Raw genomic sequence first — 288358 nt, 5'->3', positions numbered from 1 at the left:
TTAAAACCAACCAAAATAGGTGTTCAATCATTTGACCTAACCATTAAACACCCGGTTGAAATAGCAAGTAATTTACTTGTTAACGTGGGAAGTTTGACCTTTGTTGCAAACTTCATAGTGATTAATATGGAGAAAAACCTTGATATTCCTCTAATTTTAGGTCGCCCATTTTTAGCAACCACCGAGGCGTTCATTGATGTAAGAGAAGGTAGAATGACACTTAGGGATGATGATAAATCGATCACCTTTGTGAACCGAAAGTTTAGATCTCCACCAACTAAAATTGTTAAACCAATAAAAACACATAAGTGTGGGGAAGATGAAGAAACACTTAATGATGAACCAATCACAAAGAACCCTGTTGATGATACGAAATTAGATGAACCCGTTTTTAACAGTTCAACGAAGAAACTTTATAAACGGATTCATGATGCTAAGATTAAGGGAAACTTTAAGTTATGTAACCGATTAGTATCCAATTTATCGCCAAAAGAAAAGGCGATGTTAGTTGAATTTGTGAAAGTTACAGAGGAAATCAACAAATGGATTGAAGCAAAAGTCAGAGATATACAAGTTGTTGATGATACAATTGAAAATAACGTTAATCACAATTTTAACACCACATCTAACTAAGTGTGGGGAGGTTCGAATCTTTTTAGGGTAATATGTATTTCTGTTAGAGTTAGATATTCTGTTTTCGTGTAGTTCTCGAGAATGGAATCCGAATGGTCTTTCCCTAGCAGACCCTAAAGAACTAGTCTTCTCCCCCCATTCCGAATTTTTATTTTTTAAGGTTTTACGAGATGAAGAATTCCTTTGATTTGAACCATGGTCTAATGCTACACGCTTTGATCACTAAACGTAATAATGACACACTCCCGAGTGACCTGGTATCAGTAATAAGAGCCAAATTAGATGGAGTAAGAAAAGAACTCAGAAACGATCATAATAAGTTACATTTTGGTAAAGCAAAATCAAAATCCGCAGTGAAAAGAAGAGCACGACACCTTGAAAGATGTCACAAATGCGGAAAATGGTCACAGGAAGGAAAATGCTCGACGAATCAGACATATTCCAATACCGAGTTCATTACTTTATGCAGATAAGGACCGTTCATATCTTTCGAAGAAAAATCTTTGAATGCTCGAGGTTATGCCTATGTAGCTATGGAAAACCAATTAGTCCGACTATCTTATGAGTGGGCTAAAGCAGGTCACTGAGAATTCTATCTTACAGAGATTTACTAATACTGATGGTTCATCATCATCATCTAGACAACCTGCTCCAGAACCTGAACCAGAAATGCAATACGAGCCAGAACCCGAACAAGAACCACAACAGGAACAACAACATCAACCTGATCAACACGTACCTTATTATGATCCGCTAAAATTTGTTGATGCCTTTATAGTATTTCCGATGCATCCGCCAGTAGAATACCCAACGATTCCTGAACACACGTTACATCCTAATCTGAGATTCGATAGAAGCTGGAGAGATTACCCAACATATCAAAGTAACAAATTCAAACTGATACTAAAAAATGTAGAAGTGCCAAGGGTAATCGATTGGGAGCCTTTGGAAAGGGTCCAACTTGCTAACTCAGTTAGACAACATTTGATCCAAAGGTATGGCAGCTCTTCTTTTCACGATTGGGAACGTTTATTCACCATTCGTAGACCTGTATATAAGGAATGGTGCATTGAGCTTATGAGTACTATAGCGTTAAATGCAGATGTAGATAGATTAGATGATAGAAGTTTTCTTAGATTTATACTTGGCCGTAGGATGTACAGGATGTCCATGCTGGACATGGCCAAGGCTTTGCAGATATATACTCCTAGTGAATTACTACTACCCGATTGTATGAATTTGATTTATCGTGGTGAAAGGGTAGATAGGAATTTTGACGCGAACGCCGTCTGGAGGCGTATGTCAGATTATAATGTTTTTACGCTGGGAGAAAAACACTCCTACTTACATATTAACAAATCCGAGCTTCGTATAATTCATAGATTTTTGGCTAACTCGATTACATAGAGAGGTCACAATAAGGAGAAAATTACCTTACATGATTTATTTTTACCTAAAGTGTATTTGAGACCCAAGAGGCTTTGTTAATATCCCTTACTGTGTTGGTTTTTATTTGTCTAAGATGGTGGAAGGAATACAGAAAGGGGGGATAATAGGAGGAGGTATTTTTGTTACTCTCATTGGAGAGTATTTGGGTGTAGATAGGGACCAAGGAGGTCCACTTTTGGAATGTAGGGAACAGGTTGAGCCTTTAGGATTGAAGGTCTATCAGGGTGCTAAGGTATTAAAGAGCAGACGCGACCAGGCAGTACCCTATGAAGGTCGTCATCCACAGGTAGAGAGAGGATCAGATGAGGAAATGGAGGAAGCGGATAACATTAGGGATGTCATTAGGGAGGCTATGACTGACGTCTACCAGTGTGTAGATGAGGTGGAAATGACAAACGAGGATAGATTTGGTCGGATGGAGCAGTAGCAAGCCCGAAATGAGTACGAGCATTCCAGGCAACGACAGTATGATAGATGGGACTATCATCAGTGTCAGATCATGAGCCGACTATCACCTCAGGATCACTACGTACTGACCCGACCCGCTTACTATCCTCCACATCAGCCCGAGATGAGACCACCATATACTCTCTACGACCCTAACCAGGCATACCAGCACACCTATCACCAACCAAGGAACCCGGACGACGACATGAACTGGAACCCCTATCCAGATTGATATAGTTCCTATTGGTGATTTTTATGATTTTTATCTTTTTATTATTTCTGTTTATTTATGTTTAAACACATTATATTTTGATACTTTTATGTAAGTTTAATATTTTTATTATGTTGTACTAATATTTCATATTTGAAAGTGAGATTTTAAGTCCCATTTCAAATTACCATGCATGTTTATATTTGTATTGTATGTATGTATATTGTCAATTGTACACAACAGGGTAAAACAACGCATTTTCAAAGACTGACATTAAGTTCAGCAAAAGCTAGTACTTTTGACGACAAAACGAAAAACAAATGTGATGTAACAACAAGACGGAATGAACAAATGATGTGCACCATTTATCATTCAGCAAACAAACGCCAATATGTTTGAAAACTTTGGTAAAATTTAATCATGTTTCTATGCTAATCACCCTCAATAATTTAAATTGTTACTGATTTCTTGCAAATGAGAGCATTGCATGATCTTAAGTGTGGGATGAGGTTAAATTCTTTCGGATTTTTAAAATTTTAAATTTAAACACTTGGTTACCATTAAAAATACTAGTAAAGCAGTAGTTGTATTAGAATCTAGTGCTCTCTGATAATAAAGAACAGCCCTAGTCTTATATACTGACTACCCAATTCTAGTAAAAATTTTCAAAATTTTCAATTAAATGAATTCAAAATCATGTTTATACATATTTATGAACTATAAAACTAGGTGTTAACACCGAAATTATTGTTACCTCGGAAAGGACATAAATTGAGAAACAACCCAAAATGTTAGAATTCATTTAAAATGGAATAGAGGACAATAAAAAGGCAAAGAAAAGAAAATAAAAGCCAAGTGTGGGAAAAATTTACCAAGTTATTTAAAACATATATCACATATTTCTGTAACAAATAATTAAAGATACTTTTGCTTTAGACTAAACTAATCAGTTTTACCAAATTTACTGTAATATATTTGAAAGAAAGATGGATCTACACGATGAATCAATTCCATCATTAAAAGGAAGTAAAGTCTTCCGAAAAAGACACGCGCTTCTTGATTTAGGTCAGGAAGTTGTCGTCCAGACCAGCTGTAGGTTGATGAAAAATCTAGAAAAGTCATCACGAAAATCAGCAGGAAATCCACGGACCTCAGCATCAAACAGGGTCGCCAAGTGGTCAGACTTATCCTAACCATGAGAGGATCTGTCTCGTAAAATGAGGAGGACGCCGTGCAAATTAGCTTGATAAGACTAATGAATCAGACCCCCAGAAAAGGATAATCTCCTTAAAGATCAAAAATCAGCTTTTAAGACTGATATTACTCAATCCTTGAGATTGACTTTAAAGATTGAGAATTACAAACTCATGGAATTCGGTGATATCTAAACTCGAGCTTGAACGAGAAAATATTTTGATAAAAATTACAAACCGATTTGTTTTTTGAAAACCCTATTTTTAATGCGTTCATTACCATTGAACGTAAAATCCTAGGAATTCACCTGGAATTCATTAGGTCACCTGAACTAAATCGGGTGTCAACCGTAAGAAAGGTGGTTGCATAGCATGGTCGAAGACAGGACCTTGTGCCAGACCGAAAAACTATAGGGTGAGCTTTACTATTGCTCCTACAAAGGATAGTAATTGCATCGGACATGTTATAGACCATAATTAAAAGCATGTCAGGGGACATTGCCTTAACAGTTGCTTGTTCAATGCTTTCCTTTACAACCGGATGGTAGTTTATCGAAAGGTAATATACGGAGCAAGTATACTGGACGTGTTGCTTTCCCAATACAAGGTTAGCAAGTGGGTGACACAAAACCATAAGTTTTAAGCTAAAATTTTCAAAATCTGAAACCCACCAAACCCACAAAAACATTTTACAAACACCGGTGAAGGGTTATTTCGGAAAACTTATCTAGGGTAAAAGCTAGATTTAATTTTCAAAAGATTAAATATTTTCATAAAGATCTAATTTCCTTAAGGATCTAAATTTTCATAGTCATGTGGGACTGTAAACCACATCGTTACTACCATTGTTCATACCGCTGTATAGAAATCACTGATGTACAAAGTGTGAAGAATAAAGAAGTGATTCTAGTATTTTTATTTCAAGACTATATTGCTTGAGGACAAGCAACGCTCAAGTGTGGGAATATTTGATAATGCTAAAAACGAACATATATTTCATAGCATTATCCCTCAAGAAAGACAAGCTTTTAGTTGAAATTGTTCTATTTACAAGCAATATTCGTTTAAATAATAAAAGGTAAAGACAAAAGACAGATTCGACGAATTGAAGACGCAAACGACCTAAAAGCTCAAAAGTACAAAGTACAATCAAAGTGGTTCAAATTATTGATGAGAAACGTCTCAAAATTACAAGAGTACAAGTCGCAAAACGCAAAATATAAGATATTAAATTGTACGCAAGGACGTTCAAAAATCCGGAACCGGGACCAAAGTCAACTCTCAACGCTCGACGTAACGGACTAAAAATTATGAGTCAACTATGCACAAGAATATAATATAATATTTTAATAATTATATAAATTATTTATATATTATATATATTTAAAAATAACGTCGACAAGCTTGAAAACAAAATTATGTGAGCTGGTACCTACCTCCATGCGATCGCATGGCCTGTAGGCATATTATCCATGCAATCGCATGGGCCACTTTTTGTGGCCACATGCCAATAAATTTCGCAGTTGGTGATCGAAAACAATATATTTTTCATCTATCTCTCACTCAACGTATATATATATATATATATATATATATATATATATATATATATATATATATATATATATATATATATTATATTTTAATTTTAAATTTAAATTCTAATAATAAGGGTATGTTAGCGAATGTTGTAAGGGTGTAAGTCGAAATTCTGTCCGTGTAACGCTACGCTATTTTTAATCATTGTAAGTTATGTTCAACCTTTTTAAATTAATGTCTCATAGCTAAGTTATTATTATGCTTATTTAATGCCGAAGTAATCATGATGTTGGGCTAAATATTAAAATTGGGTAATTGGGCTTTGTACCATAATTGGGGTTTGGAAAAAAGAACGACACTTGTGAAAATTAGACTATGGGCTATTAATGGGCTTTATATTAACTAAATGATACCTCGTTAATTTAATATATAGACTTATAATTTGACGTATTATATATAACCACATACGCTTGACTGGGTACGGTGGGCGGGATATCTATAAATACCAATAATTGTTCATTTTACCGGACACGGAACTGGATTAATAGTAAATAGACTTGTTGAAACAGGGGTGGATTACATTCAAGGGTAATTGGTGTAATTGTTAACAAAGTATTAAAACCTTGGTTTACACACAGTCGATAACCTGGTGTATTCATTAAACAAAGTATTAAGACCTTGTTACAATTCGAATCCCCAATTAGTTGGAATATTTGACTTCGGAAATAAGAATAATTTGACGAAGACTTTCGTATTTTATGATTATGACTGATAGACTATTATGGACAAATCCGTATGGACATATCAAATAATACAGGACAAAGGACAATTAACCCATGGTACTAAACTAAAAACAACACGTCGAACATCATGATTACGGAAGTTTAAATAAGCATAATTCCTTTATTTCATAAATAATTTATTTTATTTCATATTTAATTGCACTTTTAATTATCGTACTCTTTAATTATCGCAATTTTATTTTATCACACTTTTATTTATCGCAATTTCATTATCGTTATTTAATTTACGCTTTAAATTAAGTTGTATTTATTTTTAATATTTTACATTAGGTTTTAACTGCGACTTAAGTTTTAAAATTGACAAACCGGTCATTAAACGGTAAAAACCCCCTTTTATTATAATAATACTACTTATATATATATTTGTATTTTTTATATAGCGTTAAACTTGGCTAAGTCTCCCTGTGGAACGAACCGGACTTACTAAAAACTACACTACTGTACGATTAGGTACACTGCCTATAAGTGTTGTAGCAAGGTTTAGGTATATCCACTCTATAAATAAATAAATAACTTGTGTAAAATTGTATCGTATTTAATAGTTTTTCGTAGTAAAAATATAACTATTTTGTACACCACCTCGCACACATCATGCAGTGTTTGGAAGGTGAAGAAAGGTCATGTAAGGAACTAGAGGAGGTGAATAGTTCCTTAGTGATTTGTTAAAACTTTTTCGAAAGCCTTAACAATCAAAACATAAGTTTTAAGTGTGGAAGCGTTTGTGTTTGTTAATGCAAGTATGTAAAAAATGTAAGTGCACAAACACAAGGATTTATAGTGGTTCGGGAGGATATTAACTAATCATCCTTAATCCACTCCCCGATTCACTAATCGGGAGTTAGCTTCACTAAGCATTTCTCCAAACCTCGGTGGAGATCCGTTTACACCAAATGATCTTCAATAAGCCACAACAATACTATTCCTAGATAACACTCGTCTTCACCTTGGACAAGCATCAATTTCCCATTGGAAATATGAACAACTTCCTAGTTCCCTTTAAGAAAGAAGGATCACTAGATAAGATGGTGTTCTTATCACAAGATCAATTCTCCTAACTCAATATCTCATAGTTCTTCAATAGGGCACACCAACCTTACTTAGATCAAATTTGTCTTTACCAAGTATTAATTCCCAATGAAATTAATCAACTTCCTAGATCCCTTTAAGGAAGTTATACCACTAAGTAAGATAGTGTTTCCTATCACAAGAACTGTTTAACTTCCTTGACCCCCTAAGGAAGTATCTCACAAAGTAAACTTAAAGATACAAATGATAAGTATAAAGTTTACAATGTAATTCTACTTAGTGTAAGTAGAATCTCTCTTTCTCTCTTGTTATCTCTCCATAGATATGTGCTTGAGGCTTGGGAGATTAGTTGATATGACTTTGAAAGAATGTTAGAAAGAGGTACTTTTCTAGTTTGGCAAAGTGGTGCATTTATATTCCAATAAAATCTTGACAGACCAAATTGCGGCTGATCCACGGTTGACCTTGGAGTCGACTGGGGAGCCTTCTTTCAGCTTTTTAATATATACGTTGGAGCTCCTTTTTCTTTGAATTTTTGGCTTCTTTACCCAATATAGAGCTTTTAAAAGATGCTTAATACCCCTGAAAGTCCTTGACCTCCATCTTATACTTTGGATGCATTCATTGAAGTGGACATGAGCTTGTAAAAGAGGAAAACATTTTCTTTTGAGACTTTTGTCATTGATTCCAAAAAGAGGTAAGTGCTAATTTTTGCTCCATGACAATTTACAACTAGCCAAACCCTAAATCCCATGTCTTCATACAATTTGTCTATACTTGGATGGAAGCATCTAACCTCATTAGTTACTTGCAACAAGCAAAATAAGACCCATTTGTTTTCACATGAAGACTTTTGGGAGTTTACACTAAACTCTTATTAAGCATGTAAGTAATGCTTAATGGTTAATCAAGTAGAGATCATCTCTTTAGTTGGGACTTTAATGACCATCATAATCATTTAATTTAGATTTAAAAAAGATGACTTTGAAAAAGAACTTTTAGCAATACTTATGTATTTAACACTAATCACAAGCTAAAAGTGTCATTAAGACGTCATTAAGTGTGATTAACCAAGATTAGTGTTTTAGTGACCAAAACTCATTTGGATATGAAGGAGGCAACTATTCTAAGCATGTTGAAATAATTTTAATAAATTATAGACGACCCAAAGTAGTCAAACACTTTTTGGTCAAAAATTCAGACAGAGAAAACTGCGGTCGACCCACGACAGACCGTGGAGTTGACCGTGTATCTTGTTCCTTAGAACCAAGGTACATGGCATCCATGGTCTGACCTAGCCGTGCTCATCCAGAGTTTTTCAAATGACTCTTTTGACTTGTTTATTATGTGTATTAGTCGTTTGCTAGAGATTGTGTAGGCTTGTGAACTTGTGTTATTCTATACGTTGTTTAAACACATAAGACTTGGTGTCATCATCAAAACAAAGTGGTTAACATTTGAATATTATCATTAGATCACTAACCAATAGGTCATATTTGAGCTCAGACAGTATATATGCGTCACAGAGAGACACTGACTTTAATACTGAACTGTACACTACCGATTTTCTAAATAGTATTGAAGTTGGTGGCTTACCAAAGCACAATCCGAGGCTCAAAGTTGGTGTACCATTTATGTTACTTCGAATATTGATCAGTCAAGAGGTTTGTGTAACGGTACCCGTTTACAAATTGTTCACTTAGGGAAAAAAACATCAAAGCAAAAATTTTAACTGGGTCAAACATGGGGAAGATAACAACTTTATCACGTATGCTTATCGTACAGTCGGACAAGAGAATACCTTTCAGATTCCAAAGAAGACAATATCCATTGTCGGTGTGCTTTGCAATGACAATTAATAAAAAGTCAAGGACAATCACTATCGAGTGTCGGTTTATTTTTTCCAATACCGGTCTTTAGTCATGGACAACTATAAGTTGCACTATGGGAGGTGATACTCACACAACAAGAATTGATCCATACACACTTTTTAACACAAAATTTACAATTATATCCCTAAGTTTATCTAGGGAGTTGAACCTCCATTATTATAAATTAAGGGTATAAAAGTAAGTTTATGTGTATGGATCAATTCTTGATGTGTGAGTCATCTCCCTTGCACTATCTCGGATTACTAATCAGCAAGGAATAAAGATATTAATCTTAGACAAGGATAACAAATTATCCAACACAACAAAAAATGTTGTTTACAAAGAAGTCTTGCAACACTTATACACTTAATTGAAGAAATGTTTTAAATAATTTTCATTTGTATGATATCTATCAACTATTATGTATGTTAAATGTTATTTTTTGTAAATATTTGAAGTATGTTTCATTATTATGAGATCCATCAAGTATAACATAGAACCCACCCTTATGATCCAGTGGTTCACTCCTTTGCACTTGTGCATTGGGATGTGGGTGGGGAGGTCTCAAGTTCGAGTCCCTCCCCTTAAAAATATTCGTGGGATTTATATCCTGAAATTCGAATTGCCCCAGGGAAGGTTTTACCGATCCGTATTCATGACTCAGGTCCGACCGCCTGCCCATCGGGATTTTATAAGGTTCGGATCCCTGTAATGCGGTTCGGGTTTCCTACCCGAAAGCACGTGCGTGCATGGCAATTATGAGAGTATTTGATGCCAAAAACTTGCCTTTCAAAAAAATCAAGTATAATATATATTTTAAATATGTTTCATTCTTATCAGATATAAGAAACATAATCAATTTTTTAATGTTATGTTATTAATATTATACATACGCAATCTTTGCAATAATATTAAAACCGTCGTGCAATGCACGGACTCCTTACCTAGTATATATATATATATATATATATATATATATATATATATATATATATATATATATATATATATGTATATATGTATATATATGTATGTATATATATATATATACACACACACACACATTAGGGTTACAAACTGGATAAGTAAATATGGACCACAAATCTCCAAAAGAAATAAAGAAAATACCTGGAGGGGCAACCACGTAATTTTACTCATCATGTTCTAGACCTGGAAGTTTACTGATACGGTCTATTCGAGTCGACCGCTAACTCCAATGATAGGGACCGATTCGAGATGGTCAATCTCCCAAAAAATATAGACTAAAAGAGACTTTGGTTCAAAACCAGTTTTTCATTCATCCTTTCATTACTAAACAAATACATATTTATATGCAAGCCAACATACGGTTATTACTAATTAACTGCTACCCAAAACTACTAAATAACTACATGCATCACTAAAGATACATGGGACACATCATGCATGACATATGATGCTTGTGAACGTGGGATTACAATTCTCAGCAGCTTCCACATAAAACATCACGTACACATGCAAGTGGGTTGAAAACATGGATCATACATGACCCATATACCCATATTATTTCCTACTCTCGTTAAAATGACTTCTTCAAACCGAGAGTGTATAACCCATGCTCGTTTCATTTACAGATCAGGTTTTAAATTCTAACACTATAACGTCGATATTCTCCGTCATCTTCCCCCGACGAACGTCCTTCTCCGTCATCTTCGTCCGAACGTCGATTCTACGTCATGTTCCTCCGATGAAAAGAACAATAACTCCGACGGCATCAGCTACCGATATGTTTTCCGAAACTGTTGTACCCGTTCTTCCAACTGATTACTATCCCGACGACATTCCGGTTACATTTATCGAAACTCCATCCAAGTTATAATTTAATTCCGTTTATATTCAATTTAATCAGCTATTTTTGTGTCTATATTGCTATTATTTTTTAATTATTGGAGCTTTGATTCCAATTGATTGAAAATTTAGTCATTGATTTAATACTTGATATGTGTTAGTAAGTGATTGTTTCGTTAATTGGTTAAGTTTTATTGAATAAGTGTTCGTTTTGTGAGTAATTAGGGTTTTGTTGGTTAAAATAAAAAATGCAAAATCATTGAGCACAAAAGCTTGATTCGTGATAATTACAATGTTTATGAATACGAATGTAATCAAATATCATAAATGTATAGGCCATCAGCTGAGTTGGGACTACTGCCCAACTACAAAATCAACAGATTTGCATTAGTAATATTTAATTAAGTACAATGATGATTGGCGTAGAGATAATGGTTGTATCAACTTAGATTCAATCATAAAGGTGTAGAGAATCCGCTGGCTTAATTTAGCCTTAAAGTTGTCAACATTGTATCTGCAACAACCAATTGTCCATCTATACCATTGCATGACAGCTTTAGTAGAAACTCGTCCATTGAGTTCAAATAAAACAATAATATGTTTCGTAACTGTTTGGCACGACTATAAAGTAGTCCTACAAGAATAACATATAATTACTACATGATCCGACTGTCACACATGCTTGATCCGTCGTCCTTGATGTTTTATGAACAGAGAATGATGATACACTCACACTCCATCTCATGGATGTGGACCTACATTTGTCATGGCCAATTGGAACAATTAAAGAGGTGTACCCTGATTCAGTAAATAGTATTGCATCTTCACCCACAACAAGTTCCGTGGAGATTATCAAACTACTTTCAACTCTTGTGGAAAACCATAATATCCCACAGGCAAAAATCGAAATTGCTTCTGGAATTATCGCTTTCCTTTGGTTATACACCTCTATCCAAGGGTATGTTTTCTGTTATAATTTCAAGTCTATTGGTGTTTCATTGCTTTTTTAACTGTTCAACTGTTAATTAAAACTATGCATGATTGAATGATAAACGATGAATGATAAAAGAACATGATGAATGATAAAAAATATCCGATGAATGATAAAAATACACCGTGAATGATAAAGATAACTAATGAATGATAAGCGAAGAATGATAAAAGAACGTGATTAACGATAAAAAAAATACCCGATGAATGTTAAAAATACCAAATGAATGGTAAAAGTAGCTGATTAATGATAAAAGTAGCATAATGATCTAATCGTTCATGTCATGACAGGATTATGGTCATTACACCAACAAAAAAATATTATGGTCATTAAACCAACAAAAAAAAATAATTTATTCCAGGTTAGAGAGTTGTTTTCGTTCAAGAATGTACAACCTTTTATGCATAGCGTCTAGTCATATAAGAAATTTTCTTGCTAGGGCTTGTCATTCATTTGATATTTTTATTATTCATCGGGTATTTTTATTATTCATTGGGTATTTTTTTTATCATTCATCAACTACTTTTATCATTCATTTGATATTTTTATCATTCATGGGGTATTTTTATCATTTATCGGGTATTTTTTATCATTCATTAGCTACTTTAATCATTCAATTGGTATTTTTATCATTCATTGGGTATTTTTTTTTTATCATTCGTCAGCTACTTTTATCATTCATTTGGTATTATAATCATTCATCGGGTATTTTTTTTTATCATTTATCGGGTATTTTTTATCGTTCATCACTTTCTTTTATCATTCTTCGCTTATCATTCATCAGCTATATTTATCATTCACTGCGTATTTTTAACATTCATAGGATTTTTTTTATCATTCATAGTTTATCATTCATCAGCTACTTTTATCATTCATTTGATATTTTTATCAATTATCTGGTATTCTGATGAATGATAAATGATTGATGAATGATACTGTTTTTTGATAAATGAGAAGTGTTTGATGAATGATAGCATTATGATGAATGATAATCGTTTTTCGATAAAAGATAATTGTTTTTTATATGAATGACAACAATTAGGTGAATGATAATTGTTTGATGAATAATAAAAGATAAGTGTTTTTTATCATTCATCAACTACTTTTGTCATTCATTTGATATTTTTATCATTCAGCGGGTATTTTTATCTTTCATCAGGTATTTTTTATCATTCATCAACTACTTTTATCATTTATTTGTTATTTTTATCATTCATCGGGTATTTTTATCACTCGACGGGTATTTTTTTTATCATTCATCAGCTACTTTTATCATTCATTTGGAATTTTTATCATTCATCGGTTATTTTTATTATTCATCGGTTTTTTTTATCATTCATCAGCTACTTTTACCATTCATTTGGTATTTTTAACATTCATCAGGTACTTTTTTTAATCGTTCTTTTATCATTCTTCGCTTATCATTCATTAGTTATCTTTATCATTCACTGTGTATTTTTATCATTCATCGGATATTTTTTTATCATTCATCATGTTCTTTTATCATTCATCGTTTATCATTCATCATCTACTTTTATCATTCATTTGATATTTTTATCAATTATCTGGTATTTTGATGAATGATACTATTTTTTAATAAATGAGAAGTGTTTCATGAATGATAGCATTATGATGAATGATAATCGTTTTCCGATAAAAGATAAGTGTTTTTTTATATGAATGACAACAATTAGATAAATGATAATTGTTTGATAATTCGGCATTTGATCTAGTGGTATGATTCTCGCTTTCGGTGGAGCTCCCGAGTTCGATTATCAAAATGCCCCATTTTTATAAAAGTAATCGTGATAACGGTTTGATGAATGGTAATGGTTTGATGAATGATAACATTTTGATGCACGATAATTGTTTTGTGATGAATGATAACTGTTTCCTTTTGAGTGAGAATATTTTTGACTTCTAATTGACATGTGATTGTTACTAAAACTTTTATCATTCGTCATATTTTTTTTCTTATTCATCTTATTTTTATATCATTTGTCGGTTTTTTTATCATTCATTATATTTTTTTAAAGAAAACTGTTAATGAACGATAACTTAAATGAATAGTAACTTTTTTCTGATGAATGATAATTGTTGCTTTTATGAATCATAACTGTTTGATGAATGATAATTGTTTGATAAACGATAATTGTTTTTCAATGAATGATAAATGCTTTAGTGAATGATAATCATTATGTGATGAATGATTATTGTTTTCTTATGAATAATTACAGCCTTTTAAAAAATGATAACTATTTGATGAAAGACAACTTAGATGAACGATAATATTTTCTGATGAATGATAATTGTTGCTTTTATGAATCATAACTGTTTGATCAATGATAAATGTTTTTTGATGAATGATAAATGTTTTTATAATGGTTGGTGATGGTAGGTGGTGGTGGTTGGTGGTGGTGGGTGGTGGTCGGTTGTGGTTGGTAGTTGTGGGTTTTGGTGGTGGTGGGTGGCAGTGGGTGGTGGTTGTTGGTGGTGGTGGTTGGTGGGTGGTGGTGGGTGGTGGTGGGTGGTGGGTGGTAGTAATGGTGGTAGGTGGCGGTGGTTGGTGGTGGGTGGCGGCGGTTGGTGGTGGGTGGTGGTGGTGGTTGGTGGTGGTGGCGGTGGTGGGTGGTGCCGGTTGGTGGTGCCAGTTGGTGGTGGTGGTTGTTGTTGGTGGTGGTTGGTGGTGGTGGTTGGTGGTGGTTGGTGGTGGTGGTAGGTGGTGGTGGTAGATGGGTGGTGGTGGTGGGTGGTGGTGGGTGGTGGTAGGGGTAGTGGTAGGTGGTGGTGGTGGTGGGTAGTGGGAAGTGGTGGATAATGGTGGTTGGTGGTGGTTAGTAGTTGTGGTTAGTGGTGGGTGGTGGGTGGTGGGTGGTGGTGGATGGTGGTTGGTGGTAAGGGTGGTGGTGGTGGTGGTTGGTGGTGGTGGTGGTAGGGTGGTTGATGGTGGTGGGTTGTGGTGGTGGTTGGTGGTAGTGGTGGTGGTTAGTGGTGGTGGTTAGTGGTGGTGGTTAGCAGGGCCGGTCTCGAGATTCTAAGGGCCTAGAGTGAGGTGAAAAAAGGGCCCCTAGACGTGTCTCACGCAATGTTTTACGGAGTACATACTAGAGATAAATGATGTTTGATTATTGGATTTTGGGTACTTTGTCACGGTTAAATAGGTTAAAAATAAGATTCTTTAGACTTTAGAATTTCAACTTGTTTTTGTTTTGTTATGCAGAAGAAGAACAAGAGGTGGGGGTTGTTTTCAATGTGCACGTTACCTACATGTGTTATGTGAGATTCATAAACAACAAAAGCTTTAGACGAATACTATTGGTTGGGTATTTCATCCCACATCGACATGTGATGTAAAAAAACCCCTCTATAAAATTAAAGGGCCTTGTTTCAATTGCAAATAAATAAAAGTTGGCCTGATTCTAACTAATGAGCCATATATAAAAGTCGAGGGTTTATTAAAATATAATTGGGAAATATTGGGCCCTCAAAAAATATGGGCCCTGTGCAGTTGCGCGGGTTGCACTACCTTTAGGCTGACCCTGGTGGTTAGCGGTGGGTGATGGTGGGTGTGGTGGTTGGTGGTTAGTGGTGGGTAGTGGTGGGTGATGGGTGGTGGTGGTGGTACGGGTGGTGATAAGGTGGTGGTGGGTGGTTGGTGGCGGTGGTGGATGGTGGTGGGTGGCGATGCGTGGTTGGTTGGTGGTGGTGGTGGTGGTGGTAATGGGTGGTTATGAAGGTGGTTGATGGTGGTGGGTTGTGGTGATGAAGGTGGTTGATGGTGGGTGGTGGTGGTGGGTTGTGGTGATGAAGGTGATACCTAATATGTTAATTTTTGTGTATTTAATTTTTATTTATTATAATTCTTAAAATTACTTTTTTTTTTATCCTTTTATGCATTTTAAGCTATAATGAAGTTTTATGATATTTTTTGGTCCACATTTGCTTATCCGGTTTGTACTCGTTTTAAGCTTAGACACGGATCGTGCCCATATATATATATATATATATATATATATATGGAGAGGATCCAGTGAGAATGTTTTTAGTGTGAGAACTCTAGGAACTCCAAATACACTAAAAATAGAACAAAAAAGGTGCGTGGGCGAGCAAAAAAAGGAAATTCGAGCAAAAATATAAAACACGGACGAACAAAAAAATCATAGTCGAACAAATTTTTTTTTTCAAATTTCCAAAATGTAGAACACATTTTTGTTCGATTATCATGTGTTCTACATTTTTTTGTTCGAATTTCAAAAATGTAGAACACATTTTTGTTCGCCCCCCTTTTTTTGTTCGACTGTCAATTTTTTGTTCGCCCGCTTTTTTTTTGTTCGAATTTTTTAAATGTAGAACACATTTTTGTTCGACTATCATGTGTTCTACATTTTTTTGTTCGAATTTCAAAAATATAGAACACATTTTTTTTCGCCCGCCTTTTTTTTGTTCGACTATCAATTTTTTGTTCGCCCGCCTTTTTTTGATCGAATGTCCCCATTTTTGCTCGAATTCGTTGTTTTTTGCTCGTCCGCCACTTTTTTTGCTCGAATTTCAGTGTATTTTGGTGTACTTTTGAGTTCTCAGGGTTCTCACACCAAAAAAATTCTCATTTGATCTCTCTACTATATATATATATATATATATATATATATATATATATATATATATATATATATATATATATATATATATATATATATATATATATATATAGGGAAGATCAAAGGATAAGTGGTATTTTTGGAATAAGGGGATAAGTAAAATGTGATTTTTATATCTTTTACATTAGAGCTCGGATTTTTTTTTTTAAAAAAATCCGTGATTAACTGACATTGTGTAGATTCATAAATTTTTTTTTTTTAACAAGAGCTTAAAATGCATGTGATGTATGTTAACATGTTTTGAGATTTTTTTGAGTTTTTTTTTTTTTATTATTTTAGAATTTAGCCCGATTTAGAGTTTAGGGTTTAGGGGTTGGGGTTTATGGGTTGGGGTTTAGGATTTCGAGTTTACCCCGTAAACCCTCAACCTCAACCCCAAAACCCTAAACTCTAAACCGTTCGTATTAAAAACTCGTTCTAAAATCCTAATTTCTAAACCCTAAACCCTAATTTCTAAACCCTAAACACTATTTTTTTAATCAAAAATCATTTTTTCTTTATTTTTTGTTAAGATGCATCTGATGCATGAAAAACAATTAACATGCATCAAACAACGGATAACATGCATCAGATGCATCTTAATGATCCAGTTAAAAAAAATTTATTTTTTATGAATCTACACAATGAATATAGATACCAGGAATTTTTTTTTTTTAAATCGGAGCTGTAGAACTAAAGATATAAAAATCACAAAATCACTTATCCCACCAAGTACCACTTAGCGCTTTATATATATATATATATATATATATATATATATATATATATATATATATATATATATATATATATATATATATATATATATATATATATAGTTTTTATTGAAATCCTATAATGATGTTATTATTAGGCTAATTCCTTTATTAAGAAAAAATTAAAAGAAAAAAGAAAAAATCTAAGCATAGTGGGTGATGTCATTAATCTAAATAATTTTGAATTAAAATTAAATCTTATTAATTAATTAATTAATTATTATTATTAAATCTTAGTAATAATTATTTAATTATTAAAATTAAATAATTTTGAATTATTTTAATTAGTTATTTTGAATTGAGTACCAGAAGGTATAAATGCTAAGTAAAAGGAAACCAATTCTAAATTTATATTTTCATTTACACTTTTAAAATAAAATGACAGCCAATATTATCTCTTATGATTGGATGTGGATTGTTTAATATGTGATCAAATCAAAATCGACTAGTATGAATGGATTTCGGGTTTGAGTGCTTGATTTGGGAAAAAGAGTGAGTCCATTGTTTTAACTCCAATAATTGTGCAAACCCCGATTTGGAATCTGGATTTCAAAGGCGTAAAACAATCGATTAGATTAACCTTATTCGATCGGAATCGAATAAGTTAATATCTAAAAGTGAGGATTAGTTCCGACGATGATCGGAGCATTGATCGGATTTGAGTCAACAACTGGAGTAATGCTACCGTAATTAATTTGGGCAGAGTAACATTAACGCATCCAGTGTTGTTTTAATAAATGATCTTGTTAGCGTATTTATAGATGTTGTGAGGGAATGATGACGTGGCACATGTCCCTTTCATGGTTGTAACAAACTTTGCCAATCCCAAGGGGTGACGTGGCACCTATCCTTTCATGGGAATAATCGAGCAGATCCTAACAAACTTTCCTAGATTCGTGGGCTGACGTGGCATGAAACTTACTTGTATGCTTGCTCCGGGATCGAGTATTCATTCCGGGATGAAGTGTCTGTTCCGGGACAACGCACTTTCTCTGGGACGGCGTGCATGTCCCGGGAAGGTGTCTTTATGTCTGGTTGGGATACTGAACCGGGAAGTGGTGACGGTACCAGCAGCATGTCGGTTCCGGCTAAGGTATCACGGAGCTCTCAGTCTAGCCGGGAAGGTTTTGCTTTCTATTTATTCCAAGTGTTTCTTCACGGTTATAATCATCATGACTGGCTACATGATGCCGGTTACGTGTATGCCATCCGGGTTGGGTTTTTGTATGACGTTTCCGACTAGCCATTCGTCCGGCGTGGTAAAGTTGTTGAGATGATGCCGGATGATTGTTGGGAAAGGGCCCTTCTTCCGGGACGTATGGTGCAGGGTAAGATCCTAGCCGGGATGCATATTTGTTTGAGACGGATCATTATGCGTATCATTAAGTCCCCCCAGTTTGATGGTGGTGTGCGGAACGGTTATCGTCGTCAAACTTTTTTTAAAACGGAGCCATGCTTCCGATTGGATGTGCATTTAATGTTTGCCAGCGTGCAAATACAGTTTCTGCAAATACGCTCCCTTTTTGTGTTTTTTCCATTTTTCAACTTTTTGGAACGGCGTTCGAGGGACTTCTTTTTGCAATTTTAATCATTGCTTTTGCCAATCCATCTCATGATCTGAGCCGTTGGATTAATTTTCTTGAACCTATAAATAGCTTCCCTTTTCCAATATTTTCACTTTTTACAGCCTTCGTACCCTAAACGTTTCTTCTTCAAAAAACCAACAGTTTTTTTACGAAAGAAGGTACCTTTTCTATTTCCCTCTTTTTATTGCTTTGCTTTTTTGTATTTTCGTATATATGGCGGATCAGTCTTCCACTTCTACTAGTGCTCCCAAATCTTCTTCCAAACCTTCTGTAGATGTTAGTGGTATCATGAGTCAAGTGTGTGATGGATATCTTGACGAAATGGTACAGAAGTACCCGTTTTTGACCCGTTATACGTTGAGGGTACCTGATGCCATCCACCGAGCCCATAAGCCTCCTGCGGGCATGGTTACCATTTATGGTGCAACCATCAGCATGGGCAATTTTTGGTTGCCCTATTCTGAATTCATGTACCAATTATTTACACACTATGGAAACAGCACCTGCTCAGGTACATCCCCATGCTTACCAGAAATTGGTAATGTGGGAGATGTACCTTAATAATTATCATATTCTTCCTACCATTCGCATGTTTTGATTCCGTTTCTCCGTCTCAAGGTCTGAGATTGGATGGTTTACCATTAAACGGAGAGCATTGTTCAACTTTACTGGAGACATGGATACTTCATTAAAGGAGTGGCGGGAGTCTTTCTTTTTTATCGATAGCAGAGGGCTACCGCCATGATTTGTCGAGCGCTGTGAGTGGGCAGTCGATGTGAAAAACGGAGTCAATAAAATCCCGAATCTGAATGCTGCCGAGAAGGCATGCATATTAGACATCCGGGAGTTCAAGTTTCCCAACGGCCATACCCGGAGGCCATGCTTGTTTTGGGAGGAGTTAGCCACCAATGGCCAGATCCAAATACCAAGCCTGTCCTTCGTTTTAATGAAGCAGGTGAAGACTGATCCTAGCCAACTGCTATATCTCCTAGTTTATTAATCATATACTGACCTCGTTTGTTTTTTATGTTTATACAATAGTAATGGAGTTTGCTACCGCGATGGCTTTTGGTGACCTGGCGGAGATCTGGGTGGATAGTGTCTCGGTTAATCTGGGAGCCGAGTCGGATGTCGCTCCCCAGGACCTGGAGCAGAATGTCGGTGACGGGGCCGACTTGATTCTTCCCGGTCCGGATGTGCCGGAGGGGCACACGGTGGTGAAGAGGAGGATTCAGGAGCTTCCTCATCTACGGAAGAAGGCCAAAGGTAACTGTCTTGTTCCGATAAACCAATCTTACCTAATATTTTGATTTGTCTCATGCCTAACTTTCTTTAAAAATATTTGTTCCGCAGCTGCTGCCGAGCCGTTTGTTGGTGCCAGTACAACCTAGACGGAGCCCACAAATTTGGGTGGAGAGGGTGAACAGTTTACCCTGGAAAGCTTTGATGACCTTCACTTCAACATTTCTGCAGGGGATGATCTTGTCTGTGCCTTCTCTCAGCTGGATATTAATTATCATGGCTGCAAGAGTGCCTTGGAGAAGAGGTCTTCTTCGTCCTTTCGCCAAGCAGTTTCTGCTCTCCCCCGGGAAGACTCCAAGGTTATCCGGGCCCTGGCGCTCATGGCACTGAATACACTTTTTATGGACGGTTTGGACCGGGAAGAGCAGGTGGCGGACCTGGAAGGTCAGCTTAAAGCCGTCCGTGATGAGCTGTCCCAGGCACCCTTGGCCCAAGAGGCTGTTAAAAGCTTGGAGAGCCAGTTGAGAGCTGTCAAGGATGAGTTGGTCCGGGTGGCAGGGGAGAAGGATAAGGAGATTGCCACTGCTGTTTCTGCCAAGGAGGCAGCCCTGGCGGAGTGCAAACGGTTGTAGGGTGGTCTTCCTTCAATTTTGAAAAGGGCTATCAACTCCTCCACTATGAAGGCTCCCTTCCAGGCTTATTTGGACAGCTTTGGGGCGGCCAATTTTACCTACGCCGTTAGGTTGATGCAGAAGCATCACGTTAGTGGGGTCATCCCCCTGCATCCGGATATTGCTGGGAAGGTGAATCCAGCTGCTGCGCAGGAGCTCCAGGCTGCTCAAAAGTCCTTGGCGGAGATCCGTTTTGGCAGTTTTGAGGATCTTTGTGCCGGTGATGGTACAACCATGCAGCAGCTCTTAGATTTAAATTTTTAGTTTGTTTGTACTGCACGTTGTTGTGCACTTTTGAAGTAGCTTGTAATGAAATCACGTGTAATTAATGAAATTTTAATTTCAAGTATTTTTGTGATGAATTTTCTTCAGTTGAACTAGTTCATATCTTCATATGTAGGTCTAGACTACATTTATATTAGTTTTGGCGTGTACACCTTGCAGTCACGCGTATTTATGCCATCTACTCATTGGCCGTTTATCAGTATAAACTTATACCGACGAGGGCTAGACAATCACCTTTTAAGGGGGTAGCAAATAAATTGCATGGGACTTATGTGGATGCCTGAATCCGTCTGCCACTAGTCAGTTATTATTATATGAACATCGTTGTAAATAACATAATGAATAAGTTATTGTAAACGGTAAAAATACTTTTATTCATTCCTAAAAAGGAAAAACATACATAGATTCTTATTAGGAGAAAAAGACATAAACATCAAGATAACCATGAGTTGAAGTGATCAGTTTCAATCACGGTATCCATTTAAATCTCAGTTGTTGCACTTAGCCACTTTTGTTTCCTTCAACCATTGTCTTGTCTCGGTTGGAACTCACATAGCTTTCAGTTTTAACGCCCTGAAACGATGAATTTTTTTTTTTTAAGAGTTGACCACCCAGCCCCAGTGATATGCCACGGCGCGGCTAGTCTGGGGCGGCGCGGCCATGCAAAGAAATACAGATCAGTTTTTCAGCTCTCCTGTTTTCAAAATCCACTAAGTGGTGCGGCGCAGCCAAGGGACTCACGGCGCAGCCCTGTGCTGTCGTTGGTGCTGAACTTAACTTGCTTTAAAATCACACTTTCCAGACATGATACAATATCAATCTTACATCTACATGAATTTAACATTTCTAACATCATAACGAGACACTAAAGTCACTCGGTCGCGCACGACCTATTACACCAATCAACATATCGTTTTACCCATATCAACTTATATGTCAAACTTGACCCATTTCGACTCATTCCATTATCTATCACACTTCATTTGAACATACTTAAATCTTTCATTAACCTTATTACAAAATCTTTGACTACTTGTTTACTCCAAAATGTTTAACTACATAACTAAAGACGTCAACACTTGCAATTACCTAAATCATGATTCAATTTCGAGACTCACAATTCCACTTATAAAACAAATTTGATCATACTTGAAAACTCTAAAGCAACACAACCTTGATTTGCGAACATTTGAACACATGATCATCCGCATTCAATAACATAGATCATCATAATAATAAAAGCAAGATTTAGAAAGTTGCTTTTACTTACTTGAGCTAACTTCTTACTTAAATTTCTTGCGAAATCGCTACTTCTTCGACACTTGCTATATACCTTTAGGAGCTTGTGAGATCCGTTTTCTTCACTTATCCCAATACATTCATGAAAGTCTACTTTATAATCTCTTGCCGCTTTTCAAGTACCTACATTCATGACAACAAGGAATATGGGTAAGCTCAATGCTCAGTGAGTAACATACAGAGTTAAGAATAAGTGTCCATAAACTTGGCACACTATAAATAGAAATAATTATCCTTCGTAACCCGTCTTCTTGGTAGCTAATCTCTTTTAGAAGAGTTTGTATGTCCTTGCTTCACGAACACATCATAACTTCATCACTAATACATCATAACAACACATATCTACAACATATTACATTCATAAAAGAACTCAACAATAATCATAAATCATCAATCACATAATACTTACCTTGCGCACCCATGTATGTACAAGTGTATCCCCACTTACCTGTCGTGGCCCTCATGATCGGCTTGTCCCGGTGTAATTCTTTTTTTTATTGATCTATCATAGACTCATATTTCGTCACTCTACCCGAATTCCTCTACTATTAAAATTCTTGAAAGACGTCTATAACATCTTGAAATTGTATTAGCAAGCTTAACACATCATAATATCATCTACCGCATTCATCATTAAGTACCCATTAACAACCGTAACATAAACTAATAAAATTAACTTCATCAAAATCTTTAACTTGATAACTTACCGTAAAAAAAACTTTTTCTACTCAATCATAATATTCATGATACAACGAAAAACACATCGTAATATCAAATACATAATTAAATCGTTATGTGAACATAAATTTAACTATGTACTCACCTTGGCTTTTTTTGCACACTTGGCCACTTTCCTTCCCTTGATTAGCTCCTAGTCACAATGCTAATCACATTAATGACTTGCTTAACACAAAAATCCGCTCATAACGCCATTAGGCATCAAAGTGGCTACTAGCTTAATTTTGACCCAATTAAGCTCTTGATCGATTTTGACTCAAGAAAGGAACTTGAACCACTACAATACAAGTGGTAACTCATGTCCAAAAAACTCCCTAATAATGTAACGACCCTGGATTTTTCAACGTTTATTTATTAATAATTGTTATTATTAATACGTGTGATAAAACGAATGTATGTTATTACATTTACATGTTGCCATGACTATACGTACTTGACTTTAATTGTCCGAAACGTCTTTGTGACACCCGAGACTTACACGAATAATATTTTTAGATATTATTTACATTCATGATTAGTTTTATTAATCATTTTAATTAACTATGGTGATTAGTTAGTTACTTGGGCTTTAATTGGATTTATTTGTTAAATACTTGAACTTGGGTTTGACTAGTGTAATGGACTCATGACTTTGGACTTTAGAAGCCCACCCTACATTATTAATGGACTTAGCTAGCCCACTAAGACATGTAAGTAGTAATTAGATCTTGTAACTAGTTAGTTTGAGCATTTGGAATCTAGTTCACTCATAATCCCCATGCATAACCATTCTTTATCCAACTTTTGAAGCTTTAACACACTAGTAACCAAAGAACTAAACACTTCCCCTTGATGGGCTGCTGCAGCTGTGGCCTTTAATGAGAGAAAAGAGGATTCAATTTTTTTTTACATTACTTGTTCACTTGGTTATTCCCTCATTTTCTCACACACACTTAACTTGCATTTTCTCTCAACTTTCCTCTCATCTTTTGCTCTCTACTTTGTAAGTATCATGAGTTTTCTTCTTCCTTTTCTTGACTTCAAAACCGAATCCTAAATCATCCATCATCATCATTTGTTGATTGTTACTTGTTCTTGATTTTGTTTAACTACTTGTCTTGTTAATTGTTGTTACTTATTTTCATGTTACAAGAATAAACTTTCTAGTTTGATTCTTCATATTAATCTTGTATTTCCAAGAACATACAAGAACTAACTTTCTAGTTATGTTCTACATACATTATGTCAAAAGATTTAAAGTTCATGTGTTGTAACTCATACTTGAAGTTCATGAAGTAAACTTTAAAGTTTACTTTCTAAAGATCAAACTTTGGTTTGAATCTTTAAAGTATGAACAACCATGAAAAAATTACTTGTTTACTTAGTTTACTTCTTCATTCTTGCACTTTAATTTCATATAATTAGTTTAAATGGTCAAGTACTACTAGTTAGTCTTGATCTCATTAATCTTGAACTAAAGGTTAACTTTGAAGGTTCAAGAACATACAAATAAGTTTTCTTTAAATATAACTTTGTACACTTATGTTAGATCTAGACTTTTGAGTCTTGGATCTTCAAGATCTAACTAAGAACTATATTCTACATTTTAAGATCTTGATTAGTTAGTTACTTTCAAGTTTATAGTTCTACATTACTTTCATATTTCATGTATGTGTTAAAACTAAGACTTTGATGTAACTTTGGTTCATCAAAACACTTACAACTCTTAAGTGAAGTTGTGCTACATGTCTTGGACTTGCACAAGGGTTATGATAGTCAAAACTTGGTAAATATGATGTAAACACATCAATGAGTTGTACACTTGAAGCAATAGGCATCAAGGATGAGAACCATGATGAACATCAAACACCAAACCCACCGGAACCCATTATTTTTCTGCTTACTGTTCTCTGCCTACTGTTCTGCTGTTTCTGTAACATACCAGTAGACCTGGGCTGTTGTGATTATGATTTTAAAATAGATATTTTCGAGTAGATAACTTTTCATATAGGACTCGTCTTAATCCGAGTTACGGTTTAGGATTTATGGCCCTCCGATCGTCACTATGTCCTTTTAACGTTGTGCAGAAATTTCTGACCTACTCGCACTTAGACCGTCGCCACGGTCAAACAAAGACGAGTTTTCTTCTGGAAATTTTACCACACTTAAGGGACGCATATACGGAGCCATGTCCACTGGTCTCACCTTAATTCAGTAAGGGTAGAGGCCGTGGTGACTGATCGAAGTCAGCCTTTGTTTTAAACTACTTTCGTAAACGAAACCTACTTTACGCCTTTTGTTTGATGATGAATGATGATGACCTTTATGACCTTAAATACATACTTTTAAACCTATTAAGACGATTTACTGACTTAGTACTATTTGCCTTAGGTTGAGGACCTTCGGACCGATTACTTGCACACCTTTTCGGAACCGACTTTACGACTACATTATCATTGTGAGTTATAGCATTCCCTTTTTACTTTAACTTATTTTGGGAACTGAGAATACATGCGGATTTTATGTTTTACATACTAGGCACGAGTACTTAAACTTATATATGTGTGGGTTATACAACGGCATAAACATTCCCTTTAGCTCGGTAACGTTTAATCATTGGTTTTTGAACCGTGAACGCGAATCTTAGATATGGATCCATAGGGTTTGACATCCCCACTCGGGCTAGTAGCGCTAGCATTTAACGAGTGTTTAATACTTCATAAACATACGCACTTGTCAAGTGTAATTTCAGGGGGTATAAACGTTAAGTTAGTTACCAAGTGCCCACAGTTAACATATACTTTATCATACTGTTTTGAAACGCTCTTTGTAGCACTGAAATCTCGTGGCCTACCTTACATACTGTTATACTTAAACTATTGCTCACCAACCTTTGTGTTGACGTTTTTAAGCATGTTTTTCTCAGGTGCTTGAGGTTAGCTTCCGCTGTGTACTAGTCGTGCTGTAGACACCCGCTGCTTAGAGTTGTCATCGCATGAACTACTTTACCTTGCATTCAAACTTTAGTACTTTTGAACTATGAATTGTAACGACCATTGTGGTCACATACACTTATTATTTGCTTCTACTTAGTGAAGCATGCTTTTGGATTGTAAAACATTCGATGTTGGTTTAGACATCACTTTATTATTGAATGCAAACTCTTTTTGAAAACGCATATAGTACTTAACCTTGTAATGATCCTGTTGTTGATGATTCGTACACGATGGTTTTGTACGGGGCATCACAAATAACATGGACACTTACAACATGCCCAAAATTCCAAACAATAATACTTTATACAAGCTTTACACAATTCCACCATTTGAACAGCCCTACATTCACAGCAGATTCTGACTCATTTAAGTCTCTGCTCAGCATTTAAAGACTTGTTCATTGTAAAGGACACTCAAATCCCTTTTCGAAAAGTGCTCACACGCCCAAAACGGAGCTACAGTTGATTTTATATGATTTTTACAAAATCAAGTTTTGTGCAGTTTTTCTTAGTGACAGGTTTGACCAATTTTGACTCCATTTTCAATTCAAATCAACACAAAAGCATTTCCAACAAAACCAAGTTACATACATGTACTGATAATGCTAAAAACGAACACATATTTCATAGCATTATCCTTCAAGAAAGACAAGCTTTTAGTTGCTATTGTTCTATTTACAAGTGATATTCGTTTAAATAATAAAAGGTGAAAACAAAAGACAGATTTGACGATTTGAAGACGCAAACAACCAAAAAGCTAAAAAGTACAAAGTACAATCCAAGTGGTTCAATTTATTGATGAGAAAAGTCTCAAAATTACAAAAGTACAAGTCGCAAAACGTAAAGTACAAGATATTAAATCGTACGAAAGGACGTTCGAAAATCCGGAACCTGTAACATCCCGCGTTTTTCCGTTAAATTTATTTTTAACACTATCTTTTTTTTTTTAAATAATACCTTTCGTTATTTAAATTCGTAGTTTCCGTTGACCAACGTTCTTAATTTTCCCGTTATTTAATTATAACATCACTCGTTTACTCGAGCGTTTTTAAAATATTCGTTTGGTTAATTCCCGCACCCGCTTTGAAACTTGAGGGACCGAGGTTGCCAAGTGGGCAAACTAGTTGACTAGGTCAACTAGTCAACCCACCTTATCCATCCATTCATTTCACCTCCCACCTTCTTCCTCTTTTCTCTCTACTTCCCTTTCATGAACTCAAACACCCAACTCACAAATTCATCATCTAAATCCGACTGGAGAAGCAAACATCAAAACAAATTACATTTTCGTGATCCTCTCTTCGTCCTCTTCGATTTGGTACCAATTTCATAGCTTGGGGTAAAGTTTCTAAAAACTCTAGATTTCTCTAAATTCGTGTTAATGACTTGAAATGGTGTTAGTTAGTGTCTATGGCTCGTGTATAACATGAATATATGTTTTGTTTGCTCGATTCGTTGTTTTGAGTAACTAGTTTGAACATTTGAAATGGGTGTGCTAAATCTTTAATTTTGGATGAGTTAATGTTGTTAAATTGTTAAAGTTCATGTTTTAATTATGTTACTAGTATCACTAGCTTCGTTTTGATGCGTAGGTTGATTAAGAAAACTTCAAAAACATGAATATTGATTTTTGTGGGTTTTGGTTAGGGTTTGATAGACTTAAAACGAACTTTTTGATGCTTGAATGCCATGAAATGTAAATTGTAAATGTATAGTTGTAACGTATGTTTCATTACCTTCAAAACGGCATATCATATGTGTGAATTGGATTCCCGAAACTTAAAATGCATTTGATGAACTTGAAACTTTGAAAATAAACCTTTATTGATCACTTGACGAGATTTCGGTTATTGTAATTGATGTTTTTGCTTGATGAAAAGTGTTTAGTTGTGTTCCTCGTCAAATTACCTTTCCAATGATATAAGATACATGCTTTGGTTGTTTGCGGGTCATAAATGGTGATTGGTTGAAGTTAGGTTCGTGCATAAAACTTAAAAACTGCCAGAATTCTCTGCACAGGTAATGGCGCGGCGCGCCATATACCCGCGCGGCGCACCAAAGTGGTCTGTCCAACTTTGTCGATTTTCGAATAATGTTTGCTATGCTACGCACCTCCAATTCACATGTAACTTGTTCTAACATGCTCATATATGATTAAAAACTCAGAAAAATGGTTCGGGACCCGACCCGAACGTGTTGACTTTTCGTTGACTTTGACCGACCGAAGTTCGAATTTTTGTCAAACTTAACCAAATGATTGTGCAATCTTCCTAACTTGTTTCTATACTTGTATCTTGCATGAAACTTGACAAATTGATTCACATGCTATATTTAATCGAGTCGTAACGAGCCATAGGACTAATTGAACACATTTCGCCCGACCTTGTGTCGTAACCGGTTAATTGATACAACTTACTTGTTTAGGTCAAGGCTAAGAAACATTCATGCACACGTTTACTTTGTGAAGTACATTTATACTCGTGCACTCGAGGTGAGATCATAGTCCCATCTTTCAACAACTTTTATACTTTTAAATCATGGGATGAGAAACATATACGGTTTTATACTACATACTTTTACATTTTGAACACAAGTACGGAAACGAACATTCCACGTACGGGTTTGAACAAAAAGCCTCAATTCAATTATCATTAGTTACACTTGCAGGGTGTAAACATGAACTTATATTATGTGATCACATGGGCTTGACGAGCCTCATTCGGACGGTTCGCTACCGTTAGCGGATGAAATATATTTTCGGGTCTAGTGTATGTTCTAACACTATGCAAAGGGTGCAAAACAGTTAAGTTTGATAATTGGGTGCCCGGGATACAAACAACAACTTTGGAATGCAAATGATTTTGATAATCATCTTATACTAAATCTTGTGGTTCAAATACAACGATTACTAAAACACCTATGATTTCACCAACGTTTTTCGTTGACAGTTTTCTATATGTTTCTCAGGTTCATACTTGGCTATTTGATACATGCTTCCGCGTACACTCATACTTGCTTGGAGTCAAGCATGCATGCATACACTCTGATTTCTTGCTTGGGGTCAAGCATACATACATACATACGCTAGTGATAGCACCTTTGGATTCAAACATATTGTTTACATACTTACGGTATTTATAGCAATCGCGATTTTAAACTAATTATGTCGCAAGTTATTTCATTTATACTTTATACTCTTGTAAACTTAAACTTGTCGTCGAACGGTTTTGTAAACTAAACTTTGCAAGCATGATACGTTTCAAAAGAATGCGACATAATTTTGGTCAAACGAGTCTCATATAGGGACTACGACCACGTAACGGGACCTAAGTAGTCGGCGCCGTCAATGACGATTTGGTCGGGTCGCTACAGATGGTATCAGAGCGTTGGTTGTAGGGAACTAGGATGTGCATTAGTGTGTCTGACAGAGTCATTGGGACACATTAGTGAATCTAGACTACAACCCGATAGTTAGCCATTGCATTCTGACATACATTTGCTATAGATAGCACTTACTTGACTACTTGTGCATTATACTTGAATCATTCTTAGGCAAACTTCTTGATGGTACCAAGCTTTCATCATACGAATCCGTATTCTGCCACTTTCTGGTAACACACGTAAATTCAAGATTCATACACGTATGGATGACGACGACTTCATTAGTCACACTTGTTCGGGAACTCTGTCTCCCGGATTGTTATTTGCCACCGTTTCAACTTACTAGCGGTTTCCCACTGGTGTTTCTTACTATCTACTTTTTGGTGTTACTACCATCACTACTCTAGGTGAGTATCGTCATCAACATTTATCACTACGGTTGCGTGCTACTCGTTATCATGACTTGTTACTCTTTTCATACCTGAATACATTATTGTCTGACTCGAACTGCTTTGACGTGAACAAACATTTATACACTTCCCTCGGGGAACGCTTCTTTAGAGTTGCAGAAATTCTTTTGATTTAATACGAGTCACGTTTGAGACGTCGTTACACTTTGTTCATTCTAGATCTTCACAGTTACACGAACTTGATGTTATGGAGTGATGTGGGAATGGAGGTATGAGTTAGCGTAATATAACGACACTCGATCAACGTGGTTATATTACGGTAAGCCATACCAAAGTTCTAATGATTCGTGATGGTGATTGGACTCGATCAACCTAATCACCACCATGTGCCATGTACATGACTTCATTTTTCTTGTTTGAATATTCAAAAACTCCGAGAATGTTGATAACAACCATACCAGGGACACATCTTCGATTATTGTCGAACCATACCCATGCTTCCGAAGGAATGATAAATTCTTTCATTTTCAAACATATGTTACACGTGTATACTATCTCGTTTTCGCACAGTTTTATCGACGAACTACGATATGCTTGTTATGCTCATATCGAGGCGGAAACTTCTCCCGCATTACACTCGTACTTTCGTATAAAGAAACCTTCTACCTAAATTCTCAATGGAGAGAGAGACTCTTCACACTATACAAGCATTCGCCACGAGGGTGAATAGTCCTAACGAACATTTTCGAAAATCGATAAATCTCCCGCGACGCGAATTTCTTGAGAAACTTGTTCTATCTAACGTTTTCAAGTCCTAACAAACTTTTTCAAATATACCTTAAAGAAATGTACCTCGTTTTGGATCGAGATTCTCATTTCACTTCTAGATTTCGGAGTGCCTTACAAAAAGCCTCGGGACCACGCTTAAACATGAGTACAACACATCAACCACAACCCGACGGACCGAGCAAACATATGATTCAAACCTTGGATACCATAATACGAGTTTGCATTATCAACTTCAAATTTACTTGAGAAAAGTTTTTGCCTTTAACCAAATTCTCTTACAACGATGGTTATCATTCAAGTCTTAACGTCACACCTTTTGAAATCTTATATGACCGGAAACGTCATTCTCCTTTTGTTGAACCAAGTAAATGATAATCAAGTCACCGAACCCGGACTCATTCATGGAGTAACCGTTAAAATCGTTTCAAATCCGAGAAAGGCTCGAGACCGCCCGTAGTCACCAAAGGAGCTATGCCAATGTTAGACGTAAACCTTTCGAATTCCATGTGGGAAACCGCGTAACGTTAAAAGTCGCACCTTGAAAAGGTGTAGTCCGTTTCGGAAACGTAGAAAGCTAAATCCGCGATATTTTTAGTCCTTTTGAAATCTTGGGGCGTGTTGTGCCCGTTGCTTACCGCTTCGAACTTCCGACTCAAACAAATTCCGTTCATCCTACATTCTGTGTATCAAACTTAAAGGCGTGTCTTGCGAGACAAGAACTTGTTATCCTCTTCGATGAACTTACTATCAACGATAAACCTCACTTCCAAGGAGGTAACGTTGGTGAAACTATAAATCGTGGAACCAAACTTTAAACCAACGTAAAATCGCGACTGTCGAAGTTCGTTGAAATACCCGAGGGAGTACCTTCACTTATTCGTAGAACCGACAATGCAAGATCTCGAGGAAGAAACAACGACTACTACTTCCAACTAAATTTAGGGACGAAATTTCTTTTAAGGTGTAGGTAATGTAACATCCCGCGTTTTTCCGTTAAATTTATTTTTAACACTATCTTTTTTTTTTTTTAAATAATACCTTTCGTTATTTAAATTCGTAGTTTCCGTTGACCAACGTTCTTAATTTTCCCGTTATTTAATTATAACATCACTCGTTTACTCGAGCGTTTTTAAAATATTCGTTTGGTTAATTCTCGCACCCGCTTTGAAACTTGAGGGACCGAGGTTGCCAAGTGGGCAAACTAGTTGACTAGGTCAACTAGTCAACCCACCTTATCCATCCATTCATTTCACCTCCCACCTTCTTCCTCTTTTCTCTCTACTTCCCTTTCATGAACTCAAACACCCAACTCAAAAATTCATCATCTAAATTCGACTGGAGAAGCAAACATCAAAACAAATTACATTTTCGTGATCCTCTCTTCGTCCTCTTCGATTTGGTACCAATTTCATAGCTTGGGGTAAAGTTTCTAAAAACTCTAGATTTCTCTAAATTCGTGTTTTTGACTTGAAATGGTGTTAGTTAGTGTCTATGGCTCGTGTATAACATGAATATATGTTTTGTTTGCTCGATTCGTTGTTTTGAGTAACTAGTTTGAACATTTGAAATGGGTGTGCTAAATCTTTAATTTTGGATGAGTTAATGTTGTTAAATTGTTAAAGTTCATGTTTTAATTGTGTTACTAGTATCACTAGCTTCGTTTTGATGCGTAGGTTGATTAAGAAAACTTCAAAAACATGAATATTGATTTTTGTGGGTTTTGGTTAGGGTTTGATAGACTTAAAACGAACTTTTTGATGCTTGAATGCCATGAAATGTAAATTGTAAATGTATAGTTGTAACGTATGTTTCATTACCTTCAAAACGGCATATCATATGTGTGAATTGGATTCCCGAAACTTAAAATGCATTTGATGAACTTGAAACTTTGAAAATAAACCTTTATTGATCACTTGACGAGATTTCGGTTATTGTAATTGATGTTTTTGCTTGATGAAAAGTGTTTAGTTGTGTTCCTCGTCAAATTACCTTTCCAATGATATAAGATACATGCTTTGGTTGTTTGCGGGTCATAAATGGTGATTGGTTGAAGTTAGGTTCGTGCATAAAACTTAAAAACTGCCAGAATTCTCTGCACAGGTAATGGCGCGGCGCGCCATATACCCGCGCGGCCCGCCAAAGTGGTCTGTCCAACTTTGTCGATTTTCGAATAATGTTTGCTATGCTACGCACCTCCGATTCACATGTAACTTGTTCTAACATGCTCATATATGATTAAAAACCTCAGAAAAATGGTTCGGGACCCGACCCGAACGTGTTGACTTTTCGTTGACTTTGACCGACCGAAGTTCGACTTTTTGTCAAACTTAACTAAATGATTGTGCAATCTTCCTAACTTGTTTTTATACTTGTATCTTGCATGAAACTTGACCAATTGATTCACATGCTATATTTAATCGAGTCGTAACGAGCCATAGGACTAATTGAACACATTTCGCCCGACCTTGTGTCGTAACCGGTTAATTGATACAACTTACTTGTTTAGGTCAAGGCTAAGCAACATTCATGCACACGTTTACTTTGTGAAGTACATTTATACTCGTGCACTCGAGGTGAGATCATAGTCCCATCTTTCAACAACTTTTATACTTTTAAATCATGAGATGAGAAACATATACGGTTTTATACTACATACTTTTACACTTTGAACACAAGTACGGAAACGAACATTCCACGTACGGGTTTGAACAAAAAGCCTCAATTCAATTATCATTAGTTACACTTGCAGGGTGTAAACGTGAACTTATATTATGTGATCACATGGGCTTGACGAGCCTCATTCGGACGGTTCGCTACCGTTAGCGGATGAAATATATTTTCGGGTCTAGTGTATGTTCTAACACTACGCAAAGGGTGCAAAACAGTTAAGTTTGATAATTGGGTGCCCGGGATACAAACAACAACTTTGGAATGCAAATGATTTTGATAATCATCTTATACTAAATCTTGTGGTTCAAATACAACGATTACTAAAACACCTATGATTTCACCAACGTTTTTCGTTGACAGTTTTCTATATGTTTCTCAGGTTCATACTTGGCTATTTGATACATGCTTCCGCGTACACTCATACTTGCTTGGAGTCAAGCATGCATGCATACACTCTGATTTCTTGCTTGGGGTCAAGCATACATACATACATACGCTAGTGATAGCACCTTTGGATTCAAACATATTGTTTACATACTTACGCTATTTATAGCAACCGCGATTTTAAACTAATTATGTCGCAAGTTATTTCATTTATACTTTATACTCTTGTAAACTTAAACTTGTCGTCGAACGGTTTTGTAAACTAAACTTTGCAAGCATGATACGTTTCAAAAGAATGCGACATAATTTTGGTCAAACGAGTCTCATATAGGGACTACGACCACGTAACGGGACCTAAGTAGTCGGCGCCGTCAATGACGATTTGGTCGGGTCGCTACAGAACCTGGATATGAACCAACTATCAACGCGCGACGCAACGTGCCTAAAATTACAAGTCAACGATGCACAAGAATATAATATAATATATTTAAAATTATATATATTATATTATATAATATTTAAATACGAGCAGCCCACGTTTTGGAATCATATGTGGCCAGGAAAAGGAGGCCATGCGATCGCATAGCCTGGAGGCCTTAAATCCATGCGATCGCATGGAGCACTGTACATGGCCAAGTCCTATAAATTGCAACATTTGGTCGACGAATTTTTACACAATATAATTCAATCTACTATCTATCTACGATATATTTATATTTATATTTTAATTATAATTTTAATTTAAGTTTAATAACAATAAGGTTATAGTGGCGAATGTTTTAAGTTTGTAAGTCGAAACTCTGTCCGTGTAACGCTACGCTATTAATACTCATTGTAAGTTATGTTCAACCTTTTTAAATTAATGTCTCGTAGCTAAATTATTATTATGCTTATTTAAATCGAAGTAATTGTGATGCTGGGCTAAATATTAAAGACGGGGTTATTGGGCTTTGTACCATAATTGGGGTTTGGACAAAAGAACGACACTTGTGGAAATTAGACTATGGGCTATTAATGGGCTTTATATTAAAAAAAGGATACCTCGTTAATTTAATATAAAGGTTATAGTTTGACGTATCTATAAATAACCACATACGCTTAATCGGGTACGGTGGGTGGGATATCTATAAATACCAATAATTGTTCATTTTACCGGACACGGGGATGGATTAATAGTCAATGGACTCGTTGAAACAGGGGTGGATTACATTCAAGGGTAATTGGTGTAATTGTTAACAAGGTAGTAAAACCTTGGATTACACACAGTCGATAACCTGGTGTATTTATTAAACAAAGTATTAAGAACTTGTTAAGTTCGAATCCCCAATTAGTTGGAATATTTGACTTCGGGTATAAGGATAATTTGACGAAGACTCTCGCACTTTATATTTATGACTGATGGACTATTATGGACAATACCGTATGGACATATCGAATAATCCAGGACAAAGGACAATTAACCCATGGTAATAAATTAAAATCAACACGTCGAACATCATGATTACGGAAGTTTAAATAAGCATAATTCCCTTATTTTATATCTTATCGCACTTTTAATTATCGCACTTTTAATTATCGTACTTTTAAATTATCGCAATTTTATTTACCGTCATTTTATTTATTGTACTTTAAATTATTGCACTTTTTTTATTGCATTTTTATTTATCGTCATTTACTTTATGCCTTAAAATAAGTCATTTGTATATTTAATATTTTACATTAGGTTTTAATTGTGACTAAAGTTTTAAAATCGACAAACCGGTCACTAAATGGTAAAAACCCCCCTTTTTATAATAATAATAATAATAATAATAATAATACTACTTATATATATATATATATATATATATATATATATATATATATATATATATATATATATATATATATATATATATAGTGGTAGGATCAAGAGAGAAGTAACCAATCGGGGGGAAGCGGGGGGAAGCAATTTTTTTTTTCGTTTTTTGAAAAAACTTTGTTCACGAACATTATAGATTGGATGAAAATAAGAACATTTAGAAAAGACTCTTCATGATAAATGTTATTATTTTGGCGGGAAAATGCTCGAAGAAGTAATATATAACCATTATCGTGTTTTTCTAGCGTATGTTGAGGTTTTAGAAATTAGGGTTTAGATATTAGGGTTTATAGGGTTTAGATATTAGGGTTTAGAAATTTAGGGTTTAGATTTAGGATTTAGATCGAGTTTTTAACACGAATGGTTTAGAGTTTAGGGTTTAGGGTTTAGGGTTTGGTGTTTTGGGTTTATGGAATAAACCCAAAACACCAAACCCTAAACCCTAAACCCTAAACCCTAAACTCTAAATCGGGCTAAATTTTACTTCACAAAACATGAAGAAAAAAAACGTTAACATTCTTCACGAACAATATTATCTTGAATGTTATTTTTGGCGATCGTTTTCCCACCAAAATAATAACATTCATCACGAAGTGTCTTTTCTAAATGTTTATATTTTCATCCAATCTATAATGTTCGTGAACAAAGTTTTTTCAAAAATCGAAAAAAAAATTGCTTCCCCCCGCTTCCCCCCGATTGGTTACTTCCCCATTAATCCTGCCCCTATATATATATATATATATATATATATATATATATATATATATATATATATATATATATATATATATATATATATATATATATATATATATATATATATATATACAAATATAGTTTAAAAATATAGCGTTAAACTTGGCTAGCTCCCTGCGGAACGAACCGGACTTACTAAAAACTACACTACTGTACGATTAGGTACACTGCATATAGTGTTGTAGCAAGATTTATGTATATCCACTCTATAAATAAATAAATAACTTGTGTAAAATTGTATCGTATTTAATAGTATTTCGTAGTAAAAACATAACTATTTCGTATACACCTCGCATAACATCAAGTATTTTTGGCGCCGCTGCCGGGGATCACTCAAACGCCGAAGCGAAACGCTATAAAAAAGATTTTTATTAAGTCTTAATTTACTTTTGTAAAAATATTTTGTTAAAAAAAACAAAAATATAAAAACAAGAAAAAGAAAAATACATATCTATATTTTTAAGTTTAGTTAAAATTAAAAAGTTTATAATTTTATTTTTCTTTTGTTAAAAATTAAAACTAATAAGTAAGATTTTTTTTAGTATTACATATTATTTTGTAAAATTATAAATCAAATAAAAATTAAAATAAAAAGAAATTAGGCCGAAGCCTGTCGAAGCCCAACAGCAGGCCTTGTAACTTGTTCCATGCGATCGCATGGATGAGATGCCCAAAACTCATGCGGTCGCATGAGTTAGGCTGACAGGAAACCTAGTACGCATTAATTACACGTAGGGATTTTATTAATTATTATTATTATTAAACCTAATTAGGGTTTAGTTAATTAATATATTTAGTTTAGTTTTAATATTATTTGTAATATTAAGTGTAATTATTATAATTAATTATATAGAATAATACTTTTATAAAATAATAATATAAAAATATTTTTATAAAAATTGTATTTTTATAACTTTAAGTTTTATTTTTATATTTCGTATCTTTTTAATCGTTTAGTTTAATTTGTATAATTATCGTTCGTAACTAGTTTTAAGATATAGTTTTTGCCGTATTTACTTTATTTCTAGATTTTTAGACTTTGCCGTAAAATCCCTTAAGTACTTTTTCTTTAGACTAAGATTTAGGTGCTTTAAAATTTTACGACGTCGCTTATCGCTTTAGTATTTAATAGATTTTAGTGCCTAATTAAGTTATTGCCGTTTTGGATATAGAATTCCTTTTAAGATTTAATACCTTTAGACGTAAGTTTTAATTTTTAGTTTTTAGACTTTTAAGTTTCCACGCTTTACTTTCTTATTATTATTTTTCGACCTTTTATTTGTCGACGTTTTTCGACGCATTCTTTTTCTTTCTTATTTCTCGACGCTCTAGTTTTTAGGACATAGAATTTTCTTTATCTTCTTTAAACTTCGACGAAAAATTATTTTAAGCGGTTAAATTAATAGACATCCAAAATTTTATGGTTCATAGTAATAGTTAGATTTGTTAGTGGCGAGTTGTGGGCTTCCGATTTAAGGGTCCTGGCTACCTGCTGCGTCTATTGGCTATTCGAAACGTGGGCAAAATCAGAAAAGTCTATGTCACGACCCTACTTTTTCCGTTATCTTTTCCGTTAATTATTTAACGACCGTTAACTGTTATTCGTACCACGTCATTTCTATGACCTATATTATTATTTTTGTAATAATATATATATTAATTATTATGTGTTATGTGAATATTTGTATTCATATTTTGAATTATACGTTTCTACGTGTCGCAGATTTCCATCCGGCGAATCTTTTCGGTTTTCAAACCAACGGTCGAGTTTTTGGGATATTTAAATCCTAATTATTTTAATTATGATATTTTAAGATCATATAATTATATATAATATTTATATTTATTTTTCGTCGCGTATTTGTTATCTCTCCGGATTTTTAATCGCGTAAGCGTGTTTTCGCGTTTCGGTGTTCGTTCAGGCTTTCGGGCCACAAGTAAATACACATTTAACAAAATTGGGCTTGTGGGACCCACCCCACACACCCCATTTGGCCGAGATCAAGGGGGAGGGGGTATACCCCTTTCACTTTTGCACTACTCCTCTCATTTTCACATTTTGATCAAAATATCAAAACTTAAAATTCTATTTGGTGCTCTCCTCTTCTCCCTCCCTTTGTGCCGTCACCCCACAACCACCATCACCATCATTTCATCATCAATATTGCTTGGATCAAGGATTAAATAGCATCAACGCGTTCTACTAATCGTCCTCTACGTGATTATACTTCTTGATTATCGTTTAGGGTATAAACCCTAACCCTAGAACTTTTTTTTTTTCATTATTTTTCTGTATTTTGATTATATATTGATAGTATGATGATTACTTATTGTTGTAATGATGTTTGTATGCGTAGAATTACTCAAATACATATGTTTTACGTTTGATTTAATTGGGACAGCAGATTTTTGCTTAATTCTGGAATTGTTACTGATATAAAAGTGAAAATAAAGTAGTTAGATGAGTTCCTCTCATCAAGACATTAATTTTAGACTCCGGATTCATGTCGTTTCGATTCCCGGAGCCCTAGATATGATCAAAATGGTATTTTGTTAAGATTGAAATGTGATATTGATATGAACCAGGTTTGGTTCGACTTTGTAACCATATTTGGTGACTTTAGGGTGTGTTAGTGTGTTAGGATTAATGATGGGACGAACTTTCATGTTCAGGTCATCTAAATCCGAGCCACGAATCACCCGTTATGGCTAAAACACGATTTTGATTGAATTGAAGTTCCAGGTGGTGTCATGGCTGATCACCACGACTTGTGGACTGTTCTTGGTGTGTTCTTGAGTGCACCAATGTGTTGGGTGGTTTTATTAGGCAGAGATATACATAAGGCTCGCCGAAAACCGACACCCGGGGCTCAAGATGCAACCCGATGAACTTTTGAATTAAAACTTATGGTTAATTATTAAAACTTATGATAAAAATATTGATTTTCATTATCATTTAATTACTTATGATATAAAAATTAATTATTATAATTTAAGACTTATGATATATATTTATTATATCATTTAATTATTACTTATGATTTAATTAACATTTTAATTAAACTTATGATTAATAATAATTTTATTATTAATGGAAAATACTTATGATAAGTATTAAACTTATATTATAAGATTATTATTATAAGACTTATAATAAGGATTAATTAACTATTTAATTATTATAAGGCTTAGTTATTATTTAATTATAATTTAATTATTAAATACTTATGATTTAATGATTATAATTAGAAACTTATGATATGATTAATAATTCATTATTAATTAATAATAATTATGAGATGATTTAAAATTTATTATTAATTAATAATACTTATATTATGACTAATATTTAATTAATTAATTAAATACTTATGTTATAACAATTATATCATTTAAACTTATATTAACTTTAATAATTCATTTTAATTTAATTAAACTTATGTTATGACATAATTAGACATATTTACCTTTAATAAACATTATAACTTACATTATTATTACAACTTACACTTTTAAAATTAACGTTGACTATGTTTGACCAAGGTTGACGTTTGAGTTAACTTTCTGTTGACTTTGACTTTCAGTTGACTTTTGTTGACTTTCTAATTAAGGAAACTTTCCTAACTTATAAACTTTCCAAAATAGAAACTTTCCAAAAATAGAAACTTTTCAAAAATAGAAACTTTTCAAAAATAGAAACTTTCCAAAAATGAAAACCTGCTAAAAATAGAAACTTTCTAAAAAATAGAAAGTGTGTGTCCGTAAGCTGTTCCGATCAAACCGATGCATGCTGAGTATTGTTCTATGACTTCTTGCAACATGTACAATAGCTATCATACTAAGACTTGACCTAAGTTAGTTATTTATATTGACTTGCTTTATTTATAGGTCAACGTTGTGATCATTCCTGATCACTGTACTCATTTGTTGTTCGCTTAATTGTGTTGGTTACTTCGTTACTATTAAGGTGAGTTATAGTCCCGTTTTTACATACTTTTCAATGTATATTTTTGGGATGTGATTACATGCATTTTATTTTACGTTTAGACATAAGTGACAATTAAATTTAAATTATTCATTGTGAGTTGGACAAAAATATTCCCTAGTCTGGTAACTGTAATCATTGGTTTCTACCGGTGAACGCGAATCCTACGGATAGATCTATGGGGTTTGACAACCCCATTTCGAGCTAGTCGCGCTAGCAATTTATAATCAAAATATTTAGTACTTCGTATTTTGTTGTAGATACACTGTCCAGTGTATATTTTTATTGTGTTTGGCAAGGGTAAATAAAGGGTTAAGTGGTTACCAGGTGGCTCATTGATAATGGAATAATGTTTAACATTTTCTAACATTTTTAAATCTTGTGGTCTAAAGTTTATTCAATTATTTAAACCTATAATTCACTCAACCTTTGTGTTCACAGTTTACTCGCATGTTTTCACAGGTACTTGAGTTATGTGATGCTTCCGCTGTGTTTAGAAGAGTCTGCATGCATTTGTGCAGATGTTAATGAAACAATTTATGAAACTTAAGCTTGCATTCTGTTTTTGGATAATTTAAATTTGTGGGTTTGTTGGCAATGTTTTGTGTCAACTTTAATTAATTAATATGTTGGGTTATTTTAAGACTACATATTTTGGTATGCTTTCCTTTTTGGGAAACTTTTGAAATAAAAGAATGCAATGTCGTTTGTTAAATTCATTTAAGTCCGATCAAGCTGTGGGACTAAGTGACGGAGCCGTTAAGTGTTTTGACGGGGCCATCACAGTTGGTATCGGAGCTCTGGTTGTAGGGAACTAGGCGGTCTTAATGTGGTCAACCCGTGGTTCTTAGGGTGCATTAGAGTCTAGTCTACAGCCCGACCCTTTTGCTATAGCATTATTATGCATTTCATTTCGTATGAGATATATCATAAGCATTTATTTCTATTTGGTATATGGTTTGTGGTTTTACTGTTTGCAGATGTCGACTTCGAGCAACAACTCCATTCCTGCTCCTGCTCCTTCGGCTGCTGAAAGACGTCGTGCTGATCAACCTTTGACTGATGATCCCGTTCACTACTACTTTTCCACTCTCACTCACATGAACAGAGCCTACACCGACAAGATGCGTATTAATGCTCTTAGTGATTGTATGCGTACTTTGTCGCATAACGAGATGATGGACCAGATTCGAGCTAGTATGGATTCGTTTGTTAGCTTCAAGAATAATGTTGGGTTCGAGAATTGTAAGCGTAACCGTGAAGTTGACGCTAAGTTCGAGGCTCTCGAGAGCACAGTTCATGGTTTGAAGGCAGAGTTGGAAGAAGTGAAAGGAAAGTTGCGGAAATATGAGCCTCCTGCGAGACTCATGCCGGCCCAGCTTATCACACCCGCTCTAAGCAGATGTGATATGATGATTCATGATTGATTATTTATTTCATAAGACTTAATGTCCTTTCACACATACATTTTTGGGATATGTACGGCGTTTTGCCGAGGATTTTATTAAGGTTTTGTTATGGGATGTTTTTCATTATGTATGGATGGTTATTTTTATGACATCTATTATCATTATCACATTTTATTTCTGATGTTGTGACTCTTGGCATGTTATATTATGTGTAATGTAGATCATGTATGTTAGGTGCTATGTATGTTGTATGATGTTATCATAAAATATGTATGCATGTGGTGGCTATTTCTATAACTATCATAACTGTCATGTTATTACTCATAGTGTTTACTGACTATTATTTTAATGGTTAATCTTTTCTTGTTCGATCTATTCCTTTATAACACTGGTATTATTTTTAGTACTAACGGTTGTGTTATTCTGTTTTGAAGATCATGCCTCCTAGAGAGTCCAACGAAGCCCGTATGCAACGTCTTATCACCGAAGGGATAGCTGCTGCTATGGCAGCAAATGCTAATGCTATTGCAAATAATAACAATTAGGTGGGATGCTCCCACAAAACGTTCATGGCAAGTCGTCCACAGGAATTCAGTGGTACGAAAGGACCCATAGGACTTACCTGCTGGTTCGAGAAAATCAAGTCTATTTTCAGGGTTAGTCGAGTCCGAGAGGAGGACAAGGTTAGTTTTGCTAGCTACACTCTTAAGGATAGTGCATTGACCTGGTGGAACAACTTGGTTAATAGTTTGGGAAATGAAGTGGCTTATGGTTTAACTTGGAATAATTTCAAAGAAAGAATGATCACCCGTTATCATCCCCGGGGTGAGCTTAAGAAGTTAGAGGTTGATAAGAACTTGAAAATGAAGGGCACCGAATTAGATGCCTACGAGCAAAGTTTCTTCGAGTTGACTTTGTTGTGTCCTAATGTTTATGCGGATGAAAATCTTAAGATTGAAGCGTACATTGATGGGTTATATGAGAAAATCGAGCATGGGGTCGAGTCTAGTGAGCCCCAGACAATTGAGGCCGCGATGTCGATGGCTCATAAGTTGAATGATAAGATCTTGAGAAGAAGCAAGGCTGCTGTAACCGAACCCAGTGAAGAGACTGTTAAGAAAGCTGATAATGGGAAGAGAAAGTAGGATAATAACCACAATCAAAGCCAAGGATAGCAGAAAAAGCAGGATACTTCTGGTTCGAATAACCGGAGTCAGCGTGTGTGTCCTCGATGTTACAAAGCTCATGATGATTACTGTACCGTTACTTGTAAGAGGTGTTCCAAGCAGGGACACATTACAAAAGATTGTACGGTGCTTCTGCCCGGTTCTGCTACTCCTGCTGCAGGTGGTAATAATGGTAATAACGCTAGTAATAGAGGTGGGAATGGTAATGGTAATGGGAAGCCGAATAATGGTGGTAATCAGAGAGTTTGTTACGAGTGTGGGAAGCCGAGGCATTTTCGTGATGCCTGTCCTAACAAGAAGACTACGGAGAATGCACGTGGAAGAGCATTCAACATTAACGCCAGGGATGCTGAGGAAGATCCTAAACTTGTCACGGGTACGTTCTCGATCAACAATTTATCAGTTTATGTACTATTTGCTTCAGGGGCTGATTTAAGTTTTGTGTCGAGTAAATTAAGTCCAAAAATCAAAACACCGTTAACTGCTTTAGACAATACTTAAGTTGTTGAAATAGCTAATGGTAAAGTGCTTACTGCAAAGACTGTGTATCGTAAATGTAACATTAATTTGGCTGGTAGAGATTTTGAGATAGATTTGGTACCGATTGAACTTGGTAGTTTTGACATTGTTATTGGGATGGATTGGTTGTCTGCGAATCGTGCTGAGATTGTGTGTTATGATAAAGCTATCCGTATTACTAATGTGGTTGGAGAGCCGCTGATGGTTTTTGGAGATAAGAAATGCAGACAGTTAAATCTTATTAGCTGTTTGAAAGTTCTTAAACATCTTCGCAAGGGCTGTCATGCTATTCTGGCACATGTTGTTGATTTCGATAAAGATACGAAGAGCGTTGGTGATGTTCATATTGTTAGAGATTTTCCCGAGGTATTTCCCGAAGATTTACCTGGCCTTCCGCCGCAACGCGTGGTAGAATTTCAAATTGATCTTGTTCCCGATGCTGCTCCTGTAGCACGTGCCCCTTATCGTCTTGCGCCTTTCGAACTTCAAGAATTTTCAAGTCAACTCCGTGAGTTGTTGGACAAAGATTTCATTCGTCCTAGTTCGTCCCCTTGGGGAGCTCCTGTTCTGTTTGTTAAGAAGAAGGATGGTTCTTTTCGTTTGTGCATTGATTATCATGAGTTGAACAAGCTTACTATTAAAAATCGATACCCCCTTTCGAGAATTGATGATTTGTTCGATCAGCTTCAGGGTTCATCTGTTTATTCAAAAATCGATCTTCGTTCCGGCTATCATCAGTTGCGTGTTAAAGAATCTGATGTTTCGAAAACTGCTTTTCGCACCCGTTACGGTCACTTTGAATTTCTTGTTATGCCGTTCGGATTGACAAATGCACCTGCTGTGTTCATGGACCTCATGAACCATGTGTGTAAACCCTATCTGGACAAGTTCGTTATTGTATTCATCGACAACATCCTTATTTATTCGAAGAGTGATGAAGAGCACGAAGAACATTTGAAGTTGGTGCTCGGTCTGTTAAGAAAAGAAGAGTTGTACGCTAAGTTCTCTAAGTGTGCTTTCTGGTTACGAGAAGTTCAATTCCTTAGACATATTGTTAGTAAACATGGAATACAAGTTGATCCTGCTAAGATTGATGCAATTGAAAAGTGGGAAACTCCGAAAACTCCTACTCAGATTCATCAGTTCCTAGGATTAGCAGGTTACTATAGAAGGTTCATTCAAGATTTCTCTCGTATAGCGAAACCTCTGACTCCTTTAACGCACAAGGGGAAAAAGTATGAGTGGAAGGATGAACAAGAGACTGCTTTTCAGATTTTAAAGAAGAAGTTGACTACCGCTCCGATATTGTCACTACCTGAGGGTAATGATAATTTTGTTGTTTATTGTGATGCTTCGCGTCAAGGCTTTGGTTGTGTTTTGATGCAACGAAAGAAAGTTATTGCGTACGCGTCATGTCAATTGAAGATTCACGAACAGAACTATACCACTCATGATTTAGAGTTGGGGCCGTTGTTTTTGCGCTTAAGATTTGAAGACATCATTTGTATGGGGTCAAGAGTACTGTGTACACAGATCACAAAAGTTTTTAACATATCCTCGATCAGAAACAGTTGAACATGAGCCAATGAAGATGGATTGAGATGTTGAATGATTACGATTGTGAACTTTTATATCATCCGGGTAAGGCCAATGTTGTGGCAGATGCGTTGAGTCGTAAAGAAAGGGCTGAACCTCGCAGGTTTAGGGCCTTGAATATGACAATTAGAACAAACCTCGCAAGGCAAATTCTTGAGGCACAACAAGAAGCCTTAAAGGAAAAGAATTTTGTGAAAGAGAATGTAAGAGGTATGGCTAAGAAATTTGAGGTACGAGCAGATGGTACTAGATACTTTGCGGGACGTCTTTGGGTTCCGAAGTTTGGTGAACTGCGACAACTTGTTTTAGATGAGGCTCATAAGTCTAGGTACTCTATTCATCCTGGTTAAGGAAAGATGTATCATGATCTTAAGGAGCTGTATTGGTGGCCTAATTTAAAAGGTGATGTGGCTACGTATGTGGCTAAGTGTTTGACCTGTGATAAGGTTAAAGCTGAACATCAAAAACCGTCTGGACTTTTAGTGCAACCTGAGATTCCCGAGTGGAAGTGGGAAGGAATTACGATGGATTTTATTACTAAGTTACCAAGAGTTGCGGGTGGCTATGACACTATTTGAGTGATTGTAGATCGACTCACTAAGTCGGCTCACTTTTTGCCGATTAGGGAAATAGATTCGATGGAGAAGCTTACATGTTTGTACTTGAAGGAGATTGTTTCTAGACATGGTGTTCCTGTATCTATTATTTCGGACCGAGACAGTCGATTTGTATTAAGGTTTTGGCGATCCTTACAGGAAGCCTTGGGAACTAGGTTATATATGAGCACCGCTTATCATCCTCAAACAGATGGTCAGAGTGAAAGGACCATTCAGACGTTAGAAGATATGTTACGAGCGTGTGTTATTGATTTTGGTAATGGGTGGGATAAATATTTGCCGCTAGCTGAGTTTTCTTATAACAACAGCTATCATGCAAGTATTAAAGCCGCACCATTTGAAGCTCTGTATGGTAGGAAGTGTAGGTCTCCTGTCTGTTGGAATGAGGTTGGGGATGCTCAACTCACAGGTCCAGAAATTATCCATGAGACCACCGAGAAGATCATACAGATTAAGGAAAGGTTAAGAACCGCTAGAAGTCTTCAAAAGAGGTATGCTGATAGGGGAAGGAAAGATGTGGAATTCCAAGTTGGTGATCATGTTATGTTAAAGGTTTCACCTGGAAGGGTGTGATCCGTTTTGGTAAAAGGGGAAAGTTAAGTCCTAGTTTTGTTGGACCGTTTGAGATTGTTGAGAGAGTTGGAAAGGCGGCTTATCGTTTGAAGTTGCCACAAGAACTCAGTGCTGTTCAAGATGTTTTTCATGTATCGAATTTAAAGAAGTGTTTGGCCGAAGCCGATAAAACTATTCCTCTGGAAGAAATTCATGTTGATAAGCAACTTCATTTTATTGAGGAACCTATTGAAATTATGGATCGAGAAGTTAAGACTCTTAAGTAGAGCCGAAATCCTATTGTCCGGGTTAGATGGAATGCCAGACGCGGTCCCGAGTTCACTTGGGAGCGTGAAGATCAGATGAAGCAGAAGTACCCGCATTTGTTCCCAGATGCTGAGTCAACCCCTGCACCTGCTTAAATTTCGGGATGAAATTTCCGTAACGGGAAGGTACTGTCACGACCCTACTTTTTCCGTTATCTTTTCTGTTAATTATTTAACGACCGTTAACTGTTATTCGTACCACGTCATTTCTATGACCTATTGTGTCGATCGCTCCAAATCCATATGGACAATACGTCATTCATCGATTTCATTGCGAGGTATTTGACCTCTATATGATACGTTTTGTAAACATTGCATTCTTTTGAAAAGGCACACCATAAATGAATATTTAAATCAAAGGTTTTCGACATCTGATGATTTCTACATATAGACAATCATCGTAATATAATAGTTTACAATGATACTTCCATTGACAATGCAGTTAAAATAAGATACATGGTGATGATTTGGTGAATGCAACGTTTCCTTGAAAAGTATGTCATGTAAGACTCCATGCACATAGCTTGTCTAACATATAAGCAAACAGCGGAAGACTTCTAGGAAACCTGAGAATAAACATGCTAACAAGTGTCAACACAAAGGTTGGTGAGTTCATAGTTTTATTGTTTCGTATAATCTGTATATAAAAGTGCATCACAAGATTTCAGTTGTTTCATCCAGAAACGTTTATCAAAAGTTTGTCAATAGATTCTACGTAATAGAGCACCCTGGTAACTAAGCTTTAACGTTATAATGATAAATACCCCATTCGTTTTAATACACGCAAACCAACGTGTCCTAAACTCAAATAACACACGTCCGTTAAAAGGCTAGCGCTCTAGCTCGGACGGGGATGTCAAGCCCTATGGATCCATATACTGTTATTCGTGCCCACCAGTCCATATCCTATGTACTGGCAGCTACTAGTTACCAAAGCCAAGGGATTTTCGGTTCAAACTCAGTGTAGAATTAAGTATGTACTTGTATCCATTGCGTTTAAAATAAATTGCATGTATTCTCAGCCCAAAAAATATATATTGCAAAAGCAATTAAAAAGGGAGCAATGAAACTCACCTTAGCAGCACATAAAGTTATTCATCGTAATGTGACCGAAACTCGGAATATCAAATAATCCTAGATCTCAACCTAGAGAACATATGTTGGTCAATAAATGTCTATCAAGCTAGGTCAGGTCATAGTGTATCACAATCCTAATGCCCGAGATCGACATACAAAAGTTATCCAAAGTCGTTTCAAAAAGTCAATTTTGACAATAGTTCAACAAACGAGACGTACCTTATATAAGGATTCATTTACTCGGTTGGTAATAGTTAAAAGTTCACTTTATCAATCTCGTAAATAAGTTGTTTAAATCTTAATTGCAGATTCAAAAGCAACTTCAATTAACGTCAATCATAATTCAGTTGATCATATCTTTTAATCCGTTCATCGAAACTATTCGATATCTAAATGAAAAGTTATTGATTTTTCGCCAGCTTTCCAAAAACATGTATATCATTTACCTTTTACCAGTAGTATATGTATTTAATTAGTGATTCATTATAAACTGTTTAACGACGAAATTTAGTATACAAGCATGCATAAACATATATACTCGAACACTAGACATGGATACACTATTAATTTATAAAAGATAAAATATAAATGCTTACGTATCAATATTGTGATTCAATATTTCAGAAAAGTACGTAGACGCAACGAAGATGATAAACACTAGTTTGACTTACGAGCAATACCCTCGAACAATACCCATAACCTCCTTAGTAGTAACCCATAGTTTCCTTAGCTCTATCCCGCTTGAAAACCCATTTTGAAAGTGACACGCTCATGACCTCGTCGTAGTATTTTAAGTGATATAATTAATAATAATAATAATAATACTATTAATAATAATAATAATAATAATAATAATAATAATAATAATAATAATAATAATAATAATAATAATAATAATAATAATAATAATAATAATAATTTAAATAAATAAATAACTTATGGAGTAATATATGTGTAAATAAATTCGAGCAGAAACTGGCCTTTTATAGGCAACTTTTTGGAATCTGATGCCCATGCAATCGCATGGGGTTTTAGTGTATTTTCCATGCGATCGCATGGCCGCCTGATCCAGCTCAAAATGTTTTTGTTTTCTTGTTTGTCGACATATTATTATATAATATATATAATTTATATAATTTAAATAATTAATTATATATTATATTAAATTCATGTGCATAGTTGACTTGTAATTTTCGTTCCGATGACTCGTACGTTGTCACTCGACTTATGTCCCGGTTCCGGTTTCTCGAACGCATTTTCATACGCTTAGAAAACTCGCAATTTACGTTTTGTGACTCGTACCTTTGTCAAAATATAGTCTTAAATTATCAACAAACTATATCATTCAAAGTGTATCTTAAACTTTCGAGTGTTTTGGTCATTTACTTCTATAAATCATTGTCTCACTATTTGTTAATATATTATATATATAATAACAAATCGTTTTATAACCAAGTTAATATATATTTTCAACATTCATAAACACGTTTTAAATATACGTCGCAAGTTATTCATTTAATTAATATTCCAACTTATCATATATATTCAAATAAATATTTAAACCAATAAGTTTAATGTACGGTATCAAACAATTAATACATTGTTACGTTTTCAAGTTATAGTATATATATATATATATATATATATATATATATATATATATATGTATCTATATACATATAATTGTTCGCGAATCGTCAAGAACAATCGAAAGGTATTTGAATATATGAAAGTAGTTCAAAAATTTTGAGATTCTGTTTTACAGACTTTGCTTATCGTGTCAGAAATGTTAATCATACAAAGATTAAGTTTAAATTTGGTCAGAAATTTCCGGGTCATCACAGTACCCACCCGTTAAAGAAATTTCGTCCCGAAATTTGAGTGAAGTTGTCATGACTAACAATAAAAATGTTTTCATGACGTATATGTGTTGATAAATAGAGTTTTATCACCGTTGAATAATATGGATAAAACAATCCAATTATTCGAAGCGTATGAGAGAAGTTATCGTAAAAGAGTGAAATGAAGAATAGAGATTCGTCTTAACTCTTGAGATATTAATGATTGATTTTCGTAATTTAAGGAATAGAAAATCTTCATAATCTAAATACGATTTGATTCTTCAGAATTTAAGGAAATTAAGATTTCTTTTGATTAAATGCGTAATTTGCCTTGGTTGCTATGCTTGATATTTCGCTATAAATTAACCACTTCCGTTTCATTATTTTCACCACTCCTACATCTTCTTCCTTATATCATATTTCTAAATGATTGTGAAATGCTTCATCCAGTTCTGATTCTTGATATACTCCTAACTTTTATATCTGTCATTCTTCTTTTTCATCTACCACCAGAGGAAGTTATTTTCTTCTACCATTACCTTGGGGTTATAGTGTCTTTCATTCTCCCGTGTCTTTATATTGCTATACGCATTGATATACACGGTTTGTAATTTCGGGGTTGTTATCGGGCTTTATATTCTCCATTATATTTCGGAGCTTCATGCTTTCGTTTTCTCTTCCCGACCTTAAGTCAAGCGAATAATGGTCCAGAATTCGTAGGTATGGAGTTTTGGATGAACATAGTTAATGTTCTGAGAAGGTAATCGTAATGGCACGATCTTGATTTGTCAAATTACCAGAAAATCCGAAAAAGACCGAATCATCAAGAAAAATATTTTATTGATATGTTTAGAGGTTAAATAGAATAAAAGAGTTATATAACATAGTTCATGATGAGGGTGTGATCTGTGAATCTTTATCACGTTCCATTAGAAACTCAGCATGACTTACTGTAATATAATCACGTTGATCAAGTGTCATTATATTATACTAACTCATGCTTCAATTCCCAACATTACTTCAAACATCCCTTTTACGAATTTTCAGATTTTTGAAACTAAAATAGTTTCTTTTATGATGTAACACAGATAGCGCGAAAAGATGAATGATTTCAGATAACAATAGTTATGAAGATATCTTCAGAAATATCGAAGATATTTATAATGAAAGATGTGATAATATCTTAGAATTTCTAATATCAATGGATGGTGAAGAAGATTTGTCTGTGAAGGTTTAGAGTCAGGAGCAAGGTATTCGTTAATGACTTCAGCAGACACTGAATCATTTGGATTCTTTGAAGGCACGTTTAGTCTTTGTGATTTGTCCACAGCCTTCTTCATAGTTTGCTCAATCCGTTTTCCAGTTCCAAACCTTCTCTTTTTCTGTGCTTTTCCAACACACTACTCTTTATCATCCAACTTTCGACTGTTAAGGTCGTTTATAGTTTTTGCTGCTTCATCAGCATTTTCCCAAAATTCGGAGGACTAGTTTCATAGTTTGGGGTGTTTTTCAGAAACTTCACATTCGAAGTAATTAAGTCTAGGAGATAGACATTATATGTATATATATAACTGTTGGCATAGAATTGCTGCGAAATTCGAAATACTGATTGCTAATTTCCGGTAGTTGAAACGGCAACTATTGTTACAAGATGTGGATGAGTACATGATAGGGTTTCAATGAATAATTATAGTGACTTTTCGAAGAAACTTAAGTCACAGATTAATAAAGTTGCTGGTAAATTTTCTGCTAATGTGGTGGAACATGAAAGGTTCCCCAGTAACAAGAACATATATGTCAAGGTTACAATAAAGTTAATCTGAAAAGTCGAAGTTGACTGGTTGGAAGTGTGATGAAAATTGATATCTTGAAAAGAATTGCAAGATTATTTTCGGTATTAACAACATTAAAGGATCTTGCACAGTTTTGAAGTCAAAGTGTAGCTTTGAAAGATGTAGAGATCTAAGAATGATGTCACCGGTTCAGAGTTATGACTTGGATTCTGATCCGTCAATATTAGAATATGTAATTAAATTTGTATGAAAATGATTCTATATCGTTGTGAGTATTGTTAATAATTTTTGAATCAAAGTTGAAGAATGTACAGTGTAACATATTAATTGCAAACTTAAATATTTCCCGGGTATTACCTACCCGTTAAAAAAAAATTCACAATTAATACTTTGTACAAAGAATTTTCGTTACAGTCTTTATGAAAATATCTGTATGTATATTTTCTTCAGATGTAATACAGATTTAATGAGTTAATATCATATTAAGCTCATTTGATTTTTGGCTTGAATTAGAAATATATAATCTCCAAAACATTAGAGATTACCTAATCTTCGCGGAGTATTTAACTAATGAAATCAATACTTCATTATTTATTCTTATTGATATTCCTCGGTGAAGGATGTTGATGCTTGTGGAATTTTTGTGAACCTTACAAGGCACAGATGATGTTTTCTGGAAAGTTTCGAGTACATCGAAAATGAAAATGTAAAATCAATTATGTAATTGAATAATACACTTGGTTTATTAGGAAATGAAATTCATTGAGTTGAAACAGAGATTGTAGTTAATGATTGTTAAGTCATTAACGAAGGATGTATAGCATATTAGTAACATGAACTAACCGAGTAGTACCTACCAGTTATGATTCACATGTAATAGCTTAGTACGAAAAGATTTATTTTGTTTTCAAATTTCACATATATATATATATATATATATATACATATATATATATATATACATATATACATATATATATATTCATATATATACATATATATATACATACATATATATATATATACACATACATATATATATATATATATATATATATATATATATATACATATAATTTCTTCAGGGAAAATGAGTTAATACTTCATAACTCGTTGATACAATATACGCGTTGTTGATTTGTGATGATGTTGGTGATTATGAAATTGGCGGAACTTGTAGTGCTACAGATTTAGCCGGTGTTGGTGATACTGACGATACTGTTGATGCTGCTGGTAAAACAAGTCTAGCTTGTAAATCGTGCACCATTCCGGTCAGGGTTTCTACTCTTCCTTCTATCATTTCGGTCCACTCATGTGATTTACGGTTACGGCTGGAATAGATTATCTCTAAGACTTTAGAGATTACATAATCACCGCAGAATATTTCTCCAATGAAGTTATGAATCAATACTTCATCGGTTACTGTTGTTGGTACTCCTGGGTATCTATGGTACGTATGACATTGATGTTCGAGGTACATGTTGTGATGTTGAGGCTTGCGGTGTGGATGTTGTTGGTGGTGGTAATGGTATTGTTGGTATTGTTGTCAGTGGTACTGTTGATGCCGGTGATTCTGCTGGTGCTTGTAACCTTTGCACCATATTCTCCAAAGCCACTACCCGAGCGCGAAGCTTGTTGACTTCTTCTACTACACCGGGATGATTGGCGGTTCGGACGAGCGGATGAATAAGATCCAGAATTTGAGAGAGTATATGATCATGACGAGATACTCTGGAGATGAGAGAGAAAATGGTGTCTCGAACAGGTTCGCCGGTAAGTGCTTCAGGTTCTTCGCCAAGAGGGCAATGTGGTGGATGGAAGGGATCGCCTTCTTCTTGTCTCTAATGATTAAGTAAGCTATGAATCCATCCCCAATTCATCCAGAATAGGTGATGGCTGATTGGTTGATTCATTCTGGTTACACTGTCTTCGGAGTTCAGGTGAATATCCATATCGGAATAACTGCCGAAGTTTAAGGAATTTGAACTAGATACGGGATCCATCTTGTATAATTAGGGAGATGATTTTTGATATGAATTAGATTATAGAATTTAGTTTGGTATTCTTCAATACATAATTTACATATGTATATATAATACTAAATTCCATAAATCACGGAGAAATTATCGGAAGATGTCAGGAAAAGTTTACAGTAACAGATACGCTAAGATATGAATTTTTATCTATACACTATTTATGCAATAAATGCAGGAAAACTTGTCTAGAATTAAGAATGATAAACATGTAATTTCCGACAAGAAATGATAAGCAAAACTTTTAACATGTAGACACAGTCGAAGTCCAGACTTACTAATGCATCCTAACAACTATCAGTTAGACACACTCATGCAAGACCTGGTTCACTAGGACCAATGCTCTGATACCAACTGTGGCGATCGCCCCAAATCCATATGGACAATACGTCATTCATCGATTTCATTGCGAGGTATTTGACCTCTATATGATACGTTTTGTAAACATTGCATTCTTTTGAAAAGGCACACCATAAATGAATATTTAAATCAAAGGTTTTCGACATCTGATGATTTCTACGTATAGACAATCATCGTAATATAATAGTTTACAATGATACTTCCATGGACAATGCAGTCAAAATAAGATACATGGTGATGATTTGGTGAATGCAACGTTTCCTTAAAAAGTATGTCATGTAAGACTCCATGCACATAGCTTGTCTAACATATAAGCAAACAGCGGAAGACTTCTAGGAAACCTGAGAATAAACATGCTAACAAGTGTCAACACAAAGGTTGGTGAGTTCATAGTTTTATTATTTCGTATAATCTGTATATAAAAGTGGATCACAAGATTTCAGTTGTTTCATCCAGAAACGTTTATCAAAAGTTTATCAATAGATTCTACGTAACAGAGCACCCTGGTAACTAAGCTTTAACGTTATAATGATAAATACCCCATTCGTTTTAATACACGCAAACCAACGTGTCCTAAACTCAAATAACACACGTCCGTTAAAAGGCTAGCGCTCTAGCTCGGACGAGGATGTCAAGCCCTATGGATTCATATACTGTTATTCGCGCCCACCAGTCCATATCCTATGTACTGGCAGCTACTAATTACCAAAGCCAAGGGATTTTCGGTTCAAACTCAGTGTAGAATTAAGTATGTACTTGTATCCATTGCATTTAAAATAAATTGCATGTATTCTCAGCCCAAAAATATATATTGCAAAAGCAATTAAAAAGGGAGCAATGAAACTCACCTTAGCAGCACATAAAGTTGTTCATCGTAATGTGACCGAAACTCGGAATATCAAATAATCCTAGATCTCAACCTAGAGAACATATGTTGGTCAATAAATGTCTATCAAGCTAGGTCAGGTCATAGTGTATCACAATCCTAATGCTCGAGATCGACATACAAAAGTTATCCAAAGTCGTTTCAAAAAGTCAATTTTGACAATAGTTCAACAAACGAGACGTACCTTATATAAGGATTCATTTACTCGGTTGGTAATAGTTAAAAGTTCACTTTATCAATCTCGTAAATAAGTTGTTTAAATCTTAATTGCAGATTCAAAAGCAACTTCAATTAACGTCAATCATAATTCAGTTGATCATATCTTTTAATCCGTTCATCGAAACTATTCGATATCTAAATGAAAAGTTATTGATTTTTCGCCAGCTTTCCAAAAACATGTATATCATTTACCTTTTACCAGTAGTATATGTATTTAATTAGTGATTCATTATAAACTGTTTAACGACGAAATTTAGTATACAAGCATGCATAAACATATATACTCGAACACTAGACATGGATACACTATTAATTTATAAAAGATAAAATATAAATGCTTACGTATCAATATTGTGATTCAATATTTCAGAAAAGTACGTAGACGCAACGAAGATGATAAACACTAGTTTGACTTACGAGCAATACCCTCGAACAATACCCATAACATCCTTAGTAGTAACCCATAGTTTCCTTAGCTCTATCCCGCTTGAAAACCCATTTTGAAAGTGACACGCTCATGACCTCGTCGTAGTATTTTAAGTGATATAATTAATAATAATAATAATAATACTATTAATAATAAAAATAATAATAATAATAATAATAATAATAATAATAATAATAATAATAATAATAATAATAATAATAATAATAATAATAATAATAATAATAATAATAATAATTATTTAAATAAATAAATAACTTATGGAGTAATATATGTGTAAATAAATTCGAGCAGAAACTGGCCTTTTATAGGCAACTTTTTGGAATCTGATGCCCATGCGATCGCATGGGTTTTTAGTGTATTTTCCATGCGATCGCATGGCCGCCTGATCCAGCTCAAAATGTTTTTTGTTTTCTTGTTTGTCGACATATTATTATATAATATATATAATTTATATAATTTAAATAATTAATTATATATTATATTAAATTCATGTGCATAGTTGACTTGTAATTTTCGTTCCGATGACTCGTACGTTGTCACTCGACTTATGTCCCGGTTCCGGTTTCTCGAACGCATTTTTATACGCTTAGAAAACTCGCAATTTACATTTTGTGACTCGTACCTTTGTCAAAATATAGTCTTAAATTATCAACAAACTATATCATTCAAAGTGTATCTTAAACTTTCGAGTGTTTTGGTCATTTACTTCTATAAATCATTGTCTCACTATTTGTTAATATATTATATATATAATAACAAATCGTTTTATAACCAAGTTAATATATATTTTCATAAACACGTTTTAAATATACGTCGCAAGTTATTCATATAATTAATATTCCAACTTATCATATATATTCAAATAAATATTTAAACCAATAAGTTTAATGTACGGTATCAAACAATTAATACATTGTTACGTTTTCAAGTTATAGTATATATATATGTATCTATATACATATAATTGTTCGCGAATCGTCAAGAACAATCGAAAGGTATTTGAATATATGAAAGTAGTTCAAAAATTTTGAGATTCAGTTTTACAGACTTTGCTTATCGTGTCGGAAATGTTAATCATACAAAGATTAAGTTTAAATTTGGTCAGAAATTTCCGGGTCATCACACCTATATTATTATTTTTGAAATAATATATATTAATTATTATGTGTTATGTGAAAATTTGTATTCATATTTTGAATTATACGTTTCTACGTGTCGCGGATTTCCATCCGGCGAATGTTTTCGGTTTTCAAACCAACGGTCGAGTTTTTGGGATAATTAAATCCTAATTATTTTAATTATGATATTTTAAGATCATATAATTATATATAGTATTTATATTTATTTTTCGTCGCGTATTTGTTATCTCTCCGGATTTTTAATCGCGTAAGCGTGTTTTCGCGTTTCGGGGTTCGTTCGGGCTTTCGGGCCACAAGTAAATACACATTTAACAAAATTGGGCTTTTAGGGCCCACCCCACATACCCCATTCGGCTGAGACCAAGGGGGAGGGGTATACCCCTTTCACTTTTGCACTACTCCTCTCATTTTCACATTTTGATCAAAATATCAAAACCTAAAATTCTGTTTGGTGCTCTCCTCTTCTCCCTCCCTTTGTGACGTCGCCCCACAACCACCATCACCATCATTTCATCATCAATATTGCTTGGATCAAGGATTAAATAGCATCAACGCGTTCTACTAATCGTCCTCTACACGATTATACTTCTTGATTATCGTTTAGGGTATAAACCCTAACCCTAGAACTTTTTATTTTTCATTATTTTTCTGTATTTTGATTATATATTGATAGTATGATGATTACTTGTTGTTGTAATGATGTTTGTATGCGTAGAATTACTCAAATACATATGTTTTCGGTTTGATTTAATTGGGACAGCAGCTTTTTGTTTAATTCTGGAATTGTGACTGATATAAAAGTGAAAATAAAGTAGTTAGATGAGTTCCTCTCATCAAGACATTAATTTTAGACTCCGGATTCATGTCGTTTCGATTCCCGGAGCCTTAGATATGATCAAAATGGTATTTTGTTAAGATTGAAATGTGATATTGATATGAACCAGGTTTGGTCCGACTATGTGACCATATTTGGTGACTTTAGGGTGTGTTAGTGTGTTAGGATTAATGATGGGACGAACTTTCATGTTCGGGTCATCTAAATCCGAGCCACGAATCACCCGTTATGGCTAAAACACGATTTTGATTGAATTGAAGTTCCAAGTGGTGTCATGGTTGATCACCACGACTTGTGGACTGTTTTTGGTGTGTTCTTGAGTGCACCAATGTGTCAGGTGGTTCGATTAGGCAGAGATATATATAAGGCTCGCCGAAAACCGACACCCGGGGCTCAAGATGCAACCCGATGAACTTTTGAATTAAAACTTATGGTTAATTATTAAAACTTATGATAAAAATAATGATTTTCATTATCATTTAATTACTTATGATATAAAAAGTAATTATTATAATTTAAGACTTATGATATATATTTATTATATCATTTAATTATTACTTATGATTTAATTAACATTTTAATTAAACTTATGATTAATAATACTTTTATTATTAATGGAAAATACTTATGATAAGTATTAAACTTATATTATAAGATTATTATTATAAGACTTATAATAAGGATTAATTAATTACTTAATTATTATAAGGCTTAGTTATTATTTAATTATAATTTAATTATTAAATACTTATGATTTAATGATTATAATTAGAAACTTATGATATGATTAATAATTCATTATTAATTAATAATACTTATGAGATGATTTAAAATTTATTATTAATTAATAATACTTATATTATGACTAGTATTTAATTAATTAATTAAATACTCTTATGTTATAACAATTATATCATTTAAACTTATATTAACTTTAATAATTCATTTTAATTTAATTAAACTTATGTTATGACATAATTAGACATATTTAACTTTAATAAACATTATAACTTACATTATTATTACAACTTACACTTTTAAAATTAACGTTGACTATGTTTGACCAATGTTGACTTTTGAGTTGACTTTCGGTTGACTTTGACTTTCAGTTGACTTTTGTTGACTTTCTAATTAAGGAAACTTTCCTAACTTATAAACTTTCCAAAAATAGAAACTTTCCAAAAATAGAAACTTTCCAAAAATGGAAACCTGCTAAAAATAGAAACTTTCTAAAAATAGAAAGTGTGTGTGTGTAAGCTGTTCCGATCAAACCGATGCATGCTGAGTATCGTTCTATGACTACTTGCAACATGTACAATATCTATCATACTAATACTTGACCTAAGTTAGTTATTTATATCGACCTGCTTTATTTATAGGTCGGCGTTGTGATCATTCCTGATCACTGTACTCATTTGTTGTTCGCTTAATTGTGTTGGTTACTTCGTTACTATTAAGGTGGGTTATAGTCCCGTTTTTACATAGTTTTCAAAGTATATTTTTGAGATGTGATTACATGCATTTTATTTTACGTTTAGCCACAAGTGACAATTAAATTTAAATTATTCATTGTGAGTTGGAAAAAAATATTCCCTAGTCTGGTAACTGTAATCATTGGTTTCTACCAGTGAACGCGAATCCTACGGATAGATCTATCGGGTTTGACAACCCCATTTCGAGCTAGTCGCGCTAACAATTTATAATTGGAAGTTTAGTACTTCGTATTTTGTTGTAGATACACTGTCCAGTGTATATTATTATTGTGTTTGGCAAGGGTAAATAAAGGGTTAAGTGGTTACCAGGTGACTCATTGATAATGGAATAATGTTTAATGTTTTCTAACATTTTTAAATCTTGTGGTCTAAAGTTTATTCAATTATTTAAACCTATAATTCACTCAACCTTTGTGTTGACAGTTTACTCGCATGTTTTCACAGGTACTTGAGTTATGTGATGCTTCCGCTGTGTTTAGAAGAGTCTGCATGCATTTGGGCAGATGTTAATGAAACAATTTATGAAACTTAAGCTTGCATTCTATTTTTGGATAATTTAAATTTGTGGGTTTGTTGGCAATGTTTTGTGTCAACTTTAATTAATTAATATGTTGGGTTATTTTAAGACTACATATTTTGGTATGCTTTCCTTTTTGGGAAACTTTTGAAATAAAAGAATGCAATGTCGTTTGTTAAATTCTTTTAAGTCCGATCAAGCTGTGGGACCAAGTGACGGAGCCGTTAAGTGTTTTGACGGGGCCATCACAGTCTATTAATTTGATAACTTATATAATTTTTTATCTTTTATAACTAATAGGATATTCTGTGAATGCACCGAGCAAAACGTTCACCACTTTTCATACGTTCACCACCTGTAACTCGATCAAGACATCTAGCCAACATTGTCGCTGTTGATTTTCTTTAGAATCGTCATCTAGTCAACCAAGTACTCCAATTCAAATTTTTGATAATCCATTTTTTGAACCCGACCTCACAATTGAGAATCCGGAGGATATCCAGGGACAATTCAGAGATCCTAAACCACTAATCATTCCTCCTAAACCACAAATAACTCATCCAGAGATTGTCGAGGAAGAAACCATTAAGTCAGAATCCTCTAGTGATTCAGATTCAACAATTTCAATCATGGAAAATCTGGAACCTCTAATTATGGAAGACCGAATGAGGGCTAAACGCACTGGCCAAGGTCATGCCATTACTCAACCAGACATTAATGCACCAGATTATGAAATTAAAGGACAAATACTACACATGGTAACTAATCAATGCCAATTTAGTGGTGCACCGAAGGAAGATCCAAACGAACATCTTCATACCTTTAATAGGATCTGTACTCTATTCAAAATCAGAGAAGTTGAGGATGAATAGATCTATCTCATGTTATTTCCCTAGACTTTAAAGGGAGAAGCCAAAGATTGGTTAGAATCGTTACCTGAAGGGGCGATTGATACATGGGATGTCTTAGTTGAAAATTTTCTTAAACAATTCTTTCTGGCATCTAAAGCCGTGAGACTTTAAGGAGAAATAGTTACGTTCACACAAAAGCTAAATGAAACTCTATATAAAGCGTGGACAAGATTTGGAAAGTTTTTGAGAGGATGTCCTCAACATGGTTTAGATACTTATCAAATAGTACAAATATTCTACCAAGGATGCGATATTACTACACGAAAAGACATCGACATAGCAGCTGGTGGTTCCATTATGAAGAAAACCGCAACTGAAGCTTACAAAATTATTGATAACACTGCTTCCCACTCACATGAGTGACATCAAGAAAAAGATATCGTTAGATCATCTAAAGCGGCTAGAGCCGATTCTAGCCATGACTTTGATTCCATTTCTGCAAAAATAGATGCTTTTGAGAGACAAATGGAAAAGATGACTAAAGATATTCATGCAATACGAATTAGTTGTGAGCAGTGTGGAGGACCACATTTGACAAAAGATTATCTCAGTATTGAACAAACAATGGAACAAAGAGAGAATGTTTCATACATGAACCAAAGGCCTGGAAATAATTATCAGAATAATTATCAACCGCCAAGACCAAACTACAATCAGAATTATAACCGAAATGTTCCATACAACAAGAAACAAGGTCCTAGCAATCAAAAAGTATCTAATAATACTTACAATCAGCAAAGACCTATTTTTCCAATTAAACCACCACAAACTGATGATAAAAAGCCAAATTTAGAAGACATGATGTCGAAGCTAGTTGAATCTCAAACGCAGTTTTTCACATCTCAAAAACAAACTAATGAACCAAATGCTCAAGCATTTAGAAATCAACAAGCTTCTATTCAAAATCTGGAACAAGAAGTAAGTAACCTAGCAAGGTTAATAGGTGAAAGAAGACCAGGAAGTTTACCTAGTGATACAAATGCTAACCCCCAGAATGAAACAGCTAAAGCCATTACCACGAGAAGTGGTATTACACTTAAACCACTGAAAATACCTGAAATTTCAGATGACTCTATTCTCACTCCACAGGCACCATAGCCTGAGCAAGAGAAGGAAACAGAACCGGTAGTTGAAAAGGTTAATGAAGATAACATAGTTAAGGCAAAGCCTTATGTTAAATCATACCAACCACCGCTTCCTTACCCAAGTAAAATGAGAAAAGAAAGACTTGAAGCCGAGCAATCCAAATTCTTGGATATGTTTAAACAAATAAATGTAAATCTTCCTTTCATTGATGTAATTTCAGGAATGCCAAGATATGCTAAATTCTTTAAAGATCTAATCACAAATAGAAAGATAATGGAAGAACTCTCGGCTGTTACTATGAATGCTAATCGTTCTGCAGTGCTGTTGAATAAGATACCAGAAAAACTCTCTGATCCAGGAAGTTTCACAATTCCATGTTTTCTGGGTAGTCTTAGTTCAATAGAAGCATTGGCAGACTTAGGTTCTAGTATAAATTTAATGCCGTATTCACTATACGCTAAACTAGACCTCAGATAATTGAAACCAACACGAATAAGCATACAACTAGCCGATCGATCAGTAAAATATCCTAGAGGGATAATGGAGAACATGCTAGTTAAAGTTGGTACTTTAGTATTTCCAGTAGACTTTGTTATTCTAGACATGGAAGAAGATTCTCGAGTTCCTCTTATATTAGGAAGACCATTCTTAAACACGGCTAAAGCAATAATAGACGTGTTCGGTAAGAAACTGACCCTAAGTATAGAGGACGAGAGTGTTACCTTTTCTGTTGATAGGGCCATACAACAACCGCAATCTGCAGATGATACATGTTATTATATTCAAACTATAGATTCACATGCAGAATTGTTAGAAGAATTTCCAGAATTACAAGGAACAGGAGAATGTTCTTTAGGAGAAGGAACTGAACCAATTGATGAAGCTGAAATGTTAGCTACACTCATGGCTAATGAATACAAACCAACAAGAGAAGAACTTCAAATGCTAAAAGAAGAAGACATATATCGATACAAATCATCGATAGAAGAACCACCGATATTAGAATTAAAGCCACTTCCAAACCATTTGGAATACGCTTATTTACATGGTGAATCTGAATTACCTGTAATAATATCGTCTTCTCTTACGGAAAATGAAAAATCTTAACTCAATTCTGTGCTAAAAGCTCATAAACCAGCTATTGCTTGGAAGATTCATGACATTAAAGGCATAATCCTTCGTATTGCACACATAAAATCCTTATGGAAGAAGGTCATAAAACCTATGTAAAAAGCCAACGAACACTAAATCCTAATATGCAAGATGTTGTTAAGAAAGAAATTATTAAACTACTAGATGCAGGTTTAATTTATCCAATCTCTGATAGTCCATGGGTAAGCCCAGTTCAATGCGTACCTAAGAAGGGTGGCATGACTGTCATCACAAATGAAAAAAATGAGCTTATTCCTACTAGGACTGTAACAGGATGGCGTGTTTGTATTGATTATAGAAAATTAAATGACGCCACCAGAAAAGATCACTTTCCCTTACCTTTCATTGATCAAATGTTGGAAAGATTAGCCGAAAATAGTTACTATTGTTTTCTTGACGGTTTTTCCGGATATTTTCAAATTCCAATAGCACCCGAGGACCAAGAGAAAACCACGTTCACGTGTCCTTATGGTACTTTTGCTTACAAACGCATGTCATTTGGACTTTGCAACGCCCCTACAACCTTTCAAAGGTACATGATGGCGATTTTTCACGACATGATAGAAGAATGCATGGAAGTTTTCATGGATGACTTTTCAGTCTTCGGTGATACTTTTGAAACATGTCTAGTTAATCTTGAACGAATGCTTATTAGATGCGAACAATAAAATCTAGTACTTAATTGGGAGAAATGTCATTTCATGGTTACAGAAGACATCGTTCTTGGTCATAAAATTTCAAATGAAGGAATTGAAGTGGATAGAGCTAAAGTAGATGTAATTGCTAAACTTCCACATCCCACCAATGTTAGAGGAGTTAGGAGTTTTCTAGGGCATACCGGTTTTTACCGACGTTTCATAAAAGAATTTCTAAAATTGCCACTCCTATGAATAAACTCCTAGAAAAAGATGCTCCATTCATCTTTTCGGATGAATGCAACAAATCTTTTAATATTCTTAAAGAAAAACTCACTAATGCGCCGATCATGATAACTCCAAATTGGAATCTACCATTTGAACTCATGTGCGATGCAAGTGATTTTGCAATGGGAGCCGTTTTAGGACAAAGGATTGAAAAACGATTTCAACCTATTTATTACGCTAGTAAGACGTTACAAGGAGCACAAACGAACTACACAACTACCGAAAAAGAACTCCTTGCTATTGTCTTTTCTTTTGACAAATTTCGTTCATATCTCGTTCTAGCAAAAACGGTGGTCTATACTGACCATTCTGCTCTTAGATAGCTATTTTCGAAACAAGATGCCAAACCACGATTAATCCGTTGGATCTTACTCTTACAAGAGTTCGATATTGAAATCCGAGACAAAAAGGGAGCAGAAAATCTCGCCGCTGATCATCTTTCTCGTCTTGAAAATCCCGAATTAGAAGTTCTAAATGAATCAGCTATACAATATAACCTTTCTGATGAATATCTTTTGAAGATCGATTATAATGAAATTCCATGGTTTGCAGACTATGCAAACTACTTAGTATGTGGATTCCTTTAAAAAGGGTTGTCGTACCAAAAACGAAAGAAATTCTTTAGTGATATAAAACACTATTTCTGGGAAGATCCACATTTGTTTAAAAGTTGTCCCGATGGAATAATACGCCGATGTGTATTCAGAGATGAAGCTAGTCAAATCTTAAACCATTGTCACACAGGACCAACAGGAGGGCATTATGGGCCTCAACTCACAGCAAGAAAAGTTTACGACGCTGGATTTTATTGGCCTACAATTCTCAAAGACGCACACCTTCTTTGTAAATCCTGTGATGCTTGTCAAAGGGCGGAAAAATAAGTCAACGTGATGAAATGCCACAAAATGTCATTCAAGTATGTGAAGTATTTGACGTTTGGGGTATTGACTTTATGGGTCCATTTCCAAAATCTCATAATAATCTCTACATTCTCGTTGCCATTGATTATGTATCTAAATGGGCGGAAGCACAAGCTCTCTCAACTAACGATGCACGAGTTGTAGTCAATTTTTTAAAACGTCTTTTTGCTAGGTTCGGAACACCGAAAGCTTTAATAAGTGATCGGGGTACTCATTTTTTTAATAATCAACTTGAAAAAGTTCTCAAAAGATATGGAGTAACTCATAAAATCTCAACCGCTTATCATCCACAAACAAGTGGACAAGTTGAAAATACCAACCGAGCTTTAAAACGTATTCTAGAGAAAACCGTAGGATCAAATCCAAAGGAATGGTCCATGAAATTGGAGGATGCACTCTGGGCTTTTAGAACAGCCTACAAAACTCCAATTGGAACCACACCTTTTAAACTCGTTTACGGAAGAGCATGTCATCTTCCAGTAGCAATTGAGCACAAAGCATTTTGGGCTTTGAAGACATGTAATCTTGATTTGCATGAAGCTGGGCGTCTACGGTTAAGTCAACTAAACGAATTAGAAGAATTGAGACATGAAGCATATGAAAATTCATTAATCTATAAGGAAAGAACAAAGAAATGGCATGATAAAAGAATCAGAAGTTCAAAAGAATTTAAGGAAGGAGACAGAGTCCTTCTTTTCAATTCACAATTCAAGATATTTCCTGGAAAATTGAAATCAAGATGGTCTGGACCATTTATAGTCAAAAAAGTTTTCCCATATGGAACAATAGAGTTAATAAATTCAAATGGGATTGAATTTAAAGTTGATGGTCACAGAGTTAAACATTACATACATGGTCCAATAGAAGTTGACAATGAAGTCAATCATAATTTCACCACACAAGAAAACCCTCAGAATGAAAACATAAATATGTTATCAACAACATATGAAAAACCAAAATTGGAAGACGGGGAAGCTTCAAATTGGAGTGATGAAGAAGAATTCCTATACAAACCTCCCATTCCAAGAAACGAAGAAAAATGTGAACAAGAAGTTTAATTAGAAGTGAAAGAACCAATAAAAGATCACCCGAAAAAGGTTAACAAACCAACTCTACTTACTAAAGTGGGAGACCCGGGTGAATTTATCATTTCTTGCTTACTTAATGATGGTGCTATGTATAATGGGCTCGCAGATTTAGGAGCAAGTGCAAACGTTATGCCTCTTTCCTTATATAAAAGATTAGGTGTGGGTAAATTAAGACCAACCAGAATAGGTGTTCAATTATTTGATCAAACCATTAAACACCCGGTTGGAATAGCCAATAATTTACTTGTTAAAGTGGGAAATTTGACCTTTGTTGCAAACTTTATAGTTATTAATATAGAGGAAGACCTTGATATTCCTCTAATTTTAGGTCGTCCATTTTTAGCAACCACCGAAGCGTTCATTGATGTAAGAGAATGTAGAATGACACTTAGGGATGGTGACAAATCGGTCACCTTTGTGAACCGAAAGTTTAGATCTCCACCAACCAAAACTATTGAACCCATAAAAACGCCTATGTGTGGGGAAGATGAAGTAACACCCAATGATGACCTGATAACAAAGAACCCCGTTGTTGATACGAAATTAGATGAACCCGTTTTAAACTGTTCAACGAAGAAACTTTATAAACGGATTCAAGATGCTAGGATTAATGGGAACTTTATGTTATGTAACCGATTAGTATCCAATTTGTCACCGTAAAGAAAAGGCAATGGTAGTTGAATTTGTGAAAGTTACAGAGGAAATCAACAATTGGCTTGAAGCAAAAGTCAGAGATATACAAGTTGTTGATAGTCCAATTGAAAACGAAGTTAATCACAATTTCGACACCACAGCTAATTAATTGTGGGGAGAATCAAATCTTTTAAGGATAATATATATTTCTGTTAGAGTTAGATTTTCTGTTTTCGTGTAGTTTTCGAAAATGGAATCCGCATGGTCTTTCCCTAGCAGACCCTAAAGAACTAGTCTTCTCCCTCCATTCTGAATTTTTATTTGTTTTAGGTTTTACGAGATGAAGAATTCCTTTGATCTGAACTATGGTCTACTACTACACGCTTTGATTACTCAACGTAATAATAACACTTTCCCGAGTGAACTGGTATCATTCATAAGAGGCAAAATGGATGGAGTAAGGAGAAAACTCAGGAACAATCATAATAAGATACATTTTGGTAAAGGAAAATCAAAATCCGAAATAAAAAGAAGAGCACGACATCTTGAAAGATGTCATAAATATGGAAAATGGTCAATCAAACATATTCAAATACCGAATTTGTTACTCTATGCAGAGAAGGACCGTTCATATGTTTAAAAGAAAAGTTATTAAAGAATCGAGGTTACGCTTATGTAGCTATGGAAAATCAAATCACACGACTCTCCTATGAGTCGGCTAAAGCAGGTCTCTGAGAAGCAGGTCTCTGAGAATTCTATCTCACAGGTAAGTATATACAGTTTTTATTTTTTTATGTTATTTTTATTGCTTTTAACCTTTTGATAATAAACGCTGAATCGTTCGCTATAAAGTATTAAATTGATATTCAATAAAATTAGGTATGCGAAACCGAAATTATTGATATCATACAAAAATTTATTACATCACTGCGAAATTTACCGTTTATTCTTAAGGTATAAATATCTTTAATCAATCAATCCAAAATATTTCAAAAATTCGTCAGGAGTAAAACTAGGTAAAATAACCGAAATTACTTTACCCAAAAAGAGGGGCGTATATTTTTGATAATATTTGATTGATTAAAGTGGGATAAAAGACCAAAAAGATTTTTAATTTTAATTTTTACCTTGTTTTTAAATTAATATTAAATTATTATTGTAAATTTTTAAAATCAATATATTTAAGTTTTTAAATATTTTAAAAATTAATATTTTCAATATAAGTTTGTAAAATTAATGTATAAAAATATTAATAATATTAAAATAAATTTTTAATTTTATGCATTTTAAATTTAAGTTTGGTGTGAATTTAAAAACAAAAATTTACTTTATTTCATTAAGTTAAAAATTTGATATTTAAACTTCGTCGTGAGTTGAAGACTAGGTCGTTGAACCAAAATTGCTTTACCCAAGGAAGGGAAGAGAAATTTTATTATCATTATTTTTAATCTCATTGACCTAAAGTTTGCAAAAACATTAAAAAAATCCAAAAACCTTAGCTTTTAAAACAACGCTTTAAAAAGACAAATTTTTAAAATTTTGTCGAGGGACGAACTAGGTTAACGTACCAAAACGCCCTCAATATAAAAGGAAACAAAATTTTAAATTAATTTCATTTTTGTTTTTATAAGTCAAAGGTTTTTTTTTTTTTTTTTTAAATGCCACACCCCATGCGATCGCATGGGAGTTGCACTGGGTAACCATGTGATCGCATGGCCCCAGAATGCTGGTCAGGAATAAAAGTTCCAGCGAGCTACTCTCTGTTCCACTTTCACACACACACATCCACCAACACATACACACAAACACCCCTAAAATCACCAATTTTTCACCAAAATCAACGAAATTCGTCACAATAATCCGCTACAAACATGTCTTTTCTCATATGGGGAAGCAGGAAGGTAAAAATTTCACCCCTAAACTCATAAATTTCCTACTTTTTTTTGATATTTTTAATTAATTGCAATAATTTGATTTTGTTAATTTCTAGTGTAATTAGAGTTAAATTGTTAGTATATTATGCTTTTATAACCTAGATTGATGCTATTTAAAATGATTTGAAGCCTAAAACTTCAAAATTTTTAGAAATCTAGGGTTTGTGTTCCTGAGCAATTTGGGGCTTTTTGATATAAACAGGTTATGGCTGATTTTTGTTATGAATTAGTGCTAAATTAAGCAGTGTAACATGTTTAGGTAGCTAAATGATCCAAACATTGATCCTAAACATGATTTTTGAGAATTAAAGTGGACTTTTTAAGTCTAAAATTCACGAACTTGATTAATTTGATATAAATACCATTTGAAACTTGTTTAATTGCTAGTAATGATTACTTTGACATGTTATTTGAGATAAAAGCTTATGAACTTTGTAAACATTTTCATATATGATTATTTGAAAATGTGTAGAATTGATAAAAATATGAAAATAAGTATAAAGTTTAATATGGATTAAACATGTTATTGTAATTGTTTTAATTTATTATTTTACTAACACTAATGCATATTTGGATGCACAAATTTTGTGTTTAATGTGTTTTGCAGAGAAATACAGATACAGACGGTGCATCATCATCTAGGCAACCTGATCCGGAACCACAGCCAGAGATGCAATATCACGAACCGGAACAACAACCTGAACAATAACAACATTATGATCAACACGTACCATACTATGAACTAGAACCACAATTTTTTATTACCTACGTAGTATTTTCCGTTCACCATATAATAGAACACCCAATAATTAATGAAGAACAGTTGCATCCTAATTTAAGGATTGATAGAAGTTAGAGAGATTACCCGACGTACCAAAGTAACAAACTTAAGCTTTGGACCAAAAATGTAGAAGTACCAAGGGTAATAGATTGGGAGCCTTTGGAAAGGGTCCACCTAGCTAACCCAGTTAGGCAGTATGACAGCTCTTCTTTTACTGATTGGGAACGTTTATTTACCACTCGTAGGCCTGTATATAAAGAGTAGTGTGTTGAGCTAATGAGTACTATAGCTTTTAATAAGGATGTAGATAGGTTAGACGATAAGAGTTTTCTTAGATTTTTACTTGGCCGTAGGATGTACAGGATGTCCATGCTGGACATGGCCAGGGCTTTACAGATTTACACTCCCGCTGAATTACTATCACCTGGTTGTACAAGTTTGATTTATCATGGTGAGCGGGTAGATAGAAATTTTGACGCTAACGCCATCTGGAGGCGTATGTCAAATTTTAATGTGTTTACGCGGGGAGGAAGACACTCCTATTTAGATATTAATAAAGTCGAGCTTCGTATAATACATAGATTCTTAGCAAACTCGATTACACAAAGAGGTAACAACAAGGAGAAAATGACCTTACACGATTTATTTTACCTTAAGTGCATTCGAGACACTAGAAGCTTTGTAAATATCCCCTACTGTGTTGGTTTTTATCTGTCCAAAATGGTGGAAGGTATACAGGAAGGGGGAATAATAGGAGGAGGTATTTTTGTTACTCTCATTGGAGAATATTTAGGTGTAGATAGGGAACAAGGGGGTCCGATGATGGTATGTAGGGAGTAGGACGAGACTTTAGGTGTGCAAGTCTATCAAGGTGCAAAGGTATTGACTAGGAGACGCAATCAGGCAATACCATATCAGGGCCGCCATCTACAGGTAGAGAGGGTTTCGGATGAGGAAATGGAGGAAGCGGATGACATTAGGGATGTCATTAGGGATAGTGCTACTGACATTTTCCAGCGTATAGATGAGGTAGAAATGAATAATGAGGATAGGAATCGTCGGTATGAGCAGTGGCAAGCCGCGAAAGAGTATGAGACTTCCAGGCGACGCCAACACGATAGCTGGCAAGTTCATCACCACCAAATCATGAGCCAGCTATCATATCAGGTACCAAATAACTACATCCCGACTCGACCTGCTTACTATCCACCGTATCAGCCTGACATGCGACCACCCTATGACCTGTACGACCCCAATCAAGCCAACCAGAACACCTATCACCAACCATGGAACCCAAACGATGATATGAACTGGAACCCTTATCCAAATCAATAGTGTTCCATTGGTGATGTCTTCTCTTTTATTATTTTTATCTATTTATGCTAAACATTTAATATTTTGATACTTTAATGTAATGTTTAATATTTTTATTATTTTGTACTAATATTTCATATTTAATTTGAAAGTGGGATATTAAGTCCCATTTCAAATTACCATGCATGTTTATATTTGTATTGTATGTATTTTATCTCATGTACACAACAAGGTAAAACAGCGCATTTTCAAAGACTGGCATTAAGTTCAGCAAAAGCTATTAATTTTGACGACAAAATGCAAAATATATGTGAAATAATAACAGACGGAATGAACAAATGAAGTGCACGATTTATCATTCAAAGCATACAACAATATGTTTGGAAACTTTGGTAAAATTTAATCATTTTTCTACGCTAATCACCCTTAATAATTTAAATTGTTACTGATTTCTTGCAAATGAGGGCATTTCAAGATCTTAAGTGTGGGAAGGGATTAAATTCTTTCGGGTTTTAAAATTTTAATTTAAACACTTGGTTACCATTAAAAATACTAGTAACGCAGTAGTTGTATTAGAATCTAATGCTCTCTGATAATAAAGAACAACCATAGTCTTATATACTGACTACCCAATTCTAGTAAAATTTTTAAAAATTTTCAAATAAATGAATTCCAAATCTTGTTTATACATATTTATGAACGATAAAACTAGGTGTTAACACTCAAATTATTGTTACCTCGGAAAGGACATAAATTGAGAAACAACCCAAAATGCTTGAATTCATTTAAAATGGAATAGAGGAGAATAAAAAGGCAAAGAAAGGAAAATAAAAGTCAAGTGTGGGAAGAATTTACCAAGTTATTTAGAACGTATATCACATATTTTTGTACAAATAATTGAAGATACTTTTGTTTTGGATGATATTAATCAGTTTTACCCAGTTTATTGTAATATAAATGGAATTTATAAGGAAGTAAAGTCTTCCGAGAAAAATACACGCGCTTCTTGATTTAAGTCAGGAAGTTTTCGTCCAGACCAGTTGTAGAGTCTACGAAAAACCTTGAAAAGTTTTCTCAAAAATCAGCTGGAAATTCACGGACCTCAGCATCAAACAGGGTCGCCAAGTGGTTAGACTTATCCTAACCATGAGAGGATCTGTCTCGTATAATGGGGGGGGTACCGTGCAAATTAGCTTATAAGACTAATGAATCAGATCTCTAGAAAGGATAATCTCCTTAAAGATCAAAAATCAGCTTTTAAGGCTGATATTACTCAATCCTTGAGATTGACCTTAAAGATTGAGAATTACAAACTCATGGAATTCAATGATTTCTAAACTCGAGCTTGAACGAGAAAATATTTTGATCAAATAACAAACCGATTTATTTTCTGAAAATCCATTTTCAATGCGTTCATTACCATTGAACGTAAAATCCTAAGAATTCACCGGAATTCATTAGGTCACCTGAACCAAATCGGGTGTCAACTGTAAGAACGGTGGTTGCATAGCATGGTCGAAAATAGGACCTTGTGCCAGACCGAAAAACTATAGGGTGATCTTTACTATTGCTCCTACAAAGGATAGTAATTGCATCCGACACGATATATACCATAATTAAAAGCATGTCATTAGACATTGCCTTAACAGTTGCTTGTTCAACGCTTTCCTTTACAACCGGACGGTAGTTCACCGAAAGGTAATATACGGAGCAAGTAAACTGGATGTGTTGCTTTCTCAATACAAGGTTAGCAAGTGGGTGACACAAAATCGCAAGTTTCGAGCTAAAATTTTCAAATCTGAAACCCACAAAACCCACAAAAAACATTTTGCAAACACCGGTGAAGGGTTATTCCGGAAAACTAATCTAGAGTAAAAGCTAGATTGAAATTTTAAAAGATCAAATGTTTTCATAAAGATCCAATTTCCCTAAAGGATCTAAATTTTTATAGTCATGTGGGACTGTAAACCACATCGTTACTACCATTGTTCATACCGCCGTATTAAAATCACTGATGGATAAAGTGTGAAGAATAAAGAAGTGATTCTAGTAAAGCTATATTCAAGTTCTATATTGCTTGAGGACAAGCAACGCTCAAGTGTGGGAATATTTGATAATGCTAAAAATGAACACATATTTCATAGCATTATCCTTCAAGAAAGACAAGCTTTTAGTTGCTATTGTTCTATTTACAAGTGATATTCGTTTAAATAATAAAAGGTGAAGACAAAAGACAGATTCGACGATTTGAAGATGCAAATGGCCAAAAAGCTAAAAAGTACAAAGTACAATCAAAGTGGTTCAATTTATTGATGAGAAACGTCTCAAAATTACAAAAGTACAAGTCGCAAAACGTAAAGTACAAGATATTAAATCGTACGAAAGGACGTTCGAAAATCTGGAACCGGGACATGAACCAACTATCAACGCGCGACGCAACGGGCCTAAAATTACAAGTCAACGATGCACAAGAATATAATATAATATATATATAATTATATAATATTATATATATTATATTATATAATATTTAAATACGAGCAGCCCACGTTTTGGAATCATATGTGACCAGGAAAAGGTGGCCATGCGATCGTATGGCCTGGAGGCCTTAAATCCATGTGATCGCATGGAGCACTGTACATGGCCAAGTCCTATAAATTGCAACGTTTAGTCGACGAATTTTTACACAATATAATTCAATCTATTATCTATCTACGATATATTTATATTTATATTTATATTATAATTTTAATTTAAGTTTAATAATAATAAGGTTATAGTGACGAATGTTTTAAGTTTGTAAGTCGAAACTCTGTCCGTGTAACGCTACGCTATTAATACTCATTGTAAGTTATGTTCAACCTTTTTAAATTAATGTCTCGTAGCTAAATTATTATTATGCTTATTTAAATCGAAGTAATTGTGATGTTGGGCTAAATATTAAAGACGAGGTTATTGGGCTTTGTACCATAATTGGGGTTTGGACAAAAGAACGACACTTGTGGAAATTAGACTATAGGCTATTAATGGGCTTTATATTAACTAAACAATACCTCGTTAATTTAATACAAAAGTTACAATTTGATGTATCTATAAATAACCACATACGCTTAATCGGGTACGGTGGGCGGGATATCTATAAATACCAATAATTGTTCATTTTACCGGACACGGGGATGGATTAATAGTCAATGGACTCGTTGAAACAGGGGTGAATTACATTCAAGGGTAATTGGTGTAATTGTTAACAAAGTAGTAAAACCTTCGATTACACACAGTCGATGTAGCGACCCGACCAAATCATGTTTGACGGCGCCGTCTACTTAGGTCCCGTTACGTGGTCATAAGTCTTTAAAACAACGTTTGACCTAAAGATATGTCGCATTCATTTCAAATGTAAAGATTGTTCAAAGTTTACCAGAATAGTTCCACCACAAGTTACGATACAAAGTTTTAAGTACAAATGAAACTTATGCGACACAATTTAAAGGTAGCCCAAAAGACGCTCCATGTATGCATATATACTCGACATCCAATGCAAGTATCAAAATAATGAGCGGAAGCATGTATCATGTATCGTTCAAGGACCTGAGAAAAACATAGAAATCTGTCAACGAAAACGTTGGTGAAATCATAGGTTTAAGTAGGTAAGTACAAGTGAACCACAAGATTTGTATCAATGAAATAATAGTAATACATTCCAAAAGTTTGTTTCACGAGCACCCAATTATCAATGCTTAACATTCCTTCCATAGAACCCCATCACTTAGTGCTAGAACATACACTGTTTCTCGAAAATATATTTCATTCGTAAACGGTAGCGAACCGTTTGAATGAGGGTTTGTCAAACCCATATGGATCCATACAACATAAGTTCTCGCTTACACCCGGCAAGTGTAACTAATGATAATCGAATTGAGGATTTTGTTCTAAACTCGTATGTAGAATGTTTGTTTTCCTGTACTTGTGTTCACTTAGTAAAGAAATGTTTATGTTTTCTCATCCCAAATGTAAGTTCAAAAAGAGTAAAAGTGGGACTATGATCTCACCTTTGATTGCAAGAGTGTAATAGTACTTCAACAAGTAAACGTGCAAAGAACAATGCTAGTCTCGACCTAAACAATTAGGTTGTATCAATAACGATAGTCACGAAGGGTCAAAGATGTTCAATTAGTCCTATGGCTCGACACGACTCGATTATGTAGCATGTGAAGCAAATTGTCATGTTTCATGCAAGATACAAGTATAGAATCATGTTAGAAAGGTTGCATAATTAATTGGTTAAGTTTGACAAAAAGTCAAACTTGGTCGGGTCAAAGTCAACGAAAAAGTCAACATGTTCGGGTCGGGTCCCGGACAAATTTTCTATTCTAATTATTCATATACAAGTATATTAAAACAAGTTTCATGTGAATCGGAGGTCGGTAGCTAGTCAAACATTTCACGTGAAATGGGTCCAAGAGGTCAGAATCTGGCCAGGTGATTCTGCGCGCCGCGCGGGGATGTGGCGCGCCGCGCCACTACCTGGGCAGAGAATTCTGGTCAGTTTTTTTCCAAGTGTGCACGAACCAAAACCTTTTCTAACACAACACTTGACCCGCAAACACTTATAACGCCTATCATACATCGGTTGAAAGGTATTTTGATGAGGAATGCAACTAAACACATCGCATCAATCAAACTTCTACTTGCAACAACCAAAAACCGCAATTAATGTTCCCCATTCAATGCATACAAGTCATAAATGCAATTTAATGATTTGGCAACCAAATTACATGAACGATACGCCGTTTCGAAGGTAATTAAGCATACAACATAACCTAACACTTACAATTAACATTATCAAGCATTTAAAGCCTCAAAATTCAATTTACTTCTATCAAACCCTAACTCAAAATCACAAATTCAACAATCTTGCATATGAAACTAATCTATGTCAACCTACATACCAATTTGAAGCTAGTGATGTTAGGAACACAATTAAATCATGAACTTTCATCATTAAACATATGAACACCTAAAACTCAAGATTAAGCAAGCATTCTTTCAATATGAACTAGTTACACCAAAATAGCAAGAACAAGCATACAAAACACATAATCATACTAGACTTGAGCCATAGACACTAATTAACAACCTTTTAACTCAAAAATCTCAAGAACACATAAAATTAGTGATTTTAGAAAGTTACCCAAATTTGATGAAATCGGTATGGAATCGAAGAGGAGATCACGAGGAGTTCAAATATGTAATTTGTTTGGCCCGAAGCTTGATCGATTGAATATGGATGAAGATTTGCTTTTTGATGAATTTAGAGAAAGAGTGGAAGTAATTAGGAAAAAGAGAAAATGAAATGGAAAATGGTGGGGAGGTGGTTGACTTAGTCAAAAGGCTAGTCACCACTTTAGTGTTTTGGTGAAACTAGTCCCTCGAGTTCGGTTGCGGGTGCGTTAAATTACCTAAACATGATGATTTAAAACGCGTATTAACGGGAGATGTTATAAACATATAACGGAGTTTTAAATAGTTTAACGGAAAAGTAAACGGAAAAAGGCGGGATGTTACATTACCTACTCCTTAAAAGAAATTTCGTCCCGAAATTTAAGTAGGCGTAGTAGTCGTTGTTTCTTCCTCGAGATCTTGCGTTTCCGAATTCACGAATAGATGAGGATACTTCCTTTGCATTTGATCTTGTCTTTCCCAAGTAAACTCGGGTCCCCTTTTGGCGTTCCAACGGACTTTAACAATCGGGATTCGGCTTTGTTTCAATGTCTTGATGGAGGTGTCCACAATTTCAACCGGTTCCTCCACAAAATGAAGTTTGTCATCAATAGTAAGTTCCTCGAGAGGGATGACGATATCGGGTTCGGCAAGACACTTTTTCAAGTTAGATACATGGAAGGTAGGATGAACGGAGTTCAATTGAGGTGGAAGATCTAAACGATAAGCAACAGTTCCAATACGCTCCAAGATTTCGAAAGGACCGATATACCGCGGATTTAGCTTCCCGCGTTTCCCAAAACGGATTACACCTTTCCAAGGTGCGACTTTTATCATTACTCGGTCACCGACTTGAAATTCAAGGTCGTTGCGTCTTTTGTCGGTATAGCACTTTTGATGACTTCGGGCCGTCCTAAGCCTATCTCGGATTTGAACGATTTTCTCGGTGGTTTCGTGAATGAGTTCGGGTCCGGTGATTTGCACATCGCCTACCTCGGCCCAACAAAGAGGTGAACGACATTTTCGGCCATATAGCGCTTCAAAAGGTGCGGCCTCTATACTCGCGTGATAACTATTGTTGTAAGAGAACTCAGCGAGAGGTAAGTGCTTGTCCCAAGCTTTTCCGAAATCAACCACGCAAGCTGGTAGCATGTCTTCCAAGGTTTGAATTGTGCGTTCGCTTTGTCCGTCGGTTTGTGGATGATATGCGGTGCTCATGTCTAAACGCGTTCCCAATGCTTCTTGCAAAGTACGCCAAAATCTAGAAACAAAACGGCCATCTCGGTCGGAGATAATCGATAAGGGTACACCGTATCGGGCTACGATTTCTTTGATGTAGAGTTGTGCGAGTTTCTCCATGTTGTCGGTTTCCTTCATGGCTAGGAAGTGCGCGGATTTGGTGAGTCGGTCAACAATGACCCAAATAGTATCATAACCGCCAACCGTCTTTGGTAGTTTGGTGATAAAATCCATCGTTATCCTTTCCCATTTCCATTGCGGGATTTCGGGTTGTTGAAGTAGTCCGGACGGTCTTTGGTGTTCGGCTTTAACTTTGGAACATGTCAAACACTTGGAAACATAAGTAGCTACGTCTCTTTTGATGTTCGGCCACCAATATAGTTGTTTAAGGTCGTGGTACATCTTATTGGCACCGGGGTGAATTGAGTATCGTGACTTATGGGCTTCATCTAAAATAAGGCTTCGTAGGTCCCCATAACTAGGCACCCAAATCCTTCCGGCGTAATATCGGAGTCCGGTCTCCCTAATTTCGAATCGAGAGACGAGAATGTTCAAGAGCTCGTGTGAAAGGTTTTCATCCTTGAGAGCCTCATCTTGGGCTACCCGAATTTGGCTATTAAGGTTTGTGTGGATGGTGATGTTTAAGGCTCGGACACGAAGAGGCACCGCTCTTTCTTTTCGACTTAAGGCATCGGCTACTACATTTGCCTTCCCGGGATGGTAACGAAGCTCGCAATCGTAATCGTTCAAAGTTTCAATCCACCGTCGTTGTCTCATGTTTAGTTGCTTTTGATCGAAGATGTGTTGAAGGCTTTTGTGATCGGTGAAGATAGTACTCTTGGTTCCATAAAGATAGTGTCTCCACATTTTAAGTGCGAAGACAACGGCTCCAAGTTCGAGATCATGAGTCGTGTAATTCCGTTCATGAATTTTTAGTTGTCGAGAGGCATAAGCAATGACTTTCTTCTGTTGCATCAATACACATCCAAAACCATGTTTCGAGGCATCGTAATATACAACAAAATCATCATTGCCTTCGGGAAGTGACAAGATAGGAGCGGTGGTTAGCTTTGTCTTCAAGATTTGAAACGCGGATTCTTGCTCGGTCGCCCAAATAAATTTCTTTCCCTTGTGAGTTAAAGCGGTTAGAGGACGAGCAACCAAAGAAAAATCCTTGATGAATCTACGGTAGTATCCGGCGAGACCCAAGAATTGACGAATGTGAGTAGGAGTAGTAGGAGTCTCCCATTTGCTAATGGCTTCGATTTTCATTGGATCGACTTTAATACCTTGGTCACTTACAACATGACCAAGAAATTGAACTTCCTTTAACCAAAATTCACACTTGGAGAATTTGGCATAGAGTTGTTCTTGTCTTAAAAGTTCAAGCACAAGTCGGAGGTGTTCCTCGTGTTCTTCTTCGCTTTTTGAATAGACTAAAATATCATCAATGAACACGATAACGAATTTGTCAAGATACGGTTTGCACACGCGGTTCATAAGATCCATGAACACCGCCGGTGCGTTAGTGAGACCAAATGGCATGACAAGAAATTCATAACTACCATAACGAGTCCGGAAAGCGGTTTTGGAGACATCTTCCCCCTTAACCCTTAATTGATGATAACCCGAGCGGAGATCGATTTTCGAATATACACAAGACCCTTGTAGTTGATCAAAGAGGTCATCGATGCGAGGAAGAGGATATCGGTTCTTAACCGTCAATTTATTTAGTTCACGATAATCAATGCACATTCGTAGGGATCCGTCTTTCTTTTTAACAAACAAAATCGGAGCGCCCCAAGGTGAATGGCTAGGTTGGATAAAACCACGATCAAGTAGTTCTTGGATTTGACTTTGCAATTCTTGCATTTCGGATGGAGCGAGTCTATATGGTGCACGTGCTACGGGTGCGGCTCCCGGAATAAGATCGATTTGGAATTCTACCGGTCGATGAGGTGGAAGACCCGGCAATTCGTCAGGAAATACATCGGAAAAGTCACTAACAATTGGCACATCATCGATATGCTTATCATCGGACTCGACTTTCTTAACGTGGGCAAGGATCGCAAAACAACCCTTACGGAGTAGTTTTCTAACTTTAAGGCACGAAACGAGGTTGAGTCTGGTGCAACTCTTATCGCCATAAACAATCAAAGGTTCACCATTCTCGATAGGAATTCGGATTGCGTTAAGATCACAAAGGATGTGAGATTTCATTTTGACTAACCAATTCATACCGATTATTACATCGAAGCTCCCTAGTTCCATGGGTATCAAGTCAATTTCAAACTCATTACCCAAAATGTTTAACGTACACCCCCGGTAATATGTGTCGGCACTCAATAGTTTTCCGTTGGCCACTTCAATGGTATAAGTGGTATCTAGTGGACGTGGTGGAGTATTAAAAGAATGAGTCAAAGTCTTGGATACAAAACTCTTATCGGCACCCGAATCGAATAAACAAGTAACATAAGTGTTGTTGAGAAGAAACGTACCCGTGACTAATTCATTATCATCTCGGGCTTCCTCGGTGTTGATGTTGAAAGCTCGGCCGCGCGTATTGGAGTTATCTTTCTTCTTTGGGCATGCATTTCTATAATGACCCGTTTGGCCACATTCGTAACAAGTGCCCGTCTTTGGTGCATTGGGCCACTTTCGAGCGACGGGAGTGGCACTTTTACAATCGTTGGCCTTATGACCAACTCCTTGGCACCGGTGGCAAATTAACTTACTACATTCGCCAAAGTGATGTTTGTTGCATTTGTTGCAAAGAGGTAGGTTCCCGGCATAACCTTTCTTGCCGTCGGAGGTGTAAGGCTTCTTAGCAAAGTTGTTGTTGTTTGATTGGGAGGGTTCCCACTTTCTTTTGTTGCCGCCCGATTTATCCTCGACCTTAGGTGCCGGAACTACGATTTCGTCAACCGTTTCTATCAATTTGCGGGCCATGTTTAAAGCTTCTTGATGATTAGTGGGTTTAGATGACATTACTCCGTGTTTGATACTCTTTGGAAGGCCATCCATGTAAAGTTCAACCCTTAAAGCTTCGGGGTTCACAAGATTTGGGCACATCAAGGCTAGTTCGGAAAATCGTTGATTGTAAGCCTTAAGATCATTTTCGATCGCCTTTAAAGTTCTTAGCTCTTGTTCGAGCCTTCGGGTTTCTTCACGAGGGAAATATTCGACAATCATCTTTTCCCTCAAGTCGGCCCAAGAGAGGGCGTGAGCTTCATCGGTACCCACCGATTGTACATAAGTATTCCACCATGTAAGAGCGACACCGGCGAAGGTGTGAGTGGAGTATTTGACCTTGTCTTGGTCCCGACAACCGCTTATGCTAAAGACGGCTTCCGTTTGCTCAAACCATCGGGTGAGCACGACCGGTCCCCCGGTTCCATCAAAAGTGTGAGGTTTGCACCCCATGAAAGCTTTATAGGAGCATCCCTCGTTTGAGTTTCCGGATCCATTGTTGTTGTTGTTGTTGTTGTTGTTGTGGTTGTTATTATTATTGTTGTTGGATGAGTGACCGGCCATGGCCGCATCTACGGCGGTGGCTATCATCCGTTCGAGAGCTTGTTCGGGAGTTTCATTGCGGCGTACACGACGAGGAGCCATTGTTCCTTCAAGACACAAGAATATCATTGATTAGTATTCTCAATAATACTAACCATGATATAGAATAAAGATAAAGAGAAGTTTTTCCTCGACTCGCCTTAAATTCTTTATGCCATAATGTCGGAACGTTCATATGAGTCACCGTAATAAAATCCCGGAAATTATATTACCCTGATTCATATGTGCATTCGACATCATTTCATATAGTCAAGGTGGCGCGTCAATCAAATTAAACAACGTGAGAGTAAGATGAACTAAGAGTAGATATGAGTAGAAGCGTTCGAGTATAAATGCACAAGTAGTCAAGTAATTCCTACTTCAAGTCTATATGCCGGTTGTAGTCTAGACTCACCAATGTACCCTATGACTCGAGGTTGACACCAATGAACTCTAAATCCCTACAACCAACGCTCTGATACCATCTGTAGCGACCCGACCAAATCATGTTTGACGGCGCCGTCTACTTAGGTCACGTTACGTGGTCATAAGTCTTTAAAACAACGTTTGACCTAAAGATATGTCGCATTCATTTCAAATGTAAAGATTGTTCAAAGTTTACAAGAATAGTTCCACCACAAGTTACGATACAAAGTTTTAAGTACAAATGAAACTTATGCGACACAATTTAAAGGTTGCCCAAAAGACGCTCCATGTATGCATATATACTTGACATCCAATGCAAGTATCAAACTAATGAGCGGAAGCATGTATCATGTATCGTTCAAGGACCTGAGAAAAACATAGAAATCTGTCAACGAAAACGTTGGTGAAATCATAGGTTTAAGTAGGTAAGTACAAGTGAACCACAAGATTTGCATCAATGAAATAATAGTAATACATTCCAAAAGTTTGTTTCACGAGCACCCAATTATCAATGCTTAACATTCCTTCCATAGAACCCCATCACTTAGTGCTAGAACATACACTGTTTCTCGAAAATATATTTCATTCGTAAACGGTAGCGAACCGTTTGAATGAGGGTTTGTCAAACCCATATGGATCCATACAACATAAGTTCTCGCTTACACCCGGCAAGTGTAACTAATGATAATCGAATTGAGGATTTTGTTCTAAACTCGTATGTAGAATGTTTGTTTTCCTGTACTTGTGTTCACTTAGTAAAGAAATGTTTATGTTTTCTCATCCCAAATGTAAGTTCAAAAAGAGTAAAAGTGGGACTATGATCTCACCTTTGATTGCAAGAGTGTAATAGTACTTCAACAAGTAAACGTGCAAAGAACAATGCTAGTCTCGACCTAAACAATTAGGTTGTATCAATAACGATAGTCACGAAGGGTCAAAGATGTTCAATTAGTCCTATGGCTCGACACGACTCGATTATGTAGCATGTGAAGCAAATTGTCAAGTTTCATGCAAGATACAAGTATAGAATCATGTTAGAAAGGTTGCATAATTAATTGGTTAAGTTTGACAAAAAGTCAAACTTGGTCGGGTCAAAGTCAACGAAAAAGTCAACATGTTCGGGTCGGGTCCCGGACAAATTTTCTATTCTAATTATTCATATACACGTATATTAAAACAAGTTTCATGTGAATCGGAGGTCGGTAGCTAGTCAAACATTTCACGTGAAATGGGTCCAAGAGGTCAGAATCTGGCCAGGTGATTCTGCGCGCCGCGCGGGGATGTGGCGCGCCGCGCCACTACCTGGGCAGAGAATTCTGGTCAGTTTTTTTCCAAGTGTGCACGAACCAAAACCTTTTCTAACACAACACTTGACCCGCAAACACTTATAACGCCTATCATACATCGTTGGAAAGGTATTTTGACGAGGAATGCAACTAAACACATCGCATCGATCAAACTTCTACTTGCAACAACCAAAAACCGCAATTAATGTTCCCCATTCAATGCATACAAATCATAAATGCAATTTAATGATTTGGCAACCAAATTAAATGAACGATACGCCGTTTCGAAGGTAATTAAGCATACAACATAACCTAACACTTACAATTAACATTATCAAGCATTTAAAGCCTCAAAATTCAATTTACTTCTATCAAACCCTAACTCAAAATCACAAATTCAACAATCTTGCATATGAAACTAATCTATGTCAACCTACATACCAATTTGAAGCTAGTGATGTTAGGAACACAATTAAATCATGAACTTTCATCATTAAACATATGAACACCTAAAACTCAAGATTAAGCAAGCATTCTTTCAATATGAACTAGTTACATCAAAATAGCAAGAACAAGCATACAAAACACATAATCATACTAGACTTGAGCCATAGACACTAATTAACAACCTTTTAACTCAAAAATCTCAAGAACACATAAAATTAGTGATTTTAGAAAGTTACCCAAATTTGATGAAATCGGTATGGAATCGAAGAGGAGATCACGAGGAGTTCAAATATGTAATTTGTTTGGCCCGAAGCTTGATCGATTGAATATGGATGAAGATTTGCTTTTTGATGAATTTAGAGAAAGAGTGGAAGTAATTAGGAAAAAGAGAAAATGAAATGGAAAATGGTGGGGAGGTGGTTGACTTAGTCAAAAGGCTAGTCACCACTTTAGTGTTTTGGCGAAACTAGTCCCTCGAGTTCGGTTGCGGGTGCGTTAAATTACCTAAACATGATGATTTAAAACGCGTATTAACGGGAGATGTTATAAACATATAACGGAGTTTTAAATAGTTTAACGGAAAAGTAAACGGAAAAAGGCGGGATGTTACAGTCGATAACCTGGTGTATTCATTAAACAAAGTATTAAGACCTTGTTACAGTTCGAATCCCCAGTTAGTTGGAATATTTGACTTCGAGTATAAGGATAATTTGACGAAGACTCTCGCACTTTATATTTATGACTGATGGACTATTATGGACAAAACTGTATGGACATATCGAATAATCCAGGACAAAGGACAATTAACCCATGGTAATAAATTAAAATCAACACGTCGAACATCATGATTACGGAAGTTTAAATAAGCATAATTCCCTTATTTTATATCTTATCGCACTTTTAATTATCGCACTTTTAATTATCGTACTTTTAAATTATCGCAATTTTATTTACCGTCATTTTATTTATCGTACTTTAAATTATTGCTCTTTTTTTATCGCATTTTTATTTATGGTCATTTACTTTACGCCTTAAAATAAGTCATTTGTATATTTAATATTTTACATTAGGTTTTAATTGTGACTAAAGTTTTAAAATCGACAAACCGGTCACTAAACGGTAAAAACCCCCCTTTTTCTAATAATAATACTACTTATACGATATATATATATATATATATATACACACACAAATATAGTTTAAAAATATAGCGTTAAACTTGGCTAGCTCCCTGCGGAACGAACCGGACTTACTAAAAACTACACTACTGTACAATTAGGTACACTGCCTATAGTGTTGTAGCAAGGTTTAGGTATATCCACTCTATAAATAAATAAATAACTTGTGTAAAATTGTATCGTATTTAATAGTATTTCGTAGTAAAAACATAACTATTTCATATACACCTCGCATAACATCATGTACTAATAACACTATTAGGGATGATTCTTTACTCAATTTAATCATCATACATGGCTAGTAACCTCAAAACATTACTAGTTCTTTTCTTAGGCATTTTAACAAACACATGGCATGCAATCTTTTACACTTATTAAAATCACCCGATTTCACTAGCTAACATCATCATCATCTTCATTTCAAGACACTAACAATCATGAAATTTAGTTCATTCAATCACAAACCCCAGTTCATCCATGATACTTATGCATCATGCATAAACTAATCACAACACCCACATACATATATGATCACAATTCTTAAGAAAACAAAGTAATCAAGTTTAAGGTTCTTACCTAGATCTTGAGATGAAAAGGAAGATGTTTTCCCTAAAATCTCTACACCCTTGAGCTTAGTTCATCATTAATTGCATAAACCCACAAGTTTCAAGCTTCAATTTGAAGGAAATCAAAGACCCACTTCCTCCTTTTCTTCCTCCTACTCGTCACTCTCTCAATACTTGATCTTCTTCTTTTTTTGTCAAAAATGAGCAAAGAGACCTTAAAAATCTGCATTTGATTAAGTTTGAAACTTAATCACCTTTGGTCCCTCAATGTAACATCCCGCGTTTTTTCGTTAAATTTATTTTAACACCGTTTTTTTTTTTTTAAATAATATCTTTCGTCATTTAATTTGGCATCTTTCGTTAACTAACGTTCATAATATCCTCGTTATTTAATTATAACGTCACCCGTTTACTCGAGCGTTTAAATATTCGTTTGGCTATTTCCCGCACCCGCTTTGAAACTAGAGGGACCAAACTTGCAAAGAGGCCAAAGATTTGACTAGGTCAACTAGTCAAACCTTCAACCTCCTCCTCTCATTCATCTCTCTCTTTCTCCTTTTGATACTTCCAAATCCTCTCAACTTTCTAACATAAATTCATCATCTAAATCCGGATTAGGGAGCTAGCAACCAAATAAATTACATATTCTTGATCCTCTCATCATCCTCTTCGATTTGATGCTAACTACTTCGATTTTGGGTAACATTTCTAAAACACTAGATTTCTTTAAATTTGTGTTCTTGACTTAAAAGTGTGTTAATTAGTGTCTATGGCTCATTGTGATGTCGTGTATGTAATTTGTATGCTCGATTTGTTGTTTTTGGTGTAACTAGCTTGAATATGAAAATTGCTTGCTTAATCTTTGATTTTGGATGATTAAAAGTTGTTTAATTGTTAAAGTTCATGTATTAAATGTGTTACTAGCATCATTAGCTTCAAATTGATGTGTAGGTTGATTAAGAAAACTTCAAAAACATGATTATTGATTTTGAGATGTTTGACTAGGGTTTGATAGTTCTTGACATGAATTGTTGGATGCTTGAATGTCATGGAATGTTAATTGTTAGTGTTTAGTAGTAATGTATGCTTCATTACCTTCAAAACGGCATATCATATGTGTGAATTGGTTTCCCGAAACTCAAAATGCAATGGATGAACTTGAAACTTTGAAAATGGACTTTTATTGTTCGCTTGATGAGTTTTCGGCTATTGTAAATGATGTTATTGTTGGACCATAAGTGCTTAGTTGTATTCCTCGTCAAAATACCTTTCCAACGATATATGATAGGCATTATAAGTGTTTGCGGGTCAAGAGTTGGGTTGGAAAAGGTTTTGGTTCGTGCATACTTTGAAAAACGGACCAGAATTCTCTGCCCAGATGGTGGCGCGGCGCGCGGATTGGCCTGGTCAGATTCTGACCTCTTTGTCCCATTTCACGTGAAATGTTTGACTAGCTACCGACCTCCGATTCACATGAAACTTTTTCTAATATACTTGTATATGAATAATTAGCATAGAAAAATAGTCCGGGACCCGACCCGAACATGTTGACTTTTTCGTTGACTTTGACCCGACCAAGTTTGACTTTTTGTCAAACTTAACCAATTAATTATGCAATCTTTCTAACATGATTTCATACTTGTATCTTGCATGAAACTTGACAATTTTCTTCACATGCTACATAATCGAGTCGTGTCGAGCCATAGGACTAATTGAACAACTTTGACCCTTCGTGACTATCGTTATTGATACAACCTACTTGTTTAGGTCGAGATTAGCTTTGTCTTTGCACGCGTTTACTCGTTGAAGTACTTTATTGACTCTTGCACTCAAGGTGAGATCATAGTCCCACTTTTACTCTTTTTGAACTTATATTTGGGATGAGAAAACATAAACGATTCTTTTGAATTAAGTGAACACAAGAACGAGAAAACAAACATTCTACATACGAGTTTAGAACAAAAATCCTCAATTCGATTATCATTAGTTACACTTGACGGGTGTAAGCGAGAACTTATGTTATATGGCCATATGGGTTGACAACCCTCATCTTTGACGGTTCGCTACCGTCTACGGATGAAATATATTTTCGAGAATCAGTGTTTGTTCTAGCACTATGGATGGGGTATACAATGGATGGAATGTTAACCTTTGATAATTGGGTGCTCGTGAATATTAACTTTTAGAATGTATTACTATTATTTCAACTTTGCAAACCTTGTGGTTCGACTTACTTACTTTTACTCACTTACTTACTTAAACCTATGATTTCACCAACGGTTTCGTTGACAGATTTCTATGTCTTTCTCAGGTCTTGCACGATATGTGATACATGCTTCCGCTCATTATTGATACTTGCATTGGATGTCGAGTATACATGCATTTCATGGAGCGTCTTATGACTTTACTTTAAACCGTGTCGCCAAGATTTCATTGGTACTTATAACCTTGTAACTTAACTTTTGGTTGAACAATTCTTTTAAACTTTGGAAACAATCTTTATGTTGAAATGAAGGCGACATATTTTGGTCAAACGTTGTCATAAAGACTTATGACCAGGTAATGGGACCCATGTAGATGACGCCGTCACTTGACGATTTGTCGGGGTCGCTACAAGTGGTATCAGAGCCTTGGTTGTAGGGATTTAGAGTTCATTTGTGTCCACCCCGAGTCATAGGGTACATAGGTGAATCTAGACTACAACCGGCATATAGACTGAAGTAGGAATTACTTGACTATTTGTGCATTTATACTCGAACTCTTCTATCATATCTAACTCGTATTCGATCTTGATCTTACGTTGATAAATTTTGTTGACGCGCCACCTTGACTTTATGAAGTAATGTTAAATGCACATGAGAATCAGGGTAATATAATTTCCGGGATTATATTACGGTGATTCACATGGACGTTCCGACATTATGACATAAAGAATTTAAGGTGAGTCAGGGAAAAATTTTCTCTCTATCCTTATTCCATATCACGGTTAGTATTGTTAAGAATACTAATCAACGATATTCTTGTGTCATGAAGGAACAATGGCTCACCAAGGTCAACATAATACCCCTCTCGAAACTCTAGAACAAGCTCTTCAACGAATGATAACCACCGCCGTGGGTATGGCCGTGGCCGATCACTTTTCCAACAACACCAATCGTGGAGCCGGTAATTCAAGCGAAGGTTTCTCCTACAAGAACTTCATGAAGTACAACCCTCCCACTTTCGATGGAACCGGAGGACCGGTTGTTCTCACCCGATGGTTTGAACAAATGGAGACCGTTTTTAACACAAGCGGTTGTCGAGACCAAGATAAGGTCAAGTTTTCCACCCTCACTTTCACCGGCATTGCTCTTTCGTGGTGGAACAAGTACGTACAATCGGTGGGTATTGATGAAGCCCACACACTCTCATGGACCGAATTAAGAGAAAGAATGATCACCGAATATTTTCTGCGCGACGAGACTCGAAGGCTCGAACAGGGTCTAAGGAATTTAAAAACGGTCGGGAATGACCTCGAAACTTATAATCAACGGTTCACCGAACTAGTCTCAATGTGTCCAAATCTCATGACTCCCGAATCCCTAAGAGTCGAACTTTACATGGATGGCCTCCCTAAGAGCATTCAACACGGGGTAATGGCATCCCAACCCACTAACATACAAGAGGCTTTAACCAAGGCCCGCCAAACTTTAGAAACGGCGAATGAAATGGAAGCACCGGCACCAATGGTCGAGAACCACCCGAGTAACAACAAAAGAAAATGGGAAGCCTCCCAATCAAGCAACCGCAACAATAACAACTTCACCAAAGAGCCCTTTTTCCCCAGCGACAAGAAAGGGTATGCCGGAAAACTACCTTTTTGTAACGAATGCCACAAGCATCACTTTGAAGGATGTGGCAGGTTTCGCCACCGGCGCCAAGGAAGTGGTCACATCGACAAACATTGTGGAAGTGCCACTCCCGTCCCTCGAAAGGGACCCAACACACAAAAGTCGGTCACTAGCTACGCATGTGGCCAAACGGGTCATTTTAGGAATGAATGCCCAAATAAGAAAATCAACCCCAACGCACGCCGTTAAACTTTCAACATCAACGCCTAGGATGCCCGAGACGACGATGGACTAGTCACGGGTATGTTTCTTCTCGAAATTCTCACGTTTCATGTTTATTCGATTCGGTTACCGTTAGACGTTTTATAAACAAGGCTCTGACTCATACTCTTTGCACTTCACCTTTTTTTCCCTAGACACTACTTAGGCAATTTAAGTGACCAACGGAAAATATTGTGTGCCTATAAATTTTATTGGAGGATATACGTTAAGACTTTTGACTTGACACCTATAGAACTAGGGAGCTCGGAACCTATTCGTTAAAAAGAAAATGTTTCCCCATCATCTTGTATAGATTATTGTGAACTGAGTAATTTTCGGTTGGAAACCGATACCCTCTCCCTCGCATCCATGACCTCATGATTTCTTGCATGAATCCCGTGTGTATTCCAAAACGACCTCCATTCCGGTTATCATCAATTGGGGGTTAAGGGAGACGATGTCTCCTAAGCCATCTTCCGAGCTCGCAACGTTAGTTGTAAATCTCTCTTAGTGCCGTCGATTTATTTAGGACTCCGTCCGTATTCATGAACCTCCTAAACCACGTATGCAAACTTATCTAGACAAATCTGTTATCGTATTTATAGATGACATCTTAACTTATTCAACTAAGTCCAATTTTCTAGACTATGATGTTAATGGTCAAGGCATTACAATCAATCTCGAAATCAAGCCACATGTAATCAGGGAACTCTCCCAACTCAGACTTGTATTCATAAAAATCTTAGATCTCACCGCTTCTTACCGAAAATTCATTTCTGACTTTTCTCGTGTTACACGACTTTAATCCCTCCGCGATCGAACCTTGAGCGTGATTCTTCACACCAACATTTCTAGCTAAATTCGTACAACACCAGATGGGACTCAAATATGGAAATATTTCTACTTGGACGCCGAAAGGCATACTCCCTCGACTCGAAATCAACGGAACGGAAATTCGTTATTTTGCACGAAGAATTCGAATACTAAATTGTGGATCCGATCAATATTCTCGTCATCACGTACCACACTACATACCTCTGTTATTTCACCGTTACCGTCTGATATTACTGGAAATTAAGATAACACACAATCCAACGATACTTCACTCTTCTTTGACTTAACGCCCTTGTGTTTCTGATAATCGACCAACTATTATTCAACCCCGAACTATACAACTACGTGTACTATCTCGTTTCTCTTTCAGACTTCAACTTTTGACAACTAGAGGCACGTTATGGCAACCTCGAGATGCAAGCTCATCCTATTCTAAGTCCTCATTTCACTCCTATCTTTATCGCTCGCATTTCCGTTTAAAGAAACTCCTTGTAACATTTCTCCATGGATAGAGAAATTCCTCATATTACATTAGTATTCGCCACGAGGGTGAATAGTCCTAACGAACATTTTTTGAACCCTAACTGACTTGTTCAAACATATCTTAAGAGATTCTATTCCAACACGGAGTATCTTTGTCAATTATCCCGTATCGAAATACTCGTTTCGCCTCTAGTTTTACAAGAAACCTTGGAGACCCGCTTAGACATGAGTACCGCGTACCACCCACAAACAGACGAACCGAACAAACGAACGATTTACGTCTTCGAAAGACATGTTTCAAACTTGCATGGTCGCTTTTAGTAGATCCCTCTTACAACAGTAGTTACCACTCGTGTGTTCACACGCACTTTCCGAAACCCTATAGGACCGCTAATGTCATACCCCTATTCGTTGGACCAAAGCATGTGGCAAACAAAACACCGAATCTTAACTCATCCAAGAAACAACAATTGAGATAATCCAAGTCCGAGAAGGGCTCGAGACGACCCGTATTCGCCCAAAAGAGTCATACCAAACTTAGATGAAAACCTCACAAATCCCAGTGTGTAACCGCGTAATATTGAGAAACCGCACCTTGGAAAGGTGTAATCTATTTTGGGAAATCGAGAAAGGCTATATCCGCAATATCGAACCTTTTGAAACCTTGGGGCGTATTGGAACCGCTTCCTATTGTTTAGAACTTCCGACTCAATTAAGTTTCCGTTTACCCTACATTTCGTGTAACAAACTTAGAAACGTGTCCTGCGGAACAGGAACGTGCAATCCTTCTAGATGCACCAACTATTGATGACAAACTCCTCCTCATAGGAAAAACCGGCTGAACTTGTGGATCGTAAAACCAAGCCTTAATACAACGTAACACCCCGACTATCCGGATTCGTGGAATGTCCAAGAAAGTACCTTCAATCATTCGTAGAGTTACTACACTAGGTCTCGAGTAAGAGACATCGACTATTACTTCCAACTAAATTTCGGGACGAAATTTCTTTTGAGGTGTGGATAATGTAACATCCCGCGTTTTTTCGTTAAATTTATTTTAACACCGTTTTTTTTTTTTAAATAATATCTTTCGTCATTTAATTTGGCATCTTTCGTTAACTAACGTTCATAATATCCTCGTTATTTAATTATAACGTCACCCGTTTACTCGAGCGTTTAAATATTCGTTTGGCTATTTCCCGCACCCGCTTTGAAACTAGAGGGACCAAACTTGCAAAGAGGCCAAAGATTTGACTAGGTCAACTAGTCAAAACTTCAACCTCCTCCTCTCATTCATCTCTCTCTTTCTCCTTTTGATACTTCCAAATCCTCTCAACTTTCTAACATAAATTCATCATCTAAATCCGGATTAGGGAGCTAGCAACCAAATAAATTACATATTCTTGATCCTCTCATCATCCTCTTCGATTTGATGCTAACTACTTCGATTTTGGGTAACATTTCTAAAACACTAGATTTCTTTAAATTTGTGTTCTTGACTTAAAAGTGTGTTAATTAGTGTCTATGGCTCATTGTGATGTCGTGTATGTAATTTGTATGCTCGATTTGTTGTTTTTGGTGTAACTAGCTTGAATATGAAAATTGCTTGCTTAATCTTTGATTTTGGATGATTAAAAGTTGTTTAATTGTTAAAGTTCATGTATTAAATGTGTTACTAGCATCATTAGCTTCAAATTGATGTGTAGGTTGATTAAGAAAACTTCAAAAACATGATTATTGATTTTGAGATGTTTGACTAGGGTTTGATAGTTCTTGACATGAATTGTTGGATGCTTGAATGTCATGGAATGTTAATTGTTAGTGTTTAGTAGTAATGTATGCTTCATTACCTTCAAAACGGCATATCATATGTGTGAATTGGTTTCCCGAAACTCAAAATGCAATGGATGAACTTGAAACTTTGAAAATGGACTTTTATTGTTCGCTTGATGAGTTTTCGGCTATTGTAAATGATGTTATTGTTGGACCATAAGTGCTTAGTTGTATTCCTCGTCAAAATACCTTTCCAACGATATATGATAGGCATTATAAGTGTTTGCGGGTCAAGAGTTGGGTTGGAAAAGGTTTTGGTTCGTGCATACTTTGAAAAACTGACCAGAATTCTCTGCCCAGATGGTGGCGCGGCGCGCCCCATCCCCGCGCGGCGCGCGGATTGGCCTGGTCAGATTCTGACCTCTTTGTCCCATTTCACGTGAAATGTTTGACTAGCTACCGACCTCCGATTCACATGAAACTTTTTCTAATATACTTGTATATGAATAATTAGCATAGAAAAATAGTCCGGGACCCGACCCGAACATGTTGACTTTTTCGTTGACTTTGACCCGACCAAGTTTGATTTTTTGTCAAACTTAACCAATTAATTATGCAATCTTTCTAACATGATTTCATACTTGTATCTTGCATGAAACTTGACAATTTTCTTCACATGCTACATAATCGAGTCGTGTCGAGCCATAGGACTAATTGAACAACTTTGACCCTTTGTGACTATCGTTATTGATACAACCTACTTGTTTAGGTCGAGATTAGCTTTGTCTTTGCACGCGTTTACTCGTTGAAGTACTTTATTGAGTCTTGCGCTCAAGGTGAGATCATAGTCCCACTTTTACTCTTTTTGAACTTATATTTGGGATGAGAAAACATAAACGATTCTTTTGAATTAAGTGAACACAAGAACGGGAAAACAAACATTCTACATACGAGTTTAGAACAAAAATCCTCAATTCGATTATCATTAGTTACACTTGACGGGTGTAAGCGAGAACTTATGTTATATGGCCATATGGGTTGACAACCCTCATCTTTGACGGTTCGCTACCGTCTACGGATGAAATATATTTTCGAGAATCAGTGTTTGTTCTAGCACTATGGATGGGGTATACAATGGATGGAATGTTAAGCTTTGATAATTGGGTGCTTGTGAATATTAACTTTTAGAATGTATTACTATTATTTCAACTTTGCAAACCTTGTGGTTCGACTTACTTACTTTTACTCACTTACTTACTTAAACTTATGATTTTACCAACGTTTTCGTTGACAGATTTCTATGTCTTTCTCAGGTCTTGCACGATATGTGATACATGCTTCCGCTCATTATTGATACTTGCATTGGATGTCGAGTATACATGCATTTCATGGAGCGTCTTATGACTTTACTTTAAACCGTGTCGCCTAGATTTCATTGGTACTTATAACCTTGTAACTTAACTTTTGGTTGAACAATTCTTTTAAACTTTGGAAACAATCTTTATGTTGAAATGAAGGCGACATATTTTGGTCAAACGTTGTCATAAAGACTTATGACCAGGTAATGGGACCCATGTAGATGACGCCGTCACTTGACGATTTGTCGGGGTCGCTACACTCAAGACCCTAAAACTTCACCCTTGTAGTCCCAAACACTTGGACATTTTACATCCAAGACCCCTTGACTAAATAAAGTTATTTACTTAGCTTATAATTTCTTTTACATTTATTCTTAAATCATACATATAAAACTTTAATAAAAGTTACTTATTAATTACTAGATAAATATCTTGAAATTTGGGGTGTTACAACTCTTCCCCCGTTGGATTGTTCGTGTCCTCACGAACCGGTTCTATCATACCGATCATAGCTAACCGTCATTTATTACACATAAACGAAGTTAATTCACATCACTCCCTTTATACCACTACACTGTTCACTAGTCTCTAACATAACTTTTACTGTGCTAATCATGATTTTTCTTCTTTTAAACGGTTTCTCTTAAACCAACATCGCAATCAATAACCATATTTTACAAGCTATTTCTATCAAATGCATTTTCTTATGAAAATACACGAAGGATGTGATAAAAATATGTCAAGTTCCTTGGTGTTGCCTTACTTCTTTCAATTTATGACAATATGACTTTAGTTCAACGACTCTACATAACTTAATTATCTTCTTATTTGCGGAAGCGTACATTTATCTCACTCTATTTCTTCTCAATTTACTTGCATAAGATTTATTTACACCTGTGTGGTATATCCTCTTTGAATCTGTTTATCAAAATAGAAGCGTTAAAGTGACTTCCCGTCCACTTTTACTCGTTTTCAACTAATTACAACTAACCATATTCAATAATGGAATCACCGTTTTCTTTTTAGCTTCATCATATAACTTTCGTGACAATGTAAACATTCTTATTTATTGAGGAAAATATTGCTAGCTATCTCCACTTTTTCTAAACACTAAATGCGTAATCATAGAATAAGGGTACCTATCATGGCATTTTGGGCGTGTTAACTCATGCGTTTACTTTAAGCATAATATTCATTCTTTTTTTTTTGGCATAATTCATTATATTTCTAAGTCCATTCTACTTTAAAGCCATACTTCTTTTCTTTCTCAGTATTCCATTTAGTTATAAGTCTGTCTATCTACATCGTTTGGTGATCAGTTCTTTCATCTCATAATTACCGTTAATCATGCTAAACTTTCTTAATGCTTGTAATCCCACAACACTTGTGTGATAATATTCATCATAAATACAACCCTCAGGTTTTCTTAAATCAAAATATACATATAATCAACATCATGTATAGTATAAAATTTACTTATCTTGTCGTCGCGTTGAGTGTTCTAAATGTACGGATTCACATCCACTTAGTCATTGCAGGTTCCTGTCTTTGAGCTTTAATGACCATTATCTATACTTCTCAATCGTATCATCATTCATATGAATAATTAACATAACTTACAAGAAACCAAACCTTGCTTAATGTGTGCATGACACGAATTTGGTAGTCCTTTATTACATGTCCTTCCACACTTAAAGTAAAGCTCTTTCAAACATTGATACTCTGATCGATAGAGTCCGTTCAGTTGGCTTCAGGTCTTTTCATCCATCAATTATGCATTTCATAGTTCCTGTAACTTATTATCCTTACACATTACATATTCTTTGATATAAAACTTAGATTTCATCATTTACATAATTATCATTTAACGACCACATTAAAATTTATATCTTTGCAACTCTGACTTTTCGTATAACCACAAGAAATCCCTTGCTCGGTGCCATCTAGAGACTTAAGTCTACCTTTCACAATTTAACTCTTTATCAAGCATACAACTTTAACTCATTTAACATTTCTTATCGACTCGTTCTTAAACACCATTCAACTAAGTCAAAACTTGTTTAGCACATTATCGTTACATCGTTATTAGTCATCATCACTTAAGGGTACATTCATTATACTTTTGACAACTACTTTACGTGACAGTTTCTATTCATTTTTTTTTTTGCTTAGCCTCAAGCTAAGTCTTACACCTATTCATATGTTTGTTCATCTTAAACTTGCAACTTACATCATCCTATATAGAACTCGTGTCCAGAAAAACCCAAGAGCACTCTTAGCATTAGCATAATCATAACCAAAAACATACCCTGTCAACCCGCAAGTTTCTTTCTTGAATCGAATCCGGTCATACCACACCATAGACACAACTTACTAGGGATTACCTAGGATTGTGCCTAAGCTAAACATATATCCATAGACATAAGGTCTAAACTCATCAAAATTAACATGGATGTCGAGTCTAAGCTCGTTGATGTTAAAGCGGAGGGGTACGAAATACTATTTATTTTTATTACAAAATACGACAAAATTACACAAGTTTTATTTATTTATTTATGGGATATACCTAAACTGAAATATCCCGTTCTTATTGATTAAAAACGTTCCATATTAATTGATTTCGTTGCGAGGTTTTGACCTCTATATGATACGTTTTTCAAAGACTGCATTCATTTTTAAAACAAACCATAACCTTTATTTCATAAATAAAGGTTTAAAAAGCTTTACGTAGATTATCAAATAATGATAATCTAAAATATCCTGTTTACACACGACCATTACATAATGGTTTACAATACAAATATGTTACATCGAAATCAGTTTCTTGAATGCAGTTTTTACACAATATCATACAAACATGGACTCCAAATCTTGTCCTTATTTTAGTATGCAACAGCGGAAGCTCTTAGTATTCACCTGAGAATAAACATGCTTTAAACGTCAACAAAAATGTTGGTGAGTTATAGGTTTAACCTATATATATCAAATCGTAACAATAGACCACAAGATTTCATATTTCAATACGCATCCCATACATAGAGATAAAAATCATTCATATGGTGAACACCTTGTAACCGACATTAACAAGATGCATATATAAGAATATCCCCATCATTCCGGGACACACTTCGGATATGATATAAATTTCGAAGTACTAAAGCATCCGGTACTTTGGATGGGGTTTGTTAGGCCCAATAGATCTATCTTTAGGATTCGCGTCAATTAGGGTGTCTGTTCCCGAATTCTTAGATTACCAGACTTAATAAAAAGGGGCATATTCGATTTTGATAATTCAACCATAGAATGTAGTTTCACGTACTTGTGTCTATTTTGTAAATCATTTATAAAACCTGCATGTATTCTCATCCCAAAAATATTAGATTTTAAAAGTGGGACTATAACTCACTTTCACAGATTTTTACTTCGTCGGGAAGTAAGACTTGGCCACTGGTTGATTCACAAACCTATAACAATATATACATATATATCAAAGTATGTTCAAAATATATTTACAACACTTTTAATATATTTTGATGTTTTAAGTTTATTAAGTCAGCTGTCCTCGTTAGTAACCTACAACTAGTTGTCCACAGTTAGATGTACAGAAATAAATCGATAAATATTATCTTGAATCAATCCACGACCCAGTGTATACGTATCTCAGTATTGATCACAACTCAAACTATATATATTTTGGAATCAACCTCAACCCTGTATAGCTAACTCTAACATTCACATATAGAGTGTCTATGGTTGTTCCGAAATATATATAGATGTGTCGACATGATAGGTCAAAACATTGTATACGTATCTATGGTATCTCAAGATTACATAATATACAATACAAGTTGATTAAGTTATGGTTGGAATAAATTTGTTACCAATTTTCACGTAGCTAAAATGAGAAAAATTATCCAATCTTGTTTTACCCATAACTTCTTCATTTTAAATCCGTTTTGAGTGAATCAAATTGCTATGGTTTCATATTGAACTCTATTTTATGAATATAAACAGAAAAAGTATAGGTTTATAGTCAGAAAAATAAGTTACAAGTCGTTTTTGTAAAGGTAGTCATTTCAGTCGAAAGAACGACGTCTAGATGACCATTTTAGAAAACATACTTCCACTTTGAGTTTAACCATAATTTTTGGATATAGTTTCATGTTCATAATAAAAATCATTTTCCCAGAATAACAACTTTTAAATCAAAGTTTATCATAATTTTTAATTAACTAACCCAAAACAGCCCGCGGTGTTACTACGACGGCGTAAATCCGGTTTTACGGTGTTTTTCGTGTTTCCAGGTTTTAAATCATTAAGTTAGCATATCATATAGATATAGAACATGTGTTTAGTTGATTTTAAAAGTCAAGTTAGAAGGATTAACTTTTATTTGCTAACAAGTTTAGAATTAACTAAACTATGTTCTAGTGATTACAAGTTTAAACCTTCGAATAAGATAGCTTTATATGTATGAATCGAATGATGTTATGAACATCATTACTACCTCAAGTTCCTTGGATAAACCTACTGGAAATGAGAAAAATAGATCTAGCTTCAAAGGATCCTTGGATGGCTTGAAAGTTCTTGAAGCAGAATCATGACACGAAAACAGTTTCAAGTAAGATTTCCACTCGAAATAAGATTGTTATAGTTATAGAAATTGAATTAAAGTTTGAATATGATTATTACCTTGTATTAGAAAGATAACCTACTGTAAGTAACAAAGGTTTCTTGATCTTGGATGATTACTTGGAATGGATTTAGAAAACTTGGAAGTAAACTTGCAATCTTGGAAGTATTCTTGATTTTATGAAACTAGAACTTTTGGAATTTATGAAGAACACTTAGAACTTGAAGATAGAACTTGAGAGAGATCAATTAGATGAAGAAAATTGAAGAATGAAAGTGTTTGTAGGTGTTTTTGGTCGTTGGTGTATGGATTAGATATAAAGGATATGTAATTTTGTTTTCATGTAAATAAGTCATGATTGATTACTCATATTTTTATAATTTTATGAGATATTTCATGCTAGTTGCCAAATGATGGTTCCCACATATGTTAGGGGACTCACATGGGCTGCTAAGAGCTGATCATTGGAGTATATATACCAATAGTACATACATCTAAAAGCTGTGTATTGTACGAGTACGAATACGGGTGCATACGAGTAGAATTGTTGATGAAACTGAACGAGGATGTAATTGTAAGCATTTTTATTAAGTAGAAGTATTTTGATAAGTGTCTTGAAGTCTTTCAAAAGTGTATGAATACATATTAAAACACTACCTGTATATACATTTTAACTGAGTCGTTAAGTCATCGTTAGTCGTAACATGTAAATGTTGTTTTGAAACCTTTAGGTTAACGATCTTGTTGAATGTTGTTAACCCATTGTTTATTATAACAAATGAGATGTTAAATTGTTATATTATCATGATATTATGATATATAATATATCTTAGTATGATATATATACAGTTAAATGTCGTTACAACGATAATCGTTAAATATATGTCTCGTTTCAAAATCATTAAGTTAGTAGTCTTATTTTTACATATGTATTTCATTGTTAATACACTTAATAATATATTTACTTATAATTTAACATAATTAACCAAGTGTATCAATATATTAATATGATTCATATGTACCTAGTAAGACGTTGTTATAACGATAATCGTTATATATATCGTTTTCGAGTTTCTTAAATTAATAGTCTCATTTTTATGTATATAACTCATTGTTAAAATACCTAATGAGATACATACTTATAATAAAATCATGTTAACTATATATATAATCATATATATGTCATCGTATAGTTTTTACAAGTTTTAACGTTCGTGAATCACCGGTCAACTTGGGTGGTCAATTGTCTATATGAAACCTATTTCAATTAATCAAGTCTTAACAAGTTTGATTGCTTAACATGTTGGAAACACTTAATCATATAAATATCAATTTTATTTAATATATATATATATATATATATATATATATATATATATATATATAAACATGGAAAAGTTCGGGTCACTACAGTACCTACCCGTTAAATAAATTTCGTCCCGAAATTTTAAGCAGTTGGAGGTGTTGACGTATCTTCTGGAAATAAGTGCGGGTATTTCTTCTTCATCTGATCTTCTCGTTCCTAGGTGAACTCGGGTCCTCTACGAGCATTCCATCGAACCTTAACAATTGGTATCTTGTTTTGTTTAAGTCTTTTAACCTCACGATCCATTATTTCGACGGGTTCTTCGATGAATTGAAGTTTTTCGTTGATTTAGATTTCATCTAATGGAATAGTGAGATATTTTTTAGCAAAACATTTCTTCAAATTCGAGACGTGGAAAGTGTTATGTACAGCCGCGAGTTGTTGAGGTAACTTAAGTCGGTAAGCTATTGGTCCGACACGATCAATAATCTTGAATGGTCCGATATACCTTGGATTTAATTTCCCTCGTTTACCAAATCGAACAACACCTTTCCAAGGTGCAACTTTAAGCATGACCATCTCTCCAATTTCAAATTCTATATCTTTTCTTTTAATGTCAGCGTAGCTCTTTTGTCGACTTTGGGCGGTTTTCAATCTTTGTTGAATTTGGATGATTTTCTCGGTAGTTTCTTGTATTATCTCCGGACCCGTAATCTGTCTATCCCCCACTTCACTCCAACAAATCGGAGACCTGCACTTTCTACCATAAAGTGCTTCAAACGGCGCCATCTCAATGCTTGAATGGTAGCTGTTGTTGTAGGAAAATTCTGCTAATGGTAGATGTCGATCCCAACTATTTCCGAAATCAATAACACAAGCTCGTAGCATGTCTTCAAGCGTTTGTATCGTCCTTTCGCTCTGCCCATCAGTTTGTGGATGATAGGCAGCACTCATGTCTAGACGAGTTCCCAATGCTTGCTGTAATGTCTGCCAGAATCTTGAAATAAATCTGCCATCCCTATCAGAGATAATAGAGATTGGTATTCCATGTCTGGAGACAACTTCCTTCAAATACAGTCGTGCAAACTTCTCCATCTTGTCATCTTCTCTTATTGGCAGGAAGTGTGCTGACTTGGTGAGACGATCAACTATTACCTAAATAGTATCATAACCACTTGCAGTCCTTGGCAATTTAGTAATGAAATCCATGGTAATGTTTTCCCATTTCCATTCCGGGATTTCAGGTTGTTGTAGTAGACCAGATGGTTTCTGATGTTCAGCTTTGACCTTAGAACACGTCAAACATTCTCCTACATATTTAGCAATATCGGCTTTCATACCTGGCCACCAAAAATGTTTCTTAAGATCCTTGTACATCTTCCCCGTTCCAGGATGTATTAAGTATCTGGTTTTATGAGCTTCTCTAAGTACCATTTCTCTCATATCTCCAAATTTTGGTACCCAAATTATTTCAGCCCTATACCGGGTTCCGTCTTCCCGAATATTAAGATGCTTCTCCAATCCTTTGGGTATTTCATCCTTTAAATTTCCCTCTTTTAAAACTCCTTGTTGCGCCTCCTTTATTTGAGTAGTAAGGTTAGTGTGAATCGTTATATTCATAGATTTTACTCGAATGGGTTCTCTGTCCTTTCTGCTCAAGGCGTCGGCTAGCACATTTGCCTTCCTCGGGTGGTAACGAATCTCAAAGTCGTAATCATTCAACAATTCAATCCACCTACGCTGCCTCATATTCAGTTGTTTCTGATTAAATATGTGTTGAAGACTTTTGTGGTCGGTATATATAATACTTTTGACCCCATATAAGTAGTGCCTCCAAGTCTTTGATGCAAAAACAACCGTGCCTAATTCCAAATCATGCGTCGTATAATTTTGCTCGTGAATCTTCAATTGTCTAGACGCATAAGCAATCACCTTCGTTCGTTGCATTAATACACAACTGAGACCTTGCTTTGATGCGTCACAATAAATCACAAAATCATCATTCCCTTCAGGCAATGACAATATAGGTGCCGTAGTTAGCTTTTTCTTCAATAATTGAAACGCCTCCTCTTGTTCATCATTCCATTCAAATTTCTTCCCTTTATGCGTTAATGCAGTCAAGGGTTTTGCTATTTTGGAGAAATCTTGGATGAATCTTCTGTAGTAACCAGCCAATCCTAAAAATAGACGTATATGTTTCGGAGTTTTTGGGGTTTTCCACTTTTCAACGGTTTCAATCTTTGCCGGGTCCACCTGGATACCTTCTTTGTTCACTATGTGACCGAGGAATTGAACTTCTTCCAACCAAAATGCACACTTTGAAAACTCAGCGTACAGTTTTTCTTTCCTTAATACTTCTAGCACTTTTCTCAAATGTTCTTCGTGCTCTTGATCATTCTTTGAGTAAATAAGTATGTCATCGATGAAAACAATGACAAACTTGTCAAGATATGGCCCACACACTCAGTTCATAAGGTCCATGAACACAGCTGGTGCGTTAGTCAATCCAAACGGCATAACCATAAACTCGTAATGACCATAACGCGTCCTAAAAGTAGTTTTTGGAATATCATCCTCCTTTACTCGCATTTGATGATATCCAGAACGTAAATTGATCTTCGAATAAACTGACGAGCCTTGTAGTTGATCAAATTAGTCGTCAATTCTCGGCAGTGGATAACGGTTTTTGATGGTAAGTTTGTTCAACTCTCTGTAGTCAATACACAACCTAAATGTACCATCCTTCTTCTTGACAAACAAAACAGGAGCTCCCCATGGTGATGTGCTTGGTTGAATGAAACCACGTTCTAATAGTTCTTGCAGTTGGCTTTGTAGTTCTTTCATCTCGCTGGGTGCGAGTCTATAAGGAGCACGAGCTATTGGTGCAGCTCGTGGTACAAGATCTATTTGAAATTCAACAGATCGATGTGGAGGTAGTCCCGGTAATTCTTTCGGAAATACATCGGGAAATTCTTTTGCGACGGGAACATCATTGATGCTCTTTTCTTCAGTTTGTACTTTCTCGACGTGTGCTAGAACAGCATAGCAACCTTTTCTTATTAGTTTTTGTGCCTTCAAATTACTAATAAGATGTAGCTTCATGTTGCCCTTTTCTCCGTACACCATTAAGGGTTCTCCTTCTTCTCGTACAATGCGAATTGCATTTTTATAACATACGATCTCTGCTCTCACCTACTTCAGCCAGTCCATGCCAACTATTACATCAAAACTCCCTAACTCTACTGGTATCAAATCAATCTTAAATATTTCGCTGCCCAGTTTAATTTCTCGATTCCGGCATATATTATCTGCTGAAATTAATTTACCGTTTGCTAATTCGAGTAAAAATTTACTATCCAACGGCATCAATGGACAACTTAATTTAGCACAAAAATCTCTACTCATATAGCTTCTATCCGCACCCGAATCAAATAAAATGTAAGCAGATTTATTGTCAATAAGAAACGTACCCGTAACAAGCTCCGGGTCTTCCTGTGCCTCTGCCGCATTAATATTGAAAACTCTTCCGCGGCCTTGTCCATTCGTGTTCTCCTGGTTCGGGTAATTTCTAATAATGTGGCCCAGTTTTCCACATTTATAACAAACTACATTGGCATAACTTGCTCCGACACTACTTGCTTCGCCATTACTCGTTCCGACACCATTTGTTCCTTTCGTTCTGTTAACCCCTGGTCCGTAGACCTCACACTTCGCCGTGCTATGACCATTTCTTTTACACTTGTTGCAAAATTTGGTGCAGAACCCCGAGTGATACTTTTCACACCTTTGGCATAGCTGCTTCTGATTGTTGTTGTTGTTGCGGTTGTTATTGTTGTTGGAATGATTGTTGTAGTTGCTGTTGTTGTTGTTGTTGTTGTTATTGTTGTTATTGTTGGGCTATTTGTTGTAGTTGCGATTGATGTTGCGATTGTTGGGATAATTGTTGCGATTATTATTGTAATTGCTGTTGTTGTTGTATTGGTGATTCTTATCACCGTTTTCCTCCCACTTTCTTTTGACTTGCTTCACATTGGCCTCTTCAGCCGTCTGTTCTTTAATTCTTTCCTCAATCTGGTTCATTAGTTTGTGAGCCATTCTACATGCCTGTTGTATGGAGGCGGGCTCGTGTGAACTTATATCTTCTTGGATTCTTTCCGGTAATCCTTTCACAAACGCGTCGATCTTCTCTTCCTCATCTTCGAACGCTCCCGGACACAATAGGCACAATTCTGTGAATCGTCTTTCGTACGTGGTAATATCAAATCCTTGGGTTCGTAACCCTCTAAGTTCTGTCTTGAGCTTATTGACCTCGGTTCTGGGACGGTACTTCTCGTTCATCAAGTGCTTGAATGCTGACCACGGTAGTGCGTACGCATCATCTTATCCCACTTGCTCTAGATAGGTATTCCACCATGTTAACGCAGAACCTGTGAAGGTATGCGTAGCGTACTTCACTTTGTCCTCTTCAGTACACTTACTTATGGAAAACACCGATTCGACCTTCTCGGTCCACCGTTTCAATCCGATCGGTCCTTCGGTTCCATCAAATTCCAAAGGTTTGCAGGCAGTGAATTCTTTGTAGGTGCATCCTACACGATTTCTTGTACTGCTAGATCCAAGGTTATTGTTGGTATGTAGCGCAGCCTGTACTGCGGCTATGTTTGAAGCTAGAAAAGTACGGAATTCCTCTTCATTCATATTCACGGTGTGTCGAGTAGTCGGTGCCATTTCCTTTAAAATAGTTAAATGGAACAAGTTAATCATACAGAATATTAAGAGTAGTTAATAGTATTTCGTAGCATAATATGAACTCATTTATAAAAGCTTTTTCTTCATATTAGCATTTTATAAGTTTAAATTCGGGTAGTACCTACCCGTTAAGTTCATACTTAGTAGCTAATATACAATTCAACTACTACAATTCTATATGAAAAACTGATTATAATAATATTTCGCGTTCAAAATTTTATACAATATTTTACAAACTTACAATACATCTTATTTTACATAAAGCATGAAATATAGCACACAATAACTTTGATACAAGATAGTTGTGAAGATAATTCTAGCTAGTACACAAGTCGTTTAGCAAAGGCAATAAAGACACGTAATTCATACGTCCAGAAACAAGTCATGCATTCTGGTTTTACTAGGACTACTTCCCATCCTTGGTCTTGTGGAACATAACCGTTATGGCCGTTGATAAGACAGCGTGTTGTAACGTCGTCAAAGGGACGAGGGTTACGTAATGACCAACAGTCACGTAATAACTTAAAACCTCATTTCTTACTCCAATTACCGACTCCGTCACTTGTGGGAACGTTTTGTTTAATAGTTGTAGCCCGATGTTCTTTTTCTCACTTTGGTGAGAAGCGAACATTACTAACCCGTAAGCATAGCATGCTTCTTTATGTTGCATGTTAGCCGCTTTTTCTAAATCATGAAGTCCTATATTCGGATACATTGAGTCAAAATAATTTCTTAACCCGTTGCGTAAAATAGCATTTGGGTTCCCCGCAATATATGCGTCAAAGTAAACACATCGTAACTTATGGGTTTCCCAATGTGATATCCCCCATCTTTTAAAAGAAAGTCTCTTATAAACCAAGACATTCTTGGAACGTTCTTTGAATGTCTTACAAACTGATTTCGCCGTAAATAGTTGTGCCGAAGAATTCTGACCGACTCTAGACAAGATTTCATCAATCATGTCTCCGGGTAGGTCTCTTAAAATATTGGGTTGTCTATCCATTTTGTGATTTTATACTGTAAAATACACAAGAGTTGGATTCATAAAAAAAAATACTTATTAATACAAGCAATTTTTACATATATCATAAAGCATAAGCACACTATATTACATATATTACACCACATGAATACAACTATCTTATTCCGACTCGCTCGTTTCTTCTTCTTCGGTTTTGGTTCGTTTTGCCAAGTTTCTAGGGATATATGATGTTCCCCTAATACGAGATGTCGTTTTCCACAACGGTTTAGAAAAACCTGGTGGTTTAGAGGTTCCCGAGTCATTGTTACAACTTAAGGGCTTCGGGGGTTGACGATACATATAAAGTTCATCGGGGTTGGAATTAGATTTCTCTATTTTTATGCCCTTTCCCTTATTATTTTCTTTTGCCTTTTTAAATTCAGTTGGGGTAATTTCTATAACATCATCGGAATTCTCGTCGGAATCCGATTCATCGGAGAAATGGTAATCCTCCCAATATTTTGCTTCCTTGGCGGAAACACCATTGACCATAATTAACCTTGGTCGGTTGGTTGAGGATTTTCTTTTACTTAACAGTTTTATTATTTTCCCCACCGGTTCTATTTCCTCCTCCGGTTCCTCCTCTTCCGGTTCTGATTCTTCTTCCGGTTCTGATTCTTGTTCCGGTTCTTCTTCGGGAACTTGTGAATCAGTCCAATATATATTTAACTCTTCGTTATTATTAGGTGATTCAATGGGATTTGTGCTAGAGGTAGACATCTATCACACAATATCAAACATGTTAAGAGATTAATATATCACATAATATATACATGTTAATAATATATAGTTTCCAACAAAAATGTTAAGCAATCATTTTTAAAGAAAACACGGTCGAAGTCCAGACTCACTAATGCATCCTAACAAACTCGATAAGACACACTAATGCAAATTTTCTGGTTCTCTAAGACCAACACTCGGATACCAACTGAAATGTCCCGTTCTTATTGATTAAAAACGTTCCATATTAATTGATTTCGTTGCGAGGTTTTGACCTCTATCTGAGACGTTTTTCAAAGATTGCATTCATTTTTAAAACAAACCATAAACTTTATTTCATAAATAAAGGTTTAAAAAGCTTTACGTAGATTATCAAATAATGATAATCTAAAATATCCTGTTTACACATGACCATTACATAATGGTTTACAATACAAATATGTTACATCGAAATCAGTTTCTTGAATGCAGTTTTTACACAATATCATACAAACATGGACTCCAAATCTTGTCCTTATTTTAGTATGCAACAGCGGAAGCTCTTAGTATTCACCTGAGAATAAACATGCTTTAAACGTCAACAAAAATGTTGGTGAGTTATAGGTTTAACCTATATATATCAAATCGTAACAATAGACCACATGATTTCATATTTCAATACACATCCCATACATAGAGATAAAAATCATTCATATGGTGAACACCTGGTAACCGACATTAACAAGATGCATATATAAGAATATCCTCATCATTCTGGGACACCTTTCGTATATGATATAAATTTCGAAGTACTAAAGCATCCGGTACTTTGGATGGGGTTTGTTAGGCCCAATAGATCTATCTTTAGGATTCGCGTCAATTAGGGTGTCTGTTCCCTAATTCTTAGATTACCAGACTTAATAAAAATGGGCATATTCGATTTCGATAATTCAACCATAGAATGTAGTTTCACGCACTTGTGTCTATTTTGTAAATCATTTATAAAACCTACATGTATTCTCATCCCAAAAATATTAGATTTTAAAAGTGGGACTATAACTCACTTTCACAGATTTTTACTTCGTCGGGAAGTAAGACTTGGCCACCGGTTGATTCACGAACCTATAACAATATATACATATATATCAAAGTATGTTCAAAATATATTTACAACACTTTTAATATATTTTGATGTTTTAAGTTTATTAAGTCAGCTGTCCTCGTTAGTAACCTACAACTAGTTGTCCACAGTTAGATGTACAGAAATAAATCGATAAATATTATCTTGAATCAATCCACGACCCAGTGTATACGTATCTCAGTATTGATCACAACTCAAACTATATATATTTTGGAATCAACCTCAACCCTGTATAGCTAACTCCAACATTCACATATATAGTGTCTATGGTTGTTCCGAAATATATATAGATGTGTCGACATGATAGGTCAAAACATTGTATACGTGTCTATGGTATCTCAAGATTACATAATATACAATACAAGTTGATTAAGTTATGGTTGGAATAGATTTGTTATCAATTTTCACGTAGCTAAAATGAGAAAAATTATCCAATCTTGTTTTACCCATAACTTCTTCATTTTAAATCCGTTTTGAGTGAATCAAATTGCTATGGTTTCATATTGAACTCTATTTTATGAATCTAAACAGAAAAAGTATAGATTTATTGTCAGAAAAATAAGTTACAAGTCATTTTTGTAAAGGTAGTCATTTCAGTCGAAAGAACGATGTCTAGATGACCATTTTAGAAAACATACTTCCACTTTGAGTTTAACCATAATTTTTGGATATAGTTTCATGTTCATAATAAAAATCTTTTTCCCAGAATAACAACTTTTAAATCAAAGTTTATCATAATTTTTAATTAACTAACCCAAAACAGCCCGCGGTGTTACTACGACGGCGTAAATCCGATTTTACGGTGTTTTTCGTGTTTCCGGGTTTTAAATCATTAAGTTAGCATATCATATAGATATAGAACATGTGTTTAGTTGATTTTAAAAGTCAAGTTAGAAGGATTAACTTTTATTTGCGAACAAGTTTAGAATTAACTAAACTATGTTCTAGTGATTACAAGTTTAAACCTTCGAATAAGATAGCTTTATATGTATGAATCGAATGATGTTATGAACATCATTACTACCTCAAGTTCCTTGGATAAACCTACTGGAAATGAGAAAAATAGATCTAGCTTCAAAGGATCCTTGGATGGCTTGAAAGTTCTTGAAGCAGAATCATGACACGAAAACAATTTCAAGTAAGATTTTCACTCGAAATAAGATTGTTATAGTTATAGAAATTGAATTAAAGTTTGAATATGATTATTACCTTGTATTAGAAAGATAACCTACTGTAAGTAACAAAGGTTTCTTGATCTTGGATGATTACTTGGAATGGATTTAGAAAACTTGGAAGTAAACTTGCAATCTTGGAAGTATTCTTGATTTTATGAAACTAGAACTTTTGGAATTTATGAAGAACACTTAGAACTTGAAGATAGAACTTGAGAGAGATCAATTAGATGAAGAAAATTGAAGAATGAAAGTGTTTGTAGGTGTTTTTGGTCATTGGTGTATGGATTAGATATAAAGGATATGTAATTTTATTTTCATGTAAATAAGTCATGAATGATTACTCATATTTTTGTAATTTTATGAGATATTTCATGCTAGTTGCCAAATGATGGTTCCCACATGTGTTAGGTGACTCACATGGGCTGCTAAGAGCTGATCATTGGAGTGTACCAATAGTACATACATCTAAAAGCTGTGTATTGTACGAGTACAAATACGGGTGCATACGAGTAGGATTGTTGATGAAACTGAACGAGGATGTAATTGTAAGCATTTTTGTTAAGTAGAAGTATTTTGATAAGTGTATTGAAGTCTTTCAAAAGTGTATGAATACATATTAAAACACTACCTGCATATACATTTTAACTGAGTCGTTAAGTCATCGTTAGTCGTTACATGTAAATGTTGTTTTGAAACCTTTAGGTTAACGATCTTGTTGAATGTTGTTAACCCATTGTTTATTATAACAAATGAGATGTTAAATTGTTATATTATCATGATATTATGATATATAATATATCTTAGTATGATATATATACAGTTAAATGTCGTTACAACGATAATCGTTACATATATGTCTCGTTTCGAAATCATTAAGTTAGTAGTCTTATTTTTACATATGTATTTCATTGTTAATACACTTAATAATATATTTAATTATTATTTAACATAATTAACCAAGTGTATCAATATCTTAATATGATTCATATGTACCTAGTAAGACGTTGTTATAATGATAATCGTTATATATATCGTTTTCGAGTTTCTTAAATTAATAGTCTCATTTTTATGTATATAACTCATTGTTAAAATACCTAATGAGATACATACTTATAATAAAATTATGTTAACTATATATATAATCATATATATGTCATCGTATAGTTTTTACAAGTTTTAACGTTCGTGAATCACCGGTCAACTTGGGTGGTCAATTGTCTATATGAAACCTATTTCAATTAATCAAGTCTTAACAAGTTTGATTGCTTAACATGTTGGAAACACTTAATCATATAAATATCAATTTCATTTAATATATATATATAAACATGGAAAAGTTCGGGTCACTACAGTACCTACCCGTTACATAAATTTCGTCCCGAAATTTTAAGCAGTTGGAGGTGTTGACGTATCTTCTGGAAATAAGTGCGGGTATTTCTTCTTCATCTGATCTTCTCGCTCCTAGGTGAACTCGGGTCCTCTACGAGCATTCCATCGAACCTTAACAATTGGTATCTTATTTTGTTTAAGTCTTTTAACCTCACGATCCATTATTTCGACGGGTTCTTCGATGAATTGAAGTTTTTCGTTGATTTGGATTTCATCTAACGGAATAGTGAGATATTTTTTGGCAAAACATTTCTTCAAATTTGAGACGTGTAAAGTGTTATGTACAGCCGCGAGTTATTGAGGTAACTTAAGTCGGTAAGCTACTGGTCCGACACGATCAATAATCTTGAATGGTCCGATATACCTTGGATTTAATTTCCCTCGTTTACCAAATCGAACAACACCTTTCCAAGGTGCAACTTTAAGCATGACCATCTCTCCAATTTCAAATTCTATATCTTTTCTTTTAATGTCAGCGTAGCTCTTTTGTCGACTTTGGGCGGTTTTCAATCTTTGTTGAATTTGGATGATTTTCTCGGTAGTTTCTTGTATTATCTCCGGACCCGTAATCTGTCTATCCCCCACTTCACTCCAACAAATCGGAGACCTGCACTTTCTACCATAAAGTGCTTCAAACGGCGCCATCTCAATGCTTGAATGGTAGATGTTGTTGTAGGAAAATTCTACTAATGGTAGATGTCGATCCCAACTGTTTCCGAAATCAATAACACAAGCTCGTAGCATGTCTTCAACCGTTTGTATCGTCCTTTCGCTCTGCCCATCAGTTAATGGATGATAGGCAGTACTCATGTCTAGACGAGTTCCCAATGCTTGCTGTAATGTCTGCCAGAATCTTGAAATAAATCTGCCATCCCTATCAGAGATAATAGAGATTGGTATTCCATGTCTGGAGATGACTTCCTTCAAATACAGTCGTGCTAACTTCTCCATCTTGTCATCTTCTCTTATTGGCAGGAAGTGTGCTGACTTGGTGAGACGATCAACTATTACCCAAATAGTATCATAACCACTGGCAGTCCTTGGCAATTTAGTAATGAAATCCATGGTAATGTTTTCCCATTTCCATTCCGGGATTTCAGGTTGTTGTAGTAGACCAGATGGTTTCTGATGTTCAGCTTTGACCTTAGAACACATCAAACATTCTCCTACATATTTAGCAATATCGATTTTCATACCTGGCCACTAAAAATGTTTCTTAAGATCCTTGTACATCTTCCCCGTTCCAGGATGTATTGAGTATCTGGTTTTATGAGCTTCTCTATGTACCATTTCTCTCATATCTCCAAATTTTGGTACCCAAATTATTTCAGCCCGGGTTCCGTCTTCCCGAATATTAAGATGCTTCTCCAATCCTTTAGGTATTTCATCCTTTAAATTTCCCTCTTTTAAAATTCCTTGTTGCGCCTCCTTTATTTGAGTAGTAAGGTTAGTGTGAATCATTATATTCATAGATTTTACTCGAATGGGTTCTCTGTCCTTTCTGCTCAAGGCGTCGGCTACCATATTTGCCTTCCCCAGGTGGTAACGAATCTCAAAGTCGTAATCATTCAACAATTCAATCCACCTACGCTGCCTCATATTCAGTTGTTTCTGATTAAATATGTGTTGAAGACTTTTGTGGTCGGTATATATAATACTTTTGACCCCATATAAGTAGTGCCTCCAAGTCTTTAATGCAAAAACAACCGCGCCTAATTCCAAATCATGCGTCGTATAATTTTGCTCGTGAATCTTCAATTGTCTAGACGCATAAGCAATCACCTTCGTTCGTTGCATTAATACACAACCGAGACCTTGCTTTGATGCGTCACAATAAATCACAAAATTATCATTCCCTTCAGGCAATGACAATATAGGTGTCGTAGTTAGCTTTTTCTTCAATAATTAAAACGCCTCCTCTTGTTCATCCTTCCATTCAAATTTATTCCCTTTATGCGTTAATGCAGTCAAGGGTTTTGCTATTTTAGACAAATCTTGGATGAATCTTCTGTAGTAACCAGCCAATCCTAAAAATTGACGTATATGTTTAGGAGTTTTTGGGGTTTCCCACTTTTCAACGGTTTCAATCTTTGCCGGGTCCACCTGGATACCTTCTTTGTTCACTATGTGACCGAGGAATTGAACTTCTTCCAACCAAAATGCACACTTTGAAAACTTAGCGTATAGTTTTTCTTTCCTTAATACTTCTAGCACTTTTCTCAAATGTTCTTCGTGCTCTTGATCATTCTTTGAGTAAATAAGTATGTCATCGATGAAAACAATGACAAACTTGTCAAGATATAGCCCACACACTCGGTTCATAAGGTCCATGAACACAGCTGGTGTGTTAGTCAATCCAAACGGCATAACCATAAACTCGTGATGACCATAACGCGTCCTAAAAGCAGTTTTTGGAATATCATCCTCCTTTACTCGCATTTGATGATATCCAGAACGTAAATCGATCTTCAAATAAATCGACGAGCCTTGTAGTTGATCAAATAAGTCGTCAATTCTCGGCAGTGGATAACGGTTTTTGATGGTAAGTTTGTTCAACTCTCTGTAGTCAATACACAACCTAAATGTACCATCCTTCTTCTTGACAAACAAAACAGGAGCTCCCCATGGTGATGTGCTTGGTCGAATGAAACCACGTTCTAATAGTTCTTGCAGTTGGCTTTACAGTTCTTTCATCTCGCTGGGTGCGAGTCTATAAGGAGCACGAGCTATTGGTGCAGCTCCTGGTACAAGATCTATTTGAAATTCAACAGATCGATGTGGAGGTAGTCCCGGTAATTCTTTCGAAAATACTTCGGGAAATTCTTTTGCGACGGGAACATCATTGATGCTCTTTTCTTCAGTTTGTACTTTCTCGACGTGTGCTAGAACAGCATAGCAACCTTTTCTTATTAGTTTTTGTGCCTTCAAATTACTAATAAGATGTAGCTTCATGTTGCCCTTTTCTCCGTACACCATTAAGGGTTCTCCTTCTTCTCGTACAATGTGAATTGCATTTTTATAACATACGATCTCTGCTTTCACCTTCTTCAGCCAGTCCATGCCAACTATTACATCAAAACTCCCTAACTTTACTGGTATCAAATCAATCTTAAATATTTCGCTACCCAGTTTAATTTCTCGATTCCGGCATATATTATCTGCTGAAATTAATTTACCGTTTGCTAATTCGAGTAAAATTTTACTATCCAACGGCATCAATGGACAACTTAATTTAGCACAAAAATCTCTACTCATATAGCTTCTATCCGCACCCGAATCAAATAAAACGTAAGCAGATTTATTGTCAATAAGAAACGTACCCGTAACAAGCTCCGGGTCTTCCTGTGCCTCTGCCGCATTAATATTGAAAACTCTTCCGCGGCCTTGTCCATTCGTGTTCTCCTGGTTCGGGTAATTTCTAATAATGTGACCCGGTTTTCCACATTTATAACAAACTACATTGGCATAACTTGCTCCGACACTACTTGCTCCGCCATTACTCGTTCCGACACCATTTGTTCCTTTCGTTCTGTTAACCCCTGGTCCGTAGACCTCACACTTCACCACGCTATGACCATTTCTTTTACACTTGTTGCAAAATTTGGTGCAGAACCCCGAGTGATACTTTTCACACCTTTGGCATAGCTGCTTCTGATTGTTGTTGTTGTTGCGGTTGTTATTGTTGTTGGAATGATTGTTGTAGTAGTAGTTGTTGTTGTTGTTGTTGTTATTGTTGTTATTGTTGGGCCGTTTGTTGTAGTTGCGATTGATGTTGCGATTGTTGGGATAATTGTTGCGATTATTATTGTAATTGCTGTTGTTGTTGTATTGGTGATTCTTATCACCGTTTTCCTCCCACTTTCTTTTGACTTGCTTCACATTGGCCTCTTCAGCCGTCTGTTCTTTAATTCTTTCCTCAATCTCGTTCATTAGTTTGTGAGCCATTCTACATGCCTGTTGTATGGAGGCGGGCTCGTGTGAACTTATATCTTCTTGGATTCTTTCCGGTAATCCTTTCACAAACGCGTCGATCTTCTCTTCCTCATCTTCTAACGCTCCCGGACATAATAGGCACAATTCTGTGAATCGTCTTTCGTACGTGGTAATATCAAATCCTTGGGTTCGTAACCCTCTAAGTTCTGTCTTGAGCTTATTGACCTCGGTTCTGGGACGGTACTTCTCATTCATCAAGTGCTTGAATGCTGACCACGGTAGTGCGTACGCATCATCTTATCCCACTTGCTCTAGATAGGTATTCCACCATGTTAATGCAGAACCTGTGAAGGTATGTGTAGCGTACTTCACTTTGTCCTCTTCAGTACACTTACTTATGGCAAACACCGATTTAACCTTCTCGGTCCACCATTTCAATCCAATCGGTCCTTCGGTTCCATCAAATTCCAAAGGTTTGCAGGCAGTGAATTCTTTGTAGGTGCATCCTACACGATTTCCTGTATTGCTAGATCCAAGGTTATTGTTGGTATGTAGCGCAGCCTGTACTGCGGCTATGTTTGAAGCTAGAAAAGTACGAAATTCCTCTTCATTCATATTCACGGTGTGTCGAGTAGTCGGTGCCATTTCCTTCAAAATAGTTAAATGGAACAAGTTAATCATACAGAATCTTAAGAGTAGTTAATAGTATTTCGTAGCATAATATGAACTCATTTATAAAAGCTTTTTCTTCATATTAGCGTTTTATAAGTTTAAATTCGGGTAGTACCTACCCGTTAAGTTCATACTTAGTAGCTAATATACAATTCAACTACTACAATTCTATATGAAAAACTGATTATAATAATATTTCGCGTTCAAACTTTTATACAATATTTTACAAACTTACAATACCGCTTATTTTACATAAAGCATGAAATATAGCACACAATAACTTTGATACAAGATAGTTGTGAAGATAATTCTAGCTAGTACACAAGTCGTTTAGCAAAGGCAATAAAGACACGTAATTCATACGTCCAGAAACAAGTCATGCATTCTGGTTTTACTAGGACTACTTCCCATCGTTGGTCTTGTGGAACATAACCGTTATGGTCGTTGATAAGACAGCGTGTAGTAACGTCGTCAAAAGGACGAGGGTTACGTAATGACCAACAGTCTCGTAATAACCTAAAAACCTCATTTCTTACCCCAATTACTGACTCCGTCACTTGTGGGAACGTTTTGTTTAATAGTTGTAGCCCGATGTTCTTTTTCTCACTTTGGTGAGAAGCGAACATTACTAACCCGTAAGCATAGCATGCTTCTTTATGTTGCATGTTAGCCGCTTTTTCTAAATCATGAAGTCCTTTATTCGGATACATTGAGTCAAAATAATTTCTTAACCCGTTGCATAAAATAGCATTTGGGTTCCCCGCAATATATGCGTCAAAGTAAACACATCGTAACTTATGGGTTTCCCAATGTGATATCCCCCATCTTTCAAAAGAAAGTCTCTTATAAACCAAGACATTCTTGGAACGTTCTTCGAATGTCTTACAAACTGATTTCGCCGTAAATAGTTGTGCCGAAGAATTCTGACCGACTCTAGACAAGATTTCATCAATCATGTCTCCGGGTAGGTCTCTTAAAATATTGGGTTGTCTATCCATTTTGTGATTTTATACTGTAAAATAGACAAGAGTTAGATTCATAAAGAAAAATACTTATTAATACAAGCAATTTTTACATATATCATAAAGCATAAGCACACTATATTACATATATTACACCACACGAATACAAATATCTTATTCCGACTCGCTCGTTTCTTCTTCTTCGGTTTTGGTTCGTTTTGCCAAGTTTCTAGGGATATATGATGTTCCCCTAATACGAGCTGTCATTTTCCACAACGGTTTAGAAAAACCTGGTGGTTTAGAGGTTCCCGGGTCATTGTTACAACTTAAGGGCTTCGGGGGTTGACGATACATATAAAGTTCATCGGGGTTGGAATTAGATTTCTCTATTTTTATGCCCTTTCCCTTATTATTTTCTTTTGCCTTTTTAAATTCAGTTGGGGTAATTTCTATAACATCATCGGAATTCTCATCGGAATCCGATTCATCGGAGAATTGGTAATCCTCCCAATATTTTGCTTCCTTGGCGGAAACTCCATTGACCATAATTAACCTTGGTCGGTTGGTTGAGGATTTTCTTTTACTTAACCGTTTTATTATTTCCCCCACCGGTTCTATTTCCTCCTCCGGTTCCTCCTCTTCCGGTTCTGATTCTTCTTCTGGTTCTTCTTCGGGAACTTGTGAATCAGTCCAATATATATTTGACTCTTCGTTATTATTAGGTGAGTCAATGGGATTTGTGCTAGAGGTAGACATCTATCACACAATATCAAACATGTTAAGAGATTAATATATCACATAATATATACATGTTAATAATATATAGTTTCCAACAAAAATGTTAAGCAATCATTTTTAAAGAAAACTCGGTCTAAGTCCAGACTCACTAATGCATCCTAACAAACTCTATAAGACACACTAATGCAAATTTTCTGGTTCTCTAAGACCAACGCTCGGATACCAACTGAAATGTCCCGTTCTTATTGATTAAAAACGTTCCATATTAATTGATTTCGTTGCGAGGTTTTGACCTCTATATGAGACGTTTTTCAAAGACTGCATTCATTTTTAAAACAAACCATAACCTTTATTTCATAAATAAAGGTTTAAAAAGCTTTACGTAGATTATCAAATAATGATAATCTAAAATATCCTGTTTACACATGACCATTACATAATGGTTTACAATACAAATATGTTACATCGAAATCAGTTTCTTGAATGCAGTTTTTACACAATATCATACAAACATGGACTCCAAATCTTGTCCTTATTTTAGTATGCAACAACGGAAGTGAAAGGACCCGTTCATATACATTATAAACGATTCACAATAGTTGATTACATTGCGAGGTATTTGACCTCTATATGATACATTTTACAAACATTGCATTCGTTTTTAAAAGACAAACTTTCTTTACATCGAAAATTGACAGGCATGCATACCATTTCATAATATCCACTATCCAACTATAAATTGATTTAATAATAATCTTTGATGAACTCAATGACTCGTATGCAACGTTCTTCGAAATATGCTATGAAAGACTCCAAGTAATATCTTTAAAATGAGCAAATGCACAGCGGAAGATTTCTTTAACACCTGAGAATAAACATGCTTTAAAGTGTCAACCAAAAGGTTGGTGAGTTCATTAGTTTATCATAATCATTTATTTCCATCATTTTAATAGACCACAAGAATTTCATTTCCAGTTCTCATAAATATACGTCCCATGCATAGAGACAAAAATAATCATTCATATGGTGAACACCTGGTAACCGACATTAACTAGATACATATAAGAATATCCCCTATCATTCCGGGATCCTCCTTCGGACATGATATAAATTTCGAAGTACTAAAGCATCCGGTACTTTGGATGGGGTTTGTTAGGCCCAATAGATCTATCTTTAGGATTCGCGTCAATTAGGGTGTCTGTTCCCTAATTCTTAGATTACCAGACTTTAATAAAAAGGGGCATATTCGATTTCGATAATTCAACCATAGAATGTAGTTTCAATTACTTGTGTCTATTTCGTCAAACATTTATAAAAGCGCATGTATTCTCAGCCCCAAAAATATAAAGGGTAAAAAGGTAAATGAAACTCACCATACTGTATTTCGTAGTAAAAATACATATAACGTCATTGAACAAGTGCAAGGTTGGCCTCGGATTCACGAACCTAAATCAATTATATATATTTATGTGTTGGTCAATATTTGTCTAACAAATTAGGTCAAGTCATAGTGTACCACAATCCTAATGCTCGAGACTAATATGCAAAAGTCAACAAAAGTAAATTTGACTCAAAATAATTTCCAAAAATCTATACATGATTAATATATAGTTTAAATTTCGTCGTTTTATATTTTTAAATATTTTTAAAAGATTTATTAGAGTAAATAATATAATTTATTTATTAATAAATAAAATTTTATATTAAATTTATATAATAAAATATACTTTTATATATATTAAGTAATAAAATTTATAGGGTTCATTTAATATCATAAAGATAATATGATAGGTATTATTAAAGTAAGTTATTACACGTAGTAAAATATGTTTGTATCACATATTTATTTGATAAAATAATATCTATAATGATAGTAAGTAAAAGTTGTATTATTTTGTAATAATAATTATTATTATAAAAATATCAATATTTATAATTACTAAGATGACATTATGATAAAACGATAATTCTAATTATGATAATTTTAATATTTACGATAATTTTTAATATTATCTTTAAAATAATAATTCTATTTAAAATAATAATAATAATAATGATATTTTATAGTAACAATGACATTTCTATTAAAATGATAATTTTTGTTAAAATGATAGTTTTAATACTAACGATACTTTTAATAATAATAGTAATGATAAAAATAATAAGAACGATAATTTTATCTAAATCAATATCTTATAATATTTTAATTTTATCATGATACTCTTACTCATTATTTCCTAATCGTTTCGTTTAATAGCTTTTAATCGTCTTTTATATCGTGTTCATAATAATGATAATAATAGTAATCAAAATAATTAGGTGTTACAAATATTTGTTTTAATTACACTAATATTAATAATGATAGTTACTATAACATTATTAACGATAATACTAATAATTATCTTAATGATAATATAGTAATAATAATAATAACAATAACAATAACCATTTTTAAATAATGATATATATATTAATAATGATAATAATAATAATAATAATAATAATAATACTAATAATAATAATAATAATAATAATAATAATAATAATTGGATAATAATAATAATACTAATTATAACTTTAATGATAATAACGATAGTAATAATAAAAAAAATTAACAATTTTTAATGATAAATCCCTTTTATTGATAAAGATAATAATAATCATAATAATAAGATAAAACTAGAACGACGATAAAAATGACGATAATAATAATCATTTTTAATAAAAATATCGAAAATTCAATTGATTATAACTTCTAATCCGTTCATCAAAACCATTCGATATCTAAAGGAAAAGTTCTTAATTTTTCGCTAGCTTTCCAAGGACATGCATATCTTATACCTTATCTCAACCGCAAGTGTAACTAATTCAAGATTCAACCTAACCTGTCTAAGGGCAATATCAAAAGTACAAGCATGCACAATCCTAAATACTCGAGCACTAGTCAGGGATACACTATTAGTATGTAAAAGTTAAATTATGAGTACTCACGTATCAATATTGAGATTCAATATTGCAGGAAAGGTACGTAGACGCAACAGAAATGATAAACACTATATTGACCTCACGAGCATACCCATGAACCATACTCAATCACCTCCATAGCTATAATCCATAATTTCCTTAATCATATCCTACTCGAAAAACCATTTCGAAACCACTCGGACAGCACTCCGTCGTAATATTTTATGTATACTAATAATATCTTGAAATAATACGGAGTAAATATATATATGTAAATCGATTGAGAGAGTTTATAGAAAAATATTTTCAAGTTTTTATGAAATAATGAAATCTATTGAATTCTATTTATAATAGATTTTTGAATTATTAAAGTGAATTATTAAAGTATGAATTATTAAAGTGAATTATTAAAGTATGAATTATTAAAGTGAATTATTAAAGTATGAATTATTAAAGTGAATTATTAAAGTTAAAGTAAAGTAAAAATAAAGTAAAGGTAAGGTTTAAGTATAGTAAAAGTATAAAACTATGTACGTATAATACGCGTATAAATATATATAATATTAATTTAAATCGTTATATATATTTAATAAAATAAAATATAAATATCGTTATCGTTATCGTACTAGTTAAGTAATGAGTTGTCAAAAGTGGTTTTAGATATTTATAAAAGTTATATACGTTTTAATAATAAAGTTCTTTTTAAACTGAAAACGTTTTTGTACGTTTGAAACTAAATAGATCAATTGAGTCTTTATGAGATTCAATCTTCCACTATCCTTTGTCTAGTTCTCAATGATTGACAATTTGTTCTTATTTATAAATCACTTTACCATTTTTCGAATATTGTTAAAATGAAAAGATTTCTCAAATCAACGTGGGCCTTTCAACAGAGACTTGTAATCATAATTCAATATATCTGATAATTCAATCATTTGATCTTATCTTCTAATTCCATTGATAAACATTTTGAAACAGATACAATCATATAAAGTATTTAATCTAATATTTTGTTTACGTTTCAAGTTATAATATATATTCACATATACATATATAATCATATTCGTTTAATGGTTCGTGAATCGTTGGAACTTGGTCGAGGTTGAATGAATGTATGAACATAGTTTAAAATTCTTGAAATTTAACTTAACAAATATTGCTTATCGTGTCTGAAACATATAAAGATTAAAGTTTAAATTTGGTTGGAATTTTCCGGGTTGTCACAGTACCTACCCGTTAAAGAAATTTCGTCCCGAAATTTGAGTGGAAAGGTCGTGAATGATAATAAGTATGTTTTCATGATGCATACGGGCTGAAAATTAGAGTTTTATCATCAGCGAATAATTTGGATAAACAATCCATTTATATGAAGAGTACGAATGAAGCTAACATAGAAGAGTGAAATGAGTAAGTGTATATTCATCTTATCATTTGTCGTAGATATGATTGATTCCCCGATTTCAAGGGATTTGAAGAAAATCTTCTTAATAAGATTTGACTCTCCGGTAATCAAGGGAATTAGAATCCGCTTTAAATGCGATCGTCCATTTTAATTGTTCTGTCGGAGATTTTCTTATAAATTCACCTCCTTCGTTTCCTTACAACTCACACCTTCTGTTGATGCATTTTATGCAAGTCCCTAGACATCTACCCACGTCCATTGCAGGTACAACAATTTACAGGCCACCATGACTGCTCGTTATTATCCTATCCGTGTTTGTATGTGGTTACAGGAACTGCAGGAACGAGATTTAGATGTTTGACTATGTTAGACTTAGTCAGACATACGAGTGAAGCCTCACTAGTACAGCTGACAGGCTCATACGCACGGTTGATGCTGAGCTAAGTCACAATTACAACCTAAATGAGAAGACACGAGTGAGTGATCACCCGTACAGCTGATGAAGCCAACTCGTACGTGTGATGAATGAATCGTATGGGTGAGTCAACAGCAGGGGTATATTAAGTCTTATGTTCTTCATTTTAGGTTAAGCCTCTCATTTGTTACACACACTCAGATCTAGTGAGCTCCTCCGATTCTCTCTCAGTCCAAATTACCCAGGTGGTGAATAATAGCTCTAGGTGTTGATCTAATCACACTTGATTTAGTTGTGGTTTGACTAAATTAATCAAAAAAAAAAAAACTTAACCTATTCACTAGAGGGTTTGATTCACTTATTCCGCCATTGTGTGAGTTAAATCTGTTGATTTCTAAGTTCCTAGTCATGTTTCATCACCTTCTATTCTTTCCCCCTCAACTCATATTTTAAAGTATTCATCAATATGCTCCATCCAGTTCTGATTCTCGATATACTTCTAACTTTCATATCGGTCATTCTTCTTTTTCATCTACCGCCGGAAGAATCTATTTACTTCTACTATACTCTTGGGTTTATAGTGTTTCTAGTTCTCCCGTGTCTTTATATTGCTATATGCATCGATATATATGGTTTATAATTTCTAGTTTGTCGTTGGGCTTTATATGTTCCCTTATATTTCAAAGTCTCTGCTTCTGTCTTCTATAATCATTATCATTCACAGTTAATGCTCTCTTTTATTTCCTGCAATTTATACCCCAATTTCTATTTCGGAGTTTTGTCCTTTTGTTTCTTCTTCTTGCGATTAAGCACCACTTGTAATGGTCCAGAATTCACAGATATGAATTTCGGAATGAACATTATTAATGTTCTAGGAAGGAAATTGTGATGGCACGATCTTGACTTGTCACATTACTAGAATATCTTGGAAAAGGCCGAATCATCAAGAAATATTTTCTTGATATTTTAGAGGTTAAATAGAATACAAGAGTCGTATAACATGGCACATGATGATGTTATGATCTGTGAATCATCACGTTCCATTTGGAAACTCAGCATGACTTACTGTAATATAATCACATTGATCAAGTGTCATTATATTATACTAATTCATGCTTCAGTTCCCAACACTACTTCAAAATATTCCTATTTTAAACTTGAATGTTTCAGAATTTAGAAACTAAAATAGTTTCTTTTATGATGTAATACAGATAGCGCGAAGAGGTAAATGATTTCAAATAAGAAAAATTAAGAAAATATCTTCAGAAATATGGAGGGTATTTATAATGAAAGATATGATGATATTTTAGAATTTCTAATATCAGAGGATGATGAAGAATATTGTCCGCAGGGGTTTAGAGTCAGGAGAAAGGTATTCGTTAATGACTTCAGCAGGTACTGAATCATTTGGATCCTTTGAAGTCAGGTTCAGTCTTTGTAATTTGTCCACAGCCTCCTTCCTACTTTGCTCAATCCGTTTTCCAGTTCCAAAACTTCTCTTTTTCTGCGCTTTGCCAGCACACTTCATCATTATCATCCAGCTTTTACCGTTTAAAGTGGTTTATAGTTTTTGCTGCTTCATCAGCATTTTTTTTTCGGAGAACCAATTCGTAGTTCGGAGTGTTTTTCAGAAACTTCACATTCAAATTAATTCCAGAAGATAGACGTTATATATACACATATAACTGTTGGCGTAGACATGCTGCGAGATTTCAAAATACTGATTGCTAATTCCCAATGATTCGTATGGCAATTCTCATTACAAAATGCGAATGAGTAAATGATGGGGTTTCAATGAATAATTATAATGACTTTTTGGAGAGGCTAAAGTCAAAAGGTAATGAAGTTGTTGGTACATCTGCTAATAATGTGGTGGAATGTAAAAGGTTCTCTGGTAACTATGGTGTATATCTCAAGGTTATAATAAGGTTAGTCTGACTGAAAAGTCGAAGTTAACTTGCTGGAGCTGTGACAAAACTGGCTACTTTGAATAGGAGTCGCAAAGTTATTTTTGCTAATAAATGCCAAAGAATCTGACGCGGATACGTTGTTTAAACTTTTACTTTGGTTTCAAGAGTTTTTCGGGTACATAACTGTGGGTAACATGTGGTTGGATCATCGTCTCGATTGCTCATCATTCGAAGTGTCTTCAGAAATTTTTGAAGGGTCTGAACACAGATTGTAATCGTTAACATACATTTGATGTTCTAACACAATTTTGAAGTCAAAATATAGCTTGTGAAAGATGTAAGGATTTAAGAGTGATGATTTTGGTCATATCTCAAGTTGAATTTTGAGATTTCAAATCAGAATATGTAATTAAATTTTGAATGAGTATGGTTGTTTTGATTTCTATAAAAGAATGTATATTGTTGTGAAAGTAGGGAGTATAATGGATGATTTGCTGAATCAGATTCGAAGAATGTAACATATTAATTGTGAATTTATATTTCTCTCGGGTATTACCTACCCGTTAAAAAAAATTTCACAATTCATATTTTGTACCAAAGAATTTTATTACAGTCTTTATGAAAATATATATATGTATATTTTCTTCAGATGTAACATAGATTTAATGAGTTAATGTTAAATTAAACTCATTTGATTTACGGTTGAAACTAGAATTGAATAATCCCTAAAGGCTTTAAAAAGTACATAAATTTTACGCAGTATTTCTTTAATTACATTGAAATTATGAATCAATACTTCGTTATTTGTTGATGTATGATGTTCGGTTCGTGGAATTCTTATGAATTTCGCAAAGTACGAATGATGTTATCTGAAAAGTTTCGGGTACATCGATGATGAAAGTGTAAAATCAAATATATACTTGATTTATTATGAATTGGAATTTGTTGAATTGCGATAGAGATTGTAGTTAACGCTGGTTAAGTTGCGGCCGAAGGACGTACATTATTGCATATTTGTAATATGAATTAACCGAGTAGTTAAGATTCACACACAATAGCTTAGCACGGAAAGATTTATTTCAATATATATATATATATATATATATATATATATATATATATATATATATATATATATATATATATATATATATATATATATAATATACATATAATTTCTTCTGAGGGAATGAGTTAATTCTTCATAACTCGTTGATACAATATACACGTTATTGATTCGTAATGATGTCCACAGTGATTCTTGAACTGACGGAGTTTGTGATGTTATTTGTGTTGTTGATTCGGATGTTGACTGTACTGACGATGCTGGTAACGCTAACGGTACTGTTGATGCTATTGGTAAAGCAAGTTTAGCTTGTTAATCACACGCCATTTTTGTCAGGGTTTCTACTCTTCCTTCTATCATTTTGGTTCGCTTAACTGATTTATGGTTAGGGCTAGATTAGATAATCTCTAAGACTTTAGAGATTACATAATCGCCGCGGAATGTTTCTCCAATGAAGTTATGAATTAATACTTCGTCAGTTATTGTTGTTGGTACTCCTTGGTATCTATGGTGCGTATGACGTTGATGCTCGTGGGACAGATTGTGAAGTTGAGGTTTACGACGCGGTTGTGGTTGGAGGTGGTAATGGTACTGTTGGCGTTGATGATGGTGGTACTGGTTATGCTGATGATGCTGCTGCTGGTGTTTGTAATCTCTGCACCATATTCTCCAAAGCCACTACCCGAGCGTGAAGCTCGTTGACTTCTTCTATTACACCGGGGTGATTGTCGGTTCGGACGAGCGGATAAATAAAATCTAAAATTTGATGTAATATATAATCGTGACGAGATACTCTGGAAATGAGCGAGTAAATGGTGTTTCGGACAGGTTCGCCGGTAAGTGCTTCAGGTTCTTCGTCAAGAGGGCAATGTGGTGGATGGAAGGGATCACCTTCTTCTTGTCTCCAATGATTGAGAAGGCTACGAACCCATCCCCAATTCATCCAGAATAAGTGATGACTGATTGGTTGATCTATTCCGGTCACACTGCTTTCGGATCTTGAATGGGATTCCATTTCGGAATCTGAGTGACTTGAACTGATGACGAATTCCATTTCGTACGATTGGATAAAGGATTTTTTTTTTCGATATGAAATGATTTTGGCTAACGGATGGTATTCTAATTACATAGAATATAATATATATATATATATATATATATATATATATATATATATATATATATATATATATATATATATATATATATATAGATCAAAAGATTTCGTAGATTACGGAGGACTTTGCGGGATATGTCAGGCAAAGTTTAAAGTAACAGATACGATAAGATATGATTTAGCAGATATGCTAAGATATGAATTTTTGTCTATACACTATTCATGCAATCAATGCAGCAAGACGTGTCTTAGACTAAAAATGATAAGCAGGTAATTTCCTGAGGATGATAAGTAGTTAATTTTCGACACAAAATGATAAGCAAAACTATTGACATGCAGACACGGTCGAAGTCCAGACTCACTAATGCATCATATCGACTTATCAGTTAGACACACTAATGCAGACCTGGTTCGCTAAGACTACCGCTCTGATACCAACTGAAAGGACCCGTTCATATACATTATAAACGATTCACAATAGTTGATTACATTGCGAGGTATTTGACCTCTATATGATACATTTTACAAACATTGCATTCGTTTTTAAAAGACAAACTTTCTTTACATCGAAAATTGACAGGCATGCATACCATTTCATAATATCCACTATCCAACTATAAATTGATTTAATAATAATCTTTGATGAACTCAATGACTCGTATGCAACGTTCTTCGAAATATGCTATGAAAGACTCCAAGTAATATCTTTAAAATGAGCAAATGCACAGCGGAAGATTTCTTTAACACCTGAGAATAAACATGCTTTAAAGTGTCAACCAAAAGGTTGGTGAGTTCATTAGTTTATCATAATCATTTATTTCCATCATTTAAATAGACCACAAGAATTTCATTTCCAGTTCTCATAAATATACGTCCCATGCATAGAGACAAAAATAATCATTCATATGGTGAACACCTGGTAACCGACATTAACTAGATACATATAAGAATATCCCCTATCATTCCGGGATCCTCCTTCGGACATGATATAAATTTCGAAGTACTAAAGCATCCGGTACTTTGGATGGGGTTTGTTAGGCCCAATAGATCTATCTTTAGGATTCGCGTCAATTAGGGTGTCTGTTCCCTAATTCTTAGATTACCAGACTTTAATAAAAAGGGGCATATTCGATTTCGATAATTCAACCATAGAATGTAGTTTCAATTACTTGTGTCTATTTCGTCAAACATTTATAAAAGCGCATGTATTCTCAGCCCCAAAAATATAAAGGGTAAAAAGGTAAATGAAACTCACCATACTGTATTTCGTAGTAAAAATACATATAACGTCATTGAACAAGTGCAAGGTTGGCCTCGGATTCACGAACCTAAATCAATTATATATATTTATGTGTTGGTCAATATTTGTCTAACAAATTAGGTCAAGTCATAGTGTACCACAATCCTAATGCTCGAGACTAATATGCAAAAGTCAACAAAAGTAAATTTGACTCAAAATAATTTCCAAAAATCTATACATGATTAATATATAGTTTAAATTTCGTCGTTTTATATTTTTAAAAGATTTATTAGAGTAAATAATATAATTTATTTATTAATAAATAAAATTTTATATTAAATTTATATAATAAAATATACTTTTATATATATTAAGTAATAAAATTTATAGGGTTCATTTAATATCATAAAGATAATATGATAGGTATTATTAAAGTAAGTTATTACACGTAGTAAAATATGTTTGTATCACATATTTATTTGATAAAATAATATCTATAATGATAGTAAGTAAAAGTTGTATTATTTTGTAATAATAATTATTATTATAAAAATATCAATATTTATAATTACTAAGATGACATTATGATAAAACGATAATTCTAATTATGATAATTTTAATATTTACGGTAATTTTTAATATTATCTTTAAAATAATAATTCTATTTAAAATAATAATAATAATAATAATGATATTTTATAGTAACAATGACATTTCTATTAAAATGATAATTTTTGTTAAAATGATAGTTTTAATACTAACGATACTTTTAATAATAATAGTAATGATAAAAATAATAAGAACGATAATTTTATCTAAATCAATATCTTATAATATTTTAATTTTATCATGATACTCTTACTCATTATTTCCTAATCGTTTCGTTTAATAGCTTTTAATCGTCTTTTATATCGTGTTCATAATAATGATAATAATAGTAATCAAAATAATTAGGTGTTACAAATATTTGTTTTAATTACACTAATATTAATAATGATAGTTACTATAACATTATTAACGATAATACTAATAATTATCTTAATGATAATATAGTAATAATAATAATAACAATAACAATAACCATTTTTAAATAATGATATATATATTAATAATGATAATAATAATAATAATAATAATAATAATACTAATAATAATAATAATAATAATAATAATAATAATTGGATAATAATAATAATACTAATTATAACTTTAACGATAATAACGATAGTAATAATAAAAAAAAATTAACAATTTTTAATGATAAATCCCTTTTATTGATAAAGATAATAATAATCATAATAATAAGATAAAACTAGAACGACGATAAAAATGACGATAATAATAATCATTTTTAATAAAAATATCGAAAATTCAATTGATTATAACTTCTAATCCGTTCATCAAAACCATTCGATATCTAAAGGAAAAGTTCTTAATTTTTCGCTAGCTTTCCAAGGACATGCATATCTTATACCTTATCTCAACCGCAAGTGTAACTAATTCAAGATTCAACCTAACCTGTCTAAGGGCAATATCAAAAGTACAAGCATGCACAATCCTAAATACTCGAGCACTAGTCAGGGATAGACTATTAGTATGTAAAAGTTAAATTATGAGTACTCACGTATCAATATTGAGATTCAATATTGCAGGAAAGGTACGTAGACGCAACGGAAATGATAAACACTATATTGACCTCACGAGCATACCCATGAACCATACTCAATCACCTCCATAGCTATAATCCATAATTTCCTTAATCATATCCTACTCGAAAAACCATTTCGAAACCACTCGGACAGCACTCCGTCGTAATATTTTATGTATACTACTAATATCTTGAAATAATACGGAGTAAATATATATATGTAAATCGATTGAGAGAGTTTAGAGAAAAATATTTTCAAGTTTTTATGAAATAATGAAACCTATTGAATTCTATTTATAATAGATTTTTGAATTATTAAAGTGAATTATTAAAGTATGAATTATTAAAGTGAATTATTAAAGTATGAATTATTAAAGTGAATTATTAAAGTATGAATTATTAAAGTGAATTATTAAAGTATGAATTATTAAAGTGAATTATTAAAGTTAAAGTAAAGTAAAAATAAAGTAAAGGTAAAGTTTAAGTATAGTAAAAGTATAAAACTATGTACGTATAATACGCGTATAAATATATATAATATTAATTTAAATCGTTATATATATTTAATAAAATAAAATATAAATATCGTTATCTTTATCGTACTAGTTAAGTAATGAGTTGTCAAAAGTGGTTCTAGATATTTATAAAAGTTATATACGTTTTAATAATAAAGTTCTTTTTAAACTGAAAATGTTTTTGTACGTTTGAAACTAAATAGATCAATTGAGTCTTTATGAGATTCAATCTTCCACTATCCTTTGTCTAGTTCTCAATGATTGGCAATTTGTTCTTATTTATAAATCACTTTACCATTTTTCGAATATTGTTAAAATGGAAAGATTTCTCAAATCAACGTGGGCCTTTCAACAGAGACTTGTAATCATAATTCAATATATCTGATAATTCAATCATTTGATCTTATCTTCTAATTCCATTGATAAACATTTTGAAACAGATACAATCATATAAAGTATTTAATCTAATATTTTGTTTACGTTTCAAGTTATAATATATATTCACATATACATATATAATCATATTCGTTTAATGGTTCGTGAATCGTTGGAACTTGGTCGAGGTTGAATGAATGTATGAACATAGTTTAAAATTCTTGAAATTTAACTTAACAAATATTTCTTATCGTGTCGGAAACATATAAAGATTAAAGTTTAAATTTGGTTGGAATTTTCCGGGTTGTCACAGGAAGCTCTTAGTATTCACCTGAAAATAAACATGCTTTAAACGTCAACAAAAATGTTGGTGAGTTATAGGTTTAACCTATATATATCAAATCGTAACAATAAACCACAAGATTTCATATTTCAATACACATCCCATACATAGAGATAAAAATCATTCATATGGTGAACACTTGGTAACCGACATTAACAAGATGCATATATAAGAATATCCCCATCATTCTGGGACACCCTTCGGATATGATATAAATTTCGAAGTACTAAAGCATCCGGTACTTTGGATGGGGTTTGTTAGGCCCAATAGATCTATCTTTAGGATTCGCGTCAATTAGGGTGTCTGTTCCCTAATTCTTAGATTACCAGACTTAATAAAAAGGGGCATATTCGATTTCGATAATTCAACCATAGAATGTAGTTTCACGTACTTGTGTCTATTTTGTAAATCATTTATAAAACCTGCATGTATTCTCATCCCAAAAATATTAGATTTTAAAAGTGGGACTATAACTCACTTTCACAGATTTTTACTTCGTTGGGAAGTAAGACTTGGCCACTGGTTGATTCACGAACCTATAACAATATATACATATATATCAAAGTATGTTCAAAATATATTTACAACACTTTTAATATATTTTGATGTTTTAAGTTTATTAAGTCAGATGTCCTCGTTAGTAACCTACAACTAGTTGTCCACAGTTAGATGTACAGAAATAAATCGATAAATATTATCTTGAATCAATCCACGACCCAGTGTATACGTATCTCAGTATTGATCACAACTCAAACTATATATATTTTGGAATCAACCTCAACCCTGTATAGCTAACTCCAACATTCACATATAGAGTGTCTATGGTTGTTCCGAAATATATATAGATGTGTCGACATGATAGGTCAAAATATTGTATACGTGTCTATGGTATCTCAAGATTACATAATATACAATACAAGTTGATTAAGTTATGGTTGGAATAGATTTGTTACCAATTTTCACGTAGCTAAAATGAGAAAAATTATCCAATCTTGTTTTACCCATAACTTCTTCATTTTAAATCCGTTTTGAGTGAATCAAATTGCTATGGTTTCATATTGAACTCTATTTTATGAATCTAAACAGAAAAAGTATAGGTTTATAGTCAGAAAAATAAGTTACAAGTCGTTTTTGTAAAGGTAGTCATTTCAGTCGAAAAAACGACGTCTAGATGACCATTTTAGAAAACATACTTCCACTTTGAGTTTAACAATAATTTTTGGATATAGTTTCATGTTCATAATAAAAATCATTTTCCCAGAATAACAACTTTTAAATCAAAGTTTATCATAATTTTTAATTAACTAACCCAAAACAGCCCGCGGTGTTACTACGACGGCGTAAATCCGGTTTTACGGTGTTTTTCGTGTTTCCAGGTTTTAAATCATTAAGTTAGCATATCATATAGATATAGAACATGTGTTTAGTTGATTTTAAAAGTCAAGTTAGAAGGATTAACTTTTATTTGCGAACAAGTTTAGAATTAACTAAACTATGTTCTAGTGATTACAAGTTTAAACCTTCGAATAAGATAACTTTATATGTATGAATCGAATGATGTTATAAACATCATTACTACCTCAAGTTCCTTGGATAAACCTACTGGAAATGAGAAAAATAGATCTAGCTTCAAAGGATCCTTGGATGGCTTGAAAGTTCTTGAAGCAGAATCATGACACGAAAACAATTTCAAGTAAGATTTCCACTCGAAATAAGATTGCTATAGTTATAGAAATTGAATTAAAGTTTGAATATGATTATTACCTTGTATTAGAAAGATAACCTACTATAAGTAACAAAGGTTTCTTGATCTTGGATGATTACTTGGAATGGATTTAGAAAACTTGGAAGTAAACTTGCAATCTTGGAAGTATTCTTGATTTTATGAAACTAGAACTTTTAGAATTTATGAAGAACACTTAGAACTTGAAGATAGAACTTGAGAGAGATCAATTAGATGAAGAAAATTGAAGAATGAAAGTGTTTGTAGGTGTTTTTGGTCGTTGGTGTATGGATTAGATATAAAGGATATGTAATTTTGTTTTCATGTAAATAAGTCATGAATGATTACTCATATTTTTGTAATTTTATGAGATATTTCATGCTAGTTGCCAAATGATGGTTCCCACATGTGTTAGGTGACTCACATGGGCTGCTAAGAGCTGATCATTGGAGTATTGTAAACGCGAATCCTGTTGATAGATCTATCGGGCCTGATAACCCCAACCGGACTGGACGACCAGTATTCAACGGTTGCATAGTACTTCGTTTTGGTGACTACACTTGGTACGGTGTAGTGAGATTTCATAATAAAGGGAATATGCGACATTGATTAAATGTTAAGTATGGTTACCAAGTGCTCAACCACTTAGAATGCTTTACATACACTTGCGAGTGTATTATGTTTATGATTATGAAATCTTGTGGTCTATTAATATATTGAAATAATTGATACGATAAACCTATGAACTCACCAACCTTTTGGTTGACACTTTTAAGCATGTTTATTCTCAGGTAAGAATTAAGTCTTCCGCTGTGCATTTTCTCATTTTAAGGACCTTACTTGGAGTTGATCATCGCAATGGGACCAAATTTTGATGACTTCGTCCAGATGGATTAGGACGGGTCATCACAAGTACATACATCTAAAAGCTGTGTATTGTACGAGTACGAGTACGGGTGCATACGAGTAGAATTGTTGATGAAACTGAACGAGGATGTAATTGTAAGCATTTTTGTTAAGTAGAAGTATTTTGATAAGTGTATTGAAGTCTTTCAAAAGTGTATGAATACATATTAAAACACTACCTGTATATACATTTTAACTGAGTCGTTAAGTCATCGTTAGTCGTTACATGTAAATGTTGTTTTGAAACCTTTAGGTTAACGATCTTGTTGAATGTTGTTAACCCATTGTTTATTATAACAAATGAGATGTTAAATTGTTATATTATCATGATATTATGATATATAATATATCTTAGTATGATATATATACAGTTAAATGTCGTTACAACGATAATCGTTACATATATGTCTCGTTTCGAAATCATTAAGTTAGTAGTCTTATTTTTACATATGTATTTCATTGTTAATACACTTAATAATATATTTACTTATCGTTTAACATAATTAACCAAGTGTATCAATATCTTAATATGATTCATATGTACCTAGTAAGACGTTGTTATAACGATAATCGTTATATATATCGTTTTCGAGTTTCTTAAATTAATAGTCTCATTTTTATGTATATAACTCATTGTTAAAATACCTAATGAGATACATACTTATAATAAAATCATTTTAACTATATATATAACCATATATATGTCATCGTATAGTTTTTACGAGTTTTAACGTTCGTAAATCACCGGTCAACTTGGGTGGTCAATTGTCTATATGAAACCTATTTCAATTAATCAAGTCTTAACAAGTTTGATTGCTTAACATGTTGGAAACACTTAATCATATAAATATCAATTTCATTTAATATATATATATATATATATATATATATATATATATATATATATATATATATATATATATATATATAAACATGGAAAAGTTCGGGTCACTACATAAACCTTGCTACAACACTATAGGCGGTGTACCTAATCGTAGAGTAGTGTAGTTTTTAGTAAGTCCGGTTCGTTCCACAGGGAGCTAGTGATTACGTACTATATTTTTATAAAACTATATTTATACAAAATATATATAATTATATATAGTAATATTATTATTATAAAAGGGGGGTTTACCGTTTAATGACCGGTTTGTCGATTTTATATAAAGCGTAAAGATAAATTACGATAATTAAAATGCATAAAATAAAATTGCAATAAATTAAATGACAGTATTTAAAAGTACAATGAGAAATAAAATAAAAGAATTATGCTTATTTAAACTTCCGTAATCATGATGTTTGATGTTTTGATTTTAATTAATTGTTACCCGGGTTAATTGTCCTTTGTCCTGGTTTATTTGATACCTATCTGGTTTTTGTCCATAATAGTCCATCGGTCATAATTATAAAATGCTCGTCAAATTAACCTTATTCCCGAAGTCAAATATTCTAACTAATTAGGGATTCGAACTGTAACAAGGTTTTAATACTTTGTTAATAATTACACCAGGTTATCGACTGCATGTAATCCAAGGTTTTAATACTTTGTTAACAATTACACCAATTACCCTTGTATGTAATCCACCCCTGTTATAATTAGATATGAACATTAATTTACCCACTTGATCAGTTGGATTAATCAATTACCCAACCCGAATAATTAATTAAATGATCGTAAAAGATGTCGTATAAACATTACTAAATAGGACATGCATAATCATTTAATAATTATTAGATTAACTAATTTGAAGATAGGTTCGACAGATTCCAATGAGTTGTCATTCGATTAGACAATACCCCCCATCTATTAATAGTTCATAGTCCGATGTTCACAAGTGTCGGTCATTTGTCCAAACCTGAATTATGGTACAAAATCTAATAACCCCGTTTTAATATTTAATCCAACATCAAGATTACTTCGGCTTAAATAAGCATAATAATAATTTAGTTACGAGACATTAATTTAAAAAGGAAGAACATAGCTTACAGTGGAGATTAATCGCGTAGCGTTACCCGGACAGAGTTTCGAATTAAAACCCGTAAAACATTTCTTAAAATAACTCAACTAAACCATAACTTTATTATTAAAATTAAATTATATTAAAATTATAATATAAATATATTTATGTTTACAGAAGAAGGAATGAAAAAAGTGTGTATCATTCGAGTAGAATTCGCTGGCTTTTATAGACCTGACCTGATCCTGAGGGCCATGCGATCGCATGGCTTCTCAGTGTTATTCCCATGCGATCGCATGGCCAGCCTGGCATGCTCCCATCAGTTTGTTTTTTAGTTTGCCGACGTTTTATTTAATAATATAATATAATATATATAATTTTATATAATTATATATATTATTTTATATTCATGTGCATAGTAGACTTGTAATTTTAGCTCCGTTGCCTCGTGCGTTGATGCTCGGTTTATGTCTCGGTTCCGGATTTTCGAACGTCCTTTCCTATTCTTAGATATCTTGTACTTTGTATTTCGCGGCTTGTACTCTTGTTAATATTTATACGTTAATTATCAATAATTGGAACCACTTGGAGTTTAACTTGTACATTTGAGCTTTTTGGTCATTTACGTCTTCAAATCGTCGTTTTCTTCTTTTGTCTTCGCACTTATTTATTTAAACGAATATTACTTGAAAATAGAACAATTGCAACTAAAAGCTTTACATATTGGAAGGATATTGATACTAAATATATGTTCATTTAGAGCACTATCACTCGTCACATTAACATAGACATAAGTCTAAACTTTTTACCTAGTGATCTTGATCGTCACCCTCTTACACGGATGCAATCCGGGAGTATCAAGTCACTCATGACATCATAATTCGTGTTCATGATAAAATTATGAACATTCTTTCATACATAATCATAACCTTTTGACTCGAAAGTTTCCTTCTAAAATCTAATTTAATTATATCATCCATAGATATATGGCCTACGCTTATCACAATTTACATGAACATAAGTCTAAGCTCATCATCATTAATATGGACGTAAGTCCAGGCTCACTAACATTACCATGGACGCAAGTCCAAGCTCATTAACTTTACCATAGACGCAAGTCCAAGCTCATTAACTTTACCATGGACGCAAGTCCAAGCTCATTAACTTTACCATGGATGCAAGTCCAAGCTCATTAACTTTACCATAGATCCAAGCTTATCATTATCGACATGGACAAAAGTCCAAGCTTATCATCATTGACATGGATACAAGTCCAAGCTAATCGTCATTGACATAGACACAAGTCCAAGCTAATCGTCATTGACATGGACACAAGTCCAAGCTAATCATCACTGACATGGATCCAAGCTTCATCACTTAGTGGGTTGTATATCTTGTACTTTGTATTTCGCGACTTGTACTCTTGTCAATATTTAGACGTTAATTATCAATAATTGGAACCACTTGGAGTTTAACTTGTACATTTGAGCTTTTTGGTCATTGCGTCTTCAAATCGTCGTTTTCTTCTTTTGTCTTCTCACTTATTTATTTAAACGAATATTACTTAAAAATGGAACAATTGCAACTAAAAGCTTTACATATTGGAAGGATATTAATACTAAATATATGTTCATTTAGATCGCTATCAAATATCCCCACACTTGAACGTTGCTTGTCCTCAAGCAATATAGAACTTGAAATTAAATCACACTTCACTCGAATCACTTTTTTATTCTCACACTTTATACATCAGTGATTTTGATACGGCAATATAAACAATGATAGTAACGAAAGAACCATGGTTAAAGGTGGGTGTGCCATCCACAGTTGCCTCGGGTTCAGGTCAACGACACTTGCAATCAAATAGCCAATTTACTTTCAGTTTTCAAAGCAAAGTGCACATTTGAAAGGCGGTTTAAAGTCCCACGTGACTATGAAAATTTAGATCCTTTAAGAAAATTGGATCTTTATGAAAACATTTGATCTTTTGAAAATTTAAGCTAGATTTTACCCTAGATAAGTTTTTTAGAATAACCCTTCACCGGTGTTTCCAAAATGTTTTTGTGGGTTTTGTGGGTTTCAGATTTTAAAATTTTGGCTCAAAACTTATGGTTTTGTGTCACCCACTTGCAAACCTTGTATTAGGAAAGCAACACGTCCACTATACTTGCTCCATATATTACCTTTCGGTAAACTACCGTCTTGTTATAAAGGAAAGCGTTGAACAAGCAACTGTTAAGGTAATGTCTAATGACATGCTTTTGTTTATGGTCTATATCGTGTAGGATGCAGTTACTCTCCTTTGTAGGAGCAATAGTAAAGATCACCCTATAATTTTTCGGTCTGGCACAAGGTCCTGTCTTTGACCATGCTATGCAACCACCGTTCTTACGGTTGACACCCGATTTGGTTCAGGTGACCTAACGAATTTCGGTGAATTCTCAGGATTTTACGTTCAATGGTAATGAACGCATTGAAAATAGGTTTTCAGAAAACAAATCGGTTTTATTTTTGACCAAAATATTTTCTCGTTCAAGCTCGAGTTTAGATATCATTGAATTCCATGAGTCTGTAATTCTCAATCTTTAAGGTCAATCTCAAGGATTGAGTAATATCAGGCTTAAAAGCTGATTTTTAATCTTTAAGGAGATTATCCTTTCTGGAGGTCTGATTCATTAGTCTTATCAAGCTAATTTGCACGGCGCCCTCCCCATTTTACGAGACAGATCCGTGGATAAATTTGACCACTCGGTGACCCTTTTTGATGTTGAGGTCCGTGGATTTCCAGCTGATTTTCGAGAAAACTTTTCTAGATTTTTCGTCAACCTACAGCTGGTCTGGACGACAACTTCTTGACCTAAATCAAGAAGTGCGTGTCTTTTTCGGAAGACTTTACTTCCTTTTAATGATGGAATTGATTCATCATGTAGATCCATCTTTCTTTCAAATATATTATAGTAAATTGGGTAAAACTGATTAGTTTAGTCCAAAGCAAAAGTACCTGCAATAATCTTGTACAAAATATGTGATATATGTTTTAAAGAACTTGATAAATTCTTCCCACACTTGCTTTTATTTATTTCTTTCTTTGCCTTTTTATTTTCTTCTATTCCATTTTAAATGAATTCAAGCGTTCAAGGTAACAATAATTTCGGTAATAAAACCTAGTTTTATCATTCATAAATATATATAAACATGATTTTAAGTTCATTTAGTTGAATTTTTTTTCAAATTTTCACAAAATTTGGCAATTAAACCAAGTGTAAACCCGAGAGAATTTAAAACCCTTCCCCACACTTGAGATCTTGCAATGCCCTCATTTGCAAGAAATCAGTAAAAATTTAAATTCATGAGGGTGGTTAGCGTAGAAAAATGATTAAAAATACCGAGTTTGCAAACATAATGTTTTATATCACATTTGATATTTTACGTCTTATCATCAAAATTAATAGCTTTGCTGAACTTAATGCCAGTCTTTGAAAGTACGATGTTTTACCCTGTTTGTACATAAAATACAAACATATATATAAATAATATTTTTTTTATAAAACCTTTATTTATTAATACAATTTAAATGAATAATTAAAAATTGTCATTTTAAAGCGAGTGTTTTAACAAGCAAAGATTTTCGGGTTTTTTAATTTTTTTGGCATACTTTAGATCAATAATATTAAAATAATGATAATAAAAATTTTCGCCCGTCCTCGGGTAAAGCAATTTCGGTTCTACGACCTAGTCTTTAACTTACGACGAATTTTAAAAATCATTTTTTTAAACTTAATGAAATAAAGTAAATTTTGTTTTTAAAAAATTTAAACTTAAATTTAAAAAGCATATTAATTTCATATAAAACCTACAAAACAAAAAAAAATCAGAATGGGGGGGAGAAAACTAGTTCTTTAGTGTCTGCTAGTGGAAAAGACCAATCGGATTCCATTCTCGGAACTACACTAGAACAGAACAACTAACTCTAGACAACATTTTTTTCTTAGAACATTTGAATCTCCCCACACTTAGGTAGCTGTGGTGTTGAAATTGTGATTAACTTCATTGTCAATTTCTTTTGGACCATAATTAACTTGCATATCTGTGACTTTTGCTTTAAGCCATTGGTCGGATTCCTGTGTAATATCCACAAATTCAACTAGTTTCGCCTTTTCTTTATGTGATAGATTGGATACTAACCAGTTACATAACTTAAAGTTCCCCTTGGTTCTAGCATCGCGAATCCGTTTAATAAGTTTCTTCATTGAACTGTTAATAACGGAGTCATATAATTTCGTATCAACAACGGGGTTCTTTGTTATCAAGTCATCATTAGGTGTTACTTCATTTTCCCCACATTTTGGTTTTTTATTATTGTTAAGCACTACCGTTGGAGTTGGTAAAACAACATGGTTCTTACCAATCGTTTTTGTTGGTTCAACGATTTTGGTTGGTGGAGATTTAGCCTTTCGACTCACAAAGGTGACCGATTTGTCACCATCACTAAGTGTCATTCTACCCTCTCTTACATCAAATAACGCCCCGGTGGACGCTAAGAATGGTCGACCTAAAATTAAAGGAATGTTTGAGTCCTCTTCTATGTCAATGACAATAAATTCGACTAGAAAGGATAAATTACCTACTTGAATGGGTAGGTTGTCAGCAATTTCAACTGGGTGCTTAATAGTTTGATCAAAGAGTCTAACACTCATTTTCATTGGACTTAACTCACCTACTCCTAATCTCTTATATAATGAAAGAGGCATAACTCACACTCGCACCTAAATCTGCTAGTGCATCATACATGACACAATCACTAAGTAGATAAGGAACAATAAATTCACTCGGATCACCCAACCTTGGTGGAGGTTTCGGTGGAACTGTCTTTACCGGGTTTACTTTTACGGTTTTTGTTTCTTGTACTTTCTTATTTTTCTTCTTCTTTCCAGAGGTATCACAAACTTTATTACCTATCACTTGCTCATACTCAACTCCTTTTCTTGGAAACGGGATGGGTGGTCTGTATGGTGCCACAACTGGCTTTACATACTCGAGTGGTGGTGGTGGTGGTGTTGTAACTTCTTCATTGTTACTCACATCGAAAACCTTCCCATCTTCTGATGCTGGTTTTTCAAAATTCGTTGATACCATATTAACATTCTCATTCTGAGGATTTAGTTCAGTATTACTATGTAGCTTTCCTTGTTCCCTCTCACTCATCATGCTAGCAAGAGTACCTACGTGTTTTTCTAGATTCAAAATGGAAGCTTATTGAGTTTTTAATGACTGATCAAACCTCTCATTTGTTTGGGTTTGAGATGTAATAAATTGTGTTTGAGATTCCATTAGCTTTGCCATCATTTCTTCCAGATTTGGCTTTTTCTCTTCGGTTTATTGTGGTAGTTTATACAAGCCAGATCTTTATTGATTGAAAGTGTTGTTTTGAGTTGGTTGGTTATTCAGACCTTGTTGGTTATACGAGTTATTGTTGGGTCCAATTGGATTGTAAAGAATGTTTTGATTTCGATTAAAGTTTGGCCTTGGCGGTTGATAATTATTTTGATATTTATTTCCCGGCCTTTGGTTCATGTAGGAAACATTCTCACGTTGTTCCTTCGTTTACTCAATGTGACATTCTTTCGTTAAGTGTGGTCCACCGCATTGCTCACAACTGATTCGTATTGCGTGAATATCTTTATTCATCTTTTACATTCGTCTCTCGAAAGCATCTATTTTTGCGGAAGCAGAATCAAAGTCATAGCTAGAATCGGCTCTAGCCGCTTTAGATGAATGAAAGATATCTTTTTCCTGGTGCCACTCATGAAAGTGGGAAGCTGTATTATCAATTATCTTGTGAGCTTCGGTTGCGGTTTTCTTCATAATGGAACCACCAGCTGTTGTGTCGATGTCTTTTCATGTAGCAACGTCGACACCTTGGTAGAATATTTGTACTATTTGATAAGTGTCTAAACCGTGCTGAGGACATCCTCTCAATAACTTTTCGAATCTTGTCCACACCTCATATAATGTTTCATTTGGCTTTTGCGTGAACGTAACAATTTCTCCTTGAAGTCTCACGGCTTTAGATGCCGGAAAGAATCTTTTAAGAAATTTCTCAACTAAAACATCCCATGTATCAATCGCTCCTTCAGGTAATGATTCTAACCAATCTTTGGCTTCTCCCTTTAAAGTCCAGGGGAACAACATAAGATACATAGTTTCATCCTCAACTTCTCAGATTTTAAATAGATTACAAATCATATTAAAAGTTCGAAGATGTTCCTTTGGATCTTCTTTTGTTGTACCACTAAATTGGCACTGATTGGTGACCATGTGCAGGATTTGTCCTTTGATTTCATAATCTGGCGCATTAACATCTGGCTTAATAATGGCATGACCTTGGCCAGTGCGTTTAGCTCTCATTCGATCTTCCATACTTAGAGGTTCCGTTATTTCCATATTTGAAATTGTTGAATCCGAATCACTAAAAGATTCTGATTTAACGGTCTGTGGTTCAGGAGGAATGATTAGTGGTTCAGGATCTTGGAATTGTCCTTGAATATCCTCCGAGTTCTCAATTGTGAAGTCGGGTTCAAAAAATGGATTATCGAAAATTTGAATTGGAGTTCTTGTTCGACTAGATGATGATTCTAAAGAAAAATCAATGGCGATAATATTGGAAAGATGTCTTGATCGAGTTACAGGAGGTGAACGTATGAAAGGTGGTGAACGTTTTGCTCGGTGCATTCACTGAATATCCTATTAGTTATAAAGATAAAAATTATATAAGTTATCAAATTAATAGACTTTTCTGATTTTGCCCACGTTTCGAATAGCCAATAGATGCAGCAGGTAGTCAGGACCCTTTAAATTAGAAGACCACAACTCGCCACTAACAAATCCAACTATTACTACGAACCAGAAAATTTGAATGTCTATCAATTTAATCGCTTACAATAATTTTTTCGTCGAAATTTAAAGAAGAAAAAATTCTATGTCATAAAACTAGAGCGTAGAAATGAAAAAGAAAAAGCGCGTCGAAAAATAAGAAGCGAAAAAAATAAGCGTCGAAAAATAAAAGTCGAAAAAAGGTCGAAACTTAAAAGTCTAAAAACTAAATCTAAAAAGTTGCGCCTAAAGGTATTAAAACTTAAATGCAATTCTATATCCAAAACGGCAATAACTTAATTAGGCACTAAAATCTTAAAACGGTGCCGCAAAATTCTAAAGATCCTAAATCTTAATCTAAAGAAAAAGCACTTAAGGGATTTTACGGCAAAGTCTAAAAATCTAGAAGTATAAAAATAACTACGACAAAAACTATAACTTAAAACTATATATTACGAACGACAAATTATAAAAGTTACGAATTAAACGATAATAAAAAAAAGATACAAAAAGAAACAAAGTTGATAAAAATACAAATTTTCTAAAAATATTATTTTTATATTATACTTTATAAAAGTATTAAACTATAAATATAAAAACTTAATTAAAACTAAATTTATTAAAACTAATACTAATTATTATTATATTATAAACCCTACTTAATTAATTAATAATAATAATAATAAACCCTACTCCGTAATAAATGCGTCAAAGGTTAGGCATGTCACAGCATCTCATGCGATCGCATGAGATTATGCCTTCGGGCTCATGCGGTCACATGGGTCAGTAATCCAGAATTGATTCGAAAGCCCAATGGTTCGACCCGTTTTAATTATATATATATTTTTTCTGGTTTTTAATTTACAAAATATTAGAAATTATTTATATAAATTAAAATAAACTTATAATTTAAAATCTAAAAATAAAAATACGTGTTAATTATATATATAAAATCTTAAAAATATATTTTTTCTTTTTATTATTATTATATTTTTGTAACACTTATTATAAATAAAAAAATATTTTTTTTTTACTAAATAAGAAATTATACAAAAATATAGTTATAAAAAAATATAGCGTTTTTCACCGAGTCCCCAGCAGCGGAGCCAAAAACTTGATGTTAAAGCGGAGGGGTACGAAATACTATTTATTTTTATTACGAAATACGACAAAATTACACAAGTTTTATTTATTTATTTATGGGATATACCTAAACCTTGCTACAACACTATAGGCAGTGTACCTAATCGTAGAGTAGTGTAGTTTTTAGTAAGTCCGGTTCCTTCCACAGAGAGCTAGTGATTACGTACTAGATTTTTATAAAACTATATTTATACAAAATATATATAATTATATATAGTAATATTATTATTATAAAAGGGGGGTTTACCGTTTAATGACCAGTTTGTCGATTTTATATAAAGCGTAAAGATAAATGACGATAATTAAAATGCATAAAATAAAATTGCGTAAATTAAATGACAGTATTTAAAAGTACGATGAGAAATACAAAAAAAGAATTATGCTTATTTAAACTTCCGTAATCATGATGTTTGACGTTTTGATTTTAATTAATTGTTACCCGGGTTAATTGCCCTTTGTCCTGGTTTATTTGATACCTATCTGGTTTTTATCTATAATAGTCCATCGGTCATAATTAGAAAATGCTCGTCAAATTAACCTTATTCTCGAAGTCAAATATTCCAACTAATTAGGGATTCGAACTGTAACAAGGTTTTAATACTTTGTTAATAATTACACCAGGTTATCGACTGCATGTAATCCAAGGTTTTAATACTTTGTTAACAATTACACCAATTACCCTTGTATGTAATCCACCCCTGTTATAATTAGATATGAACATTAATTTACCCACTTGATCAGTTGGATTAATCAATTACCCAACCCGAATAATAAATTAAATGATCGTAAAAGATGTCGTATAAACATTACTAAATAGGACATGCATAATCATTTAATACTTATTAGATTAACTAATTTGAAGATAGGTTCGACAGATTCCGATGAGTTGTCATTCGATTAGGCAATACCCCTCATCTATTAATAGTTCATAGTCCAATGTTCACAAGTGTCGGTCTTTTGTCCAAACCCGAATTATGGTACAAAATCCAATAACCCCATCTTAATATTTAATCCAACAAACTCGATAAGACACACTAATACAAAATTCTGGTTCTCTAAGACCAAAGCTCTGATACCAACTGAAATTTCCCGTTTTTATTGATTAAAAACGTTCCATATTAATTGATTTCGTTGCGAGGTTTTGACCTCTATATGAGACGTTTTTCAAAGACTGCATTCATTTTAAAACAAACCATAACCTTTATTTCATCAATAAAGGTTTAAAAAGCTTTACGTAGATTATCAAATAATGATAATCTAAAATATTCTGTTTACACACGACCATTACATAATGGTTTACAATACAAATATGTTACAACGAAATAAGTTTCTTGAATGCAGTTTTTACACAATATCATACAAGCATGGACTCCAAATCTTGTCCTTATTTAAGTATGCGACAGCGAAAGCTCTTAATAATCACCTGAGAATAAACATGCTTAAAACGTCAACAAAAATGTTGGTGAGTTATAGGTTTAACCTATATATTATCAAATCATAATAATAGACCACAAGATTTCATATTTCAATATACATCCCATACATAGAGATAAAATTCATTCATATGGTGAACACCTGGTAACCGACATTAACAAGATGCATATAAGAATATCCCCTATCATTCCGGGAAATCCTTCGGACATGATAAAAATGAATTCGAAGTACTAAAGCATCCGGTACTTTGGATGGGGTTCGTTAGGCCCAATAGATCTATCTTTAGGATTCGCGTCAATTAGTAGATCGGTTTACTAATTCTTAGGCTACCAAGCAAAAGGGGCATATTCGGCTTCGATCATTCACCCATATAATGTAGTTTCAATTACTTGTGTCTATTTCGTAAAACATTTATAAAACTGCATGTATTCTCATCCCAAAATATTAGATTTTAAAAGTGGGACTATAACTCACTTTCACAGATTTTTACTTCGTCGGGAAGTAAGACTTGGAGACTGGTCGATTCACGAACCTATAACAAATATGTACATATATATCAAAGTATGTTCAAAATATATTTACAACACTTTTAATACATTTTGATGTTTTAAGTTTATTAAGTCAGCTGTCCTCGTTAGTAACCTACAAATAGTTGTCCACAGTTAGATGTACATAAATAAATCGATATATATTATCTTGAATCAATCCACGACCCAGTGTATACATGTCTCAGGCTAGATCACAACTCAAAGTATATATATTTTTGGAATCAACCTCAACCCTGTATAGCTAACTCCAACATTACTGCATATAGAGTGTCTATGGTTGTTCCAAATAATATATATACATGGGTCGATATGATATGTCAAAACATTTGCATACGTGTCTATGGTATCCCAAGATTACATAATATATTAGAATACATGTATAATACAATATAAGTTAGCTAGGATATGATTTGTATAGAATTGTTAATATTTCCCGTAGCTACAAAAATCAAAAAATATCCAATCTTGTTTTACCCATAACTTCTTCATTTTAAATCCGTTTTGAGTGAATCAAATTGCTATAGTTTCATATTGAACTCTATTTTATGAATCTAAACAGAAAAATTATAGGTTTATAGTCAGAAATATAAGTTACAAGTCATTTTTGTAAGAGGTAGTCATTTCAGTCGAAAGAACGACGTCTTGATGACCATTTTGAAAAACATACTTCCACTTTGAGTTTAACCATGATTTTTGGATATAGTTTCATGTTCATAAGAAAAATCATTTTCCCAGAAGAACAACTTTTAAATCGAAGTTTATCATAGTTTTTAATTATCAAACCCAAAACAGCCCGCGGTGTTACTACGACGGCGTATGTCCAGTTTTACGGTGTTTTTCGTGTTTCCAGGTTTTAAATCATTAAGTTAGCATATCATATAGATATAGAACATGTGTTTAGTTAATTTTAAAAGTCAAGTTAGAAGGATTAACTTTTGTTTGCGAACAAGTTTAGAATTAACTAAACTATGTTCTAGTGATTTCAAGTTTAAACCTTCGAATAAGATAGCTTTATATGTATGAATCGAATGATATTATGAACATCATTACTACCTCAATTTTTGTGGATAAACCTACTAGAAAAGAGACAAATGGATCTAGCTTCAAAGGATCTTGGATGGCTTGAAAGTTCTTGAAGTAGAATCATGACACGAAAACAAGTTCAAGTAAGATTTCCACTCGAAATAAGATTGTTATAGTTATAGAAATTGAATAAAAGTTTGAATATGAGTATTACCTTATATTAGAAAGATATATTACTGTAAATAAGAAAGATTTCTTGAGGTTGGATGATCACTCTACAAGATTGGAAGTAAGCTAGCAAACTTGGTAGTATTCTTGATTTTATGAAACTAGAACTTGTAGAATTTATGAAGAACACTTAGAACTTGAAGATAGAACTTGAGAGAGATCAATTAGATGAAGAAAATTGAAGAATGAAAGTGTTTGTATGTGTTTTTGGTCGTTGGTGTATGGATTAGATATAAAGGATATGTAATTTTGTTTTCATGTAAATAAGTCATGAATGATTACTCATATTTTTGTAATTTTATGAGATATTTCATGCTAGTTGCCAAATGATGGTTCCCAAATGTGTTAGGTGACTCACATGGGCTGCTAAGAGCTGATTATTGGAGTGTATATACCAATAGTACATACATCTAAAAGCTGTGTATTGTACGAGTACGAATACGGGTGCATACGAGTAGAATTGTTGATGAAACTGAACGAGGATGTAATTGTAAGCATTTTTATTAAGTAGAAGTATTTCGATAAGTGTCATGAAGTCTTTCAAAAGTGTATGAATACATATTAAAACACTACATGTATATACATTTTAACTGAGTCGTTAAGTCATCGTTAGTCATTACATGTAAGTGTTGTTTTGAAACCTTTAGGTTAACGATCTTGTTAAATGTTGTTAACCCAATGTTTATAATATCAAATGAGATTTTAAATTATTATATTATCATGATATTATGATGTATGAATATCTCTTAATATGATATATATACATTAAATGTCATTACAACGATAATCGTTACATATATGTCTCGTTTCAAAATCATTAAGTTAGTAGTCTTGTTTTTACATATGTAGTTCATTGTTAATATACTTAATGATATGTTTACTTATCATAATATCATGTTAACTATATATATATCCATATATATGTCTTCATATAGTTTTTACAAGTTTTAACGTTCGTGAATCACCGGTCAACTTGGGTAGTCAATTGTCTATATGAAACCTATTTCAATTAATCAAGTCTTAACAAGTTTGATTGCTTAATATGTTGGAAACACTTAATCATGTAAATAACAATTTCATTTAATATATATATATATATAAACATGGAAAAGTTCAGGTCACTACATTTTTGGTCATTTGCGTCTTCAAATTGTCGTTTTCTTCTTTTGTCTTCGCACTTATTTATTTAAACGAATATTACTTGAAAATAGAACAATTGCAACTAAAAGCTTTAGATATTGGAAGGATATTGATACTAAATATATGTTCATTTAGAGCACTATCACTCGTCACATTAACATAGACATAAGTCTAAGCTTTTTACCTAGTGATCTTGATCGTCACCCTCTTACACGGATGCAATCCGGGAGCATCAAGTCACTTTTGACATCATAATTCGTGTTCATGATAAAATTATGAACATTCTTTCATACATAATCATAACCTTTCTACTCGAAAGTTTCCTTCTAAAATCTGATTTAATTATATCATCCATAGATATATGGCCTACGCTTATCACAATTTACATGAACATAACTCTAAGCTCATCATCATTAATATGGACGTAAGTCCAGGCTCACTAACATTACCATGGACGCAAGTCCAAGCTCATTAACTTTACCATAGACGCAAGTCCAAGCTCATTAACTTTACCATGGACGCAAGTCCACGCTCATTAACTTTACCATGGATGCAAGTCCAAGCTCATTAACTTTACCATGGATCCAAGCTTATCATTATCGACATGGACACAAGTCCAAGCTTATCATCATTGACATGGACACAAGTCCAAGCTAATCGTCATTGACATGGACACAAGTCCAAGCTAATCGTCATTGACATGGACACAAGTCCAAGCTAATCATCATTGAGATGGACATAAGTCCAAGCTAATCATCACTGACATGGATCCAAGCTTCATCACTTAGTGGGTTTGATCATCACCCTCTTGTACGGATGCAATCCGGGTGCATCAAACCACTCTCATACATCACATCACAAGTGCATAATCTTCTCAAAACTAGCTCCTTGTTAACTTATTCCATATGATGCATACCATTATCGAATTAAACTTCATGCGTCCAAAATTTATTCCATTTAATAATCATATAGTCACATATCATTCATTTAGCGTAAGCAACTCATAATAGTTAAAAGCCGTTACTCATAGTAGTTATGCAATCAAACATGTCTAAGCATAAATATACCTCGGTTTAAGTCTAAATAATCCTAAGGTAGATTATCTAATTCTCTTAAACCACCGCTCTGATACCAACTTTTAACGCCCTGAAACGATGAATTTTTTTTTTAAAAGAGTTGACCACCCAGCCCCAGTGATATGCCGCGGCGCGGCTAGTCTGGGCGCGGCGCGGCCATGCAAAGAAATACAGATCAGTTTTTCAGCTCGCCTGTTTTCAAAATCCACTAAGTGGCGCGGCGCGGCCCTGTGCTGTCGCTGGTGCTGAACTTAACTTGCTTTAAAATCACACTTTCCAGACATGATACAATATCAATCTTATATCTACATGAATTTAACATTTCTAACATCATAACGAGACACTTAAGTCACTCGGTCGCGCACGACCTATTACACCAATCAACATATCATTTTGACCCATATCGACTTATATGTCAGACTTGACCCATTTCGACTCATTACATTATCTATCACACTTCATTTGAACATACTTAAACCTTTCATTAACCTTATTACAAAATCTTTGACTACTTGTTTACTCCAAAATGTTTAACGACATAACTAAAGACGTCAACACTTGCAATTACCTAAAGCATGATTCAATTTCGAGACTCACAATTCCACTTATAAAACCAATTTAATCATACTTGGAAACTCTAAAGCAACACAACCTTGAATTGCGAACATTTGAACACATGATCATCCGTATTCAATAACATAGATCATCATAATAATAAAAGCAAGATTTAGAAAGTTGCTTTTACTTACTTGAGCTAACTTCTTACTTAAATTTCTTGCGAAATCGCTACTTCTTCGACACTTGCTATATACCTTTAGGAGCTTGCGAGATCCGTTTTCTTCACTTGTCCCAATACATTCATGAAAGTCTACTTTATAATCTCTTGCCGCTTTTCAAGTACCTACATTCATGACAACAAGGAATATGGGTAAGCTCAATGCTTAGTGAGTAACATAGAGAGTTAAGAATAAGTATCCATAAACTTGGCACACTATAAATAGCAATAATTATCCTTCGTAACCCGTCTTCTTGGTAGCTAATCTCTTTTAGAAGAGTTTATATATCCTTGCTTCACGAACACATCATACACTTCATCACTAATACATCATAACAACACATATCTACAACATATTACATTCATAAAAGAACTCAACAATAATCATAAATCATCAATCACATAATACTTACCTTGCGCACCCGTGTATGTACAAGTGTATCCCCACTTACCTGTCGTGGCCCTCAAGATCGGCTTGTCCCGGTGTAATTCTTTTTTATTGGTCTATCATAGACTCATATCTCGTCACTCTACCCGAATTCCTTTACTATTAAAATTCTTGAAACACTTCTATAACATCTTGAAATTGTATTAGCAAGCTTAACACATCATAATATCATCTACCGCATTCATCATTAAGTACCCATTAACAACCGTAACATAAACTAATAAAATTAACTTCATCAAAATCTTTAACTTGATAACTTACCGTAAACAAAATACTTGTTCTACTCAATCATAATATTCATGATACAATGAAAAATACATCATAATAGCGAATACATAATTAAATCGTTATGTGAACATAAATTTACCTATGTACTCATCTTGGCCTCTTTTGCACACTTGGCCGCTTTCCTTCCCTTGATTAGCTCCTAGTCATAATGCTAATCACATTAATAACTTGCTTAACACATAAATCCGCTCATAACGCCATTAGGTATCAAAGTGGCTACTAGCTTAATTTTGACCCAATTAAGATCTTGACCGATTTTGACTCAAGAAAGGAACTTGAACCACTACATTACAACTGGTAACTCATGTCTAAATAACTCCCTAATAACATGGACACTTACAACATGCCCAAAATTCCAAACAATAATACTTTATACAAGCTTTACACAATTCCACCATTTGGACACCCAACATTTACAGCAGATTCTGACTCATTTAAGTCTCTGTTCAGCATTTAAAGACTTGTTCATTGGAAAGGACACTCAAAGCCCTTTTCGAAAAGTGCTCACGCGCCCAAAACGAAGCTACGGTTGATTTTATATGAATTTTACAAAATCAAGTTTTGTGCAGTTTTTCTTAGTGACGGGTTTGACCAATTTTGACTCCATTTTCAATTCAAATCAACACAAAAGCATTTCCAACAAAACCAAGTTACATACATGTACTAATAACGCTATTAGGGATGATTCTTGACTCAATTTAATCATCATACATGGCTAGTAACCTCAAAACATTACTAGTTCTTTTCTTAGGCATTTTAATAAACACATGGCATGCAATCTTTTACACTTATTAAAATCACCCCATTTCACTTGCTAACATCATCATCATCTTCATTTCAAGACACTAACAATCATGAATTTTAGTTCATCCAATCACAAACCCTAGTTCATCCATGATACTTATGCATCATGCATAAACTAATCACAACACCCACATACATATATGATCACAATTCTTAAGAAAATAAAGTAATCAAGTTTAAGGTTCTTACCAAGATCTTGAGATGAAAAAGAAGATGTTTTCCCTAAAATCTCTACACCCTTGAGCTTAGTTCATCATTAATTGCATAAACCCACAAGTTTCAAGCTTTAATTTGAAGAAAATCAAAGACCCACTTCCTCCTTTTCTTCCTCCTACTCGTCACTCTCTCACTCTCTCTATACTTGATCTTTTTTTTTTTTTTTGTCAAAAATGAGCAAAGAGACCTTAAAAATCTGCATTTGATTAAGTTTGAAACTTAATCACCTTTGGCCCCTCAAGACCCTAAAACTTCACCCTTGTAGTCCCAAACACTTGGACATTTTACATCCAAGACCCCTTGACTAACTAAAATTATTTACTTAGCTTATAATTTCTTTTACATTTATTCTTAAATCATACATATAAAACTTTAATAAAAGTTACTTATTAATTACTAGATAGATATCTTGAAATTTGGGGTGTTACATCAGTCTTGGGACGTTTGGGTATCGGATTGAAGGGTTCAGCCTTTTCGTACACACCATTAAATGGTTTCTCCCATCCTGGCTGGAGACGCCAGCTGGCAAATGCCTTCTCTGCCTCATCGACGATGACTGGATTTTTACTACTAAAGTGTGCTGATGGGGAGAAGAAAGTTAGCCTTTTAAGAACATATACACGCTTTTCCTCCATGACGTATGGTGTCTTCCATGATTCGACACCTTGCCTATCTCGAGTGCACTTGTTCCCGGGGAAAGGGTGTCGGGTGGATTGAACCGTTGCAACACCTCGCCGGGTTGGGAGTTTGAGTATACCATGAGCGGTAGAGGCTATTGCACCGAACTTTATGAAGAACTGTCTTCCTAGTATCACATTTGTGGCAGTCACAGATTTGACGACATAAAAGTCGATGACTTCACTACGGAGGTAGGGTTGAGTACCCACCGTGACTGTTGCCTTGAGTCTACCTATGGGTTCTTCAGTGGAACCCTTGAATCCAGAAATGACAGCATTAGATTGTCTCATCTTCCTTCTGACACACTTTGGGAGCTTTGAAAGGCAATGGGCATACTGGACCTCGACTTCACTTCCCATGTCGATGTACATTTCGCTGACCAGGAACCCATCTACCAAGCCGGAAATTACTACCGTTTCATCCCTAGAGTGTCGCGCTGGTAATCCCGGGAATGTGATGGCAGCATCTTTCCAGGAGCTTTGCGTAGCAAACTCGTCCTTCTCGATGTTGATCATATTAATGACAACTTTATCTTTTGCCTTCTCACGCTTCTTACCGTCTTCCTTTTGCCAACTGAATGTTTTGTTGGGGTCAGCCTTTTTGAACTTCTGACCTGACAACAAGTGATTAAGCTCGCCTGCTTTGATTTTGGCGATGATTTCACGTATAAGCGCTTTGCATTCATTCATGTCATGACCATTGTCTTCGTGGAATTCACAGTATTTGTCTCACATTTGACCATCCCACTTTTCTAATGGTACCGGAGGGGTGAACTTTGCCTCTACGGGCTCCGTTAACAGTATCTCCCTTGGAGTTTTTGAAAGGCTATCAATTAGGGATCCCTTATCATATTGTCTTTGGCTGCTCTTATCATGCCTATGGTTGTCATGGATTTTGTCGTGGCTGTTGTGGCTTTTGTGATGGCTTTCACTGCGTCTGCTGCTGTCATGACGGTGCCTGCTGTCGCTTCTCCTTTCTTCTTCTCTTTTCTTTTTGTCCCGGTGATACCCAGCATGTCTTTCCCTTCCGGAGTGTTGGTATTGCCTTGCTACCGTCACGGCATTTGCAAATGTACTTGGGATGTTCCACCGAAGTTCGGAGACGAGCGATGGGTGTGCCTCTTTGTCCAGGTGTGAAGACCCATCCTAATCCATCCGGACGAAGTCTATATCGATTATAAACGATTCACAACAGTTGATTACATCGCGAGGTACTTGACCTCTATATGATACATTTTACAAACATTGCATTCGTTTTTGAAAAGACAATCTTTCATTACATCGAAAGTTGACGGCGTGCATACCATTTTATAATATATCTATCTATAATTGACTTAACAATAATCTTGATGAATTCAACGACTCGAATGCAACGTCTTTTGAAATATGTCATGAATGACTCCAAGTAATATCTTTAAAATGAGCAATTGCACAGCGGATGATTTCTTTCGTACCTGAGAATAAACATGCTTTAAAGTGTTAACCAAAAGGTTGGTGAGTTCATTAGTTTATCATAAATAGTCATTTCATAATTTTTAATAGACCACAAGATTTCATATTCAGTTCTCATAAATATACGTCCCATGCATAGAGACAAAATATCATTCATATGGATTGAACACCTGGTAATCGACATTCACAATATGCATATAAGAATATCCCCATCATTCCGGGATCCTCCTTCGGACATGATATAAATTTCGAAGTACTAAAGCATCCGGTACTTTGGATGGGGCTTGTTGGGCCCGATAGATCTATCTTTAGAATTCGCGTCAATTAGGGTGTTTGTTCCCTAATTCTTAGATTACCAGACTTAATAAAAAGGGGCATATTCGATTTTGATAATTTAACCATATAATGTAGTTTCACGTACTTGTGTCTATTTCGTAAAACAGTTATAAAAGTTGCGCATGTATTCTTAGCTCAAAAATATAAAGGGTAAAAAGGCAAATGAAAACTCACCATACTGTATTTTGTAGTAAAAATATATATGACGTCATTTAACAAGTGTAGGGTTGGCCTCGGATTCACGAACCTATATCATTTGTGTATTCATTAATACATATAAAATCGTAATCAAATATATGTATTATTATTAGTGAAATTAATTTTTATTTTAACTATGTTTTTCATCAATAATCTAATCTAATTAATATTTATTATAAAAAATAATAATATAGTTATGTTATATGTAGTAAATATGGATTTTATATAATTAATAATTGTTTAATAATAATAATAATGGTAGAAATAATAATAATGATAAAAATAATAATAATATTATTAATAATAATAATGATAATGATAATAATTATAATTTTAAATAAATAAATAAAAAATAATTGTTCTAATAAAAATGGTAATTTTTGTAATAATGATAAATATAATAATAATACTTTTAGTAATAATGATAATGTATTAATAATAACAATAATTTTAAAAATAATACTTATTCTAATAATAGTAATATTATTAGTAATAATTAGATTACACTAATAATAATAACAATAAATAAAAATGATAATTAAAATTAACATGATAATAATATTAATAATAATAATAATAATAATAATAATAATTATACCTAATATATAATTTGATTTCGCGTTTTGTTTGTAGTTCCCCAAAACAGATCGAGATAGCAACGCAGCAAAAAAAATTATCATCATCACCGAACAATCCATCTATAATCATCCCCATCATCAATGGATTAATCAAACCACCATTATCGACGAATAAAAGATCATCGATTCTTCATCATCCTCGTCATCATCGGTCTTCTTCATCATGGTTAATCATCCTCATTGTCGATCAATCCAATACTCATTCAATTAATCGATTTAAGAGATTAATTGATTCATTGCTTGGTGATGCAGGTAATTGGTTCGATATCATTCTTTTAATTTCTATAATCCCTCTATATTTGTTGTATATTCATTTGGTAGGGCAATAACAGTTTTAATAATGTTTTTTTTTTGTTGTTGTTGTTTTGATGATGATAATCGAAAAAGCTGATGAATTTGTTCGATCTATTCGAAATTGTTTGGGTCTGATGGAAACAATATAGGAATAGGTAGCAGTAGGTAATCCGATGGTTGTGGTGGTGGTTTGCTGTGATGGTTTTGATGGTTTGGTGATAGATACCGAAGGGAACCGAAGGGGTTGAGGGTTCTTGGGTCTGCTCAAAACTGAAACAATTAGGACCGTTAGATGCAGCAGTTAATCATGATAGTAATGTTATTAGGTGGTGGTTTTGGTGGTTGTCGATGGTTGTAGCAAAGAGGTGGCAGCAAGCAGCTCGACAGGTAGTAATATCCTGTTTATTAACTTCGTTTGAATTGTTATTTTCTAGTTATAGCATACTATTATAGAAAGGTGTTTGCAGGTTGAAGGGTATTGATTTAATGATGGGTTCAGCCAGTAAACAAACCTGACAGAAGTATTCAATATAGTAGCAGCAGCAGCACAGGATGTAGTTGCAGTTTTGTTGTTGCCTGGACCGAACAGAGACTGAATCAGAATCATGGTGTTTTGGTGGTGTTGCCCTTTGAAGCATATATCAAGAATGCTGTGATGTTTCTGTTGGTTAATGAAATATAGGAGCAAGAAAACAAGATAATTTTTGTTATGGTTTGATGGTTTTCAGTCTAAATGGCAACTCAGTAGCAACTAAGTGATGATGGTGATAGAATGGGGGTTGTTATGGTAACCGGAGGTTGTGAATTATGATAGTTTATGATAGCCAAAGAAACAAAAATAACAGAAAGAAAAACGAGCAGGTGGTCTCATCTTACCAGGTATTAACTTTGTAATGGCTGCAGGTGTTACCCTAGTTACAGTCATGATTTATTGCAGTAACAGCAGCTATGTAATGGGTTTTCAAGAGTTATTAAGGTGGTTTGGATTGGTGATCATAGAGGTTGATGGTTGGTTCATCGATGGGTTGTGTTGATGATTCAAGGTGGTGTTGGAAGTAATGACGGTTCAATAATGGAAGAGGTTGTGCTCCCGAAGAAGTAGTAATAGGGATGGGTTAGTGTAATTGTGTGTTTATTCCTCTGCATTTGTATGTGTATATAATTTAGATTAGATAATGGAGGTGGTATCTTTATAATTGATTGTAACTTATAATAAAATGAAAAGAAAAGCATATAAGTTTGTTTGTATATGTATGTAGTGATCGATCACTTTTGGTTATATCTGAATTGAGGTAGACTGGTAACAACTATGTAGACAGGAAAATAAAATTCGCACAGTGGGATTGTGATGTCAAACAAATTTGTTTGATATATGTGTAGCTGTTATCATCATTTAAATATAAATAATAATAATAATAATAATAATATTGTTATTAATAATTAATAATTATAATAATATATAATAATCTAAATCTAAATACAAATAATAACAATATCCATAATATTAATAAGAGTAATAATAATAATAATTCATATTATTTTTGTGATAGTGTTAAAATAATAATAATACTTATAATCTAGTAGTAATAATACTCATAGTATAATACTAGTAATAAAATTAATGATAATAATAACATTAGTTATATTAATGACATTAATAATCCTAATATTAATGCTAGTGCTAACAATAATAATAATAACAATGATACTAGTAATTATATTATGATAGTAGTACTAATATTATTGATAAAAATAATAACTTGTATTAATTAATGATAATAATGAAAGTAATAATAAAAACATAAATATATTTTATATTGTAGTTACAATTATTTATATGGTATCGATTATTTACATAATATATAATATATTTAATATTTATACATTTTAACAATATGCATATAATTCTAATTAATTGGAGTGTATCTTATTTATTCAAAATATTATATATACTCTTATATCTACATTTATATAAATATATTTACATTTATACTTATATACAATTGTTCGTGAATCATCGGGAATAGTCAAAGGTCAAATGAATTTATGTAAACAGTTTCAAAATTTTGTAACTCAACATTACAGACTTTGCTTATCGTGTCGGAAACATATAAGGACAAAGTTTAAATTTGGTCGGAAATTCCCGGGTCATCACAGTACCTACCCGTTAAAGAAATTTCGTCCCGAAATTTGAGTGAGGTGGCCATGGCTAACAATAAAAATGTTTTCATGACGAATATGAGTTGATAAATTGAGTTTTATCATCATTAAGTAATATGGATAAAAATAATTCGATTATTCGAAGAGTACGAATGAAACTATCACCAAAGAGTGAAATAGGAAAGTAAAGATTCATTTTAACTTTTGACAGAGTCAGGGTTGAATTTCGGAAATCAAGGGATTTAAAGAAAATCTTCGAAATCTAAAAGATTTGATTCTTCAGCGAGTAAGGAAATTAAGATCTCTATAATTAAATACGGTGATCTGCCTCGATTACTCTGTCTGATATTTTCACTGTAAATTAAGCTCTTCCGTTCCATTATTCTCACCATTCCTATACTTTCTTTCTTAGTTTATACATCTAAAAGATTGTGAAAATGCTTAATCCAGTTCTAATCCTTGATATTGTTCTAATTATCACTTCTGTCATTCTTCTTTTCAATCTTCCATCAGAAGAATCTGTTTACTTCTACTATTACCTTGGGGTGATACTATTCTTAATTATACCGTGTCTTTATATTGCTATCCGTATTAATATCCCCGGTTTGTAATCTCCGTGTTGTTATTGGGCTTTATATTTTCTCTTATATTTTGGATCTCTTTGCCTTTTTATTATCCTCTCAACCTCTAGTAAAGCAAGTAACGGTCCAGAATTCGTAAGTATGGAACTTCGAATGAACTTAATGTTCTAAACTATGAAGAACGTAATAGCACGATTTGATTTGCCAAATTACCAGAAGCACTGAGAATAGAACTATCAAGAATATACTATCTTGATGTGTTCAGAAGTTAAACAGAATGAAAGAGTTATGCAACATGGCACACGATGACGTTATGATCTGTGAATCATCACGTCCCATTAAAACTCAGCATGACTTACTGTAATATAATCACGTTGATCAAGTGTCATTATATTATACTAACTCATGTTTTAGTTCCCAACACTACTTCAAAATCATTCATATTTTAAACTCGAAGGTTTTGGAACTTAGAACTAAAGTAGTTTCTTTTATGATGTAACACAGATAGCACGAAGAGATAACTAATTTCGGATAAGAAGAGTTATGAAAATATCCTCAGAAATATCAAAGATATTTATGATGATATTTTCAGAGTTTCTAAGATCGAAGGTTGATGAAGAAAGATTTTTTCACAAGATTCAATATGAGTATAGAGCAGGGTTTTCTCTAAAGATTTCATTGGATACAGAATTATCTGGATTCTTTGAATATAGGGTTTGGTCCTTGTATTTGTCATTGGCCTCCTTCGTGGTTAGCTCAATCCGTTTTCCAGTTCCAACTTTTCTGAGTTTTTTTTTTTTTAACATACTATTCTTTATTATCAACTTCTGGCTCTTAAGATCGTTTACAGTTTTTACTGCTTCATTCAGCTTTTTCAACATTCCGAGTATTGATTCGTAGACTGGGTGCTTTTCAAAATTTCAGAATGGAAGGTCATAATTCTAAAAGATAAAGGTTATATGTATACCTATAACTGTTGTTGTAGAATCGTTGCGAGATTCAAAATACTGATTGTTGATTCTCAGTAATTGGTATGGCAATACTCGTTACAAGATGCAGACGAATATATGATAAGGTTTTAATGAACAAATATAATGGTTCTTCGAAAAGACTTAAGCCAGTGAGTAATGAAGTTGCTAGTAAGTTTACGGCTAATGTGGCGGAATATAAAAAAATTCCCCGACAACGATGACGAAAGGCAGACTTATATATCAAGGCTATAACAAGGCTAATCCGAATGAAAGTCGAAGTTGACTTGCTGGAGCTGTGATAAAATTAGCTAATTTGGAAAGAGATTGCAAATTTATTTTTGGTAATAACAACGTTAAAGGAATTAGTACAGCTACGTGTTAAACGTTTACTCAGGTTCCGAATGTTTTCAGGTGCATAACTATATGCATCGATCTTTTCTTTCGTAGATGAAGTGCGGTTGGTTCCTCCTCTCGATTGAGGTGTTTTCAAGAATTATGAGAGGCTTGAAAACGGATTGTAATTGTCAAGATTTAATTGAGGTTTAAGATGAAATCAAGTGGCAAACTTGAAGAATTGTTTAGTTTCATATGTTATAATCAATATTTTAATTCATTTTAATTGTCCAATGTTGGTAGTCCTCAGTTGATAATCCACAGTTAGCAATTCAATAATTCATATATAGTGAATATATAATATTCGAATTAATTAATATGTATCGTGACCCGTGTACATGTCTCAGACTCGATCACAACTCAAAGTATATATATTATTGTAGAATCAACCTCAACCCTGTATAGAGAACTCGATCATTACTGCATATAGAGTGTCTATGGTTATTCCAAATAATATATATATATGTGTCGATATGATATGTCAAAACCTTGTATACGTGTCCCGATATTTAAAGTGCGTAAAATAAATACAGAAATTAAATGACGATAAATAAAATGCGTAAAGTAAATAACAGAAATTAAATGACGATAAATAAAATTGCGAGAATTAAAATTGCGATAATTAAATTGCGATAAATAAATTGAGATAAATAAATTGCGATAAATAAATGTAATACGGAATTAACAGTTAGCTAGGAACAGTTAGCTAGGATTTTGTTAGCGTGAATTCTTAACAAGATTCCTCATAGTTAATTTGTTTGTTTCTAACAAATTTTATTTTATCCAATGTTTTCTTCATTATGCCACTTGTTGGATTCTGATAGGTCAAAATCCAAATATGAAATTGAATGAAAATGGTTATTAGGCGGTGAATGGATACGTATACCTGTGGATGTAAGTAGGATAGTAAATGACTGTTGAATTAGATTCGAAGAACGTACAATGTAACTTATTAATGTGAAATCTAAATATTCCTCGGGTATTACCTACCCGTTAAAATATTTTCACCATTAACAGTTTGTACAATAAAACTTTTAATTACAATCTTTATGAAAATATATATACATATATATTTTCTTCAGATGTAATCATGGATTTGATGAGTCAATACGATTTAAACTCATCAGATTTACGGTTAGAACTAGAGTACATAATATCTAAAACATTAGAGATTACATAATCGCCATGAAGGACGAAGATAGTTTATATAGAACGATTCGTAGAACGATGATTATATTCGAGGTACCGAATGAGATGTTGAGGTGTGTGACGTTGAAACTTGGGTTGTTAGTGGTAATGGTATTGATGTTGTTGCTGAAGCTGGTAAGTTTTGCACCATATTCTGCAAATTGATTACTCGAGCGCGAAGCTTGTTGACTTCTTCCATTATTCCGGAATGATTGTCGGTTGGAACGAGCGGCTGAATAAGGTTTAGAATTGTGGATAGAATATAATCGTGTTGAGATATTCGGGAAATGAGAGTGCAAATGGTGTTTTGGACTGGTTCGCCGGTAAGTGCTTCAGGTTCATCGTCAAGAGGTGAATTCGGTTGGTGGAAGGGATTGCCTTCTGCGCGTTTCCATTAATTAAGTCGACTACGAACCCATCAGATGAATTGATAATGGCTGATTGGTTGATTAATGCCAATGACGCTGTTTTCGGAGCTTAGGTGAACATCTATGTCGGAATAGCTGTCGGAATAACTATCGAAATAGCTATCGGAATCTGAGGGACTCGAACTGGTTGCAGGATTCATCTCGTACGATCAGATGAAGTATTTTTGATAAGAAATAGATTATAGAATGTAGATTAGTACCCTGCAATACATAATTCACATATGCATATATAATACTAAAATCCCATAAGTTACGGAGGAATCTACGGAAGTTGTCAGGCAAAGTTACAGTAACAGATACGCTAAGATATGAAGTAGCAGATACGCTAAGATATGAATTTTGTCTATACACTATTCATGCAGTCAATGCAGTAAAACTTGTCTAGACTAAGAATGATAAGCAGATAATTTTCGACACAAAATGATAAGCAAAACTTTTGACATGCAGACACGGTCGAAGTCCAGACTCACTAATGCATCCTAATGACTTATTAGTTAGACACACTAATGCAGACTTGGTTCGCTAAGACCACCGCTCTGATACCAACTGTGAAGACCCATCCTAATCCATCCGGACGAAGTCTATATCGATTACAAACGATTCACAACAGTTGATTACATCGCGAGGTACTTGATCTCTATATGATACATTTTACAAACATTGCATTCGTTTTTGAAAAGACAATCTTTCATTACATCGAAAGTTGACGGCGTGCATACCATTTTATAATATATCTATCTATAATTGACTTAATAATAATCTTGATGAATTCAACGACTCGAATGCAACGTCTTTTGAAATATATCATGAATGACTCCAAGTAATATCTTTAAAATGAGCAATTGCACAGCGGATGATTTCTTTCGTACCTGAGAATAAACATGCTTTAAAGTGTCAACCAAAAGGTTGGTGAGTTCATTAGTTTATCATAAATAGTCATTTCATAATTTTTAATAGACCACAAGATTTCATATTCAGTTCTCATAAATATACGTCCCATGCATAGAGACAAAATATCATTCATATGGATTGAACACCTGGTAATCGACATTCACAAAATGCATATAAGAATATCCCCATCATTCCGGGATCCTCCTTCGGACATGATATAAATTTCGAAGTACTAAAGCATCTGGTACTTTGGATGGGGCTTGTTGGGCCAGATAGATCTATCTTTAGGATTCGCGTCAATTAGGGTGTCTGTTCCCTAATTCTTAGATTACCAGACTTAATAAAAAGGGGCATATTCGATTTTGATAATTTAACCATATAATGTAGTTTCACGTACTTGTGTCTATTTCGTAAAACAGTTATAAAAGTTGCACATGTATTCTCAGCCCAAAAAATAAAGGGTAAAAAGGCAAATGAAAACTCACCATACTGTATTTTGTAGTAAAAATACATATGACGTCATTTAACAAGTGTAGGGTTGGCCTCGGATTCACGAACCTATATCATTTGTGTATTCATTAATACATATAAAATCGTAATCGAATATATGTATTATTATTAGTGAAATTAATTGTTATTTTAACTATGTTTTTCATTAATAATCTAATCTAATTAATATTTATTATAAAAAATAATAATATAGTTATGTTATATGTAGTAAATATGGATTTTATATAACTAATAGTTGTTTGATAATAATAATAATGGTAGAAATAATAATAATGATAAAAATAAAAATAATATTATTAATAATAAAAATGATAATGATAATAATTATAATTTTAAATAAATAAATAAAAAATAATTGTTCTAATAAAAATGGTAATTTTTGTAATAATGATAAATATAATAATAATATTTTTAGTAATAATGATAATGTATTAATAATAACAATAATTTTAAAAATAATACTTATTCTAATAATAGTAATATAATTAGTAATAATTAGATTACACTAATAATAATAACAATAAATAAAAATGATAATTAAAATTAACATGATAATAATATTAATAATAATAATAATAATAATAATAATAATTATACCTAATATATAATTTGATTTCGCGTTTTGTTTGTAGTTCCCCAAAACAGATCGAGATAGCAACGCAGCAAAAAAAATTATCATCATCACCGAACAATCCATCTATAATCATCCCCATCATCAACGGATTAATCAAACCACCATTATCGATGAATAAAAGATCATCGATTCTTCATCATCCTCGTCATCATCGGTCTTCTTCATCATGGTTAATCATCCTCATCGTCGATCGATCCAATACTCATTCAATTAATCGATTTAAGAGATTAATCGATTCATTGCTTGGTGATGCAGGTAATTGGTTCGATATCATTCTTTTAATTTCTATAATCCCTCTATATTTGTTGTATATTCATTTGGTAGGGCAATAACAGTTTTAATAATGTTTTTTTTTTTTTTGGTTGTTGTTGTTTTGATGATGATAATCGAAAAAGCTGATGAATTTGTTCTATCTATTCGAAATTGTTTGGGTCTGATCGAAACAATATAGGAATAGGTAGCAGTAGGTAATCCGATGGTTGTGGTGGTGGTTTGCTATGATGGTTTTGATGGTTTGGTGATAGATACCGAAGGGAATCGAAGGGGTTGAGGGTTCTTGGGTCTGCTCAAAACTGAAACAATTAGGACCGTTAGATGCAACAGTTAATCATGATAGTAATGTTATTAGGTGGTGGTTTTGGTGGTTGTCGATGGTTGTAGCAAAGAGGTGGCAGCAAGCAGCTCGACAGGTAGTAATATCCTGTTTATTAACTTCGTTTGAATTGTTATTTTCTAGTTATAGCATACTATTGTAGAAAGGTGTTTGCAGGTTGAAGGGCATTGATTTAATGATAGGTTCAGCCAGTAAACAAACCTGACATAAGTATTCAATATAGTAGCAGCAGCAGGAGCACAGGATGTAGTTGCAGTTTTGTTGTTGCCTGGACCGAACAGAGACTGAATCAGAATCATGGTGTTTTGGTGGTGTTGCCCTTTGAAGCATATATCAAGAGTGCTGTGATGTTTCTGTTGGTTAATGAAAGATAGGAGGTAGAAAACAAGATAATTTTTGTTATGGTTTGATGGTTTTCAGTCTAAATGGCAACTCAGTAGCAACTAAGTGATGATGGTGATAGAATGGGGGTTGTTATGGTAACCGGAGGTGGTGCATTATGATAGTTTATGATAGCCGAATAAACAGAAATAACAGAAAGAAAAATGAGTAGGTGGTCTCATCTTACCAGGTATTAACTTTGTAATGGCTGCAGGTGTTACCCTAGTTACAGTCATGATTTATTGCAGTAACAGCAGGTATGTAATGGGTTTTCAAGAGTTGTTAAGGTGGTTTGGATTGGTGATCATAGAGGTTGATGGTTGGTTCATCGATGGGTTGTGTTGATGATTCAAGGTGGTGTTGGAAGTAATGACGGTTCAATAATGGAAGAGGTTGTGCTCCCGAAGAAGTAGTAATAGGGATGGGTTAGTGTAATTGTGTGTTTATTCCTCTGCATTTGTATGTGTATATAATTTAGATTAGATAGTGGAGGTGGTATCTTTATAATTGATTGTAACTTATAATAAAATGAAAAGAAAAGCATATAAGTTTGTTTGTATATGTATGTAGTGATCGATCACTTTTGGTTATATCTGAATTGAGGTAGACTGGTAACAACTATGTAGACAGGAAAATAAAATTCGCACAGTGGGATTGTGATGTCAAACAAATTTGTTTGATGTATGTGTAGCTGTTATCATCATTTAAATATAAATAATAATAATAATAATATTGTTATTAATAATTAATAATTATAATAATATATAATAATATATAATAATCTAAATCTAAATACAAATAATAACAATATCCATAATATTAATAAGAGTAATAATAATAATAATTCATATTATTTTTGTGATAGTGTTAAAATAATAATAATACTTATAATCTAGTAGTAATAATACTCATAGTATAATACTAGTAATAAAATTAATGATAATAATAACATTAGTTATATTAATGACATTAATAATCCTAATATTAATGCTAGTGCTAACAATAATAATAATAACAATGATACTAGTAATTATATAATGATAGTAGTACTAATATTATTGATAAAAATAATAACTTGTATTAATTAATGATAATAATGAAAGTAATAATAACAACATAAATATATTTTATATTGTAGTTACATTTATTTATATGGTATCGATTATTTACATAATATATAATATATTTAATATTTATACATTTTAACAATATTCATATAATTCTAATTAATTGGAGTGTATCTTATTTATTCAAAATATTATATATACTCTTATATCTACATTTATATAAATATATTTACATTTATACTTATATACAATTGTTCGTGAATCATCGGGAATAGTCAAAGGTCAAATGAATTTATGTAAACAGTTTCAAAATTTTGTAACTCAACATTACAGACTTTGCTTATCGTGTCGGAAACATATAAGGATAAAGTTTAAATTTGGTCGAAAATTCCCGGGTCATCACACCAGGCATGTTATGAATCCGGAAATCTGCTGTGTTTCCGGGAGTCCTGAGATTTTTTGACACTCCAGTATACACCTTGTGATGAAGCTTTCAATTTTCTTTCCCCGGTACATTGGTATTTCGTGAGCATACAGGTGTGTATACGTGTGTCGGCAGAGGTTCTGATATTGCATGAGAAACTTTTCCCGTAAGTCTGCGAAGCATGTGATTCCATTTGGTGGTAATTTGGCGAACCACTCCCTGGAAGCCGACTGCAGGACAGTCGGAAAGAGATGGCACACTACCTCATCGCTCCAGTGTTGGGTTTTCATGGCGCCTTTAAAGATTTGCAGAAAATCGTCCGGGTCAGTAGTGCCAATGTACACCCCCAAGGTGACCGGTATGACGATGTTAGCAGGGAGTATACAGCCGACGATCCGTTCGCATAGCTTTTGGCTAGTAGCCGACATCTCAACCAGTCGCTTTGCTTTGTTACCGGTGATTAGGGAGAACAGATTCTCGAATGCAGTTCCCTGGACGGCGGGTTGTGACAGGGAGTGTTTATATGCCGGCGGTGCAGCCTGCACAAGGAGCTCGGTTAGCCATGCATTTGCGGCAACCTTAGTGACACCCTCGCTTCCCGCCCCGATGTTTAACTGTGGGTTGGTCTTCAGAACATCCGGAGTTTGCGATTGCTGCCTCTCTGCAAGACCGTTATCATTCAGCATGGCCTTTAGCTTTTCGATTACTAGTTTTTCGACGTCGGCTGAGATCATATTGGTGATCATGTCGGTGTCATTGTGAAACGATCCGATTCCGCTCGAACCGCTGATTTTGAGACCAAGGGTGCCGAGCTTCAACCTCTCCCCACCGGGTGATGATCCCTCGTGTGTGTCCCCGTCTTCGTCGGAGACATTCATCTCGTCTCTTGATGCTTCACCGGAGTGGATGTGAGCGATTGATTGCTTTTGAGGTTGAGGTGGCTCCACCGTTGGTGAGCCTCCTTTGTTCAAAGGTGGTTGAACGTCATCACTCGTACCTTTCTTACTTGCCATTTCGCGACTTGGTTTCACTGTGTTGTTCGTACCTTTAGGTGGCGCCATTTGATCAAACCAAAATCGACCAGTATGAATGGATTTCGGGTTTGAGTACTTGATTTGGGAAAAAGAGTAAGCCGATTGTTTTAACTCCAATAATTGTGCAAACCCTGATTTGGAATCTGGATTTCAAGGGCGTAAAATAATCGATTAGATTAACCTTATTCGATCGGAATCGAATAAGTTAATATCTAAAAGTGAGGATTAGTTTCGACGATGATCGGAGCATTGATCGAAATTGAGTCAACGACTGGAGTAATGCTACCGTAATTAATTTGGGCAGAGTAACATTAATGCATCCAGTGTTGTTTGAATAAATGATCTTGTTAGCGTATTTATAAATGTTGTGAGGGAATGATGACGTGGCACATGTCCCTTTCATGGTTGTAACAAACTTTGCCAATCCCGAGGGGTGACGTGGCACCTGTCCCTTTCATGGAAATAATCGAGCAGATCCTAACAAACTTTCATAGATTCGTGGGCTGACGTGGCATGCAACTTGCTTGTATGCTTGCTCCAGGATCGAGTATTCGTTTCGGGATTAAGTGTCTGTTCCGGGACAGCGCACTTTCTCTGGGACGGCGTGCTTGTCCCGGGAAGGTGTCTTTATGTCGGGTTGGGATACTGAACTGGGAAATGGTGACGGTACCAGCAGCATGTTGGTTCCAGCTAAGGTATCACGGAGCTCTCAGTCTAGCCGGGAAGGTTTTGCTTTCTATTTATTCCAAGTGTTTCTTCACGGTTATAATCATCAAGACTGGCTACATGATGCCGGTTACGTGTATGCCATCGGGGCTGGGTTTTGTATGACGTTTTCGACTAGCCGTTTATCCGGCTTGGTAAAGTTGTTGAGATGATGCCGGATGATTGTTGGGAAAGGGCCCTTCTTCCAGGACGTACGGTGCCGGGTAAGATCCTAGCCGGGATGCTTATTTGTTTTGAGACGGATCATTATGCTTATCATTAATATGCATTTTAGGTGTTTGATGAAATGTTCAGCTGACGAGTTTCTTAGTCGGACTTTGTGGTTCCACGGGTCATTAAATTAAATGACTTTAGCATTTATATTCACTTAATACCTAAAACATGTCATTAAACTCTTTCGTTTAAACAAACTCGTGGTTTCACGGCTCATTTATATATATATATATATATATATATATATATATATATATATACACACACACACACACTAGGTTTTTGAGCCCGTGCGTTGCACGGGTTTGTAAAAAACCGTGCAAAAAAATATAATTTGCAGTACATATTAGTATGTAAATAGCGAGACTAAAAAAATAGGAAAAGCATAAGAATTATTTAAGAACCCGTGGTGGTGACAAATTTTAAAAATTCTTTTGAGTTTAAGAGTGTGTGGTGTTGACAAATTTTAAAAATTCCTTTCGAGTTTAAGAGCCCATGGTGTTGACAAATTTTAAATGTTCTTTTAAGTTTAAGAGCCTGTGGTGTTGAAAAAATTTAAAAATGATTTTGAGTGGTGTTATTAACTTAATGTATATATCTATAATATTTCTTTTAAAAATCATTTTTAAATTGAATAAAAAACAATATTTGTAATTAAGTGTATGTTACATGGTAGATATATTCCTTGCAACTAATACGGAGTGTAATTCTTGTCTATCTTGAAAAAAAAATTGAAAGGAAAAATTATATTTAACATGAATAGAAGCTAAGTATATCTAGATATATATCTACAACACAAATTGACTACGCACATAATTAATTTAATAATATATATAATATATAGATACAACTATCCTAAAATAACTTTCAACCACAATTCACAAAAAACTTTTAGTTTATATATATACTAGGTTTTTAAGCCCGTGCGTTGCAAGAGTGTGTAAAAAACCGTGCAAAAAATTGTAATATGCAGTTCATATTGGTATGTAAATAGCGATACAAAAAAATAGTAAAAGTATATGAATTATTTAAGATCCCGTGTTGTTGACAATTTAAAAATTCTTTTGAGTTTAAGAGCTCGTGATGTTGATAAATTTTAAAAAATCCTTTTAAGAGCCTATGGTCTTGACCAATTTTAAAAGTTCATTTGAGTTTAAGAACCCGTGGTGTTGACAAATTTTAAAAGTGGTTTTGGGTGGTGTTAATAACTTAATGTCTTTTTTTCTCACCATTAATATCTTTTTAATAAATAAATTATATACTACGTAATATTTAGATTACATTAAAAATTAGTCATGGAACGTAACATTATTATTTTAGAATTATTATATAAAATTATTTTTAATAAAAGTGTAAAAGTATAAGAAAAACTTTTTGATTATATATATATATATATATATATATATATATATATATATATATATATATATATATATATATATACTATGTTTAAGAGCATGTGCGTTATACGGGTGGGTAAATAACAGTGCAAAATTAATTGAGTTTATCAAACAATTACGGAGTATTTTTTAGAGCCAATATATTTAACAAAATGATAATAATTGATAAAATTACTAAATTGCTAACACTTTATAAAATAGTTAGTGTATGTAGCTCGTGCATTACACGATAGTTTTGAAATAGTAAAAAATCACTTTGTAATTTTGATGTAACAGGTTTTATAGCCCGTGCTTTGCACGGTGGATTAAATAACGATGTAAAATTAATTGATTTTCTCAAACAATTATTCTTCTGAGTTTAAGAGCCCGTGATATTGATAAATTTTAAAAATTCATTTTTATTAATAGTATTAATCAGTAAAAACCTAACTTAGTTATTTAATTAATTTAGTTATAATTTTATAATTAACTACTCCTTATTAACTAAATTAATAAAATTCATTTTTATTAATAGTACATCGATTACTTTAGTTAATTTAATAAACTAAGCACACATGATTAATGTGCTAGTGTGCTATTATTGCCCATTTTTCTACATTTCACAATTGTAAAAAAAAAAAAAAAAAAAAAAAAAGTGATATGATTCAGTTGCTAGCTATATATATACTTGTACGAATATGATATTTTAAGTGGTGATGACTTAAGCTATTGTTGGAGTAAGGAAATTCTATACGTATTAATATATTTACTATATCTTTATTAGTATTAATTAATTATTATCTATCTATCTATATATATAATAATCTATACATATATATATATCATTAAATAACTTTCAACCACAATCAAGAAAAATTTTTTGGTTTATATATATATATATAATATTTAATATTTAATTAATGAGTGGTCTATAATTGTTCTCATCAAAAGTTAAAATGAGAACATTCTCATTTGAATGCACATATATATATATATATATATATATATATATATATATATATATATATATATATATATATATATATATATATATATATATATATATATATATATATATATATATATATATATATATATGGTAAGGTTATTATATAAAGTTACTTGAAATACAAAGTGTATGGAGCAATATGAACCATTGGATCAATTAGATTTCAAAATTATTAAAATACGTTTTATTGTAATTTATTTCAAAAATAATTATTAATCAGGGGCATAGAAGACTTTTACACTTAATTTTTAAAATTATCAACTTTCAAATGTAGAGATTAAATTTACTTTACAATTTACAATCAATATAATAAACTGTTATTTTTCCGGCTAATTGAACTCGAACATTTCAATTTTCTTGTTCATAATTAAAACTGATAAATGCTTATTTATATTTATAAAAGTCATGCATGTGGTACACAAGATTGATGCACAATCTTAAGAGAAAATGATCCATAAAATTATTTGTTTTATAATTAACGATGTAAATCTTTCAATCAACCCTTTACAAAATTGATACACATACCGTAAACATTCGATATAACGAGAATCTGATACAATAAGAATTTGATACAATGACAATTGATGCACGTGTCATAAATGTTCGATACGTATGTCTTAAAATTTGATACATCGATCTTCAATCTGTTTTGTTTAGCTTCGTCAAGTTCTAGTTTGCAGCCACCTTTGCAGCGTTCGTGTATGTTTAGCTGCCCAAATTGCAGGCCTCGTTCGTACAGTTCATGATTTTTTAATAATATGATAGTTTTCTAAAAAAAAAAATAACAATTAACATTCTTGTTCAACACTCCGTATATGACACACACCGATTATTCGTATATACTCAATGATGCATAATGATTTTTGCTTTCCTATTAATCAAAAAAAAAAATGATACACATACGATATACAATATGGTGAAACATCATACATTATACATATAACGATTTATAACATAGTGATTTGATACAATGATACATCGCACAATATGAGGTTACATATAATGATTTGATACATAGTAATTTGATACACCGTAGGTCACTATCTTCTTTGTCAGAGATACCATATAAATTAAATTAACATAACTTATTTTTGGTCGCTAATGATTCCATTTGTATCTTCCATAGGTAATTTTAAAATGCAAAAGAAAGAACATGAATATATTAACTTAGCTTGTACAGAAAAGCAATAACCGTCAATCTATAATCATGGGGCAGTCACGTTTCATCCTTGACTAGTAATTCAAAATTCATATTTAAGTGTTTGACTAAAAAGCCCTTTTAATCATAAAAAACATTTTTATTTAGAAAAGACACATGTCATTCTATGTATGGCAACTTACCTTATATATATATATATATATATATATATATATATATATATATATATATATATAAATGTTTTCAAATGAGAATGTTCTCATTTTAACTTTTGATGAGAACAATTGTAGACCACTCATTAATTAAATATTAAATATAAATATTAATATAAATGATGTTTAGTCTAATTAAAATAAATTAAGAGCAAAACTAAAACTAAAACCCAAATAATGCGGACAAAACCAAAACTGTAACATCACGTTAATCATCTCAAATTTTTTCTTTCTTTTTCTTCCTAGTGCTAAACGAATGAACAATTTTATTGCTTACCTAGTTTGATAACATAATTATCTATGATCATACTTAAGTTTGCATGCATCGACAATATTTATCAGCTAATATTATTGTATCTCACCTATGCCTGTCCATTCTAATGCATCCCTACATTAACTTAACTTTATATCATGTGCATGTATGTTAGACCTCCTTTTCATATTCATAGCAATATACACATACAAATGCATCCCTAAAACTGATACTCCGTAAATAAATATACTGATACTTACACTCTAAAATAATATACATATAAAGATGCATGCATCCCTAAGTATTTAAGGCATCCCTATTATTTTTATACACGAGTATTTCATTTTCAAGGAACAAAGTTACAACTGTGCAATTTTGTAGAGATTTGAGAATCAATTTGTATCCATAATCTAGATATGTTTGGTAAGATGCATCACTAGTTGAATGAGCTTCAATATAATTAATGGATGCCCATCCTCTTTGAAATATACATCCTTGAATGAAGAGCATACATGTATATGTATGGAAAATATTGTCTACAGTATTAATTAATCCGTATTTCAATTGAAAACGAGTTAAATGTATCTTGGATTTGGATGTGATGTACGTAACTTATTTTAAAGCTTGATGAACAAGAGAGAGATTTTAAGGAGGAGGGATAATAACTATTTTGGTGGAATAATTTTTGTGGCTTAAAAGTATTCTCACCAAATATATAAATGAGAACATTATATTCTCATATGAATGTTACCATATATATATATATATATATATATATATATATATATATATATATATATATATATATATATATATATATATATATATATATATATGTAATGGGATGAAAATATGAACATTTAGTAGAGACACTTTGTGATAAATGTTTTTATTTTGGCGGAAAAATGCTCGAATAAGCAATATATAGCAATTACCGTGTTTTTCGAGCGTATGTTGAGATTTTAACTATTGGGGTTTAGATATTAGGGTTTAGATATTAGGGTTTATAGGGTTTAGATATTAGGGTTTAGAAATTTAGGGTTTAGGGTTTAGATTTAAATTTAGATTGAGTTTTTAACACGAACGGTTTAGAGTTTAGGGTTTAGGGTTTGGTGTTTTGGGTTTATGGAATAAACCCAAAACACCAAACCCTAAACCATAAACTTTAAATCGGGCTAAATTTTACTTCACAAAACATGAAGAAAAAAATGTTCATATTCTTCACGAACAATATTATCTTGAATGTTATTTTTGTCGATCGTTTTCCCGCCTAAATAATAACATTCATCACGAAGTGTCTCTTCTAAATGTTCATATTTTCGTGTGATTTTGATGCCGGAAAAAAAAATTCCAAAAAAAACGAAAAAATAAAAATTTGCTTCCCCCCGATTGATTACTTCCCCATTGATCATGCCCCTATATATATATATATATATATATATATATATATATATATATATATATATATATATATATATATAAATCAAAAAGGTATTTGCTTCGTTGTTATTTTGTTATTAAATTGAATTAATTATTCATTATAATTTAATTTATACATATAGATATAGATTTACATATATATGTATAGATTATATAATTAATTAATACTAAGATTTAAATAGATAAGATATAGTTCAATATATACATATAGAATTTTCTACTAATTCTCTCATGTTGACATAAACATAAAAAAATATAAATTACAATTATTATTATTATATAAAATAAACTATAAAATCTAAACTAATGGTGTCTATCTCAATCTCAATCAAATCGGCAGCCTCTCACTTGATAAAATATGGGTTAATTTTATTTTTTACATTTTTTTATCTATTATTTATTTGACCGCCACCTATAAATGATTACTTTCTAAAAGAATAAAATAAAATAAAATAAAAGTAATATATATATATATATATATATATATATATATATATATATATATATATATATATATATATATATATATGTGTGTGTGTGTGTGTATATATATATATATATATATACACCAAATTTTTATAACGGATTTATCTTTCTGTTCGTCGCGAGTTAGGTTCCACCGTCATCACCGTTCAACTTGAAATAATTTTACGAACTAAACGCAATAAATTGTATTTGACACGGAGCTTCGATGCACTACCAACAGAACATTTCTTTTTAGAAATAAATATGAAAGTAATTTGAATTTACAGTTTAAGTCTTTAAATTTTTACGAACACACAAATATAACTATTATAATATTAATTATACATGACGACTCCCCCGAGTATCATTATTTTGCTGAAATGACTAACAACTTTTCTAAAATTAAAACTCGCGAATTACACTTTTATTCAAAAAATAATTATATATAATAATTCTAAAATAATATAACTTAGACTTTACTAACGTTACGTTCCATGACAAATTTTTAATGTACTCATATTTTATCAAAATATTACGTAGTATATAATTATATATAATTAAAAAGATTAGTGGTGAGAAAAAAATTGTAGATATTAAGTTACTAACACCACCCAAATCACTTTTAATATTTGTCAATAAAACGGACTTTTAAACTCAGAAGAACTTTTAAAATTTGTTAACACCACAGACTCTTAAACTTAAAAGAATAATTATTTGTAATAATCAATTAATTTTGCCCGGTTATTTTTACCAAACGTGCAACCCATAATTTTTAAAATTTGTCAACATCACGGGCTCTTAAATAACTCTTATACTTTTTCTATTTTTTTTATCGCTATTTGCATACCAATAAGAGGTGCAAATTATTTTTTGAACGGATCCACACCCGTACAACGCACGGGCTCAAAAAACTAGTATATATATAACCAAGGTTGCAAAATTCGCTATTCAGGGATTAATCGGTCAGGACTTTGAAAAGATTAATCGGTAATTCAGGGATTAATCGGATTGTACTGTATACATTTGAATATTAAATTTTAAAAATTATATGTGTAAATATAGGAAAAAACAATAAATATAAAAATAAACTTTAAGATAATTGTATAAAATTGTTCATTTTGCTCCAAAACTATAAAGTTTTAGTGTAGATTCATGTTAAAATGTTAACCATTTTTTACTTCGACTGATTTTGGTCATCAAATTCGGTTTTGACCCATCAATTGACGTTGACCGTTTAATTAAATGGATTTTTAGAAATCGAAACGGATTGTTCTTAAAAAGATTAATCGAAGATTAATCGTTGAGTAATCGAGTTTTTTACAACAGTGTATATAACACCTAAAATTGGTTGAAATTTTTAGAAAATGTGTATGAACAGGACGAGGACTATACACCAGGAGAACAAAGAACCAAGCAAAAAGTGGACCCAGGTGGCTGAGGTGGGTTCCTATGATCTGGCAAAAGAGACTGAGGCAGGCTAGCCATTTGATTAATTGGCATCACTGGGTCCCATGCCAACACTCTACTCCTAGATCCCAATCACATTACATTACAAACCTAACCCACACCTTTCAGCTCATTTGTATAATTAACTTCCCACTCCCCACCATATAATACGTTGATTTCAGCTCCTTATTATTTTAATTAATCTTATAAAAATAACATTAGCAATAACAATAACAATAACAATAACAATAATTATAGTAGCTAATGATTAAATAATAAAAAATAAATAAATCATTTTACTATAATAATATTATTATGTAAGTGAACAATTTTAAACGCTGTAAATAAGAACGCATTTTATATATTATATTACTCTCTTTATTTCAAAAAATTATTCCATAAACTTTTTGTTCGATTTAAGATAAAATTGATAAATATAAATTTTACTATTGTATTAAGGGTAAGTTTGACTGAAATCGTTGATAAATAAATGATGATCGGGAGGAATAGAAAAAAAAAGTAAAAAGTACTGAGTACGTAATCATATAATGAATACTCACAGTAAAAATACGTATATCTAACTTAATAATTCATTAACCTACTTAACTTACTGGATATTGATATAGATTGATGAACTGAAAAATGGATATGAGTATGTATATGGATGTACAAAATTAAATGAATATGAATATTGTTTCAGTTATATATGTCGATTGGGACTCATACTCTCAAATTTGGGTCAAATGAGCTAAGCTTTCAGGTCCATTGGGTCCTGAGAAAAATTAGATATAATAATGTAAATCAAGACTTAAAAAGAGTTCAATGGGTTTCCAAGTCTATAACCTAAAGGTTCTATATAAAATATAAATGAATAAGTCTAATGAGTATCAATTTCAAAAGCTCAATAAATAGAGATACGTTTAACAAGTCTTGTGAATGAGTCAAATGAGTCAAGCATAACAAGTTTCATTCGTCAAGCATTTTTGAAAGCATTAATGATTATATCATTTATTATGTATATAAATATTTTCATATAATATAATATTATATATATATATATATATATATATATATATATATATATATATATATATATATATATATATATATATATATATATATATATATATATATATATATATATATATACTATTTTCATATAACAACCTAAATAGTATAATAAATGTAAAAAAAAATATGACCTGTTTGGACTCATTTGACATGTAATCCCTTTTGACCTGTTAACCAACTCGGGCCAACTTGACTCATTTAGACTCATTTTAGAATTTGTCACGTTTGACTTATGACCTATGACACATTTCAACACAAAATCATTTTAACCCGTTATCTAAACCGACCTGCTTGTCAGGTATAAGTTTCACTTGATCGATATCTAATCCATTGATATCCCTAATATCTATGTAAGCTATAATTATTATAAATATTAATATTATTATTAATAATATTTAATTATAAAAAGAAATTAATGAATTTGTTAAATAATTTCTTAAATTTAATCGAAATCTTTTAGGTAACTTAAAAATCCTTAATAATTAATATATGCTTTTAGAATATTAACAAGTATATGGTATATGGTGATCAAACATTTCTATTTATTTTCTCACCATCATTAAATAAATATTTTAACAAGAGATCAAAGTTTTCATATTATATTGTTTCCTAATAAGCCAACGGCTAATAAGTATTTTTTTTATAAATATAGCTTTTAGATCTTTCGTTAACATATAGGCCATGTTTGACTAGGAGCTTTTTAAAATTTTTTTAGAGCTTTTAGCTTTTAATTTTTACGAAAAAGCTTCTATATAATAAAAAGTTTCATTTGGATGTAATAGCTTAGAGCTTTTCAAGTTTTTGAAAAAGCTTCATTAAGCTCTAATGTCAAACGCTATGAATACTAGCCGTTTAAAAGAAAATTGAGCTTTTTAGTTTTTTAATTACCATTGTATCCTTCCATTTATTTGAAAGCCCACTCATTTATTTACTCACACAACACGTATGCATTTATATTGTAGGTCTTGTATGGCTTTTTTTTTTTAAGTCAGCTCCATGCTCGACATACATACTCTTACTAGTGTTGTCAGTTACTAGTGTTTTGAATTTGTGTTGTTATTAAACGATATTACTACATTAATATATAATTCACCTCATTAAAAATTAGTACTATTATATTATGTTCTTGAGGGTTTTTTTTTCGGTTATGTTTTATGGAATTAAATTGATGATATTTAAGTGTTTTTTTCCTAATGTACGTCCATTTTTGTAATTGTATCCTTTTTTAAACAGCTCCAGCTACTCTTTCAAACGCCTAAATAAATCTAAAAAACTTTCAGCAGTCAGCTTCCAGCTGCCAACTTCTAGCTTCCAGCTAACAGCTACGAGCTTCCAACTAACAGCTAGTTGTGCCAAACATACCCATAGAATAACAGTTACTGTAGAATAGTTTTTCGCGTAACAACTCTAAAGCTAGTATAAAAAAAATTCTTAAATAAAATACAAAATACATACAATATACAATATATTAAATAAAAATAAACATAGAAGAAGAACAAACAAGAGCTTGGAGCAAGCTGTCTTTTATTGTATTAGTGCTGTCGTTTTCTATTACCATACGTTTCTATTTCTCTGTGTGTGTAGTGTTTAGTTTAGTTTAGTTTGTTTTACTTATGTTTAATGGGCATCAATCTCATCCTACTACAATCACTCATTTCTCTCTCAAGATTTTAACATTCTGTCTCAATCTTCCCCAAATGAAGAGGCTAGTAAGTACGTTATTTCTTTATATGTTTTTTCATAAATTATAATTATAATGTGATAAATCTCATCAAGTTTAATACTTTTGATCTGGGTTTTCATTCCTGATAACAAATCATCCATCTTTTTATTCCAATGACAAATTATATAATTGGGTTTGTTTCTTTATACATTTTCTTGATCTTATTTCCTTATTTTCTGTACATTTTTAGGTTTTCTTATTTTACGCCGTATAAATTTGAGATTTTTATATATGAGTTTTGTTGGGTTGATTTAATTGATTCCGAAATTAAAGTGATGGGAAACATGGATCTGGCGTTTCTACATTTTTGTTTAATTTACGCACATTGATCTTTAAAGTACCTTAATTTAGACTAATTTGTTGTTTTTCATTAAATGTATCATAATTGATAAACCAATTTTGATCATAAAATGTGTTCTGATCTCTTTCTTTTAGTTGAATTTTTTATTTTCACTACATATGTCCATTTTTTTGCTTAAAGGATTTGTTCAGCTATGAACAAAATTGATGAAATAGATAATTTCAGTGTCATCTATGTCATTGTTTCTTCTAAAATCGATCGAAGTTTACACAGTCTCTATGGTTTTTTTTTATTATTTTTCTGGAGGGAAGGGGGTAAATTTATATAAAGTTATGATTTGATGCACAAATTTTGAACTTTTACTACTTTGGATACCTCCTTATTTCAGTTGAATGAGAATCTTTGAAAATTTGGACATGTTTTGTAGAATTTGGCTGGTTTTTCTTTAAAAGACAAATGGTATATGCTTTGGTGAAAGTGAGCCCAATTGCATTTTTTCTTGAATTATTTAAAATACTTAAAATAAATATACAACTGAATTGAATTTTAAAGATGGATCTTTCCTTACCTTTTCTTTTTGATGTTTTTTTTTTTTTTTTTTTTTTTTTTTCAGGTGGTTATACTTTTTCTTGTAACACTAAGTAACGGTATTGAGCTTTATAATGGGGAAGAAGGTGAGTGTAATATCGAAAGACATTTAATACCTCGCCCTCATAGTGTTTCGATATTGGAATTTGGTGCTGTTGGAGATGGGAAGACTTTAAATACAGTTGCTTTTCAAAATGCAATCTTTTATCTCAAATCATTCACTGATAAAGGTGGGGCCCAATTGTACGTACCGTCTGGAAAATGGCTAACGGGAAGTTTTAACCTTACTAGCCATCTTACACTCTTCCTCGAAAAAGAAGCCCTAATTCTTGGATCCCAGGTTCAGTTTTTTACTTGATTCTCTTCGACCGTTGGATGGGATTTTATCCATATTGACCCGTTCATAAGAAAATGGGTCAAAGTTTCCACCTTTGTAACATGGAATAGGAGATGGTGTTCATAAGAAAATGGGGCAAAGTTTACTTACAGCTATTTAGGTTGATTTTAAATCGCTTTGACCCGTTTCCTTTTTGACTAAGATTTTTATTTGGCCCATCTGACCTGCTAGGGATAAAATATACCCATATAGACCAGTTCATAAGAAAATGGGTCAAAGTTGCCACCTTTGTTACATGAATTAGGAGAATAGGAGATGGTGTTTTGATTTGATAAATAATTATACCATTGATCATTCAAAACTAATTACTTGCCCCCTAAATAATCAGAATCAGGTCAATTACTTTTAAAAAGATTTATTCCAAATACTCCCTAACCATCACTTCTACTAATAAACTTAAAAGAACATTAGTTATATTGAATAATATTTGCCTCGTGATCTTCTGTTAAGTAGGATATCGAACATTGGAAGGTTGTTGATCCGTTACCTTCTTATGGCCGTGGCATGGATCTCCCGGGTCAACGATACCGTAGTTTGATCACTGGAGAAAATCTTAGTGATGTCGTCATCACAGGTACATACAAAACGTTAATCCAAAACGTTAATTTATAATGAATTACTGTATTAGTTATGCTCAAAAAAATGTCTTATTTCATTAAATTATATCACCCTTTTAATAAAATGATTTAGTCAGCATTTTCATTTTAAGGGTCACGGTCGTTAACAATTCTTGAAATTGCCACCTTTATTATTTTCTGAACGTTTCTTCACGTTTGTTATTTTATGTTGTTAACAAATTTGCAAAAACGGTGTAGGTGACAATGGAACCATAGATGGACAGGGTTCGATATGGTGGGAAAGTTTCAAGTCTAATACGTTGAATTATAGTCGTCCTCATATTGTAGAGTTTATTAATTCTAAAGATATTGTTATCTCAAATATAACCTTCTTAAATTCGCCTGCATGGACTATTCGTCCCGTATATTGCAGGTATTATTATTATTATATTATTGTAATTGTAACATAAAAATGAATGTTTATGTTTATAAGAGTTCTACACCTAAATATGTTTTAACGAGTTTTCATGTTTATTATACAGTAAGGTTCTTGTTCAAAATATAACAGCTTCGTCTCCAGCTGAATCGCCTTACACAAGTGGCGTAGTTCCAGGTACACTTTTAATCTTTAGTCTGGATATATAGGTGACAAATTGGGTAACTGCTAAACCGGGTCGGGCTAGAGTCTAGTACCCGACCATACAACCCATCTGAGATAGTACCCGACCCTAACTAACCCAATTTTTTGAAGGTATTTATCGTATAATAATCTGTTTATTTGCGTAAGATAAATTAAAATTACTTGCAACCATGCGGAAAGCTAAATTCATAATAAGATGTTGACCGGTAACTTTGACCGATTTTGATAGACTAAATATGACTTTCACCAACTAAATCCGATTTTGACCCATTGACCGGTGTTGACCAATTAATTAAACGTTTTTTATTGCGATTTTCAGATTCTTGTGATAGCGTTTGCATCGAGAATAGCAACATTACCACGGGTCACGATGCAATATCTTTAAAAAGTGGTTGGGACGAGTACGGAATCACATATAACATATCAACTACAAACGTGCACATCCGACGCGTTCGTCTTAAATCTTTCGCGGGCTCCGCTCTTGCTTTCGGGAGCGAAATGTCGGGCGGTATCTCTGACGTATTGATCGAAAACGTTAAATTACACGATTCCATCAACGGGATCTCGTTCCTCACTTCTAAAGGCCGAGGCGGTTACGTAAAAAACGTTCTCGTGTCACATGTTAACTTCAATGACATCATGCTCGCAATCAAGTTATCGGGCGATTATAATTCTCACCCGGATGATAATTTTGACCCGGAAGCGTTACCCAACGTTGAATCCATCACATTCAAGAATATAATCGGTTTAAATATCACAACAGCGGGTAATTTTTCGGGTATTCTTGAATCGCCATTTACTTCAATATGTCTTTTTAATGTTTCGTTATCTTTAAACCCTGAACTTTCGGGTTCATACTCACCTTGGGCGTGTTCTAACGTATCCGGGTTCTCGAAAAACGTGTTTCCGATACCGTGTCTCGAACTTCAAAATATTCCAACAAATTCTTCTTCCGTTTGTTTTTCGTTATCGAACCTGAAAACATCACATGATAATAACCTTGTTGCTTTTCTTTGATATAAAATAAACAACATTCAAATTTCAAACGTGTATCATTTAGTGGTAGAACAAAGTGTGTTCTACTAATTTTCGACGAGAAATTGTTATTGGATTATGATCGTGCGACCGCTCTGCTTAGATTCAAGATTCTTTTCGCCCCGTTGAGGTATGGATTGTGTACAGCCCTTGTTTTCGATTATTTTCATTATGTGTAAGAAAAGTTTTGTAGCGTCTTTCTTTTCTTATACGTCTTTCTTATTCATCATGTTATTTTTCGTTCCTGACTGCATTCCGAATGTAAATTTCATTATTATTGGTTATCGAATCGATGGTTGTTCAATGTTAGAGACAAGAGTTGCATAAAACTTTTTAATTAGTTAGTTATAAACTGTTTGATGTTTTTGTTTTTGGTCAGCAAGTTTTGTACTTGTTGCAGATCATATTAATAGGAAGACTGTTGCTAGGTAACAAAATGCTGTTATCTTTCTGCAAATAGAAAGTAATAATGTAGATAAGTTGCAGAAAACAGCAAACGACTAGTGCCAGCATGTGTTCAAATGTCATATGCAGATGTGTCCAGTTTACTATATCTAGAATTTTACGAGTCTAGATTATATTTAGATTTGAATTGAATTTCAAGTACATATGAGCTTACTCGGATGTAAAAAATTTGGATTGGATTCCTTCCCCCATACCTTAACAATGACCTTTACTTATTTTATATCATTTATTTCGAAAAACCAAAATTGTATATTAAAAGAGGACAACTTTTCATAAATATTACATACTACTAGTTAAATACTACTACTTAAAGGACCCGTGAAATCACGGGTGAATAAAAAAATTTATTTTAATGATATATTAATATTAATGTTGATGTTAATTAAAGATGGTCCCTCCGTCCAAAAAACTTTCCCGTTTGACTTTTCAAAATATTTCTTCTTCAACTTTAGTCTCAATTGTTAGGTTTCCATAAAAAAAAAAAAAAATCGATGAAAGTTGTATCAATGAAAACATATTTAAGACTCAATCCATTTATATAACTTTCATTAAGGATTATATCATATAAACAAAAAGATATAAAGTAAATTTGATAAAGAAAAACTTCAAAAGTAAAATTGGGATAGTTTTTTGGGACAGAAAGAGTATATAATTTGAGAAATACGATAAAGTGATTTATATTAGTATATAATTTACAAAGAATACAAAGAATTTTGGAGTCATGTCGTCAAGTTTATTCTAGCCTTTGAAAATCTAGAATACAACGAATTAAAAGCAAAAACTACAATCGAATAAGTGGTTGAACTCTAATAAGTTTTAATCATAAAGGGTAATTCAAGTAATGACTTTTTTGCTCCGTTGGTCCTTCAATTATACACGAAATTGCAATCCGAGTCCCTCAAGTTTTTTTTTGGATTTTCGAGTCCTTAAAATTTCAAAATTTTGCAATCCGAGTCCCTCCGTCTAACTTCCGTCTAAATTGGCAGTTAACCTTTGACATGTGCCATTGATGTGAGGGTAAAATCGTCTTTTTACTCTTTTCTTTGACTTGTTTGCTTCGTTGGTCCTTCATTTATACACAAAATTGAAATCCGAGTCCCTCAACTTTTTAATTCGAATTTTTATCTGTGTTTTTTTATCTTTAATTCATACTTTTTATCTTTGATTTAACTTTTTATCATCATCATCTCTCATCTTCTTTTTTCGTATTCCGTTCTCCGTCACCGTCTCCTACACCAACTCCGTTTTCAACCGCACTAGACTCGTCGGAATCACTACTGTTGATAATGTCATCATCGTCATCGTCGGAACGGGTAAGGTTTGTCCGATTTAAACCGCTTGTTAGTTCATGTTCTTCGTCATCTTGTTTGTTCACCATCGTCATCATCTTCATCGAATCATCGTCAAATCATCATCGACAAATCTGAAGTTCGTTCGGATTCGAAATCAGGAAGCAAAATTTTTTCCCAAAGTGGTTGTTCGTCATCATCTTATGTTCTAGTAAGACATTAAGTGTTAAGCATCAAATTAGTCGCAATTTGATTTGTTGTGTCAAAAAGCTTGGAATATGTGATTGAACATGTTCTTGCAATTTTACCAATTTAATGGTCATTTTCGGCTAAAGTTAAGTTGTTTTGAATTCTTTAAAGGTTATGGAATTGGTTAGATTCATAAGTTCTTTTGGACTTAAGGTTTAAATTTAAGATTCAAATCGATTTTTTGAGTTTTGGTTCATGTGTTTATCGACGTTTAAACTACTGGGATTTATTTTAAGGTGAAGAAGACCAAGTGCCATTTTAATTTAAGGTGAAGAAGACCGAGTACCAACGCAATGTTTCATGCTTAGTCAACGATTTCATGTGCCGTTTTAAAATTTCAATTATGTAATACTCCGTAATTCTTAGTAAACATATCATAATTTGATCTAAAGAGTATGAATTAAAGATGACTAGACGAGTATGAATTAATGATAAAAAGTCGAATCAAAGATAAAAAGTACTCCATGAGTTAAAGATTAAAAAACAGATAAAATTCGATTTAAAAAGTTGAGGGACTCGGATTGCAATTTTGTGTATAAACAAAGGACCAACAAAGCAAAAAAGTCAAAGAAAAGAGTAAAAAGACGATTTTATCCTCACATGCATGGCACATGTCAAAGGTTAACGGGCAATTTAGACGGAAGTTAGACGGAGGGACTCGGATTGCCAAATTTTGCAACTTTAAGGACTCGAAAATCTAAAAAAAAACTTGAGGGACTCGGATTGCAATTTCGTGTATAATTGAAGGACCAACGGAGCAAAAAAGTCTTAAGTAATCATATGTTATGTAATATGAAGATAAATAACAAAAACCTTATCAATGATCAAGTGTTAAATTGATTGTAAGTCAAATAAATTCAAAAACATAAATTTGCTTATCATAATAATAAACCCTTGCTCGAGTTTATTCTCAAAAAGTGGCATAATTTCATGCTTGAATGTTGCATGACTTTTGACCCTTTTGTCATCCTATATTGGCGAAATATAAAAAATAAATAGAAAATCATAAATGAACATACAAGAAGTAATAATGCAAGTTAAAAATCTAGAAAAATATACCTTCGCATCTATTACAGTCATCTCATAATTATCTCATAATTGTAATTTGTTTTTCAAACGCTAAGTATTTTTACTTTTAGTTTTCAAAAATCTCTCTTTTTATATAAATCCTGAATATAGTGATTCATGCTCCATAAATTGAGAAATTCGTGAACTTGCGTAATTCGTGGAATGTAGAAGAAGTAAAATGTGAAACTGATGATGTCTATCATAATTGACTCGTTGTCCTTTATATAGTCATATATAGTCATACCCGCTATTTGGTGTATAACCAGAGGCGGATCTAGAGCGTAAGGAGGGGGGGCGCCCGCCCCCGGTGGATTTCGAAATTTTAGTGTAAAAATTTTGAATTTTTCGACTTTGCCCCCGGTGAATTTTTTTTTTGCCCCAAAAGCTTTATATTTTGCCCCAAAACCTTCAAATTTTGTTCAAAATTCTCCAAATTTTGACCCAAAACCTTCAAATTTTACCCACAAATCTTCAAATTTTGCCTAAAAACTTCAATTTTTTACCCCAAAACCTCCATATTTTACTCAAAAAAATTGCTATGGTTTTAAAAAAAATTTCGCCCCCGGTGAGAAAAAATTCTGGATCCGCCACTGTGTATAACAAATACGCTAACAATACGAAAACAATGAGTGTTAACAAACACCGTAATTTTAGGAATTATAATGGGTGGTAATTATGCTTTCATTCTAAGTTGAAGTATAATTTGGAATGTTTCGTATGTTTAATTTGACACCAAATTTTGCATAATATGTAAATTTAAAATGATTGTAGAGGTTGTTAATTACTATTGTTTGACTTTTCAATTGCTTAAAAATAGTTTCGGAAAAAATAGTGTAATTTTATCGTTGGTGAATTGATTGTCGTACTATTAAGGTTTGCCAATTTGATTTAATTCTTTATAGTGTTGTTTGTAAATTAGATGTGCTATAAACATTTACGTTTGGAAATTCCGCGTCTTAAATTTATGGAATAATTGTTTATCATATGGAATAATTGTTTATCATATTGATTTTGAGAATTTTGCCTCTTAAACTTAATAGCATATTCTATAAAGGATAAATTTTCAAAAAGATTGTAAAAAAAATAAATCAATTGACTGTAGTTAATAGAACATATATAGACATTATGTATACGTAAGAATAAAATAATTGTGAATTAAATTTAGAATCGTGAAAAATTAAAGTTTATAAAAATTGAATCACATATAGCATACATAACAAAATGCCCAAAATTTTTGAGATATATAATTAACTGATTTGAATTAATTTAAATGTCAACATCACGTTAAAGTGCTACTATATAGAAATATAATTAATTTTTGATAAGATTTTTTAAATGTTTCAGTGATTCTAAATTTCCAGCAAAAAAAAACTTTTATCTGAAAATAATAATGATATTTTATATTAAGTGAATTGATTGTAGTTTTTAATTACATATAAAATTAAAAATTAATTACGTATTTTTGTATTTGATTTATACGTATTTTTATGCATTTATTAAAAATCCTAAATTAATTAAAATTTATGACATCATCATGATGTCTCACAATATTTCTTTTTTTCTTTTTGAATTATTTTTAGCTTGTAAAATTATTAATTATGGATCATCATTTTAGAATTTTAATAGTAAGTATAGATAGATAAGAGAAGTATATTAACATTAACATATATACTAACCATAGTTTTGGTATCTTGGTGAAGAGTAATTTAGGATATTTTTGTCGTCTTACAAAGTATATATGCTAATATGTATTTGTTAAATCATATAAATTCGTAAGATTGAATATTTTTCTTGTTGTTATACAATATTAAAAATTAAAATTAAAAATTAAATACTAAACTCGATACTCATTCCTATTCCTATATGTAATAGAAAGAAAAGAAGTATCTGGAAACACTACTAAGGGCACTTTAGTCCATTGACTCATGTTTACTATTTATTTTTCCTATGTCTTTTAGATATAAGGAATATATATATATATATATATATATATATATATATATATATATATATATATATATATATATATATATATATATATATATATATATATTATAAATCTCTAAAATAATGATGTCACAAATAAAATTATTCAAGCTAAAAAAAAAATCAAAAATAGAGAGAAAAATTCTAAGCCCCTCATGAGAATGTCATTAAAATAATAATTAATTATATTTAATTTAATAAAAATATTAACATGTTAATTGAATAATATATAAAGCATTGTGTACAACCTTATTATAAAACAGCTTCATTACCAAATGTACAATATTTGAAGTATTATGTACAATATTATAGTAAAACACTCATATGATTATATGTGACGCCCCGTACTAAATCATCATGTACGGACCATCAACAACAGGATCATTACAAGGTTAAATACTATATGCGTTTTCAAAACAGAGTTTGCATTCATTAATAAAAGGTGACGTCATAACTAACGTCAAATGTTTTGCAATCCAAAAGCATGCTTCGCTAAGTAGAAGCAATAAATAAGTGTACGTGGCCCCAAAGGTCGTTACATAACATAGTTTCAAAAGAAAAAAAAATAAGTTTGAATGCAAGATAAGTAGCATGCGATAACAACTCTAAGTAGCGGGTTCTACAGCACGACTAGTACACAGCGGAAGCAACCTCAAGCACCTGAGAAATACATGCTTAAAAACGTCAACACAAAGGTTGGTGAGCTATAGTTTAAGTATAACAGTATGTAAGGTAGGCCACGAGATTTCAGTGCTACAAAGAGCGTTTCAAAACAGTAATCCAAATCAGTATGTTTAAGTATATGCTCAACCGTGGGCACTCGGTAACTAACTTAACGTTTATACCCCCTGAAAGTACACTTGGCAAGTGCGTATGTTTACGAAGTATTAAACACTCGTTAAATGCTAGCGCTACTAGCCCGAGTGGGGATGTCAAACCCTATGGATCCATATCTAAGATTCGCGTTCATGGTTCAAAAACCAATGATTAAACGTTACCGAGCTAAAGGGAATGTTTATGCCGTTGTATAACCCACACATATATAAGTTTAAGTACTCGTGCCTCGTATGTAAAACATAAAATCCGCATGTATTATCAGTTCCCAAAATAAGTTAAAGTAAAAAGGGAATGCTATAACTCACAATGATAATGTAGTCGTAAAGTCGGTTCGGAAAAGGTGTGCAAGTAATCGGTCCGAAGGTCCTCAACCTAAGGCAAATAATACTAAGTCAGTAAATCATCTTAATAGGTTTAAAAGTATGTATTTAAGGTCTTAAGGGTCATCATCATTCATCATTAAACAAAAGGCGTAAGGTAGGTTTCGTTTATGAAAGTAGTTTAAAACAAAGTCTGACTTCGGTCAGTCACCACGGCCTCTACCCTTACTGAATTAAGGTGAGACCAGTGGCCATGGCTCCGTCTATGAGTCCCTTAAGTGTGGTAAAATTTACAGAAGCAAACTTGTCTTGGTTTGACCGTGGCGACGGTCTAAGTGCGAGTAGGTCAGAAATTTCTGCACAACGTTAAAGGACATAGTAACGATCGGAGGGCCATAAATCCTAAACCGTAACTCGGATTAAGACGAGTCCTATATGAAAAGTTATCTACTAGAAAATATCTATCTAAAAATCATGGTTAGAACAGCCCAGGTCTGATGTTCTGTTACAAAAACAGCAGGTTAGTAGGTTTTGGATAGAAACAGTAAGTTTAAGTGAGTTCCGGTGGTCTTGGTGCTTGATGTTCATCATGGTTCTCATCCTTGATGCATATAGCTTCAAGTGTACAACTCATTGATGTATCTACATCCTCTTAACCAAGTCTTGACCATCATAACCCTAGTGCAAGTCTAAGACATGAAGCACAACTCACTTAAGAGTTGCATGTAGTTTGATGAACCAAAGTTACATCAAAATCTTAGGTTTGACACTTATATGAACTATAAAAGAAATATTGAACTATAAACTTGAAAGTTAACTAACTAATCAAGATCATAAGTAGTAGAACATAGTTCTTAGTTTGATCTTGAAGATCCAAGACTCAAAAGTCTAGATCCAAAGTTATATTTAAAGAAAACTTATTTGTGTGTTCTTGAACTTTCAAAGTTAACTTAATTTGTTCAAGAGATATGAGATCAAGACTAACTTGTAGTACTTGACCATATAAACTAACTACATGAAATTAAAGTGCATAAATTGAAGAAGTAAACTTAAATAAACAAGAAAAGGTTCATGGTTGTTCATACTTTAAAGATTCAAACCAAAGTTTGATCTTTAGAAAGTAAACTTTAAAGTTTACTTCATGAACTTCAAGTATGTCTTTCAACCATGAACTTTATAATCTTTTGAAACAAGTAAGGTAGAACATAACTAGATAGATTATGTTCTTGTTGTTCTTGTTATAACAAGATAAAAATGAAGAATCAAACTAGTGAGTTAGATTCTTGAAAGCTAGTAAGTAAATAACAATCAACAAAGTAAGTAAGTAATAATAACAACAAGTATTCAAGTAACAAAAGATGATGATGATACATGTAGCCAAAGGCCACGGTTTGGGCAAGGAAAAAGAAGAGAAGAAAGCTCAAGTTTACTTACAAGAACTAGAGAGAATTGAGAGAAAAATGAAGCAAGTTTGTGTGTGTGTTTTTAAGAGAGAACTAAGCAAGTGAAGTAATGAGAAAATGAAAACCAAACTCTCCCCATATGCATTGAGAGCCCACGGTTCAGCAGCTCCAAGAAGAGGGGATAGGTTTTTTTAGTGGTCACTTGCAAGTAAAGCTCATAAAAGGTGGTTAATGGATGGTCATGCATGGGGATAACAAGCTAACTAGATTCTTTCAAGTATTAACTAACAAGTTCCATTCAAATTAATACTTACAAGTGTAACATGGGCTAGTTTATCCATTAACATAAGTAGGGTGGGCTTGGAAGCCCAAGTTCAAGAGTCCATAACACTAATAAAGCCCAAGTACAATTAATGCTCAAGTAAATCCAATTAAAGCCCAAGTAGCTAACTAATAGCCTCAGTTAATTAAAATGATTAATAAAATTAATCATGAATGTAAATAATATCTAGAAATATTATTCGTGAAGTTTCGTGCGTCACAAAGACGTTTCGGGCACTTAAAAGTCAAGTACGGGCAATCATGGCAACATGTAAATGTAATAACATACATTCGTTTAATCACACATATTAATAATAATAATTATTAATAAATAACGTTGAAAAAACCAGGGTCATTACATTACCCACCTGTTAAAGAAAATTTCGTCCCGAAATTTAAGCTGAGGTAGATGGAGGAGTTGGGAAAAGGTGAGGATACTTCCGCATCATTTGATCCTCTCGCTCCCAAGTAAACTCGGGTCCTCGTTTGGCATTCCATCGTACTCGTACAATCGGAATCTTGTTGCGTTTCAAAGTTTTGATCTCACGATCCATAATCTCAACTGGTTCCTCCACAAAGTGGAGTTTGTCATCAATTGTAAGTTCTTCCAGTGGTATGATAAGTTCAGGTGCAGCAAGACACTTCTTCAAGTTTGACACATGGAAGGTAGGATGAACTGAGCTTAATTGTGCTGGTAGATCCAAACGGTATGCAACGGGTCCAATACGTTCCAAGATTTCGAAAGGACCAATGTATCGTGTGTTTAACTTTCCACGTTTTCCAAAACGAATCACACCTTTCCAAGGTGCAACCTTTAACATTACACGATCACCAACGTTGAATTTAAAGTCTTTACGTTTAAGATCGGCATAACTCTTCTGACGATCGCGGGCAGTCTTAAGTCTAGTTTGAATCTGAGCAATCTTCTCCGTGGTTTCGTGGACTACCTCGGGTCCGGTGATTTGCTTTTCGCCTACTTCGGCCCAACAAATAGGAGATCGGCACTTGCGGCCATACAACGCTTCGAAAGGTGCAGCATTAATGCTAGAGTGATAACTGTTGTTGTACGAGAATTCGGCGAGTGGCAAATGCCTTTCCCAGGCCTTTCCGAAATCAATGACACATGCACGCAGCATGTCTTCCAAGGTCTGAATCGTTCGCTCACTTTGCCCGTCAGTCTGTGGATGATACGCAGTACTCATGTCGAGACGAGTTCCCATGGCTTCTTGCAAAGAACGCCAAAATCTAGAAGCAAAACGGGGATCGCGATCTAAGATGATCGATAAAGGTACACCATGACGAGATACAACCTCTTTGATGTATAATTGAGCAAGTCTTTCCATCGTATCAGTTTCCTTCATCGCTAGGAAGTGTGCAGATTTGGTAAGGCGGTCAACAATAACCCAAATAGTATCGTATCCGCCCACCGTCTTCGGCAGCTTGGTAATGAAATCCATTGCGATCCTTTCCCACTTCCATTGTGGGATCTCCGGCTGTTGGAGTAAACAAGAAGGTCTCTGATGCTCGGCTTTAACCTTTGAGCAAGTCAAACACTTATCAACATAAGTCACAACGTCCTTCTTAAGATTCGGCCACCAATACTGTTCTTTAAGGTCGTGGTACATCTTGCCCGCACCGGGGTGAATCGAATATCTCGATTTATATGCTTCATCAAGTATGAGGTTCCGTAGATCTCCATAATATGGTAACCAAATTCTTCCGGCATAACATCGGAGTCCAGACTCCCTAACCTCGAATCGAGAGACAAGTATGTTCAAATGTTCATGAGATATGTTCTCCTCCTTGAGAGCCTCATCTTGGGCTACTCTGATCTGGCTGTTGAGGTTCGAATGGATGGTGATGTTCAGAGCCCTAACACGAAGAGGTGCCGTCCTCTCCTTTCGGCTTAAAGCGTCAGCTACAACATTGGCCTTGCCAGGGTGATAACGGAGTTCACAATCATAGTCGTTGAGCGTCTCGATCCATCGACGTTGTCTCATATTCAGTTGCTTCTGATCAAAGATGTGCTGGAGACTCTTGTGATCGGTGAAGATAGTGCTCTTAGTTCCATACAAATAGTGTCTCCACAATTTAAGCGCAAAGACAACGGCTCCAAGTTCAAGATCATGTGTAGTGTAGTTCCGCTCGTGAATCTTCAATTGGCGGGAGGCATAGGCAATAACCTTTGATCGTTGCATCAGTACACAACCAAAACCAATCTTCGATGCATCACAATAAACAACAAAGTCGTCAATGCCTTCAGGAAGTGATAGGATAGGTGCAGTGGTTAACTTCTTCTTCAAAGTTTGAAATGCTGATTCGTGTGCGGGTTCCCAAATGAACTTCTTGCCCTTGTGAGTCAGTGCGGTCAAAGGACGCGCAATCAGAGAAAATCCTTCGATGAATCTTTGGTAATAACCGGCGAGACCTAGGAATTGGCAAATATGCGTCGGAGTAGTGGGAGTCTCCCACTTGCTGATGGCTTCAATCTTGGCGGGATCAACTTTGATACCCTGGTCGCTTACAACATGACCCAAAAATTATACTTCCTTCAACCAAAATTCACACTTGGTGAATTTGGCGTAAAGTTGCTCTTGTCTTAAGAGTTCAAGCACTAATCGGAGGTGTTGCTCATGTTCTTCTTCGCTCTTAGAGTAGATGAGGATATCATCTATGAAGACGATAACAAACTTGTCCAAGTAAGGCTTGCAGACACGATTCATGAGGTCCATGAACACGGCAGGTGCATTTGTCAAACCGAATGTCATCACGAGAAACTCATAATGACCATAACGGGTCCTGAATGCAGTTTTCATCACGTCACTTTCCTTCACCCTCAGCTGGTGATATTCGGATCGCAAATCGATCTTTGAATAAATGCTCGATCCTTGTAGTTGATCAAAAAGATCGTCAATTCGTGGAAGAGGATACCGATTCTTGATAGTCAATTTGTTGAGTTTACGGTAGTCGATACACATACGGAAGGATCTATCCTTCTTCTTCACAAACAACACAGGTGCGCCCCAAGGCGAGAAACTTGGTTAAATAAATCCTCGGTCTAACATCTCTTGTAGTTGACTCTGTAATTCTTGCATCTCGGAAGGTGCGAGTCTATAAGGTTGCCGAGCTACAGTGAAAGGACCCGTCCTAATCCACCTGGATGACGTCATCAACATTTGGTCCCATTACGATGATCGACTCCAAGTAATGTCCTTAAAATGAGCAAATGCACAGCGGAAGACTTAATTCGTACCTGAGAATAAACATGCTTAAAAGTGTCAACCAAAAGGTTGGTGAGTTCATAGGTTTATCATGATAATCATTTTAATATATTAATAGACCACAAGATTTCCGTTATCATAAACATAATACACTCGCAAGTGTATGTAAAGTATTCTAAGTGGTTGAGCACTTGGTAACCATACTTAACATTTAATCAACGTCGCATATTCCCTTTATTATGAAATCTTAATACACCGTACCAAGTGTAGTCACCGAAACGAAGTACTGTGCAACCGTTGAATACTGGTCGTCCAGTCCGGTTGGGGTTGTCAGGCCCGATAGATCTATCAACAAGATTCGCGTTTACAATACCCATGTAAATAGTAGTTACCAAGCTACAGGGAAATATGCCAGTGGTACAACTCAACGTAGAATATATTTTTAAGTACTTGTGTCTATTTTGTAAACATTTATAAAATCAGCGCATGTATTCTCAGCCCAAAAATATATATTGCAAAAGCAATTAAAAAGGGAGCAAATGAAACTCACTTTTGCCTTGAAGGTATTTAATTCGACTTGGTCTCCGATAGATATCACGAACCTAACCATATATATAATATATTAACATATTTTCTTTTTAAGTAATTGTTACATATATATATACTTTTAATACTTTTAATATTTTCTTAGTCCGTAGTTAGCAGTCTGATGTTAGTGGTCCACAATTAGTTGCTTAAATAAAATAAATAAAGACCCCATCGTATTCGTATTGATCAGAATTAATCTCGACCCATGGTACCATGTTGTCAAATGACGTGTTGCGTACATAAAGTACCGTGTTGTTAAATGACGTGTTGCGTACAATCATGAGGTCTTATGATTAATCTTCTCGTGTTGTTTACGGGTGGTCCTGAAATATATAAAATCAAATCATAAGTAATTATATATAAAATATCATATTAATTAGAAAATATATGATTAATTTACTTTTTCTCCAAATATTTTCGTAGCTAAACTAGCTTCGGATACCCAATCTTGTTTTAGTCGTAGTTTCTTCATTACAACTCCGTTTTTGTTGGTTCAACTTGCCACTTCCTTGGATCGAGTCAAATTTTAAGAATATGAACTGAAAATACCTTAGTTTGTATTCAAAATCATAGGTTATAGGTCAAACTTTGGTGAAACTTATGAAAGTGATCATTTTCCATCATAAAAACAACATTTAATGATCATTTTTCTAAAAATACTTACACTTTGAGTTAAACCATGAAATTTTTATGTGTTAACATATTCATAAGAAATACCATTTTTCTAGAACATGAACTTCCAATTCAAAGTTCAAGATGGTTTTTAATTATCCTACCCAAAACAGCCCCCGGTTGCACTCCGACGACGTAGATTCAGTTTTTAAGATGTTCTTTGTAAAACCAAGTTATATCTTGTTAAGTTAGCATATCATTATGATATATTACAGGTCTTGAAGTGTTTTAAAAGTCAAGTTAGAAGGATCTATTTAGTTTGCGAACAAGTTTGAAATCATTCAAACTATGTTCTTGTTGTTAAAATTTTATACCACAAAATAAGATAGCTATATGAATATGAATTGAATAAGATTATGAACAAGGTTACTACCTCAAGTTACTTGGACAAAGTTACTGCAAAAGATAAGAAATAATCTTAAAATCAAAGAGTGGTAGAGTTAGATCAAAAGGTTGGAAGTAAACTTCTTCAAATGGGTGGTTATTTTGATATGTTCTTGAAAGAGTTTTCTTATGGTGTTTAAGGCTTGTAATTGAAGCTAAATGATGGGGAAAATGCTTGGAGATGATCAAGTATGAAGTTAGGAGTATTTTGAGAGAGAAATGAGGGTGTAGATATGAGAAAATGGAGTGAAGAAATGGTGTTCATTTATAAAAACGTTTTTAGTTTATAAAGAAAGAAAGGGATTCCTAATTTTGTTTTCTTACTAATAATTCATACTACTTGACAAATTCTAGTTACATCATATCTAGGGCAGTAATAATGTTGATTAGGATGTTGATTTGATGTGTATATACCAATAGTAAATACGTATAGAAGCTGGGTATGATACGGGTACATATAGCCTAGATATAAGTATAGAAATCTTGAGGAAACGGAACGAGAATTCAAATATAGCTATATTTTGTGAATATACTTATATTTTTTTATGTATTTAAGTCCTTAAAAGTGATTAAATACATTATATATACGATACATGTATAAGCATTATAGATTATAAGTATATATATCAAAGAATGTTACGTATAGTTATCGTTTTGAAAACTTAAGTTAGTAGTTTCAAAATATACTTATAACTCATTGTCATTAGTACACAATGAGATGTTAAACCATCCTTAGATCATGTTAAATATATATAAATACATATATATATATACACAAATGTATAATTATCGTATGTTATATAGTTCGTGATATCATCGGTCATATTGGACGGTCAAACGTTGTGTAAAACTCTTTTCAAAAACACTAGTCTCAACAATTTGGATTGCTTATCATGTTGGTATGGTTTAATTTATGTAAATATTAATCTCATAAGTATAATTTGGTCGGAAAATTCTGGGTCATTACATACAGGTGCTGCTCCTGGCACTAAATCAATCTGAAACTCTACGGCTCTCTGCGGCGGCAATCCAGGCAATTCCTCTGGGAAGACATCAAAAAATTCGTTCACAATTTGAACGTCATTCACGCTCTTCACCTCAGTTTCTACCGCTTTCACATGTGCTAGGACAGCAAAACGTCCCTTCTTCATAATCTTTTGTGCTTTCACGCAACTAATGAGGTTCAACTTCGAGGTACATCTCTCTCTATAGATAACCAGTGGTTCGCCATCTCCTTGTGGTATGCGAAGTGCTTTATCTCCACAGATAATATCGGCCTTTATCTTGCTCAACCAATCCATACAAACGATCACGTTAAAGCTTCCCAGTTTGATAGGTATCAAATCAATTTCGAAATCTGCACCAGCTATGTTGATAATAGCTCCACGACTAATATGGTCAACCTTTTCAAGTTTTCCATTTGCGACCTCGACAAGCATACTTTCTTTTAACGGGACTAATGACCAATTAATCTTATCACAAAAATGTCTACATACATAACTTCTATCCGCACCAGTATCAAACAAGACAGAAGCTAAAAGATTGTTGATTGTGAATATACCTGTCACCAAGTCGGGGTTATCGCGTGCATCCCTTGCATTAACATTGAAGGCTCTACCTCGGGGTGGTTGTGACGATCGCTCCAAATCCATATGGACGAACACGTCATTCATTGATTTCATTGCGAGGTATTTGACCTCTATGTGATACATTTTGTAACATTGTATTCGTTTGAAAAGGTATTTCATAAATGAATATATAAATTCCAGGTTTTTAACATCTGATGATTCCTACGTATAGACAATCACCATTTAAATGGTTTACAATAATACATCTGTTGACAATACAGTCAAAATAAGATACATGGTAATGGTTTGGTGAATGCAAGTTTCTTGTATATAGCATGTATGACTCCAAGCACATATCTTGTATCACGTATAAGCAAACAGCGGAAGACTTCTAGAAACCTGAGAATAAACATGCTTCAAGTGTCAACACAAAGGTTGGTGAGTTCATAGTTTTAATATTACACATAATCCGTATATCAATGTGGATTACAAAAGTTCAGTTGTTTTATTCAAAACGTTTATCAATAGGTTTTACATAAAAGGTGGATCACAAGATTTCAGTTGTTTCATTCGAAACGTTTATCAATCGGTTCTACAAAATTGAGCACCCTGGTAACTAAACTTTAACGTATATATAATTTGTACCCTTTGTATAATCATCTTAATAATACACGCAAACCAACGTGTACGCTTCTCAAATAGCATACGTCCGTTAAAAGGTCCGTTAAAAGGCTAGCGCTCTAGCTCGGACGGGGATATCAAGCCCTATGGATCCATATACTACTACTCGCGCCCACCAGTTCTTATAACTGGCAGTTAACAGTTACCAAAGCTAAGGGATTTTCGGTTCAAACTCAGTGTAGAATTTAGTATGTACTTGTATCCATTGTGTTTTAAATAAAGTGCATGTATTCTCAGCCCAAAAATATATATTGAAAAATCATTTAAAAATGGAGCAAATGAAACTCACGCATATAGATATTGTAAAACAGTTATTAAATCATTTGCATGTATTCTCAGCCCAAAAACATAAAGAGTAAAAGGGAGCAAATGAAACTCACGCATATAAATCTAGTATTTTCAGTATTTATAAACAGTCGCATGTATTCTCAGCCCAAAAATATATTGAGTAAAAGGGATCATATGAAACTCACACAAATCAGTTTTAGTTTTTGTATTCATTTCATAAAACAGCGCATGTATTCTCAGTCCAAAAATATGTATAAAAAGGGATCAATGAAACTCACACATATAAATATTGTATATCGGTTAATAAAACATTTGCATGTATTCTCAGCCCAAAAACGTAGAGAGTAAAAGGGATCTCATGAAACTCACGGTTAAATATTGATATACAATATTGTAGGAAAGCACGTAGACACATCGGAGATGATAAACACGAGGTTTGATTCACAAAAAAATACCCCCGAACATTACCCATAACCTCCTTGGCAATAACCCATAATTTCCTTAGCTCTAGCTTGCTCGAAAACTCATTTTGAAAATTACTTGGACAGCACTCCGTCGTAATATTTTTTGTACATTATTATTTTTGTATCGCAAAAATAATAACACTAATAATAATAAAAAAATAATAAGATTAATAATAATCTTATTAATAATAATAATAATAATAATAATAATAATAATAATAATAATAATAAATAATAAATAATATTACGGAGTATATATATATTTGTGTATGTGTGTGATTTAAATCGAGCGAAAACACTGAAATTTATAGATGTGGCCTGAAATCTGGAGTCATGCGACTCGCATGGAAATGGCCTTCTGGCCATGCGACTCGCATGAGGACCAGGGACAGCTCACATATGCTTTGTAATTTAGCTCGTCGACATAATTAAATATTAATATAATATATATAATTTAAATAATTAATTATATATTATATTAAATTTACGTGCATAGTTGACTTGTAATTTTTGTTCCGATAAGTCGTACGTCATCACTCGACTTATGTCCCGGTTCTGGTTTTTCGAATGTCCTTTCGTACGCAGAGAAAACTTGCATTTTACGTTTCGTGACACGTACCTTTGTCAAGATATAGCCTTAAGTTATCCATAAACTATACCACTCATAGTATATCTTAAACTTTCGAGTATTTTGGTCATTTACTTCTATAAATCATCGTCTCGTTATTTGTTAAAAATACATTTTAAAATAGTGTTTTACTGTAGCAAAGTTACTGTAGCAAAGTCAAACACTATTTGCTACAGTAAACACTATTTGCTACAGTAAACACTATTTGCTACAGTAAACACTATTTGCTACAGTAAAACACTATTTGCTACAGTAACACTATTTGCTACAGTAAATACTATTTGATGTCAACGAACTAGCAAACAAAAACAGAAAAGGCGGCCATGCGATCACATGGCAAAAACACTGAAAACTCATGCGATCGCATGAGCTACAGTAAATCGAAAAGTAATATAAATACGCAGTTTGTTCGACGAAGTTTTTCATATTTCTCTTAATATTTATATTTATATTATAATTATAATTTTAAATTTAAGTTTAATAATAATAAGGTATATACGAGGGTGTTTTTAATTCGGGTTTCAAACCGCTTTAAGCTAAGGAAATATTGGGTATTGTTCGGGGTATTGTTCTTGAATCCAAGGCCAACCATACAGTCGTCTACCATCATTACGTCTACGCAATTTGCCAACAATATTGAGTCTCAATATTGAACTGTGAGTTATAGTCTCCCTTTTTAAATACTTTAAATATTTTTGGGCTGAGAATACATGCAGTTTATTTTAAACGCAATAAGACACAAGTACATACAAAATTCTACACTGAGTTAAACCGAAAATCCCTTAGCTTTGGTAACTAGTAGCTGCCAGTACATAGGATATGGACTGGTGGGCGCGAATAATTGTATATGGATCCATAGGGCTTGACATCCCCGTCCGAGCTAGAGCGCTAGCCTTTTAACGGACGTATGTTATTTGAGTTTAAGACACGTTGGTTTGCGCGTATTAAAACGAATGGGGTAATTATCACTATAGTGTTAAGTTTAGTTACCAGGGTGCTCTGTTACGTAGAATCTATTGATAAACTTTTGATGAAACCTTGTGGTCTATCTTTATATATGTTTATGACTCGAGCAATTAAACCTATAACTCACCAACATTCGTGTTGACTTTTTAGCATGTTTTATTCTCAGGTCCTTAGAATGCTTCCGCTGTGATGTGCTTGTTGCCTGCATGGAGTCTCTCATGCTTTGTACAAAGTTTATTGCATTCAAAATAAAACTGCGTTGTGTAATAAATAATTGGACTGTGATGTCAACCTGTAAATTAAAGACTTATGTATTTCGGGGTTTTGCTTATACCTAAGCACTTGCCCACATGTTTATAACTTTCTATGTTTAGAAAGTCACTTATTTTAATGAATGCAATATTTTATCAAAACGTATCATATAGAGGTCAAAACCTCACTGTAGAATCAATGATTAACGTGCCGCGTCAATAGCGATTTTGACGGGTCGTTACAGTTGGTATCCGAGCTTGAGGTCATAGGGAACCAGAAATTACATTATTGTGTTTAACTGGTAATTGTTAGGATGCATTAGTGAGTCTGGACTATGACCATATCTGTTTTTCCTGATTTTTGCTTATTATTTGGTCAAAAACATTATATGTGATATATTTATATGCTAACGTAATTGTTGTTTCAATTATGTGATAGATGACTTCTTCTAATCCTATCATTTTGTACGACTCGGAATCGGACACTGAATCTATTCTATCCACAACTGAAAAGGGCGTTCAAATACCTATTAAAGAAGAAATTGTGTTAGCCGGAGAATCTCAACTCCCGGTAAACCCAGAGGAGGTTCCAGCTCCACCCAGCTTTAGTTTTCCGGAGCCACAGTATCGTTGGCATGGACCCATGATCCCTGGAGTAAAAGAGGATCGTCCATTTTTAAACAAATATGGACATTGGTCCAGATATACCGCCGACGGGCGGGTTGTGCCGATTACGCCTGGCAGATTTCGGTTCATGACCACCGGTACATATTCTTGCAGTTCGTCGTCATATTCTCCTGCACATGACTCAGACAGTTCGTCATCAGACGAGATCAGTAAGGAGGAGGATTTCGCTAATGAAATAAAAGAGATCACTAAGGAGAAATTCCAACTTGCTATAGATAATAAAAACAACCACAATAATAAAATGTCCTTAATTATTAAAAAAGAACAGGACCATTCGATCCGTAACCACCCTTATTGTATTAAACCCACTGAGGCAACGGGTACCTCAAAACCCCAACTAAAAATAAAATACACTGCCAGAATGTCTGTCGGACCATGTGCACACAAACAATTGGCAGAGAGAACCAAATGGGAAGAAGTTTCTGATAGTTCTGAATAAATGACCTCGCAACCATAAATCTTCCATGCGCTATTTTATTGCTTATGTGTGCTACTCTATCTTGTTATGTAAAATAAGCATATGTAAAATATCAGTATTGTATGGTATTGTATTATTTTGGTTTATTAATAATAAATGCATGGAATGATTATTTGTATTATTACTACTTCTTATTATTATTATTACATAATAATGTAGTAACTCGCTATAATTTTTTTATAGTGGTATATTATTAGGATTTTAGTAGTTAATTCCTTGTACTAGCTATTATGTATGAACTTAACGGGTAGGTAATACCCTAGAAATAATTATAAAATGCTAATAAGAAGAAAAGGCTTTTATAATAATCGGTTCATATTATTAATATGCTACGATTAACTATTGACAACTCATTTTACCTATAATATTCTATATGATTAAATTATATCTGTTGTGTTTATTGAAGAAACATGTCTCAAATGTCGGATGCTGAGTTTGAGCAACTAGTCGAGAAACGTGTGAATGAAAGAATTGCTGCAACCGAAGCAGCAAAAGCAACAGCTGAAGCAGCAGCCAAAGCAGTAGCCGTAAACACAAATTCACGAAACGGATGCTCATACAAAACTTTTCAAGGATGCAAACCACAGACGTTTAGTGGAACTGAGGGACCAGTCGGTCTAACCCGATGGTTTGAAAAGATGGAGTCCGTTTTCAAAATCAGTAATTGTGCGAACGGAGACAAGTCAAAGTATGCTTCGTGTACGTTGCAAGACGGTGCACTTACTTGGTGGAACAATTATGCTAAAGCAGAAGGAATAGATACGGCATATGATATCTCTTGGGAAGAACTGAAAAAGATGCTAATCGAGGAGTACTGTCCTCGAAACGAGATCAGAAAAATGGAATCTGAGTTACGTAATCTGAAGGTTATCGGCGCGAATCTCAATAACTATGAAAAGCGTTTCATGGAACTAGCCTTGTTGTGTCCCGAATTGGTGCCAAACGAGAAACGAAAGATAGAAATGTATATTGACGGTTTATCGATCAATATCAAAGGAAATGTTACATCGTCCAAACCAAATACGATGCAGGAAGCCATGACAATGGCACACCAACTCATGGACCAGATTACAGAGAGTTCGATTAAGGCACCAATTACCGAAGTCAAGACAACTGAAGGAAAGAGGAAATGGGAAGACTATAAGGGCAAAAGTACTCACCTGAAGAAACAAGAAACTTTTAAAGGTAAACAAGATGGGGCAACTGCAAGTCCAAACTATAAGGGACCCCATCCGTTCTGCAAAAGATGTTACACACATCATGCAGGTTATTGTCAAGTGGTCTGTGATAAGTGCAACAAGAAAGGACATGTGGCGAAAGATTGTTATGCCACCGTTTCTGAAGTAAAGACAAAACTGACTGATGTCAAGAAATGTTTTGGATGCGGGAAGTCTGGTCACTTTATAAATCAATGCCCTGATAAGGAGAAGAACAAAGAACCCGCACGTGGGAGGGCATTTAATGTTAGTGCCAGTAAAGCACGTGAGGATCCTAATCTTGTCACGGGTACGTTTACCGTTAATAATCAACTAGCTTCTATTATGTTTGATACGGGTGCTGATAGAAGTTATATGTGTAAAGACTTTAGTTTTAAACTAAAATGTGCATCATTACCTCTAGACGATAAATATACTATTGAATTAGCTAATGGTAAACTGATAAAAGCCGATAAAATTTGCCATGGTTGCGAAATGAATCTCGCTGGTGAAACCTTCAAAATTGATTTGATACCCGTAGAATTAGGAAGTTTTGATGTAATCGTTGGCATGGACTGGATGTCCAAAACAAGAGCGGAAGTTGTTTGCGCTGAGAAAGCAATCCGCATCCCTCGTAAGGATGAAACGTCATTAATGATTTATGGGGAGAAGAACAACTCAAAACTGAACTTTATCAGCTGTATGAAGGCCCAGAAACTTATAAGAAAAGGTTGTTATGCTATTCTGGCACACGTAAAGAAGATCGATACTGAAGAAAGAAGCATTGATGACATGCCGGTTGTAAGAGAATATCCCGGAGTATTTCCAAAAGAATTACCAGGGCTACCTCCACTCAGATGTGTAGAATTCCAGATTGATCTCATACCAGGAGCTGCACCTGTAGCCCGATCTCCATATAGACTTGCACCTTCAGAAATGCAAGAATTACAAGACCAGTTGCAAGAATTATCGGACCGTGGATTTATTCGTCCTAGTTTTTCACCTTAGGGTGCTCCTATTCTGTTCGTCAAGAAGAAGGATGGATCTATGAGAATGTGCATAGATTACCGAGAATTAAACAAATTAACGATCAAGAATCGGTACCCATTACCGAGGATTGATGATTTGTTTGATCAATTGCAAGGATCAAGTGTTTATTCTAAGATTGATCTACGCTCTGGATATCATCAACTGAGAGTGAAGGGAGAAGATGTTCCTAAAACAGCGTTCAGAACCCGTTACGGTCACTATGAATTTTTAGTCATGCCTTTTGGATTGACTAATGCTCCAGCAGTATTCATGGATCTAATGAATCGCATCTGTAGACCGTATTTAGACAAATTTGTCATTGTTTTTATCGACGACATATTGATTTACTCGAAGAACAAGGAAGAACATGAGCAACACTTAAGACTGGTACTAGAGATACTCAAGAAAGAAGAATTGTACGCAAAATTTTCGAAGTGTGATTTCTGGTTACAAGAAGTACAATTTTTGGGCCATGTTGTCAGTAAACATGGAATTAAAGTTGACCCCGCCAAGATCGAAGCCATTAGTAAATGGGAAACACCGAAGACTCCAACACAAATCCGCCAATTCTTAGGTCTTGCTGGTTACTACCGAAGATTCATTCAAGATTTCTCTAGAATCGCCAAACCCTTAACTGCATTGACTCAAAAGGGAAAGAAGTATGATTGGTCCACGGAACAGGAATCCTCATTCCAGTTATTAAAGAAGAAGTTAACGTCTGCACCCATTTTGTCATTACCAGAAGGAAATGATGATTTCGTGATCTATTGTGATGCTTCACGCCAAGGTTTAGGATGTGTATTAATGCAACACACAAAATTCATCGCATATGCCTCACGACAACTAAAAATTCATGAAAAGAACTATACGACGCACGATTTAGAACTTGGAGCAGTAGTTTTTGCACTCAAAATATGGAGACACTATCTATATGGCACCAAGTGTACAGTGTACACCGACCATAAGAGTCTTCAGCATATTTTTGATCAAAAACAACTCAATATGAGGCAACGTCGCTGGGTAGAGTTGTTAAACGATTACGATTGTGAAATCCGTTACCACCCCGGAAAGGCTAATGTTGTAGCTGATGCCCTAAGTCGAAAAGAAAGAGTAAAACCTCTTAGGGTCCGAGCTTTGAATATTACAATTCGTACTGATCTCACAAAACAAATTCAAGCAGCACAGTTAGAGGCTTTAAAAGAAGAAAACGGAAAAGGCGAAATAAGCAAAGGGTTAGAAAAACAACTTGAAGAAAAAGCCGATGGAACCCTGTATTTTGCTGGTAGGATATGGGTACCAAAACATGGTAACCTAAGGCAACTAGTACTGGATGAAGCACACAAAACGAGGTACTCAATTCACCCAGAAAACGGAAAAATGTACCACGATCTCAAGAAGTTTTATTGGTGGCCTAATATGAAAACAGAAATTGCTACTTATGTAAGCAAATGTTTAACGTGTGCAAAGGTCAAAGCTGAGCACCAAAAGCCGTCAGGATTACTGCAACAACCAGAAATTCCGCAGTGGAAATGGGAAAGAATAACCATGGATTTCATTACGAAATTGCCAAGGACTGCAAGTAGTCATGATACTATTTGGGTGATAGTTGATCGTCTAACTAAATCAGCTCACTTTCTACCAATAAAGGAGACAGACAGTATGGAGAAATTAGCACGCCTATATTTGAAGGAAGTAGTTTCCAGGCATGGTGTACCCATCTCTATCATATCTGATCGCGACACCCGATTCACATCACGTTTCTGGCAGTCATTACAAAAAGCATTGGGAACTCGATTAGATATGAGCACCGCTTATCACCCACAGACAGATGGTCAAAGTGAAAGAACAATACAAACATTGGAAGACATGTTACGAGCATGCGTGATTGACTTTGGAACCAGTTGGGATCGACACTTACCGTTGGCAGAATTTTCATACAATAACAGCTATCATACGAGCATCAACGCAGCACCATTTGAAGCACTTTACGGTAGAAAGTGCAGATCTCCTATCTGTTGGAGTGAAGTAGGAGAAAGAAAACTTACTGGACCAGAAATTATTCACGAAACCACCGAAAAGATCATTCAAATACAACAGCGATTGAAAACGGCCATGAGTCGCCAAAAGAGTTATGCTGATGTAAGAAGAAAACCGCTAGAATTTCAAGTGGGCGACAAAGTCATGTTGAAAGTGTCACCCTGGAAAGGCGTTGTACGATTCGGTAAACGAGGAAAGCTAAGTCCTAGGCACGTAGGACCCTTTGAAATCACCGAAAGAATTGGAACAGTTGCTTATCGATTAAAGCTACCGCAAGAACTTAGTAGTGTTCACAACACATTTCACGTGTCAAATTTGAAGAAATGTTTAGCTGAAGAGGATGTCGTAATTCCTCTTGACGAAATACGAATCAATGATAAACTCCATTTTATCGAAGAACCTGTTGAAATCATGGACCGTGAGGTCAAACAATTAAAACAAAGCAAAATACCGATAGTTAGGGTTCGTTGGAATGCTAGACGAGGACCCGAGTTTACTTGGGAACGTGAAGATCAAATGAAGCAAAAGTATCCACATTTGTTCACTGATATCGCTCATGAAACAGGTACTACTCAAAATTTCGGGACGAAATTTTCTTTAACGGGGAGGTACTGTGATGACCCGAAAAATTTCGACTAATTTAAACCAATTCTCTTTATGATTTAATATTATGTAAATATACATATATGTATGTATATATATATATATATTATAAGATGTACAAGTAAAAACGACTTTCCTACAGTAAAACATTAATTGCTACAGTAAAAATGACTTTGCTACAGTAAAACACTATTTGCTACAGTGAAACCGTATTTGCTACAGTGCTACAGTGATTGCTACAGTAAAATACTATTTGATGTCGACGAACTAGCAAACAAAAACAGAAAAGGCGGCCATGCGATCGCATGGCAAAAACACTGAAAACTCATGCGATCGCATGAGCTACAGTAAATCGAAAAGTAATATAAATACGCAGTTTGTTCGACGAAGTTTTTCATATTTCTCTTAATATTTATATTTATATTATAATTATAATTTTAAATTTAAGTTTAATAATAATAAGGTATATACGAGGGTGTTTTTAATTCGGGTTTCAAACCGCTTTAAGCTAAGGAAATATTGGGTATTGTTCGGGGTATTGTTCTTGAATCCAAGGCCAACCATACAGTCGTCTACCATCATTACGTCTACGCAATTTGCCAACAATATTGAGTCTCAATATTGAACTGTGAGTTATAGTCTCCCTTTTTAAATACTTTAAATATTTTTGGGCTGAGAATAAATGCAATTTATTTTAAACGCAATAAGACACAAGTACATACAAAATTCTACACTGAGTTAAACCGAAAATCCCTTAGCTTTGGTAACTAGTAGCTGCCAGTACATAGGATATGGACTGGTGGGCGCGAATAATTGTATATGGATCCATAGGGCTTGACATCCCCGTCCGAGCTAGAGCGCTAGCCTTTTAACGGACGTATGTTATTTGAGTTTAAGACACGTTGGTTTGCGCGTATTAAAACGAATGGGGTAATTATCACTATAGCGTTAAGTTTAGTTACCAGGGTGCTCTGTTACGTAGAATCTATTGATAAACTTTTGATGAAACCTTGTGGTCTATCTTTATATATGTTTATGACTCGAGCAATTAAACCTATAACTCACCAACATTCGTGTTGACTTTTTAGCATGTTTTATTCTCAGGTCCTTAGAATGCTTCCGCTGTGATGTGCTTGTTGCCTGCATGGAGTCTCTCATGCTTTGTACAAAGTTTATTGCATTCAAAATAAAACTGCGTTGTGTAATAAATAATTGGACTGTGATGTCAACCTGTAAATTAAAGACTTATGTATTTCGGGGTTTTGCTTATACCTAAGCACTTGCCCACATGTTTATAACTTTCTATGTTTAGAAAGTCACTTATTTTAATGAATGCAATATTTTATCAAAACGTATCATATAGAGGTCAAAACCTCACTGTGGAATCAATGATTAACGTGCCGCGTCAATAGCGATTTTGACGGGTCGTTACACGTAGCATACGCCTCATCGATACCTTTCGCTTGAGCTAACGTGTTCCACCATGTTAGCGCGCCGTCAGATAGCGTGCAACATGCAAACTAGGTCTTATTGTCCTCCGAACAGTTGCTAACTCGGAATACTGATTCAAGTTTCTCGAACCATCTGGTAAGACCAACTGGTCCCTCGGTGCCGCTGAAGTTATGCGGTTTGCAGCTCTGGAATTCCTTGTATGTACACCCATTTTGAACGGGTGGGATAACCGGTGGTGGTGGCGGTGGAGCTTTGAGATTTCTTTCTGCTAGGGCTGCAGCGACCCGTTCGTTGATCATGTCCTCAATCTGGGTGGCGGTAGGTGTGGATCTTCCGTTAGCCATTGTATTCTAAACAAAAATTTTGACTCAAGTCAAAATCCAGTATGCAAGTAGTAATAATACAGTATATAGTGACCAACATGGAATCAAAACATCACATGTTATTAAAATAATGCATCTAGGTACAAATACCACAAAATCATCGTACAACAATGTAAATAGAACATCGCGCAAGAATTAAATAACGCAAAGTTCCATTCATTAATAATAATAAGTTTCATACATCTGAATAAGTTCGTACAATACATATGAAATACATGAAACTATATCTAGATTACATCATGAAATCTAAATACAAGGTCCTACGGTGAAGGCGGGTGAACTGCTCCTCGAGCCAACTGCTCCTCGAGCTCAGTGACTCGAGCTCGGAGAGTCTCAATCTCCCTCATCAGTTCCTCGTTAGAGGGATCTGGTGGGGCAGGCGGTGTAGGTGGGGCGGGTGGTGCGGGTGGTGTCGGTGGTGCTGATGTAGATGGTCCGGCTCCGGATGTAGACGGTACGTCCCTAGATGTAAGTGGTCCGTATCTAAATCTAGGTGGTACGGTTCCAGAAATAGTCAATACGTAACTGGGAACCTTACGTATCTGTGGGTCGGCAGGGTATCGCACAACTCGTTTACGAGCAGTAACCCTACGACGATGGCCAAATGCGTCAGTAAAAGCACGACCTCCATTCACCCCTGGAATGACGGTGCCGTCGAAACGGTACCGCTTCTTCGGCGGGGTGGAGGGTGCCTGAATAGGTCTATCAGCAGGATCCTCATCATCGCTGGAGTTGTCTGATGATGAAGAATCGGCGGATGATGAGTCATCTAAATCGTGTGGTGGTGACACTGGTGGCTGAGCTGGTAATCCGTAGCGTCCGAAGGCGGCCAACATCTGTCTGTGTCTGCCTGGCGGAATCACGACTAAACGTCCGTCGGGAGTGCGTCGGCAAGGCGTGCGCATGTGGTTACGAAACGGCCCTTCCCCGAACTCCGCGGGGATCTCAATACCACCAATGCGGGGCTGTGACCTCGAGGGTCCGGGAGCAGACACTGGGGCAGGTGCACTAGTACCAGCTCCGGAAGTGGAAGCGCCGGGATTACTAGTGGGTGTCGGGGCCGGTGTTTCGGCAGTAGCAGCAGCAGGTGTAGCAGTAGGTAGGGCGACGGGGTCTGAGTCTGTACTGCCCGAAATGCCATCAGGTGGAACATCCGACATCTGAACAAGGAAAAATAAATTTTCCATGTCAGTATGTCATAAAGCAAGCAAATAATAGGCCAACAGTTTAAATCATGTATAACAGTAACTAGCATGGCAATAACAGCAATTCGTATGAAAGTAGCATGCAGTCAAAAGCAAGTAGCATCATGCAGTAGTGATATCATGTAGTAGCATACGGCATATAGCAGAAAAAGTAAGCATTAGCATGTAGTAAGCTCAGCGGAAACAAGTAAACTAGCAAGTTGTAGATTAGTCCTATTAGTGAATCCTACTCGGGTCGGTCTTAGACTTACTAATGCAACCTAATTCCCTACAACCTGGCTCTGATACCAAATGTGACGCCCTGTACTAAATCATCATGTACGGACCATCAACAACAGGATCATTACAAGGTTAAGTACTATATGCGTTTTCAATACAGAGTTTGCATTCATTAATAAAAGGTGACGTCATAACTAACGTCAAATGTTTTACAATCCAAAAGCATGCTTCGCTAAGTAGAAGCAATAAATAAGTATACGTGACCCCAAAGGTCGTTACATAACATAGTTTCAAAAGAAAAAAATAAGTTTGAATGCAAGATAAGTAGTCATGCGATAACAACTCTAAGCAGCGGGTTCTATAGCACGACTAGTACACAGCGGAAGCAACCTCAAGCACCTGAGAAATACATGCTTAAAAACGTCAACACAAAGGTTGGTGAGCTATAGTTTAAGTATAACAGTATGTAAGGTAGGCCACGAGATTTCAGTGCTACAAAGAGCATTTCAAAACAGTAATCCAAATCAGTATGTTTAAGTATATGCTCAACCGTGGGCACTCGGTAACTAACTTAACGTTTATACCCCTGAAAGTACACTTGGCAAGTGCGTATGTTTACGAAGTATTAAACACTCGTTAAATGCTAGCGCTACTAGCCCGAGTGGGGATGTCAAACCCTATGGATCCATATCTAAGATTCGCGTTCATGGTTCAAAAACCAATGATTAAACGTTACCGAGCTAAAGGGAATGTTTATGCCGTTGTATAACCCACACATATATAAGTTTAAGTACTCATGCCTAGTATGTAAAACATAAAATCCGCATGTATTCTCAGTTCCCAAAATAAGTTAAAGTAAAAAGGGAATGCTATAATTCACAATGATAATGTAGTCGTAAAGTCGGTTCGGAAAAGGTGTGCAAGTAATTGGTCCGAAGGTCCTCAACCTAAGGCAAATAATACTAAGTTAGTAAATCGTCTTAATAGGTTTAAAAGTATGTATTTAAGTTCTTAAGGGTCATCATCATTCATCATTAAACAAAAGGCGTAAGGTAGGTTTCGTTTATGAAAGTAGTTTAAAACAAAGTCTGACTTCGGTCAGTCACCACGGCTTCTACCCTTACTGAATTAAGGTAAGACCAGTGGCCATGGCTCCGTCTATGAGTCCCTTAAGTGTGGTAAAATTTACAGAAGCAAACTCGTCTTGGTTTGACCGTGGCGACGGTCTAAGTGCGAGTAGGTCAGAAATTTCTTCACAACGTTAAAGGACATAGTAACGATCGGAGGGCCATAAATCCTAAACCGTAACTCGGATTAAGACGAGTCCTATATGAAAAGTTATCTACTCGAAAATATCTATCTAAAAATCATGGTTAGAACAGCCCAGGTCTGATGGTCTGTTACAAAAACAGCAGGTTAGTAGGTTTTGGATAGAAACAGTAAGTTTAAGTGAGTTCCGGTGGTCTTGGTGCTTGATGTTCATCATGGTTCTCATCCTTGATGCATATAGCTTCAAGTGTACAACTCATTGATGTATCTACATCCTCTTAACCAAGTCTTGACCATCATAACCCTAGTGCAAGTCTAAGACATGAAGCACAACTCACTTAAGAGTTGCATGTAGTTTGATGAACCAAAGTTACATCAAAATCTTAGGTTTGACACTTATATGAACTATAAAAGAAATATTGAACTATAAACTTGAAAGTTAACTAACTAATCAAGATCATAAGTAGTAGAACATAGTTCTTAGTTTGATCTTGAAGATCCAAGACTCAAAAGTCTAGATCCAAAGTTATATTTAAAGAAAACTTATTTGTGTGTTCTTGAACTTTCAAAGTTAACTTAATTTGTTCAAGAGATATGAGATCAAGACTAACTTGTAGTACTTGACCATATAAACTAACTACATGAAATTAAAGTGCATAAATTGAAGAAGTAAACTTAAATAAACAAGAAAAGGTTCATGGTTGTTCATACTTTAAAGATTCAAACCAAAGTTTGATCTTTAGAAAGTAAACTTTAAAGTTTACTTCATGAACTTCAAGTATGTCTTTCAACCATGAACTTTATAATCTTTTGAAACAAGTAAGGTAGAACATAACTAGATAGATTATGTTCTTGTTATAACAAGATAAAAATGAAGAATCAAACTAGTGAGTTAGATTCTTGAAAGCTAGTAAGTAAATAACAATCAACAAAGTAAGTAAGTAATAATAACAACAAGTATTCAAGTAACAAAAGATGATGATGATACATGTAGCCAAAGGCCACGGTTTGGGCAAGGAAAAAGAAGAGAAGAAAGCTAAAGTTTACTTACAAGAACTAGAGAGAATTGAGAGAAAAATGAAGCAAGTTTGTGTGTGTGTTTTTGAGAGAGAACTAAGCAAGTGAAGTAATGAGAAAATGAAAACCAAACTCTCCCCATATGCATTGAGAGCCCACGGTTCAGCAGCTCCAAGAAGAGGGGATGGGTTTGTTTAGTGGTCACTTGCAAGTAAAGCTCATAAAAGGTGGTTAATGGATGGTCATGCATGGGGATAACAAGCTAACTAGATTCTTTCAAGTATTAACTAACAAGTTCCATTCAAATTAATACTTACAAGTGTAACATGGGCTAGTTTATCCATTAACATAAGTAGGGTGGGCTTGGAAGCCCAAGTTCAAGAGTCCATAACACTAATAAAGCCCAAGTACAATTAATGCTCAAGTAAATCCAATTAAAGCCCAAGTAGCTAACTAATAGCCTCAGTTAATTAAAATGATTAATAAAATTAATCATGAATGTAAATAATATCTAGAAATATTATTCGTGAAGTTTCGTGCGTCACAAAGACGTTTCGGGCACTTAAAAGTAAAGTACGGGCAATCATGGCAACATGTAAATGTAATAACATACATTCGTTTAATCACACATATTAATAATAATAATTATTAATAAATAACGTTGAAAAAACCATCGTCGTTACATTATATTTATAATATTTGAAGCATTATGTACAAACTTATGATAAAACACCCATATGACCATATGTACAAACTTTAAAACAAAATACAATCTTTTACAAAAACCCCTCATGAACACATGTGCAAACTTTGAAGCATATTGTACAAACTTCATATAATAATTGTATTTTAATTTTTTTTTAAATTTAAGAGACATTTGTTATTACTAATAATTTTGATTAAAAATATAAATACTCAATTTTAGAGCAAAATTTAGTATTCTTATTTATTATTATTATTATTATAATTATAATTATTATATTATTATTATTCAAATATGAGTTCTCTTTACAAGATTAATTACGTTACCTATGTATGCGAAATACATGTGTCAATAAAAGGTTGTAATGTAGGCGTTTATGACAATAAAAATAGGTAATTGTGATGAAAATTGAAATAGGGTGTGGGAGAATAAATGTAGTTCATTTATTTTCACCAACTTAAGTATATCAATATCTATGCAAAAACGACGACAAGTTTTTTAGTCGGAATTCCGTAATTCCACGGGTCATTGACGACTTTAGCATTTACATTCACTTAATATCTAAAACATATCATTAAACTGTTTCATTTAAACAAACCCGTAATTTCACGAATCATTTCACTTGTATATACTACGTATAAACTTTGGAGATGCTGTTCATTTTAGGGCACTTTGATCTTTTATGTATTTATTTATTTTTGTTTATAGCAATCATGTGCATGGTTGTGTGTAAAATTACCAAACTGCCCCTGCAACTTATAACACAACGTCTGACCACAAGAATCTTTTACATTATCCACATACTAAATACAAGTGGGATTTCATCTCTCCCATTGGTCCACATTTACCCCTCTCACTCACAAACGACCTATGTTCACCGTTTCCTTACTTCTCAACCACACAATTCTTTTTCTTTTATCTTTACCACTCTTTATTCAAACACATCTCCTCCCATACCTCCTCCCATACCCTGCACGCCTTCTTCTTGATTTTCTTTTTTTTACATCGCTTCATAACCCTACATCCATTTCTCTCTTCATGTTTGAGGCGATTGAGAATGTTGATTTTGTGATTGCTTCTTCTGATTAATGGCTTTGATTCTTTTACCCCTATATCTAACAACCATAGAAATCAAGGTCTTTATTGAGTTCTAAAGCCAGCGATAATGGAAGAAAGTTCGTTGTGTTTCATCCTTACAAGTAACATGTTCGATTGGCGGTGCTTGTGATGGGGTTCTTGGACGATTATTTACCCTTTCCAAGTGGTTGATGATGGTGAAAGGTTAGGGTTTAATTTCTACTTATTATCAAACCCTAAATGCTTTTGTTGATTCTAATTTTTTTATATTTGTTCAACCAAAATTGTTAATGCATGAACTTTATACTTTATTCTTGAGGGTATTTAACGTTGGTAATATATATTTTTTGTTGTTGTTGTTGTTGTTGTTGTTGTTGTTGTTGTTGTTGTTGTTATCATCATGGGAAAATGACTCAAACTTTTTTTTAATTCATTATATGAGTAATTTGGTGGTTTGACTTGATTTGCAATGTTTAAAGGTAAGGCTTTACTTTTTGTTTCTTTGATGAAATTAGCAATTTACAGTATTTATTAATTTACAAGGTTTAAAGGTTAGGCTTTTCTTTTTTTATTATTTAGGTATTGAGCAGGAGATTTGGTGTATTTTATAGTGCTCAACAATAAATATTATGTCGGTTTATAATAACCGAATTCATTATTTTTCCTGTTTTGAATTGTATAAATAAAATAGGTTGTGATGGTCAACATATTGTATCTGTGTTGAGGAATCAGAAAACGTGTTTTCGTATCTTGGTAGGGTAATTACAAGATTGCAGCCATAGCGATCATTTTTCTGTTGCTTGACTTTATGCATATGTCTGAGCCTCATTTCAATTGGCAAAACATTGTACGCTTGGCCGAGATTAGCACCCTTGTTGTTGATTTTCCAATTTATGTCATCGAACAATATTCATTCTTGATGAATATGTGGGTGATGCGTTGAACAATGAAAAAAAATGAGTTTCAATCTTGGCAGGGCAGCTTAACAGTAGCCAAACAATGTTTTGTCGTTTTGTGTTGTTAATTCTTGGCTAATATTGTCGTGATCTACTGTACTAATTGGGCATTTTAGTTTTTAGACCCATGATTAGTGGGGCACGTGTTTACCTTATTTGTAGTTATGTGTTTATTAGTTTGTTATTTGCTTAATTCAATTACATGACTTTAACTGTTCAGCAGTTATTACTTAATATGTTGGTACTACGGTCAATTAAGGGGTGACAGGTACAAGAGGCTTAGTGACGGTTAGATTTTGTGCTCTGAGAAAAATATTGATTATCCCTAAAGCTCCCAGTATGTATGAACGAGAAGGTTTTAAAAATCAAGCTGTGATGATAAATATGTGGGAGCTTCGTCGAGTTATGAGAAAAGTGAATTTGCATCATGGCAAGGCAACTTAAAAGTTGCAGCCATGGCAGGGTGACATACAAGTTGCAACCATGGCGGGGCAACTTACAAGTTGCAGCCATGGCAGTTCATCTTCTATTGCTTGATATTTTACACATGTCTGAGCCTTATTTATACCTTTCATTCTTTTTTAGAAGTTTTGGTTTATTAAGTGGACACTAAACACATACTACATACTAAAGACAAGTGGGATTTCTTGCTTTCTATTAGGCCACGTTTACACCTCTCCCTCACAAAGACTTTTGTTCACTGTTGCTTCCTATTGAGCATTAGTTACATCCAGATTTGAAATATAAAGCTAGGGTTCCAAACCTTTTCACGCTTTCGAGTTTCGAACCCTCTTCTCCTGTAATTATGGCGAAGAACAGGAGCAGGAGTGTAACGACCCTGAATTTTCCAACGTTTATTTATTAATAATTATTATTATTAGTACTTGTGATTTAATGAATGTATGTTATTACATTTACCTGTTACCATGATTGATCATACTTGACTTTAAATGCCCGAAACGTCTTTGTGACACACGTACATTATACGAATAATATTTTCAGATATTATTTACATTCATGATTAAGTTTTATTAATCATTTTAATTAACTAAAGTTACTAGTTAATTATTTGGGCTTTTATTGGATTATTATTTATTTGGACTTGGGCTTATTTATTTAACTCGTTACTTACATACATACTTGGGCTTATAAGCCTACCCTACATCATAATGGACTTTTTAACCCAACACACATGTAAGTATCACATTAAGGATTAACTAGTTAGTTTAAGACTTAAAGAATCTAGTTACTTGTTCTTCCCATGCACATACACCAAATAACCAACTTTTGAAGTCTTTACATACAATGATCTTGTGGACAAATCCCTCCCCCTTCTCCCTCTACAAACCGTCGGTTTTGACATCAATAAGGAGAGTTTTGGTTTTCAAATTTCATTACTTACTTACTCACATTTCTCTCATTCTCAAAACACACTTACATTCTCTCAAACATTTCTCTTTTTTTTCTCTCAAGGATTTGTAAGTAACTTGAACTTTCTTCTCTTCTCCTTTTCTTTGAAAAACCGTAGCAAGCTACTCTCATCATCATCATCATCTTTGTTTGTTGTTGATTACTTGTTAGTTGTAGTTATTTACTTACTAGTTTTCAAGAACCAAACTTGTTAGTTTGTTCTTCATTTATCTTGTATTTACAAGAACACACAAGAACATAAACTTTTTAGTTTATGTTCTACACTTAATATGTTAAAAGATTTTAAGTTCATGGTTGTAGAATCATTACTTGTAAGTCATGTTTGTAAACTTAAAGTTTACATTCTTAAAGATCAAACTTTGGTTTGAATCTTTAAAGTATGAACAACCCATGAACTAGTTACTTGTTTACTTAGCTTGTTTCTTTATATTATGCACTTTAAATTCATGTTTATTGGTTAAGATTTCTCAAGTGTTACTAGTTAACTTTGATCTCATTAATCTTGAACTAAAAGTTAACTTTAAAAGTTCAAGAACATGTAAGTAAGCTTTCTTTAATTATAACTTGGTACACTTGTGTTAGATTTAACTTAATAACTTTAGATCTAGACTTTTGGGTCTTGGATCTTCAAGATCTAACTAACAACTATGTTCTACATCTTAAGATCTTGATTAGTTAGTTTACATTCAAGTTTGTAGTTCAATATTGCTTTTATATTTCATGTATGTGTTAAATCTAAGACTTTGATATAACTTTGGTTCATCAAAACACTTGCAACACTTAAATGAGTTGTGCTACATGTCTTGGACTTACACAAGTGTTATGATGGTGAAACCTTGGTTAAGATGATGCAAACACATCAACGAGTTGTACACTTGAAGCTATATGCATCAAGGATGAGAACCGTGATAAGCATCGAACCCAAGAACCCACTGGAACCTACTGTTTTACTGTTTATGGGTCTGATCAGTACGACTTGGGCTACTATAATGTTGATATTCAGTTAGTTCTATTCGAGTAGATAAATTTTCATTTAGGACTAGTCTTAATCCGAGTTACGGTTTAGGATTTATGGCCCTCCGAACGTCACCATATCCTTTAACGTTGTGCTGAAAATTCTGACCTACTCGCACTTAGACCGTCGCCACGGTCAAACAAAGACGAGTTTGCTTCTGGGATTTTTACCACAACTAAAGGACTCATATACGGAGCCATGGCCACTGGTCTCACCTTATTTCAGTAGGTATAGAGGCCGTGGTGACTGACCGAAGTCAGCCTTTGTTTTAAACTCTTTTCTAGAACGAAACTTACTTTACACCTTTTGTTTGATGATGAATGATGATGAACTTTAAGACCTTATTTACATACTTTTAAAACTATTCGGATGATTTAGTGACTTAGTACTATTTGACTTAGGTTGAGGACTTTCCGGACCTACGTACTTGCTTATTTCCCGACTCGACTTTACCGCTACTTTATCATTGTGAGTTATAGCATTCCCTTTTTACTTTAACTATTTTGAGAACTGAGAATACATGCGCATTTTACGTTTTACATACTAGTAACGAGTACTTAAACTTATATATGTGTGGGTTATACAACGGCATAAACATTCCCTTTAGCTCGGTAACGTTTAGTCATTGGTTTTTGAACCAGTGAACGCGAATCTTAGATATGGATCCATAGGGTTTGACATCCCAATCGGGCTAGTAGCGCTGGTATTTAACGAGTGTTTAATACTTCGTATACATACGTACTTGTCAAGTGTACTTTCAGGGGGTATAAACGTTAAGTTAGTTACCAAGTGCCCACGGTAAACATATACTTTATCATACTGTTTTGAAACGCTCTTTGTAGCACTGAAATCTCGTGGCCTACCTTACATATTGTTATACTTAAACTATAGCTCACCAACCTTTGTGTTGACATTTTTAAGCATGTTTTTCTCAGGTGCTTAAGGTTGCTTCCGCTGTGTACTAGTCTTGCTGTAGACACCCGCTGCTCTAGAGTTATCACCGCATGAACTGTTTATCTTCAATTCATAACTTTAATACTTTTGAAACTATGATTTGTAACGACCTGAGGGTCACGTACTATTATTACTTGCTTCCGTTCATAGAAGCATACTTTTGGATGTAAAACATTTGACGTTGTTTATGACGTCACCTTTTATCATGAATGCAACTTGTTTTGAAAACGCATATAGTGTTTGACCTTGTAATGATCCTGTTGTTGATGATTTGTACACGATGGTTTTGTACGGGGCATCACATTTGGTATCAGAGCATTGGTTGTAGGGAATTAGGTTGCATTAGTAAGTCTAAAACCGACCCGAGTAGGATTCACTAATAGGACTAATCTACAACTTGCTAGTTTACGTGTTTCTGCTGAACTTACTGCTTGCTGCTGCTTACTTTTACTGCTACATTCCGTATGCTACTACATGATTTCACTAGTGTATGATATTACTTGCTTTCGATTGCATGCTACTTCTTTACGATTCGTTATTATTGCCATGCTACTTATTGTTATACATGATTTAAACTGTTGGCCTAATACGTGCTTGCTTTTTGACTTACTGACATGGAAAAATTTATTTTTCTTTGTTCAGATGTCGAATACTCCACCTGCTATCATTTTGGGCAGTTCAGACTCGTTAGCCACCCCACCTGCTACTGCTGCCGACACACCGATCCCGCTACCCACGAGTGACCCTGGCGCTTAATCTTCCGGGACTAGCAGTCAGGCGCCTGCCCCAGTGGTTACTTCTAGCGGAGCCCAGGACCCTCCGGAGATTCCAGCTCCATCTGCCCCCGGACCCTTGGTGTCACAGCCCCGCTCCGGTGAGATTGTGATTCCTGCGGAATTCGGGGAAGGTCCATTCCGTAACCGGTATCGCCATTGGTGCCGACACGCCCCTGATGGACATCTCATTCCGATCGGACCCGCTAGGTACATACAGATGATGGCCGCTCGAGGAGAGCCAGTTCAGCCACCAGTGCAGCCACCACCGCATGATTCAGATGATTCTTCATTCGATGATTCATCTACAGACGACTCGAGTGACGATGACTCCGACGAGGAGGACCCTGACGCACCTGTACAGCCACCCTCCACCCCGCCGAAGAAGCGGTATCGCTTCGACGGTACCATTATTCTGGGGATCAACGGAGGCCGAGCATTCACTGACGCATTTGGTCGGCGTCGTAGAGTTACCGCCCGCAAGCGTCTTGTGCCGTATCCTGCGGATCCCTTCATCTGTAAGCCTTACCGCCTCGCAGCCTCTACTTCCGGAGCCGGACCGTCTGCACCACCAGCTCCACCAACACCACCCGTACCGACTGCACCGCCTGCCCCACCCACTCCCTCTGTCGAGGAGCTGATGAGGGAGGTGGAGATCCTCCGTGCTCGGGTAACTGAGCTCGAGGACCAGATGTCCCATGTATTGGACATCCTACACCTACCATCACCGTAGGGCTTTTGTATTTAGATTTCATTATGTAATCTAGTTGTAGTTTTATGTTTTACTTATGTATTGTACGGACTTATACTGATGTATGCAACTTATTATTATTAATGAATGGAACTTTGCGTTATTTAATTCTTGCACGATGTTCTATTTACATTACTGTACGATGATTCTGTGGTATTTGTACCTAGATGCGTTATTTAATAACATGTGATGTTTTGATTCCATGTTGGTTACTATATACTGTATTATTACTATTTGCATACTGGATTTTGACTTGAGTCAAAAATTTTGTTTAGAACACCATGGCCAACGGACGATCAACACCTACCACCGCCCAAATCGAGGAGATGATTATCGAAAGGGTAGCCGCAGCCATTGCAGAAATGCAACCCCAAGCTCCACCGCCACCGCCACCACCACCGGTTATTCAGTCCATTCGAAATGGGTGTACTTACAAGGAATTCCAGAGTTGTAAACCACATAACTTCAGCGGCACTGAGGGACCGGTTGGTCTCACTAGAGGGTTTGAAAAACTTGAATCTGTGTTCTGAGTCAGCAACTGTTCAGAGGAGAATAAAACCAAATTAGCTTCTTGCACGCTGTCTGACAGCGCGCTCACATGGTGGAACACAATGGCACAGGCACAAGGCATTGATGAGGCGTATGCTACGCCATGGAAAGAATTTAAGTGTGCCATGATTGAGGAATATTGTCCGAGAACTGAGATACAAAAGATGGAAATGGAGTTTATGCAATTGAAGGCTATTGGTAACGATCTCGATGGTTACAATCGAAGGTTTCTTGAGTTAGCTCTTATGTGTCCTACCATGGTCACCCCGAAATTCAAGCGTATGGAGAGATACTTCTGGGGACTCCCTAAGTCCATCAAGGGAAATGTCACCTCATCCAAGCCACCGAATGTTCCCGAAGCAATGCGCATGGCGCATACTTTAATGAATCAAATTACCATCGATGAACCGGAGAAGGCCAAGTCTGAAGCAGGTAGTAGTGAGAAGCGCAAATGGGATAACAACAGGGGAAGGACCTATGAACAGAACCCGGCGAAACGACATGAGGGTTTCAGAGGAAACAACAACGGTGGAAACCCCAATCCGAACACCAACTCAAACCCGAACTACAAAGGAACCTTACCACAATGCAAGCGGTGCTACAAGCACCATACTGGGTATTGTAACGTTGTTTGTGAAAAGTGCCAACGGACTGGGCATATCGGGAAAGACTGCAAGGTCACCACTTTGAATGGGAAGCCGAATACCAATGGACCGAAAAAGTGCTACGAATGCGGACAGACGGGCCATTTCAGAAATGCGTGCCCCAACAAAAGAAAAGACGGCGGACCACCGCGAGGTAGAGCTTTCAACGTTAATACAAGGGACGCCCGAGAAAACCCCGACTTGGTGACAGGTATATTCACTATCAACAATCTATTAGCTTCTGTCTTATTTGATACTGGTGCCGATAGAAGTTATGTATGTAGACATTTTTGCGATAAGATTAATTGGTCATTAGTCCCGTTAAAAGAGAGTATGCTTGTCGAGGTCGCCAATGGAAAACTTGAGAAAGTTGACCATATTAGTCGAGGAGCTATTATCAACATAGCTGGCGCAGATTTCGAAATTGATTTGATACCCATCAAATTGGGAAGTTTTGACGTGATCGTCGGTATGGATTGGTTGAGCAAGATAAGGACCGATATTATCTGTGGAGATAAAGCTCTTCGTATACCACAAGGAGACGGTGAGCCACTGATCATCTACAGAGAGAGATGTACCTCGAAGCTGAACCTCATTAGTTGTGTGAAAGCGCAAAAGATTATGAAGAAGGGACGTCTTGCTGTCCTAGCGTACGTGAAAATAGTAGAAACTGAGGTGAAGAGCGTGAACGATGTTCGAATTGTGAACGAATTTTCCGATGTCTTCCCTGAACAATTGCCTGGATTACCGCCGCCGAGAGCCGTAGAATTTCAGATTGATTTAGTGCCAGGAGCTGCACCTGTAGTTCGCGCACCTTATAGACTCACACCTTCCGAGATGCAAGAGTTACAGAGTCAACTACAAGAACTACTTGATCGTGGATTTATCCAACCAAGTTTCTCGCCTTGGGGCGCACCTGTTTTATTTGTGAAGAAGAAGGATGGATCCTTCCGCATGTGTATCGACTACCGTGAACTCAACAAACTGACAATCAAGAATCGGTATCCTCTTCCACGAATTGACGATCTTTTTGATCAACTACAAGGATCGAGCGTTTACTCGAAGATCGATTTGCGATCCGGTTATCACCAGTTGAGGGTGAAGGAAAGTGATGTGATGAAAACTGTGTTCAGAACTCGTTATGGTCATTATGAGTTTCTCGTGATGCCATTCGGATTAACCAATGCACCTGCCGTGTTCATGGATCTCATGAATCGTGTCTGCAAGCCGTACCTGGATAAGTTTGTTATCATCTTCATAGATGATATCCTCATCTACTCTAAGAGCGAAGAAGAGCATGAGCAACACCTCCGACTAGTACTTGAACTCTTTAGACAAGAGCAACTTTACGCCAAATTCTCCAAGTGTGAATTTTGGTTGAAGGAAGTCCAATTTCTGGGTCATGTTGTGAGTGACCAGGGTATCAAAGTTGACCCCGCCAAGATTGAAGCTATCAGCAAGTGGGAGACTGTGATGACCCGAAAAATTTCAACTTATTTAAACCAATTCTCTATGTGATTTAATATTTTCGACATGATAAGCAATGAAATTTTGACAAGTTTTAAAACTTTTGAAAATGATTTTTTATATAACGGTTGGCCACCCTGTTTGTCTAATGATTCACGAACGTCATAACATGTATTATATACATATTTTAATAAATATAAGAGTTTTCGATATATACGGAATCATGCAAATAATATTTATATACGAAATGATTAAAAATTTACTATTAAACGATGCTATTTCAAATTAAAATTTTTACGTATTAAGTCATTTTATTTTTATGATATAATTTTTGTATTTTTTTAAGAAACGAAGTTAAATTAATAATGTACAATTTGTAAAGCACGACGTACAACGTGTAGCTTAAATAGTTGAATTTAAATTAATTCATTTACTATTCACATGAAAACGACATGATAGAAATTATTAATTATAAGTTACATAGAATACCCCTAAAGTATTTAATAAATACGACTTTTTAAAATTTTAAATTTCAATTTACGTATTATTAAAACATGTCGACACACAAGAAAACAACGGAGTGTGAGCTGGTGAGGGAGGCCATGCGATCGCATGGCCATAGTGCCCAAGACCCATGCGATCGTATGGTGAGTCTGGTGGCCAAAACTCTATAAATTCGCCCGAAGCCTGATTCGTGTAATTCATTTTCATTTCATCTCATCATGCACTCTGTATATATATATATATATATATATATATATATATATATATATATATATATATATATATATATATATATATATATATATATTAATATTATTATAAATATTAATATTAATATTAATATTAATATTAATAATAATATTTAGTATTAGTATTAGTAAGGGTATTATTAATATGTATACATAAAATATTACGACGAGGTTATGAGCGTGTTACTTTCAAAATATGTTTTCGAGCGGGGTAGAACTAAGGAAATTATGGGTTATTGCCAAGGAGGTTATGGGTAATGTTCGGGGGTATATTTTTGAATCAAACCTAGTGTTTATCATCTCCGTTACTTCTACGCACTATTCTACAATATTGAATCTCAATATTGATACGTAAGCACTCATATTTTATCTTTTATATATTAATTGTGTATCCATGTCTAGTGCTCGAGTATATATATTTATACATACGTGTATGCTAAATTTCGTCGTTAAACAGTTTATAATAGATCACGAATTAAATACATATATTACTGGTAAATGGTATATGATATACATGTTTTTGGAAAGCTGGTGAAAAATCAATAACTTTTCATTTAGATATCGAATACTTTTGATGAACGGATTAAAAGATATGATCAACTGAATTATAATTGAAGTTAATTGGAATTGCTTTTGAATCTGCAATTAATATTTAAACAACTTGATTGTAAGATTGATAAATTGAATTTTTGAGTATTACCAACCGAGTAAATGAATCCTTATATAAGATACGTCTCGTTTTGTTGAACTATTGTCAAAATTGACTTTTTGAAACAACTTTGGATAACTTTTGTATGTCGATCTCGAGCATTTGGATTATGATACACTATGACCTGACCTAACTTGATAGACACTTATTGACCAACATATGTTCTCTAGGTTGAGATCTACGGTTATTTGGTAATCCGTGTTTCGGTCACATTTTGGTGAACGACTTTATATGCTGCTAAGGTGAGTTTCATTTGCCCCCCTTTTAATTGCTTTTGCAATCTATATTTTTGGGCTGAGAATACATGCACTTTATTTTAAATGCAATGGATACAAGTACATACTAAATTCTACACTGAGTTTGAACCGAAAATCCCTTAGCTTTGGTAACTAGTAACTGCCAGTTATAAGAACTGGTGGGCGCGAGTAGTAGTATATGGATCCATAGGGCTTGATATCCCCGTCCGAGCTAGAGCACTAGCCTTTTAACGGACGTATGCTATTTGAGAAGCGTACACGTTGGTTTGCGTGTATTATTAAGATGATTATACAAAGGGTACAAATTATATATACGTTAAGTTTAGTTACCAGGGTGCTCAATTTCGTAGAATATTTTGATAAACGTTTCTGGATGAAACAACTGAAATCTTGTGATCCATCTTTATATACAGATTATACGAAACATTAAAACTTTGAACTCACCAACCTTTGTGTTGACACTTGTTAGCATGTTTATTCTCAGGTTTCCTAGAAGTCTTCCGCTGTTTGCTTAGATGTTAGACAAGCTATGTGCATGGAGTCTTACATGACATATTTTTCAAGGAAACGTTGCATTCACCAAATCATCACCATGTATCTTATTTTGACTGCATTGTCAACGGAAGTACTGTTGTAAACTATTATTTATGGTGATTGTCTATATGTAGAAATCATCAGATGTCGAAAACTTTTGATTTAAATATTCATTTATGGTGTGCCTTTTCAAAAGAATGCAATGATTACAAAACGTATCATATAGAGGTCAAATACCTCGCAATGAAATCGATGAATGACGTGTTCGTCCATATGGATTTGGAGCGATCGTCACAGTTGGTATCAGAGCTTGAGGTCATAGGGAACCAGAATTTGCATTAGTGTGTTTAACTAGTAATCGTTAGGATGCATTAGTGAGTCTGGACTATGACCGTATCTGTTTTTACCGAGTTTTGCTTATCATTTCTTGTCGAAAATTACCTGCTTATCATTCTTAAGTCTAGACACGTTTTCATGCATTTATTGCATAAATAGTGTATAGACAAAAATTCATATCTTAGCATATCTGTTACTGTAAACTTTTCTTGACACCTTCCGAAAATTTCTCCGTAATTTATGGGATTTTGGTATTATATATACATATGTAAATTATGTATCGGAGAATACCAAACTTAATCCTATAATCTATTTCATATCAAAAACCCTTTATCCGATCATATAATATGGATTTCTCACTTGATTCCTCGAACTCCTCGAGCTCCGAAAGCAGTGTAACCGGAATAAATCAACCAATCAGCCATCACCTATTCTGGATGAATTGGGGATGGGTTCGTAGTTTACTTAATCATTGGAAAAAAGAAGAAGGTGATCGGTTCCATCCACCACATTGCCCTCTTGGCGAAGAACCTGAAGCACTTACCGGTGAACCTGTTCGTAATACCATTTTCTCTCTCATTTCCAGAGTATCTAGTCATGATTATATACTATCTCACATTCTGGATCTTATTCATCCGCTAGTCCGAACCGCCAATCATCCAGGTGTAGTAGAAGAAGTCAACGAGCTTCGCGCTCGGGTAGTGGCTTTGGAGAATACGGTGCAAAGGTTACAAGCACCAGCAGCATCACCGGCAGCAACAGTACCACCGACAACAACACCAACAGTACCATTACCACCACCAACAACATCCGCATCGCAAACCTCAACTTCACAATCTGTCCCACGAGCATCAACGTCATACGCACCGTAGTTACCAAGAAATACCAGCAACAATAACCGATGAAGTATTAACTCATTTCCCCTGAAGAAATTTTATGTATATTTAATATATATGAATTTTGAAATCAAAATAAATCTTTTCGTACTAAGCTATTACGTGTGAATCTTAACTGGTAGGTACTACACGGTTAGTTCATATTACTAATATGCAATGATGTACATCCTTCCTTAACAACTTAACCATTGTTAACTACAATCTCTGTTTCAACTTAATGAATTCCATTTCATAATAAACCAAGTGTATTAATCAATTACATAATTGATTTTACATTTTCAATTTCGATATACTCGAAACTTTCCAGAAAACATCATCTGTGCCTTGTAAGGTTCACAAAAATTCCACGAGCACCAACATCCTTCATTGACGAATTTCAATAAGAATAAATAATGAAGTGTTGATTTCATTAGTGAAAAACTCTGCAAAGATTATGTAATCTTTAATGTTTTAGAGATTAATCATTTCTAAGTCAAGCAGAAAATCAAATGAGCTTAATATGATATTAACTCATTAAATTCGTATTACATCTGAAGAAATATACATACATATATTTTCATAAAGACAGTAATGAAAATTCTTTTGTACAAAATATTACTTGTGAAATCTTTAACGGGTAGGTAATTCCCGGGAAATATATAAGTTCACAATTAATATGTTATACTGTACATTCTTCAACTTTGATTCACAAATTATTAACTATGCTCACAGCGATATACAATCGTTTCCATACAAATTCAATTACATATTCTGATATTGACGGATCAGAATCCAAGCCATAACTCTGAACCGGTGACATCATTCTAAGATCTCTACTTCTTTCAAAGCTATACTTTGACTTCAAAACTGTGCAAGATCCTTTAACGTTGTTATTATCGAAAATAATCTTGCAATTCTTTTCAAGATATCAAATTTTCATCACACTTCCAACCAGTCAACTTCGATTTTTCAGATTAACGTTATTATAACCTTGACATATACGTTCTTGTTACTGGGGAACCTATCATGTTCCACCACATTAGCAGTAAACTTACCAACAACTTCACTGATCTTTGACTTTCCAAAAAAATCATTATATTTATCGAAACCCCATCATTTACTCATCTGCATCTTATAACAAGAATTGTCTTGCCAATTACTGGGAATCAGCAATCAGTATTTTGAAATCACGCAGCATGTCTACTCCAACAGTTATATGTGTACATATAACATCTATCTCCTATACTTACGTACTTTGAATGTGAAGTTTCCGAAAAACACCTTAAACCGCGAACTAGTTCTCAAAATTTTGAAAAGTACTGATGAAGCAGCAAAAACTGTAAATGACCTTAACAGTAAAAAGTTTAATGATAAAGAATAGTGTGTTGGCAAAGCTCAGAAAAAGAAAAGGTTTGGAACTGAAAAACGGATTGAGCAAAGTATGAAGGAGGCTGTGGATAAGTCACAAGGACGAAACCTGCCTTCAAAGAATACAAATGATTCAGTATCTGCTGAAGCCATTAACGAATACCTTGCTTTCGAATCTAAACCCTTGCGGACAATATTCTTCATCATCGTCTGATATTAGAAATTCTAAGATATCATCGTATCTTTCATTATAAATATCCTCCATATTTCTGAAGATAATTCCATAATCATTCTTATCGGAAATCAATTTTCTCCTTGCGATATCTGTGTAACATCATAAAAGAAACTATTTTAGTTTCTAAATTCTGAAACCTTCGAGTTTAAAATATGAATATTTTTTTTGAAGTGGTGTTGGGAGCTGAAGCATGAGTTAGTATAATATAATGACACTTGATCAACGTGATTATATTACAGTAAGTCATGCTGAGTTTCTAATGGAACTTGATAAAGGTTCACAGATCCCACCCTCATCATGAACCATGTTAAATAACTCTTTTATTCTATTTAACCTCTAAACATATCAAGAAAATATATTTTCTTGATGATTCTGTCTTTTTCGGATATTATGGTAATTTGACAAATCAAGATCGTGCCATTATGATTACCTTCTCAGAACATTAACTATGTTCATCCAAAACTCCATACCTACGAATTCTGGACCATTACAAGAGATGCCTAATAGCAAGAAGAAGAAACGAAGGGACAAAGCTCCGAAATAGAAATTGGAGTATAAATCGCAGTAAATAAGAGGGAGTATTAACTGTGAATGACAATGATTATAGAAGACAGAAGTAGAGACATTGAAATATAAGGGGAGATATAAAGCCCGATAACAAACCTGAAATTACAAACCGTGTATATCAATGCGTATAGCAATATAAAGACACGGAAGAATGAAAAACATTATAACCCCAAGGTAATAGTAGAAGAAAATAACCTCCTCTGGTGGCAGATGAAAAAGAAGAATGAAGGATACGATAGCCAAGAAAATATCAAGAATCAGAACTGGATTAAGCATTTTCACAATCTATTAGGAATTATGAAATAAGGAAGAAGCTTATAGGAGTGGTGAAAATAAATGAAACGGAAGAGGTCAATTTATAGTGAAATATCAGACATAGCAATCGAGGCAGATTACGCATTTAATTAAAGAAGATCTTAATCTCCTTAATTCTTTAAGAATCAAATCTTATTTAAATTATGAAGATTTTCTATTCCTTAAATTCCGGAAATCAATCGTTACTACGTCAAGAGATAAGACAAACCTCTATTCTTCATTTCACTCTATTACGAAAACTTCTCTCATACACTTCGAGTAATTGGATTGTTTTATCCATATCATTCAACGGTAATAGAAATTCTATTTATCAACTAATATTCGTCATAAAAACATTTTTATTGTTAACCATGACGACCTCACTCAAATTTCGGGACGAAATTTCTTTAACGGGGAGGTACTGATAATGCTAAAAACGAACATATATTTCATAGCATTATTCCTCAAGAAAGACAAGCTTTTAGTTGCAATTGTTCTATTTACAAGTGATATTCGTTTAAATAATAAAAGGTGAAGACAAAAGACAGATTCGACGAATTGAAGACGCAAACGACCAAAAAGCTCAAAAGTACAAAATACAATCAAAGAGGTTCCAATTATTGATAAGAAACGTCTCGAAATTACAAGAGTACAAGATTCAAAATGCAAAGTACAAGATATTAAATTGTACGCAAGGACGTTCGAAAATCCGGAACCGGGACCAGAGTCAACTCTCAACGCTCGACGCAGCGGACTAAAAATTACAAGTCAACTATGCACATAAATATAATATAATATTTAAATAATTCTTATAATTATTTAATATATTATATTTATTTATAAAACCGTCGGTAAACAAAGAGCCAAACTTGTGTGAGCTGTATTTACAAACTCCGCGACTCGCGGAGTTTGAAGGCCAAAAGGGCCGCGAGTCGCGGAGGCCCAAATTCTGAAAGTCCCTATAAAGCCAACCGAATTCTGATCATTTTTCACACTCTTAATCTATCTCTCTTTCAATATATACGTAAAAATATATATATAATTTATATTTTAATTTTAATTTTAATTTTAAATCCTAATAATAAGGGTATGTTAGCGAATATTGTAAGGGTGTAAGTCAAAATTCTGTCCGTGTAACGCTACGCTATTTTTAATCATTGTAAGTTATGTTCAACCTTTTTACATTAATGTCTCGTAGCTAAGTTATTATTATGCTTATTTAATACGAAGTAATCATGATGTTGGGCTAATTACTAAAATTGGGTAATTGGGCTTTGTACCATAATTGGGGTTTGGACAAAAGAACGACACTTGTGGAAATTAGACTATGGGCTATTAATGGGTTTTATATTAACTAAACAATACCTTGTTAATTTAATATACAAACTTATAATTCGACGTATTTATATATAACCACATACTCTTGACTGGGTACGGTGGGCGGGATATCTATAAATACCAATAATTATTCATTTTATCGGACATGGAACTGGATTAATAGTTAATAGACTTGTTGAAACAGGGGTGAATTACATTCAAGGGTAATTGGTGTAATTGTTAACAAAGTAGTAAAACCTTAGTTTACACGCAGTCGATAACCTGGTGTATTCATTAAACAAAGTATTAAAACCTTGTTACAATTCGAATCCCCAATTAGTTGGAATATTTGACTTCGGGAATAAGAATAATTTGACGAAGGCTTTCGCTCTTTATATTTATGACTGATGGACTATTATGGACAAATTCGTATGGACATATTAAATAATCCAGGACAAAAGACAATTAACCCATGGGCATAAAACTAAAATCAACACGTCAAACATCATGATTACGGAAGTTTAAATAAGCATAATTATTTTATTTCATATTTTATTTTTTTTATTTTATATTTAATTGCACTTCTAATTATCGCATTTTTTATTGTTATTGTATTTAATTGCACTTTTAATTATCGTACTTTTTAATTATCGCAAGTTTATTTTATCGCACTTTTATTATTCGCAATTTCATTATTGTTATTTACTTTACGCTTTAATTTAAGTCTTGTATTTATATTTATTATTTTACATTTGATTTTAACTGTGACTAAAGTTTTAAAATCGACAAACCGGTCATTAAACGGTAAAAACCCCCCTTTTATAATAATAATATTACTTATATATATATATATATTTGTATTTTTATAAAAGTAAACAAATATAACGTTAAGCTTTGTTTAAAAAGATTCCCTGTGGAACGAACCGGACTTACTAAAAACTACACTACTGTACGATTAGGTACACTACCTATAAGTGTTGTAGCAAGGTTTAAGTATATCCATTCTCTAAATAAATAAATATCTTGTGTAAAATTGTATCGTATTTAATAGTATTTTCCTGCTAAATTTAATAGCTATTTCGTATACCCCGCTGCAAACATCAAGTATTTTTGGCGCCGCTGCCGGGGAACTCTTAAACGCCGGAAGCGCAACGCTAATATAAAAAAAAAGTTTTTTAGTTTACTTTTATTAAAATTTTTTTTTATAAAAATACGTTTTAAATATTCGAAAATATAAAAAGAAAAACAAAAATATAAGTATTTTTAAGATTTTGTTAAATATTTAAGTTTTATAAAGTTTCTTTATTTTTATTTTATAAAAATATAAGTTTTATTTAAATATTTTATTTTTATTTAAAACATAAAATCAAAAACCGAAAAAAAAATTTTTTTATATAAATCTAGTTTTAAGATTTTTATTTATAAAATTGTAACATATTTTTATTTCTATTCTAGTTTTTAAAATATAAGTTTTATTTAAATTATATAAATATTTTAATTAAATTAAAAACAGAAAAATAAAAAATATATATAAATAAAATTACGTCGAAAACTGAAACGAAACTGCCTGTAATCTGAATTTTCGAACCCCGCGACTCGCGGTGTTATTAAACCGGAACAACCGCAACTCGCAGAGCTAACCTGACACGCTGACAGAACCCTAATTCAGCATTAATTACGGGTAATTATTAATTATTATTACTATTAACCCTAAATAATTATTATTATTATAATTAATTTTATTATAATTAGTTTTACTTTTTATTTAATTTGTTATATTTTAGTTAAATTAGTTTATTTAAAGTTTAAAATTAGTAGTTTTAATAAATAAATAATATAAAAATAATATTTTTATAAAAATTGTACTTTTTACAACTTTTAGTATATTTTTATATTTTATCCCTTTTTAATTGTTTTAGCGTAATATTTGTATTTTTAGCTCATATTTAGTTTTAAACTTAGTTTTTGCCATAGTTATTTCTACTTCTAGATTTTTAGACTTTGCCGTAGAATTCCTTAAGTGCTTTTTCTTTAGACTAAGATTTAGGTGCTTTAGAATTTTGCGACGCCTTTTTAAGTTTTAGTTTCTTTTTAAGTTATTTCCATTTGGGATTTAGTTTTTCCTGTAAGCTTTAATATTTTTAGACGACTTTTACCTATGTATCAATTATCATTCCAATTAGTAATCTCAATTTGTGATTATAATTTTAAGTTAGTTGTAGTAATAAGGTTAGGTTAGTCAAGTATTTTTAAGTTTTATAAGTTTCTTTTATTTTTCCGTCACCTTTTATTTTTCAACCATTTTTCTTTTTCTACCTTTTTTCGATGAACTCTTTTTCTTTCTTATTTCTCGCTATTCTAGTTTTAGGACATAGATTTTTATTCTACTTCTTATCTAATTTTCTTAAAATTACGAAAATTTATTTTAAGTGGTTAAATTGATAGACATCAAAATTTTCTGGTTCGTAGTAATAGTTGGATTTGTACGTGGACCGGGTTATTGGAGCCAAACAGTCCTCAATTATATTGAGACCAAACGAATCCTGCCCCTCTGCTGCATCTTTTGGCTATTCGAAACGTGGGCAAAATCAGAAAAGTCTATTGATTGGATAACTTATTATAATTTTTCTTTCCTTTTTAAAACTAATAGGATATTCAGTGAATGCACCGAGCAAGACGTTCACCACCTGTAACTAGATCAAGACATTTAGCAAATATTACTGCCGTTGATTTCTCTTTAGAATCGTCATCCAGTCGACCAAGTACTCCAGTTCGAATTTCCGATAATCCATTTTTTGAACCCGACCTCACAATTGAGAATCCGGAGAATATTCAGGAACGATTCGTAGATCCTGAACCACTAAACTTTCTTCCGGAAACACCAATCATTCAAACAGAGATTGTTGAGGAACGAACCATTAAATCAGAATCCTCTAGTGATTCCGATTCAACAAATTCAATTATGGAGAATCTGGAACCTTTAAGTATGGAAGACCGAATGAGAGCTAAACGCACTGGCCAAGGTCACGCAATTACTCATCCAGACATTAATGCGCCAGATTATGAAATCAAAGGACAAATTCTACACATGGTGACTAATCAATGCCAATTTAGTGGTGCGCCAAAGGAAGATCCAAATGAACATTTACGTATCTTTAATAGGATCTGCACACTATTTAAAATCCGAGAAGTTGAGGATGAACAGATATATCTCATGTTATTTCCCTGGACTTTAAAGGGAGAAGCCAAAGATTGGTTGGAATCGTTACCTGAAGGGGCGATTGATACATGGGATGTTTTAGTTGAAAAATTTCTTAAACAATTCTTTCCTGCATCTAAAGCCGTAAGACTTCAAGCAGAAATTGTTACGTTTACACAGAAGCCGAATGAAACTCTATATGAGGCATGGACTAGATATGGAAAGTTGTTAAGAGGATGTCCGCAACATGGTTTAGACACCTGTCAAATAGTACAAATATTCTACCAAGGATGCGACATCACTACAAGGAAAGACATAGATATAGCAGCTGGTGGTTCTATTATGAAGAAAACCGAAACTGATGCTTACAAAATTATTGATAACACTGCTTCCCACTCACATGAGTGGCACCAAGAAAAAGATATCGTTAGATCATCTAAAGCAGCTAGAGCCGATTCTAGCCATGACTTAGATTCCATTTCTGCAAAGATAGATGCTGTTGAGAGAAGAATGGAAAAGATGACTAAAGATATTCACTCAATACGAATTAGTTGTGAGCAGTGTGGAGGACCACATTTGACAAATGATTGTCTCAGTATTGAATTAACAATGGAACAAAGAGAGAATATTTCATACATAAACCAAAGGCCTGGAAATAATTATCAGAATAATTATCAACCGCCAAGACCAATTTACAATCAAAACTAGAATTATAACCGAAATATTCCATACAACAACCAACAAGGTCCTAGCAATCAACAAGTATCCAATAATAATTACAATCAGCAAAGACCTAATTTTCAAAACAAACCACCACAACAAACCGATGATAAAAAGCCGAATTTAGAAGATATGATGACGAAGCTAGTTGAAACTCAAACGCAGTTTTTCACATCTCAGAAACAAACAAATGAACAAAATGCTCAAGCATTTAGAAATCAACAAGCTTCTATTCAAAATCTGGAACAAGAAGTAAGTAACCTAGCAAGGTTAATAGGTGAAATAAAAACGGGAAGTCTACCTAGTGATACAAATGCTAATCCCCGGAATGAAACAGCTAAAGCTATTACCACAAGAAGTGGTACAACACTTAAACCACCTGAAATACCTGTAACTTCTGATGAAGCTATTCCTACTCCACAAGAACCACAACCTGACCAAGATAAGGAAAAAGAACCGGTAGTTGAGAAGGTTAATGAAGATAACACAGTTAAGGCTAAACCTTATGTTAAACCATACCAACCACCACTTCCTTACCCGAGTAAAATGAAGAAAGAGAAACTTGAAGCCGAGCAATCCAAATTCTTGGATATGTTTAAACAGATAAATGTAAATCTTCCTTTCATTGATGTGATTTCAGGAATGCCTAGATATGCTAAATTCTTGAAAGATCTAATCTCAAATAGAAAGAAAATGGAAGAACTCTCGGCTGTTACTATGAATGCTAATTGTTCAGCAGTGCTGTTGAATAAGATACCAGAAAAACTATCTGATCCAGGAAGTTTCACAATTCCATGTTTTCTGGGTAGTTATAGTTCAATAGAAGCATTGGCAGACTTAGGTGCTAGTATAAATCTAATTCCGTATTCACTATACACTAAACTAGACCTTGGAGAATTGAAACCAACCAGAATAAGCATACAACTAGCCGATAGATCAATAAAATATCCTAGAGGGATAATGGAGAACATGCTAGTTAAAGTTGGTACTTTAGTATTTCCAGTAGATTTTGTTGTTCTGGACATGGAAGAAGATTCTCAAGTTCCTCTCATATTAGGAAGACCATTCTTAAACACGGCTAAAGCAATGATAGACGTGTTCGATAAGAAATTGACCCTAAGTATAGAGGACGAGAGTGTTACCTTTTCAGTTGATAGAGCAATGCAACAACCGCAATCTGCAGATGATACATGTTATTATATTCAAACTATAGATGCACATGCAGAATTATTAGAAGAATTTCCAGAATTACAAGGAACAGGAGAATGTTCTTTAGGAGAAGGTAATGAACCAATTGATGAAGCTGAAATGTTAGCTATACTTATAGCTAATGGATATGAACCAACAACAGAAGAAATTCAAATGCTAAAAGAAGAAGACAGATATCGATACAAATCATCGATAGAAGAACCTCCGAAATTAGAGTTAAAGCCACTTCCAAACCATTTGGAATACGCTTATTTACATGGTGAATCTGAATTACCTGTAATAATATCGTCTTCTCTTACTGAAAATGAGAAATCACAACTCATTTCTGTGTTGAAAGCTCATAAACCAGCCATTGCATGGAAGATTCATGATATTAAAGGAATAAGTCCTTCGTATTGCACACATAAAATCCTTATGGAAGAAGGTCATAAAACGTATGTGCAACGCCAACGAAGACTAAATCCTAATATGCAAGATGTAGTTAAGAAAGAGATTATTAAACTGCGAGATGCAGGTTTAATTTATCCAATCTCTGATAGTCCATGGGTAAGCCCAGTTCAATGCGTGCCTAAGAAGGGTGGCATGACTGTCATTACAAATGAGAAAAATGAGCTTATTCCTACTAGGACTGTAACAGGATGGCGTGTATGTATTGATTATAGAAAATTAAATGACGCCACCAGAAAAGATCACTTTCCCTTACCTTTCATTGATCAAATGTTGGAAAGATTAGCCGGGAATAGTTACTATTGTTTTCTAGATGGATTTTCCGGATATTTTCAAATTCCAATAGCACCCGAAGATCAAGAGAAAACCACGTTCACGTGCCCTTATGGTACTTTTGCTTACAAACGCATGCCATTTGGACTTTGCAACGCCCCTGCAACCTTTCAAAGGTGTATGATGGTGATTTTTCATGACATGATAGAAGAATGCATGGAAGTATTCATGGATGACTTTTCAGTCTTCGGTGATACATTTGAAACATGTCTAGCTAATCTTGAACGAATGCTTATTAGATGCGAACAATCAAATCTAGTACTTAATTGGGAGAAATGCCATTTCATGGTTAAAGAAGGCATCGTTCTTGGTCATAAAATTTCAAAAGAAGGAATTGAAGTGGATAGAGCTAAAGTAGATGTAATTGCTAAACTTCCACATCCCACCAATGTTAGAGGAGTTAGGAGTTTTCTAGGGCATGCCGGTTTTTACCGACGTTTCATAAAAGATTTTTCTAAAATTGCCACTCCTATGAATAAACTCCTAGAAAAGGATGCTCCATTCATCTTTTCAGATGAGTGTATCAAATCTTTTAATATTCTTAAAGATAAACTCACTAATGCACCGATCATGATAACACCAAATTGGAATCTACCATTTGAACTAATGTGCGATGCAAGTGATTTTGCAATGGGAGCCGTTTTAGGACAAAGGATTGAAAAACGATTTCAACCTATATATTATGCTAGTAAGACGTTACAAGGAGCACAAACGAACTATACAACTACTGAAAAAGAACTCCTTGCTATTGTCTTTGCTTTTGACAAATTTCGATCATATCTCGTTCTAGCAAAAACGGTGGTCTATACCGACCATTCTGCTCTTAGATACCTATTTTAAAAACAAGATGCTAAACCAAGATTAATCCGTTGGATCTTACTCTTACAAGAGTTTGATATTGAAATCCGAGATAAAAGAGGAGCAGAAAATCTCGCCGTTGATCATCTTTCTCGTCTTGAAAATCCCGAATTAGAAGTTCTAAATGAATCGGCCATACAAGACAACTTTCCTGATGAATATCTATTGAAGATAGATTATAAAGAAATTCCATGGTTTGCAGATTATGCAAACTACTTAGTTTGTGGATTCCTTGAAAAAGGATTATCGTACCAAAGACGAAAGAAATTCTTCAGTGATATAAAACACAATTTTTGGGAAGATCCACATCTGTTTAAAAGTTGTCCCGATGGAATAATACGCCGATGTGTATTTGGAGATGAAGCTAGTAAAATTTTAAACCATTGTCACACAGGACCAATAGGAGGGCATTATGGGCCTCAACTAACAGCAAGAAAAGTTTATGATGCTGGATTCTATTGGCCTACAATTTACAAAGACGCACACCTTCTTTTCAAATCCTGTGATGCTTGTCAAAGGGCCGAAAAAATAAGTCAACGTGATGAAATGCCACAAAATGTCATCCAAGTATGTGAAGTATTTGACATTTGGGGTATTGACTTTATGGGTCCATTTCCAAAATCTCATAATAATCTATATATACTCGTAGCGATTGATTATGTATCTAAATGGGCGGAAGCACAAGCTCTCCCAACTAACGATGCACGAGTTGTAGTCAACTTTTTAAAACGTCTTTTTGCAAGGTTTGGAACACCGAAAGCTTTAATAAGTGATCGGGGTACTCATTTCTGTAATAATCAACTTGAGAAAGTTCTTAAAAGATATGGAGTAACTCATAAAATCTCAACCGCATATCATCCACAAACAAGTGGACAAGTTGAAAATACCAACCGAGCTTTAAAACGTATTCTAGAGAAAACCGTAGGATCAAATCCGAAGGAATGGTCCATTAAATTGGAGGATGCACTCTGGGATTTTAGAACAGCCTACAAAACTCCAATTGGAACCACACCTTTTAGACTTGTTTATGGAAAAGCATGTCATCTTCCAGTAGAAATTGAACACAAAGCATTTTGGGCTTTGAAGACATGTAATCTTGATTTACATGAAGCTGGACGTCTACGGTTAAGTCAACTAAACGAATTAGAAGAATTAAGACATGAAGCATACGATAATTCGTTAATCTATAAAGAAAGAACGAAGAAATGGCATGATAAAAGAATCAGAAGTTCAAAAGAATTTAAAGAAGGAGACAGAGTTCTTCTTTTCAATTCACGATTCAAGCTATTTCCTGGAAAATTAAAATCAAGATGGTCTGGACCATTCATAGTCAAAAAAGTTTTCCCATACGGAACGATAGAATTAATAAATTCAAATGGGATTGAATTTAAAGTTAATGGTCACAGAGTTAAACATTACATACATGGTCCGATGGAAGTTGACAATGAAGTTAATCATAATTTCACCACCCAAGAAAACCTTCAAAATGAAAACATAAATATGTTATCAACAACATATGAAAAATCAAAACTGGAATATAGGGAGGATTCAAATTTGAGTGATGAAGAAGAATTCCTATACAAACCTCCCATTCCAAGAAACGAAGAAAAATGTGAACAAGAAATTCAAATAGAAATGAAAGAACCAAGGAAAGAACACCCGAAAAAGGTTTACAAACCAACTCGACTTACTAAAGCAGGAGACCCGGGTGAATTTATCATTTCTTGCTTACTTAATGATGGTGCTGTATATAATGGACTCGCAGATTTAGGAGCAAGTGCAAATATTATGCCTCTTTCCTTATACAAAAGATTAGGCATGGGTAAATTAAAACCAACCAAAATAGGTGTTCAATCATTTGACCAAACCATTAAACACCCGGTTGGAATAGCAAATAATTTACTTGTTAACGTGGGAAGTTTGACCTTTGTTGCAAACTTCATAGTGATTAATATGGAGGAAAACCTTGATATTCCTCTAATTCTAGGTCGCCCATTTTTAGCAACCACCGAGGCATTCATTGATGTAAGAGAAGGTAGAATAACACTTAGGGATGGTGATACATCGATCACCTTTGTAAACTGAAAGTTTAGATCTCCACAAACCAAAACTGTTAGACCAATAAAAACGCATAAGTGTGGGGAAGATGAAGAAACACTTAATGATGATCCAATCACAAAGAATGCCGTTGATGATACGAAATTAGATGAACCCATTTTTAACAGTTCAAAGAAAGAAACTTTATAAACGGATTCACGATGCTAAGATTAAAGGAAACTTTAAGTTATATAACCGATTAATATCCAATTTATCGTCAAAAGAAAAGGCAATGTTAGTTGAATTTGTGAAAGTTACAGAGGAAATCGACAAATGGATTGAAGTAAAAGTCAAAGATATACAAGTTGTTGATGATTCAATTGAAAATAATGTTAATCACAATTTCGATACCACAGCTAACTAAGTATGGGGAGAATCAAGGGGTTTATGTATTTCTGTTAGAGTTAGATTGTCTGTTTTCGTGTAGTTCTCGAAAATGGAACCCGAATGGTCTTTCCCTAGCAGACCCTAAAGAACTAGTCTTCTCCCCCCATTCTGAATTTTTATTTTTTTTAGGAAATGAAGACTGCCTGTGAACTAAACCATGGTCTAATGCTACACGCTTTGATCACTAAACGTAATAATGACACACTACCGAGTGAAATAGTATCAGTAATCAGAGAAAGAATGGACGGAGTTAGAAAAGAATCCAGATGCGAAGATAATAAGTTACAATTTGGTAAAGGAAAATCAAAATCCGCAGCAAAAAGAAGAGCACGACACCTAGAAAGATGTCACAAATGCGGAAAATGGTCACATGGAGGTAAATGTTCAAATAATCAAACCTATTCAAACACCGAATTTGTTACTTTATGCAGAGATGGACCGTTCATATGTTTAGAAGAAAAGACACTGAATGCTCGAGGTTACGCCTATGTAGCTATGGAAAACCAATTAAACCGACTATCTGATGAATGGGATAGATCATATAACTAAGAAATCTATTTCACATATATGTTTGTACAGTTTTTATTTTTTATTTTTATTTTTAACCTTTTGATAATAAACGCTAATTTGTTCACTATAAAGTATTAAATTGGTATTGAATAAAATTAGGTTTGGCGACCGAAATTATTGATATCATTCAAAAAATTTATTACATCACTGCGAAATTTAACGTTTGTTCTTAAGGTATAAATATCTTTAATCAATCAACCCAAAATATTTCAAAAATTCGTCATGAGTTAAATTAGGTCTTGGAACCGAAATTACTTTACCGAAAAGAGGGGCGCATGTTTTTGATAATATTTGATTGATAAAAGTGGGATAAAAAGCCAAAAAGATTTTTAATTTTATTTTTACCATGTTTTTAAAATTAATATATAAATTTTAAATTAATATTGTAAACTTTGTAAAAACAATATATTTAAAATTGTAAATATTTGAAAAATTAATATAAGTTTGGTGTGAATTTATAATATGAATTTTTTAAATTAAGTTTGGTGTGAATTTTTAATTTTTAAAATATGAATTTTTAATTTTATGCATTTCAAATTTTTAAGTTTGAGGTGAATTTTTAATATTAATTTTGAATTTTATATTTAAATTGTGTGAATTTAAAAACAAAAATTTACTTTATCTCATTAAGTTAAAAATATGATTTTTAAAATTCGTCGTAAGTTGAAGACTAGGTCTTTGAACCGAAATTGCTTTACCCGCGGGAGGGACGAGAACTTTTATTATCATTATTTTTAATCTTATTGAATTAAAGTATGCCAAAAACATTAAAAAAACCCAAAAACCTTAGCTTTTAAAACAATCGCTACAAAAAGACAAATTTTAAAATTTTGTCGAAGGACGGACTAGGACATCGATCCGAAACGACCTCGTCCTAAATAACAAGGGAAACAAAATTTTAAAATTAATTACTTAATTGTTTTAATTAGTATAAGATGTTAAAAAAAAAAAAAAAAAAAAAAAAAAAAAAAAAAAAAACTCCGCGACTCGCGGAGTTTGAAGCTTTAAACCCCGCGACTCGCGGGAGTATCGAATCACAGAAAAAAAATATAAGAGCTGGAACAGCTCAGTCCCAACCCAAAACAAAGAAAAATACTGCGAAAAACACAGCCGAAAAACCCCGAAAAATACACCCCAAATTCACAATTTTTGACCGTTAATCATCAAATCTTTTACTAAAATCATGTTGAGAAGGATGCTATCAAGGAATTACTCAAGAAAAATGGTAAATTTCTACACCTAAACACCATTTAATCCGAAAATTAGTGTTCTTGAGCAATTTTTTCCCCAATTTGATTTTGATGTTTTTTAAGTGTAATTATGCTTAAATTGTTTATGTATTATGCTTGTATAACCTAGATTGATGCTGTTTAACATGATTAGAAGCCTTAAACTTCAAATTTTGAGTAATCTAGGGTTTGTGTTCTTGAGCAAATTTGGGGCTTTTTGATATAAACAGGTTATGGCCGATTTTTGTCATGAATTGTTGCTAAATTAAGTAGTGTAACATGTTTAGGTAGTTAAATGATCCAAACTTTGAGCCTAAACATGATTTTGAGAATTAAAGTGGACTTTTTCAAGTCTAAAATTCATGAACTTGATTTTTGAGAGATAATGCCATTTGAAACTTGTTTAATTGCTAGTAATAATTATTTTGACATGTTATTTGAGTTGAATGCTTATGAACTTGCCGAACATTTTCGTATATGCTTAGTTGAAAAAGTGTAGATTTGATAAAAATGTGAAAATGAGCTTAAGTTTGATATAAATTGATCATGTCATTGTAATTATTTTGATTGATGATTTTGCTGACACTAATGCATATTTGGATGCACAAAAAATTGTGTTTGATGTGTTTTGCAGACTGAAAGGGGTGAATCTTCATCCCAAGCTCGCAATGCTCCTGCTGAGAATGCAGAACAACAGGAGGTGGATAACTACTACAAGCAAGATATACCTCATCCAGTCATGACCTTTTCTGATATGCACTTGGAAGATTTGCACCCGAACCTAAGATTTGACAGACTTTGGATAGATTATCCAAAATACCAAAGGGGTTTGCATACTCTTCATTCTAAGGTTGTTGAGGTACCTAGGGTCATAGAATGGGGACCATTAGAAGCTGTAGAATTGGCCGGGCCAATTAGGGAATTACTTGTACAGAGGTATGGTAATTCTACTTTTAATGACTGGGTACGTTTATTCACCATGCGTAGACCTGTATAAAAAGTATGGTGTGAAGAATTGTTGTGTAGTATAGAATTAAATGATCGGGTAGCTAGTTTAACCGATCGATCTTTTATTAGATTTTTGTTAGGAGGTTCGATGCGCCACATGTCTTTACTAGACATGGCTCAGGCTTTACGTATATATACGCCTGAGGAGTTAGCATCTGCCGATTGTAGAGGGTTGATACTAAATGGTAGAAAGATAGATGAAAATTTTGATACACATGGTGTATGGAGTCAAATGACAAGCCATCACCGATTCAAAGGGGGAAATTACTCTTATTTGGATATAGATAGAGCTGAATTAAGAGTGATTCATAGGTTTTTAGCTAATTCGATTACACAAAGAGGTAAGAACAAGGAAAAGGTAAATGAACAGGATTTGTTTTACCATATGTGTATTCGAGACCCACAAAGCGCTGTAAGTATACCTTATTGTGTGGGTTATTATTTATCAGCTATGGTTAAGGGGATGAGACCGCATAGCATAATAGGAGGTGGTATTTTTATTACTTTGATTGCTGAATATCTCGGTGTGGATATAAGTCGGGGGGGATTATTAGTCGAAGAACCAGAACCCCGCGATACTATAGGTTTAAATGTATACCATGGTGCGAAAGTTTTGAAGAGGCGAAATAACGCCGCAGTACAATACCATGGTAGACATCCACAGGTTGAGAGAAACCAACAGCAAGGTAATGTAGGAGGGGGAAATGAAATGCAAGAAATGCAAAGGTTTATAGCTTCACAGGAGTACGATAATGCTAGACAGAGAGCATTTGAAGATTGGCAAGTTCATCAAAACCAAATCATAGCTCATTGCCAACATATAGGTAGAAACTATATTCCTACGCCAAAACCCATATTCCCTCACTGGTCTATAGAGATACAACCACCGTATCCTACGTATAACCCTGCCGAAGCATTCTATAGCACCTATGGTTATGCATGGAACCCCTATTGGTATCAATATCATCCCTAGTCTACTTAGTTTTATTTATTTTGTAATTTGTAATATTGATACGTTTAATACTTATGTTAATATTGTAATAGTTTTTATAATTTTCTAACTTTTATTCTTAGATTTTAATAATTTTTGAATGTGGGGTAATATACCAAACTTCAAAAATATGTATATATGTTTGCAGTTTATCTTATGTACACAACAGGGTAAAACAACGCATTTTCAAAGACTGGCATTAAGTTCAGCAAAAGCAATTAATTTTGACGACAAGATGGAAAATATATGTGAAATAACAACAAGACGGAATGAACAAATGATGTGCACCATTTATCATTCAGCAAACAAACGCCAATATATTTGGAAACTTTGGTAAAATTTAATCATTTTCACACAAATCACCCTCAATAATTTAAATTGTTACTGATTTCTTGCAAATGAGGGCATTGCATGATCTTAAGTGTGGGAAGGGGTTAAATTCTTTCGGATTTTAAAATTTTTATCTTAAACACTTGGTTACCATTAAAAATACTAGTAAAGCAGTAGTTGTATTAGAATCTAGTGCTCTCTGATAATAAAGAACAGCCCTAGTCTTATATACTGACTACCCAATTCTAGTAAAATTTTTAAAAATTTTCAATTAAATGAACTCAAAATCATGTTTATACATATTTATGAACGATAAAACTAGGTTTTAACACCGAAATTATTGTTACCTCGGAAAGGACATAAATTGAGAAACAAACTAAAATGTTAAAATTCATTTAAAATGGAATAGAGGACAATAAAAAGGAAAATAAAAGTCAAGTGTGAGAAAATTTACCAAGTTATCTTAAACATATGTCACATATATCTGTAACAAATAACTGAAAATACTTTTGCTTTGGACTAAACTAAACTATTTTACCCGATGAAAGAAAAGAAGAGATGGATCTACACGATGAATCAATTCCATCATTAAAAGGAAGTAAAGTCTTCCGAAAAAGACACGCGCTTCTTGATTTAGGTCATGAAGTTGTCGTCCAGACCAGCTGTAGGTTGACAAAAAATCTAGAAAAGTCATCACTAAAATTAGCAGGAAATCCACGAACCTCAGCATTAAACAGGGTCACCAAGTGGTCAGATTTATCCTAACCATGAGAAGGATTTATCTCGTAAAATGGGGGGGCACCATGCAAATTAGCTGGATAAGACTAATAAATCAGATCCCCAGAAAGGATAATCTCCTTAAAAGATCAAAAATCAGCTTTTAAGCCTGATATTACTCAATCCTTGAGATTGACCTTAAAGATTGAGAATTACAAACTCATGGAATTCAATGATATCTAAACTCGAGCTTGAACGAGAAAATATTTTGATCAAAAATAAAACCGATTTGTTTTCTGAAAACCCTATTTTCAATGTGTTCATTACCATTGAACGTAAAATCCTAGGAATTCACCTGGAATTCATTAGGTCACCTGAACCAAATCGGGTGTCAACCGTAAGAACGGTGGTTGCATAGTGGTCAAAGACATGACCTTGTGCCAGACCGAAAAATCATAAGGGTGAGCTTTACTATTGCTCCTACCAAGGATAGTAATTGCGTCCGACACGTTATAGACCATAATCAAATGCATGTCATTAGACATTGCCTTAACAGTTGCTTGTTCAACGCTTTCCTTTACAACCGGACGGTAGTTTACCGAAAGGTAATATACGGGACAAGTAAACTGGACGTGTTGCTTTCCAAATACAAGGTTAGCAAGTGGGTGACACAAAACCATAAGTTTTGAGCTAAAATTTTCAAATCTGAAACCCACCAAACCCACAAAAATATTTTGCAAACACCGGTAAAGGGTTATTCCGGAAAACTTATCTAGGGTAAAAACTAGATTTAATTTTCAAAAGATCAAATGTTTTCATAAAGATCCAATTTCCTTAATGGATCTAAATTTTTATAGTCATGTGGGACTGTAAACCATATCGTTACTACCATTGTTTATACCACCGTATAGAAATCACTGATGTACAAAGTGTGAAGAATAAAGAAGTGATTCTAGTATTTCAAGACGATATTGCTTGAGGACAAGCAACGCTCAAGTGTGGGAATATTTGATAATGCTAAAAACGAACATATATTTCATAGCATTATTCCTCAAGAAAGACAAGCTTTTAGTTGCAATTGTTCTATTTACAAGTGATATTCGTTTAAATAATAAAAGGTGAAGACAAAAGACAGATTCGACGAATTGAAGACGCAAACGACCAAAAAGCTCAAAAGTACAAAATACAATCAAAGAGGTTCCAATTATTGATAAGAAACGTCTTGAAATTACAAGAATACAAGATTCAAAACTCAAAGTACAAGATATTAAATTGTACGCAAGGACGTTCGAAAATCCGGAACCGGGACCAGAGTCAACTCTCAATGCTCGACGCAACGGACTAAAAATTACAAGTCAACTATGCACATAAATATAATATAATATTTAAATAATTCTTATAATTATTTAATATATTATATTTATTTATAAAACCGTCGGTAAACAAAGAGCCAAACTTGTGTGAGCTGTATTTACAAACTCCGCGACTCGCGGAGTTTGAAGGCCAAAAGGGCCGCGAGTCGCGGAGGCCCAAATTCTGAAAGTCCCTATAAAGCCAACCGAATTCTGATCATTTTTCACACTCTTAATCTATCTCTCTTTCAATATATACGTAAAAATATATATATAAATTATATTTTAATTTTAATTTTAATTTTAAATCCTAATAATAAGGGTATGTTAGCGAATATTGTAAGGGTGTAAGTCGAAATTCTGTCCGTGTAACGCTACGCTATTTTTAATCATTGTAAGTTATGTTCAACCTTTTTACATTAATGTCTCGTAGCTAAGTTATTATTATGCTTATTTAATACGAAGTAATCATGATGTTGGGCTAATTACTAAAATTGGGTAATTGGGCTTTGTACCATAATTGGGGTTTGGACAAAAGAACGACACTTGTGGAAATTAGACTATGGGCTATTAATGGGTTTTATATTAACTAAACAATACCTTGTTAATTTAATATACAAACTTATAATTCGACGTATTTATATATAACCACATACGCTTGACTGGGTACGGTGGGCGGGATATCTATAAATACCAATAATTATTCATTTTACCGGACACGGAACTGGATTAATAGTTAATAGACTTGTTGAAACAGGGGTGAATTACATTCAAGGGTAATTGGTGTAATTGTTAACAAAGTAGTAAAACCTTGGTTTACACGCAGTCGATAACCTGGTGTATTCATTAAACAAAGTATTAAAACCTTGTTACAATTCGAATCCCCAATTAGTTAGAATATTTGACTTCGGGAATAAGAATAATTTGACGAAGGCTTTCGCTCTTTATATTTATGACTGATGGACTATTATGGACAAATCCGTATGGACATATTAAATAATCCAGGACAAAAGACAATTAACCCATGGGCATAAAACTAAAATCAACACGTCAAACATCATGATTACGGAAGTTTAAATAAGCATAATTATTTTATTTCATATTTTATTTCCTTTATTTTATATTTAATTGCACTTCTAATTATCGCATTTTTTATTGTTATTGTATTTAATTGCACTTTTAATTATCGTACTTTTTAATTATCGCAAGTTTATTTTATCGCACTTTTATTATTCGCAATTTCATTATTGTTATTTACTTTACGCTTTAATTTAAGTCTTGTATTTATATTTATTATTTTACATTTGATTTTAACTGTGACTAAAGTTTTAAAATCGACAAACCGGTCATTAAACGGTAAAAACCCCCCTTTTATAATAATAATATTACTTATATATATATTTGTATTTTTATAAAAGTAAACAAATATAGCGTTAAGCTTTGTTTAAAAAGATTCCCTGTGGAACGAACCGGACTTACTAAAAACTACACTACTGTACGATTAGGTACACTGCCTATAAGTGTTGTAGCAAGGTTTAAGTATATCCATTCTCTAAATAAATAAATATCTTGTGTAAAATTGTATCGTATTTAATAGTATTTTCCTGCTAAATTTAATAGCTATTTCGTATACCCCGCTGCAAACATCAGGTACTGTGATGACCCGGAAAATTTCAACTTATTTAAACCAATTCTCTATGTGATTTAATATTTTCGACATGATAAGCAATGAAATTTTGACAAGTTTTAAAACTTTTGAAAATGATTTTTTATATAACGGTTGGCCACCCTGTTTGTCTAACGATTCACGAACGTCATAACATGTATTATATACATATTTTAATAAATATAAGAGTTTTCGATATATACGGAATCATGTGAATAATATTTATATACGAAATGATTAAAAATTTACTATTAAACGATGCTATTTCAAATTAAAAATTTTACGTATTAAGTCATTTTATTTTTATGATATAATTTTTGTATTTTTTTTTAAGAAACGAAGTTAAATTAATAATGTACAATTTGTAAAGGACGACGTACAACGTGTAGCTTAAATAGTTGAATTTAAATTAATTCATTTACTATTCACATGAAAACGACATGATAGAAATTATTAATTATAAGTTACATAGAATACCCCTGAAGTATTTAATAAATACGACTTTTTAAAATTTTAAATTTCAATTTACGTATTATTAAAACATGTCGACACACAAGAAAACAACGGAGTGTGAGCTGGTGAGGGAGGCCATGCGATCGCATGGCCATAGTGCCCAAGACCCATGCGATCGTATGGTGAGTCTGGTGGCCAAAACTCTATAAATTCGCCCGAAGCCTGATTCGTGTAATTCATTTTCATTTCATCTCATCATGCACTCTGTATATATATATATATATATATATATATATATATATATATATATATATATATATATATTATAAATATTAATATTAATATTAATATTAATAATAATATTTAGTATTAGTATTAGTAAGGGTATTATTAATATGTATACATAAAATATTACGACGAGGTTATGAGCGTGTTACTTTCAAAATATGTTTTCGAGCGGGATAGAGCTAAGGAAATTATGGGTTATTGCCAAGGAGGTTATGGGTAATGTTCGGGGGTATATTTGTGAATCAAACCTAGTGTTTATCATCTCCCTTCTACGCACTATTCTACAATATTGAATCTCAATATTGATACGTAAGCACTCATATTTTATCTTTTATATATTAATTGTGTATCCATGTTTAGTGCTCGAGTATATATATTTATACATATGTGTATGCTAAATTTCGTTGTTAAACAGTTTATAATAGATCACGAATTAAATACATATATTACTGGTAAAAGGTATATGATATACATGTTTTTGGAAAGCTGGTGAAAAATCAATAACTTTTCATTTAGATATCGAATAGTTTCGATGAACGGATTAAAAGATATGATCAACTGAATTATAATTGACGTTAATTGGAATTGCTTTTGAATCTGCAATTAATATTTAAACAACTTGATTGTAAGATTGATAAATTGAATTTTTGAGTATTACCAACCGAGTAAATGAATCCTTATATAAGATACATCTCGTTTTGTTGAACTGTTGTCAAAATTGACTTTTTGAAACAACTTTGGATAACTTTTGTATGTCGATCTCGAGCATTTGGATTGTGATACACTATGACCTGACCTAACTTGATAGACATTTATTGACCAACATATGTTCTCTAGGTTGAGATCTACGGTTATTTGGTAATCCGTGTTTCGGTCACATTTTGGTGAACGACTTTATATGCTGCTAAGGTGAGTTTCATTTGCTCCCTTTTTAATTGCTTTTGCAATCTATATTTTTGGGCTGAGAATACATGCACTTTATTTTAAACGCAATGGATACAAGTACATACTAAATTCTACACTGAGTTTGAACCGAAAATCCCTTAGCTTTGGTAACTAGTAACTGCCAGTTATAAGAACTGGTGGGCGCGAGTAGTAGTATATGGATCCATAGGGCTTGATATCCCCATCTGAGCTAGAGCACTAGCCTTTTAACGGACGTATGCTATTTGAGAAGCGTACACGTTGGTTTGCGTATATTATTAAGATGATTATACAAAGGGTACAAATTATATATACGTTAAGTTTAGTTACCAGGGTGCTCAATTTCGTAGAATATTTTGATAAACGTTTCTGGATGAAACAACTGAAATCTTGTGATCCACCTTTATATACAGATTATACGAAACATTAAAACTATGAACTCACCAACCTTTGTGTTGACACTTGTTAGCATGTTTATTCTCAGGTTTCCTAGAAGTCTTCCGCTGTTTGCTTAGATGTTAGACAAGCTATGTGCATGGAGTCTTACATGACAAATTTTTCAAGGAAACGTTGCATTCACCAAATCATCACCATGTATCTTATTTTGACTGCATTGTCAACGGAAGTACTGTTGTAAACTATTATTTATGGTGATTGTCTATATGTAGAAATCATCAGATGTCGAAAACTTTTTATTTAAATATTCATTTATGGTGTGCCTTTTCAAAAGAATGCAATGATTACAAAACGTATCATATAGAGGTCAAATACCTTGCAATGAAATCGATGAATGACGTGTTCGTCCATATGGATTTGGAGCGATCGTCACAGAGACCCCCACTACTCCGACTCATATTCGCCAATTTCTAGGTCTCGCCGGTTACTACCGAAGGTTTATTGAAGGTTTCTCTCTGATTGCGCGTCCTTTGACCGCACTGACTCACAAAGGGAAGAAGTTCATTTGGGAACCCGCACACGAATCAGCATTTCAAACTTTGAAGAAGAAGCTAACCACCGCACCTATCTTATCTCTTCCTGAGGGCAGTGACGATTTTGTTGTTTATTGTGATGCATCGAAAAGTGGTTTTGGTTGTGTACTGATGCAAAGATCAAAGGTTATTGCCTATGCTTCTCATCAACTGAAGATTCACGAATGGAACTACACTACTCATGATCTCGAACTTGGAGCCGTTGTCTTTGCGCTCAAATTGTGGAGACACTATCTTTATGGAACTAAGAGTACTATCTTCACCGATCACAAGAGTCTCCAGCACATCTTCGATCAGAAGCAACTGAATATGAGACAGCATCGATGGATCGAGACGCTCAATGACTACAATTGTGAACTTCGTTATCATCCTGGCAAGGCCAATGTTGTAGCTGACTGATGTTATGCGAGGTGTATATAAAATAGCTTATTTTTACATGAAAAACTATTAAATACGATACAATTTTACACAAGATATTTATTTATTTATAGAATGGATATACTTAAACCCTGCTACAACACTTATAGGCAGTGTACCTAATCGTACAGTAGTGTAGTTTTTAGTAAGTTCGGTTCGTTCCACAGGGAATCTTTTAATCAAAGCTTAACGCTATATTAGTTTTATTTTATAAAAATACAAATATATATATATAAGTAATATTATTATTATAAAGGGGGTTTTTACCGTTTAATGACCGGTTTGTTGATTTTAAAACTTTAGTCGCAGTTAAAACCTAATGTAAAATAATAAAAATAAATATAACTTAATTTAAAGCGTAAAGTAAATAACAATAATGAAATTGCGATAAATAAAAATGCGATGAAATAAAATACAATAATTAAAAAGTACGATAATTAAAAGTGCAATTAAATACAATAACAATAAATTAAAGTGCGATAATTAGAAGTGCAATTAAATATAAAATAAAGGAAAGTAAATATGAAATAAAAGAATTATGCTTATTTAAACTTCCGTAATCATGATGTTTGACGTGTTGATTTTAGTTTTATGCCCATGGGTTAATTGTCCTTTGTCCTGGATTATTTAATATGTCCATCTGGTTTTTGTCCATAACAGTCCATCAGTCATAAATATAAAGTGCGAGTATCCTCGTCAAATTATCCTTATACCCGAAGTTAAATATTCCAACTAATTGGGGACTTAAACTGTAACAAGATTTTAATACTTTGTTTAATAATTACACCAGGTTATCGACTGCGTGTAACCCAAGGTTTTAATACTTTGTTATCAATTATGCCAAGTGCCCTTGTACATAATTTCACCCCTGTTTTAATAATTCCATAGACTATTAATCCATTCCCTTGTCCGGTTAAATGAACGATTATTCGTACATATAAATACCCCGCCCATCGTGTCCGATCGAGTGTATATGGTTATTTATAGGGACGTCCAATTGTAAATCTTTATATTAAAATTAACAAACTATCATTTAGTTAAATAAATATAAAGCCCATTAATAGCCCATAGTCTAATTTCCACAAGTGTCGTTCTTTTGTCCAAACCCCAATTATGGTACAAAGCCCAATTACCCAATTTTAATATTTTTAGCCCAACATCATGATTACTTCGGATTAAATAAGCATAATAATAACTTAGCTACGAGACATTAAATTAAAAAGGTTGAACATAACTTACAATGATTAAAAATAGCGTAGCGTTACACGAACAGAATTTTGACTTACACCCTTACAACATTCGCTAACATATCCTTATTATTAGAATTAAAATTAAAATTAAAATTAAAATTATAATATATATATATATATATATATATATATATATATATATATATATATATATATATATATATATATATATATATATATATATATATATATATATATATGTTTACGAGATAGAGAGAAAGATATATCATATATGGTACACCAGAGCTCGTGTTTTATAGGCCTTGTGAGCTGGAAAAGAGCCTCATGCGATAGCATGAACTTTGCCCTTCAAAGCCATGCGATCGCATGGCCAACTGGGGAGAGCCACATTTGGTTGTTTTCTTCAGCCGACGGTTTTTAAATATAATATAATATATATATATTAATTTTAAGAATTAATTATATATTATATTATATTCATGTGCATAGTTGACTTGTAATTTTTAGTCCGTTGCGTCGAGCGTTGAGAGTTGACTCTGGTCCCGGTTTCGGATTTTCGAACGTCCTTGCGAATAATTTAATATCCTGTACTTTGAGTTTTGAATCTTGTACTCTTGTAATTTTGAGACGTTTCTTATCAATAATTGGAACCTCTTTGATTGTATTTTGTACTTTTGAACTTTTTGGTCGTTTGCGTCTTCAATTTGTCGAATCTGTCTTTTGTCTTCACCTTTTATTATTTAAACGAATATCACTTGTAAATAGAACAGTTGCAACTAAAAGCTTGTCTTTCTTGAGGGATAATGCTATGAGATATATGTTCGTTTTTAGCATTATCACTGACGCTTTAAGCCGAAAGGAGAGGACGGCACCTCTTCGTGTTAGGGCACTGAACATCACCATTCATTCGAATCTCAATGGTCAGATCCGAGTAGCCCAAGATGAGGCTCTCAAGGAGGAGAATATATCTCATGAACATTTGAACATACTTGTCTCTCAATTCGAGGTTAGGGAGACTGGACTCCGATGTTATGCCGAAAGAATTTGGGTACCTTATTATGGAGATCTACGGAACCTTATACTTGATGAAGCCCACAAATCGAGATATTCGATTCACCCGGGAGCGGGCAAAATGTACCACGATCTTAAGGAACAGTATTGGTGGCCGAATCTTAAGAAAGACGTTGCAACTTATTTTAGTAAGTATTTGACTTGCTCGAAGGTTAAAGCCGAGCATCAAAGACCCTCTGGTTTACTTCAACAACCGGAAATCCCACAATGGAAGTGGGAAAGGATAACGATGGATTTTATCACCAAGCTACCAAAGACGGTGGGCGGATACGATACCATCTGGGTTATCGTTGACCGTCTTACCAAATCTGCACACTTTCTAGCGATGAAGGAAACAGATACAATGGAGAGACTTGCTCAACTGTACATCAAGGAGGTTGTATCTCGTCATGGTGTACCTTTATCGATCATCTCAGATCGCGATCCACGTTTTACTTCTAGATTCTGGCGTTCTTTACAAGAAGCCATGGGAACTCGTCTCGACATGAGTACTGCTTATCACCCACAGACCGACGGGCAAAGTGAACGAACGATTCAGACATTGGAAGACATGTTGCGTGCATGTGTCATTGATTTTGGAAAGGCCTGGGAAAGGCATTTTCCGTTAGCCGAATTCTCGTACAACAACGGTTATCACTCGAGCATTAATGCCGCACCTTTTGAAGCATTGTATGGCCGCAAGTGCCGATATCCTATTTGTTGGGCTGAAGTAGGTGAAAAGCAAATCACCGGACCCGAGGTAGTCCATGAAACAACGGAGAAGATTGCTCAGATCCAAGCGAGACTTAAGACTGCCCGCGATCGTCAAAAGAGTTATGCCGATCTTAAACGTAAAGACTTTGAATTCAACGTTGGTGACCGCGTAATGTTGAAGGTTGCACCTTGGAAAGGTGTGATCCATTTTGGAAAACGTGGAAAGTTAAACCCACGATACATTGGTCCTTTTGAAATTTTAGAGCGTGTTGGACCCGTTGCTTACCGTTTGGATCTACCAGCACAATTGAGCTCAGTTCATCCCACCTTCCACGTGTCAAACTTGAAGAAGTGTCTTGCTGCACCTGAACTTATCATACCACTTGAAGAACTTACTATTGATGACAAACTCCACTTCGTGGAAGAGCCTGTTGAAATTATGGATCGTGAGATCAAAACTTTGAAACGCAACAAGATTTCGATCGTCCGAGTACGATGGAATGCCAAACGAGGACCTGAGTTTACTTGGGAACGAGAGGATCAAATGATGCAGAAGTATCCTCACCTTTTTTCGACTCCTCCATCTACCTCAACTTAAAATTTCGGGACGAAATTTTCTTTAACAGGTGGGTAATGTAACGACCCTGGATTTTCCAACGTTTATTTATTAATAATTATTATTATTAATACTTGTGATTTAACGAATGTATGTTATTACATTTACTTGTTACCATGATTGATCATACTTGACTTTAAATGCCCGAAACATCTTTGTGACACACGTACATTATACGAATAATATTTTCAGATATTATTTACATTCATGATTAAGTTTTATTAATCATTTTAATTAACTAAAGTTACTAGTTAATTATTTGGGCTTTTATTGGATTATTATTTATTTGGACTTGGGCTTATTTATTTAACTTGTTACTTACATACATACTTGGGCTTATAAGCCCACCCTATATCATAATGGGCTTTTTAACCCAACACACATGTAAGTATCACATTAAGGATTAACTAGTTAGTTTAAGACTTAAAGAATCTAGTTACTTGTTCTCCCCATGCACATACACCAAATAACCAACTTTTGAAGTCTTTACATACAATGATCTTGTGGACAAATCCCTCCCCCTTCTCCCTCTACAAACCGTCGGTTTTGACATCAATAAGGAGAGTTTTGGTTTTCAAATTTCATTACTTACTTACTCACATTTCTCTCATTCTCAAAACACACTTACATTCTCTCAAACATTTCTCTTTTTTTTTCTCTCAGGGATTTGTAAGTAACTTGAACTTTCTTCTCTTCTCCTTTTCTTTGAAAAACCGTAGCAAGCTACTCTCATCATCATCATCTTTGTTTGTTGTTGATTACTTGTTAGTTGTAGTTATTTACTTACTAGTTTTCAAGAACCAAACTTGTTAGTTTGTTCTTCATTTATCTTGTATTTACAAGAACACACAAGAACATAAACTTTCTAGTTTATGTTCTACACTTAATATGTTAAAATATTTTAAGTTCATGGTTGTAGAATCATTACTTGTAAGTCATGTTTGTAAATTTAAAGTTTACATTCTTAAAGATCAAACTTTGGTTTGAATCTTTAAAGTATGAACAACCCATGAACTAGTTACTTGTTTACTTAGCTTGTTTCTTTATATTATGCACTTTAAATTCATGTTTGTTGGTTAAGATTGGTCAAGTGTTACTAGTAACTTTGATCTCATTAATCTTGAACTAAAAGTTAACTTTAAAAGTTCAAGAACATGTAAGTTAGCTTTCTTTAATTATAACTTGGTACACTTGTGTTAGATTTAACTTAATAACTTTAGATCTAGACTTTTGGGTCTTGGATCTTCAAGATCTAACTAAGAACTATGTTCTACATCTTAAGATCTTGATTAGTTAGTTTACATTCAAGTTTGTAGTTCAATATTGCTTTTATATTTCATGTATGTGTTAAATCTAAGACTTTGATGTAACTTTGGTTCATCAAAACACTTGCAGCACTTAAATGAGTTGTGCTACATGTCTTGGACTTACACAAGTGTTATGATGGTGAAACCCTGGTTAAGATGATGCAAACACATCAACGAGTTGTACACTTGAAGCTATATGCATCAAGGATGGGAACCGTGATAAGCATCGAACCCAAGAACCCACCGGAACCTACTGTTTTACTGTTTCTGGGTCTGATCAGTACGACCTGGGCTACTGTAATGTTGATATTTAGTTAGCTCTGTTCGATTAGATAACTTTTCATTTAGGACTCGTCTTAATCCGAGTTACGGTTTAGGATTTATGGTCCTCCGAACGTCACCATGTCCTTTAACGTTGTGCTGAAAATTCTGACCTACTCGTACTTAGACCGTCGCCACGGTCAAACGAAGACGAGTTTGCTTCTGGGATTTTTACCACAACTAAAGGACTCATATACGGAGCCATGGCCACTGGTCTAACCTTATTTCAGTAGGTATAGAGGCCGTGGTGACTGACCGAAGTCAGCCTTTGTTTTAAACTCTTTTCTAGAACGAAACTTACTTTACACCTTTTGTTTGATGATGAATGATGATGACCTTTAAGACCTTATTTACATACTTTTAAACCTATTTGGACGATTTACTGACTTAGTACTATTTGACTTAGGTTGAGGACTTTCCGGACCTACGTACTTGCTTATTTCCCGACTCGACTTTACCGCTACTTTATCATTGTGAGTTATAGCATTCCTTTTTTACTTTAACTATTTTGGGAACTGAGAATACATGCGCATTTTACGTTTTACATACTAGGCACGAGTACTTGAACTTATATATGTGTGGGTTATACAACGGCATAAACATTCCCTTTAGATCGGTAACGTTTAGTCATTGGTTTTTGAACCAGTGAACGCGAATCTTAGATATGGATCCATAGGGTTTGACATCCCCACTCGGGCTAGTAGCGCTAGCATTTAACGAGTGTTTAATACTTCGTATACATACGCACTTGCCAAGTGTACTTTCAGGGGGTATAAACGTTAAGTTAGTTACCAAGTGCCCACGGTAAACATATACTTTATCATACTGTTTTGAAACGCTCTTTGTAGCACTGAAATCTCGTGGCCTACCTTACATACTGTTATACTTAAACTATAGCTCACCAACCTTTGTGTTGACGTTTTTAAGCATGTTTTTCTCAGGTGCTTAAGGTTGCTTCCGCTGTGTACTAGTCTTGCTGTAGACACCCGCTGCTCTAGAGTTATCACCGCATGAACTGTTTATCTTGCATTCATAACTTTAATACTTTTGAAACTATGATTTGTAACGACCTGAGGGTCACGTACTATTATTACTTGCTTCCGTTCATAGAAGCATACTTTTGGATGTAAAACATTTGACGTTGTTTATGACGTCACCTTTTATCATGAATGCAACTTGTTTTGAAAACGCATATAGTGTTTGACCTTGTAATGATCCTGTTGTTGATGATTCGTACACGATGGTTTTGTACGGGGCATCACAAGGAGTAAAAAAACTTCTTCAACGGCTATAACACCGATGAACCTTCTTCTCCTGTTGTTTGCAGGTGATAATATATAAACTTTGTGTTTCAATATTTCTAAATTACTAATATTTGTTACAACACGTTTGGTGTTCATACTATTCAAACATATTGCAGGACGGTTTCTGTTCGGTCTGATCTTTATTCTATTAAAAACAATTCTATAAGGACACTGAAAGTTTCTTGGCACCCTTATAGTGATACTCATCTTGGAATTTTATCTTCAGATTCAGTTTTTAGGTGCGACATTGTTTATATATGGTTATTGTTTTGAGTGTTGTATGAGCTGTATTCAATTTTAATCGAATTGAACAATTTTAGTGTTATATAAGCTGTATTGTTTTGTATTATGTAGGCTTTATGATTTGTCATCCGCTCTTGAACAACCAAAGCAGGAGTATCATATACAGTCGGCTGAACTTGGAAGATTAAGAAATGCTTTGTAAATATGTCTCGTTGACTTTTCTTTTGGCGGTGATCATTTGTGGAACCGGTTCAGTGTATGTTAAATGTTTCATTACCGTGCAATGTAATGTGTGTTTGTTATATTGATTGACGAACTACAATTATTGATGTATGTTTTTTTCTGCAGGTTTTTGTTTTATTTAGTGATGGTGCAATTTATATCCTATGTCCAGTGGTTTCTATTGGGAGGTGAGTTGCTATTGTATGTGTTACTTTTCAATCTAGATGGAAACATATGCAATTGAAAACTATAATTTTTATTATTTTATGTTTTTTCTGATACAGTGTGTATAAATGCGAGTCTGTATTGGAGATATATAGTGATGCTCAGACATTTGGACTTAAAGCTAATAAGTCAAAAGCTGTTAGTAATGCTGACATGACAATTTCTTGGTTAGAAGTTACATTTCCCGAGTTGGCTCGGCAAGCAGTAGAAGGAGGAACCCAACCTGCATTACAAGCTCACCCATATACTTTATTTGATGTGTCTGTTGTATTGCAGGTATGCAGTTTAAGTAAAAATGGAAAATGGGTGGGTCAGGTAATGCATCTGTTATTTTTGGTACTGGTCTAAAAGGGTGAGGCTAAGTTGCCCCGAAACACTAAATGTCCAAGTTTTTAACCACCTGTATTTCTAAATTACAAAAATATATGATATATGATCAAATGATAATGTAACATTTTGAATACAAATGTGAGTTTTTTGCACAAAAGTACCATTATGTTGATGTTTGACCCAGTGACTCATGCCCCTTATAAGCTAACTATTCTGTATGAATGTAGTAATCTATAGTTAAAATATAAACCAAATTGACCCATTTGTATAAGAAAATGGGTCAACATTACCACCTCTACTTTGATTGTTTCTGGATGAACCATATTAGTATCATTATGCAAATTTCAATGTCTGAACCTAACCGAGAAACATCACTTACAAGTTTTGACCCGAGAACCAAATTGAACATTTTAGGGTAAAGTGTTTAGGGTAAAATCACCTCCACTCTGATTGTTTCTGAATGACCCATTTTATGTTTGGGAAAAAGTGTTTAGGGTAAAACCAACCCATATCATATATTACTGTTTTGACCCGTTGCCCAACCCACGTTTCCACCTGTGTTAAAAACCAATTCCATACCTAACTATGATAAAGTTTTTAATGATTACTGATATGCAGGAGATGAAATGTATGCCAAATGGAAGTTCCAAAGAAACTAATGCTACAAGATCTTATCATGCCAAATGGAAGTTCCAAAGAAACTAATGCTACAAGATCTTATCAACCAACAGAGTTATGAACTTATGAAAAGCTATATTGATTTTGGCACTCCATTTTTTATGAAAAGCTATGATGTGTTCATAGAAAGTTTAAACATTGGGTCTATTTTTATTTGAACAAATGGAGTGCCAAAAGCAATATAGTTCTCTGGGTATCAATTTGGGTGGATTTGTGGTTTAGTTATGTTTTGTTAGGCTAATGTGTCTATTTTCGTATAATATATTTTTTTTCATAAGTTTTAGCTTTGTGCAGGTTTGGCTTAACAATCAATGTCCGGTGCTTCTAAACTTCATCTATCTTTTAATATAACTTCGATGCTGAAAATGTTGAACAATATTTGATTCCAACTGTTACTAGATCCTCTACTACAACTTCTATCCGATTTTGCGACGATAGAAAAAAATACACCAGGTAATATTTGTTTATTTTGTATGTTATGTTTTATATTTGTGTTGTAATGTAATGTAGTTATATCTCTTATACGATATATATATTGTTGGCTGCAGTTGCCCATGTTGTCTGCTCCGCTTTCGGTAAATCCGTAAAACTTTGTCTCATACTGTCATCTACTTTTACTTACTTTTTCTTCAAGATACCAGGAGGACATGGTTGACTGAGTTACTTTAAATTTGAAAAACTTCTATTTTTTTTATATATATTATTGACTAATATCTATGTATTGTTTAGCAAACGCATAACCGATGTGATTTAGAGGCTGCCTCCGAAGTATCAAAGCATCCCACAGCTAAAAGCCGATTGCAAGTATGAATGCCTCGATCTCGATGAAAAAAATTCATATATGGGGGCTGAAGCAGACTAAAGGGGTAAAGAAAAAGAAGTAGTATGCTCCAAAAAACATGAAGAATCAATAGCTTACGTTAAAATCGCATAAATCTTATAGCAGCAACGCGCGAACCTATAACTCTTGTTGTATTCAAATTCAAGAGATGTTGAGCTGTCTCATATATTGTTTACTCGGTGTCGGTATTATATTATAATTATTTATTTTTTATTTTTTTATTTTAGCCTGGGTTTCCTCCTCGAGTCGACTATATTCCAGGGCGACTACCCGCTTTGCGGGCAGCCCGGAGTCATCGCGGGTGAACCTCCGTGGCCAAGATGAGGTTTTTAATTGCTTGCATGGATTTGAACCCATGATCCCCTTGTTAAAGGGGTAGGCCCTTGTCCACTCCACCACCACCAACTTGGTTTATATATTATAATTATTATATTGTTTAAATCCTTGTCATTCTTTCCTACTGTTTGCGGTATTTTTTATTCCAAAAGTACATTTTCTTAATTTTACTCCTACCCTATATATTTACTTCCACCTCCTCCCCACACTTCCACGATGCTAAACAACATTAGGTGATCAATGAGTCAATGTAGAAAATTTCAACAATACATTTTGCGTATACGAGTACATATTTTTATTTTTATTTTTATTTTTATTTTAAGGCAAAACATCATTTTATTAAAATAACAAAGCAAGATACATGAAGGCATATGAGGCAATGCCTTATAAGAACCTAAACAGGATACTAGGATTCATATAAACATAACAAGCATTAGATTTTCTTGTAAACTATCCATGATCATCGAAAATGCTTGTGTTAAAAAGCCATTGATTCCGATCTAAGGAGAGTTTGTTGGAGCGATTTGAGATCCATTCGAATGACCTAAAAGAGGCGGTCTACTATCAACTCAGCTACAAGTATACAACTCATTATGAGTATATGATTTAACATTTTGATTTATGTTAACTTCTTGGTTTACAAATAATCTTTCTGTAAGAACAATTTCAGGTACGCACAATTGTTGGATATAGGGTATAGAGAATGACCGGATCAACCTTTGAATGGTGTAAATACTTTCTTAATTAAATATTTCGACCCTATATAAATATATTGCCTTAGGATTACACAAATCCTTATTGAGATAAGACAAAGGTACAACTCCAATAGGTAATTAAAATTTAGAGTCAAGAACATAGATATATTTATATATTGTGAGTGTTCATGTTCACATGTGTACACCGCAATCGTCCCCAAGTCAAGGAAGTTGTAATCATTCTTAACATTAAACGAGTAAAGCAATTGTGCTAAAACCTGCACATGGAATACATGTTAAATCATAGATTATGCTGAAAGTTGTAATAAATCCAGATGTTGGATCACAAATAGTCCAGGATTCGAACTCATAACCTCACAATTGACAAGGTATTTTGACATCGCTAGACCAAAGAACTTTTGATTTCGACAATGTATTAGGATATGTTTGTCATGTTGACGTACAGCGTTTGTTATGTTGGCATATAGTGTGGAATGTAAACAAGGTCTCAAGTTGTATTTTATAGAGATTAATTTGGGTCTCAAATAGAGATTTCCAAATCAACCATTCATTAGTTTTAGATTAAACTAGTTGAAGAGCTCTCGCTTTGCGTCGGAGCTCCGTTTTGAATATAACTTATTGTGTTTAGTTCGTAAAATTATTTCGTGTTTAACGGTTATGTCTGTGAAACATAACTCTAGTCCAACGAAGAGATAAAGTCCGTCAAAAATTTCGGTAGGTTTAGTGGGGGGTTTTATGAAAAATAGAGAAGTTACCTTTTGGCCCCCTGAATTTTACCTTTGCACCCCTATGAAGTTTCAATTTTACCCAAAGTAATTTTCGTTTCACCCCCTGAATTTCCCGATGGTTATTTCTTAATGTGGAGTCCTTGTGTGTACAACAATTGAAGCTTCATGTACAAATGTTTTAAGCACGAAGGGGGTACTATTCATAAGACTGTCTTTTAGATAAAAGATTTATGTACAACAATTGAAGTTTCATGTACAAATGTTTTAAGCACGAATGAGGTACTATTTATAAGACTTTGTGTTTTAGATGAAGGGTTAACACTCTGCATATATCAATTTGAAACAATTATTAACCTTGCCTTAACATTACCTATTCTTGCTACCATCATTTTTTCCGACTAACCGGAGTATATCCAATTGACTTTGAGAACTAATTATAGGGTGATCACTTGCTTTGTGGGTAGCCCAGAGTAATCGGACTGCAACCTAAAAGAGATATTTGTTTGCTCTTAGAATTCGATATTGAGATGTTTAAGTATTTTGACCCTTACGGACCAAGTCTTTAACACTAGACCGCTGCCCTTGTGTTGCAACCGTCATTTGAATCAGCCAGTATTCCACAACTCAATTGTTCTCTTCACATTGGCTTGAACTTCACGTTAAATAACTAAGGCGTACAATTTTAAACACAACCTTACAGAGGTTCTTTCACATATCGTGCATCGTTTTTAAATACTACGAGTTTATCTCTGACCGTATATACTACACGATGCTGCTAATACTAGACGACTGATAACACTCCAAGCATAGTTGTCCTCCAATCGAGCTTGCACTTCGCTAATAATGTCTCATATCTGTCAGTAACTTTATTTTTGACCACACTTGTTTAGCATACAAATATTCAAAACAGATGATCCTGAGTGTATTCATGTTTATATATGTGTTTATATATGCTTATCGTTTACTGTAGCTGTCCTAGCTCTTTTTTTTTTTTTTTTTTTTTTTTTTCAACCGTTGGCTGGAGTACGGCTCTAGTTAGTCGACAGCAAGCGTTGATTTATTGGCGACTTGACTGACCCCTAGAGCTTAAAGTGAATTTCAGGCAGGATTTAAAACCCATGAAAATTTGATTTTTACTATTTTCATGGCGTCTTTATTTTATTTTATTTTATTTTTATTCAATTTTATTTAATTTCTTTGTTTAATTTAATTTTTTAATTCTATTTTATTTCTTAAAATAAAAATTTTCTACTTTTTGGTCGGAGGTCCACTCGAAAGCAATCTCTCTATCCGTTAGAGGAAGGATTGTCTACATCTCACCTCCCCCATACACCAACGATGTGGTATTGGGTTTTGTTGTTGTTGTTGTTGTTGTAGATGATCCTGAGTGTCTTGTTGATTCTTACAAAACACACATTGTACATCTGGGCTCTGTTTCATTATCGAAAACTTATTTTGAGTTTTAAGCAACTTTTCCATGGCTAACAAAAGGAGCAAAGCATGTTTAGGGATGCACTGGTTATACCATACCACATGAGCCCAAAGGATCATTTTTGGCCCTTCTTTTTTTTTTGAATGGCAGAAGATACTATAAAAATTAGCTAGAACTAGCAAAAAAAAAAAATTACAAACAGTTTATAAGGTCTTGTAACGAAACCGATCAATTAATATACTAAGAATATGAAAGCGCGAATACAACCAAATAAACCCGGCAAGAACAGTGCTATCGAAGACTTGCAACTTGTTGAACTTTGAATCCTTGAAGATGAAACTATTACAAAGCCGCCAAACGTTTCAAAATACCTAAGTAATAATGGTCTTGAGAATGAGACTGATTACCGACTTAAGAATGCCATTTGCCCAAAGCCTTTGCCACCCCTGATTACTGGTCTCGCAAGAAACAAACAGATGCAGTTCATCTTCATCATGACGGTCACAAATACCACATTTAAGATTATCCAATGACATACCCCGGGTCGATAGATTCAGTTAAGTAGGAAGACGAAGAAGGTTCAAACGCCAAAATAAAAACATTTATTTTGATCTGGATAAACCTGCACCAAATCGTTGGTATTGAACAAGGAGCCAAATCATGTTTATCAATTTAAGATCGAGCGCTAGAAACTGTATATAGCTGCGAAGGGTCCTCCGTCCAACACCAATAGTCTGGAACATGATTAAAGGGACAAGTTGTCCCTGTTTAGACCTCCAACATACTTGATCACATTTTCTCAGGTTATGACTCGGGTCCAGAACATAGATCAGCATAGCTAGATATCCCGTAGTTATAAACTAAAAACCAAGTGATCGATAGTATTAGACTATTAGTTAAAGACTTTTGATCAATACCATTGTACCAAAAGTAAGCTGAACCAGTTAAATTCGAATCGGGTACTGGGTTGGGTCAGGGTAATATTGTCACTTTCTAACAACACTAACCACCTCATTTTGAGGGTTTATATCTCATTCTCCGTGATACACCTTTAGACGCATCTTATATCATTATGGAGTCTTTGTCAAAGGCTACGTAAGGATATAAAGTGTAGCTTGAAAATGTTATATATACATATACTAGGTTTTAAACCCGTGCAATGCACAAGCACTAAATATTGTTAAAAGATAAGTAGTCATTTTCTCGAATAAGTATTGTTGTTCAATTATAATGTGCAACTTCAATGAAAAAAATAAGTAAAATAAGCCAAAAATAAGCTAAGATACAATCAGATAAGTAGAGTTTATACCTTGAGAATACAAGTCTATTTAGGAGTGTTAACTAGCTAGTAAATTCATCCAAACCAAAAATTAGACTTGTAATACCTGGCTGCCTAATTATCACGCCACCACACTGCAAGTTTAAGAACCGAACCACCCAACTAGATACGATTCGGCCGGTTAACCCGGTTTAACGGTTTTATGAACACCCCTAGGTGTATTAAAAAAGAAACCTTGGTAATACTTTATATATGGAGAAATGTTACATGTGAATGGTATAAAGGTTTTATCCATCATAAACAACTACTCTGCCAAAATATAGCCCAAGTGGTTACATAATATGAGAGACAACATTAAGAAAATTCAGCCCCAACATCTAACCCTGTTCCTGTTCCTGTCCGTTAAGATTATTGCCATATCATCAGCAGACTTTCGTGAATGTCTTGCCAACATCAATCATATTGTTGTTTTACAAACTGTCAGCGAAAATGGTCGATAGTAATATTGTCTGTATAAAGTCAGATTTCTCAGCCTTTTCTTCAAGGCCTTCACGACTATAAGAACCATCTGGGGCGTCACTGCAACTGCCAACAAACAACAAAAAATAAGTGTCGTCAGATCACAGATGCGATAGTAAGATTAAGGGGATGATGAAGAACATAATCTTTTTTTAACGGCTAACACACACACACACACACACACATTGAATAGTCTACGACAGGACGCAAACTCACAATCTCAAGGTTAATGAGGTACCTCAATGACGCTGGGCCATAAGCCCTTTGGTGATAAAGAACATAATTAGTATAAGAATAGAATCAGCTTGATTAAAATTTTATGACATTCACATGAAGAATTTAAGCTTTGTAATGGAAGCATAGCAAGATATTTAAATCGACGTTGAGAATTTAAAAGAAGTTGCACTAATGTACAATAAAAAAAAATAAGATAAATAAAGGATTTACCACTAACCAAGATCCACTAGTAATCTTCCCTGCTTTGAAAATGTTTATTTTGACAAAATTGGTTTATTCGTCTACCCTTTAATCATAGAGACGGATATCCAAGGTTCAAGGGTTCAACCTCAAACTAATGCATTAAATTTTACACAAAACTATACCTAGTTCATATTAACAAGGATACGGGTCCCATGTATTTAGTTGACTGAAGGTCCATATATATTTTGCATAATACACATATTCTTCTGGGTTCAATTAAATTTCCAACTAATTATGATATGAACAATTATACAGCTCCGAACTACACTAAGCTAGCTTTTTGTTAAGCGCTATGATGCACACAACCCATTTTTTTAAAACTTGAAGGTATGCAAAAACACAACTTATGTATACTTGGTCAAAGCATTCAGGCTATAGTGTAAGAGAACTTTTTTTTTTTTTTTTGTCAAGGTTGCAAGACTCGCTACTCGAGAATACTCGGTCGGGACTTTTTAGGAGTACTCGGCAACTCAGGGAGTACTCGGATGTCGACCAAGTCAAGTTTGACTTTGACCGATTCTGACCAAGAGTAATCCCGAGTTTTGGCCATGTTTTGACATATTTTTAGCAAATTTTGACTGTATGTCGACCATTTTCCGAGTTTTGATCAATTTTTAGAGTAATCCCGAGTTTTGACCAAGTTTGACAAAGTTTGACTAGGTACTTGCAGAGTACCCGGAGCCTCCAAACACAGAGTACTCGGGAGTAATTCCAAGTTCTACAACCATGTTTTTTGTAATTAGTTCTCACAATGAAAGATACAAGTAACGGTGGTAAGATGGGGTGTGTGTGTGTGTGTGTGTGTGTGTGTGTGTGTGTGTGTGTGTGTGATGTGTGTGTGTTGGGAGGGGGTGCAGCTAGTCAAAATGTGAATATGTTGAAATGGGTCATTACTACCTATTGAATGGTAAGCTTGGTCTACGTTAATAACTTATAATGTGTTAATAATGATTACAGATAACAGAAACAAGATTCTTACAATGATAACACAAATCATGGAATAAACCGTTTAGGAGGTTGTATGTTTAGGAATAGGCTTTAGAAGACCTTCAACCAAATTGTCCCTGTTCCTTTTTAGATATTTTAAGTTGAAACAGTTTAACCCATTAGAAATAGAACACAGCCCAAATCAACTCATTAATAAATAAATGACACTGTTGTAAAAGTCGGTTGACTAGTCAGATTTGGGGATTAGTCTAAACAAAGGGAAAACTGTATATTAAAATAATGAGGAGCAATACTTTAAGGACACCAAACAATAATTACCTTTTGAGATCATTTGAAAGGATCTTTGATGAAGAATGAAGCTGCAAAACTTTGGAATCATGAGTTTGAGGTGTATTATTATACACAAATGAGAGCAGCAATGGATCAGTTTCTGAATTGGTAGGCGGTGATGTTACAGAAGTTGACTCCTTTTGAATTGATCGTGAATGTTGTTGCAGTTTCTTTTTTAATAAAGATATAATAGAAAAAGCATCGTCATCATGAAGCTTCCGCTTGCAAAGTCCGTAATATTTTGTCAAGGAATTAACAAATTTCAATATTTTGTCAAATTCCTTGCAAAGTAAGGGAATATACATATAACTATATAAGAATAAGAAGTATAGAAATATATCTAGATGCAATATAAATCTTCTAAAAATATTTAAAAAAAGACATGTTTATTATATAAAACTAGAAGTATATAGCGAGTAAAGTTATATCATATATACCCACACAATTAAAGATATAGCATAAGTAAATAACAATAATTAAGTACTTAAGTATACTATGAAGCTAAAACTATTTAGGATGTCGGATTATAGAATGAATATATGAATATGAATATATGAATGGCAATATCCACATCAGAACAGTTTCTGCAAACCAAAGTTAAAAAATTTGGTGCAACTGAATTATAAGATGTAAAATACATACAACATAAAAAGCCCATTTATCATGCTCTTACACTTACCACAAATGCACAAATATATCATATAAAATCAGTACATTATGTTTAATATAAAATATAAACAAGCATGAAATGAAATACAATTCAGGAAATAGTAAGCTGAAAACAAGCTTATAAAAAGGATATCTTTAACACATTCTCATGTTGAATGATTAAGTGAGAAATCATATTCCTCCCAAAATTAGTAGCACAAAGTAGACATACCTGCAATGCATAAATAAATCACTAAAATATGACACACAATTATACTAGTACTTTGCATAACATCATATACTATTAAGTAGCTACATTGAAAATTATATAGTAGTTACAAATATCTTTTGAAAAGACAATTATAAAGTTAATCAATTTTTAAATAATTAATCAAACAAAAAGTAATCTTTTTAACCAAAAGCAGTTATAATATATAATTAAATAATGAAACTAAAATATAGCAGATGATACATAGAGTGTTAAATGAATTACCCCCAATTTAATTTCAAGTGGATGTTGATCCTCAAGATGAACACATAAACCTAGGGCATCAAATCCTTCAGAACAATAAGGACATCCCATTTCCAAATTCACTGATTCTTCTTCTTCTTCCTCATCACTATCCTCAAGATCGATATAACTATCAACTAAAACAACACAAATTCTCAAAATTGATTCTCAATTTAACCTAAATCAATAAATTGAGTTAATTCGAATAAATTGTAACCTGGAAGCGGAAGACGAGTAGTTTGCTTGAGAAATCGACAATTAGATGAATCGTCATCGTTAATTGAATTCCGCATGACGATTATACAGATGCAAAATCGCTATGTCTGTATGGACGCATATAATTTTAATTTAATTTAATTTAATTGAAAATAACGTAAATTATAATTTTATAATTGTAGTATTAAATTAAATTTTTAATTACATATATAAATACAGATAAAATAATAGTGTATGTATGACCCATCTATATGATATAGATACTTGAAATCACATGTATTCTTAGAGCACACGGTGTGGCAAGTAGTTTACCAGCGTCGTCGTCGCCACCGACCGTCGCCTATACCTCGTCGGCGTCGGTTCGGCGTTTTCACCTTCGAAGTCGAGCCCAAGACGTCGATTTGTTAGCCGTTAGTGGGACCCCATTTTAAATATTTCGACCGTTTGATGCTGCTTTCCCTTTATTTTTCAAATAAAATTTTAACACTATATATACACACCTTACCCTCATTTCATTAATACACACAATTTCTTCAAATAAAACATACACTCCACAATATGAATCCAAACAACACTAATCATCCACAACACCCTTTGAATCCAAACAATGCGTTTGACCAAAATTGGAATTGGAGTAATCCGAATGCTTGGGTTAATACGCAAAATGAAAGTGGTACTCAATATGGTTCGTTTGGTAGTCAATATGGTTCGATTAATCAAACTCAAGTGCCACAAACTCAAGATGAGTACCGCGAATTTTTGGCTTGGAAAGCTCTCAACACTCAAGGAAGAAGCGACTCACAACATTACTCAAATAATCTATCAAACAATCAATCTGATGAAGTGCCGTCCCTTACGTCTCAAAAAAAGCCAAAGCAAAGAAAAGGAAAGAAGCCGATGCACGAAGAAGGTTCGAGCCGCAACCAAACCACGTGGGATGCCGATGACGAGTTACGTTTGGCTCAATGTTGGATACATGTTTCCGAGAACTCGATTGTAGGATGCGCAATGACCGGTATATACACATTATTTATTATATTTGTATGCGTATATATTTATTATATTTATTATATATGTATGCGTATATATTTATTATATTTGTATGCGTATATATTTATTATATTTATTATATATGTATGCATATATATTTATTATATTTGTATGCGTTTATATTTATTATATATGTATGCGTATATTATATATTTATTATATATGTACGCTGACAACGTTTGTACGTATAGGGAAAACCTTTTGGTACCAAATTGTTGAAGAATACAACAAACGTAATCCACCATGTGCTCGTACGAAAGATGCATTGTCTTCGAAGTGGACCAAGTTGAATAATGATTGCAATAAGTATAATGGTATTGTGAACCGTTTGAAGGCAGCGTGGAGGAGCGGGAAAAATGATAACATTTTTCGCACTAGGTGTGACGATCAGTTTAGGTTCGAGATGGGGAAAAAGAAGCAGAGGATTCGTCGAGAAATGGCTTTGGAAGACTCATACTCCGACTTCGATGATGAAGAATGAAGAATCGTATTTGTGTTTGAATTAATGTTATTTATGTTTGAATAATTGTATTTGTCTGTGAACGACCGTATTTGTTGTACTAGGGTTTTTAATTTCAATAAACTAGGCCTTTTAATATTTTTGCAAGTTTTATTTTATTTATCATTTATATTTTATCAAATAATTAAAATAATTTAAAAAAATAATAAAATACAATATTTTCTCTTTCCAAGACACTGAACTGACACTGAACTGACATTCTTCCCAATTTCTCTGTTTTTTCACCAGTGTCAGTTTTCAGTGTCAATCCAGTCAGCATCCAGTCAGCGTCCAGTCATCAGCAAGACACTGAACTAACACTGAACTGACGAGTCACCACACCCAATGCTCTTAGTTTATAATGGTTTTGTGAGTGAAGTTTTATTACAATTACGTTTGATTACCTCGAATGAAATTAACATAAATACGTAGTAATACTTTATTTTTTTATTTTTAAAAGGCATATTGTATTAAAAACCAAAGAGGAACAACATGAGTGACCAAAACAAGGCCAAACCAAAACACGAGAACAATGACACGCGAAAACTACACGAACAACAAAACAAAAAAGAGATGCCGAGAACGCATCAAACAAGAACAACTAAATTAGATACACTTCCGGATTTGTCAACCATGTAGACCAATCGATATTAAATCCTTTAAGCCTTCGAGAGATCCAATCAAAAGAGAGAACTTGAATTTCGTTAAGCGCAACCGGGTCATTCCAACTCTTACCCCGAAAAACCTTGTTGTTACGGTTCTTCCATATCCAATAACCACCAACCCAAGTTACCGCTTGCAAAATTCTTGAACCCAAAAAAGACCCGTTAAGATCAGACTTATCCCGAAAAAGCTCATTTATACTAAAATCCGAGAAGTTACTTAAATTCCTCCAACTATAGACCCGAGACCACACCTCTTGAGCATGATTACAAAAGATGAAAGTATGATCTATAGATTCAATATCGTTATCACACAAAGGGCAATGCACACTATGAAGATCAATACCTCTCTTATCCAATTCAATTCTAACAGGAAGGCGTTTTTTTAAAACTCGCCACACGAAAATTTCAATCTTCTTAGGAATTAAATTATTGCGACATGTTTCTATATTAGGCGAGAAGACATCAGTGTGACGACCCGGGAATTTCCGACCAAATTTAAACTTAATCTTTATATGATTCCGGCACGATAAGCAAAGTCCGTTATGTTACGTCACAAGATTTTTAAACTGTTTCATATATTCGATTGACCCTTGACTGTTTCCAACGATTCACGAACCACTATTTGTAAATAGATACATACATAAATATATACATATTAATTATTATAAATTAAAACATTATATGAGTTAATTAATTATGTAAATAAAATAATATACAATATTATTATTAAAATAAATACATACATACATACATATATATATATATATATATATATATATATATATATATATATATATATATATGTAAAGCATATTGAATGTATATGGTTTCGAATTTTTTCTAGTAAACGATAATAGCACTCTTTTGTTAGTTGACCAATATTAAGCAAGTTAATTTCAAACTTATGTATTTTTAAAATAAACGGTGATCCGAAAATGAGTTCTATAAATTTTAGACTTATTAAAAATATATTTAGGAACTATTTGTTGAATTTTAAAAGTTTTTATATTTTACTTAGGGTTGGGAGTGAATAATTAATGTGATTTTTATTTAATAGTTAATGATCGAGTTTTATACCTTAATGACCAAAATAAATAAATATAGTTAATTTAAAAATTTGGGATTTTTCTGAAGACTTTTTATATGCCACTGATTTACCAACGGATCACGAAATAATACCTTATTTAATTATGTCGACATAATAGAATAGTGAATGATGGCTTCACTATTTTATTTCCTTTCACCCGTTGCTTTTAACATTGTACTATATTATAATTATTATTACATATATTATATTATAAACTTACCTTTATTAATCATATATAGGAAACACATATTGCAGTCTTAGAAGATACAAACCATCACCATTAAAACACTAACACAAATTTGCACCACTACTACCTCAACCTATCTTCTTCGTGAGCTCCTCGCCTCCCTCACAACTAGGTCACGACAACCATACACCATTACACCATCTTCACCATCGACCACCCATACCTTTCTTACCATTATTGTAAGCAACCTTACTGGCCACTTTTCTTCTCAACCTTTCACCACCATTTTGTTGTTAATCTCCGGACAAACAACACCACAACCACCCTACAACCGCCATGGAAACTCCTTGAACAATCACCACTTGTTCCCCGTCTTGTTCCTATCATGAAATAACACCACCGACACCTTTTACTCACCATAATAATCGCCACCACCCATGTTTAAACCATCAAGAAAACCATGAAACAACATCAAGAACTCGCTACTGTTATGCGTTTGTTTTTCTATTTTGTCGACCCATGTCATCACTAAAACCACAAACATCATGCTACTGCTGCAGTACAACCTCGTTTCTGTTTTATTAAGTTAACCGTCATTAGGATGATTGATGATGATATATATGATAATAATTCGATAATGATATTGTTTGGTTACTACCACTTCGTTCCTGGTCACTGTTACTATTCTGGCTTGTGTCTGTTTACGGTTCCTCTTCAAAGCCACCACCAATAGCCATCAATTATTGCTGCAGCTGCATCTGTTTCGAATATTATCATATATATGTAAAGCATATTGAATGTATATGGTTTCAAATTTTTTCTAGTAAACGATAATAGCACTCGTTTGTTAGTTGACCAATATTAAGCAAGTTAATTTCAAACTTATGTATTTTTAAAATAAACGGTGATCCGAAAATGAGTTCTATAAATTTTAGACTTATTAAAAATATATTTAGGAACTATTTGTTGAATTTTAAAAGTTTTTATATTTTACTTAGGGTTGGGAGTGAATAATTAATGTGATTTTTATTTAATAGTTAATGATCGAGTTTTATACCTTAATGACCAAAATAAATAAATATAGTTAATTTAAAAATTTGGGATTTTTCTGAAGACTTTTTATATGCCACTGATTTACCAACGGAGCACGAAATAATACCTTATTTAATTATGTCGACAGAATAGAATAGTGAATGATGGCTTCACTATTTTATTTCCTTTCACCCGTTGCTTTTAACATTGTACTATATTATAATTATTATTACATATATTATATTATAAACTTACCTTTATTAATCATATATAGGAAACACATATTGCAGTCTTAGAAGATACAAACCATCACCATTAAAACACTAACACAAACTTGCACCACTACTACCTCAACCTATCTTCTTCGTGAGCTCCTCGCCTCCCTCACAACTAGGTCACGACAACCATACACCATTACACCATCTTCACCATCGACAACCCATACCTTTCTTACCATTATTGTAAGCAACCTTACTGGCCACTTTTCTTCTCAACCTTTCACCACCATTTCGTTGTTAATCTCCGGACAAACAACACCACAACCACCCTACAACCGCCATGGAAACTCCTTGAACAATCACCACTTGTTCCCCGTCTTGTTCCTATCATGAAATAACACCACCGACACCTTTTACTCACCATAATAATCGCCACCACCCATGTTTAAACCATCAAGAAAACCATGAAACAACATCAAGAACTCGCTACTGTTATGCGTTTGTTTTTCTATTTTGTCGACCCATGTCATCACTAAAACCACAAACATCATGCTACTGCTGCAGTACAACCTCGTTTCTGTTTTATTAAGTTAACCGTCATTAGGATGATTGATGATGATATATATGATAATAATTCGATAATGATATTGTTTGGTTACTACCACTTCGTTCCTGGTCACTGTTACTATTCTGGCTTGTGTCTGTTTACGGTTCCTCTTCAAAGCCACCACCAATAGCCATCAATTATTGCTGCAGCTGCATCTGTTTCACTATTCTGTTACAAATACGAAGTATGATGGTGATGATATTAATAAAAGGGATGATGAACACAGCGAAAAAGATGGAACTTGATATTAATGGAGTATGACGATGAGGGAGAGAAAAAGATTAGACTGCTGCCCCACCATGCGATTCCTTTTCGTTTATTTTTCTTTTAAAAACCATAACCCTTTTTAACAAAGTTGGATCGGGCTCTTTAAAAAAATTGGTAACGGGTTTAATCAATTTATGCCGTGGGCCATAATAGTACTAAGAGTGTATGTTGGGCCATGAACTTTGCTTGGTTAAGTGGGCCGATGATCTTATAATCGTTGGACCTAATGGTTACCCAATTGTTTACAACAACTAAATCATTTTTTTTTTCTTCGTTTTAGCTGAGATCGAAGGATATAAATGTTTATGATGATGATTATTAAGACAATTAGATGATTTGGATTATGAATTTGATGATAATTATGTTCGGTTATGAAGATGAAACAGAAAAGTAAGAATGGTGAAATGGTTAGGGAGGTGTTTGTGTATCCGAGAGGTCGGGGGTTTGAGCCTGGTACGAGGCAACATTTTTTTTAAAAAGGCTTGTTTCTGGAAGGTAGTCTCATAATTATTAGTATTATTATCTTTATTATCATTTTTATTACCAATATTATTATTGTTATTATTATTATTATTGTAATATTAATTATTAGTATTATTAACAAGTATTATATCTATTATTGTTATTATTAATGTTACTAAAAAGTATTAGTTACCTTTTATTATTATCATAATAATAAATACAATTATAATTATTATTATCATTAAGATTATGATTATTATTATCATTATTAGTATGAAAGTAATTGTAACACCCCGTTTTCCCCGTATATGATTTATAGGTGTATTGTGTATGTACGATAGGCGTATGAAGGGTTCGGGACATGTTCGGGTGTTGAGGTCTTGTATGCAAGAAAATGACTCAGATCACGCTGTGTGTCGCGGCGCGACAAATGAGGCCGCGGCGCGGCAATTAACTGGAAATCAGATCAGAAGTCCAACAAAAAATGATCCCAGACCTAGGCAAAGGTCGCGGTGCGACGATTAAGGCCGCGCCGCGGCATTCTGGGCAAACTGGTGCCGGATTTTTGTAATAATAAATGAGAAGTAAGGGCATTTTGGTCTTTTTACGTTTAAGCCAGATTTGAGGCTTTAACCTCATCCACTCATTCATCTTCTTTATTTTCTTTTTTCTTTTCTTCCTATTTTCCTCTCAAAACTTAAAATCCTCAAGTGATTCAAGTGGGATTTTGGAAAGGAAGAAGGGGGTTTTGATCTTTGGCGTAGTTGACAAGTTTGTTCTCCTCGTTCTTAGCTTCAAGGTGATACTAGTGGTAAGCTCTAACTCTGAATTTCATTTTCATGTTCATCATTCAAATTTTGGGCTTTTGATTGTATGATTCATGGATGGAACCCATTTAGTTGTTAATTGGAGATTAACACCAATATTCGGGTTTATTGTTGTTAAAGGCGGGTTTTGGGTTAGTTAATGATTTAACCATGTTTAAGACTTGAGGATGATGTATAATCACTAGTATTAGCGATTATTGATGATTTGGAGACCTTTAGGGTTCTTGTGGTTGACTAACTTTGACTAGAGTCGAAATTAGGGTTTGCTGAGGATTATAACTCGAATGTCAATTCGTTGAGGTTTGTAAACTTAAAATGGATTAATTTGAAGTATAAAACCGAGTTAAACATGTTTTGGTGTCAAAACTTGTAAATGGTGAGATTTTGACCTTATGGGTCAAAATTAGGGTTTATGTGACAACCCGGAAATTTCCAGCCAAATTTAAACTTTAATCTTTATATGTTTCCGACACGATAAGCAATATTTGTTAAGTTAAATTTCAAGAATTTTAAACTATGTTCATACATTCATTCAACCTCGACCAAGTTCCAACGATTCACGAACCATTAAACGAATATGATTATATATGTATATGTGTATATATATTATAACTTGAAACGTAAACAAAATATTAGATTAAATACTTTATATGATTGTATCTGTTTCATAATATTTATCAATGGAATTAGAAGATAAGATCAAATGATTGAATTATCAGATATATTGAATTATGATTACAAGTCTCTGTTGAAAGGCCCACGTTGATTTGAGAAATCTTTCCATTTTAACAATATTCGGAAAATGGTAAAGTGATTTATAAATAAGAACAAATTGTCAATCATTGAGAACTAGACAAAGGATAGTGGAAGATTGAATCTCATAAAGACTCGATTGAACTATTTAGTTTTAAACGTACAAAAACGTTTTCAGTTTAAAAAGAACTTTATTATTAAAACGTATATAACTTTTATAAATATCTAGAACCACTTTTGACAACTCATTACTTAACTAGTATGATAAAGATAACGATATTTATATTTTATTTTATTAAATATATATAACGATTTAAATTAATATTATATATATTTATACGTGTATTATACGTACATAGTTTTATACTTTACTATACTTAAACTTTACCTTTACTTTATTTTTACTATACTTTAACTTTAATAATTCACTTTAATAATTCATACTTTAATAATTCACTTTAATAATTCATACTTTAATAATTCACTTTAATAATTCATACTTTAATAATTCACTTTAATAATTCATACTTTAATAATTCACTTTAATAATTCAAAAATCTATTATAAATAGAATTCAATAGGTTTCATTATTTCATAAAAACTTGAAAATATTTTTCTCTAAACTCTCTCAATCGATTTACATATATATATTTACTCCGTATTATTTCAAGATATTATTAGTATACATAAAATATTACGACGGAGTGCTGTCCGAGTGATTTCGAAATTGTTTTTCGAGTAGGATAGGATTAAGGAAATTATGGGTTATAGCTATGGAGGTGATTGAGTATGGTTCATGGGTATGCTCGTGAGGTCAATATAGTGTTTATCATTTCCGTTGCGTCTACGTACCTTTCCTGCAATATTGAATCTCAATATTGATACGTGAGTACTCATAATTTAACTTTTACATACTAATAGTGTATCCCTGACTAGTGCTCGAATATTTAGGATTATGCATGCTTGTAGTTTTGATATTGCCCTTAGACAGGTTAGGTTGAATATTGAATTAGTTACACTTGCGGTTGATATAAGGTATAAGATATGCATGTCCTTGGAAAGCTAGCGAAAAATTAAGGACTTTTCCTTTAGATATCGAATGGTTTCGATGAACGGATTAGAAGTTATAATCAATTGAATTTTCGATATTTTTATTAAAAATGATTATTATTATCGTCGTTTTTATCGTCGTTCTAGTTTTATCTTATTATTATCATTATTATTATCTTTATCAATAAAATGGATTTATCATTAAAAATTGTTATTTTTTTATTATTACTATCGTTATTATCGTTAAAGTTATAATTAGTATTATTATTATCCAATTATTATTATTATTATTATTATTATTATTATTATTATTATTATTATTATTATTATTATTATTATTATTATTATTATTATTATTATTATTATTATTATTATTATTATTAGTATTATTATTATTATTATCATTATTAATATATATATCATTATTTAAAAATGGTTATTGTTATTATTATTATTACTATTACTATATTATCATTAAGATAATTATTAGTATTATCGTTAATAATGTTATAGTAACTATCATTATTAATATTAGTGTAATTAAAACAAATATTTGTAACACCTAATTATTTTGATTACTATTATTATCATTATTATGAACACGATATAAAAGACGATTAAAAGCTATTAAACGAAATGATTAGGAAATAATGAGTAAGAGTATCATGATGAAATTAAAATATTATAAGATATTGATTTAGATAAAATTATCGTTCTTATTATTTTTATCATTACTATTATTATTAAAAGTATCGTTAGTATTAAAACTATCATTTTAACAAAAATTATCATTTTAATAGAAATGTCATTGTTACTATAAAATATCATTATTATTATTATTATTATTATTATTATTATTATTATTATTATTATTATTATTATTTTAAATAGTATTATTATTTTAAAGATAATATTAAAAATTATCGTAAATATTAAAGTTATCATAATTAGAATTATCGTTTTATCATAATATCATCTTAGTAATTATAAATATTGATATTTTTATAATAATATTTATTATTACAAAATAATACAAATTTTACTTACTATCATTATAGATATTATTTTATCAAATAAATATGTGATACAAACATATTTTACTACGTGTAATAACTTACTTTAATAATACCTATCATATTATCTTTATGATATTAAATGAACCCTATAAATTTTATTACTTAATATATATAAAAGTATATTTTATTATATAAATTTAATATAAAATTTTATTTATCAATAAATAAATTATATTATTTACTCTAATAAATCTTTTAAAAATATTTAAAAGTATAAAACGACGATATTTAAACTATATATTAATCATGTATAGATTTTTGGAAATTATTTTGAGTCAAATTTACTTTTGTTGACTTTTGCATATTAGTCTCGAGCATTAGGATTGTGGTACACTATGACTTGACCTAATTTGTTAGACAAATATTGACCAACACATAAATATATATAATTAATTTAGGTTCGTGAATCCGAGGCCAACCTTGCACTTATTCAATGACGTTATATGTATTTTTACTACGAAATACAGTATGGTGAGTTTCATTTGCCTTTTTACCCTTTATATTTTTGGGACTGAGAATACATGCGCTTTTATAAATGTTTGATGAAATAGACACAAGTAATTGAAACTACATTCTATGGTTGAATTATCGAAATCGAATATGCCCCTTTTTATTAAAGTCTGGTAATCTAAGAATTAGGGAACAGACACCCTAATTGACGCGAATCCTAAAGATAGATCTATTGGGCCTAACAAACCCCATCCAAAGTACCGGATGCTTTTGTACTTCGAAATTTATATCATGTCCGAAGGAGGATCCCGGAATGATAGGGGATATTCTTATATGTATCTAGTTAATGTCGGTTATCAGGTGTTCACCATATGAATGATTATTTTTGTCTCTATGCATGGGACGTATATTTATGAGAACTGGAAATGAAATTCTCGTGGTCTATTAAAATGATGGAAATAAATGATTATGATAAACTAATGAACTCACCAACCTTTTAGTTGACACTTTAAAGCATGTTTATTCTCAGGTGTTAAAGAAATCTTCCGCTGTGCATTTGCTCATTTTAAAGATATTACTTGGAGTCTTTCATAGCATATTTCGAAGAACGTTGTATTCGAGTCATTGAGTTCATCAAAGATTATTATTAAATCAATTTATAGTTGGATAGTGGATATTATGAAATGGTATGCATGCCTGCCAATTTTCGATGTAAAGAAAGTTTGTCTTTTAAAAACGAATGCAATGTTTGTAAAATGTATCATATAGAGGTCAAATACCTCGCAATGTAATCAATTATTGTGAATCGTTTATAATGTATATGAACGGGTCCTTTCAGTTTATGGGCGATTTTGAGAACGATAAGTGTTTAACACTTGTGTTCGGGTTTAATTGGCATATTAGGACTATTATCACTTGTATTAGTGATTATTGGTTAGTTTGGACGCGGTTGTCCTTGGAAGTGCAATTGGGTCGAAATTGCACTAAGCGTCGAATTGGGTTGGTTTGTAGATCCAATCTAAGTGTGTTGTTGAATTTGTGATAATGGATTAGGTACTTTCCATTGACGAGTTGTGGATTACTTGGAAGCATTCTTCAAGGCGACAAGGTGAGTGTTAATATCCTATATGCATATGTATGTGTAGGATGGGTGCGGGTCGGGTGAAGTGGTTCTCGGTTATAGAGCTCACTTCACATATAGGTAGATTTGATGGACTTGCATTTAGGTCCAATTGGCACGTTTGTGCGTTTTGGTTGACCACCTTTGGCGAGGTACACGTTTTGTGTGTACGTTATCACACGTGTTTGTGATGTGGAGTATATAACCCCAATGGCGAAGGGTTGATATTGTTGTGTTGTGGATAACCCCGATGTGGTGGATTTTATAATCCCGTGACCATGGGTTTTGAATTGTGAAAGTGGATCTCGTGTAGTTCGGATTCACGGTGACGCGTGTAGTTTGGTCATCTTAATGAGGTAGTAATCTCGTGTGGTTTCGGATTACTAAGGCTCGTGTAGTTCGGCCAACCTCGATGTTGCGAAGATAGTAATCTCGTGTGGGTTCGGATTACTAAGGCTTGTGTAGCTCGGCCAATCTTCATTGTGGCATTTGGTATTCGGTAATGGGTTAAGGGGTTAACCTTATTCATTTTATATTGTTATATATATTAATGTAATGTTGTGTTGTAGCTAACCCTCCGGGTGTAGCTTATTGGCGTTGTTCACATCGTCGTTGGTGAACTTATACTTTGTTGATATCTTTAGCTTGTTGCTTAGAGATCGTACGGTATACTTAGTGTAGTTGCCTTATGCTTGGATGCTTCGGTATGCGGTATTTGATATTTTGTGTGGCGTGTCCATTTTATACATATATATGTATGTAGTATATTATCATTCACTAAGCGTTAGCTTACCCTCTCGTTGTTGATATTTTTATAGGTTCACATGCTTGGCGGCTCGGGTAAGCTTGGGGATTAGAGATCTTGGCTAGGTTGCTTAGAAGATCTTGCTTTGTATTCAATTAGGATTTGGGTAGCGTAGTCCCAAATCACCATGCTCGGTTTTGGTTGGAAACTAAACTAGTCGGGTCGTGTATGTCTGTTGGACAATTAATCAATGTATTAAATGTTTTAAGGTTTATTAAACCTTCTATTGTATTAAAGATGTTTATGGAAACACAATTGGGACCTAAAGTGTTATTTAAAGCGTATTAAAAGGAAAAAATTTTATGGGCCAGTTTTAATACGGGGTGGGTTGTTTCAGTAATATGCTTTATTATTATTTCCATTAATCTTAGTATTTGGATCATTCTATGATTATTAATATTGGTATTATTATTATTATTATTATTATTATTATTATTATTATTATTATTATTATTATTATTATTATTATTATTATTATTATTATTATTATTATTATTATTATTATTATTATTATTATTATTATTATTATTATTATTATTATCATTACTAATAAGGTTATCAAATCATTATAAGTATTATTATTAATATTATCATGAGAATCATTATTAATATATAAGTATTGAAACCATTATCATAATAATCGTTAATAGTAAACTTAATACTTTTACACTTATTAATATTAATATCATTATTATTATTATTATCATTAATAGAATTATTAACATTATTATCTTTATTAGTAATATTACGTATTATATCATTATTATCATTTTTTTTTTTACCATTACTAATATTATTTTACTACTTTTAACAAACAAGCGATATATATATATATTCAATACATATAACATAACAAAATTAATATTTTCTTATACAAAGTGTATATATAAAACATATATATATTTTTAATATAAAAATGATATAACTAATAAGTTTATATATATATATATATATATATGGGTTCAATTACATATTAATTGTATATATGGGTTCAATTACAACTATGAATATTAATAAATATACAATTGATATAGGTTCATGAATCCGAAGCCAACCCTGCATTGTTCAGTTCCGTCGTATGCATATTTTTACTACAAAATATCGTATCGTGAGTTTCATTTGCTTCCTTTTTAAATGCTTTTGCAATATATATTTTTGGGACTGAGAATACATGCGCTGCTTTTATAAATGTTTTACGAAATAGACACAAGTAATCGAAACTACATTATATGGTTGAATGATCGAAGCCGAATATGCCCCTTTTACTTGGTAACCTAAGAATTAGTAAACCAGTCTACTAATTGACGCGAATCCTAAAGATAGATCTATTGGGCTCAACAAACCCCATCCGTTGTAGCGGATGCTTTAGTACTTCGATGTTGTTTTATCATGTCCGAAGGATTTCCCGGAATGATAGGGGATATTCTTATATGTATCTTGTTAATGTCGGTTACCAGGTGTTCAATCCATATGAATGATTTTTGTCTCTATGCATGGGACGTATTTTTATGAGAAATGAAAATCTTGTGGTCTATTAAAATGATGGAAATGAATGTTTATGATAAACTAATGAACTCACCAACCTTTTGGTTGACACTTGAAAGCATGTTTATTCTCAGGTATGAAAGAAATCTTTAGCTTGCATTAGCTCATTCTAGAGATATTACTTGGAGTCATTCATGACATATTTCAAAAGACGTTGCATTCGAGTCGTTGAGTTTATCAAGATTATTATTAAGTCGTTGATAGTTTGATATATTATGAAATGGAATGCATGCCTGTCAACTTTCAATGTAATGAAAGTTTGTCTTTTAAAAACGAATGCAATGTTTGTAAAATATATCATATAGAGGTCAAGTACCTCGCGATGTAATCAACTATTGTGAATCGTTTATAATCGATATGGACTTCGTTCAGATGGATTAGGACGGGTCATGAAAGTTGGTATCAGAGCGGTGGTCTTAGTGAACCAGATCTTGCATTAGTGTGTCTAACTGATAGTTGTTTAGATGCATTAGTGGGTCTGGACTTTGACTGTGTCTGCATGTCAAAAGTTTTGCTTATCATTTCGTGTCGAAAATCATCTACTTATCATCCTTAGGAAATTACCTGCTTATCATTCTTAGTCTAGACACTTCTTATTGCATTGATTGCATGAATAGTGTAGACACAAAATTCATATCTTAGCGTATCTGTTACTGTAGACTTTATCTGACACGTTTCCTTTTCCTCCGTAACTTATGGGATTTTAGTATTATATATGCATATGTAAATTATGTATTGTAGGGTACTGATCTACATCCTATAATCTATTTCTTATCGAAAATCATTCATCTGATCGTACGAGATGAATCCCTCAACCAGTTCGAATTCCTCGGATTCCGACAGCTATTCCGAAATGGAGTTTCACCTAAGCTCCGAAAGCAGTGTCACCAAAAGGAATCAAACAATCATCCATCCCCATTTCATCTGATGGCTTCGTAGTCGACTTAATCAATGGAGACACGAAGAAGGCAATCCTTTTCACCAACCGAATTTACCTCTTGGCGATGAACCTTAAGCACTTACCGGCGAACCAGTCCGAAACACCCTTTTCTCCCTCATTTCCCGAATATTTCACCACGATTATATTCTATCCACTACAAGGTTGTAAAAGTCGCGAGTCATGGACGCATCGGTCGAGACCTAAAAAGGACGAGTTGGCCGATTCGGGGACGCGTCGGGGACGCATCGGTCGTTGACCAACGTTGACTTTATTAATAATTTCTTGAATATATATTTATATATGTATAAAATAGTTGGTTCTGTACCATAAATTTCTTAAATAAGAATTTGAATTTAAATACAATGAAACTTCAAACTCAATTAATGTTACCGAGTACATAATCAGTAAGGATACAGAGAAAAGAGCGGCCTAAAAAATGAAAACAAACCCTAATTTTAAAACATATCACATCTTGACGAAAATTTGACTGATTTTGACCGTTTTGACCAACTTTGACCGTCTTTGACAGACTTTGACCGAACTTTTAGCTTTGACCGTCTTTTGAGTCGTTTTCAGAAAAAACGGGACGGAGAACCCAAACAAAACAACGCATCGGCCGACGCGTCGGCCAAGTCGGCCGACTTTTACAACACTGATCCACTATTCTAAACATTATTCATTCGCTCGTTCTGACTGACAACCATTCCGGTGTAATAGAAGAAGTCAACAAGCTTCGCGCCCGAATAATGACTTTGGAGAATATGGTGCAAAACTTACCAACTTCAGCAACATCACCGACATCAACAGAACCACCAGCAACAGCACCCGTACTATCATCACCACACGCCACAATATCACAATCTATACCCCAAGCATGATCTTCGTTCTTTATATCATTCTACATCATTTATCCTCGTTATACATGGCGATTATGTAATCTCTAATGTTTTAGAGATTATGTATTCTAGTTCTAACGGTAAATCAAATGAGTTTAACATTATATTAACTCATTAAATCCATGATTACATCTGAAGAAAATATATATGTATATATGTTTTCATAAAGGTTGTAATTAAAAATTCTTTTGTACAAACTGTTAATGGTGAAAATATTTTTACGGGTAGGTGATACCCGAGGAATATTTAGATTTCACATTAATGAGTTACACTGTACATTCTTCGAATCTGATTCAAGAGTCATTTACTATCCTACTTACATCCACAGATATACGAATCTGTTCACCACAGAATAACCATTTTCATTCAATTTCATATTTGGATTTTGACCTATCAGAATCCAACAAGTGGCATAATGAAGAAAATATTGAATAAAATAAAATTTGTTAGAAACAAACAAATAAACTATGAGAAATTTTGTTAAGAATCCACGCTAAGAAAATCCTAGCTAACTGTTCCTAGCTAACTGATTACATTTTATTTATCACAATTTAATTATCGCAGTTTATATTCTCGCAATTTTATTTATCGTCATTTAATTTCTGTTATTTATTTTACGCACTTTAAATATCGGGACACGTATACAAGGTTTTGACATATCATATCGACGCATCTATATATATTATTTGGAATAACCATAGACACTCTATATGCAGTAATGCTGGAGTTAGCTATATAGGGTTGAGGTTGATTCTACAATAATATATACTTTGAGTTGTGATCGAGTCTGAGACATGTACACGGGTCACGATATGTATTAATTAATTCGAATATTGTATATTAAACTATATATGAATTATTGGACTATTAACTGTGGACTATCGACTGTGGACTAATAACATTGGACAATTAAAATGAATTAAAATATTGATTATAACATATGAAACTAAACATTTCTTCAAGTTTTCCACTTGATTTCCTCTTAAACCTCATTTGTATCTTGACGATTACAATCTGCGTTCAAAACCTTTCATGATTCTTGAAAACACCTCAATCGAGAGGATGAACCAACTGTACTTCATCTACGGAAGAAAAGATTGATGCATATAGTTATGCACCTGAAAACCCTTAGAACCTGAGTAAACGTTTAACACGTATATGTGCTAGCTCCTTTGGCATTGTTATTTCCGAAAATAACATTGCAATTTTTTTTTCAAATTAGCCAATTTTATCACAGCTTCAGCAAATCAATTTCGACTTTTCATTCGAATAAACTCTATTATAACTTTGATATATAAGTTTGTCTTTAGTCACTGTTACCGAATAATCGTTTATATTCCACCACATCAGCAGTAAACTTACCAGCAGTTTCATTACTCATTGATTTAAGTTTCTCCGAAAAACCAATTGGTCATTAAAAACCTTGTCATATACTCATCCACACCTTATAGCGAGAATGACCATACTAATTACCCGGAATTAACAATCAGTATCTTGAAATCTCTCAGCATGTTTACATCAACAGTTATATGTATACATATAACATTTATCTCTTAGAATTATGATCTTTCATTCTGAAATTCTGAAAAGTACCCAGTCTACAAATCAATATTTCAAATTTTAAAAAAGCTGAATACAGTAGCAAAAACTGTACACGACTTTAAACAGTCGGAAGTTTGATGATAAAGTATACTATGTTGGCAAAGCTCAGAAAATTTAAAACTGGAAAACGGATTGAGCAAACCAAGAAGGAGGCTGTAGAAAAATCACAAAGAATAAATATGCCTTCAAAGAATCCAAATGATTCAGTATCTACTGAAGTCATTAACGAATACCTTACTCCTGACTCTAAAATCTTGCGGACAAATTTTCTTCATCAACCTTCGATCTTAGAAATTCCAAAATATCGTCATAAATATCTTCGATATTTCTGAAGATATTTTCATAACTATCCTTATTTGAAATCAGTTATATTTTCACGTTATCTATATTACACCATAAAGGAACTGTTTAGTTTCTATATTCTGTAAACCCTCAAGTTTAAAATATGAATGTTATTGAAGTAGTGTTGGGAACTGATGCATGAGTTAGTATAATATAATGACACTTGATCAACGTGATTATATTATAGTAAGTCATGCTGAGTTTCTAATGGAACGTGATGATTCGTAGATTTTAACGTCATCATGTGCCATGTTACATAACTCTTTCATTCTACTCAACTTCTGAACATATCAAGAAAGTATATTCTTGATAGTTCTATTTTCAGTGATTCTGGTATTTTGACAAATCAAATTGTGCTATTACGTACTTTCTTGTTTAGAACATTAAGTTCATTCGAAACTTCATACTTACGAATTCTGGATCGTTACTCGTTTTACTAGAGACCGAGAGGAGAATAAAAAGGCAAAGAGCTCCAAAACATAAGAGAAAATATAAAGCCCAGTAACAACACGGAGGTTACAAACCATGAATGTTAATACAAATAGCAATATAAAGACACGGTATAATTAAGAATAGTATCACCCAAGGTAATAGTAGAAGTAAACAGATTTTTCTGGTGGAAGATTTAAAAGAAGGATGACAGAAATGATAATTAGGAAAATATCAAGGATTAGAACTGGATTAAGCATTTTCACAATCTTTTGGATGTAGGAACTAAGAAAGAAAGTATAGGAATGGTGAAAATAATGGAACGGAAAAAGTTTAATTAATAATGGGAATATCAGACAGAGTAATCGAGACAGATCACCGTATTTAATTATAGAGATCTTAATTTCCTTATTCGCTGAAGAATCAAATCTTTTAGATTCCGAAGATTTCCTCTAAATCCCATGAACTCTGGAAATCAATCCTATCTACGTCAAAAGATATGACAAATCTTCATTTACTCATCCTCGCACTTTTGTGATAACTTCACTAGTACTCTTCATATAAAGGAATTGTTTTATCCATATTACTCAATGATGGTAAAACTCCATTTATCAACTCATATGTGTCAGGAAAACATATTTATTTTCAGCCATGACCATCCCAATCAAATTTCGGGACAAAATTTCTTTAACGGGTAGGTACTGTGACGACCCGGGAATTTTCGACCAAATTTAAACTTAATCTTTATATGATTCCGACACGATAAGCAAAGTCCGTTATGTTACATCACAAGATTTTTGAACTGTTTCATATATTCGATTGACCCTTGACTGTTTCCAACGATTCACGAACCACTATTTGTAAATAGATACATACATAAATATATACATATTAATTATTATAAATTAAAACATTATATGAGTTAATTAATTATGTAAATAAAATAATATACAATATTATTATTAAAATAAATCTATATATATATGTAAAGCATATTAAATGTATATGGTTTCGAATTTTTTTTATTAAACGATAATAGCACTCGTTTGTTAGTTGACCAATATTAAGCAAGTTAATTTCAAACTTATGTGATTTTAAAATAAATGGTGATCCGAAAATGAGTTCTATAAATTTTAGACTTATTAAAAATATATTTAGGAACTATTTGTTGAATTTTAAAAGTTTTTATATTTTACTTAGGGTTAAGAGTGAATAATTAATGTGATTTTTATTTAATAGTTAATGATCGAGTTTTATACCTTAATGACCAAAATAAATAAATATAGTTAATTTAAAAATTTGGGATTTTTCTGAAGACTTTTTATATGCCACTGATTTACCAACAGAGCATGAAATAATACCTTATTTAATTATGTCGACAGAATAGAATAGTGAATGATGGCTTCACTATTTTATTTCCTTTCACCTGTTGCTTTTAACATTGTACTATATTATAATTATTATTACATATATTATATTATAAACTTACCTTTATTAATCATTGTAATAATACGATATTATTAATGATTAAAGAATATGCCTTTTCTTTCAGTTACTCAAATTCTGAGAGCCAGGAGGTTTCAATGAATGTCAATCGAATTGGAAACAAGAAGCACGGGGAAACATTCAAGTGTAACTCCACTGCAGAGATAACCCCAAATCAAATGAAGAGTTCTGCTTGTAAAATGGTTCGCACTCTGATTCAACTGATGAGAACTCTCGTGAGTGCAAGATGCCTAAGAAGAAGGACGCAGCTTACTACAATAAGAAAATGTTGATGGCTAAGATTGTGGAAACTGGGGGAGAGCTAAAACCGGTTGATGATACTTGGTTTAACTGGACTGACGATTCAGATTCAGAGGTGGAACATGCAAATGTTTGCAAGGTGACAACGCTCATCAAAGCTAAGGAAGCAATGGAGAATTCTGACTCAACATCCGATGATGATGAGGTACAATCAACTGAAATCTCACCTGATTTTATAAAAATGCAAAATGACTTGATGAAGAATCTGGTCTCAATGTCAAAAGAAGTCAAAGGCTTAAAATCTGAAAACAAGGTTTTAAAAGATAAAATCAAAATGAATGAGACCAGACCTTCTTCATCTAAATTGCAAATGGATGTGCAACAATTGACTCTCCAACTCAACTCTACGGAAACTGAGTTGGAAGATCTAAAAAAGACAATTCATCCAATTAAAGTTGAAAGAACTGATTATCGTTTAAAATCGGAACGACTTGCAGAAAAAGTTCAATTTTTAGAAAAAGATCTTTCTGATTTGAAAAACCAACATGAACCCACACTTTCAAAACTAAACAAGAAAATCGTTCAATTGAAAAACACCATAATTGAAAAGAACACTGAAATTTCTTTATTGTCAAAAGAATCTTTTCAAATGAAAGCTCAACTTGCTCGATATGAGGAAAAACTCTATCGAACAGAGCAATCCAAAGCTATCATGGATATGTAACTTTCAAAATAAACGATTTTCATGAATAGACTAAAAATGATTCATGGTGAAAAGTGGGGGTTGGGTTATGAAGATCCGAAAATTTTGGAAGATACTTCCAAAAAGATTCCAGGATTATATCATTCTGATTATTTTCAAGCCGGTTTACCATCGCATTTTGTACATGCTTCTGATGCTGATTTTGATGATATTATTGTAAATCGTAAATCTAGGAAATACCATCAAATTAGCTTAATGTATGAAAAAATCAATGCTAAGATAGGTAAATCGAATCCCGATTTCTTGAAAAATCTTGTTGAAACTGAAAAAACATGCAACGTGAAGATTATGTGCCTAAGCGTAGACTGGTTTATATCCCAACACTCATGCTAGAGAAATACATTTTAATGCTTGAGAATGAAGTGTTTAACAAACCTAGTTCTAGCATTACTGCAATAGATGAGGTGTTTGATGAACCAATTTTTGATGTGAAACCAATTCTACCAACTTTACCTGCATGTCCAGATGATGTTTTCCGTGAAGACCTAGCACATGAAGTAACTGTCTTCTTTGAGACAGATTCTCTAGGTCAAAATTCTTTAGATGAAAAAGTAGAACCTCAGGATGAACCGAACATTGAACCTTTGATAGATTTTGAAAGTCAACTTGATCCTTTGCATGATTATTACTTGCATTTGCCTGCTGTACATAATTTGAATCATATAGTAGCTCAACTTGAACAGGAGAATATTGATTTGCAACTTAAGTGCCAATCATTAGAACAAATGCTTGCTTTGTGTGATAAATTAGCTTCACTGCTTAAGAAAGAATGTACTTATGCTTTTAAGGAGGGTGAAGTGATAGTTTCTGCTGAAGAATTATGTCTTGAGATTAAAAGCTTAAAACAAAAGATAATTCAAATGAAACAGGCTAACACACTTAAGCAAACGTCTAATGTTGCAACCAATGTGCTTGAATGTACTGGTGGGATTACTAAAAAGGGGAAGGGAACAACAACATCTAAGGATGTAAAACCCATTACTATTCTTAAAAATCCTCTACGTTCTCAATTTGGAAATCATGGTTCGAAAGTTGTTTCTACAACTCAGTATATTGTTAAAAAGGTTCATTCTCCAAATGGTTCTGTGTTAACTGAAAAGATTCCTATGATTCCTATGACAAAAACTTCAAAAGCGAGTCTTTTAAAGAAATCAGTTAAGTCCACAACACACACAAGTTCTAAACCCGATTTAAGTGAGTATGATACAAAAGAACGTACAATCAAATTGGAAATTCTGCAAAATCAGTCATCTCATGTGTCAACTGAAAAGTTTGGACGTCTAACTAACAAAGGTGTTTCTCGTGTCACAGGTGTCATAACCCGTCCTTAACCATAAGAACGTGTTAGATAACGTATGATTTCATTGCGAGGTATTGACCTCTATATGCGACATTTTTAAAAGAACAACTGCATATATTTTACATTACAAACCATAATTCTTATTTTGATACAAGCTTTAGACAAAATAAAGATGATTATCGTTTAGCGATAATCTTAGACTTACAAACTTTACATGTGATGATAACAATACAATTTCTAGCATATTTTACATTACAAATCCTCCGATATGCAGTTTTATTTTTGACACAAATATGCATACTCAAGATCTTGTTTAAATTCAACATGTTGCAGCGGAAGCTTCTAATTATCACCTGAGAATAGACATGTTTAAAACGTCAACATAAAGTTGGTGAGATATAGGTTTAATGCCGGCAGCAATATATATATATAGACCACAAGATTTCGTATATAAACAGTTTAATAAAAATATTCTAAGTGGTTGAGCACTTGGTAACCATACTTAACATTTAATCACGTCGCATATTCCCTTTATTATGAAATCTTACTACACCGTACCAAGTGTAGTCACGAAACGAAGTACTGTGCAACCGTTGAATACTGGTCGTCCAGTCCGGTTGGGGTTGTCAGGCCCGATAGATCTATCAACAGGATTCGCGTTTACAATACCGCTGTAAATAACAGTTACCAAGCTACAGGGAAGTATGCCAGTGGTACAACTCAACGTAGAATATATTTTTTAGTTACTTGTGTCCATAACGTAAAACATAAAATACATGTATTCTCATCCCGAAATATTTAGAGTTTAAAAGTGGGACTATATACTCACTTTCGTCTTGAAGATATATATATAATTTGACTTGGTCTCCGGTTGATATCACGAACCTATCCATATATAATATATCAATACCTTTTCTTTTTAAACAAACGTCACATATATATACTTGTTATACTTTTAATACTTTGAATAATTCCTTAGTCCGTAGTTAGCAGTTCGTTGTTAGTAATTCAATTTTAATGGTTCATTTTTAGATGTTTAATATACCCGCAATGAAATAAATAAAACCCCCAACGAAATAAATAAAACTCCATCGTATATGTATTGGTCGAGATTAATCTTGACCCACGGTACCGGTGTTGTCAAATGACGTGTTGCGTACATAAAGTACCGGTGTTGTCAAATGACGTGTTGCGTACAATCATGGGATCTTATGATTAATCTTCTCGTGTTGTTTACGGGTGATCCTGAACCATATAAAATTGAATTATAAGTACATATATATAAAATATCATGTTAACTTAAAAAGATGTGATTTATTTAATTTTTCCCAATTATTTTCGTGGCTAAACTAGTCTTGGATATCCGATTTTGTTTCGGTCATAGTTTCTTCGTTACAACTCTGTTTTCGTTGATTCAACTTGCCATCTCCTTGGATCGAGTCCCTCTTTAAGACTATGAACTGTAAATACCTTAGTTTGTATTCAAAATCACACGGCATAGGTCAAACTTTAGTGAAACTTATGAAGTTAATCATTTTCCATCATGTAAACAACCTTAAATGATTATTTTTCTAAAAATACTTATACTTTGAGTTAAATCATGAAATTTTTATGTGTTATCATATTCATAGTAAAAATCATTTTTCCAGAAAATAAACCTCCAATTCAAAGTTTAAGATGGTTTTTAATTATCCAACCCAAAACAGCCCCCGGTGGCACTCCGACGTCGTAAAAACAGTTTTTAAGATAATCTTTGAAAAACCAAGTTATACCTTGTTAAATTAGCATATATTTAAGTTATATTACAGGTCTTGGAGTATTTTAAAAGTTAAGTTAGAAGGATCTATTTAGTTTGCAAACAAGTTTGAAAACATTCAAACTATGTTCTTGTTGTTAAAATTTTATACCACAAAATAAGATAGCTATATATATATGAATCGAATAAGGTTATGAACATAGATTCTACCTCAAGTTCCTTGGACAAGGTTGTTGTAAAAGAGGAGTAAGAACCTAGAACCAAAAGGGTGATGGAATTGGATGAAAGATTGGAAGTAAGTTTGTGTTCTTGGAAGGATTTCTTGAAGTGTTTTTGTATGGTTTTCTTATGGTGTTTAAGTAAGGTTTTTGAAGCTAATTTATGGGGAAAATGCTTGGAGATGATCAAGTATGATGTTAAGAGTATTTTAAGAGAGAAATGGAAGTGTAAGTATGAGAAAATGGGGTGAAGAAATGGTGTGCATGCATAAAAACGTTTTTAGGTTATAAAGGAAAAAAAAGATACCTAACTTTGTTTTCTTGCTAAATAATTCATGCTACTTGACAAATGGTTGGTTCCACATGTTTCTTAATCATTTAAGGCTGCTAAGGAGCAGATTTTTATTGGTATATACCAATAGTAAATACATCTAGAAGCTGCGTATGATACGGGTACATATACCCTAGATATACGTGTAGAAATCTTTGAGAAAACGGAACGAGGATTCAAATATAGCTATCTTTTGTAAATATACTTATATTGTTTTATGTATGTAAGCCCTTTAAAAGTGATAAAATACATATCTATACGATGCATGTATAAGTATTATAGGTTATAAGTATTTATGTCGAAGAACGTTACGTATAGTTATCGTTTTGAAAACTTAAGTTAGTAGTTTCAAAATATACTTATAACTCATTGTTATTAGTACCCAATGAGATGTTAAACATCCTTAGATCATGTTAAATATATATAAATACATATATATACATAAACGTATAATTATCGTATGTTATATATAGTTCGTGATATCATCGGTCAAATTGGACGGTCAAACGTTGTGTAAAACTCTTTTCAAAAACATAAGTCTCAACAATTTGGATTGCTTATCATGTTGGTAAGGTTTAATTTATATAAATATTAATCTTATAAGTATAGAACGATCGAAAAAGTGCGGGTCATTACAGTACCTACCCGTTAAATAAATTTCGTCCCGAAATTTTAAAATTGTACCTATTTTGCGTCATCGGGAAACAAGTGTGGATACTTTTGTTTCATTTGATCCTCTCGTTCCCAAGTAAACTCAGGACCTCTTCGAGCATTCCAACGAACCTTAACGATCGGTATGTTGCTCTGCTTGAGCTGTTTAACTTCACGGTCCATGATTTCGATTGGTTCTTCGACGAATTGTAGTTTCTCGTCGACATGGATTTCTTCAAGAGGAATGGTGAGGTCTTCCTTTGCAAGACACTTCTTAAGGTTCGAGACGTGAAAGGTATTATGTACTCCGGCGAGTTGTTGCGGTAACTCGAGTCGATAAGCTACCGGTCCAATGCGTTCGATGATCTTGAACGGGCCTACATATCTTGGGTTCAGTTTACCCCTTTTTCCAAAACGTATCACACCTTTCCAAGGTGACACCTTTAGCATAACCATGTCACCGATCTGAAACTCTAATGGTTTCCTTCGGACATCGGCGTAGCTCTTTTGGCGACTACGGGCTGTTTTCAATCTCTCCTTGATTTGTACTATCTTCTCAGTCGTTTCGTGTATGATCTCGGGACCAGTTAAATGTCGATCTCCTACTTCATTCCAACAGATAGGAGATCTACACTTCCTTCCATACAGTGCTTCGAATGGTGCAGCTTTAATGCTCGCATGATAACTATTATTATACGAGAATTCTGCTAACGGTAAATACTTATCCCATCCGTTTCCAAAATCGATCACACATGCCCTGAGCATGTCTTCAAGAGTCTGAATTGTTCTTTCACTCTGCCCGTCGGTTTGCGGATGATATGCGGTACTCATATCCAGACGAGTTCCTAGTGCCTCCTGTAGTGATTGCCAGAACTTTGAGGTAAACCTACTATCACGATCAGATATAATGGAAATAGGTATTCCATGCCTTGAAACTATTTCCTTTATATATAATCGTAATAATTTCTCCATTCTATCTGTTTCCTTTATAGGCAAGAAATGTGCAGATTTGGTAAGACGATCAACAATTACCCAAATGGTGTCATATCCCCAGGCAGTCTTTGGTAACTTCGTGATGAAATCCATGGTAATACCGTCCCATTTCCATTCTGGAATTTCTGGTTGTTGAAGTAACCCTGACGGCTTCTGGTGTTCTGCTTTGACTTTGGAACAAGTTAAACATTCCCCAACATATGTTGCAACGTCTGTCTTCAAATTAGGCCACCAATAATGCGTCTTAAGATCTTGGTACATCTTTCCAACTCCAGGATGTATCGAATATCTTGTCTTATGTGCCTCGTTCAATATCAACTTCCTTAATCCACCCAACTTCGGTACCCAAATACGATTTGCAAAATATCGAATTCCATCTTCCCGCATAACGAGTTGCTTCTCATACTTCTTCATTATTTCATTTCCTATATTTTCTTTAGTAAGTGCTTCTCGTTGAACTTCTTTGATTTGTGAGTTGAGATTCATGCGAATTTTTATGTTCATCGCTCGTACTCGAATTGGTTCTCGTTCCTTTCTGCTTAGAGCGTCGGCCACCAC

At 33.8% G+C, this 288358-nt stretch overlaps 2 protein-coding genes across 2 annotated transcripts; one reads left to right on the top strand and one right to left on the bottom strand.

The window, feature by feature from the left end:
* Positions 1-174331: 174331 nt before the first annotated feature.
* Positions 174332-178183, top strand: LOC139853039 (probable polygalacturonase). The gene is made up of 6 exons (XM_071842406.1): positions 174332-174424; positions 175353-175667; positions 176178-176298; positions 176540-176714; positions 176824-176894; positions 177241-178183. The coding sequence occupies exons 1-6, from the start codon at positions 174413-174415 to the stop codon at positions 177936-177938; spliced, it is 1392 nt and encodes a 463-aa protein (XP_071698507.1). The 5' UTR covers positions 174332-174412; the 3' UTR covers positions 177939-178183.
* An 80517-nt stretch (positions 178184-258700) lies between these two features.
* Positions 258701-262263, bottom strand: LOC139855665 (protein DEHYDRATION-INDUCED 19 homolog 6-like). Its single transcript, XM_071844910.1, has 5 exons — positions 262135-262263; positions 261900-262054; positions 261561-261638; positions 260747-260991; positions 258701-259066 (listed from the first exon to the last, which is right to left on the bottom strand). The coding sequence occupies exons 1-5, from the start codon at positions 262208-262210 to the stop codon at positions 258952-258954; spliced, it is 669 nt and encodes a 222-aa protein (XP_071701011.1). The 5' UTR covers positions 262211-262263; the 3' UTR covers positions 258701-258951.
* Positions 262264-288358: the final 26095 nt, after the last annotated feature.

Source organism: Rutidosis leptorrhynchoides, chromosome 6 (assembly GCF_046630445.1).
Source record: "Rutidosis leptorrhynchoides isolate AG116_Rl617_1_P2 chromosome 6, CSIRO_AGI_Rlap_v1, whole genome shotgun sequence".
NCBI classification, from domain to species: Eukaryota; Viridiplantae; Streptophyta; class Magnoliopsida; order Asterales; family Asteraceae; genus Rutidosis; species Rutidosis leptorrhynchoides.
The sequence above is the reverse complement of the archived record's forward strand: the minus strand, read 5'-3'. Positions and strand labels throughout refer to the sequence as shown.

Excerpts from the sequence above, each read along its gene's own strand:
- LOC139853039 (XM_071842406.1), top strand. Across the intron at positions 176,299-176,539 it reads TAGTGATGTCGTCATCACAG|GTGACAATGGAACCATAGAT; the intron begins GTACATACAAAA and ends AAAACGGTGTAG. Across the intron at positions 176,715-176,823 it reads ATTCGTCCCGTATATTGCAG|TAAGGTTCTTGTTCAAAATA; the intron begins GTATTATTATTA and ends TTTATTATACAG.
- LOC139855665 (XM_071844910.1), bottom strand. The coding sequence starts at position 262,210 with ATGCGGAATTCAATTAACGATGACGATTCATCTAATTGTCGATTTCTC. Across the intron at positions 262,055-262,134 it reads TACTCGTCTTCCGCTTCCAG|TTGATAGTTATATCGATCTT; the intron begins GTTACAATTTAT and ends GTGTTGTTTTAG. Across the intron at positions 260,992-261,560 it reads AACATGAGAATGTGTTAAAG|GGACTTTGCAAGCGGAAGCT; the intron begins ATATCCTTTTTA and ends ACAAAATATTAC.